We start from the raw sequence: 288,358 nt of genomic DNA, 5'->3' as shown, positions 1-288,358 counted from the left end.
ATGACCACAGGAAAAACCACAGCCTTGACTAGATGGACCCATGTTGGCAAAGTAATGTCTCTGCTTTTGAATATGCTATCTAGGTTGGTCATAACTTTCCTTCCAAGGAGTAAGCATCTTTTAATTTCATGGCTGCAGTCACCATCTGCAGTGATTTTGGAGCCCAAAAAATAAAGTCTGACATTGTTTCCACTGTTTCCCCATCGGTTTCCCATGAAGTGACGGGACCAGATGCCATGATCTTCATTTTCTGAATGCTGAGCTTTAAGCCAACTTTTTCACTCTCCTCTTTCACTTTCATCAAGAGGCTTTTGAGTTCCTCTTCACTTTCTGCCATAAGGTGGTGTCATCTGCATATCTGAGGTTATTGATATTTCTCCCGGCAATCTTGATTCCAGCTTGTGCTTCGTCCAGCCCAGCATTTCTCATGATGTACTCTGCATATAAGCGGGGTGACAATATACAGCCTTGACGTACTCCTTTTCCTATTTGGAAGCAGTCTGTTGTTCCATATCCAGTTCTAACTGTTGCCTCCTGAGCTGTATATAGGTTTCTCAAGAGGCAGATCAGGTAGTCTGGTGTTCCCATCTCTTTCAGAATTTTCCACAGTTATTGTGATCCACACAGTCTAAGGCTTTGGCATAGTCAATAAAGCAGAAATAGATGTTTTTCTGGAACTCTCTTGATTTTTCCATGATCCAGCAGATGTTGGCAATATGATCTCTGGTTCCTCTGCCTTTTCGAAAACCAGCTTGAACATCTGGAAGTTCACGGTTGACGCATTGCTGAAGCCTGGCTTGGAGAATTTTGAGTATTACTTTACTAGCATGTGAGATGAGTGCAATTGTGTGGTAATTGGGGCATTCTTTGGCATTGTCTTTCTTTGGGATTGGAATGAAAACTGACCTTTTCCAGTCCTGTGGCCACTGCTGAGTTTTCTATATTTGCTGGCATATTGAGTGCAGCACTTTCAAAGCATCATCTTTTGGATTTGAAATAGCTCAACTGGAATTCCATCACCTCCACTAGCTTTGTTTGTAGTGATGCTTTCTAAGGCCCACTTGACTTCACATTGCAGGATGTCTGGCTCTAGGTCAATGATCACACCATCATGATTATCTGAGTCATGAAGATCTTTTTTGTACAGTTCATCTGTGTATTCTTGCCACCTCTTCTTAATATCTTCTGTTTCTGTTAGAGACCCTGTTTCTATTCCTGGGCAGGAAAGTTGCCCTGGAAAAGGGTGCAGTTACCCCCTCCAATATTCTTGCCTAGAGCATTCCATGGACAGAAAAGCCTGATGGGCTACAGTCCATGGAGTCGCAAAAAATGGGTCATGACTGAATGAGTAACAGTTTCATTTTCAAGCCTTATTCAAACATTGGTCTTTGTTGTCATTGTTGTTGGGTGAATAGGCATGTATTTGAAGGCTTTAAAAGAATGCTGCTGCTGCTACTAAGTCGCTTCAGTCGTGTCCAACCATTTGCGACCCCATAGACTGCAGCCCACCAAGCTCCCCGTCCCTGGGATTCTCCAGGCAAGGACACTGGAGTGGGTTGCCATTTCCTTCACCAATGCGTGAAAGTGAAAAGTGAAAGTGAAGTCACTTAGTCACATCCGACTCTTTGTGACCCCATGGACTGCAGCCCACCAGGCTCCTCCGTCCGTGAGATTTTTCAGGCAAGAATACTGGAGTGGGGTACCACTAGCATGCTCTAATCTATGTTTTATCAGTCTTATTCTTTCCGCCACCAAGGGCTAAATTGAACAGTAAAAAAAAAAAAAAAAAAAAGACACATTAAGAGGTATATTTAATAGTATAGTTAAGAGATGATGGTAGCTTAGACCAGCATTATCAGAAGTGGTGACTGTGAGCTGTGGTCAGATTCACAATTCACTTTGAAGTCAGGGTGACAGGATTTGCTGATACATTGGATTTACTTATTGACAGAAAAGAGTGAAGAATACATTCAAGAGTTTTTGATCTGCTATATTAAAAGGATGGAATGGTCGTTAACTGAGATGGTACAAACTGTGGGAAGCTTGTTTCAATTGACAAAAAAAAAAAAAATCAGAAGGGGGAGAAAGAAATGGATACAAAAAAGGAGATTCTAGGCAAAGAGAAAAATAGAGTAAATATGGAATAAATGGTAGCATGGTAGGAAAGATAAAAATACAGCTTATTTTAAAATCTAAGTGAGATGTTATATCAGGAATGCATAATGCATGTGGAATGATAGTGTCTGATACTGATAGTACATTATGAAGAACCCAGAATATTTCCAAAGGACTTCCCACTTTTTGAAAGCCACTGAGAGCAATTGGCTTTTTGAGAATGAATGATCATGGTTTGAATTTCAGAGAGACAGTCTCTCAATATCCTGTCTGAAACAGGCCAAATGTTTTTGATGACTAAGATTCTAAATGTTAAAAGATTCAATAAATGCTATAAATAATTTTAAACACTGATGAGTATTGATAAATTGACTCTCTGTGATTATTCCAATAAAAATGTGTACATGGTACCCTTGAATATTGGACAAGATTTTTTTAAATCACAATTCATTGTCATCTTTTATACAAATTGTGTAAGTGCTCATACAATTGAGTGTCAGCATATAGCCATATATCTGAATTAGACACTTTCCAATTATTGTAAATTGTTTTGATATATATTTTAATCTCTTTTTCTGCTGGTATGATTAATCATTTTCTTTTTTTGTTTGTTTTTTAATATACATTTATTTATTTTAATTGGAGGTTAATTACAATATATGAATATATCGTACATATGGAATATATTTTCTGATTAATTTTTTCTTTCAATTTTTCAAATGTTCATAGTCAAATCTACTAATTTGTTGCTAAGGACATTTTTTTGTCTTTAGGGTTATGCTTATTGTTACTAAAATAGATGTGTGTTTAATAGTAATTAACCCAGAAAAAATTCAGTTAAAGAGAACAAAGAAATGCCTACAAAAATACCTCTATAGAGGTATACACGCAAACATAGAAAGAAGAAAAAAAGAAAGAAAAATGAAAAAAGAAGGGAAGGGTAAAAGAAAGGGTAAGAAAAGTCTTTATATTCAGTCTTCCCAGGTGACTCAGTGTTTAAAAATCTGCCTGCCAATGCAGGAGATGCAAGAGTGGTTGGGAAGGAAATGGCAACCCACTCCAGTATTCTTGCCTGGAAAATCCCATGGACAGAGGAGCCTTGTGGGCTGTCATAAAGAATTGGACATGACTGATGTGAATGAGCATGAAGCAAATATGCAACATAATATTTTTTAAGTTAAACCTTATAGGAATATGAGGAAGCATAGAAAAACATTGCAGGAAAATCCAATTCAGCTCTCTCAGCCACATAGCAAGTGAACAAAAAGTGTTGAGAAGATATACATAGCATAAAAATAAATTTAGACCCTTTCACATTCTAAATCCTGAGAAGCTACCATGCATTGGACACAACTTTGTACCATATTTTAAATCCTAAGCAAACCTAGGAGGTAATTGAGGCTTATAGCAATTATGTAAATTACTCAACATTCTTAATAAGTGCAATAATATGAACACCAATCTGAGTCTTCTCAGTCAATTGCGCACAATACTCTGTCTTGCCTTTGGATGGAGTAAAGCAAAGAAATGCATTTTACTCACATGGATAAAGATAAAACATATTAACTTATACTCTCTTAAAGAAAAAAATATAGAGAGTTTTGAGTTTGAGTCATTTTTTCAGTAAGTTACTCCTAGCATATTTTAACCCTAAAACAGTACATGAAAGAGTTCTACTTAGTTTTTTTTCTAAATTTATTTTCAAAAATACACAAGTTTCTTTTAGGATGAGGTATTTCTTAGCATATGTAATTTAAACACAAATATATTAGATATTAAGTTGCCATTTCTAACAGAATACTACATGTAAGGTATAAGGAAATTATACTCTAATATTTTCCTGATGAAAGGTTGAGGAGAAATAGTAAATTGAAAAAAAAACGAATCTTTGTTCAGTTCAATTCAGTTCAGTTGCTCAGTTCTGTCTGACTCTTTGCTACCCCAGCCGCAAATTGCAGCACTCCAGGCGTCCCTGTCCATTACCAAATCCCGGAGTTTACTCAGACTCACGTCCATCGAGTTGGTGATGCCATCCAGTCATCTCATCGTCTGTCTTCTCCTTCTCCTCCTGCCCCCAATCTCTCCCAGCATCAGATTCTTTTCCAATGAGTCAACTCTTTGCATGAGGTGGCCAAAGTACTGGAGTTTCAGCTTTAGCATCATTCCTTCCAAAGAAATCCCAGAACTGATCTCCTTCAGAATGGACTGGTTGGATCTCCTTGCAGTCCAAGGGACTCTCAAGAGTCTTCTCCAGTACCACAGTTCAAAAGCATCAATTCTTCCGCACTCAGCTTTCTTCACAGTCCAACTCTCACATCCATACATGACCACTGGAAAAACCATAGCCTTGACTAGACGGACCCATGTTGGCAAAGTAATGTCTCTGCTTTTGAATATGCTATCTAGGTTGGTCATAACTTTCCTTCCAAGGAGTAAGCATCTTTTAATTTTATGGCTGCAATCACCATTTGCAGTGATTTTGGAGCCCAAAAAATAAAGTCAGCCACTGTTTCCACTGTTTCACCATCTATTTGCCATGAAGTGATGGGACTGGATGCCATGATCTTAGTTTTCTGAATGTTGAGCTTTAAGCCAACTTTTCCACTCTCCTCTTTCACTTTCATCAAGAGGCTCTTTAGTTCTTCTTCACTTTCTGCCATAAGGGTGGTGTCATCTGCATATCTGAGGTTACTGGTATTTCTCCCAGCAATCTCGATTGCAGCTTGTTCTTCCTCCAGCCCAGCATTTCTCATGATGTACTCTGCATATAAGTTACATAAACAGGGTGACAATATACAGGCTTGATGTACTCCTTTTCTTATTTGGAACCAGTCTGTTGCTCCATGTCCAGTTCTAACTGTTGCTTCTTGACCTGCATCCAGATTTCTCAAGAGGCAGGTCAGGTGGTCTGGTATTCCCATCTCTTGAAGAATTTTCCACAGTTTGTTGTGATCCACACAGTCAAAGGCTTTGGCATAGTCAATAAAGCAGAAATAGATGTTTTTCTGAAACTCTCTTGCTTTTTTGATGATCCAGAGTATGTTGGCAATTTAATCTCTAGTTCCTTTGCCTTTTCTAAAACAAGCTTGAACATCTGGAAGTTCATGGTTCACGTATTGCTGAAGCTTGGCTTGGAGAATTTTAAGCATTACTTTACTAGTCTGTGAGATGAGTGCAATTGTGTGGTAGTTGGAGCATTCTTTGGCATTGCCTTTCTTTGGGATTGGAATGAAAACTGACCTTTTCCAGTCCTGTGGCCACTGCTGAGTTTTCCAGATTTGCTGGCATATTGAGTGCAGCACTTTCACAGCATCATCTATCAGGATTTGAAATAGCTGAACTGGAATTCCATCACCTTCACTAGCTTTGTTTGTAGTGATGCTTTCCAAGGCCCACTTGACTTCACATTGCAGGATGTCTGGCTCTAGGTCAGTGACCACACCATTGTGATTATCTGGGTAGTGAAGATCTTTTTTGTATAGTTCTTCTGTGTATTCTTGCCACCCCTCTTAATATCTTCTGCTTCTGTTAGGTCCATACCATTTCTGTCCTTTATCGAGCCCATCTTTGTATGAAATGTTCCCTTGGTATCTCTAATTTTCTTGAAGAGATTTCTAGTCTTTCCCATTCTGTTCTTTTGGTCTGTTTCTTTGCATTGATCGCTGAGGAAGGCTTTCTTATCTCTCCTTGCTATTCTTTGGAACTCTGCATTCAGACGCTTATGTCTTTCCTTTTCTCCTTTGCTTTTCACTTGTCTTCTTTTCATGGCTATTTGTAAGGCCTCCCAAGACAGCCATGTTGCTTTTTGCATTTCTTTTCCCAGGGGATGGTCTTGATCCCTGTCTCCTGTACAATGTCAAGAACCTCAGTCCATTATTCATCAGGCACTCTGTCTATCAGATCTAGTCCCTTAAATCTATTCCTCACTTCCACTGTATAATCATAAGGGATTTGATTTAGTTCATAGCTGAATGGCCTAGTGGTTTTGCTGAATCTTTGTAGAAGTTTACTAATTCTGTAATTTCCAAGTAAGAGAATGCTGATACAATATATGATTTTTTAACTTTTCCAACCTAATAGTGAAAAGGAGTTATTTTATTTAGTTTTATTAAAATTAAAATCCAGTCTATAAATTTTCCAGTGAGTACTGGTATGTCTGTATGCTGCATGCTTTTCTTATTATTTAAAATATGACTTTATGAAATTTTCAGTTTAACAATTAGTGATTACAATTTCTTTGGAACATTTCTCTTGAGAGCTTTCCAAGTAAGTAGAAGCATGAATCAAAGATTTAGTAGTTCTCCATGTGCTAATGTCCATAAATCTTCACAACATATTAATGAATCTTGAAAATCACCAAGTAGATCTCCCATCATATTTAATGTGTGGTAGAGTATAGACAAAAATCCAAGAGCTATATTTCTGGACTTTTGTTCATACATATTGCATGATTTGGATGGTCTGGAATCTGATTCATTTATTTTATTCTCTTACAGAGGCAATTGGGTGTCTGGTAAGTGAATTTTTCTATGGAAATATTTATTGTGAAACAGAAGCATGAAAAATATCCAAAAAATCATCCAGATTGGTATTTGCATGTGGGCAGGCTTAATCCCTTCAGTCCTGTCGACTTTTTGCAATCCTATGGACCACAGCATGCCAGCCTCCTCTGTCCATGGGATTCTCCAGGCAAGAATACTGGAGTGGGTTGCCATGCCCTCCTCCAGGGGATCTTTCAGACCCAGAGAACCGAACCTGCATCTTCTGCATCTCCTGCATTGGCAGGCAGGTTCTTTACCACCACCACCACCTGGGAAGCCCAGATTGGTATTTACAATCAATTAAATCATTTCCTACAATTTCAGGCTGATGCTTAACAAAGGAAGGAAACTCCATATTTTTATGGACATTATATTGGCAGTTGAGATGGAAAATATGTTAGCAGTGCATGGCTAAATTCATGTTTTCTTATTAAGACTGACAGACATTTCTAACTATAATTTGCATTGATTAGTTATTTAAAAGGAAAGTGTTGCTGGGTTTAATTATTACATGTATAATTGGAAGTTGCATGAAAGACACCATATATCAAACTTCGAGTTCAATTTGGCAATTTTTTCTCATTTCATCAGGTTTTCTTATTTAAATCTCCATTTTCTTTCAGGTATCTAATTAGCTATAATTGGAGTCATCACCATTCAAATACTCTCAGAAGACCTTGAATATGCACAGTAGAAAGAAAATAGTTTCAACTTGACAGTTCTAACATAGTGTAAATTAAAATACATGTTGCAGCCACCTTATCTGGGAGTGGGAAGTAGGGAATTCATTCATCCTGTAAAGATATTACTTATAGGAAATTATATAATTATAAGCATAATAAAATAATGTAAATATGGGAAAATAATTTTCAACCAGTCCATACTAAAGGAGATCAGCCCTGGGTGTTCTTTGGAAGGAGTGATGCTAAAGCTGAAAGTCCAGTACTTTGGCCACCTCATGTGAAGAGTTGACTCATTGAAAAAGACTCCGATGCTGGGAGGGATTGGGGGCAGGAGGAAAAGGGGACGACAGAGGATGAGATGGCTGGATGGCATCATCGACTAGATGGACGTGAGTCTCAGTGAACTCCGGGAATTGGTGATGGACAGGGAGGCCTGGCTGCTGTGATTCATGGGGTCGCAAAGAGTCGGACACAACTGAGCAACTGAACTGAACTGAATTTTTAATAAACACAGCTTCTAGATACATCTAGTCTGTTCAGAAAAGAGAACAGTATCCTGTCAACTTATAATTGCTGTTCAAACTGTGATTAGTTTTATATTCAAACTCATCTCTAATAATTTGTATGTAATTACTCCTGTTATTTATGGTCAAATTTTTACATACATATTGTATCAAATGTCTCATTATTTTAATTTTCACATCTAGGAGATGGTATAGGTGTCAGAACTGTGTAAAACTTTTTGAAATCTCTCCTGTTTCTCAAAAGTCCAAATTCCGAATATGGAGGTGAAAACTTCAATTCATACAGATCAACATCACAAAAGCAATGTTATGAGCTGTTTATATTTATCTTTTCTTCAGATTATTTTTTAAATTTAGCCGTGGAATTTCTGGATATTCTCTTGTGAAACTAGGGTGAATGTGTGAAATCCTTAGGCCAGTTTCCATTGCTCTGTGTTTACTTTGAAGCAGAAGTTCCTTAAGTGAGTTATGGGACCACATTAGAATCATGGTTTCTAGATGGAACAATCTTCTGAAACATAATCCAGTAATTTCCACCCTGAAGACAAAAGACAGGATAACAATGGGGGACATAGCCAGACTTTAATGGTTTTAGAAATCTGGATCACTTTCATCCAGACATAAATTTTCTTGTTTTCACTTGCCTCTCTGTTTTACCTCTCTATATACACTATTCACTCTATTGTCTTCTTAAGATCTCTGTTTTAATTTTTGCTCTCTAGTGTTTTCCCCTCCTAACATAAGAAATCTGATTGTATGCCATTTTTCTTGGTTATTGGTATAAATAGGGATCATATTCACCTCTAAACTTTTCATCAAGATTTTTAAAAATTATCAGACTGCAGAATAAAAGAAGTAAAATCCCCTTCAAGCTTAAATTTTCATTGGTTCAGTATGATAAATTGCTATGAAGCTACTGGGTCAGAGTTGAATTTAGAAAAAAAAATATATATATATATTTTTTTTTTTTTTTATTATAAAATGTGGCACGCTGGTAAAGAGTCTGCCTGCCAGTTCAGGAGATGTAAGAGACTTGAATTTTGATCCCTGGTTGGGAAGATCTCCTGGAGTAGGAAATGGCAACCCACTCCCATGTTCTCGCCTGGAAAATTCCATGACAGAGGAGCCTGGCGTGTTACAGTCCATAGGATTGCAAAGAGCTAGACACAACTGAGCACATACACACACACTTACATAAATATATAAATAGAAATACATTTAATTTCCAACTTAATTGTCCTCATTTAACAAAAAACAATTATATTCAAGTATTTAAGAGGATGTGTAAAATTGAGAAGTAGGCATAACCCAGCATTGAGAGAATTTTTTATGATTCCTCAGTTTCAAGCTATGATCTTTCTCTCGTTTCATGTAGCTTTGGCTGAATAACTTACCCTGAAGCTTCATCACTTTTATTGGCTAAAGAAGAAATACATCTAAGGAGGAAATACATACCATCCTTGTATATTTCACCTATTAAGAAAACATAACATTGTAGAGCCAAAATAACTATATTCAGCATCCTATAATAAACCATAATGGAAAAGAAAAAAAAAAAAGAAAATGCAACATAAATTTATATAGTCTATAATTTTATATGTTATTCAAATATTTTCAAATTATAAGTTAATCTTTTTTCCCCCAAAGAAAAAACTGTTTCTTCAGAGTCACAGTGACTGAATCTTCGAGGAGGAGCAGAGAATTAGAACTTGTACAAAATTATCTCTTTCCTACTCAGACATCAAAGAGATAATGTCTTTCCCAACTAAAGAATGAGAGAGAGGAAGAGAAACATAGAAAGAAAAAATGAAGAGAGAAAAGAAGGAGAAAGAGAGAACAGTGAATTGGGCTATAATATAGTCAAAGTTTTTTGAAAAAAAAAGTAACACATCTTGGTTTGAGAGAAACCTGCTAACAAAATAATAGGTTCTATTCAGAAATGATTTATCTATTGTACAAATACTTTATTTCTTATGAAAAAACTGTATTTTCTTTTTATTCATATAAAATATACTTGTTATTTTGAAGTTGTCATTATATGCTGATTATTTGACCCCATTTCAAAAAGGCAATTTAGAAAGATATTCTTTATACAATAGTCTAATTAATCCAATTGACATAGCCATGTTAAAATATTAAGGTGGAATACATAGAGCAGAAAAATGAAATATTAAACTAAGGGATTTACATAATCTTGGGCACAGATGCCAGATTTCAAAAGCCAACATCACCTTTCATAATTGAAAGCAGAATACCTTTGTGAAGAATCATCTATTAAAACCAAAGTACTATTTCAATAAAGCATTAAGATTGCTGCATAGAAAGCCCCTTGAGTAGCTCTCTGAAATAACAGTGGATTGCTATTCTAATCCACAGTGGAACATGTTAATAAGTGTGATAAATGACTCACAGGGAGCTTCAGATTTCAATGTCATTGGAATTAGAATCAAGCAAAGGCTGGCCCTGGGTGATGGATGTAGAGGATTTTCGTGGTAAACACTTGCAATGTCAGGACAATACCGGCTTATGGAACACTCAGAGGCAAAATTCATGTCCATTTGTCAACTTGTTGCCTAAGGATAAAAATGTAGACAGAAAACTAGTCTTGAACAAGTAATACACTCCCTCACATTTCATAATCCTTCAAAATGATACAAAACAGAGAAATTAAAGGACATAATTTATCAAGTTAAACCACTTTACACTTAGAGACATAACCTTGATAATAGAGTGGATTAGGAAGATACAGTACAATCAACTGAATTGATATTATTGCCATATTTTCCTTCTTACTTTTTTTTTCTTTAGTTGTGCAAGCTTTATGAAGGTGTAAATGTATGTGCTGTGCTGAGTTGCTTCAGTCATGCCCAACTCTTTGAGACCCTATGGACTGTAGCCTACCAGACTCATGTCCATGGGATTTTCCAGGCAAGAATACTTGAGTGGGTTGCTGTGTCCTCCTGTATGGGATCTTCCCAACCCAGGGACTGAACCTGTGTCTCTTACATCTCCTGCATTGGCAAGCAGGTTCTTTACCACAAGTGCCACCTGGGAAGTCCATATACATGTATATGTGATGCTATTTTTGGTTTTATTTTCTAAAGAGATACAGATCACATATATACAGACAAAATTTCTTTTGACTGTTTCAACTGAGACAGATGCAGAGTAAGGATATTATGAAATTTTTAAAAATTCATGACACTCTATAGAATAGTGGAGTATTGTACTTTAGTATTTAAATAAAAGAAAGACTTGCATTATGTATATTATATTTTCAATGATGTACTTGGATATTATTGAATGTTCCTTAGGAGACATGCTTCTGATTTATACTTCATTTTCTAAGTTAACATTTTCCTCACTATTTTTCCAACATGTAGTCTATATCACAGAAATACACAAAGTACCTAGATCTGTATGAAACTGAAAACAAACAAACAAACGTAGAGGGCTAAACCGAACAACAACAACAAAAAAAGGGTTGATAAAACTAAATAGAGAAAATGCCTTCTCAAATGTTGTTATTCATGAAATCACAAAACACCACCAATTTCAAAAATAGTATGATGAAAATATTATTTACCTTTATAAATAACATTCACAAAATTGATCAAAATAAAATAACTTTAAAATATTTTCTTTAATATATGGGCAGTTTTCAACATTGTTTTTGGTCATTGCCATTTCACCAAGGCAGTGCTTTCCAAACTGTCACATGCATAGAATCTTAGTCAAATAAAGATTGTGATGCAGTTTATCTGCTTGGTGGGAACCCAGGTGCTAATTTCCACACAAGATTTTTTGGTAAAACTGTTTTTCCTATAGTGCTGGTCTCATCTTGGTGAGCTAGTCACTAAAGGCACATCCTTGAATTCAATCAGAAGGTAATATTCAAGAGAGTTTTCAAGGAGAGAAAAGCTATTGCTCTATGGTGGCTACAATTACATGAATAAAGAATATACTAATGCTGAGTCCCTTTTGGTTTCAATTAATGTCCAAAAGTGACAGAAAGTGAGGGTCATGGTTATAGGTTTTGACTACACAATCAGATATTTGGATTTGAGTCCCATCTTCTCTCTTAACTAGCCTTTGGACTCATGCTTATGATTCCTCTTCTGTAAGCCTATAATACCACTAAAAGTTATTTAATTTAGTGTTTGTGATGGTTAAATGAGGCAAAACCTATAAAATATTTAACTCCTGGCATATGATAAACCCTTATTATTATTTGTATTAAGAGGTAATGCTACTGACTTTGTAAAAAGAAAACTTGTATTTTAATTTTTGTTATTCCACTTAAGGATTAAAAGACCCTTAATCCTTTAAAAGTATTTTAAGTCTTCTGATCTCAATTTCATCAGTTATAGAATGTGAATAATTATATGCATTTTAAGGTGACTGCCACCTGACATTAGTTGTAAAGAACCCAGCTGCGAATGCAGGAGATGTAAGCAACATGAGTTTGATCACTGAGTCAGGAACACTCCCTGGAGGAGGGCAAGGTAACTCTCTCCAGTACATTCTTGCCTTGGAAATACCATGGACAGAGTGGCCTGGCAGACTACAGTCCATAGGTTTGTGAAGAGTTGGACCTACCTGAAGAGACTTAGCACACACGTGCATTTTAAAGGGCTAATGAGATGAATCAGTTCAGTGGAGTAGGTCAGTTGTGTCCAACTCTTTGTGACCCCATGAGTTGCTGCATGCCAGGCCTCCCTGCCCATCACCAACTCCCGGAATTCATTCAAACTCACGTCCATTGAATCAGTGATGCCATCCAGCCATGTCATCCTCTGTCTTCCCCTTCTCCTCCTGCCCCCAATCTCTCCCAGCATCAGAGTCTTTTCCAATGAGTCGACTCTTCACATGAGGTGGCCAAAGTACTGGACTTTCAGCTTTAGCATCAGTCCTTCCAAAGAACACAGAGGACTGATCTCCTTCAGAAGGGACTGGTTGGAACTCCTTGCAGTCCAAGGGGCTCTCAGGAGTCTTATCCAATACCACAGTTCAAAAGCATCAATTCTTCAGCACTTAGCCTTCTTCACAGTCCAACTCTCACATCCATACATGACCACAGGAAAAACCATAGCCTTGACTAGATGGACCCATGTTGGCAAAGTAATGTCTCTGCTTTTGAATATGCTATCTAGGTTGGTCATAACTTCCCTTCCAAGGAGTAAGCATCTTTTAATTTCATGGCTGCAATCACCATATGCAGTGATTTTGGAGACCCAAAATATAAAGTCTGACACTGTTTCCACTGTTTCCCCATCTATTTCCCAGGAAGTGATGGGACCGGATGCCATGATCTTCGTTTTCTGAATGTTGAGCTTTCAGTCAACTTTTTCACTCTCCACTTTCACTTTCATCAAGAGGCTTTTGAGTTCCTCTTCACTTTCTGCCATAAGGGTGTTGCCATCTGCATATCTGAGGTTATTGATATTTCTCCCGGCAATCTTGATTCCAGCTTGTGCTTCTTCCAGTCCAGCGTTTCTCATGATGTACTCTGCATAGAAGTTAAATAAGCAGGGTGATAATATACAGCCTTGATGTATTCCTTTTCCTATTTGGAAACAGTTTGTTGTTCCATGTCCAGTTCTAGCTGTTGCCTTCTGACTTGCATATAGGTTTCTCAAGAGGCAGATCAGGTGGTCTGGTATTCCCATCTCTTTCAGAATTTTCCACAGTTTATTGTGATCCACACAGTCAAAGGCTTTAGCATATAGAACACTACATATGAAAATATTTTATAAACCCTAAAATTATGAAACTTTTAAGTATAATTTCTACTCCTTGAGTATTAAAGTTTTTGAAAGAATCGTTTAAATTCATTAAGTGTTGGTAGAAACACAGTAACACCATGTAATTTTATTGATACAATATATAAAGATGGGCTTGATAAAGGACAGAAATGGTATGGACCTAACAGAAGCAGAAGATATTAAGAAGAGATGGCAAGAATACACAGAAAAACTATACAAAAAAGATTTTCACCACCCAGATAATCACGATAGTCTGATCACTGACCTAGAGCCAGACATCCTGGAATGTGAAGTCAAGTGGGCCTTAAAAAACATCACTACGAACAAAGCTAGTGAAGGTGATAAAATTCCAGTTGAGCTATTCCAAATCCTGAAAGATGATGCTGTGAAAGTGCTTCACTCAATATGCCAGCAAATCTGGAAAACTCAGCAGTGGCTACAGGACTGGAAAAAGTCAGTTTTCATTCCAATCCCAAAGAAAGGCAATGCCAAAGAATGCTCCAACTACCACACAATTGCACTCATCTCACATGCTAGTAAAGTAATGCTCAAAATTCTCCAAGCCAGGCTTCAGCAATATGTGAACCATGAACTTCCTGATGTTCAAACTGGTTTTAGAAAAGGCAGAGGAACCAGAGACCAAATTGCCAACATCTGCTGGATCATGGAAAAGCAAGAGAGTTCCAGAAAAACATCTATTTCTGCTTTATTGACTATGCCAAAGCCTTTGACTGTGTGGATCACAACAAACTGCGGAAAATTCTGAAAGAGATGGGAATACCAGACCACCTGACCTGCCTCTTGAGAAATCTGTATGCAGGTCAGGAAGCAACAGTTAGAACTGGACATGGAACAACAGACTGGTTCCAAACAGGAAAAGGAGTAGGTCAAGGCTGTGTATTGTCACCCTGTTTATTTAATTTCTATGCAGAGTACATCATGAGAAACGCTGGACTGGAAGAAGCACAAGCTGGAATCGAGATTGTCGGGAGAAATATCAATAACCTCAGATATGCAGATGACACCACCCTTATGGCAGAAAGTGAAGAGGAACTCAAAAGCCTCTTGATGAAAGTGAAAGTGGAGAGTGAAAAAGTTGACTGAAAGCTCAACATTCAGAAAACGAAGATCATGGCATCCGGTCCCATCACTTCCTGGGAAATAGATGGGGAAACAGTGGAAACAGTGTCAGACTTTATATTTTGGGTCTCCAAAATCACTGCATATGGTGATTGCAGCCATGAAATTAAAAGATGCTTACTCCTTGGAAGGGAAGTTATGACCAACCTAGATAGCATATTCAAAAGCAGAGACATTACTTTGTCAACAAAGGTTCGTCTAGTCAAAGCTATGGTTTTTCCTGTGGTCATGTATGGATGTGAGAGTTGGACTGTGAAGAAGGCTGAGTGCCAAAGAATTGATGCTTTTGAACTGTGGTGCTGGAGAAGACTCTTGAGAGTCCCTTGGACTGCAAGGATATCCAACCAGTCCATTCTGAAGGAGATCAGCCCTGGGATTTCTTTGGAAGGAATGATGCTAAAGCTGAAATTCCAGTACTTTGGCCACTTAATGCGAAGAGTTGACTCATTGGAAAATACTCTGATGCTGGGAGGGATTGGGGCCAGGAGGAGAAGGGGATGACAGAGGATGAGATGGCTCGATGGCATCACTGACTCGATGGACGTGAGTCTGAGTGAATTCCGGGTGTTGGTGATGGACAGGGAGGCCTGGCGTGCCGCGATTCATGGGGTCACAAAGAGTCAGACACCACTGAGCTATTGATCTGATCTGATATATATATTTTGTCTCACCCTATTAGAGTTCCCTAATAAAATTGTGACAAAATATAGGCAAATGAGAAACTAGCAAATATTACACATATTTTATTGCTAATTAGAAATCGATATTGGAGAAGGCAATGGCACCCCACTCCAGTACTCTTGCCTGGAATATCCCATGGATGGAGGAGCCTGTAGGCTACAGTCCATGGGATCGCAAATAGTCGGACACGACAGAGTGACTTCACTTTCACTTTTCACTTTCATGCATTGGAGAAGAAAATGGCTACCCACTCCAGTGTTCTTGCCTGGAGAATCCTGGGGATTGAGGAGCCTGGTGGGCTGCTGTCTAGGGGGTCCCACAGGAGTCAGACATGACTGAAGCAACATAGCAGTAGCAGAAATAGATATAGAAGCAAAAACATGCCCAAGTAAATGTCTTTACTCATAAATAAAAATAAATCTATGCTAGTAATACTAGATGTCTCTTTATGTGATTACAAATATACCATGCATTTATTTGGGAAAAATAAAGGAAATTGTTTTTTTCATATTTGAGCCCTGACAAAGGAGACACTCAGTAAATAGCTATTGAAGAATGAGTTCAAAAGTACAAACTTCAGTTCAGATCAGTTGCTCTGTCATGAGCAACTTTGTGACCCCATGGATTGCAGCACGCCAGACTTCCCTGTCCATCACCAGCTCCTGGAGCCTACTCAAACTAATGTCCATCGTGTCGATGATGCCATCCAACCATCTCATCGTCTGTTGTCCCCTTCTCCTCCTGTTCGATCTTTCCCAGCATCAGGGTTTTCTTCCAGTGAGTCAATTCTTCACATCAGGTGGCTAAAGTATTGGAGTTTCAGCTTCATCATCAGTCCTCCCAATGGATAGTCATGACTGATTTCCTTTAGGATGGACTGGTTGGATCTCCTTGCTGTCCAAGGGACTCTCAAGATTCTTCTCCAACACCACAGTTCAAAAGCATCAATTCTTCGGTGCTCAGATTTCTTTATAGTCCAACTCTCACATCTATACATGACTACTGGAAAAATAATAGCTTTGACTAGATGGACCATTGTTGGTAAAGTAATGACTCTGCCTTTTAATATGCTGTCTAGGTTGGTCAGTACATCATGAGAAACTCTGGGCTAGAAGAAGCTCAAGCTGGAATCAAGATTGCCAGGAGAAATATCAATAACCTCAGATATGCAGATGACACCACCCTTATGGCAGAAAGTGAAGAGGAATTAAAAAGCCTCTTGATGAAAGTGAAAGATGAGAGTGAGAGAGTTGGCTTAAAGCTAAACATTCAGAAAACGAAGATCATGGCATCTGGTCCATCACTTCATGGGAAATAGATGGGGAAACAGTGGAAACAGTGTCAGACTTTATTTTTTGGGTCTCCAAAATCACTGCAGATGGTGATTGCAGCCATGAAATTAAAAGACACTTACTCCTTGGAAGAAAAGTTATGACCAACTTGGATAGCATATTGAAAGGCAGAAACATTACTTTGCCAACAAAGGTCTGTCCAGTCAAGGCTATGGTTTTTCCATTGGTCATGTATGGATGCAAGAGTTGGACTGTGAAGAAAGCCGAGCACCAAAGAATTGATGCTTTTGAACTCTGGTGTTGGAGAAGACTTTTTTTTTTTTTGGAGGAATTTGTTTTATCTTTGTGTTTTAAAAGAGCATGTTGACATACAATAAAATAAAACAAGTAATAGGGAAGGGATTGAATGATAAACAGGTAAAGGTGGTAAATTTATAATAAGAAGCACAGACTTGCTTTCAACTGTGGTGAGAGTCCCTTGGAATGCAAGGAGATCCAACCAGTCCATTCTGACGGAGATTAGTCCTGGGTATACTTTGGAAGGAATGATGCTGAAGCTGAAACTCCAGTACTTTGGCCATCTCATGGGAAGAGTTGACTCATTGGAAAAGACTCTGATGCTGGGAGGCATTGAGGGTAGGAGGACAAGGGGACGACAGAGGATGAGATGCCTGGATGGTATCACCAACTCGATGGACATGAGTTTGAGTGAACTCTGGGAGTTGATGATGGACAGGGAGGCCTGGCTTGCTGCAATTCATAGGGTCACAAAGAGTCCAACACGACAGAGCAACTTAACTGAACTGAATGCATACATATAAATTATGTTTCTTGCAATATTATTTACAATAGTGAAAAATACCAGTAATGTATTACCTAATATATTACCTAATTACCTAACTACCTAAATGTTCCTTCAAAAGAAGGTGAAGGGAAGATGCTCAGTCATGTCTGACTCTTTGCGACCCCATGGACTATAGCTTAAGACCTTCATAAGGAACTTATGGTATATTTGTCATATGGGATATTATGCAGGAGCTAAGAAAATGATATGCCATTTGTTGTGCTAGTTTGATGAGTTATAGAGTGAAGTGGATCTATAAGTCTAAAATTATCGTTTAAACTCTGTGTGTATTTGTGTGTTTGTGGAAGAAGATCTGAAATGATATAAATAAAATTTTTCATTGTAGAGACTTATAGTGGAAATGGTTGAAGCGCTGAAAGGACCAGTGGTGACAAAAATGTAAACATTATTAACATTCTTTTTATGAAGTGTTTTTATGACTTGAGTTTTCTTATGCATTACTTTTATTATAAAATATGGATAATTATGATACTAAATCTATATCAGTGATTTTTAAAGAATTATACTTGGACACATACTTGGCAGAAATTGAAAAATAATTCATATAATGACGAATTTATCCAACCTGAATGAAATGCACACAGTGGAAACTGTCCTCAGTACAAAAAAAAAAATTGTGAAAAATAAAATTTGCAAATATAAATGAAAAGGAAAAGTGTTGATTATGAAAATAAAATATTAAATAAAATAAAAATTTTATTTCAATTATTTTTAATAAATATATTTAAAAACTATAGCTCTTCCCCAATGGACAGTATCAAATCAGCTGATATCACTAATAAAAAAAATTTGATTCTCTGTCAATATGCAAAAGTTTACTTATTTAGAAAATAAAAGATTAAATCTTATCATTTAATATAAAGATTTTGCACTTCTATGAAGAAAAGCATGATAGTTTCTAATAGACCTGAGTACATCCATCACTTGAAATTTCCTCACAGCATTACTGACATTAATTGGAATTAGTTCTCTGGAAAAGCAAGAACTAAGTGTCTCGTGCCAGAAGATACAGAACATAGGAAGATTAAAGAGAGTGCCCATAAAATGTGAAGTAAGGAATTCTGCTTTTGCCATAGACTTAGTTTTGCAAAATGAATAGGCTAAAAAAAAAAAACATTATTTTATTTTGAAAGAAAATAATTGGGGAAAAAGAAGCAGCTTGACATACTAACTTTTTATAGTAATCTAAAAGATTGCATCTTTAGAGCAGAATAATTTAAGCCTGGGCTTCTTGCTTAGCCTTCATTAATTAAACCCTTCACCATCCTACATAAAGTATCTTAATTTATTAACTCAGTTTGTGTGGAAAAATTTTTCCAGTACATCCAATTGAGTGGAGTATGTTATTCCATTAATCACATATTTTAAAAATTTTACAATAAAAGTTTTACTGTTCATGTAAAACTAATTTACTTTGCTGCTGTTAAGCAAAGTTTTTTGGTGAAAACCCAGAATATAATTGTAATTACACACTCATTTCATACTTCATTTCTTCTTGTTGAGATTTATTTTCTGTGAAATTAACCACTTCCCTCAAAGAGGTGTGATGTTTGTTTGTCTTTCATCATTCACATTTAGAATCTCTCTTTCTTTCTCACTCTGTCTCCCTCTCTCTCTCCTTTCCTACCTTGTAAACTCTCCTTTATTCAATCATAAATTTTTTTCAGGTTCTTTTTTTTTTTTAATACAGATTTGTATCTCATGTAAGGAATATCAGATCTCTAGAATGAAGAATACAAAATTATCAGCTAAATGTAAATAAGGAAGAAATCAGATATTTATGGTAATCATTGAAATAATTATTAAATATAAATATATAATTTATAATATCAATTTTTGATAAACAAAATTTTGAGTTCTTTTCTCCCACATAGAATAGATTTTAAGAATCACAAGATTCATAAAATAATGTTTTGTGGCAACTGGCTCTAAGAATGTGCAACCTCCCCTTTAGATGGATACTTACCATCATAATCAGATCCATTTAATAACAGAAAAGGCAAGATAAAAATGAACTGAGTGTTTAGGACTTGCTATTTGGAATATCCCATGTAGAAAATATGTAAAAGTGCAAATGTCCTTAATAATATTAAAATATGACTTAAAAATTACTGCTATTATTATCAGCACTGCTAGATCATAAAAACAGCTAGAGAATTTCAGAAAAAATATCTACTTCTGCTTCATGGACTGCACTGAAGCCTTTGACTGTGTGGATCACAAAAAACTGGAAAATTCTTCAAGAGATGGGAATACCAGACCACCTTGCTTGCCTCCTGAGAAACCTGTATGCAGGTCAAGAAGCAGCAGTTAGAACCATACATGGAACAAGGGACTTGTTAAAAATTGGGAAAGCAGTATGTGAAGTATGTCTAGCAAAAGCTATGATTTTTCCACTAGTTATATAGGGATGTGAGATTAGACCATAAAGAGAGTTGAGAACTGAATAATTGATGCTTTTGAACTGTGGTGTTGGAGAAGACTCTTGAGAGTCCAGCAAGGAAATCAAACCATTCAATCCTGAAGGAAATCAGTCCTGAATGTTCATTGGGAGGACTGACGCTGAAGCTGAAACTCCAATACTTTGGCCACCTGATGGGAAGAACTGACTCACTGGAAAAGACCCTGATGCTGAGAAAGATTGAAAGCAAGAGATAAGGGGACAACAGAGGATGAGATGGTTGGATGGCATCACCAACTTGATGGACATGAGTTTGAGAAAGCTCCAGGAGTTGGTGATGGACAGGGTAGCCTGGCATGCTGCCATCCATGGGGTCACAAAGAGTCAGACATGACTGAGCGAATGAACTGAAGAGTATTAAAGTTTTTCTTTTTTTTTTTTTTTCTGATATTGGTATAGCTGATTCAGTTCTCTTATTAATTTTATTTACATGGGGTATTTTTTCCCACCCTTTTGCTTTCAATCTGTGGGTTTTTCTGAATCTAAATTTTATCTCTTACAGACAGCCTGTATTTAGATCTTGGTTTTTTTTTTTTTTCCATTTTTTTATCCTGACAGGATTGCATTGTATAGAATTTCACATTTAAAACACTTATTGATACAGTTAGAGTTACATTATGTATGTCTTTTGCTTTTTGTGTGTTTTTAAAGACTTCCTTAACTGGGCTTTCCTGGTGACTCAGTGGTAAAGAAACTACCTACCAGATGTAGGTTTGATCTCTGTGTCAGGAAGATTCTCTGGAGAAGGAAATGGCAACCCACCCACACAGTATTCTTGCCTGGGAAAGCTCATGGACAGAGCAACCAGGTGGACTACAGTCCATGCGGTCACAAAAGAATGGGACACAACTTGGTGACTAAACAGCAAGATAAGGCTTCCTTAACAACTGGCTTTTATACTAAATGAATATTATTTAATGTTAAATTTAATTCTTTTTTAAAATTATATTTTTATTAGTTATTTTCTCATGGTTTCTATTGGGATAATGACATGAAGCTTAACTGATTAGATTCACTTCATATTAAAGCTAACTTGATTCCAGTATAATATAGAAACTTTGTTCTTACCTAGGACCAGTCCCCCATGTATGTATATGTGTGTGTGTGTGTGTGTGTGTGTGTGTGTGTATATATATAATTGTCAATATATATATTTGCATGCAATATAAACCCAATAATTCAGTGTTATGATCATTGCTTTATAAAATTTAATAATTTTAAGATATTAAGAGACTAAAATTTTTGTAGAATCAAATATATTAATTGATCAGTTTATTTTTTTTTTATTTCTTGTGATTGAAGTATGTTCTCACATAATTTCCTATAGCCTGAAGAAGTCCCTGTATTTTCTTGTAAGGCAGGTGTACTAGTAACAATGTTTTTCATTCTTTGTCTAAGAGTATCTGAATTTTACTTTCATCTTTGAAGGCTATTTTGCTATATATATATTTCTGTGTTGACAAGCTGCTTTATTTGCTTGCTTTTCTTTCTGTCCTTTGAATGTGTCATTCCACTGTCTGAAGGTTTCCATGGTTTCAGATGAAGTCATTCATTAATTATATTGAGTTGTCCTGGTACACAGTGAGTCATAATTCCCTTTCCTTTTTACAAATTTTTCTCTTTCAACAGTTTGACTATGATTTCTTTGGATGTGGATTTATTTGCAATTGTCCTAATTTAAAGCTCTCTTCAAGTGTACATTAACATGTTTTTATCAAGTTCTTGATCATTATTTTTTTTATATTTTTCTGCTCTATTTCCTCTTCCTCCAGGTAGCCCATCACAGATTCCTGTTAGTTTAATTGAAGGTTCAGTATTTATCCAAGTTAGATAGCTTTCATAGAAATATATGGTCTGTTTCCTGGGCACTGAAATGGTTGTTTGTTTATCAATTTTGTCCTGCTTTATAAGCTGCTTTTAGGGACAGGATTTTACAATGTATGATCATAGCAATAGCTAACATGACCCACTAAAAATGTTTAAAAATATTTGTACAAAGAAATTCTTTGGTTGTATATACATATGTGTGCATTTCTATATGAGTTTAAATTGTCAAACTAGAAATGATTTCTTTTGAAGATTTACATAATGAGGAGAGACAATATCAAATGTTGATGTTTTCAACAGATTGTAGCTAAATGAAGATTATGAGTGAAGTGAATCAGAAAGAGAAAGATAAATACCGTATTCTAATATGTAATATGGAATCTAGAAAAATGGTACTGAAGAATTTATTTACAGGGCAACAATGCAGAAATGTGAACCATGAACTTCCTGATGTTCAAGCTGGTTTTAGAAAAGGCAGAGGAACCAGAGACCAAATTGCCAACATCTGCTGGATCATGGAAAAAGCAAGAGAGTTCCAGAAAAACATCTATTTCTGCTTTATTGACTATGCCAAAGCCTTTGACTGTGTGGATCACAATAAACTGTGGACAATTCTTCAAGAGATGGGAATACCAGACCACCTGACCTGCCTCTTGAGAAATCTGTATGCAGGTCAGGAATCAACAGTTAGAACTGGACATGGAACAACAGACTGGTTCCAAATAGGAAAAGGAGTAGGTCAAGGCTGTATATTGTCACCCTGTTTATTTAACTTCTATGCAGAGTACATCATGAGAAACGCTGGGCTGGAAGAAACACAAGCTGGAATCAAGATTGCCGGGAGAAATATCAATAACCTCAGATATGCAGATGACACCACCCTTACGACAGAAAGTGAAGAGGAACTAAAAAGCCTCTTGATGAAAGTGAAAATGGAGAGTGAAAAAGTTGGCTTAAAGCTCAACATTCAGAAAACTAAGATCATGGCATCCAGTCCCATCACTTCATGAGAAATAGATGGGGAAACAGTGGAAACAGTGTCAGACTTTATTTTTCTGGGCTCCAAAATCACTGCAGATGGTGACTGCAGCCATGAAATTAAAAGATGCTTACTCCTTGGAAGGAAAGTTATGACCAACCTAGATAGCATATTCAAAAGCAGAGACATTACTTTGCCAACAAAGGTCCATCTAGTCAAGGCTATGGTTTTTCCAGTGGTCACGTATGGATGTGAGAGTTGGACTGTGAAGAAAACTGAGGGCCAAAGAATTGATGCTTTTGAACTGTGATGTTGGAGAAGACTCCTGAGAGTCTCTTGGACTGCAAGGAGATCCAACCAGTCCATTCTGAAGGAGATCAGCCCTGGGATTTCTTTGGAAGGAATGATGCTAAAGCTGAATCTCCAGTACTTTGGCCATCTTATGTGAAGAGTTGACTCATTGGAAAAGACTCTGATGCTGGGAGGGATTGGGGGCAGGAGGAGAAGGGAATGACAGAGGATGAGATGGCTGAATGTCATCACTGACTCGATGGATGTGAGTTTTAGTGCACTCCGGGATTTGATGATGGACAGGGAGGCCTGGTGTGCTACGATTCATGGGGTTGCAAAGTTTTAGACACGACTGAGGACTGAACTGAACTGAACTGAACTGAAGTTTCCTTAATACTCTTTTCAGCAAACACTGCTAACTGATTTCTTTACTTTGGTTCAATTTAAGATCCTCATTGCAATTCTCCAGATTTAGCATAAAATTTGGAACCAATTCCATTCCTTGCATAGTTATGATAATATTCATGAGTAAAAGAAAACTAGCTACCATTACTGCCTGCTCCTTACTTTCTTAGTATTAATTTGTTTATAGACAAAATTGGCTTTGGGGACAATAAAAAAATAAGGACATCAGAAGAATATTAGGATTTATTTTATTGGTGACTAAAAGTGCCATAGTTGTGTGTAGGCATCTATTATTTGTTAAAATAATTTCTCATAGTTCTATGAAAATAGATGTACATATTACTTAATATTATATTAGATGATTATTAAAATATTTAACAATGCTAAAATAGAGGCAATATATTGATACATGCTATAAATTAAAAACTATCAATGGAGTTTATAAGGTCCAAGCAAATTCTAACAGTCTTTCCATCTTTCACGACAACATGTCCTCAGTTCTTCAGATGATGAAAGGCCATAATCTGAGAAATGTAACTCAGAGCTTTTACTTTGATTACCAAGATTTTTAACTGGCAGTACATGAGCAAAATCCCTCAATTTTTTTAACCTAGTTTTTCCATGAAAACATGACATATTGGTCAAAATTGAGAGTTCAACTTTAGAGAATATATTAATAATTTAAAATTGTATATATATATATTAACTTTCCATGCAATTTTCATCCAATGAAGAACTTAGAAGAGATATTTATGGAAAAAAATCTAAAACTGAATAATTCTGCAGAGTTGCTAGCTCATACTTTACACTTATTTTGCATTTAATATCATTGCAAATTAGAATAATCTCCCTACAGCCATAGATATAAAGTTGAAATTATTTGCATTATAAAATCACCTTTAAATATCTTAATAGATGGTTCAAGGCAAAATAAACCTATTAGCTCTATAAAGGGTGATAAATGAGACTGTGTGCATATTATAATCATGTAATTGAAAGGGTGTATTAAGTCTATGCTTGGAGAACTACTGAGTTGGAACCTTAAGATATGAGAGAAAAATGAGAAGGGATTCTGGGAATTCAATTTGCTTGGGGGAAAAACAAGGAAAATTTAGTTAAGATAGTTGTGCTTAACTGCAATTTAAAAATGATTCCTAGATTTTAAATCTTAATAACATGTATAATGCGTGCTTCAGTAATTCAACATACACACATTCTCCAATACATCACCAGGTATGTAAAAGGAGTTTAAAAAATGGAATTTTTTTAGCTGCAATTATTTAATAATAAAAAGCTAGTATTTGTATTGTGCTCAAATTTTGTTAACTCTGTATATTACATTGTCAAACCAAACTCTCCCTATTAAACTAAGTGGTTAGTATTTATTATCATGTTTACTTTAGAGGTCAGAGACTGGAGGCCTATTCAGGTCCTCAATAGGTGATAAATTATGCAAAAACATGATGAAATAAATACAATGCAGTCACTAAAAATCACATTATAAAGGTATATTTAATTCTTGGAAAATATTTCTAATTGGTAAATAAATAATTAAAATAAATTAACAATAGTTATTAGTGAGTTTTGACATTATGAATAATATTTGACACTTTGTGATCAATCATTCATTTGTGTTTGACTCTTTGTGACCACGTGGACTATAGCCTGCCAGGATCCTCTGTCTGTGAGATTTTCTAGGCAAAAACACTGGAGTGGGGTCAATTTCCCACTCCAGGGGATCCTCCCCACCCAGGGATCAGGAATTCATGTTTCCTGCGTTGGCAGGTGGATTCTTTTTCACTGAACCATGTGGGAAACCCCTTTGACTCTACTATTTTTTATTTTCTAAATTGTCTACAATTGACTTGTACACCTTTCCTAAGCAGGAAACAATTTCATTTATTATTTCACAAAAACAGCCTTGTGGATAATGTTTTAGACCAAAAAATAAGAACTTTTTGCCCACTATATTCCAGGTGCCATTTTAAATGCCTTGCTCTTCTCTTAACTTTCTGTGCCTCACAATAATTTGATGGAGTAGATACTATCATTTTTATTATTATCATTATTTTGCAGTTGACAAACTAAGGAACAGAGAAGTTAAATGACTTGTTTAAGATCACAGCTAAAAAGCAGCAATGGAACTTCAAACAATGAAAACACTTTTATACTACTCGACTAATCTATCCAGCACTAAAATATTATCAATCTTTATCTCCACTCTGGTTTTTTATACACTATTTCAATCAGACTTGAATACTTGTCTTTAAAATGCTACTTTCACACTTGCAAGTGGCAGAGTACAAAATGGAAGCAGTGTGATGCAGGATATGCGTCAAGCACAAAGAAAAGCTACATGAAAATTAGAATCATCATTACTTTTTCTTCTTTCCTGCTGAACGCTGGATTAACTTATCGTACCTCAGTGGCACTGCCAAGAAGAAGGGTCATAACATTGTGAGTCTCAGTTGACTGATATCTCAGCCCTTTTGCCCTTTTAACACAATCACCCTTTCCATTACTTAGGGATTTCATTTGATATTCTCCACTGTTAGAATCATTGTAACAACAGGAGGAGGCAGAATTAACAGTTATTGATAGATATCTGCTCATTTCTCAAGTTATTTTTCCTTAAAATTAAAGGACATTTCATATATGTGAAAAAAATGAATATCTTATTCTATATGTTTAAATGGATTTGGAATCTGCAGTTTATTTCATTTCTTAACAAGTCATTCAGTCCAACCTATGATATGATTAAAAGAGCAAAATTACCAATAAATCATAAGCCCTTGACTTTGTAAAGTTACTTAATGTTTTATTTTTGCTGATGCTTCTGAGAGCTAGTTAATGTGAAAGTTGGTTTTAGAGTTGTTAATTTATGAGATAGAAATCTACAGATTTTTAAAGAACAAATGCATTGTTATCACATATTTAATTCACTAAAATTAAATAGTATTAAATATTACCAATTTATTAAATGAGCATTAAAAACTGTTTTATGCTTGTGCAAAAAATTTAAAGGAAAATTTTAATAGAGACATATTTTAGTTAATGTTCAGAATAAATTCAAATATTAGTTCTGTGATTACTAGTTGTTAGTCACTCAGTTCTGTCCAACTCCTTGTGACCCCATGGACTGGGGACTCACCAGGCTCTTCTGTCCATGGGATTCTCCAAGCAAGAATACTGGAGTTGGTTACCATTTCCTTCTGCAGGAGATCTCTTGGAGAAGGTTTCTTCCTGATCCAGGGATAACACCTGTGTCTCCTGCATTTCAGGCAGACTCTTTACTGTGTAAGCTTCTAGGGAAACTTTGTGATTACTAGTTAAAATCAATCAATAAACACTGTCAACTTTGTCTTAAATGAGTATTTATATGAACTGTCTCTCATGCAATTAAATCTCAACTGTGAAAATAGAATACTTAAAATATCCACAAACCAAAAATTAAATTTTTGTAATTTAAGTTTAATAATTTCATTATAAATAGTAATTTCTTGAAGGTTAAAATTTGCTTGTCAGTCATCTCTATTATCAAGAAGATGAATGAAAATTTTAATTAAATAGCTAATTCCAAAAAATGACATGATATTTTATTTTAGCTCAACTACAATTTTCTTAAAAGTTTAAGATTAGTATCTTCAAACTATCAATCTCAATATTTGAAGTAAAATATATAGCAAAAGGTAATGTTTCAGACTTGCCCTAGAAAAAGTTAACTCTTTCTGAGAAGGTTTAAAATAGTCTTTTCACAAGATTTAGATGTATCCATTTCATAATGAAATGCCATAAATCACCTTGATGTTCATCATCATACAAAATAGAACATTCTTATACTTTTCCTTCTTCAGTGTTAATCATATTATATTTTATATTATTAGAATTAACCTAAAGAGAAATTTTATACTGATTCAGTATAATTAAAATAGATGCATATCAGCTTAGAAAAAATAAGAACTATTATTAGTATATTGGTATAATTATTAGATTATATCAATGCTCCATTTCACCATATTTTAATATTTAATGGTTGGGACAAAAATATTTGTAGGCAAGAAGAAGGGAAAGGATGAAATTAGCGTAAGATTAAAGCAAGGAAAGTGTGAAATTATGTAAATGAGACTTTTTTTATTTGAGGAACCCATAAAAAAGTTGTTTGATAGTCAAGTATAGAAAAATGTGAAAGTGAATCTGCTTTTAGATATAAAGTTAATGACCACATTGAAGCAATCAGAGCCTTACTCTATTCAAATATATATTGAAATCAGAAGCTAGAGGCAAGTCACACTTCCTTAAAGATGCACATTTAGAATCAGGCATCTTACCTTATAATATTTGATTATCTTTTACCACTAATTATGTCATTGGACTAAACATAATAGATAAACCTTCACTGAAATGAAAATCAATATTTCAGATAGTCCCTTACTTTCTCATTAGCTGGAACTATCCATATGGCTGCCTCACAGCATGACATCTGGATCCTCTTTGAGCCAGTTAGAGACAGAGAGGAAGTGAATAAGAGAGAGGGAGGGTCCAAGATGAAAATTGCACTGTTTTATAAACTAGTCAAATAAACAATGCCCTACTGCTTCTTTTATGCTCTATTTAATTATTAGTAGTGAGACACCAAATCCAGACCAAGCAAGCAGAAGGGTTACCAGTAGGTGGAAGTCACTGGGGGTCATTTTATAAGATGCCTGCCACACTAATCCTTATGTCTGCTTCTACCAAACCACTTGACAAAAATCCAAGATCATGGCTTAGCATAGTTTAAATTTTATACATAACATTTGAGAATACAAAAGAAAGCATCACAAGTGAATTACCTTATCTCTACATTTTACAAATCAGGAAGCTGAGAATCGGAGAAGAAACACAAGTTGAAGTAGAGCTAAAATGAGAATAACTTGCCAGTGGTTTTCTTCATTAAACTGTCCTATCAGTTGTCAACCTCTAAAAATTATTTTGAAATCATTTTAATTTACTCAATAATTGTCAAGATAGTTTAATGAGTTCCCATAAAACTTTTACCCAACATTCCCTAATACTAACCTTGTCTGTGAAAGTCACTCGGTCGTGTCCGACTCTTTGTGACCCCATGGACTATATAGACCATAGAATTCTCCAGGCCAGAATACAGGAGTGGATAGATGTTCCCATCACCAGAAGATTTTCCCAATCCAGGGATCAAACCCAGGTCTCCCACGTTGCAGGCGGATTTACCCACATTGCAGGCAGATTCATTACAGACTGTCAGCAATGCAGACAAATACTTAAAATTATAAACTTATCAGACTTTATTCACATTTTGTTAGCATTTAAATACTTTATTTAGGGACTTCCCTGGTGGTCCAGTGGTTGGGACTTTGCCTTCCAATGCAGGTAGTGTAGACTCAATCCCTGATCTGAAAGCTAAGATCTCACATACTTTGCAGTCACAAAACTAAACATAAAACAGAAGTGATATTGTAACAAATAGAATCAAGACTAAAAAATGGTCCATATATAACAAAAAAACTTTACTCAGATTTTATTATATTTCCCACTAATGTACTTTTACTATTAAAGCATGCAGTCTAGGACACCCTATTGTGTTTAGTAATCATATCGCCTTCATCTCCTCCCATCTGTGATGAAATCTCAGCATTCCCTTGCTTTTCATGACTTTGAAATTTTTGACGCCTTCTTGTATTTTGTTGAATATCCTTTGATATGCGTTGGTCTACACTTTCTTATGATTAGTCTTGGGTTAGCATTTGCAGGATATGATTCAGCAGTGGTGAAATGATATTATCATCACACATATCAGGTAATATATAATAACATTATGACTTATGACTTGATATCTTCCACCACACACACAGCACAGACACACACACACACACACACGGAGATGATTAGGGTAAAAACATTATTTATAAATACTCACAGAAAGTTGTGGCATTTTACTAACCAAATGAAGCTGTCAATATTTATAAGCATATTATGTATACACAATTAGAGTGTTTGAACTGAAAATAAATAGTAATAAAGCTGCTGTTGATTGTGCACACTTTGACTTTGACTGCCTGTGATCAGACATTAGACATAGCTTTGGAATAACTATATTTTAAATGGGTCCTCCACATATAGACTAAGAAGAATTTTTGTCAATAAATCCTCTGAAATTTAAATATATTTTGTTTAATTCAAGTGGGATCTATTAATAAAATTGTTCAATAAATTGAGTGGCATGAAACTTGTGTTTTGGAAATACCAAACAAATAAAACAATAAAAATTTATGTGGTATACAGATTTAATTTTGAACATCTACATGTGTGCTTTGGCATATCTCTACCTGTAGAAAGACTTTTTGATGGGATACTTCATATTTAATTTATATTCTACCCTGACATGGGATCAAATAAAGATATTTTATGATTTTGCACTTATGTTTGGCAAAAGGCATAACAAAAAACATTTAAGTAAGTCATTTTATGGGGTCACAATAGACAATTTTGTCTTATATTAGTTAAAAACAGTAGTGTTCTGAATGAAGAAGACAGTACATATGAAATTGTTGGGACTTATTCACCTGCCATTGCAAAAAAAAAAAAAATGAAATTGAAACTGCTCTTCATTTTTTAAATGTTTGGTTCAAACTGGTTTTAGAAAAGGCAGAGGAACCAGAGACCAAATTGCCAACATCCGCTGGATCATGGAAAAAGCAAGAGAGTTCCAGAAAAATATCTATTTCTGCTTTATTGACTATGCCAAAGCCTTTGACTGTGTGGATCACAATAAACTGTGGAAAATTCTGAAAGAAATGGGAATACCAGACCACCTGACCTCCCTCTTGAGAAATTTGTATGCAGGTCAGGAAGCAACAGTTAGAACTGGACATGGAACAACAGACTGGTTCCAAATAGGAAAAGGAGTACCTCAAGGCTGTATATTGTCACCCTGCTTATTTAACTTCTATGCAGAGTACATCATGAGAAACACTGGGCTGGAGGAAGCACAAGCTGGAATCAAGACTGCTGGGAGAAATGTCAATAACCTCAGATATGCAGACGATACCACCCTTATGGCAGAAAGTGAAGAGGAACTCAAAAGCCTCTTGATGAAGGTGAAAGAGGAGAGTGAAAAAGTTGGCTTAAAGCTCAACATTCAGAAAATGAAGATCATGGCATCTGGTCCCATCACTTCATAGGAAATAGATGGGGAAACAGTGGAAACAGTGTCAGACTTTATTTTTTGGGGGGCTTCAAAATCACTGCATATGGTGATTGCAGCCATGAAATTAAAAGATGCTTACTCCTTGGAAGGAAAGTTATGCCCAACCTAGATAGCATATTGAAAAGCAGAGACATTACTTTGCCAACAAAGGTCCGTCTAGTCAAGGCTATGGTTTTTCCTGTGGTCATGTATGGATGTGAGAGTTGGACTGTGAAGAAGGCTGAGTGCCGAAGAATTGATGCTTTTGAACTGTGGTGTTGGAGAAGTCTCTTGGGAGTCCCTTGGACTGCAAGGAGATCCAACCAGTCCATTCTGAAGGAGATCAGCCCTGGTATTTCTTTGGAAGGAATGATGCTAAAGCTGAAAGTCCAGTACTTTGGCCACCTCATGTGAAAAGTTGACTCATTGGAAAAGACTCTGATGCTGGGAGGGATTGGGGGCAGGAGGAGAAGGGGACGACAGAGGATGAGATGGCTGGATGGCATCACTGACTCGATGGACGTGAGTCTGAGTGAACTCCGGGAGTTGGTGATGGACAGGGAGGCCTGGCGTGCCGCGATTCATGGGGTCGCAAAGAGTCGGACACGACTGAGGGACTGAACTGAAGTGAACTGAAGAGAAAGAGAGTAAAATAGAAAGAGAAAGAATTATCTCAGTTAAAAGCGTTTTGGTATAAATAAAATCGGTAATTAGATATAACAGCATTTTCAATTTTATTAAGTAAAAAGCAATTTTGGAGAGATTATGGATGATTTTGTAAAAAGAAGGAGAAAAACTATATTTTAGAAAGTGTTTTTCAGAAAAAAAAATGACAGTTGCAAGGCATACTGGGGAACTGAAGTGTGTTAATATGTAACTATGAAAAAGTATATGCTTATTTCACTTTTAATATAAATGGACACCTTTTGCTTTAATTCATATACAACTGTAGCAATGTATACATAATTAACATGAATATATATTATTTAAAAATGATAGCTGACCACCAATAAAATAAGACCAAATAGTCAGTGAATAAATACCTTAATTAGAAAATTTCACTTGTACAATATCTTGGTTTGAACAGTAAAATATACACCTGCTGTATATATAATTATTAACTTTTATCATTTTATGTAGTTACAGGTCTTTATGATTCTCCTTTCAATGATTAACATTTTCCTTAGAACGTTTTATTATTAGATTCTTCTCATTATTACAACCTTACTCAAAGGTCACCTCTGCCTTTCATCAGTCATATTGTATCACATTGTCCTTTTTTTTTTTTTTTTTTTTTTTCATTACTAGTCTTCTTATCTGAAATCATCTGACCATGTTTTTGTGTATTATCTCCTTTCACTGCCATGGAACAATGGCAAAGGATTTTTCAGTACCATTCCATGATCTGTTGCTCTACCTGGAATAATTATTACCTGAGAGAGAAAATAAAAGTTGCTCATCTACTCCAGACCATCATTATCTATGTAAATGAATGGAGAATTTTCTTAAAATTTTATTACTGATTAATCTACTTACAAAGCAATAACTTAGTAATATTTTATTATCTATTTGCATTCCATTTATAGATACACCACTGGAAAGTGTAGATTTCAGAAATCTTACCTCTACTGCACCTTGATATTTTTACAATTTTGTGATGCTTTTTCCTCATTCTACTCCCTGTGCTCACATGCCATTAACCCAGTATTCCCAACATTTTCATCTTAAATTAATTTTACTCCTTTTTAAAGAATTTTGGTCTCTATTAATCTTACTCATCTTTAAATTTTAATCGCTCAGGGTTTTAATTGGAGAATAATTACTTTACAATATGGTGGTGGTTTTTGCCATACATTGACGTGAATCAGCCACGGGTGTACATGTGTCCCCCTATCCTGAACCACCATCCCACCTCCCTCCCCACCGCACCCCTCTGGGTTGTCCCAGAGTATATAAGGATAAAAAGCATCAAAAAAGTAAGAGAGTTCCAGAAAAACATCTATTTCTGCTTTATTGACTATGCCAAAAACTTGACTGTGTGGATCACAACAAACTAGAAAATTCTGAAAGAGATGGGAATACCATACCACCTGACCTGCCTCTTGAAAAATCTGTATGCAGGTCAGGAAGCAACAGTTAGAACTGGACATGGAGCAACAGACTGGTTCCAAATAGGAAAAGGAGAACGTCAAGGCTGTATATTATCACCCTGCTTATTTAACTTATATGCAGAGTCCATCATGCGAAATACCAGGCTGGATGAAGCAAAAGCTGGAATCAAGATTGCCGGGAGAAATATCAATAACCTCAGATATGCAGATGACACCACCCTTATGGCAGAAAGCGGAGAAAAACTAAAGAGCCTCTTGATGAAAGTGAAAGTGGAGAGTGAAAAAGTTGGCTTAAAGCTCAACATTCAGAAAAAGAAGATCATGGCATCCGGTCCCACCACTTCATGGGAAATAGATGGGGAAACAGTGGAAACAGTGCCAGACTTTATTTTCTTGGTCTCCAAAATCACTGCAGATGGTGACTGCAGCCATGAAATTAAAAGACGCTTACTCCTTGGAAGGAAAGTTATGACCAACCTAGATAGCATATTAAAAATCAGAGACTTTACTTTGTCAACAAAGATCCATCTTGTCAAGGCTATGATTTTTCCACTAGTCATGTATGGATGTGAGAGTTGGATTATAAAGAAAGCTGAGCACTGAAGAATTGATGCTTTTGAACTGTGGTGTTGGAGAAGACTCTTGAGAGTCCCTTGGACTACAAGGAGATCCAACCAATCCATCCTAAAGGAGATCAGTCCTGAATGTTCATTGGATAGACTGATTTTGGAGCTGGAACTCCAATACTTTGGCCACCTGATGCAAAGAGCTGACTCATTTGAAAAGACACTGATGCTGGGAAAGATTGAAGGTGGGAGGAGAAGGGGATGACAGAGGATGAGATGGTTGTATGGCATCACTGGCTCAATGGATATGAGTTGGGTGATGGACATGGAGGCCTGGCATTCTGCAGTCCATGGGGTTGCAAAGAGTAGGATACGACAGAGTGACTGAACTGAACTGAAGGACAAAACTCACTCAGGAGTATCTGGTGGGATATTTATACTCTATAAAACCTATAAAGTGAGAGTTACCACTGAGCCACCACTTGAAATAAACATATAAGTTATTAAATATTTAAAGAATCCCTCTGCAATGCAGGGAATGTGGGTTTGAATCCTAGGTCTAGAAGATCCTCTCAGAAGCAAATGGCAACCCACTCCAGTATTCTTGCCTAGGAAATCTCATGGACAGAGGATCCTGGTGGGCTACAGTCTAAGGGGTGCCAAAGAGTCAGACATGACTGAGCACACACATTTCAACCAACATTTTGAACCTGGCATAGAGGAGGAGCTGCTCTTAAAAATGATTTCCTTCATAAATGTAAATGTCTCTTACAAAAGGATAACTCTGTTTTCAGAGCTTCTTCTGTGTCTATAGTTTCCCAAAAATAATCAGCTGAAGATCATATGCCAAAAGGACATACTGGCATAATTTGCTACTTTACGTATATATATTTTTTTCCATATGTACTTTTATTTTTTTTCTTTCTTACACACACCTAGCTATCATCAGATTTTGGGCTTGGTTAGTTTTTCACCTATCTGTGCTTAATTGGACATTAGTTTGTTTGTTTATTTTTAAAGTTTAGGTTCAGGTTTTCTTGTTTTTTAAAAAACGATATTTAAAAATTTTTTATTTATTTGGCTGTGCTGGGTCTTCATTGCTGTATGGACTTTTCTTTAGTTGCAGCACATGGATTTCTCATTGTAGTGGCTTCTCTTGGCTCAGTAGTGTGCTTCATGGACTCCAGAGCACTGGCTCATGAGTTGTGGTTTGTGGGCTCTAGGGTGCTGGCTCAGGAGTTATGGCACATGGGTTTAGTTGCTCTGCCACGTGTGAGATCTTCCTGGATTAGGGATTGGATCCATGTCTCTTGCATTGGCAGGTGGATTCTTTACCATGAACTATGAGGGAAAACCCCTGCTACCTTTCTGATGAGAATAAGACTCATCTGACTACTGTGCCATTGCTGTCTTTGAAAATGGAAGGGGATAATAAGTTGTTGAACTTGGGCAGCCTTTAGAACCTGAAAAAAACAATAAAACAGATTCTTTCATAGAGCTTCTAGAAAGCAGAACAACATTGCAGACACCTCTATTTTAGTCTAATGAAACCATTTCATGCTTTTGATGTCTAGGAATGTAGGATAATACATTTGTATGTTTCAAATCACTGTGCATGCATGCTAAATGCATCAGACTTCAGTTTTGTCCGACTCTTTGTGACCCTATGGACTTTAGCCTGCCAGATTCCTCTGTCCATAAGATTTCCCAGGCAAAATACTAGAGTGGGTTGCCATGCCCTCCTCCAGGGGATCTTCCCAACCCAGGAATTGAACCTGGGTCTCTTATTTCTACCTGCATTGCCAAGCAGTTTCTTTGCCACTACTGCCACCTGGGAAGCCCTTAAACCACTGAATTTGGGCTGATTTGTTACAGCAATGATAGGAAGCTAACAAAGTACTAAAACAATAGTCAGTAAATATAATCCCACTGAGAAGCCTCACTTTTTTGCATTTTTTTACTTTTATGTTACCTTGAAAGTGCTTATCAAAGGTTAAAACTATTTTCCTCTTTTTGCTTTGCCAAACAACTTATCAACATTCAGTATACTTTAAATAACTGACCCAATAACTTTTAAGGATAAGCAGCTTTATATTGATGATGCTTTGTTCTGAATTACTGGTTAGAGTTGAATGGTCATAGATATTTTAAAACAGCTCGCTCTCTCACTGTCACACACACACAATTTTGCCAAATATTAAATGTTCTTGATGTTAATACATACATATATGTTGAGGAAAATATTGTAAATGTGATAAATTATTGCCAGTGAAATTGTTGATTTGTGATTCAGAAACTAGCAAATTGGAGATAACATAGCTCGTCAAGAAAAATAATATTGTCCATCAACTTTCCAATAGCAAAATAAAATGCTGACTAACATCCATGGAAATAGTTGAGAGCATTTTCCCTCCTCTCTTTGCCTCAGAAAATGATGATTCAACTCATCAGTAAAGTGAGAATTGTTCTTTCTCCTCACTAAGAGATAAGGAAGAGAAATGATGAGACAACACAGCCATGTTTATTTTGGCAGAAAAACACAGCTGCAAACTGTAACAAAAATTGCTATCACTTTTTTATTTTTTTTAAGTAACAGTACTTGCTACCTATTCCTTTTCCTCTAGAGCATAGATTTTTCTATCCATTTTTTTCCCCTCACTGCTAGCTGACAAAGGCTGTGGGCAGAACTAAATTCACATCTCACAATTCTCATCACCCCTCCCTGACAAAGATGCACACTCCGTATGTTTGATGTATTATTTCCTCCACAGAAAACAACCCTGCCTCAAGAAACAAAATATGATACAAAAGGCTCAGCTTTGCCTGGCAGACAAGAAACAAAACTTTATGAAAATGAGGCCAGTTAGGGAAAATAATAGCAGCTCTATACACATTGGGATAAAACTTTTTAAAAAAGATGTATAATATCTAGCTGAGGTAATTAGTAAAAACAAAAAGTAAAAACTTTTGTTTCTACTAATGACACTGGAGGTAATTGATAAAAACAAAAGCTCTTTAGATATATATGTGTATATATATATATATATACACACATATATATTTATTTTATATAAATATATAAATAAATATATATATATATATATTTTTGATGACTCAGTAGTAAAGAATCTGGCTACAATGCAGGAGACACAGGAGATGCTGGTTTGATCACTGGGTTTGGAAGATCTTCTGGAAGAGGAAATGGCAACCCACTCTAGTAATCTCACTTAGAAAATTCCACGGACAGAGAAGCCTTGAGGGCTACAGTCCAAAGGGTTGCAAAAAGAGTTCACATGGCTGAGCATACAGCATATATATGTATATATATATATATATATATATATATATATATATTTGTTTTGAAAACTCACTCCTTCCGACAAAGGGCAAGGAGAGATTAAAGAAAGAGGCTGGCTACTCCAGATTGGTAGGTGACAGAGTTAATATCAAGGCAACTTATAAGATGCACAGATCTCTTCTCCTGGCCTCCAGAATATTAAAAGTTCACATAGAGACCTTAACTGGATTCAATCACATATACTGTTCAGATAGTATCAACACTTTGCTCTCTCATGGCTTCTTGCTTAAAAATGGCTCCTACTGTGGGAACAGTGGGTAGAACATACATTCCAATGGCACAGAGTAAGGAGCCCCCAATTGCTCAGGTCCAACTCAGAGAGGTCATGTCCTCTGGATAATTTCCTCCAACACCCTATGCCTCCTAACTGGCTCTTGCAATCTTACACATCTCCCATCTTCTGCAGTGTGCCCTGAGTGCTTGGCAGTGGGGTTCATTAACTTGGAGGTGGCTTTTTTGGCATCTATCTAGCTTCATAGCAACAATATAGGCACCTGAAAGAGGAACACAGATCTAGATGATTCCCCAAATAAGTAACAGTCCTGAGGGCAAACTAGAGTATCTTGGCTCTCATTCCTGCTGTGAATATGGTCCCATCAGAACCTTTCAAGACAGTCGCATTGGTGGTTTGTTTCACCCCCAAATCCCTAAAAGAGTGTTTACTTTCTCTATAGTGCACTTTCTCTATAGATTTCAAGTGCATCATATCCTCAGGGAGACTGTCCTCATTGGGTCAAGCTTTCCTGCAGTCTAGAATAATCCAGTGTATAAGGGAGTGAGTACCTTGAAGCCACAGAATACCATGTAGATATTGTAGGAGGGCACAGTAAGTGGTGATGTTGCTCATTTTTTTTCTATTTCTTGCCCAATCAGATAAATGTCATTGCTCCCCTCCCACCGCATAGCCAGGACAACCATTCAGGGGTCCTAGTCCCTATCTTTTGCTGGAACATTGGAGATATTTCAGTATACTCAGTGGGTATATAGTCTTTCATGATTGTCTCCTGAATTGGGGGCTGCACCCCTGACTGGGATTGCTGCTGCTGTGCTTTTGCTTTCCTCTGTATCAGTGGTCAGATGGCAGGGGGATTTCTACCATTTAATTGTCAAGCACCACAGCATCTTCCCCTTCACTCTCTTCACTTTCCCAGGGATTCTACCCGTTAACGTCCTGATCAGAGTTTATCACAAGCACTTGAACCTTAATCCATTGCATTTTGTTCCCTCCTAGATTTTCAAATGATCTAAGTTCTAGGGTCTCCAATTTATTATCCTGCTCTCCCACCTTGTCTGTTAGTCCTGAAGTCAGCAGAGCAGTAGACATGTGCACATCCATCTCTATCCTCAGCTCTTTTTCCAACTTTCTAGCTGGAACTTCAATCTCTTATTGGGCCTAGGTGTGCAGCTGGTCTGACCGCAGTAGAGGCCATCCTTGCACAGCTATTCTTTTCTTTTTTTTGCCCAAGTGCTGTGTGTTGTGCTCAATTTCTCAGACAAGTGCATCAAAACAGCCAGCATGTTGAGGACATTCCCATGCTCATAAAGCAGCCCACAAGTATCTAATACACAGGCCTCCTCTCCCTACATAACAGTCAACATTCAACTTGGAATTTCCCTCATGGATGCCTCTTTCTTAAGGCCCATTTCTTGATATCCTGACTGCCTCAACATCTGTTGGCTTGTAAACTAGCCCCAATACACAGAGGGTAAGGAAATATTGAAGGAAGAGGCAAGCATCTAGATTGGTAGGTAGCAGAGTTCCCCTCCCTAGTGCCTCAGGCAGTAAGAACTCTGCCTGCAATTCAGGAGACCTGGGATCAATCTTCAGTTTGGTAGGATCCCCTAGAGAAGTGAATGACAACCCACTCCAGTATTCTTACCTGGAGAATCCCATGGATAAAGGAGCCTAGAAGGCTACAGTCCATGGGGTCGCAAAGAGTTGGACACAACTGAGCAATTAATACTTTCACTTTTCAAGGTAAATAGTAAGGAAACTTACAAGATGAGTGTGTCTTCCCACCATCCCAGCAGAATATTATCTGTTCAGTCATATGTAACCAACAAGAGGGCCTCAACAACATCAGTTCAAATCAGTTGCTCAGTCGTGTCCGACTCTTTGCAACCCCATGAACCACAGCACACTGGGCCTCCCTGTCCATCACCAACTCCCGAAGTCCACCCAAACCCATGTCCATTGAATCAGTGATGCCATCCAATCATCTCATCTTCTGTCATCCCCTTCTCCTCCTGACCTCAATCCTTCCCAACATCAAGGTCTTTTCAAACGAATCAGCTCTTCACATCAGGCAGCCAAAGTATTGGGGTTTCAACTTCAACATCAGTCCTATCAATGAACACACAGGACTGATCTGCTTTAGGATGGACTGGTTGGATCTCCTTGCAGTGCAAGGGACTCTCAAGAGTCTTGTCCAACACCACAGTTCAAAAGCATCAATTTTTTGGTGCTCAGCTTTGTTTATAGTCCAACTCTCACATCCATACATGACTACTGGAAAAACCATAGCCTTGACTAGATGGACCTTTGTGGACAAGGTAATGTCTCTGCTTTTTACTATGCTGTCTAGGTTGGTCATAACTTTCCTTCCAAGGAGTAAGCATCTTTTAATTTCATGGCTGCAATCACCATCTGCAGTGATTTTGGAGCCCAAAAAATAAAGTCAGCCACTGTTTCCACTGTTTCACCATCTATTTGCCATGAAGTGATGGGACCAGATGCCATGATGTTCATTTTCTGAATGTTGAGCTTTAAGCCAACTTTTTCACTCACCACTTTCACTTTCATAAAGAGGCTCTTTAGTTCTTCTTCACTTTCTGCCATAAGGATGGTGTCATCTGCATATCTGAGGTTATTGAAATTTCTCCCGGAAATCTAGATTCCAGCTTGTGTTTCCTCCAGCCAAGCATTTTTCATGATGTACTCTGCATAGAAGTTAAATAAGCAGGGTGACAATATACAGCCTTGATGTACTCCTTTTCCTATTTGGAACCAGTTTGTTGTTCCATGTCCAGTTCTAACTGTTGCTTCCTGACCTGCATACAAGTTTCTCAAGAGACAGGTCAAGTGGTCTGGTATTCCCATCTCTTTCAGAATTTTCCAAAATTTCTTGTGATCCACACAGTCAAAGGCTCTGGCATAGTCAATAAAGCAGAAATAGAACTCTCTTGGTTTTTCAATGATCTAGTAGATGTTGTCAATTTTTTTTAATTAATTTTATTTTATTTTTAAACTTTACATAACTGTATTAGTTTTGCCAAATATCAAAATGAATCCATCACAGGTATACATGTGTTCCCCATCCTGAACCCTCCTCCCTCCTCCCTCCCCATACCATCCCTCTGGGTCGTCCCAGTGCACCAGCCCCAAGCATCCAGTATCGTGCATCGAACCTGGACTGGCATCTCGTTTCATACATGATATTTTACATGTTTCAATGCCATTCTCCCAAATCTTCCCACCCTCTCCCTCTCCCACAGAGTCCATAAGACTGTTCTATACGTCAGTGTCTCTTTTGCTGTCTCGTATACAGGGTTATTGTTACCATCTTTCTAAATTCCATATATATGCGTTAGTATACTGTATTGGTGTTTTTCCTTCTGGCTTACTTCACTCTGTATAATAGGCTCCAGTTTCATCCACCTCATTAGAACTGATTCAAATGTATTCTTTTTAATGGCTGAGTAATACTCCATTGTGTATATGTACCACAGCTTTCTTATCCATTCATCTGCTGATGGACATCTAGATTGCTTCCATGTCCTGGCTATTATAAACAGTGCTGCGATGAACATTGGGGTACACGTGTCTCTTTCCCTTCTGGTTTCCTCAGTGTGTATGCCCAGCAGTGGGATTGCTGGATCATAAGGCAGTTCTATTTCCAGTTTTTAAGGAATCTCCACACTGTTCTCCATAGTGGCTGTACTAGTTTGCATTCCCACCAACAGTGTAAGAGGGTTCCCTTTTCTCCACACCCTCTCCAGCATTTATTATTTGTAGACTTTTGGATCGCAGCCATTCTGACTGGTGTGAAATGGTACCTCATAGTGGTGTTGATTTGCATTTCTCTGATAATGAGTGATGTTGAGCATCTTTTCATGTGTTTGTTAGCCATCTGTATGTCTTCTTTGGAGAAATGTCTATTTAGTTCTTTGGCCCATTTTTTGATTGGGTCATTAGCCAAAGCGATCTTGAGAAAGAAAAATGGAACTGGAGGAATCAACCTACCTGACTTCAGGCTCTACTACAAAGCCACAGTTATCAAGACAGTATGGTACTGGCACAAAGACAGAAATATAGATCAATGGAACAAAATAGAAAGCCCAGAGATAAATCCACGCACATATGGACACCTTATCTTTGACAAAGGAGGCAAGAATATACAATGGATTAAAGACAATCTCTTTAACAAGTGGTGCTGGGAAATCTGGTCAACCACCTACAAAAGAATGAAACTAGAACACTTTCTAACACCATATACAAAAATAAACTCAAAATGGATTAAAGATCTCAACGTAAGACCAGAAACTATAAAATTCCTAGAGGAGAACATAGGCAAGACACTCTCTGACATACCTCACAGCAGGATCCTCTATGACCCACCTCCCAGAATATTGGAAATAAAAGCAAAAATAAACAAATGGGACCTAATTAAACTTAAAAGCTTCTGCACATCAAAGGAAACTATTAGCAAGGTGAAAAGACAGCCTTCAGAATGGGAGAAAATAATAGCAAATGAAGCAACCGACAAACAACTAATCTCAAAAATATACAAGCAACTCCTACAGCTCAACTCCAGAAAAATAAATGACCCAATCAAAAAATGGGCCAAAGATCTAAATAGATGTTGTCAATTTGATCTCTGGTTCCTCTACCTTTTTTAAAACCAGCTTGAACATCTGGAATTTCACAGCTCACGTATTTCTGAAGCCTGGCTTGGAGAATTTTAAGCATTACTTTACTAGCTTATGAGATGAGTGCTCTCTTAAGGTTGTGTCCTTGGAAATGGCTCCTGCTGTGAAAGAGTAGGTAGAATGTGTATTCCAAGGTCAGGGGAGGGCATAAGGAGCATCTGATTACCTCAGTCCAGCTCGTGGGTCAATCAATAGTCATGTTCTCTTGATGACCTCCTCTAAAAAGAAAATGATTTAATAAAATACAAATTCTTAAGATTTTTCATGTCAAAAGTCCATTTGACAATCTGATAAAGTTTATGAATACTGTTTCTGCAAGTCACACAGTTTTATAAACACACACATACACACACATTTGGCAGATTATTTATACATCAGTTCTTGGAACATCAGTGTTTTATCTAGAGAATTTTTAGGTATCCAACAAGCCTAGACTAAGACCACTAGTTGAAATAAATGTGTTACTGTTTTTTTTTTTTTAATTGAATGTTATTCTAGATCTAAAATGGTTTGCTATTCTAGTAAGCTAAATTCTAAATAATACATTAATCTGAATTATATTATAACCTATGAGTGTTTCATATTAAAAAGAAAAAGAAAAAACAAAGTAATCACCTGAAGAGAATGTGAAGAGGCTCCAAACATTTTGTCAGTATCAAAATAGTGTCTTCTTTAATATGAGGGAGAGATCAAAAAGAATGAGATGCTGCCCACGATGCATGATACAGGATGCTCAGGGCTGGTGCACTGGGATGACCCAGAGGGGTGGGAAGGGGAGGGAGGCTGGAGGGGGGTTCAGGATGGGGAACACGTGTACCCCCGTGGCAGATTCATGTCAATGTATGACAAAACCAACACAGTATTGTATAGTAATTAGCCTCCAAAAAAATAAATAAATAAAGTGAAAAAAAAATCACAGGTTGGAAATTTTTGAGGTTCTGGATAAAAGGACAGAACCATTGATTGAGACGATTTTAATAATGCGAGGGTAAAGTATGACTCATCATTGGAAATATCAAGATCATATGCAGATTAAAATGGATGCAGCAAAAACGAACAGAATATGTTCTTGAGAGTGTTGATAAGGTTCAGATGAAGCACTACTTAAGGATTTGGGAAAATAGTTCATGGATTTGCCACATGCTATTTGGTACAGATTATAATTCCAGACAGATCTATACAATACCACTTAACTGAAAACATCTGAACTGTGGTTGGAGCAGTACAGCATGAAGCAGATTCTGGAATCAATTTGACATGCTTCAACTCTGCTGTGTAAGCACTTTCTTAACCTGAAAAGATAATTTCATCTTGCTAAGTCTTGGCTTTCTCATCTGTAAAATTGGTCATAATTGCACCTATGTCATAGCATTATTCAAAGATAAGTAGAACAATGCTTATATAGGATTTAACATAGTACCTTGCAACATAGAAGGTAGAAGAAATATATAGCTATTAATATAATCATTATATAAGAGGGATGAAACTAATCTACAGCAAAGGAGATTATCTTTTTAATCTATTTACAATTGTTAGGATAATTATATTTTTCTGGCAATTTAATCTTGGTACTATGTTCTTAATTTCATTCACTTATTCTACGGATGGGCTTCCCTGGTGGCTTAGCGGTTAAAGCGTCTGCCTGGAATGCCGGAGACCCAGGTTCAATCCCTGGGTCGGGAAGATCCCTTGGAGAAGGAAATGGCAACCCACTCCAGTACTCTTGCCTGGAGAGTACCATGGACAGAGGAGCCTGGTAGGCTACAGTCCATCGGGTCACAAAGAGTCGGACACGACTGAACGACTTCACTTTCATTCTACTGGTATTTATTCAGCACTTATAATGAACCTACAAGTTTCTAGGCACTGTAAACTAGTGAAGAAAATAAAGCCCCTGACTTCACTCTTCCTTTATATTTTAGAAGACAAATAGTAAACAAACAAGTACATAGAAGTGTAGGATGTCACATGGTTATGAGTGATTTTGAGAAGATTAAAACACCGAAAAGGGTGTTTGGAGAGTGAGTGAGTTTGGCAATGCCAATTAGTTTATAATGTTCAGAAAAAAAATTCATTGTTGCCTTGTATCAGAGGAATAATATGATCCAAAATATTTTAAAAGGATCATACTGGCTACTGTGCTGGAAATAGATCGTTTCAAAATTAGTTATGAGGCTATTGCAAGAAATACTAGGTAATCTGATGCCACCTTAGACCCAAGTGGTAGCAGTGAAGGTAATGAAAAATGATAAGTTATGTATATACCATAAAGGTAGAGCTGAAATTATTTGATTTATATTGGTCAGATACATGTGTGTGAAAGAGAAAGGGAAGTAGAGAGAATAATACATTCAGTCACTTGGAAAATGTAATTTGTAGCCAATTACTTATACTAATGATGACGTCTATAATCAAGTCAGTGTCCTAAGCTATAACAAAATATGACAGTATCAATTAAAAGTGAGCACAGTTATCATAGTCAAATCAGAAAATAAGTGCATGAGTGGGCTTCGCCTGTGGCTCAAACGGTAGAGAATTTCCCTGCAATGCAGGAAACTCAGGTTCGAATCCTTGGTCAGGAAGATTTCCTGGAGAAGGGAATGGCAACCCACTCTAATATTCTTGCCTGGAGAAGTCCATGGACAGAGAAGCCTGCTGGGCTATAGTCCATGGGATCACAAAGAGTGGGACACGACTGAGCAACTGTCACTTCACTTCACTTCACTTGTACTATTAGTGCAAAAAAGTTTGTGATTGTTTATGCAGACTTTTCCACCGTGTGACTGTGAGTTAGAGCCCATTCTTCTTGCATTTCCTGGGGTGACATTCTCTCTGATTTTAAGTTTCTTTAAATATATTTAGAATGTACAAATTTTATCTTTATGAAAACTAATGTTTAGATAACCAAGTTGAACTAAGAATTTATTTTTCCCTTATTATAATTTTTTTTATCTCACATTTCTTGGGAGGTGTGCTGAAACATACAATATTAACAAAAGCTTGTGACAAACTATTAACTTGTCTTTAAAAGAAGAAACCAGTGGAAGAAAGATGTTACCAAGAAGCAGTGAAGAATGCTCATTATAGACAAAGAAGGGACAGTCTGTCCCACTACAAATATATATTTAATGTTTGTGTGTGTGTTAGTCAGTCAGTCATGTCTAACTCTTTGTGACCTCATGGACTGTAGCCCATCAGACTCCTCTGTCCATCAGATTCTCCAGGCAGGAATACTGGAGTGGGTAGCCATTCCATTCTTCAGGGAATCTTCTCGATCCGGGGATCAAACCCAGATATCCTGCATTGCAGGCAGATTCTTTACTGTCCAAGCCACCAGGGAAGACCTCTATTATCTTTAGTGAAATATTTCCAAAATTCACCCAAGATTTATTGTTGTTGCTTAGTCACTCAGTTAAGTCTGATATTTTTGTGACTCCATGGACTCCTCTGTCCATGGGATTTTCCAGGCAAGAATACTGAAGTGGGTTGCCATTTCCTACTTCAGGGGATATTTTTAACTCAGGTATCGAACCCAAGTCTCCTGCAAGTCTCTTGCACTGAAGGCAGATTCCTTACCCCTGAGCCACATGGGAAGACATATCTAAGATTGCCGTCAACTATTTCAACCTGTTTTCATTTGCCAATTCCATCCTATTAACAGTATTAGGAAAAATCATCATGTTTACATCTGGAAGGAATAGGTAATGTATTCTGTGAATTTATTTGGATGGAAAAACTATTACTAAGCTCTTACACAAGACAGCACTTGCTTTATTATTTTCTAACAAATGAAAAAATACATTGTTTTCCTTTTGCCTCTGTGGTCTCTCTTAAATAACTTTGCTTCTTCCATTTGTATGGAGATTTCAATTTAGCTTTCAAATCTCACACTCAAAATTATGAAAAGGGATTGCTATCACTTGTTCTAAATATCTTTAGCTAGACAAACATATGAAGAAATCTGACATGGACCAAAAAAGAGCAAAGATAAAAAAAAAAAAAAAAACTCTTTTAGAATCCTTATTCCATTGTCTGCTCTGCTATTCTAATATAAAGTGTTTGGAAAATTTACTTGCCTGAGTATTCACAATGTGTTCTTTATTTAATTTTTCCCTTTCAGAAGGACTTCCAAAAGTTGGAGTAGAATGCTGATTTTTTTTTTTTTTAACCTACCACTGGAAAGATACTAAATGCCTGACTGCAGCAGGAAAATTCAGCATTTTGCTGGAAATGTGATATCTGTTATGGAAGTACTCAAAAATACTGATAGATTTGCTTCTGGGCTTTCAGGGATTTTGATCATGTTTCTAGTATGTGCTTCCTTCCTTGTACTTAGAACTTCTCCCATGGCTCTGAGAAGAACATTTGCAAACTCAGTGTCTTTCATGATAATTTTTCAGCCTTTCTACCCTAAAACATTTTTAGCAAAGTGTGCAATATCTCCTTTTTTCAATTATCAATGTAGACAGTACAAGCTTTTGTGTTCATACTGCCTTATTGATGCCTAGAATCTCTTTGTTTTATAAAAGTAGTATCTACAAAGCAATTATTGCGTTCAGTTCAGTTCAGTTCAGTCGCTCAGTCGTGTCTGACTCTTTGTGACCCCATGAATCGCAGCATGCCAGGCCTCCCTGTCCATCACCGACTCCCAGAATTCATTCAGTCTCATGTCCATGAAGTCAGTGATGCCATCCAGCCATCTCATCCTCTGTCATCCCCTTCTTCTGCCCCCAATCCCTCCCAGCATAAGAGTCTTTTCCAATGAGTCAACTCTTCGCATGAGGTGGCCAAAGTACTGGAGTTTGAGCTTCAACATCAGTCCTTCCAATGAACACCCAGGACTGATCTCCTTTAGGATGGACTGGTTGGATCTCCTTGCAGTCCTAGGGACTCTCAAGAGTCTTCTCCAACACCACAGTTCAAAAGCATCAATTCTTTGGCACTCACCTTTCTTCCCAGTCCAACTCTCACATCCATGCATGACCACTGGAAAAACCATAGCCTTGATTAGATGGACCTTTGTTGGCAAAGCAATGTCTCTGCTTTTTAATATGCTGTCTAGGTTGGTCATAACTTTCCTTCCAAGAAGTAATTGTCTTATATTTTGCCTATCAGAAAACTGAAATCCAAAAGGAAGTGTGTTAACTTCTATTTTCGGTGTTAACATTTTAAAAGAACTCTAAAGTGAAAAAATAGAAAGCATTTAAAACATAAATCAGCCTATTGAACAAAATCAATGAGTGATCCTCCTCTATGTATAGCAGCAGTACAAGTACAAAAATCATAAATAGAGCATTTAATAGATTAAATACAGATTTTTGTATTTTCTAATCATTTAAAATAACTCAGGTACAAATTGATTTCAGCACATTTTAATGTAAGAATGAGTATGAAATTAATTCATGAACATTTAAATCACTATAATCATGAAATTAAATAATTTTTTAATGCTTGACATCTCCTCTAGACATATCTTGATATCTTTAAGTTAAATCAAGCATATTAATAACATAATCATTCAGCACTGTGATTTTATTCTGTGAGGTGTATAAAAAACTTTTAATTCATATTCATATTTTAGCTTTGGGTTTAAGTTTAGAAGTTTAAGGAAAAGTGGGATTTTTTTGTCTAGTTTTTCCCCCTTGAGATAGTTCTTTGAAGAAATGTATTGGTTTATAATTGTACTTTGTAAACTTTAGTAACTGGTCTATTTACTTTTTGTCAAACTTAATAAACTATAGAGGTTAGGCTTCTTTGGTGGCAAGTAACAGAATAAATGGGCTTTCCTGGTGGCTCAGATGGTAAAGAATCCACCTGCAATGCAAGATACCTGGGTTCGACCCCTGGGTTGGGAAGATATTCTGGAGAAGGGAATTGCTACCTACTCCAGTATTGTCTCGAGAATCCTGTGGACAGAGGAGCTTGCTGAGCTAGTCCACAGAATCGCAAAGAGTCAGACACAACTGAGCAACTATAGATATTTAAAGAACAAAATAAACAAACTAAGAAAACTACCTATCTTAAGAGACAGTAAGATTTATTACAAAGGTTTTGGTCAAGGTCAAGGAAGAGATGTGACTTGTAGAAATGAAGTAACATCTCTCTCTCTCTCTCTCCCATTTATTTATTCTAATACCCCTCACAGAACACTGGTTGAATCACTATTCATTTACTTTAGATTACTCAGATGATAAAGTTTAGTTTGTTTACAGATTTAACTTTTGTGATGGCTAATTTTATGTGTTTAGGCCATGGCACCCAATTCTTTGGTCAAATGCTATTCCAAGTGATACTGTGAAGTTATGTTTTAGATATGATTAACATTTAAACAGGTAGATTTTGACTAGAACAGATAGATTTCTATAATATAGGTGGGCCTCATCCAATAAGTTGAAGGTCCCAAGAGCAAAGACAGAATCCTCAAAACAGACGAAATTCTCAAGTCTGCAAAATGGAAACCCTGCCTGACTTTCCAGCCTACTGGAGAATAGGTTTATTTATAAATCTACTATTTGTTTTCTTTTCTTAAGAACTTAAAACACATCTAGCCTAACTTGCTCCTGAGTACTAATGCAAGGCTATTTCTGACTACTTTGATTAAGCATTAAAATTTAAAGAAAAAAATATTGTGTCTAATTTTAATTGTTATACAATGAGATTATCCAAGCAATATTGTTCAAAATTCAATTTCTAAAAAGAAATTTCTTGAATGTAAACTCTAAATTCTCTACTTACTGGTTGTCTATTTTGGATAAATCTCAGTAATCTTATTATATAATAGTGATAATAACAATAATGCAAACTTTATGAAGTTGCTAAAACTTTTAAATGAAATAGTGCATATGAAGTGATTATTAGAGTAATAAAATGAACTGGGAAATTTTCAGTAAATATTTACTTCTATAATTCTAAGATGCTTTCTCTATAAGTCAATATTAGGATAAGAATAAATATAATAAGAAATTTATGTATTTTATCAAGGTTTATCTTATATGCAATAACCATTTTTTTCATTTAAAAATGTTAGAGTAATCTGCCTGTAATATACAAAATAAAAATTGCTTTAATTAATTTTACCATTTTAATTTTACACATTTTTACTTTTATTTAAATTAATGAACTAACTGCTCATAAGTGTCCATGCTAAAATCTTTATTTTTTATTGACTGTGTGATCTTATAATAAATAGAAAATTCTGTCTCAAAAAAGTCATCATACTATATTCTTTTACTATAAAAGCATCCTTGGTGTTTCAGATGTGTTTAATAAATGTTTTCTCTTTGTGTCATGCTGTCTTTCTTAACATGATGTTATTTAACTAGAAAAAAATGATTTTGCTTATTATATACTTAAGCATTCACAGAAAAGAAGATTTATAAGGTAGGTTTCTCTTGGCCTATACCTAGATTAAAAAATTGGAAAATAATTCTTTGGTCATTTATTTTTATTTTTATCATTAAGATTTGTTTTTCTAGGCACTAAGTTCTAAATTCTCTTGTTTCATCTCTTGACCAAGTGATGTATCTTTTAACATCAGTTGGGTTCACAATACCTAGATTTCATTTTCACAGTTAACATTCACCCCAAATTACCTGTGATATGTCAAATATTCACAACTAGGATTATGTTGAAAATGGGTTATAGGCAGACATTAATTCTAGAACTGTCATTAATCTACTCTAGAGCTCATTAACCTTTAAAAGTTTGTACATGATTTCATAATTATATTGCAATGGGATTTTTATTTCTCTTCTATTTCATCAGGTTGCCCCTTCCTATGTCCCACTATGAGAGTGAATTTTTTTTTAAAACTCCTTGACTCAGCAAAGCATTTGACAGCACAGAAAAGTAACATATGAAGCAAAGAATATTTATTTTCATCATCCATATCTTTAGCATTTCTTGAAGACATGGGAACAAAGAAATATGCATTTTTGTGCTTAGAAAATCATATAAAATAACCAGAAAAATAAAGGACAGTAGAATAATATACAACTTGCATAATTAGTTTTCCAGTTTATTGAAAACCTAGTTCTCTTATAAAGTCCATTCATGTTTTAAATCATCTATAAAGTTTTACTCACTTGTAGGATTTCCTTTGTGACTCAATGGTAGAGAATCTGCCTGCCAAGCAGGAGATGTAGCTCTGAGCCCCAGGATGGGAAGATCCCCTGGAGAAAGAAATCGCAGCCCATTCCAATTTTCTTGCCTGGGAAATCCCATGGACAGAGGAGCCTAGCGCTCTACAGTCTATGGGGTCACAAGAAGTTAGACATGACTTAGTGACTAAACAAAAACAACATCTATACATTAAACTTTTGAGTTTTTTTTTTCTTAAAACATTAGTTTCCAATATCAGGATGATCTTTTAATCCTCTAGAGCTCATTTGAATATGTTCTAATGGAAGATTTAATTCCCTAATCAGAATATCACAACAGTAGATTAGACATTCTGTAAGTCCACCGACAGTAGAATGGCAGAAATATTTCTGGCAGAGAAGGCAAGTCAATGTACAGAGTAAGTTCCATTTCAGTAAGAACAAAACACTGTTCCTTCCATGATGCAAACAGTTCAGTGTAATCAACCTAGTAGCTAACTGACCACCTTGGAGAAAATGTAATTTCAGGAACTCAGTGTTTTTCTCAGAAGCTGGCAGGCTGGGCACTCAGCAGCAGATACAGCCCAAGTGTCCTTGGTGCCACCATGGCTAATTTATTCATGAGTCCATTTGGGGATGACAGGGTGACTGTGAAAAGTGGTATCCATAAGATGGGCCACTCTGTCCACTTGATTATTAAAATCCTCCTCTCCTGAGGTCAGTCTTTGGTGAACATTCACACGGGATACAAATATAGTCACTTATTTCCCCATTCAGAGAAATATTAGGTTGGTGCAAAAGTAACTGTGGCTTTGCATTGTTGAATTTTGCCACTTGATATTGCAATACATTCTTAAATAAATGTGGTTATGTTATACATAATTTTAATGCATATGTCTTGCTTTGTTTTTATACTAGTGACGTAACTTGCTGTTCATTTTATTTTAGACTACCAGAATTATTTTAGACAAAAAAATAATTTCAAGTGACTTTTTTATTAAAGTTCAAAATGGGTCATAAAGAAGCAGAGGCAGTTCACAACATCAAAAATACATTTGGCCCAGGAAATGCTAATGAATGTATGGTGCAGTGGTGGATCAAGGAGTTTTACAAATGAAGTGAGAGGCTTGAAAATGAGGAGCTCAGTGGTTAGCCATTGAAGTTGACAATAACCAATTTAGAAGATCATGAGAAGTTGCCAAAAATAAAAAATAAAAAAAGAACTCAGCATTGACTATTTTACGGTTATTCTTCATTTGAAGCAAATTGTAAATGTGAAAAACCTTGATAAGAGGGTACCTCATCATGACCACAGATCAAAAAGTTGTTTTGAAGTATTGTCTTTTCTTACCCTATTCAACAACAATGAACCATTTCTTGATCAGACTGTGACATGAGACAAAAAGTGGAGTTTATACAACTGGAGATGACCAGCTCAGTGTTTAGACCAATAAGAAGCTCCAAAGCTCTTTGCAAAGACCCAAACTTGCACCAAAAAATAGGTCATGGTCACTCTTTTGTGGTTTGCTGTTGGTCTGATCCACTACAGCTTTTTGAATCCCAGAGAAACCATTACATCTGAGAAGTATGCTCAGCAAATCGATGAGATGCACTCAAAACTGCAGTGTCTGCAGCCAGCACTGGTCAACAGAAAGGGCCCAAATCTTCTCCATGACAACACCTGACCATGTGTCACACAACCAACGCTTCAAAAGTTGAACGAATTGGGCTATGAAGTTTTGCTTATCCACCATATTCACCTGACCTCTCACCAACAGACGACCACATCTTCAAGCATCTTAGCTCTGTTTTTCAGGGAAAGCACTTCCATAACCAGGAGGAGGCAGAAAATGCTTTCCAAGAGTTCACTGCATTCCAAACAAACTTATTTCTTGCTGATAAAAATGTGTTGATTGTAATGTTCTTATTTTGATTAATAAAGATGGTTTGAGCCTGGTTATAATGATTTAAAATTCACAGCCAAAACCACAATTACATTTGCACCAACCTAATATATTCAAATATCTCTTTCTTAAATTTCATTGTCACTAATTTTCATGCCTCTTCCACTTCACTGATCATCTAGCCAAATCATGGGCTATAGTCCAGAAATCACTATGTAATCACACACGTGGCCATTTTACATCCAAGCAAGTGATCACTTTTGTATGTTGTTGTGACATATGAAAGAAAGTCCTAACTCTTAGGTCATACCTTCTGTCTTCACAACAAATTCCCTTCCTCGCTCAGCTTAATTCCATGACTCTTAAAACCAACTGACATACTTATGATTTAAATTCCCAATCTGATAATTGTTCTGTCTTTATTAGAATCTAAATATTACACTGCAAAGAATTCCTTTTTTTTGTTTTGTTCACTATTATGCTATCAATATTTAAAGTTTGGTATGTAGTAAGACTTTTTAAAAAAAAAAGTATTTAATCAATGAACCTCAAAGCTTTAATATCTACCACTGTGTTCTAAAAGTCTCGGTGCTTTCAGTTTTACCTCTTCAAGAGCAAGATCTGATAGCTTTTCAAGACAACTTTTTGAGGTAGATGCTCATCTAATAAATTGATTGCAATCCCATTGAATCAAGTGCTTACTCTGATTCAATCAACTCATGCCCATAGTTAAAGCAGTAGTTTACATAGTACCTAGAATACTTCTATTTTCTGCACAGTTAAGTAACACTTCTCTAAAAGATTCTGTCACCTAGTAAAAAGATATTAAAAATATTAGTTAGCTCTTAACTATGCCTGTTCCATCCTATTCTGTGTTTAAAGAGTCCCATTTCATTAGAAAATAAAAAGATGGGTAGAGGAAGCATCATGGGAAGGAATGGTGACAAACACACTCAGACGCACATATTCTTTTTAAATCCAAAATAAGAATTCTTGAAATTCCCTTAAAAATATTGAAACTATAGTGATTAATTTTATAATAAACATCTCCAAAAAATAATTAATGTTATGTCATTAGATAGTTTATGGCAAAACAATGTTTGTCTTGATACTCTTTTGAAAAGAATGAGATTATCTCTCCTAGGTATCTTGTAGGAATTTTTGAAAATGAATTCCTAACATTCTTTAAAAACATTAGATTATATTTTATAAGTCACTTATGAATGTATAACACAAAATTTGGAACACAAACTTTTGATACTGCTTTCAAGTAAGAGTTAATGACTGCAGTTATAATTATAAATGAATAGCAAAATTAAAATATTTTTACTTACATATCTGTTCACTTAGGATGGATAGCATAAGTTTCAAATAAATTAACATTTAAAAATAGTAAAACATCAGTTATATTCCCTATTCAAAATATTTCAATATTACTTTAAAATATGTGATTGACAGTATGAATACAAGGTATTTATTGAATACCTACTATGTATTAGATAATGTTTGATACACTAAGGAAATATCAGGATGAAGACAGACAAAAATCTTTACCCGACATGACAGTATTATTTTTGGAGTGGGAGTGCTGAATGCATGTGTGCATGCTACGTTACTTTAATCATGTCTGACTCTTTGTGACCCTGTGGACTGTATCTGCCAGGTTCCTCTGTCCATGGGATACTCCAAGCAAGAAGACTGGAGTGGGTCTCTGTGTCCTCCTCCCAGTGATCTCCCCAACTCTAGGGATCAAACCAGCACCTGTTATGTCTACCTGCATTGGTAGGCTGGGTCTTTACCACTAGAGCCATCTGGGAAGCCCCAAGAGTGATGAACAGATGATATAAATAGATGAATAGATAAATGTCTTCAGAGAGCATTAGGGATATTGGAAAAATTAAGTAGGGAGATGTGGTTAAAAAAAAATGATATCTACTATGCTTTTTATATGTGTCCTGTGCATAGTCGCTCAGTCCTATCTGATTCTTTGCAACCCCATGGACTGTAGCCCACCAGGCTCCTCTGTTCATGGGGATTCTCAAAAGCAAGAGTAGTGGAGTGGGTTGCCATGCCCTCCTCCAGGGGATGTTCTCAACCCAGGCTTTCAACGCAGGTCTCCAGAACTGCAAGTGGATTTTTTACCACCCAAACCACTAGGGAAGCCCATTTTTTATATATAACATAGTCCATAAAAGTCTTTATGAGAAAATAATGTTAAACAGAATTTGGAAAGAAGTGGGAGGGCAAAGGATGAAGGATATCTGATGGAGGTGTCATCTGGGCAGAGCAAACATGGGTTCAACCAAGACTCAAGCAGGCACTATATGTTTTTAGGGAAAGAACAGAAAGAATGAGATCTCAATTTTTATATTAAGAATAAGAATACAGTTATTGACTGTGTTCTGAGTATGCTACCCTGAGGTAGCATAATTATGAATAAATTACTAAATTCTTTGTTATGGGGAGTTTGATACTTAAAGGTTTGTTAATATGGTGGCAGGTGAAAACAGTAATTGAATCTCTTTTTTGTCCAAAATTTCAGAAGACCATTCATTTAAAATATGTTTGAGTGAGCATGTAATAAAGTGTTGTTTTGAGGATCATAAGTAATATCAAATTAATAATACCCATTTATTGTTATTATAGGATCTAAAACATCATTATAAAGATGAAATGTATGCAGATGGTTGTATAGCCACACAGAAAACCATATTATAGATGCTGAATAGTAGCTATATATAACAACTGTATTGAATATAAAGAGAACAAACATATAAAGCAAAGATAGTCAAGGAACAGTGTATCAGGAAAAGTGACAATGTCCAATATTATTAGAAGAATGTAGGCTCTCTAAGAATTTTCTTGAAACCATAAATTTCAAAAGAGGAGGAAAGAAGATCTTTCACTTACTAAATCAATTTGTGTAGTTCTAGAAATCATCTTAAAAGTGAGAGAAAGTTTATGAATTGTTATAGAAATTTCCAAAAACTGTCTTTCAAAAACAGTTTTAGAAACTGATGAAACTACACGAAACTTTAAAAATCATATAAAGTTAATCCCTACTTCTGGTTATAAAGAGCAAACAGAAAAACAAGATTCATTGCAAAATATTTGCCTATATAAATTGGTCCTTTCTTTATCATGTAACCTTATAAACACATATCTGAAGGTGGAACATGTGAATTCACGGGTAGCCCTCTATGTCAAAATGTTCACATCTTTCAGCTCCTTGATGCTAAGGACCAAATGTTAGTTACCTTTTTAACCACAGTCTCACAGTAAAGTCTGCACAAATTGACATTTAAGATGCTTATTGAACAAATGAATACAGTGAAGCTTAAAACTAATTTTGATTTCATAGGAATCCTGACTTTCGCTCCTCTAATTGTGTGAAGTGATATTTTTTCTCGGAGGTTGGATGGTTTTTCAAATGAAAACTTGTATCCACCTCACACCTGTCAACACTTTTTAATATTGTGTGAAATAAAGTAGAATGACAAAGGCTGGAATGTGATATTTACACCTTGTATAAAAGAAAGGGAAGGCTGGGCATTTGAGAAGGTCTCTTTTTGAGGGACTTCTAATGATAATTTTAAAATATACCACTTGTCTGCTTTTACCATTTCAAGAAATGTAAGTATAATATTCTATATATACTTATAAATATTTAGGTTCAAAATTATTTTTAGCATAGCTAAATTTAGACTACAGTAAAATCAAATATTTGTAGAATAACTAGCAAATTCTGAGTTAGTCACTGTAGACAAAAATAAGACAAAATTTCAGTATTTAATAAACCAGTTTTTAAAAGTTACTTGGGGGGGCACCATATATATATATATCTATCTATCTAGAAAACTTAGGTTAGAATATAACAAAATGTTTGAACTAATAATAAAATTATAAAGAGATAGAGAATTTAAACATATATTGCATGTTTTATTTTTTTTTATTCTTAAATTTTCAAACATACTGTTTATTTTTATGCTTTTGGTTCTTTTACTTTTGTGTCTCATTGAGTGTTTTACATCAACAGTGAAACATTATCTTTAGGTGTTCTCTCCTTAAGACTAAAATTCTAACATTCTGTTACTCATTTTCATCTCCAATCCATTTCAACACACCTGTCTATGGTGTTCTTTAGTCCTCTCTCATTTTCACCTCTTTGCCCTTTGCCTCTAAATTCTATGAGTACTTCTCAAATCTGTCCTTCATGTTCTATAATTTAAAAAAAAAATCCATCTTTTTCCTTTTACAGTTTGATTCTCAGTGACACAGCTTGTCTGGCTCCTATTTCTGGTTATGACTATACAAGCAGACATACTAGATCTCACTTCTTTACAGTTTAGGTGAGACATCCCCCATTTCCTGCCCACCAAAGTGGTTTATAATGTCTCCTTCCATAAATTCATTCATTCTAGTAATTACTTGCTTCATGTTTGGTTTGTTTCCCGAAACTGACAGATCTACAAGTGTAGGGTCTTTGTCTATTGCATGTTTTAGATTGAAGTAAATGGAAAAAGATTTAAGAAAAAGAGATGAACTTTTGACTTGAAAGTACAATAGTTTTGAAGGGGAAAAACATGAATATATTCATATAGATAAGAAAAATCTTCCAGTAGTAAACTCTAGTATGGGAAAATATATCTATCAAGTCATATAATAAACCTATATTATATTTGAAAATATTTTCAAACTGTGTTATGTTGTCTTCCTCAAAATTCTCCCTCTTATGTTACATTGACTTGGACCAAAGTATTTACAACAGTATTAGTTTCTGGATATGTACTAGAGAGGAGCAGGCTAGAGAAGTCATTCATTCAGAAACTATTAATTTGCTTTTCCAGACACTAGAACATACCAAAGAACAAAAAATATCTCTCAGCCCTCTTAAAGTTTACATGCTGACAATGAATCAGAAAAGATTTTCTTTAAACATTAATATAGTAAATATTTTCAGCTTTTTGAGTCTTATACTGCTGCTTTAAATACTCAATCTGCCATTGTATCACAAAAGGAGCCCTAGCTAATAGATAATTAAATGTGTACAGCTGTGTGGATGCGTGCTAAGTCACTTTAGTCATGTCTGACTCTTTGCAACCTTCTGGACTGTAGCCTACCAGGTTCCTCTGTCCATAGGATTCTCCAGGCAAAAATACTGGAGTGGATTGCCATTTCCTCCTCCAGGAGATCTTCCCAACCCAGGGATCCAACCCACATCTCTTACCTCTCCTACATTGGCAGGCAGATTCTTTACCAGCAGCATCACTTGGAAAGCCCATGTGTGTGGCTATGTTCCAATGAAATTTTCTTTATAAAAACAGACCTTGGGCTGGACTTGACCTATTGGGATACAGTTTGCTGACATCATGGCTCAGACGGTAAAGCGTCTGCTTGCAATGCAGGAGACCTGGGTTCGATTCCTGGGTCGGGAAGATCCCCTGGAGAAGGAAATGGAAATCCACTCCAACACTCTTGCCTGGAAAATCCCATGGACGGAGGAGCCTGATAGGGTACAGTCCATGGAGTCGCAAAGAGTCAGATGCGACTGAGCGACTTCCCTTTCACTTTCACTTTGCTGACCTCAGTTCTAGCAATATATTTTATAATATTATAATATGCTGGAGAAGGAAATGGCAACCCACTCCAGTGTTCTTGCCTGGAGAATCCCAGGGACGGGGAAGCCTAGTGGGCTGCCATCTATGGGGTCGCACAGAGTCGGACATGACTGAAGCGACTTAGCAGCAGCAGCAGCAGGAGGTGACAAGTCATAGGAAAAAACAGAATGGACAGTTAGGAGAATGGAGGTATGAAAGTAGATGAAAATAGTAAATATAATGGTCAAGGTGGGCTTCATTAAGAAAGTACTGTATGTGCAAAGAATTGAGGGAAGTGACTGAAGAAACCATGCATTCACTGGCAGAATTGTTCCAGGTGGATGGAAACCTCAGTGCACCGGGGTATTGCCTGTCTTGTTTTGGGATGAGCAAGGAGGCCATAGTTACCATAGTGAAGTGACAGAAAGGTAAAACAGAAGATGCGATCAAAGAATTTTCTGTGTGCAAGACTACATCTTCATATGCCAGTGCACAGTTGCTTGTTTTTATGCTAAGATAAATTAATAATAAAAATAAAATTGTGCTTATTCATAATTTTATATCATAATTTTATTTTCCTCAATTGCTAAGGTAAATAAATTAGATAACGGTAGTATATAGTATGGTGGTGGTTTAGCTGTTCAGTCATGTCAAACTCTTGCAACCCCATGGACTGTATGCAGCCTGCCAGGCTCCTCTGACCACAGGATTCTCCAGGCAAGAATACTGGAGTGGGTTGCCATTTCCTTCTCCAGGTAAATAGTAACCTGTTCCAGTATTCTTGCCTGGAGAAGTGACCCTCCTTGTGAAGAAGTCCTGGCTACTCTAAAGGAGAATAATTGACACGTGGTCTCCCCATGTTCCCAGGTGATAGGAAACCAACTACCAGTATGTGAGCAAGGCCCTCTTGGGCAATCCAGCACTCAGTCTGCTGTAGCACAAGAGTGGAACATCAAGGTTACAAATTTTATTTCAAGTAATTACAAAAATACCTTCCTGTCTTTATGGTGGACCTTATAATTATTGTGTTGGGAATCTAAACTAGCACTTTTTTCCCTGTCATGTAAAACACTTGATTAGGATAGTCTCTTTCATGGAGTTTAATATCTGTGGAAAGTGAGTGAAGTCGCTCAGTCGTGTCTGACTCTTTCTAACCCCATGGACTGTAGCCTATCAGGCTCCTCCATTCATGGGGTTTTCCGGGCAAGAGTGCTGGAGTGGATTTCCATTTCCTTCTCCAGAGGATCTTCCCAACCCAGGAATCAAACTTGGGTCTCCCACATTGCAGGCAGACGCTTTGCTGTCTGAGCCACCAGGGAAGCCCTGTGGAATATTTGTGGAAAATGGGGACAAATTAAGATGATAAGTGTAGCACTTTTTATTTATGTTGTCAATTATTGTTTTAGCTAAAAATTTCATTTGGGTTTTTCCGTGTTCGTGTGTGTGTGTGTGTGTGTGTGTGTGTGTTTGGTCACTCAGTCATGTCCGACCCTTTGTGACCCTGTGGACAATATCCCACTTGGCTCCTCTATCTATGGGATTTTCCCAGCAAGAATGCTGGAGTGGATTGCCATTTCCTCTTCCCAGAGGATCTTCTCAGGGATCGAACCCACATCTCTTACTTCTCCTGAACTGCTGGTGAATTCTTTGGCACTGAGCCACCAGGGAAGCCTGGGTTTTTCCATTAGCTGGTTCAGAAAAAAACAAATGAACCTTTTGGCCAACCCATCCAAAATTTCATGTAAAGAAGTTCAAACGTTATGTTTCTTCAAAAGAAATAATTTTAAAACACACTATTCTAATTTTTTATTCAGAAAAGATACTGTGAATGCTATATATGGAAAATTTTTACTGTTTTCAGTAAATACCAATATCAGCATAAATGTGCTATGTTCTGATTATGAAGATTTTTATATATAATTTAATAGTAATTAATACCTTAGGACTGTTACTCTTTATCACTGAATATCAGTGCTATTTCCTATGTTTCCCAGAAGGAAAACACTGTCATAATAGAGGTAAATGCTTGTTTAGGGAATTTTTAATGTGAAATGCTGCAAACTATTTACAATTTGAAACCACAATCAAGTAACAAACAAAAGGATATATTTAAAAAAGACTTCATTCACCCAATTCAACTTGAGCATTTTACTGTTACCAGAACAGAAATTCCATAACAGCCAGGTCCAGGATCTCTGTTTGTATTACTCACTGATATATTTCAGGCAGCAACACTTAGGCCTGTTCTACAGAAAATGGTGTAGCAGGTGTTTTCGGTCACATCCCTTTGGACAGTTTCTGATTTTATCTCAACTGTATAAAGATATTGTTTCACTTTGGCTATAAGTATCAACCTCAAGCATATCAGTTTTTACACAGTGTGGCGCAGTACCCAAAGCCGAATCTCTAGACCATGCTGAAACTGCTGGCCCAGAAGTGCAGGACAACTCTCTAATGTTAGCAAGTGAAAACTGTTTGGATAATTCTCCAACCTTGCATCTTTCAACTGGATGCTTCTGGAAAGCATTCAGTGTGCTTTTCAACAAAACACACTATCAGTAAAGCATATGACACCACCTTCCCACACTTCACCAAGTCTTAGTGTTAGGTGCTTTATATTTGGGGGCAGGTATGGATGTGAGAGTTGGACTATAAAGAAAGCTGAGTGCCAAAGAATTGATGCTTTTGAACTGTGGTGTTGGAGAGGACTCTCGAGAGTCCCTGGCACTGCAAGGAGATCCAACCAGTCTATACTAAAGGAGATCAGTCCTGGGTATTCATTGGAAGGACTGATGCAGAAGCTGAAACTTCAAAACTTTGGCCACCTGATGTGAAGAGCTGACTTATTTGAAAAGACCCTGATGCTGGGAAAGATTGAGGGCAGGAGGAGAAGGGAACGACAGAGGATGAGATGGTTGGGTGGCATCACCGACTCAATGGACATGAGTTTGGGTAGACTCCAGGAGCTGGTGATGGACAAGGAGGCCTGGCCTGCTGTCATTCATGGGGTCACAAAGAGTTGGACATGACTGGGTGACTGAACTGAACTGAACTGAACCTGAACTTAGTAAACATTTTGTCTTATTTTGAAAATGCATTTAAATTACATAGGAAACTCTTCATTTCTGGAATGCATTCCCCTAGTCAAACTGGCCATCTTCAAATTCACATAAAGAGAGAATCTCATAAAACATATACTCTAATAACTGCAGTAAAAGTTTGGGATAAGTGCTTCTCTTTATACTTTTAAAGGAGAAACAAGTTTAAAAGAATAATGGCATGGGAATTTTCAGTTTTCCTTTTTCCAGTTATTTGGAAAATACTATATAGGTCAGCTATTCAGCAATTGAATATATGCCAACAATATAGCATCTATTGGTCAAATGAAAGTATAATTGCTACCTCTCTCTTTACATTTTAATGAGTGTGCTAATTATTTTTTAAGCGAATGTTAATTGAACGCTTTTCTTTTTTTTCTAGACACTGGGATTGATAGATATCACCTAATACTCAAGAATTTATGACAATGTGAGACTGGGACACATTTTTTTAATCAAAATATAATAAATGAATAAATAATTTATTTACAATATATAAATACATATTCACATTTTATGAATATTTATCCAAATAAAGCTGTCAGTTTTATAAGTATAAATGTATAGAATTATTTTATTAGTGGTTTATTTAGAAAAATAAGTGGATAAAAATTGCAACTTATTATGTAGTAGAGATATAATACATGTACACGTAATTAAAATTTAGCTCAATACGGAGAAAACTCACTGGGAAGGAAACAAACATATTTAGACATAGATCATGGGCTGAAAAAATCAAAAGAATTTTCATTGACACAAGGTGAGTAGTCAGTGAAACCCAAATGAAGAGACTTTATTGAGACTGAGCTTATACTTCAGTGTTATATTTCAAGATAATGTATCCTCAGTTGGGACTACAGATTAATTCTCCATAATGAGTATCAACAGATTAATCCTTCCAGAATCAGTGTACAGATCAAATTTATTTATTGCTAAAATTAAGTTTTTTACATTTGTACATTATCATACTGTTAAGAATATGAAATAATGTGTTTGTTTAAAAGTGCATCAATTGATTTGTCAAGGATTGGTATTCTCTTTGGATTAAAAAAAAGAGGAAACAATATGGTAAGCCTAAAACTGCTTTCAAATCTTACTAGGATCGGCATATATTTGAATTAGTAACCGTAACTATCATATTCTGCTGTGATCTCTTGTTTAGCTGGTTAGCCACATAAAATTATTTTTAGGTACTTACCTAGCATTCTCACATATAAATTTCTTCAGCACATCAACATAAAAATAATTTCATCAATCTCTGCAGTAAATTGTGTGTGTGTGAAAAATTATATTTACTATTTGTGGAATGTTGAGTACCTTACATTCTGCTATTTTCTGGGGATACAAACTTGAATGAGGTACAGTTGCTTGGCTCAATATTTTTTCAGTCTAGTAGGGTAGTGCAGACAAGGTAATAGGAAATTTTGGTGGTTGAAATGTTACGATCTGTCCAAATACTAAATACTGTGGGACTATATAAGAGAGACATTGACCCTCATTTCAGCGTATCTGCAGGACAATTGTTGAAACCTAGGTGATTTGTGGATATGGACAGGGTGAAAGAGAAGAAAATGATAGTTAAGGATAATTGAACATATTTTATGAAAGTTGGAGGCAGGATTATGGAATATTTGGTGAGTTAGTAATTTAAAACAGTTAAAGCCAAGAATTTGAAGTGGTGAGTGGTGAGACAGGAGGCTAAAAAATCAATGAAATCAATTATAGATAGATTTATGACTATTCAAAATGTTCTTATTCTGTCCTGAAAGCAAAGAGAAAACACCAAAAGATTTAAATATTCACTGAGTGTATTTTAGTAGCAAGTATTTAGCATTTAGTCTATACTTTCATCCAGGGGATAATTTTATCATTTCTGAGAAGTGATATTCTGGTCTTGCCTTGAATAATTCCAAGCATTGTGCATGTGTGCTCAGTTGTGTCTGACTCTTTGCAGCCCCATCGACTGTATGTAGCCCACCAGGCTCCTTGTCCATGGGCTTTTCCAGGCAAAATTACTGCAGTGGATTGTCATTTCCTTATCCAAGGGGTCTTCCCAACTTAGGGAAGAAACCCAGAGATCGAACCCATGTCTTCTGCATTGTCAAGCAGATTCTTTACCATTGTCCACCCGGGAAATCCTACAGGCAATCACAATAATACAATGCAGCCCAACTGACTTGTGCAAAATTATTATACACCGTAAGCAGCAATTAGAAAGGTTTATACTTGGAAATAGTTCATAGAGTAATTTCTTTGAAATACAAAGGAAATTTTACCGATTATTGCAATTGATATGTAAATATGATCTTTCTCAAATCTCTTTTTTTACTGTATTTTAAGTTTATAATGCCTGGAAATATTCAAAAAAGCACTAAAGAATTTTATTTTGACATCATAAGCTTTTACTAAAGTCATGTTCTATGTCTCGAGTGATAATTCTCTTTCCAGGTCTATGTCAGATGCCATGTTAAAGAAATAAAGCCATGAACAAATACCATGCACCATAATTAGAGTATACATAGTTTTATAGGGAACTTGCCAAAAGATAAATCTTTGCATAATCTAGACTTAGTAATGCATCACAGGTAAATACGTTAAACCAGAATGTTTATAATCTGTGAATTTAAAATTATCTTCTAGAGACAAGCAAAATCAGAAGAAAAAACACTTTATAAGTCATAGCGTTGAAATGACGTTTTTGTTTTTTTTCTTCAAAATCTAAAAGCAAAAAAGACATAAGACAAACATTTGTTTACTTCTAACGGATATATTAAAATTGCATTATAAGATTACTGGTGACAATATCTTAGGTTTAGAATGTTGCCCAAAGTGCCTACTACAATGCCTTATACAATTGCATTATTATAGATGCTCCATATGTACACACATAATTTGATAAGGAATAAGAAGAAGAAGAATCAATTTAAAAATTAAGGAAGAAGAGGAGAAACAATTTAAGATGTTTGGTGCATATAAATTGCTTTATGAATTAACAATGCATATGGAAAAGTATTTGCTCTTCCAGGAAAACTCATTGAAGTCTAAGAAAGTAAAGATAATTGTGGAAAAGTGTTGCTTTTCTGCATTTAAAGTCAGCGTAGCATAGTGACAAAATCCCTTTTCTCTTTCTTCTTTTTCCTCTTTAGGTATTGGATTAGCAACTTTAAAATATAGAATATTGTTTTCATGAACCTCTTACTCCTGTGCTGTTAGCACTGCTGAGCAAGTCTCCTTTGAAATCAACAGGAGGGTCAAGTACAAAGAGACATATGAACGTGTGCTAGGATATAAAAATGTGCTGCATATTCTTTCATTTGATTAAATACTAAAATGTGAGATATTCTAAGTAGAAATTTTGATACAACTATCACATGATTCAACAAATTTTTGATGTATAAATTAGGCAAATTAGAAAGCTTCATTAATTATCTATGCCTTTTAAGTTTTATGTGTGTGTGTACTTACTTTTAATTACTCTACATATATTTGCTGCTGCTGCTCCTAAGTCGCTTCAGTCGTGTCCGACTCTGTGCGACCCCATAGATGGCAGCCCACCAGGCTCCCCCATCCCTGGGATTCTCCAGGCAAGAACACTGGAGTGGGTTGCCATTTCCTTCTCCAATGCATGAAAGTGAAAAGTGAAAGTGAAGTCGCTCAGTCGTGTCCGACTCTTTTCGACCCCACGGACTGCAGCCTACCAGGCTCCTCCGTCCATGGGATTTTCCAGGCAAAAGTACTAGAGTGGGGTGCAAGCTAAGAGGCGTAATTAGCTTGAAAGCTCCCTTCTGGTCCGCAATGGGGCTGAAACTGGGACTTTGTCGAAATTACTTGACCTCTTGGGAGCATTTCCTTAATCAATTGCATGCATGTGAATATAAATATGTTCTATTTCAGAGAAACCAGACATTGGCATTTTTATATATCATCTATAAAGTTTGGGAGACTACTAATGATGAGGCAAGATATTTATTCAGCAATTCTTTGCAACACATTCATCCCTAAAAGTGTGAACTCCAGCCATAAAAAACAATTCAATTCACATTTCACAATAAAGTAAATATATCTAGATCCGGTTTACACTTCTATACCTATAAGCATCTTATCTACAAGGTGGAAAATTTTGTTATTTTTGTTTTCAATTCAATTTTTGTTTTCAATTCAATGATTATCACATGACCTTGAGATGGATAATCCCAAAAGACCTTGGTCTGGGACCCTCCTCCTGGTACTAGTAGCAGAAAGTCAGATTTTATGAATGAAAAGTTTTATAGAGTGGTTTCACTGACCACATTTTTTAAAAATTACTTATTGCCTAAATTTTTATTGTTCTTATTCTATTCAAGAGACAGCATTATAAAATGATTTTTTTTTAATCTCTAAAGAAAACTTTTATACCTTGTAAGTTTCTAGAATAGTTTAAGTGTGATTCTGGTTAACTTTGTCACCATCTCTCCAAATTGTAGGTTCAATCCCTGGGCCAGTAAGATCTTCTGTAGAAGGAAATGACAACCCACTCCAGTATTCTAACCTGGGAAATCCCATGGACAGAGGAGCCTGGCAAAGTGCAGTCCATGGGGTCACAAAGAGTCAGACACTACTTAATGATAGACTTTAACTTTTTCTAAATTATAGCTGCTTATAAACAAACAAGAGAAGGCAATGGCACCCCACTCCAGTACTCTTGCCTGGAAAACCCCATGGATGGAGGAGCCTGGTAGGCTGCAGTCCATGGGGTCGCAAGGAGTTGGACATGACTGAGCGACTTTCCTTTTACTTTTCACTTTCATGCATTGGAGAAGGAAATGGCAACCCACTCCAGTGTTCTTGCCTGGAAAATCCCAGGGATGGGGGAGCCTGGTGGGCTGCCGTCTATGGGGTCACACAGAGTCAGACACGACTGAAGTGACTTAGCAGTAGCATAAACAAATGAAACAAAAGTGGGGTCTACTGAAATAAATGGATAAATTGTATGAGTTTCTTTAAAGTTTATAAAAGCATAAGATAGTGTTTCATTCCATATTATCAATATACAACATTACTGAGAGTTTCTTTTTTACTGAAGTTGATTTACAATAATGTGTTAGTTTCAGGTGTACAATGAAGTGGACAGAGGAGCTTAGTGGGCCATAGTGCAAGGAGTTTGCAAAGGCTTGGACATGCTTGAGCATGCATGCATGCATGCATATCATGTACAGTAAAGTGCAGAGTAAAGTGAATTATACATTTTTTCAGATTATTTTCCAGTATAGATTATTAGAAGATGCTGAATATAGTTCTCTGTGCTATACAGTGAATCATTGTGGCTTATTGCTGTATATACAGTAGTTTGTATCTGTGAATCCCATACTTCTAATTTATATCTCCAGCCCCCAGCACTTTCCCATTTGGCAATTATAAGCTTGTTTTCTACATCTGTGAGTCTGTTTTGTATAGATTCATTTGCATTAATTTTTAGATTCTACATATATGTGATACAGTATGAATTTGTCTTTCTCTGACTGACATTATTTAGTATGGTATTCTATGGGTTCATCCATGCTCCTGCAATATGTAATTCTCTTAAATGAAATGGCACAATTTCATTCTTTTCTATGGTTGACTATTCCATTATGTATATGATTTCTTAAGCCAATCATCTGTTGATAGGCACTTGGGTAGTTTCCATGTCTTGGCTATAGTAAGCAGTGCTGCAATAAATATTGGGGTTCACATATCTTTAAAATTAGAGTTTTCTTCTTTTCTAGACATTCAGGTGGATCTAATGGTAAAGAACCTGCCTGTCAATGCAGGACACATAAGAGACACGGCTTTGATCCCTGGGTCAGAAGATCCCCTTAGGAGGGGATGGCAACCCACTCCAGTATTCTTGCCTAGAGAATCCCATGGGCAGAGGAACCTGCAGGGCTACAATTCATGGAGCCACAGAATCACGCAAGACTGGAGCAACTTAGCATGCCGCACATCCATCTCTTGCCACATAAATTTTGTGCTATTTAATATAGTTGTTCCAACATGTTTCATCTAGTACACTATATGTTTAAGTTGATACAAATAACCAAGTTACTTTTCTACATGAAATTTCTGTGCTACTTTTATGCATTAAGTTACAGTTTGACCAGTAATTTCTTGAGGATATAAAAGCTATGAGCACACAGAACCTTAAAAATGCAACTGGTTATTTCACTTATTGAATAATTGTATAGTGAAGTTTTGCTTTTATTTCATTTATTTTTATAATTGTTGTAATCTCATCACTAAAGATCAGAATTTGTATCTAAATATGGTGATTATTCACTGAAATTCATACAAAAACAGAAAAACAAAAATAATTCCCTTCCGTATCTTCCAAAGAAACTACCAAATTTCATATAGGACACTGTACTTTAACATTTATGTAATCTTCATTAAGAAATATTTTAAGTGAAAATAGAGACTCCATTTTCTTTTTTTCATTTATCTTATAATTCATCTCATAGGGAAAAAAAGGGGGAATGGAAGATAAAATATTTTAGCATATTTTAAAATGTTTTTTAGCTTAATATGTTGAATTTTAGAGTAAAAATAAGATACTAGTCTACAGATTTCACAAATAACAGATTTGTGGGAAAGAAAAATAGATTAAAATCTTTAAACCTTTGGCAGGTCACACAAATCCTAGTTAAAACTGATACAGTCAGAGAGAATGGATGTATATTATATGCAAACTTACATGACAAAAGGAAACTCAACCATAAAACCCATAGCAGGGATTGCCAGCACCCATCAATAATAGTTCTGAGAGCTAATCTTGGTGCTTAGCTGGAAAGTACTGCATCTCTAACTTTTTAGATGTAGCTATGTGACTCAATTTTTGTCAATTGTCAATAGAATGTATGAGTGAACTTAATGGGCATTATTTTCAGAACCACCTCCCACACACTTTCCTTCCATTCTTGGCTCTCTTTCTCTATTGGCTGACTAAATACAGAGGACACTAAATACACTTAGAGGGGTGGAGATACAAAATGGAAAAAAAAAAAAAAAACTTGCCCATATATAAAGCAGAGGCTGGCCCCCTGAATACTTCTTCTTTCTACTTACATTAGATGGTATATTAAATTAAAAGTACATCTTCATGGCAATAAGCCAGTGAAATACCAGAATATTTGTTACTGCAAATAACTCTGTTAAAAGTTACCACCAATCTCTGACAAAAATGCTCTTAGATTTTGGCCTGGTAGAATATACATGTGGATAATATAAATTCATGAAAATGAGCCTAAAGTCCCAAATTCTAACCTCTTATCACTCTAAATAGGCTCCTTTAATCCATCTTCCACAGATGGTCTACAGAGAGATTCAACAAGATGGGTATCAGCATAATCATGACCATACAAACTCTTTTCCACCATTCCCTTTTAAATAAGAAATAAAGGCAATGGAAGACAAATATGAAGAAAAGTATGCTCAAATGACTCTTTGCTCAGAGGTACTAAGCAGAGAATATCCCATGTAATCACACAGGCAAGTCAAAAGATAAATCTTTTTAAATTTGGATTTTTAAATTTGGGTTTCAACAGTACAGATGCCTTGAACAATTATGCCTTATCTTTATAAAGATGTTTGAGGTTTGAGATATTGTTCCCTATAAGGATGTATTTGGTCTCTATAAGGTTTTTTGAATAAGCTGAGCAGGAAGTGTTTGCTATCATAGAAGGCTGCCTTGGCTCATAAAACCTTTTTAGACATCTGGGTTTAGTAGGTTCAAATCATTGAATGATAGCTATAGTACAAGCTGGGTCTATAGCTGGCAACAACATTGCAGATTTGCCAAACTTGAAAGGAGAAGTATTAACATCTGAAGAAATCATTCCATAAAATATAAAATCCCTGAGGAACTAGAAGATGTTTACCTTAAGCTTTCAAAGAAAGAAAGGGCAGTGAATTCAAGAGAATTAACTCAGGTTTAACTCAACCTAAATTAACTCAAACTTTAAAACTAGGAGACCTTTCGAAAAAGAGTTTGGTATCAGATTCTGTACCCACTGGCAGAAATTAAGTTTTTAAAGATATCATCACTAAATTCTAATTTTAAAAATGAAATATAATGAGTTTTCAAAATAGAAACATTTATTTGATATCGCCTGATGTAAATGTGTCAGAAACTAAGTGTCTATTTTCACAAGGTTTATATTTTAAAATGCCATCTTTTTATGATCAGAGCTTATAAAACACATGTACCCTAAATTCAGAAAATCAAATTGAATTAGAAGAGCCAAGATACAAAGAACTAAATGTTGCAAGTAAAACTGGTGTTCAAGAAATAAATATATTTAACATTCTGTTTGTGAAATAATAATTTTGCTAATGTTATCTAACCAGATAAAATTAAAGCTAAAATTTGAATTCAAGAAATAATGTATGGTAGCATGGCACAACTGGATATTTTTCAGTATTTGGTATCCCATAAAATATATGATTCAACAAAAAGATGTAAAGATCTGAAAAGAAGATAAAAGAAGAAAGATATATGAGGGTAATTTTGAATAGGAAAAATGTCATAGTTCCAAGAGAATCACTCTTTATTCAATTCTAAAAACTGACCACGACCATGATCATTTATCATGTAAACTTTAATATCATTCACTGTCTTTATGCTACATAATTATATTTTCTACCAAGGGGAGAAATTCGTTAAATGTATTGTTGCAAAGATATTCAATAGTATTACTCTTTTAAAATGAGGCTTTTAGTGTTCCATAAGCACCAATGATAAAAAATATTACACATTTTCTATGCCACATTATTTTGGAAATGGCAATGGCAACCTGCTCCAGTATTTTTGCCTGGAAAATTCCATGGACAGAAGTGCCTGGTGAGCTAAGCCCATGGAGTTGCAAAGAGTTGGATAGAATTCAGTGACTGAGAACATGCCACATTATTTATCAAATGAAGAAATTATAATAAGCTATTTTTTAAATGTCTTGCTACTTTGTAATTTTATTTTTGCAAGATTTATAGTGAAAAAATTATTGGAAAAAAGTTGCATTCCATTATGGTAATATGACTTGGCAGTGATTGGTTTATCCAATCTGATTATAATAAAAGTGTGAAAAATCTATGCATTGGGCCCAAATGAAGAAAGTCTACTAATACACACACACATATATATATTGCTTGCTTATTACCTGTAAGCTAGCTACATTTTTCTTTTTAAAGGTCAATCAATGACAGCATGAACTTTTTCTTTTCCAATACTGAAAAGCAGCAATAAATTGCTTTTACTATCCATAGTGGAACTGTATACTCTTGGATAAGTTTTAATTCCAAAAATCACAGCAAGTGACCTTCTTTATAATATCACTATTGTTTGTCTAGTTTCAACGATAGTCTTGTGACAATATCCTCAAGTTTTCACAATTCTGGTATTTCTTGTCAAGTTGTCAGTCACAACATGAATTTACATTAAAGCAGATTTTTCTTCAAGAACTTTGAGTTAAAAGTTCAAATACAATCTAATATGACAGAACTCTATAAAATGCAAGATGTGTCACACAGATTTTTTTTTTAATTTAGATAGGTAAACACTTGAAGAAATTGAATAGAACAAATACATACTTAATCCATTTGAACTTTTCTAAATAGAGTTTGGAATATTCTATTTCCAACATGCAGACTCATTCTTCTTCTTCCTTGGTCACATCACATAGCCTGTCAAATAGCATGTATGCTGAATGCAATTTGTAAGACTGATACTGTCCAATCAGTATGAACTATCTGCAAACACTCTGCAAAGGAAATTGCCTACTACCTAGGTCAGAGTTGATAAAGAGTTTACGAAGATAATTTAGCTTATTTATGTATTGGCCAATGCATTGTCCTTAAAAGAAAAAGATGTGAGCGAGAATTCCAACTAATCTTGTCTAAGTTAATTTCCCCTAAGGTGAAATTGCTTTAGGATGATTTTGATCAGACCCTTTAAAAATGTAGCCCAATGATTGTTAGATATGACATTTATCAGAATTGCTTACAAAACTTTTGGTTATAAAATGGATACCTGAGCTTCCAAATTGAATTTAATGAATTTAAAACAATAAGGTTGTGGGGTGGGGAGTGACATAAGGGTTTAAAAAAAAAAATCTTCACAGTTTATTCTTTTTTTCATCTAAGGGCTAACATTGCTGATTTAAAAGACAATATAGTCAGTATTACACATAAGCCATTTATTCAACTCTGTAAACAATTTAGTGAAAGTAGCTCAGTCCTCTCTGACTCTTTGCGACCCCGTGGACTATACCCATGGAATTCTCCAGGCCAAAATACTGGAGTGGGTAGCCTTTCCTTTCTCCAGGGGATATTCCCAACCCAGGGATAGAATCCAGATCTCCCACATTGCAGGCAGATTCTTTACCAGCTGAACCATCAGGGAAGCCCAAGAATACTGGAGTGGGCAGCTTATCCTTTCTGCAGTGGATCTTCCTGAACCAGGAAGCCAACTGGAGTGTCCTGCATTGCAGGTGGATTTTTTATCAGCTGAGCTATCAGGGAAACAAGTTAAGTTTCTAATAATTCTTTCTTGACCCAGTAATATAATCATACTTTTCAACTTATTAAGAAATTAGACTCTTTGCTTATCTTCAAATTAAATCAGATCCTAGTTATGAGGAGTTTATAGCCAGAAAAGTAGAGGAAATATCATGGACTTTTGAAACAGATGGACTTGGCATTTAAATTTTGATTCCTGTATATTAATGTTAAGCTATATGAAATCTGAGTGTTATCCAACTTCTCTGAGACTCAGTTGCCTCAAAATAATGTTTATTCAGGGCTTCCCTTGTGGCTCAGTTGGTAAAGAATCCACCTGCAATGCGGGAGATATGGGTTTGATCCCTGGGTTGGGAAGATGGAGAATTCCATGGATTCACAGAATCTGGACATGACTGAGTGACTTTCACTAAACTAATGTTTACACAGTAGAGCTGCAATAGTAATTAAAGGAGATAATACATATAAATCAATTATCATAATAACTGCAACTAACAGTCATTTGAAGGATGGTAATTTCTGCTAATATATTATTCTTTCTCTGTCCTAGAAAGTAAAGCTAACCAAGCATTCTAGGCTTAATATAAAATATATAATCACATAAATTGTTTAATTTTTTCCCTTCCAAATATCCATTTAACTTGCTACCTCACTTTTTACTGGAATTTATTAAAATAATAGCCTTTTAGTAAGAACTTCCTTAGTCATCCTATCTGAAATTATACCTCATTCCCTCCCTCTCCTTTTCTCTAAACTATTTTACTCCATGTTTTTACCATTGCCTAACATTCTAAATGGGCTCCCCAATTGGCTCTAGTGGTAAAGAACCATTTGCCAGTGTAGGATACGTGCGGATCCTTAGGTCAGGAAGAAGCCTTGGGAGAGGTAATGGCAGCCCACTCCAGTATTCCTGCCCAGAGAATCACATGGTCAGAGAAGCCTGGCAGGCTACAGTGCATAGCAAAGATTTGGAAATGACTAAGTGACTAACAATTTCACTTTTCTTTCTTGAGGTCCTAGAAGTTATAGTTTACATTGATACACCAAGAATAACCTATAACATGTGGTTTCTCAACTTCATGTGCTCATGAATTATTGGGACATCTTTTTAAAAATGAAGATTCTTATCCAATGAATTTCATGTGGCAGTTAAGATTCTGCATGTCTGTGAAATCTCATCAATGCCACTATTACTGGCCCTCAGATCTCACTCCGAGTAGCATGATTACAAAATATTGCAGATTGTTTAGAAGAAAGATATGTGAAGGGTATCTTTTGAACAACCACTGATTTTTAAGTTAGAAAAATGATCCAGTAATCATTAAGTCTAATCTTTTTATTTTTTCTTTAGTTTTGATTTCCTTCAGTATTGATGTGTTTTACCTAATAAAGTAAGTCGTTTGAGGTGTTATTAGGTCAATAGAGTAAGTCCATAGCTAACCTTTAAAGAGCAAGGTTAGCTATGGATTTTGTATATCTACAAGTCTCCTAGTATTTCAAGTAGGAGGCTTTAAATTCAACAAGGCTGAGAAGACAAGGATATATAGGCAATGCTAAAAGTTAATATGCTTAAATTTCCAATGGAGTACTATAGCAAAAGGAAGTTGGAAATTATATCACAGTTGCAGGATAATGTAGAAGTAGAAATAAGAAAGTATATCTGTTCCTGGTAAAGTATTACCAAACAAGCACATATTAAATTGTCTATTTTTGTTTTAAAGAAATATGGTGTGGAGCCCAATTTCTCTGATTCCTTAGGGCAAACAGATAAGATTTTCTATGCCACATCCCTAATAAAATGAATCTATATGTATCTGAGCATTTGTGCTAAGACACTTCACTTGTGTCCGACTCTGTGACCCTATGGACTGTAGCCCATCTGGTTGCTCTGTCCATGGAATTATTTAGGCAAGGATGCTGGTGTGTGTTTGGAGAAGGCAATGGCAACCCACTCCAGCACTCTTGCCTGGAAAATCCCATGGATGGAGCCTGGTAGGCTGCAGTCCATGGGGTCGCGAAGAGTCGGACACGACTGAGCGATTTCACTTTCACTTTTCACTTTCATGTATTGGAGAAGGAAATGGCAACCCACTCCAGGGTTCTTGCCTGGAGAATCCCAGGGATGGGGGAACCTGGTGGGCTGCCATCTATGGGGTTGCACAGAGTCGGACATGACTGAAGTGACTTAGCAGCAGCAGCAACTGGTGTGTGTTGCCATGCTCTCCTCCAGGGCATTTTCCCTACCCAAGAATCAAACCTACCTCTCTTAACTCTCCTGCATTAGCAGTCAGGTTCTTTACCATTAGGGCCACCTGAGAAGCCCCCTATATGTATCTACTTCTTCTTATCTCGGTTTGTAACAGGATGCTTCCAGAAGGAACAGGATATTTCCTTTGCTCCTACCTTTGTATTCCCACCTGCCAGCAGATGACTAAGATTACACAGTCCAGAGTTATGTGGCAATGAATTTATTGTCTCAAATCACTGCAGATGGTGATTCCAGCCATGAAATTTAAAGATGCTTACTCCTTGGAAGAAAAGTTATGACCAACCTAGATAACATATTCAAAAGCAGAGACATTACTTTGCCAACAAAGGTCCATCTAGTCAAGGCTATGGTTTTTCCAGTGGTCATGTATGGATGTGAGAGTTGGACTGTGAAGAAAGCTCAGTGCTGAAGAACTGATGCTTTTGAACTGTGGTGTTGGAGAAGACTCTTGAGAGTCCCTTGGATTGCAAGGATATCCAACCAGTCCATTCTGAAGGAGATCAGCCCTGGATGTTCTTTGGAAGGTATGATGCTAAAGCTGAAACTCCAGTACTTCGGCCACCTCATGTGAAGAGTTGACTCATTGGAAAAGACTCTGATGCTGGGAGGGATTGGAGGCAGGAGGAGAAGGGGACGACAGAGGATGAGATGGCTGGATGGCATCACTGACTCGATGGACATGAGTCTGAGTGAACTCTGGAAGTTGGTGATGGACAGGGAGGCCTGGTGTGCTGTGATTCATGGGGTCGCAAAGAGTCGGACATGACTGAGCAACTGAACTGAGTGACCACTATGAAGTCTTCTTTGCTCTATCCTCCAAATAATGATGTTGTTGTTGTTGTTTTTCTGATGGTAACTCGTGTCCGACTGTTTGTGACCCCATGGACTGTAGCCTACTAATCTCCTCTGTCTTCCACAATCTCCCAGAGTTTGCTCAAATTCATGTCCATTGAGTCAGTGATGCTATCTAACCATCTCAACCTCTCTCACCCTCTTCTCCTTTTGCTTTCAATCTTTCTCAGCATGAGGATCTTTTCCAATGATGTATTTTTTCCTTTTATGCAGCCAATTTACAGTTCTTTTTTCCTTCTCAATCTTAACTTTCCAAGTGCTATTTCTATAAGTAGTAGTTAGGAGGGATGAATTATGATTCTCAAACTCAAGTATATAGCCTAACTTCTGATTCCATGCTTCCTTTTTTATTTTCTGGAAGAATCCTTCATCCCTTTCTGTTATCTTCGATGGCTGTGATTGTGCCACAGTTCTGTGATCGTACTGCCAAAACCTAGATGGGTAGAGGTCATGAAAGCACTAGTTTCTCTCTGGGGCTCTCTTTCTACACAGACTGCTTTTGTACATTTTATGTCCGTTCCGCATAGCACTTAAAAGTTCATTTATTTTTATTTTTATTAAAAATATTTTTTCGCCTGTTGTCCTCAGTTTTTATTCCAGCTTCCTTAAATACCTTGAATTTTATGTATACTTCTTAATGGAACTTGGTACAGCACCAGGTTGTAAGTTGATAAAACAAATTTGTAAAAGTTTAAATGTCTAGAAATAGTCCTGTTTAATTATTTATTAAATATATATTTTATGTAAATTTTATTAAAGAAATATAATGACATTTGGATGTTGAATAAAATATATCACAGATAAAAGTATCTCTACTTAATTTCAAATCCTTAATTATTTAACATTAAATATGAACAACCATCTTTTTAAAAGCAGTATAATCAATTTTGCATGTTAATATGACACAAAATTATATTTCTTTTGAATTAGAAGGTAAAAGAACAATAAAAAATGAGCAATTATATCTTTGGGATTTACAAAATAAAACTAATTAAATAGTTGGACTTAACTATGTACAATATATTAAAACAATTGATTCAAAATGTCTACATCACAGAAATTCATATAAATACAAATCTGGTTTCTGACAAGCAGCTTAACAATGGCAAAGGAAATCAAATTTCTAACAATTATAGTGTCTTATATTGTAGTATTAGATATTTGAGTACATCCATTGATTTTCTTTTAAGGCACTGACAGTCACAGAAGAGCAAAGAAATTGCAGGTGAAAACTAGCTCCTTAAAATTGTTCAAGGTCATCTCTGAAAATGGAGAAGCTGAGTAGTAAGTTCAGAGGGCTGAAGCAAATTTTTAGAATGGTCTGGCCACTATGTCTTTTGAATAGGATAGCAAGAATAGGATATTAAAAATTATCTTCTCTTCATATTTTATTTACATATTTAGTTTATTTATTATTCCTTTATCATTAGTTTAATTGTGCTAGAAACAATTTACCTAATGCCGTCAGGTTATTTGCTCTTGGATTTACCTGATGCAGAGTTTAAAATGTCTGTGAAATAGGGTGAGAGACGTGCTTTAAGACACATTCTTATTCTGAAGGATCTGAGTCTAGTGTGTATCATTTATTATTCCCCATCCTGATGTGGTTGTGGTGATACACTTGCAATATTTATAAGGCTCAAATCAGCAATGGAATAGATATGAGAGAATGGCTTTCTGACCCCTTCATTTATCTCTTTGATTCTTCCCAATTTCTTAGGAGCAAAAAAGATTTCTTCCTCCTCCCCACTTCTCTCTTCTTCTGGGTAAGTTAGTAGGAATTAAACATAGACTGACTATCAATGCTAATTTTGTTAACATGGAAATTAAATTTAAAATTAGCCTTCTGTTTTATTCTTGTATAAAATGTCCCAACAATAATCCTTTGTTCCCAGGGGCAGATGAGTTCCTTCAAGATCTAGGAAAATGTTTTCATGAGGACAAGGATTTTGTTTTGGTCACTGATTTAAATGCTTTCTTGGTCACCCAAGTAGAGTAGAGACGACTATTGCTCACATATATCCTTTTCTCCTCCTGGGCATATCAGTAGCCCCACATTCAAACCAGTTGGTGTAGGCAAAAGTGATATGTGTCCTTTCCAGGAGAAAAATACTATAGGTTTATAAGACCAGTGCTTTTTATCTTGCTGTGGCAATCTTGGAGAGAGGCTTTGCTGAGACTATGAAGTTACAAGATTAAAAATACATCATTACACACTAGAGCTGCTGCATCATTGCACACTCTACAGTTGCCTTAGAGATTTGCATAAGTAAGAACAAACTGTTGCAGTGTTAAAGTTGGAGTTTTGCTGTTGTTTTTCTTTTTTTTTTTTCCACAAGATAAGATAGCATATTCTGACTCTCATTCAGTTCAGTTCAGTCTTTCAGTTATGTCTGACTCTTTGTGATCCCATGGATGGCAGCATGCCAGGCCTCCCTGCCCATCATCAACTCCTGGGGTTTACTTAAACTCATGTCAATTGAGTCAGTGATGCCATCCAACTGTCTCATCCTCTGACGTCCCCTTCGCCTTCTGCCTTCAATCTTTACCAGCATCAGGGTCTTTTCAAATGAGTTAATTCTTCACATCAGATGGTCAAAGTATTGGAGTTTCAGCTTCATCATCAGGCCTTCCAAAGAATAGTTGGGACTGATTTTCTTTAAGATGGACTAGTTGGATTTCCTTGCAATTTAAGGGACTCTTGAGAGTCTTCTCCAATATTACAGTTCAAAAGAATCAATTCTCTGGAACTCAGCTTTATTTATAGTCCATCTCTCACATCCATAAATGACTACTGGGAAAACCATAGCTTTGACTAGAGGGACCTTTGTTGACAAAGTAATGTCTCTGCTTTTTAATATGCTGTCTAGTTTGGTCCTAACTTTTCTTCCAAGGAGTATGCATCTTTTAATTTCATGGCTGCAGTCACCATCTTCAGTGATTTTGGAGCCCCCCAAAATAAAGTCTGGCACTGTTTTCACTGTTTCCCCATCTATTTCCCATCAAGTGATGAGACCAGATGCCATGATCTTAGTTTTCTGAGTGCTGAGTTTTAAGCCAACTTTCTTCTCCTTCTCCTTTCTTTTTTTTTTTTTTTCTATTTAGTTTTTTTTTTTTAATTTTATTTTATTTTTAAACTTTACAAATTGTATTAGTTTTGCCAAATATCAAAATGAATCCATCACAGGTATACATGTGTTCCCCATCCTGAACCCTCCTCCCTCCTCCCTCCCCATACCATCCCTCTGGGTCGTCCCAGTGCACTAGCCCCAAGTATCCAGTATCGTGCATCGAACCTGGACTAGCAACTCATTTCATACATGACATTATACACGTTTCAGTGCCATTCTCCCAAATCTTCCCACCCTCTCCCTCTCCCACAGAGTCCATAAGACTGTTCTATACATCAGTGTCTCTTTTGCTGTCTCATACACAGGGTTATTGTTACCATATTTCTAAATTCGATATATATGCGTTAGTATACTGTACTGGTGTTTTTCTTTCTGGCTTACTTCACTCTGTATAATAGGCTCCAGTTTCATCCACCTCATTAGAATTGATTCAAATGTATTTTTTTAATGGCTGAGTAATACTCCATTGTGTGTATGCACCACAGCTTTCTTATCCATTCATCTGCTGATGGACATCTAGGTTGCTTCCATGTCCTGGCTATTATAAACAGTGCTGCGATGAACATTGGGGTACACGTGTCTCTTTCCCTTCTGGTTTCCTCAGTGTGTATGCCCAGCAGTGGGATTGCTGGATCATAAGGCAGTTCTATTTCCAGTTTTTTAAGGAATCTCCACACTGTTCTCCATAGTGGCTGTACTAGTTTGCATTCCCACCAACAGTGTAAGAGGGTTCCCTTTTCTCCACACCCTCTCCAGCATTTATTGCTTGTAGACTTTTGGATCGCAGCCATTCTGACTGGTGTGAAATGGTACCTCATAGTGGTTTTGATTTGCATTTCTCTGATAATGAGTGATGTTGAGCATCTTTTCATGTGTTTGTTAGCCATCTGTATGTCTTCTTTGGAGAAATGTCTATTTAGTTCTTTGGCCTATTTTTTGATTGGGTCATTTATTTTTCTGGAGTTGACAGTTATCAAGACAATATGGTACTGGCACAAAGACAGAAATATAGATCAATGGAACAAAATAGAAAGCCCAGAGATAAATCCACGCACATATGGACACCTTATCTTTGACAAAGGAGGCAAGAATATACAATGGATAAAAGACAATCTCTTTAACAAGTGGTGCTGGAAAAACTGGTCAACCACTTGTAAAAGAATGAAATTAGAACACTTTCTAACACCATACACAAAAATAAACTCAAAATGGATTAAAGATCTAAACATAAGACCAGAAACTATAAAACTCCTAGAGGAAAACATAGGCAAAACACTCTCTGACATACATCACAGCAGGATCCTCTATAACCTACCTCCTAGAATATCGGAAATAAAAGCAAAAATAAACAAATGGGACCTAATTAACCTTAAAAGCTTCTGCACACCAAAGGAAACTATCAGGAAGGTGAAAAGACAGCCTTCAGAATGGGAGAAAATAATAGCAAATGAAGCAATGGACAAACAACTAATCTCAAAAATATACAAGCAACTCCTACAGCTCAACTCCAGAAAAATAAATGACCCAATCAAAAAATGGGCCAAAGAACTAAATAGACATTTCTCCAAAGAAGACATACAGATGGCTAACAAACACATGAAAAGATGCTCAACATCACTCATTATCAGAGAAATGCAAATCAAAACCACTATGAGGTACCATTTCACACCAGTCAGAATGGCTGCGATCCAAAAGTCTACAAGCAATAAATGCTGGAGAGGGTGTGGAGAAAAGGGACCCTCTTACACTGTTGGTGGGAATGCAAACTAGTACAGCCACTATGGAGAACAGTGTGGAGATTCCTTAAAAAACTGGAAATAGAACTGCCTTATGATCCAGCAATCCCACTGCTGGGCATACACACTGAGGAAACCAGAAGGGAAAGAGACACGTGTACCCCAATGTTCATCGCAGCACTGTTTATAATAGCCAGGACATGGAAGCAACCTAGATGTCCATCAGCAGATGAATGGATAAGAAAGCTGTGGTACATATACACAATGGAGTATTACTCAGCCATTAAAAAGAATTCATTTGAATCGGTTCTAATGAGGTGGATGAAACTGGAGCCTATTATACAGAGTGAAGTAAGCCAGAAGGAAAAACACCAATACAGTATACTAACGCATATATATGGAATTTAGAAAGATGATAACAATAACCCTGTATATGAGACAGCAAAAGAGACACTGATGTATGGAACAGTCTTTTGGACTCTGTGGGTGAGGGAGAGGGTGGGAAGATTTGGGAGAATGGCACTGAAACATGTAAAATATCATGTATGAAACAAGATGCCAGTCCAGGTTCAACACATGATACTGGATGCTTGGGGCTAGTGCACTGGGACGACCCAGAGGGATGGTATGGGGAGGGAGGAGGGAGGAGGGTTCAGGATGGGGAACACATGTATACCTGTGATGGATTCATTTTGATATTTGGCAAAACTAATACAATTATGTAAAGTTTAAAAATAAAATAAAATTAAAAAAAAATGGGACCTAATTAAACTTAAAAGCTTCTGCACATCAAAGGAAACTATTAGCAAGGTGAAAAGGCAGCCTTCAGAATGGGAGAAAATAATAGCAAATGAAGCAACTGACAAACAACTAATCTCAAAAATATACAAGCAACTCCTCTTTTACTTTTGTCAAGAAGCTATTTAGTTCTTCTTTGCTTTCTGCCATAAGGGTGGTGTCATCTACATATCTGAGGTTATTAATATTTCTCCTGGCAATCTTGATTCCAGCTTGTGCTTCATCCAGCCCAGCATTTTGCATGATGTACTCTGCATATAAGTTAAATAAGCAGGGTGACAATATACAGCCTTGACATACACCTTTCCAGATTTGGAACCAGTCTGTTGTTCCAAACAAATGATTTTGTTTTTATTTCTAAGTGTTTCTTTAAATTCTATGAGCCTAATGTCTCTTGCACACAGATTTCCTCACTCTTGAATAATAAATAATCTTATGGTCACTGTATATCACAAAAGTGAGTGAAGTCACTCAGTTCTAACTGTTGCTTTCTGACCTGCATACAGATTTCTCAGGAGGCCAGTCAGGTGGTCTGGTATTGCCTTCTCTTGAAGAATTTTCCACAGTTTGTTGTGATCCACACAGTCAAAGGCTTTGGCACCATTAATAAAGCAGTAGTAGATGATTTTTCTGGAACTCTCTTTCTTTCTCAATGATCCAGCAGATGTTGGCAATTTGATCTCTGGTTCCTCTGCCTTTTCTAAATCCAGCTTGAACATCTTTGAGTTCATGGTTCACATACTGTTGACTCTCATTTCAAGGATCTAAAATAGTGCTTGACACAAGTAAGTATGTGCTAGTTTACTATATCTACATAACAAATTGCCGCAAATTTGATGACTTGGAGCAACGTTCACTTATTAGCTCACAGTCTATAGGTCAGTAGTTCAGACTGCCATTAGTAGGTTCTCTGCTCAGAATATTATCAGACTGAAATCAAGATGTTGACCAGGCAGAGTTTTCATCTGGAACCTCTGGGTAAAATTCAATTAAAAGCACATTCTTGTTGAAGTAATTCAGTTTCTTGTAACATGAAGGTGCCTGTTTCTTTGCTGCTAATCAGGATCACTCTTAGATCCCAGAAGTTATTGCATTCTTATCCATGTGCCCCCTCCCCTCATCAAATCAGGAATGATGTATCAGGTATTTCTTGTACTTTGTGTCTCTGAATTCCCTTTTCTCTAGTCTTTAGGTGCATATTTAAATGGCCCATGTAATTAGGTCATATCAACCTGGATAATCTCCTTTTAATTAGCTCAAGGTCGACAGATTAGTAAACTTCATTACAATCTCTTTTGCCATGTAATGTAATATAACCATAGTAGTTGCTGCTGCTGCTGTAATTCACTAAGCTGTGTCTGACTCTTTGTGACCCCATGGGCTGAAGCCCACCAGGCTCCTCTGTCCATGGGATTTTGTTGGCAAGAATACTAGAATGAGTTACCATTTCCTTCTCCAAAGGATCTTCCTGACACAGGGATTGAATCCTCTTCTTCTGCTTAACAGGCAGATTCTTTACTAGTGAGTCACCTGGGAAGCCCATGACCACAGTGGTTATAACCTCTTAAATTCAGTTTCCAACACACTCAAGGGAATAATGAGAATATATTAAACAGAGAGTCATAATGAGAATATATTAAAGAGAGAGTCTTTAGGGGTCATCTTAGAATATTTCCTACTGCAAAGTACATGGAGATTTTTTTCTTGGAGGAATAAATGAAATGAAAGAAGATGATAGAATAAGTGTATGGCCATGCACCAAAAAATCAAACAGGGAAAATATACCTGCAAATGCATATACACACACATGCACACACACATACATATGCACACACACACATATACCCATACATATAAAATGCCATTAGGATTACTAAAAAATCAATTCTGTTCTAAGAAATACTGCATCTAAAAAATAAATTTTTAATAAAAATGTTCTCTGAAAATCAGAGAATTTCTAAAATAATTTTTAGAAAATCATCTCTAAAAATTAGCTCTGAAAATCACTTACAGGACTGAATACAAGTTCCAAGGTGATCTCTCCTATTAATAATTCAGATCTTATGTAAAAGTCACTTCCAGGAGTCCTTCTGAAACCCCAAAGACTCAGATGTTATGAATTTATGCCATAGCATTCTGTACAACTAGACTTATAACTAACTCATCACACTTTGGACATGACTTCTTAATCATCTGCTCAGCACTGTATCCCTGATTGTTGCTAAGTCACTTCAGTCGTGTCCGACTCTCTGTGACCCCATAGACGGCAGCCCAACAGGCTCCCCCCGTCCCTGGGATTCTCCAGGCAAGAACATTGGAGTGGGTTGCCGTTGCCTTCTGCAATGCATGAACGTGAAAAGTGAAAGTGAAGTCATTCAGTCATGTCCGACTCCTAGCAACCCCATGGACCACAGTCCACTAGCCTCCTCCGTTCACGGGATTTTCCAGGCAAGAGTACTGGAGTGGGGTGCCATTGCCTTCTCCGTCCTGAATGTTAGCACATTGTATTTATTGGATACATCATGTCATGGTTTTCATAAAGCCTTGATTTTTTGCCCTTTTTCTTAACTTCCTCAATATTAGTTCTTAAGTTCTTATTATTAAGGTTTCATACTATACTGCAATTACTTTAAGAGTGCTATTTTTTTTCTCACATAGATTATATGTTCTTTGAAGACAGATATTATTTCTTTTTTTCTCCTTTCTAGTCTCCACAGAATCAACATCATCATTAGCAGATATATTCCCTAGGGATTTGTTGTTTGGTTGATCAATGAACAAGAGAGCATTTAACAAAGCAAATTTTATGTCTCAAAATAATTTACAAAATTAGATGTTATATAAGTTGTTAATTATGGAATAGAATGCAAAATTAGTAAGAGAAAGTAGAAAATCTGTATAAGCTAAAGTTTTTAGGGAAGATATTTTGTAAATTTTTATAGCATAAATATCTATAAATCAAACAGATGAACATTTTTTTAAAAGTCATCCACTTAAAAAAAACCTGGTGCCCAAAGCTGGAAAACTTAAAAGATTGAAATAATTAATGTAATATTGGATTCTAACTCAAAGCATGTCAAATATATATGTGCCTATGTTTATATAAGTAAATTATTGATAAAATAAATATATGAGGAGAGGGAAATGTTTTCTTTTCAGAGGATATCTAAATAATACTCATAGGTATCTTGCCTCTTCCAGTAAGTGATACTCAATTTTCTCCTTGATTGTGAGCTCGACTTCAGGACTTGTTTGCAGAGAATATACTATGCATCAAGCATTGTACCAAGCATTTTATGTAAGTACATAGCAACTTCATAACAAGGAAATCTAGAAGACACTGCCATAACCAAATAATCACCAGTAGTAAGTCCTATAGATGACATCAGAGTGTGTTGGAAGGGCACTTTAGCTCTGATTTCTGCCCCCAAACATAGAACACTAGCCTAATTATGAGAAATTAAATGACATTCTGCAAAGTAAATTGTCAATATTCTTCAAAATTCTCCAGGTCAGGTCAGGAAAAATGAAAAGACTCCTAAACTGTTGTAGACAGGAGGAGAACACGGAAACATGAAAATGGAATGTAATGTAGTATCCTAATCCAGATGGTGGAACAGTAAAAGGATATTATTGGGAATATCGCTAAAATCTGTTTTAAAATCTGAATAAAATCTGGTGTTTAATTAATACTAATGAAATAGTATTATTTTCCTAGTTTTGAAAAATGTAGAAGGTTATGTAAGATGTTATATAACAGAGGAAATTTGTCAGTGGGCATATAGAACTTTCTCTACTCTGCAAATCTTCATAAATCTAAAATTATTACAAAGCCAAGTCTAAAAGTTTACTAAAATTATATATCTATCTCTAGCCATATGTATGTATTATTTTATATATCAGTTCAGTTCAGTCACTCAGTCATGTCTGACTCTTTGCAACCCCTTGGACTGCAGCATGCCAGGCTTCCCTGTCCATCACCAACTCCTGGAGCTTGCTCAAATTCATGTCCATTGAGTCGGTGATGCCATCCAACCATCTCATCCTCTGTCATCCCTTTCTCCTCCTGCTTTCAATCTTGCCCAGCATCAGGGTCTTTTCTAATGAGTCAGTTCTTCGCATTAGGTGGCCAAAGTAATGGAGTTTCAGCTTCAGCATTAGTCCTTCCAGTGAATATTCAGGAATGATTTCCTTGAGGATTGACTGGTTTGATCCTTTAGGATTGACTTCTTTGTCCTGATAATATATATCGAATATCCATAAATATGTATTTTTTGTAAAATATATTTTAAACATGAATATATATATGTATCTATACATATCTAATCTAACTCAGGAATTGTTCATCTTAAACTCGAATTATGGAAGGTGTTTTGTTAGCATTCTTAATTCTGAAAAATCTATCTCAGGTACTAGAGAACTGTGACTTTAAATAGAGATGGAAGCAGACATTCCATAATTGATTTGTGATAATTACAGTTTTTTATAGCCTTTTGTTGAAAAAGACTCCCTTAAAAGAGCCTTGCAGCAAAAGTACATGACCACACAGTGTACACACTTGCACATACCTACAGAATTAACTCAATAAAACCTAGGAGACTTACTGAACTAGAATCCCTGTTTCTCATAGCAGCAAAGTGCTCATTAGCAAGGTCTTTCTTTAAGCCTCAGGTTTATTATCTTTAAATGGAGACAAGGATATTTCCCACATCACAGTATTATTCTAAGATATAAATGGGATCATACGTGTGGAATGCTTAGAATTTTATACATAGGAAGCACTTGTTCAAAGGTTAGATATTAATATAATTATTTTTGGCATCTAATCTGGGTGTACTATGTAATATTTTTTTTCCATTTTTTCATAGAATAAGACTGGTAATTAATATGCTCTGAGAAACAATTAAATACCACATATTATGCCAAATAAATTCTTATTTAATTCTCTTCACAAACAAATAAATTGGTATAGCTCCATTACATGCATGAAGAACAGTGACTTAGAGAATTTAAGTAACATATTCAGATTTGGAACAGCAGTAGAGAAAGGAGATGGATGCTTAATTTGGCCTGCTTAACTCTGAAATCCACATGTACTACAGCAACTTTATTTTACTGATAATATTTTATTATCTTTGGATTCAAGGTAATTAGGTTAAATGAAAACTAAATAACTAAAATTATGACTGGCATATAGAATACCCTCAGTAAAAGTTTGTTATATTTTTTATTTATAACAGTTAATATAGCCTAAATAGAATCAGATTATTTTCATATAAAATGATATTGCTATCTCATAAAATAGTTTTTCAGCTCCATATATTTGTTTTAGAAAGTTTTAGTATTTCTAATCGCCTTCAGTCTTATTTTGTTGTATTAAAAGATAGCTTTTGGAGCTTGCATTCTTGTCATTTACTGAATTCTTCTCCTTTAAAAAATCGAATTATATTATCCATAAAAAAATAAAGAATACGCAGTAGAAAGCATAAAGACATTTAAATTAAAGGTTGATAAAAACTTTATAGATTGTGAAAAGTAATTTTTCCTGAAAAATACTTTATCGTAAAGAAAATAGATAAATATGCCATATAATGGATAGTTTGTGTAGTATATATCACAACTAGGAAGATTATTCAGGAAAAAAATGGAGCTTATTTTAAGAATAGCACTGGTTTGTTTTGAGAATTCATACATGCTCTGGAAGTTTTGGCAGAAGTAACATATAAGACATTAGGAGAGAGAGATCTCTGGAGCCCTTTCCAGCTCCCCAGTTTTCAAGTGTGGTAGCTAATGAGTAACTAATCGGGTAGCTAATGTTCTCTTAAGCACTCTTTTCCAAGGGTTTCATCCAGAATGATTTTCACAATACGCAAACCCAAATCCTGTGGGATTTGCTTGCAATTTGTTCACAGGGTGTCTCTCCCATGTGTTCAAATGCAAGTCCTTCAACTACTACATAAAAGCTACTATTTTCTTCTTCTCTTCCGGAGAAACTGGATGCTGAAATTTGACTTGCTGATAAGTCCAGCTATGGGGCCATGAGAGAACTCTTCAGCATCAGGGCTTCCCTGGTGGCTTAGCAGTAAAGAATCTGCATGCCAATGCAGGAGACACTGAGATGTGGATTTGGTCCCTGGGTCAGGAAGATTCCTTGGAGAAGAAACTGGCAACCCACTCCAGTATTCTTGCCTGGGAAATCTCATGGACAGAGAAACCTGGTGGGCTACAGTCCATGGGGTTGCAAAGAGTCAAACATGATTTAGTGAGAAAACGTGAACAACTAAGTCCAGCAGTGGGGGCCTTGAGAGAATTCCTCAGCATCTCTAGGCTGTGGGGAAACACTTTCTATCAGTTTCGTATTATGCGTCCTCACATGAGAACCATCCTATTTTTTTATGTCTCTGACATCACAGAGCTTATTAAACTGTCACTTAGCTTTCAATTAATTTTTTTTCTTTAATAGAAAATTATTTAATTAGTATACATGTGTTCCCCATCCTGAACCCTCCTCCCTACTCCCTCCCCACACCATCCCTCTGGGTCGTCCCAGTGCACCAGCCCCAAGCATCCAGCATTGTGCATTGAACCTGGACTGGCCACCATCACCCTAATACCAAAACCTGACAAAGATCCCACAAAAAAACAAAACTACAGGTCAATTAATTTTTTAACTCCTCCCAAATTTTTGTTTCTCCACTTTTCATGACTCAAACATAGCATCATGACTGAAATTTATGAAATTTCATAAATGTATATGTCTCCTGTGCAAACAGGAAGAGAAATTTTTATGTCTCCTATGCAAGCACATAGATGGTCTTTTAAGATGAGAGGCGCTAATAACTGAAAAATACTTTTCTTAATTTTTCTTATATGCAAAAGCCAAGATGAAGCCAATTGTTCTATGCAAAACTAAATCAACAAATTTAAAATTTTAAAGTGCTTAAGAATAATTCCTAAGTGAAAATTAAAGAGGAGGAGGAAAGAAGAACCAAAGAACATGTAAATGTGGAAAACACAACTAGTTCAATTCTTTCTCTGTTTATTGTCAGGTTTTTAATAGAAACATCCCTTCTCAGTTTCTCAGATAAAAACTACAGAAAATAACTATTATTCAGCTGTGTTTTGGTGAATGGATTTTTTTTAGGAACACCTGCAAAGGTGCTGAGTTTTACATCTAGGCATATACAAAGGACTCAGGTACATAAAAGCTGCAGAGAGAGGAGAATTGATACATTTTATAAAAATGACAGATATAAGAAATATCCATCTTCTCCAATGAATAGGATTTTTATAATCAGGTCAGCTGTGTTTTCTTGATCTCTTCATTTTGCTTGTGTTCAATAACAGGAACTGGAGAAGAGAATGGCTACCCACTCCAGTATTCTTGCATGGAAAACTTTATGGACAGAGGCCACAGTCCATGGCATCGCAAAAAGTTGGACACGACTGAGTGACTAACAAATAACAGGAAACTCATCAGTCTCATCTTCAAATAGATTCATGTGTATACCTGTGTTCAAATAGAAGTCATGCATGTAGTTTAAGCTCTAGAGAGTGAACCTTGCTCAAAGAAATAAGTATTATGAACAACTATAGTTGTGAACAGTTTAGTTCACAGACAATATTTAAGGTATTTCTTACACAGAATAAATTCTAAAATACTTAAAAATATATCTATATGAAACATTTCTGTTCATACTATAGATTTTACAAATAAGCAATAATAAAGTAATGAAAGAATTAAAAAAACATACACACAAGATCTGTTTTCACATAAGTACACATACCCCAAATTTAAAAAGTTAATACTATTAGTTTAATTTTGTTTTTGCTAGATAGTTTTTAAAGTGTTGCGGGATTGTCTCTGTTTTATTTTTTCAGAATAGACAGTTATGTCATGGACTTATGAACAAAGATATGTGCAGTACTGTACATTCTCAGCACAATGTGGTTCAGAAAATGTTAGAGGAACGAGACTCCCACTCCCCCATTCCATGTAGAGTGGCTGCTCTCAAGGCACACCTGTTACCCTAGCTAAGAGGAATATATGGAGGGCTAAGGCACTAGGTGTAAGAGAATCTGGGCTGTGAGATGGTAATGAGTCCAGGATGTAGACAAGGAGAATCTACTTAACCTTCAGTGGAGAAATGGAGAGAAAGCAAGCATCCCATTAGGTTCCCCATATTTAAACACCTTCCTATAGAGAACAGTAATAGTTGGACATGTGCATGTATGGTAAGTCACTTTAGTCATCTGTGACTCTTTGCAACCCTCTTGACTGTAGCCTGTCAGGCTTCTCTGTCCATGAGATTCTTCAGGCAAGAATACTGGAGTGGGTTGCCATGCGCTCCTTCAGGGGAATAGTTGGACAACATTATACAAAAAATAGTGTCCACCAACAGAGGAAGGGCTAACAAGCTTTATCTGTAAAGTGGCAACACACATCTCATCTCTTTCCTCTCCACTGCAACAAAGTGAAGACACTGAACCTTAAAGAAAGAGATTCTCACCTCAATTCACTAAAGATCCTGGATTTTGAAGAGGAAACAGGAGGCATCTTAGGCAAATCAAAGTTAGACTGAACTCTTCTTGTCCTTTCATTCAATCAACTGTTGCTCTGGAAAATTTCTGTGATTATACAAGATTTAAGTTAGTTCAGTGCTCGAATTTCAATAGATAACATGTTACATATCTCTGTCCTTTTTCTTCTCATCTCATTGTGTTAGCTTTCTTTATTCTACATTGGAAAATACTTTTGGGGAACCCTCCTACACTGTTGGTGGGAATGTAAACTGGTATAGTCACTATGGAGAACAGTTTGGAGGTTCCTAAATAAACTAAAAATAGAGTTACCATATGATCCTACAATGCCACTCCTAGGCATATATCCAGAGAAAAACATAGTCCAAAAGGATACACACACTCCAGTCTTCATTACAACACTCTTTACAATAGCCAAGACACAGAAGCAACCTAAATGTCCATTGACAGAGGAATGGATAAGGAAGATGTGGTACATTTATACAATGGAATGTTCCTCAGCTATTAAAAGGAATAAAATAATGCCATCTGTAGCAAGATAGATGGATCTGCAGTGAAGGTCACTCATACTGAGTAAAGTAAGTCAGACAGAGAAAGAGAAATATTGTATTAATATGATATCACTTATAATTGGTACACACAAAAAATGATACAAATGATCTTATTTATAAAACAGAAACAGACTTACAGACTTAGAGAACAAATTTATGGTTTTCAGGGTGAAGAGTGTGGGGGGAATGGATAATTAGGGAGTTTGAGAGTGACATATACATGCTGCTATATTTAAAATGGATAACCAACATGGACTTACTGTATTAAGAAAGGAACCCCTGCTAAATACTCTTTAATAACCTAAATGGGGAAAGAATTTGAAAACAAATAGATACATGTGTATGTATAACTGAATCACTTTGCTGTACACCTGAAACTACTACAACATTGTTAATCAATTATATTCTAGCATAAAATTAAAAGTTAAAAAATAAAGCAAAATAGATTAAAACCAAAAAAAAGAAAAGACTTTTTTCTTTTCTCAGTTATTGTTCAGTACCTTTTGCTTCTACTTGACTCTCCAAGTTCTGCCAGGGCTCCCTCCATGCCAATCACCTAGTATTCCTGGACACACATTCTCAGTGAGACACTGCTTTATCCACAGAAACTAAAAGATTGATGCAGGATAGACAAATTACCCTTCTACTCTATTTTCCTATTTCTTTATTCATGACAAGTCCATCAATCAAGAAGCTTTGCCTGTGTTTCATATTGATTTTTTGAAGGATTAGAGTTGTTTAATGAACTTTTATAAAGAAATAGACACAACTGTAGGCAGTGTGACTTTTTTTATTCTTTTAAAGGCAATACTTCAGGAGATTAGAATAGAGGTTTAAGCAGTGAAATAACATGGTCAAATTTCACTTAGGAAATAGAAACAGTAATAGAGAAATGACTGTATTACCAAGTGTAAGAGTAAAGTTAATGAAAGATAACTTTGTTCATAAGGAAGATGCATATTTGCAAGTAATAAATATGTCAAATCAGTACATTTTAAGAATTTATTACTACAAATAAATTTATTAATATTAACAAATTCTTAAAATGTGATCTTTTTTAATATCTAAGATCACAAAATCTATTCCCAGAAACATTCACAATTTTACAATTTTAATGTTGTATCCATCTCATTTTCCTTTGGAATCAATGAGGATAACTTTGGCTGAAAGAAACATCAAATTGAAATAATTCAAATAAGATTAAAAACTCATTGTCATACTTAACATTAAATTCCAAGGTTGGTGATATGATCTCTCAAGAATATTACAATGGACATCAGTACTTTTTGTCTTTCTTTTCTGCCATCCTTGGCATTCCAGTTTGCATTTGGAATAGTCCTCTTTATGGTTACAAGGTAGATGCATCAAATTCCTTAATAGCATTCATATCTGAAAAGGTCCAGCTAAAGAACAATGATGATTTTTCTATGTGTGTCTTTTCTTTTTTTTTTTTTTTTAACCAGGGAAGAAACATTTTCTAGAACCATTCTTCTCCTCCTCCAGACAGGTAGGTAAGTAAGTTACTGTCACTCAGTTGTGTCTGACTTTCTGCAACCCTGTAACCTGCAGCCCGCCAGGCTCCTCTGTCCATGGCACTCTCCAGGCAAGAATACTGGAGTGGGTAACCATCCTCTTCTACAGGCCAGACAACTTTATCCCATGTTTAAGTGCTAGAATTGGCTCATATACCCATTTTTCAATTGACCTTTTAGAAGAGGAATTAAATTTTTATTAGGGAGTTAGGATGACTCATATAGAGCTGTGCAAAAATTTAAACAAAATTGAGACACTTCTAGCCAAAAACAAGAATAAATAGTGAGTAAATTGATACTCAATAGTTACTGTTAAGCCATGTGAAAACAATATTTTAAGAAATCCCCAGCAGAGAAATGCAAATCAAAACCACTATGAGGTACCATTTCATACCAGTCAGAATGGCTGCGATCCAAAAGTCTACAAGCAATAAATGCTGGAGAGGGTGTGGAGAAAAGGGAACTCTCTTACACTGCTGGTGGGAATGCAAACTAGTACAGCCACTCTGGAGAACAGTGTGGAGATTCCTTAAAAAACTGGAAATAGAACTGCCTTATGATCCAGCAATCCCACTGCTGGGCATGCACACTGAGGAAACCAGAAGGGAAAGAGACACGTGTACCCCAATGTTCATCGCAGCACTGTTTATAATAGCCAGGACATGGAAGCAACCTAGATGTCCATCAACAGATGAATGGATAAGAAAGCTGTGGTACATATACACAATGGAGTATTACTCAGCCATTAAAAAGAATACATTTGAATCAGTTCTAATGAGGTGGATGAAACTGGAGCCTATTATACAGAGTGAAGTAAGCCAGAAAGAAAAACACCAATATGGAATTTAGAAAGATGGTAATAATAACCCTGTAAACGAGACAGCAAAAGAGACACTGATGTATAGAACAGTCTTTTGGACTCTGTGGGAGAGGGAGAGGGTGGGGAGATTTGGGAGAATGGCATTGAAATACGTATAATATCATATATGGAACGAGTCGCCAGTCCAGGTTCAATGCACGATACTGGATGCTTGGGGCTGGTGCACTGGGACAACCCAGAGGGATGGTATGGGGAGGGAGGAGAGAGGAGGGTTCAGGATGGGGAACATATGTATATCTGTGGCGGATTCATTTTGATATTTGGCAAAACCAATACAATATTGTAAAGTTTAAAAATAAAATAAAATTTAAAAAAAATAAAGGATAAGCAAAGAATGAGAAATGAGATATAGAATTATAATAAGAAGAAAATGGAGTGGTGAATGGAAATCAGATAATACAAGATCTCTCAACTTCATGGTGAAGAGTGTGTTCAGAGTGGTCATGTGCTTTAAATCCTTCAAATAAAATAATAAATATGAGCAGAAGGAAACTCTACTAAAATACTGTTGCATAAATACAAATTTTACTTTTTTATATTATTGAAAGTAAAAATATTTCACCAAAGAAATACTCACTCTGTCTCCAGGAAGTCCATCCTCCCTACTCCTCTACACTTCAGTATTTGGTGTCACATACATGCCCAGTTATGTCAGACCTCAAGATTTATTTATACCATTAGTGAAAGCTCGAATACTCCCCTTCCTTTATTACATTTATTTAAACTCCAGTCCTTTTTTAGTGACAACTGTGAGTTCCAATTCTCTGTATACAAAGTCTAAAATGAGTTGCTGTTCCCAGTGAAACTTTCTTTGATTACCACAAACCACATTATCCTCTCTGGGGTGGCGTAGAAACTGAGAAATTAAAGAACAGTGACCTGATTTTTGAATTTCTCATCTGATGACTGTTCTTATTATCTTAGTCAGTTCAATAACTTGTCCTGGCCTCAGTTTCTTCATTGGCAAATTAGGGATTCAAAATTCTGCTTTTCTAGAAGAGATGTTTTATAGATTTAAATTGGGTACTGTATGTATTAATAAAATGCTTGGTACAATCACTGACACATAGTAAACTTTTGTTAAGTGTTATTAATAAACAAAATACTGTGCATTTAAGGACAACTTACTACTTTTCAGTTTTGTACTATTTATTCCTCCTTTCTTTCCAGTCCTCACTAGCAGTTTCACAAATGGAAGTTCATCTCTCTAGCTAAGATGAATGGATTGACACAGCTAAGAGAAGTGGTTCTCATGCTTCATTGTGCAGAATTATGGCCTAGAAACTTGGTTAGAATGGAGATTTTCCTGGCTTTCCCCTAGAGATTTTGACAACAGAATAATTATGTTTGTGGCCAAAATATGCATGTTTAACAAATAGTCTGGCTGCTTCCAAACAGGGAATCCATGGATGGCATGCAGAGAAGCACTATCTGGCAATGGGATAAGGAATATGCTTTGATAAAAACTTGCTGTGAGGTATAAAACAATGAACTCAAAGGTTTTCATGCATGTCATGTTATAAACCACAGAGTCTTGAAGTTAAAACATGTCAGGAAGATAATCTCTCCCTTTCGTATGTGAAATCAAATTGTATATGCTAAAATGATGTCCAAGTTTGAGTTACTATAATTCTAACGTCTTTGAAGAAAGTCATGGGGTTTTTTTGTGTCACAAAATAGTAGATAGTTAATAATAATGTCTTTATCTATTGATTTATCATCACATCACAAATAAAGCAGACAAACTTCACTTTAAGAAAACCTCATATTGAAGTGTCAACATATTCTAAAACAAAGAATAACAGAGAATTAAACAAAGATATCGTGTAAATATCCCAGTATAAAATGATCCTTTAGTGTAGTTTTTGGTAGTTTGCCTGGTTTCTTTTGTAAATGCAGAGTAATAGCCTTTCTAATACTTCTCTAAAATATTATGAACCATTTTTATAGGTTTTCGTAACCAATCATAGAAGCAAAGACAATACAAATTTAACATAGTGAGTAGGTCATACATTCCCTCCTGAGACACATTATTCCCTGCATTACATTTGTTTAACTCTCCAGGGCTACATTTTTCCAATAATATGCATGGATAGTTCCATTATCATCCAAGGTAGTTGAACATTAATGAATCACTCAGCATAAGAAGAATAATGTCCCATATCTTTCTGAATTTTCTAGGAATTCATCTAATAGTAGCTGGGTAAGCATAAAATAATCTTCCCTGAATGATTATTTCTTTCTTTTTTTTTTTTTATGCTCTGGCTCACATATATGCATCAGTGTGCAAAGTACTACTAAATATTTTGGATTTTTAAGAGAATGTCTTCATCTGAGAAATATGTTTGTTTGTTTGTTTTACTGCCATGCTGTGGAGTACGTGGATCTTATTTCCTTGTCCGGATATCAAACCCATGTCCCCTGCAGTTGAAGCACACAATCTGAGCTACTGGATCACCTGGTACATAGATTCTTGTTCTAGTATTTTCTTTGAATGTAAACAGTTAACAGTGATATGTTTTATTTTCTCCTCTGTGCTTTGTGCACAGTCAGATAAAAGAGATATAGGTAAAAATCTCTGGAAATCATGACAAATGTAAGAATGGAGTTTGTTTTTTATTAATCAGAGAGAACTCTTGATTTACAGCACTGAGTTTAGAGAACGACTACCATTAGAATGTGCCTTTACTTTTGACATACTGTGATCATGAGTTTCTTCATAAAGTACACATCAATGTATTTTTCAAAGCAGAATTAGATGTAACATTTGAATGGATAAAGAACACAGTTTCCCATTTTCTTGATGTCTCACAGTGATTGAGATTTCTTACTACAGAATATTAGGAAAGTTTCTCCAGCAAAAAATGTACTTACACATCCCTTGACTTACTTCAAGGATGATCTTCAAAGATTTCTGCTTAGTGATATTATTGTTGTTCAGTCACTCAGTCATGCCCAACTCTTTGTGATCATATGTACTGTAGCATGCCAGGCTTCCCTGTCCTTTATTGACACCTGGAGCAAGCTAAAGCTCACAGTTATTGAGTCAGTGATGTCATCAAACCATCTCATCCTCTGTTGTCCTCTTCTCCTGCCTTCAGTCTTTTGCAGCATAAGAGTCTTTTCTAATGTGTTGGCTCTTCCCATCAGGTGGCCAAAGTATTAAAGCTTCAGCTTCAGCATCAGTCCTTCCAATGAATATTAAGGATTGATTTCCTTTAGGATTGACCAGTTTGATCCGCTTGCAGTCCAAGGGACTCTCAAGAGTCTTCTCCATCACCATAGTTTAAAAACATAAATTTTTCAGGCTCAACCTTCTGTATGGTCCAACTCTCACATCCATACATGACTACTAGAAAAACCATAGCTTTGACTGTATGGACCTTTGTTGGCAAATTAATGTCTCTGCTTTTTAATATGCTGTCTAGGATTTTCATAGTATAATTCCTTCCCTTTCAGTGTGAATTAAATGAGATATCACCTCCCAAAGCATTCCAACTTCAGTTTCCACATAAGTCCTTTTAATGAATATTCAGGGTTGATTTCCTTTAGGATTCATTGGTATGATCTTCTTGCTGTCTAAGGGACTCTCAAGAGTCCTCTCCAGCATCACAGTGGAAAAGTATCAATCCTTTGGTGCTCAACCTTCTTTATGGTTCAACTCTCCCATCCATATGTGGCTACTGGAAAAATCATACTTTTGACAATATGGACCTCTGTCAGCAAAGTGTTGAGTCTGTTCTTTAATATGCTGTCTAGGTTTGTCATAGCTTAATTTCCAAGAAACAAACATTGAATTTCATGGCAGCAATCACTGCATCACTGCAGTGATTTTGAAGCCCAAGAAAATAAAATCTGCCACTGTTTGCACTTTTTCCCCATCTATTTGCTATGAAGAGATGGGACGGTATGCCAGGATCTTAGTTTTTTTAAAGTTGCATTTTAAGCCAGGTTTTCCAGTCTCCTCTTTCACCCTCATCAAGAGGCTGTTTAGTTCCTCTTCACTTTCTGCCATAAGGGTGGTGTATTCCACATTTATGAGGTTGTTGATATCTCTCCCAGCAAATTTGATTCCAGCTTGTGATTCATCCAGCCTCGCATTTCACATGATGTACTCTGCATGTAATTTAAAGGTGTTTTATTAAAGTTAGTTCAGCCAGATGCAGTATTATTTCTCTGAACTTCATCCCATGAAAAAGTAAAACATGCTTGTATTCCTGTGCTTTAGTTTCTATATTTTTCTGTTCATAAGTTACCACCTCATTTCTCTACGGTTTTATGATCATCCAAACCTGCATTTTTTTTTCCTGTATTGCCAATCAGAAAAAAATAATGTAACACCTTTACTTCTATCCATATCATTCCAAGTATCCCTTCTAAGCTTCCAAAAACCTTTCTAGAGAAATCACCCACATGCATACAAACACACACATATGCACAGTTCAATGAAAGTGTTTTATTTTAGCAAATACAACATACACACAGAAATTTATAGGTGGAAAGAGTCAAAGCATGTGTTAAATAAAGCTGGAAACCTCAGGAAGGAGTGCTCACACATGGCGTACACCAAGGAAGACTTGATTTTTCCATCACACTTATATGATAGAACATTGTCTCAAAATTGTTGTGTTTTTTTTAAGAGTTTATTTGACCAAAAGTCATTTTCAATTGGGCAGCACCAAACTAGAAGTTGTTAGTGCTTCTAGTAGCCACCAAGTGCTCTACCAGTAGCAGCCAAGTATAATCCATTATGGAGAGGGTAGAGAAACAAAGAAAAGAAATTGATGGACTATTATTTGAAGCCTAGTTGGCTACTTGTGACTGATTGCCCTTATTGTTTTGATTTTGTAACCTGGAGGAAATCACAGGCATGGATTTTGGTTTGTTTATGCAGGCCATAGGCAGCATGAGAGCAGCCTCATTCTAATGATCCCTTTGTTGCTAATTTTAATGTGATCTGCTGATACAGGAACTATTACAGACATCAGACATTACACAAATGTGTAAAGATCTATCTTTACACCACCATTCAGTTCAATTCAGTTCAGTTCAGTCGCAGAGTCATGTCTGACTCTTTGCCATCCCATGATTCGCAGCACGCCGGGCCTCACTGTCCATCACCAACTCCTGGAGTTCACCCAAACTCATTTGCATTGAGTCAGTGATGCCATCTAGCCATCTCATCCTCTGTCGTCCCCTTCTCCTGTCCCCAGCCCCTCCCAGCATCAGGGTCTTTTCCAATGAGTCAACTCTTCGCATCAGGTGGCCAAAGTATTGGAGCTTCAGCCTCAACATCAGGCCTTCCAATGAATATTCAGTATTGATTTCCTTTAGAATGGACTGGATGGATCTCCCTGCAGTGCAAGGAACTCTCAAGAGACTCCTCCACCACAGTTCAAAAGCCTCAATTCTTCGGCACTCAGCTTTCTTTATAGTAAAACTCTCACATCCATACATGACCACTGGAAAAACAATAGCCTCGACTAGATGGACCTTTGTTGGCAAAGTAATATCTTTGTTTTTTAATAGTCTATCTAGGTTGGTCATAACTTTTCTTCCAAGGAGTAAGTGTATTTTAATTTCCTGGCTGCAGTCACCATCTGCAGTGATTTTGGAGACCCAAAATATAAAGTCTGACACTGTTTCCACTGTTTCCCCATCTATTTCCCATGAAGTGATGGGACCAGATGCCATGATCTTCGTTTTCTCAATGTTGAGGTATAAGCCAACTTTTTCACTCTCTACTTTCACTTTCATCAAAAGGCTTTTGAGTTCCTCTTCACTTTCTGCCATAAGGGTGTTGTCACCTGCATATCTGAGGTTACTGATATTTCTCCCGGAAATCTTGATTCCAGCTTGTGCTTCTTCCAGCCCAGCACTTCTCATGATGTACTCTGCATAGATGTTAAATAAGCAGGGTGACAATATTCAGCCTTATAAAGACATAATTCGTAGGTTATAGTACTTCCCCAAAGGTGCACATACACAACTCTATCATGGTTCTAGGAGTTCAGGCTCAGAGATGTAATGGTCATATAATTGCACAATATAAATGACATCATTGGTGCCTATTGAAAACATTTCCATGAATTCCTATTGTATTTAAGTTTTAATCTAAATCATTTAGCATTTTCCTTGCCTCCAAGCGTGATATCAGTTCAGCAATCCCATCTGTGGCAGTTGACTTATCATTGTGTTCTGACTACGCTGTTTGTTTCTCAGTTTCTTGAAAAAAAATTTCTTTCCTTACCATTTCTCATCTGATATTTTCTGAATATTTAGTCTTCTCAAAACTCTGACTCTTTGCTTATCATATAAAATCCCTGTTCGCTGTTCAGATATAAGCATAAATACCAGTTTTTAGAGAAGCAGGGAGCTCATTACTGTCCTTAGGTACACAATTGCTTAGTATATTACAGCTGCCTTTCACAGTATTATTAGAAAACTACTAGCAACTGTTTCCTGAATTTTATTTTGTACCTCATTTACTTACAGTTTCCTCTTAGCCTTATATTTCTATTAGTAGATAACACTTCTATATACTATATACACTTCTATATACTATGTTCTTTTTTTTTTATTTTAACTATGTTCTATATACACTTCTATATACTACATACTATATACACTTCTATATACTATTTTGAATAAATTGAAAAATACAGTTAAAATTTTCTTTTATATCAGTTTCTTGATAGTCATAGTAAAAGACACATGACTTTTGAATTTCCAGTGCCATATATTTTTGAACAATAAAATGACTTAAAATTTCAAACTTGACTTTTTAATAAAATGCATTTAATTGTTGTTCAGTCACTCAGTTGTGTCTGACTCTGTGTCTCCATAGAGTACAGCATACCAGGGTTCCTTGCCCTTCATTATCTCCTGGAGTTTGCTCAAACGTATATCCATTGAGTTGATGATGCCCTCCAAACATCTCATCCACTGTCATCCCCTTCTCCTCATACCCTCAATCTTTCCCAGTATCAGTGTCTTTTCCATTGAGTCAGTTCCTTATATCAGGTGGCCAAAGTTTTGGAGCTTCATCTTCAGTCCTACCAATGAATATTCAGGATTGATTTCCTTTAGGATGGACTGGTTTGATCTCCTTGCTGTCCAAGGGACTCTCAAGAGTCTTCTCCAACACCACAATTTGAAAGCATCAATTTTTCAGTGTTCATCCTTTTTAATGGTCCAACTTTCACATCTGTACATGACTACTGGAAAAAATATAGCTTTGACTATACAGAGTTGGATGGTGAAGAAGGCTGAGCGCTGAAGAATTGATGCTTTTGAACTGTGGTGTTGGATAAGACTCTTGAGAGTCCCTTGGACTGCAAGGATATCCAACCAGTCCATTCTGAAGGAGATCAGCCCTAGGTGTTCTTTGGAAGGAATGATGCTAAAGCTGAAACTTCAGTACTTTGGCCACCTCATATGAAGAGGTGACTCATTGGAAAAGACTCTGATGCTGGGAGGGATTGCGGGCAGGAGGAGAAGGGGACGACAGAGGATGAGATGGCTGGATGGCATCACTGACTTGATGGACGTGAGTCTGAGTGAACTCCGGGAGTTGGTGATGGACAGGGAGGCCTGGCGTGCTGCGATTCATGGGGTTGCAAAGAGTCGGACACGACTGAGCGACTGAATTGAACTGAACTGAGTGACTGAACTGAACTGATACAGATCTTTGCTGGCAAAGTGTTGTCTCTGCTTTTTAATACACAGTCTAGGTTTGTAATAGATTTTCTTCTAAGGAGCAAGAGTCTTTTAATTTCATGGCTGCATTCACCATCCACAGTGATTTTGTAGCAAAAGAAAATAAAGTCTGTCACTGTTTCTGTTTTTTTCCCCCATCTATTTGCCATGAAGTGATGGGTTCAGATGCCATGATCTTAGTTTTTTGAAAGCTGTATTTTAAACCAGCTTTTTTTACTTTCCTCTTTTGCTTTCATCAAGAGGTTCTTTAGTTCCTCTTTACTTTCTGTCATTAAAAAACTCTCTTAAACAACAGTCTTAGTAGAACTTGAAAAATGAAAAATGATGTAAGGTAAGTTTCCTGCTCCAAATATATATATTCTGCGGTGGGTTGGAGATCACAGAATTGAGGAATCATATGTTTGGTTCACTGACAATTGACCATATACATTGGCCCTGCATGTGTGTGTGCTGTCACTTCAGTCATGTTCGAGGCTTTGCAACCTCATGGACTGTAGCCCCCACCAGGCTCCTCTGTCCATGGAATTTTCCAGACAAGAATACTGGAATGGGTTGCCATGCCCTCCTTCAGGGAATCTTCCCAACCCAGGGATCAAACCCACATCTCTTATGTCTCCTGAATTGGCAGGTGGGTTCTTTACCACTTGTTCCACATGGGAAGCCCATACATTGGCCCTATCTAGGGCCCAAAACTGTAGATTGAAAGATGACGAGTGCAGTAGTAATTAAAAAACGGTACAAGAGCCCAAGAGCCCAGTGTGAGACTCAGACCTATCACTCCTGGGGAGAATCTCTGCAATTGTGATTACAGTTCTGTTTATTGGTATCATACCCCGGGAATATGGATACTGACCATAGTTTCCCCACCTCTTCTTCCCCATATCATTATGTTTCCATCTTTATAACCTTTATAGGGGCAAATTTTTTTGGCCAGTGCTCAAGTCATTCTCATTGATAGTTGCTCTGTAAATAATTCTAATAGCAGTGTGTTCATGGGAGGAGGTGAGGTCAGCCAAGTCTTTATATGACTTACTAAAGAACACTGAACCTGTCCATATTACTTAGAAAAATCAGAGTGATATAAGTTTTAATATCTTAAAGGAAAATTTGATAGATCCCCTTTACTTGGATACCCTAATTATAACTCTTTCTTCTTTTGTATATGGAAAGAAAGGAAATGCCCTTAGGGTGTTCACCTAAAAACATGAGGATCACCATCAAGCAGAGTATTGTAGCTAACAAATAGACCCTTTGGCAAGAGGATATTCCCTTGCCTCAGAGCTAGTCCTACTGCTGTAATTTTAATGCTGCTGGAGAAATGATCATAGGGTGACCTTTAACCATTTTGTAACCCATGCAGGAAAAGCCCTCCTAAATTCTCATCACACTCAGTGCATTTTGCCCAGTTGCCTTACCTCCTATGAGATTCTCTTACTAACTGTTCCTCATTTAACTGTTTGTCACCCTAATAAGTTTATTCCTGCTGCCTTTCTTCCTTCCCCTACAAAGGAGACTACTCATGACTGCTCAACACTGACAGATCACCCTTTGACTATATACAACAACTACTGGAAAAACCTTTAGACAATGCCGATTTCTCAGGGTTCACTGATGGTTCTCATTTTAAAGATGGAAGTGGCAAATGTTATGCTGACTATGCAGTATCAACTCTTAAAATAACTGAAGAGGAACATTGCATTTGGCTACTTTGGTCCAACATGACAAGCTATATGCCCTCTCACTGTCCTGTATTCTGTTGTTCAGTCACCAAGTTGTGTCCGACTCTGTGACCCCATGGATTGCAGCACACTAGGCCTCCCTATGCCCCATCATCTCCCGGAGTTTGCCCAAGTTCATGTCCATTGAATTAGTGATGCCTATATTCTAGCCAAGGGAAAAATAGCCAATATTTACACTGAAATTATATAGGCCTTTGGAGTATCACAAAACTTAAAAATGTTATGAAAACAAGGTGGATTTTTTACGTTCAACAGGGATAAAATTTTCAGTTCAGTTCAGTTCAGTCACTCAGTCGTGTCCGACCCTTTGCAACACGATGAATTGCAGCACGCCAGGCCTCCCTGTCCATCACCAACTCCCGGAGTTCACTCAGACTCACGTCCATCAAGTCAGTGATGCCATCCAGCCATCTCATCCTCTGTCGTCCCCTTCTCCTCCTGCCCCCAATCCCTCCCAGCATCAGAATCTTTTCCAATGAGTCAACTCTTCACATGAGGTGGCCGAAGTACTGGAGTTTCAGCTTTAGCATCATTCCTTCCAAAGAACACCCAGGGCTGATCTCCTTCAGAATGGACTGGCTGGATCTCCTTGCAGTCCAAGGGACTCTCAAGAGTCTTCTCCAACACTGCGGTTCAAAAGCATCAATTCTTCGGCACTCAGCCTTCTTCACAGTCCAACTCTCACATCCATGCATGACCACTGGAAAAACCATAGCCTTGACTAGACGGACCTTTGTTGGCAAAGTAATGTCTCTGCTTTTCAATATGCTATCTAGGTTGATCATAACTTTTCTTCAGAGGAGTAAGCGTCTTTTAATTTCATGGCTTCAGTCACCATCTGCAATGATTTTAAATGGCTCCAAAATTCATTAGATGCCATACTCCTACCCTTTGGCTATTAAGAAGCCTAGTGATGCTAATGTTGATTATAGAGGTGAATAGATGTTCAGTTTCTTCCTCTTGAATTATGCTGTAAATTAGAAAACATTATCTAAGAGGAACTATGAGTCTAGTGAATAAATATCCCTGTCTCCTTCAGTTCATTTATCCACTATCTTTCTGTGATAGTGGATAAAGCAAAAGAACAAATTTGACACACACATGAAATCCTGATTAGATGGGAAAATGCCATTCAGATTTTGCAAATTTCCTTCAAACTTCTATGATAAGCAAAAATAGAAATACTTTGAAAAACTAAAATGGTTGTTAGAGAAGAAGGATATTTACCAGTTCTTATTTTCATTATACATGTACATCTCCCAGAGAATAAATGTGAAAGATGCATCAAAGATTTTTATTTTACCATTTGAAATACAAAATTATTCTCAAATCAAAGTTGAAATAGAAGAAATACATGTAGTTTCAGCTAAACTATCCTTTTTTACCTATCCTCTTATATCAAGATAGCTGTAAAAATGATCTTTTTTGGAGTTTTATTTATTTAGCTCTTCTAAATTTTAATTTTTCCAACTCTTCCAATCTAAAAATACTCACTGTCTAATTTTAGTCTTAATTCTTAGAATATATATAAATATTAGCTAATTGTATATTTATAAACATATATTTTCACTTAATAATTTTTTTCTTCTCTGTCCTAATTAATTTTATCTTGAAATAACCATGGTAGACAGCAAAACTAACCACAGAATCTTCTCTTTTCTTAAATATATGGAGCTTTTCTCCACTCATTTAATCTGGATAGGACTTGTGACTTACTTTGGCCAAAGTATGGTAGAAGGGACAATATATGAATTTAGAATCTAAGCCTCAGGAGACTTTGTACAGTTGCCTTCTCTTTCTCAAAACTCTAGTAAGAAGCACTAGACAGCCCTGTTTGAGGGTGATAATCATCGTTGAGAAAGGCTGCCCCATTGCCTCTCCATAAAACTATAGAAGATCTCCGAAAAAAATCTAGTCCATCTGATCACAGCTAATGTCCAGCTGATCATACCTGCATATGAAACCCCAGTAATATTCCATATGAAGAATCACTTAGCTGAGCTCATCCTTGCAGGTTCATGAGATTTACAATTTGGTTATGACAAGCAGGATTTCTCACTTGTCTGATATACACACATTTCATCCCTGGGATTTTAAATTTGATGGATTTTCCTTCCATAATTAAGTTTTGCTGTTTGACAGCTAACCTTCAGAAATTATCTGGATAAGCCCTTTAAAAGTTTTCTATAGCTATTCTCAAAAGAGAATGCTTAATAAGATCAAAGCAAGAGAGGATTTTAATTCAGGGGAGTTGCTTAATGGCTAAGTCAGAAGGGACTGCAAAGCAAAGAACTGAGAACGACTTCTAGAAATTGGAAGCAGTAACTAATCAATAGCTCGTAAGAAAATGGGGGCCTTGGTTCTGCACCTACAAGGAACTGATTTCTGCCAACAACCTGAGACATCTTGAGAGTGTATTTTTCCTGAGTCAAGCCCCAGGTGAGGACACAGTCAGTCCATAATTTCCTTCAGCCTTGTGAGACCTTGATTAGAGATATAGCACACTGGACTCCTGACATGAAAATTGTAACAAAATACCATTGTGTTAAGTTGCTAAATTCCTGATAATTTGCTGTATAGCCATAGAATCCTGATTCATGAATTGCTTTAAATTTCTAAATTATATTCCTCACTGCAAAACAAAATCTAACTGATATACACAGTAAAAATTATAAGCTTGGAATAGTTGGAGGCTAAGCTTTGTATTAGCTAGGTGAGACCTACCTCTCTGAAGTAGGACTATCAGATCAGATCAGATCAGATCAGTCACTCAGTCGTGTCTGACTCTTTGCGACCCCATGAATCACAGCACACCAGGCCTCCCTGTCCATCACCAACTCCCGGAGTTCACTCAGACTCAATGTCCATCGAGTCAGTGATGCCATCCAGCCATCTCATCCTCTGTCATCTCCTTCTCCTCTTGCCCCCAATCCATCCCAGCATCAGAGTCCTTTCCAATGAGTCAACTCTTCGCATGAGGTGGCCAAAGTACTGGAGTTTCAGCTTTAGCATCATTCCTTCCAAAGAAATCCCAGGGCTGATCTCCTTCAGAATGGACTGGCTGGATTTCCTTGCAGTCCAAGGGACTCTCAAGAGTCTTCTCCAACACCACAGTTCAAAAGCATCATTCTTCGGCACTCAGCCTTCTTCACAGTCCAACTCTCACATCCATACATGACCACAGGAAAAACCATAGCCTTGACTAGATGGACCTTTGTTGGCAAAGTAATGTCTCTGCTTTTGAATATGTTATCTAGGTTGGTCATAACTTTCCTTCCAAGGAGTAAGTGTCTTTTAATTTCATGGCTGCAGTCACCATCTGTAGTGATTTTGGAGCCCAGAAAAATTAAGTCTGACACTGTTTCCCTATCTATTTCCCATGGAGTGATGGGACTGGATGCCATGATCTTTGTTTTCTGAATGTTGAGCTTTAAGCCAACTTTTTCACTCTCCACTTTCACCTTCATCAAGAGGCTTTTGAGTTCCTCTTCACTTTCTGCCATAAGGGTGGTGTCATCTGCATATCTGAGGTTATTGATATTTCTCCCAGCAATTTTGATTCCGGCTTGTGTTTCTTCCAATCCAGCATTTCTCATGATGTACTCTGCATATAAGTTAAATAAACAGGGTGACAATATACAGCCTTGACGAACTCCTTTTCCTATTTGGAACCAGTCTGTTGTTCCATGTCCAGTTCTAACTGTTGCTTCCTGACCTGCATACAAATTTCTCAAGAGGCAGATCAAATAATGAATTCTTAAATGTTCATGAAGAGGTAGTAATTCTTCTGTCCTACCTCTCTTTTAATGAAACAAATGTTCTCTTCTTGGATATGTTTTTCTCAATCATTACAAAGACAAAAATAGTTATTAATAACATAGTTAATATTAACTGAAAGGCAAATAACCTGTTTTTTTTTAATGTTTTTCATTTTATCCTCAATATTTCCTCTGAAGTTAATCATGGTAACTGTCATTCTAGTGTCATCTGTAAGTCACTTCAAAAGATTCCAATTGGCCATTCACATATCTGGCTTCTACCTCCATTAAGATTCTTGTTTCTCCTTTGCCTTTCAAGTATCAGCTTAGGACAGTAAGTTAACAATAAAGTTAATCAATAAAAATGTTGCTAAAGTAATTTTGAAATTTTTTTTCAGAAAAGAAAAAAAATGAAATAGTAGTTCTTGGCTTTCTGCCAAGAAACAGCAACTAATATATGTAATATAATGTAATAGAAAGGAAATGAAAATCAGTGATTTTAGCTTATCCATGTCTTTTGTCTTGGAATACTCTAGATGACTGAGCATAAATCAATCTAATCTAGTGAGACTAAATTACAAACAAATGTTTAAAAGGTTTATTAAGGCTATTCTGTGAGAGATCTTCATAATAAATACTTTCTCCTTAGTATGTCCATCTTTGCCCATTAACCTCCATAGAAACAAATGTTGGGAGCACTAAGAATAAAAACAGTGAGAAGTTCTTAAAAACATTATATGCCATACAATTTAGAAGTGAGTCCCAGAGTAATATAGCACAGGTAAATTGGGGTTGTAGGAAATCCTGAGAAAATATCGAATGTTACTTATTATTTTAGAGGCAAAAGATGATTTACATATATCTCTCTCTATATATATTATATATGTGTACATATATATCCTGTGTTACATGAGTCTGAAAAATTTCCTCTTCTAATGTCTGTTATTATACCCTAGAAATATGCCTATTTTATTACTGCTTATTTACTCTTGCCTGAAAACACGCCTTTAACCCCAGCTTACAGCCTGATACAAGATTTCAAATTTATGAACTTAAAATTCATAAATATAGGAGAATTTCTTTTGTTAGCTTAATTATAACTGTGAATATTCTGTTAAATGCTCAGAATGATAAAATGAGAGTTAGAATAAGCCAAATGAATACTTCTTTTTGGTAGACAGTCTATTATTACAAACAAGTTTTAACTGTATTTCTAACTTACAGTGCAGACAACCATCTATGGCCCAGTAGGCAAAAACTAAAACAGCTTATGTTTTTTACTTGTTCAGGTTATGCCTAAATAATCTGTGTCATTATATTTCCAGATGCATATAATTTTCTGGCTCTTTTTTTTTTGTTTTTCCAAAACTGACCACAAAAAATGTTGTAACACATACAAGAGAAATACTCATTCAAATCTAAGAAAAAAGTGAACTCAAATTTAACTCAGAATTTTTTCCAGTGATATGTTGAAATAATTAAAGAAAATGAATCATTAGAAGACAAGACAGCATATATCGTAGTCTTCAAAATTTGTGTGGGAGGGAAGCAAACCAAGGAAAATTAAAAAATGCTTCACTATTTATGAAATTATTTTCTTAAAATATCATATTAAATAAAGAACATAGTTTCTGTCATATTAAGAAGACTGACCACAATTCACCTTTTCTACAACACATGAAAATATTCCAAATAAAACCTCAGTAATTTAGAAAAGTGCTTTAAAAAATTGAAGATAGAATTATCATTCTGAAAATGGCTAGAGTGGGCTCTGGGAAGAAGATATCAAAGAGTTCTGTATAGAAATGAGACAGAAATATTTCACATTATTGGTAAGCATACTGTTTACATTTTAATAATAAAGATGATGATGGCAGTGTTTAGCATTGCCAGCCACCATTTCAAAATCCACACATATGGATTATCTTTAAGCAAACAAACAAAACTGAGAGTACCTGGCCACATCGATCGGTAGCATTCTCAGATAACACAAGTAAACCTGTATTGAAAAGCTGCTTTGCCTTTAAAGAGGGCATGCTCATATTCATCAGAGCCCTCAAATTTCCTTTTGAATTATTTAGGTAATTTTTATTTTGGCTTGTCCCAGATCCATTTGAGTATGTCATTCTTAAGGGAAAATACTTGGACTAGGAGTAAAGGTATGTGATTTCTAGTCTAGTCTTTCTATCTTTCCACCATCTGATCCTACTTTAATTTCTTTTAAAAAATTAACTATTTATTTAATTCATTCATTCATTTATTTTTATTTTTGGCTGTTCTGGGTCTTCATTGCTTTCTCTAGTTGTAGTGAGCTGAGGCAACTCTCTGGTTGTAGTGCACAGACTTCTCATTGCAGAGCACAGGCTCTAGGGCATGTGGGCTTCAGCAGCTATGGTGCACAGGCTTAGCTGCCTCATAGTATGTGGGATCTTCCAGGATCAGGGATCAAACTGGTGTTCCCTGCATTTCAAGGTATATTCATAACCACTGGGTCACCAGGGAAGCTCTAATCATGCCTTTATTTCTTCAGGAAAAATGAATCAAGCTTCTCTTGTGTGTTAGCCATTGCACTTGGTGGTATGTATACAGCAGTGGACAATATATAGCATTTGTCCTCAATCAGACTACAGTTTAGTCGGGAATAAAGACTGATACAAAACACTAATAACACAAAGTGATGGTTACCATGTAACTGTCCTGTGTTAAAGTTTCAAACAAGGGACAAAAGTCAATATTTTGGCTTAAATTTTGTTGTATCCAAAACTAAGAAATAGATGCATAGGAGAGGAACAAGACAGCCAGATGAAGATTTCAATACAAAAATAACAGTATGTAAAGGTATAATGATAAGATAATAGAAGGAATTTTCAGAATGTGTGTATTTGGTGAAAGATGAGCACAGAACAAAAAGAGGAATAAGTCATTATAATGAATTGAGATCTTATCCAGAGGGTATATAGAAATAAACCAAGGACCTTAAGTAGTGGAACATCATGTCAGCTCATTAATAACTGTGTTCGTAAATTTCCTAATGAACAAGTCTTCACTTGCTTCATATATAATCTGTTTTCTATTGAACAGTAGCTTTATACTATTCTCCACAGAATAGTATGAATGCCAACATTTTAGAAAATTCTTTGGTTTAAAAAAAAATTATTTCAATTGTCTGATTTGTCTCTTAATCACTTGGTAAGGTCCTTCCTGTTAAAACCTGAATAGTGCTGCTCTTTGGAAGATCATCTATCACCTAATATGTGCTTAAATGGTTGTTGAACTACTACAATATACTGTGGTGTTTCCATTCTAGGATCTAGATTGGGAGGCTGCTCTACTCGTAATGATTTATTTCTCCCAATGTCTGCCTTAGCTACTTCTGCTGGTACTTAGAGGTATTTTTTAATTTGTTTATTGTAAAGTTGTCAAAGTTCAGTTCAGTTCAGTTCAGTCACTCAGTCATGTCCAACTCTTTGCAATCCCATGGACTACAGCATGCCAGGCTTCACTGTCCATCACCAACTCCCAGAGTTTACTCAAACTCATGTCCACTGAGTCGGTGATGTAATCCAACAATCTCATCCTCTGTTGTCCCCTTCTCCTCCTGCCTTCAATCTTTTCTAGCATCAGGGTCTTTTCAAATGAGTCAGCTCTTCGCATCAGGTAGCCAAAGTATTGAGTTTCATCTTCAGTGTCAATCCTTCCATGAATATTGGGGACTGATTTCCTTTAGGATGGACAGGTTGGATCTATTTGCAGTTCAAGGGATTCTCAAGAGTCTTCTCCAACACCACAGTTCAAAAGTTTATTAATTAAAGTAAAGTTTAATAATTAAAATAAATAAATTTTAAAAAAAAAAAAAGCATCAATTCTTCGGTGCTCAGCTTTCCTTATAGTCCAACTCTCACGTCCATACATGGCTACTGGGAAAAACATGAAGTGAAGAAGTGAAGTCACTCAATCGTGTCCGACTCTGTGACCCCATGGACTGTAGCCTATCAGGCTCCTGCATCCATGGGATTTTACAAGAAAGAATATTGGACTGGGTTGTCATTTCCTTGTCCAGGAGGTCTTCACGACCCAGTCTCCTGCATTGTAGGCAGACATTTTATTGTCTGAGCCACTTTTAAGACTCATAAAAACCATAGCCTTGACTAGAGGGACCTTTGCTGGCAAAGTAATGTCTCTGCTTCTTAATATGCTGTCTAGATTGGACATAACTGTTCTTCGCAAGGAGTAAGAGTCTTTAAATTTCACGGCTGCAGTCACCATCTGCATTGATTTTGGAGCCCCCCAAAATAAAGGCTCTCACTATTTCCACTGTTTCCCCATCTATTTGCCATGAAGTGATGAGACCAAATGCCATGATCTTCATTTTCTGAATGTTGAGCTTTAAGCCAACTTTTTCACTCTCCTCTTTCACTTTCATCAAAAGGCTTTTTAGTTCTTTGCTTTCTGCCATAAGGGTGGTGTCATCTGCATATCTGAGGTTATTGATATTTCTCCTGGCAATCTAGATTCCAGCTTGTGCTTCCTCCAGCCCAGCATTTCACATGATGTACTCTGCATATAAGTTAAGTAAGCAGGGTGACAATATACAGCCTTGATGTACTCCTTTCCTGATTTGGAACCAGTCTGTTGTTCCATGTCTGGTTGCTTCTTGACCTGCATACAGATTTCTCAAAAAGCAGGCATCCTGTTTACTCCTTTATCCTACAATAAATTATTATTTTAACACCATAAATTATTTTGTCCATTTTTGAGCTTCTTACAAATATAATCAGATAGTAATTTATCTTGTTAAACATTAGGTTTAAGTGACTTGTCCACATTGTTTATGTTCTACGTTGTGCATGTCTTGTCACCGTGGCCTTAATTATTTTTTCCACAAAGAAAATCCCTTAATATTGTATTTATAGCCATTTATATTTTTATTTTTAGATTATTTACTCATCACTAGAATATAAATGTTTTGAGAACAAAAGATTTTTTAATTTTTCCAGCTATATGGCCTTCTTAAAGATCATTTCCATACCCACTGAGATCCATGTCCATGTAAATGAATGAACATATAAATGGTGTAGTTCCAAAATTTTTACATTCCTTTCTTTACCAAAATACCACTCTCATAGGGAGAATCTTAAAGTGTTGGAGAACAGGACAATGAATGTTCATGATTGTCATGCTCAAAAAGTTAGAAGGCTAGATTTAGAAAGCAGAGAACCAGAAATCAGAAAGCACAGCAGTAAACAGTAGTGACTAATGGAATATAAGTATGCATAGGTAGAAAAGGCAACATACAGAGTGATAACAGCACAGAGACAACAGAAGACACTGAATTGGTCCCTATTAGAGTAAAACTTTGTTGACAACTGATACAATTCCTTAAAAATTGTATTTTATAAGTTGAAAAGTGTTCATTGCTCAGTCATGTTTCTCTCTCCATGGAATTCTCCAGGCAAGAATATTGGAGTGGGTTGCTATTTCCTTCTCCAAGGGATCTTCCTGACCCAGGGATTGAACCTGGGTCTCCTGAATTGCAGGCATGTTCATTACTGTGTGAGCCACCAGAGAAGCCCTTTTGTAAGTTGTTGTAAGAACAAATACCTAGAGGAAGAGGGGAAAGGCTTAAAAGGATGCAGAGATCCAGGAGATGGTAGAGTGACCAAAATGTAAAGGCCAAGAAAAAAATGCTGTCAGCGTCATGCAACTTTGTCATATTGTTATTGTTTGGTCGCTCAGTCTTGCCTGACTCTTTGTGACCCCATGGATTGTAGCCTGCCAGCCTCCTCTGTCCATGGGATTTCCCAGGCAAGGATTTTGGAATGGGTTGCCATTTCTTTCTCCAGGGTATCTTCTCAACTCAGGGATGGACTGTCTGTCTTCTACATTGGCAGGTGGATTATTTACCACTGAGCCACAGGGGTTTCCCTGAACTGAATCATGGTACCATTATAACATTCAGTTCAGTTCAGTTCAGTTACTCAGTCGTGTCTGACTCTTTGTGACCCCATGAATTGCAGCACGCCAGGTCTCCCTGTCCATCACCAACTCACAGAGTTTACCCAAACTCATGTCCATCGAGTCGGTGATGCCATCCAGCCATCTCATCCTCTGTCATCTCCTTCTCCTCCTGCCCCCAATCCATCCCAGCATCAGGGTCTTTTCCAATGAGTCAACTCTTCGCATGAGCTGGCCAAAGTACTGGAGTTTTAGCTTCAGCATCAGTCCTTCCAATGAACGCCCAGGACTGATCTCCTTTAGAATGAACTGGTTGGATCTCCTTGCAGTCCAAGGGACTCTCAAGAGTCTTCTCCAACACCACAGTTCAAAAGCATCAATTCTTCAGCACTCAGCTTTCTTCACAGTCCAACTCTCACATCCATACATGACCACTGGAAAAACCATAGCCTTGACTAGATGGACCTTTGTTGACAAATTTTTTAATATGCTATCTAGGTTGGTCATAACTTTCCTTCCAAGGAGTACATGTCTTTTAATTTCCTGGCTGCAATCACCATCTGCAGTGATTTTGAAGCCCCCCCAAAAATAAAGTCTGACACTGTTTCCACTGTTTCCCCATCTATTTCCCATGAAGTGATTATAACATTAGAGCTATAAATTCTCTCTTATGGGGTGGGGTGAAAGGTATTTATAATGTTTAATACATGGCACAGAAAGTGAAAGTGAAGTCACCAGTCATGTCTGACTCTTTGCAACCCCATGGACTGTAGCCCACCAGGCTCCTCCATCCATGGAATTTTCCAGACAAGAGTACTGGAGTGGGTTGCCATTTCCTTCTCCAGAAAGGGCTCAGACCCTGCTTTCAAACTAGAAAATGTAGGTTTGGCTCTTTTATCTAATTGGTTTGGTGGTCAAGGCCAAATAATATTTCCTCCTTGAGCTTCAATTTTACCTTGGAATTTTTTTTTAACAATAAATTCTCTGAGAGCCTTTTCAACTTTAACTGTCTAAAATTCATGTATGAATAGTCAAAGTCAATGCATATCTTCTCTTCTAGTAATTCTTAGGTGCAACATATTCTATGATATCAAACTTAATACCTTCCATATAAGCCTGAAATACTAGAGTTTCCACAGGGGAATCAATAGGCAATGATAGATAGAGCAGGATGTCACTGGCATAACAGTGATGAGTCAGGCTATTCTGTTGGAAAATTGAAGTCCATGATAGATAGACAGTGAGGAATTTCTTTGGTGAGCAGGCAATATCTCATGAAAAACAGATATCCCAGTCAGATACACTAATATTCTGAATTCTAAAACCTTAAAACCTTATATTTTTCTGGCCACTTATCCCCAAGCTAATTAATATGTATAAAAATATAATGTATGAAAATGGGTTAAAATATGATCCTAAAAAAGACTGCAATTATTTGGCCAATCTATTTAAAATTTGTCAGTTTAAATTATTCATTTAAAAGGTCAATATCAGAAAAAAAAATAGAAACTTGGCTTTGTTAAACTCTTAGTAATTAATAGTCTTTTACTCTGTTTGTTAAATAGACCCATGTCCACTGTGAAATATATAGAGAGAGAAATGCAATTAAATAAATTAGACTAAAAATCCACTAAGAAGAGTCATAAACTTCATCGGTAAAATTTTCTCAATCTTTCCTTTGTGGCAGAAGAATATCAATTATATACACACACACGTGTAATCCTCTTGCCTTGAATGTGAGAAGGACTTGTAATTTCTTTTCAATCTACTAAAGATGGAAAAGGTGATGGGATGTCACTCCCTTTATGTTCTATCATATTGTACGGGTATCAGGATTTTACTTCCATGGTCAAATTATGACAACTGCAACAATGTTAAGAAAAATAAATTCTCTTCTTGGCCTTGAGGGAATAAACTGCCATATTGTGAGAAGGCCATGTGGTAAGGAGCTGTGGGTACCCTCTAGAGATTGAGAGTGGCCTTCAAATAACAGCCAGCAAGAAAACAGGATTTGCATTTCCCCAGGGCCAAAGAAACAGATGTTGCCAATAGCATGACCGAGCTTGGAAGTAGATTCTTCCCCAACCAAGCATCCCAATAATCTTGCTCACCTGGTTAACATCCTGATTGCTGCCTTGTAAGATACAGAGCAGAGTACTCAGCAGTCACGCCCAGTATTCTCTCCCACAGAAACTGTGAAATAGTGTGTAGTTTTTAGCCCTGTTTGTTGTCATTATTTATGCACCAATAGAAAATTAACACATCCATGTCAATAAATGTTATTTTAAATATATCCCATTGTCAGGGTGTAAGGTAAAAGGGTTGTATAGAAACAGGATATACATAATGGTGACAACTTGTTTACATCTGCATCTGAGACTATTTCATTAATCCACCCAATTTTATTGTCTGCTGCTGGTCCAAAATCACTGTGTATCAAACAGGTGATGAGGTGTGTCCAAGTAGAAGGTATTTGTTCATTGTTTCAAAGATCTTACAGTGTGGTGAGAGGATAAACTTCCAATTATGGAAGAAAAGATAATATACCAAAGAGGAAATATGGATAAATGATAAAGTATAATTGAGGATGGGTTGTCATCTACATGCAAATATGTTATTAGTTTGCCACCATTGGTTGTAAAATGTCACAGAACCTATTTAACAGGATATTTATTGAAAGTGATTATCTTAAACTCATGAACTAGGATAAAAATGTCTGTTGCATGCAACCAAAATTCAGTTTAAGTTTTTGCCTTTTTTTTTCATTTTAAAGGTGAGATTCCAAGTTAAATATGACAGGAATTCCTAATAGTGTAGATTAGATATGAGGCTGATCAGTCTAAATATTCCATCTGCAACCTGTTCATATATAATGAAAACAAATCACTCCCCACTTAGGTTCAGTACACTTCAGTCGCTCACTGAAGTCTGACTCTTTGTGACCCCATGGACTGCAGCACACCATGCTTCCCTGTTCATTACCAATGCCCAGAGCTGCTCAAACTCACGTCCATCTAGTTGGTGATGCCATGTAACCATCTCAATCCTCTGTCATCCCCTTCTCCTCCTGCCTTCAGTCTTTCTCAGCATCAGGATCTTTTCCAATGAGTCAGTTCTTCACATCATGTGGCCAAAGTATTAGAGTTTCAGCTTCAGCATCAGGCCTTCCAAAGAATATTCAAGGCTGATTTCTTTTAGGATTGACTGGTTGGATCTCCTTGCAGTCCAAGAGACTCTCAAGAGTCTAGCTTGGTCAAAACTTTCCTTCCAAGGAGTAACCATAGTTCAAAAGCATCAATTCTTCAGCATTCAGCTTCCTTTATACTCCAGCTCTCACATCCATATATGACTACTGGAAAAACCATAGATTTGACTAGATGAACTTTTGTTAGCAAAGTACTATCCCTCTTTTTAATATGCTGCCTAGGTTGGTCATACTTTTCTTCCAAGGAGCAAGCATCTTTTAATTTCATGGCTGCAGTAACCATCTGCAGTAATTTTGGAACCCAAGAAAGTAAAGTCTGTCACAGTTTCCATTGCTTCCCCATCTATTTGCCCTGAAGTGATGGGACTGGATGCCATGATCTTAGTTTTCTGAATGTTGAGTTTTAAGCCAAATTTTTCACTTTCATCTTTCACTTTCAAGAGGCTCTTAGTTCTTATTCTCTTTTTGCCATAAGGGTGGTATCATCTGTGTATATGAGGTTATTGATATTTCTCCCAGAAATCTTGATCACAGCTTGTGCTTCATCCAGCCCAGCATTTCACATGATGTACTCTGCATATAAGTTAAATAAGCAGGGTGGCAATATACAGCCTTGACATATTCCTTTCCTGATTTGGAACCAATCTGTTGTTCCATGTATGGTTGTAACTGTTGCTTCTTGACCTGCATACAGATTTCTCAAGAGGCAGATCAGGTGGTCTGGTATTCCCATTTCTTGTAGAATTTTCCACAGTTTGTTGTGATCTACAGAGTCAAAGGCTTTGATGTAATCAATAAAGCAGAAGTAGATGTTTTTCTGGAACTCCCTTGCTTTTTTGATGATCCAACAGATGTTGGCAATTTGATCTCTGGTTCCTCTGCCTTTCCTAAATCTAGCTTGAACATCTGGAAATTCACAGTTGACATACTGTTGAAGCCTCCCTTAATGAATTTTGAGCATTACTTTGCTAGTATGTGAGATGAGTGCAGTTGTGCTTAAATTCTTTGGTATTGCCCTTTTTTGGGATTGGAATGAAAACTGACGTTTTCTAGTCCTGTGGCCACTGCTGAGTTTTCCAAATTTGCTGGCATATTGAGTGCACCACTTTCAAATCATCTTTTATGATTTGAAATAGCTCCACTGGAATTCCATCACCTCCAACAGCTTTGTTAGTAGTGATGCTTCTTCAGGCCCACTTGACTTCACATTCCAGGACGTCTGGCTCTAGGTGAGTGGTTAGATATCTAGTGGCTCTAGATAACCATTGTGGTTATCTGGGTCATGAAGATCTTTTTTGTACAGTTTTTCTGTGTATTCTTGACACCTCTCCTTAATATCTTCTGCTTCTGTTAGGTCCATACCATTTCTGTCCTGTATTGTGCCCATCTTTGCATGAAATGTTCCCTTGGCATGTCTAATTTTCTTGTAGAGATCTCTAGTCTTCCTCATTCTATTGTTTTCCTCTATTTCTTTACATTGATCACTGAGGAAGCCTTCCTAATCTTCTTGCTATTCTTTGCAGCTTTGTATTGAAATGGATATATCTTTCCTTTTAATTTTTGCCGTTTGCTCCTCTTCTTTTCTCAGCTATTTGTAAGGGCTCCTCAGAAAACCATTTTGCCTTTTTGCATTTCTTTTTGTTGGGGATTTTCTTGATCACTGCCTCCTGTACAATGTCACAAACCTCTGTCCATAGTTTTTCAGGCACTCTGTCTATCAGATCTAATTCCTTGAATCCATTTGTCACTTCTGAAAGGTTGTTGTTGAATCACGCGAATACACCGGGATTCTTGGCCCCCGGAGGAGAAGAATTCAATCTGGGGCCAGAGACGAGGCTTGATCACTCAGAGCTTTTGTGTAATAAAGTTTATTAAAATATAAAGGAGATAGAGAAAGCTTCTGACATAGGCATCAGAAGCAGGCAGAAAGAGTACCCGCTTGCTAGTGTTAACAATGAAGTTATATAATCCAGAGAATGTCTGGAGGTTGTAAAGACCTCATCAGACCAACTCCCATAATTTACATTTTAAGATAACACTGTCTTCAGGCAGGATACATCCTTGTAAAGACCAGGTCTACTCCCATAATTTACATTTTAAGATAACAGAAGGTTTAATCCAAAGACTGTCCTTAGGCAGGATACATTATTGTTATATAATCCTAAGGAATGTAGAGAAAGGAAAAAAAAGTTTGTCCTTTCTTCCTCCTTGAGAATTCCAGACCCCTCTCTCCTTGGGACCCCTAGACTCCCTATCAACCTGCCTAGGAAATGACTCTCTCAACTTCCACTATATAATTGTAAGGGATTTGATTTAGGTCATACCTGAATGGTCTAGTGCTTTTCCCTGTTTTCTTCAATTCAAGTCTGAATTTGGCAATGACAAGTTCATGATCTGAGCCACAGTCAGCTCCCGGTCTTGTTTTTGCTGACTGTATAGAGCTTTTCCATCTTTGGCTGCAAATAATATAATCAATCTGCTTTTGGTGTTGACCATCTGGTGATGTCCATGTGTAGAGTCTTCTCTTTTGTTGTTGGAAGAGGGTGTTTGCTATGACCAGTGCATTCTCTTGGCAGAACTCTATTAGCCTTTTCCCTGCTTCATTTTGTACTCCAAATTTGCCTGTTACTCCAGGTTTCTTTTGACTTCCTACTTCTAGTCCCTTATGATGAAAAAAGAACACTCAGAGGGATCAAACAAAACCTTGTGTGTACCAGGACCAAGAGACTCCACAGAGACTGAGTTAGATCTTGTTTGAGTCTCCTGTAGAGGTAAGGGTCAGCATTGGCCAGTTGCAAGGGGCAGGGGCTCTGGGTGCAGCTACCTGGGTTACACAACCTGTGGCATAAGCTCTCTTGGAGGAGATTGCCATTAACCCCACCACAGACCCACCAAGCAGACAACCCACAAACTGCAGAATAATTATATCAAAGAAATTCTCACACTATTAAGAAAGTTCTAGGACCCACAACAATAAACTGTGGAAAATTCTGAAAGAGATGGGAATACCAGACCACCTGACCTACCTCTTGAGAAATCTGTATGCAGCTCAGTAAGCCACAGTTAGAACTGGACATGGAACAACAGACTGGTTCCAAATAGGAAAAGGAATGTCAAGGCTATATATTGTCCCCCTGCTTATTTAACTTATATGCAGAGTACATCATGAGAAATGCTGAACTGGAAGAAACACAAGTTGGAATCAAGATTGCCGGGAGAAATAGCAGTAACCTCAGATATGCAGATGACACCACCCTTATGGCAGAAATTGAAGAGGAACTCAAAAGCCTCTTGATGAAAGTGAAAGTGGAGAGTGAAAAAGTTGGCTTAAAGCTCAACATTCAGAAAACGAAGATCATGGTATCCAGTCCCATTACTTCATGGGAAATAGATGGGGAAACAGTGGAAACAGTGTCAGACTTTATTTTTGGGGGCTCCAAAATCACAACAGATGATGACTGCAGCCATGAAATGAAAAGATGCTTACTCCTTGGAAGGAAAGTTATGACCAACCTAGATAGCATATTAAAAGCAGATACATTACTTTGCCAACTAAGTTCTGTCTAGTCAAGGCTTTGGTTTTTCCAGTGGTCATGTATGGATGTGAGAGTTGGACTGTGAAGAAGGCTGAGTGCTGAAGAATTTATGCTTTTGAACTGCAGTGTTGGAGAAGACTCTTGAGAGTCCTTTGGACTGCAAGGAGATCCAGCCAGTCCATTCTGAAGGAGATTAGCCCTGGGATTTCTTTGGAAGGAATGATGCTAAAGCTGAAACTCCAGTACTTCGGCCAGCTCATGCAAAGAGTTGACTCATTGGAAAAGACTCTGATGCTGGGAGGGATTGGGGGCAGGAGGAGAAGGAGATGACAGAGGATGAGATGGCTGGATGGCATCACTGACTCGATGGATGTGAGTCTGAGTGAACTCCAGGAGCTGGTGATGGACAGGGAGGCCTGGTGTGCTGTGATTCATGGGGTCTCAAAGAGTCGGACATGACTGAGTGACTGAACTGAACTGAACTGAACTGATGACCCACAACAGATTTCCCAACCTGGGGATCTGGCAAAGGGGCTGAGAACCCCCAGAGAATTTGACTTTGAAGGCAATGGGATTTGATTACAGAACTTACACAGGACTGGGGAAACAGACTCTTGGAGGGCACAGACAAAATCTTGTGCACATAAGGACCCAGGAGAAAGGAGCAATGACCCCACAGGAGACTGACCCAGGCTTGCCTGTGAGTGTCCAGGAGTCCCTGGAGGAGGCATGGGTCAGCAGTGGTCTGTTGCAGGGTGGGAGGCACTGAGTGTGGCAGTGCGAGGTGGGAACACAGTCCTGCCAAGCAACAGAAAATTAGATTAAAGATTTACTGAGAATGGCCCCGCCCATCAGAACAAGACCCAGTTTCCCCTACAGTCAGTCTCCCCCATCAGGAAGCTTCCATAGGCTTCATAGTCTTCTGTCAGAGGGCAGACAGAATGAAAACTACTCAAGTTAATTCACTTATTTTAAAAATACTTTTTTCTCATACTGTATAAGAATAAGGGAAATCATGCATGCAGTCATCTGACCTGTGCAAACAATCCCTTACCAAGAGATAAAGAGACCACACAGCTTGTGCTGGGGTTATCAACTTTGTGCCTTGTTTTATAGTCAGTGGGTGTAGCTTTGTTCTGCTTACTCATATGCCTCAGTGGCTCTCTGACTTTTAGTATTTCAGACTTCATGGGGAAGGAAGAGGTGTCCCTCTTTTCCAGCACTAAGGAGTGCATATAGACCAATTGCTCTGCATCAGTTTGAAGGGGTACTGGGACAACTGATGTATATTTGGGTGTTGCTAGTCACGAGGGACCAATGAACCCTATCAGAGTTGATCTTGCTCTTTCACTTCCCTGTGAGTAAAGGCATTGTTCCATCCAATGCTTGACTGTGTTGTGTTTTCTTTGGACATTGTGATGCCAAGATGTAATGGGTAGGCATAGTTGGACTTCTAATCCTGGAGGGTGCTACTGTGATGATGTTTGCTATACTTCATGTAGTTGAAGTCCTTTCCTGGCATTGGTAATCAGTCCACGTGTTCTGCTTGGTTAAAAAAAAAATCAGGAAAATTGTGACAAATCTATTTGAGATACAGTTTGATCCACCAATCTGTGAAAAGCAATAGCACATCCATGGGAAGAAGAGTTACATGAAAATAATATTATTGAATGAAAGACGTACTTATGAGATAGTCCGGATTGGAATCCAAGCTCTTTCATTGTCTTGCTGTAACCACTGTGTAATTTAAAATATGTTCAGTCATAAAATAAGATTATTTTTAATAAGCTCAATACTTAGTAAGAGCTCCACAATTACAAACTCTTTTGTTTTTCCCAAAGTAAATAATCTGAATGCATATAATAAAATATATCATATACAATAAAAATTATAAACAATTACATTGTTTTTCCAAAAGTAATATAAATATATAGTATTACATATGTACACATAGGCTTCTCTGGTAGCTCAGTCAGTAAACAATCTGCCAGCAATGCAGAAGACCTGGGTTTGATCTTGAGTCAGGAAGATCCCCTGGTGAAGGGAATGGAAACACTCTAATATTCTTGCCTGGAGAATTCCATGGACAGAGGTACCTGATGGCCTATAGTCCATGAAGCTGCAAAGAGTTGGACACGACTCAGTGACTAACACAGACACACATGTACACACAAAGATTTTTCAAGAATAGCGTTTTCTTGATTTTATACTCTTTTTAAAGCTTCTTCTAACCTTTCTAATTTATAAACATTTATGAGGAGAAAAACAAGTTAGATAAAAAGTGTTATTCTAATAGCTGGGTATATTCTATTAGAATATGTTAGTAGCTTTAAACAATCTCTGAGGTTATTCTAATTCACACTAAATAAGTGGCATCTTCCAATGTGTGAGTTGGTCTAAAATCATAAGTTTCAGTAATTTTTTTTGTCAGAAAAGTGTAAATTGAACATTCACATCCTCTCTCTTTTAAAATCATTTCCAAAAGGTGAATTTGTATAACATAAACACTACATCTCTGATGATATCATTTCCATTTTACAAATATGCAGAAAGGAACATGGCATCTTTTTTTAATTCAGGCACCCTGCCTCAGCTCTTGGAACCTGTTGAGTGTAGCCATGCACCAATTCTAAAATCATTGCCTTTGGTAGGAAAGTAAGCCTTTGCCTTCATATCTGTGCAAATACCAGAAACTGAATCTTCAAGCCATTGACTTCTGAATTGAAAAGCAATGTGGATCACAGACTTGGAATGGTCTGCCTGGATTTAAGCTCCAATTGCAGCATAGGAACCAAATATTTCCTTTGCTGTGTTGAAAATTGTGAGCTATGCTCTATGACAAATATCATTTTGATTAAACACCCACTCACATTTGTCAAGGTTCTGTCAAGTGAAAATTTCAGATTCTAAGGGGCCTCTTATCCTCCAATTATTTTGTTCAGAACATTTGGTGTTTTGATTTCTGGGAAAGTTTGCTTTCCTGCAGTATGAATGAGTCTTGCCAAGTACTGAGATGATTAGTACCAACAATAATAATTGAGCCATCATGAAAGGGGAACATTTGAATATGGATAGATTCTCAGTCCTTGCTTTATTAAAAAAACAACAACAACAACAACAACTCTTCTATGGAAACCAAGAAACGATCACAGCTGTTAAACTGAAAATTCTGTTTTGTTATTAGAAATTTCAAGAAAATAAAATTCTGACATAATAATCTAGGGCTTTTTAAAAATGTAAGGAAAATCATATCATGATTCTGGGCTTGGCCACTTAAAGTGAGCAATTAATTTCATAAGATAGAGCTTCCATTAAGTATTTCTTGAATTAGTGTTAACATAGACATAGATGCATATAAAAGGGAAAAATGTTCAACTCCACAAGGTGAACAGTATAGTGTTAGTTTCTAATTGATTTATTGGTATTTGGCAATCATTTTCAAGTTATGCTATGATGATTAGAAACTGAAAGAATTCTTTTGTTTATGTTATAGTCATCTGCAATTTCTTGAGTTCATTTCCAGGATTTCTTTTTCCATTTTTAATTCTACCAAGTATTTAAATAGAATAATGTTTTCTTGCTATGTTTTCAGGAAAGAATACATCCACAAAGACCAAAAATATATTCATTTATATTCATTCATTAACTCAATAAACATTATCATGACTATATACAAAGACTGTGTTAGGTAAAATAAGTATATTGTGACTCTATCCTCTATGGAAGTCTATACTCTGATGGGGGCATATAAATAATAACAAATGTATGCAGTGGAAGTATAAGAGACCATGAGAGTCTATGATACAAAATCTTAGTATGATCTTGGGGTTCAGCAAAAGATTATTTAAGGAAATAGGGCTAATTTTTTTTTTTTTTTTTTTTTTTGTGAGTACGGTAATAGAAAATTGTCTGCATGGCAGGATATAAAGTTCTTTCAAAGAGCCTGAATCAAGTAGAGATATGGTCAAGTCAAGGAATTATTGATTTATTGACTTGACATCCAGAAAATCACATGAGAAGTTCATATTAAAATATATAGAAAAATATTTTCTGTCAAATTTCCATCTTTCAATGATACTGCCATCTATGGTTCCAGCAGTTATTTTTATTCTAAGCAACCAAGAGTCCCTCTTGGTATCTGCTTCCTTGGGATGTAGTTGCTATGGCTGGTTACAAGAACCCTAGGTAAGCACAGTCTCTCTTCTTTTTCAGTAAACATAGACTCTTATCATGAATTCTTGTCCACTAGGACAACTCTTAAATGATCAGTTCTGTTCTAGTCCTTCTAAATAGCAGTTTTGAAGAGAATTCAAATTTTCTTCTTGTCCAACCATAGTAGTAAATTATTTAGAAATTTTTCAAGACACTATATGGTGTGATCACTGACCTAGAGCCAGACATCCAGGAATGTGAAGTCAAGTGGACCTTAGAAAGCATCACTACGAACAAAGCTAGTGGAGGTGATGGAATTCCAGTTGAGCTATTCCAAATCCTGAAAGATGATGCTGTGAAAGTGCTGCACTCAATATGCCAGCAAATTTGGAAAACTCAGCAGTGGCCACAGGACTGGAAAAGGTCAGTTTTCATTCCAATCCCAAAGAAAGGCAATGCCAAAAAATGCTCAAACTACTGCACAATTGCACTCATCTCACAGGCCACTAAAGTAATGCTCAAAATTCTCCAAGCCAGGCTTGAGCAGTATGTGAACCGTGAACTTCCTGATGTTCAAGCTGGTTTTAGAAAAGGCAGAGGAACCAGAGATCAAATTGCCAACATCCGCTGGATCATAGAAAAAGCAAGAGAGTTCCAGAAAAACATCTACTTCTGCTTTATTGACCATGCCAAAGCCTTTGACTATGTGGATCACAATCAACTGTGGAAAATTCTGAAAGAGATGAGAATACCAGACCACCTGATCTGCCTCTTGAGAAACCTATATGCAGGTCAGGAAGCAACAGTTAGAACTGGACATGGAACAACAGACTGGTTCCAAATAGGAAAAGGAGTTCGTCGAGGCTGTATATTGTCATTCTGTTTATTAAACTTACATGCAGAGTACATCATGAGAAACGCTGGACTGGAAGAAACACAAGTTGGCATCAAGATTGCCTGGAGAAATCTCAATAACCTCAGATATGCAGATGACACCTTCCTTATGGCAGAAAGTGAAGAGGAACTCAAAAGCCTCTTGATGAAAATGAAAGTGGAGAGTGAAAAAGTTGGCTTAAAGCTCAACATTCAGAAAACGAAGATCATGGCATCTGGTCCCACCACTTCGTGGGAAATAGATGGGGAAACAGTGGAAACAGTGTCAGACTTTATTTCTCTGGGCTCCAAAATCACTACAGATGGTGACTGCAGCCATGAAATTAAAAGACGCTTACTCCTTGGAAGGAAAGTTTTGACCAACCTAGATAGCATATTCAAAAGCAGAGACATTACTTTGACAACAAAGGTTCGTCTAGACAAGTCTATGGTTTTTCCCGTGGTCATGTATGGATGTGAGAGTTGGACTGTGAAGAAGGCTGAGCGCCAAAGAATTGATGCTTTTTACTGTGGTGTTGGAGAAGACTCTTGAGACTCCCTTGGACTGCAAGGAGATTCAACCAGTTCATTCTGAAGGAGGTCAGCCCTGGGATTTCTTTGGAGGGAATGATCCTGAAGCTGAAGCTCCAGTAGTTTGGCCACCTCATGCGAAAAGTTGACTCATTGGAAAAGACTCTGATGCTGGGAGGGATTGGGGGCAGGAGGAGAAGGGGATGACAGAGGATGAGATGGCTGGATGGCATCACATGGACGTGAGTCTGAGCGAACTCCAGCGGTTGGTGAGGGACAGGGAGGCCTGGCGTGCTGTGATTCATGGGGTCGCAAAGAGTAGGACACGACTGAGAGACTGATCTGATCTGATCTGATATCGCTATATTGGGGCAGGCTTTACACATTCACAATCTGTGGGCTAAAAACAATTTGCAAAAATGTTCAATATGGACTATATGGTGTTGGGATACACAAAATTAAAAATAATTACTTTCTAAATATGTAAAAGCATATTGATTTGGCAAAAGACCACAATAGTCAGCATAATATTGAACAAGAAGTACCAAGTTTGAAGATTGATACCGCATGACCTCAAGACTTACCATAAAGCTATAGTAATCAAAGTGGTATGGTACTTTCAAGAAGATAGACACATAGATCAAAAGAAGTGAATAAATAGATGAGAAATAGATGCACATACATAGCCAGATGATCTTTGAAAAGGGATAAATGGCAGTTAAATGAGTTAAATGCAACAAAGATAGTCTTTTCAATGAATGTTGCTAGAACAACTGCACATCCACCTTAAAAAAGAATCTAAGCACAGATCTTACACTTTTCATAATAACTAACTCAAAATAGATCATAGATCTAATATTATAAAGTTCAAAACTGTAAATATCCTAGAAGATAACATAGGAGAAAATCTAAACATCTTTGGGTATGGCTATGACTATTTAAATATAACACCAAAGGCATGAACCATGACAGAAAAAAAAGTGTTAAGCTGGATTTCATTAAAATTAAAAACCTGCTCCGTGAAATACAATGTCAGGAGATTAGAAACTAAGCCACAGGTTGGGAGAAAATATTTGCAAAAGAACATCTGATTAGCAACTATTATCCAAAATATACAAAACTGAAAGTGAAAGTCACTCACTTGTCCAACTCTTTGACAACCCATGGACTATAACCTGCCAGGTTCCCCTGTCCATGAAATTCTCCAGACAAGAATCCTGGAGTAGATAGGCAATCCCTTGTTGAGAGAATCTTCACTACCCAAGGATCAAACTCAGGTCTCCTGCATTGCAGGCAGATTCTTTACCATCTGAGTCAAAGGGCACTTCAAACTAAACAATAAGAAAATAGATGGCCCAATTAAAAACGGGTAAAAGACATGAACAGACATTTCATCAAAGAAGACAGAGCAGATAGCATATGAAGTGGTGCTCAGCATCATATGGCATTAGGGAGCTTCAAATTAAAACACTAGGGTGATATAATTACACGTTCATTAGAAAGAATGAGATTGAAAACACGCAACTACGGTGAGCATTTAAAATACAAGAACTCTCATTTATTCATTGTTTGTAAAAAAAAGCAAAATGATAGAGCCCCATTAGAAGACAGTTAGGCTGCAACTGCTGCTGCTGCTGCTAAGTTGCTGTCGTGTCCGAGTCTGTGTGATCCCAAAGATGGCAGCCAACCAGGCTCCTCTGTCTTTGGCATTCTCCAGGCAAGAATACTGGAGTGGATTAAATTTCTTTCTCCAATGCATGCATGCATGCTAAGTTGCTTCAGTCGTGTCCAACTCTGTAAGACAGAGTCTTCTGTGGGACAGAAGCCCAACAGGCTCCTCCATCCACAGGATTCTCCAGGCAAGAATACTGGAGTGGCTTTCCATTTCCTTCTCCTTACAAATGTAAATATTCTTTACAAAAAACAAATGTGCTTCTTGATATTTACACTAAGGAGTTGAAAACTTTGTCTACGCTAAAACCTACACACATGTTTGCTGTAGTTTTATTTATAATTTCCAAAATTAAGAAGCAACCCACATGCCCTGAAGTAAATGAATGTTCAAACAAACTGTGGTACATGCAGATAAGGAAATATTCATTCAGTTCAGTCGCTCAATCATGTCTGACTCTTTGCGATGCCGTGAACTGTAGCACGCCAGGCCTCCCTGTCCATCACCATCTCCTGGAGTTCACTCAAACTCATGTCCATTGAGTCAGTGATGCCATCCAGCCATCTCATCCTCTGCCATCTCCTTCTCCTTCTGCCCCCAATCCCTCTCAGCATCAGAGTATTTTCCAATGAATCAACTCTTCACATGAGGTGGCCAAAGTACTGGAGTTTCAGCTTTAACATCATTCCTTCCAAAGAACACTTAGGGCTGATCTCCTTCAGAATGGAATGGTTGGATCTCCTTGCAGTCCAAGGGACTCTCAAGAGTCTTCTCCAACACCACAGATCAAAAGCATCAATTCTTCAGCGCTCAGCTTTCTTCACAGTCCAACTCTCACATCCATATGTGACCACAGGTAAAACCATAGACTTGACTAGATGGACCTTTGTTGGCAAAGTAATGTCTCTGCTTTTGAATATGCTATCTAGGTTGGTCATAACTTTCCTTCCAAGGAGTAAGCGTCTTTTAATTTCATGGTTGCAATCACCATCTGCAGTGATTTTGGAGCCCAAAAAAATAAAGTCTGACACTGTTCCACTGTTTCCCCATCTATTTCCCATGAAATGATGGGACCAGATGCCATGATCTTCATTTTCTGAATGTTGAGCTTTAAGCCAACTTTTTCACTCTCCATTTTCACTTTCATCAAGAGGCTTTTTAGTTCCTCTTCACTTTCTGCCATAAGGATGGTGTCATCTGCATATCTGAGGTTATTGATATTTCTCCCGGCAATCTTGATTTCAAATTGTGCTTCTTCCAGCCCAGTGTTTCTCATGAAGTACTCTGCATATAAGTTAAATAAGAAGGGTGACAATATACAGCCTTGACATACTCCTTTTGCTATTTTGACCAGTCTGTTGTTCCATGTCCAGTTCTAACTGTTGCTTCCTGACCTGCATATTGGTTTCTCAAGAGGCAGGTCAGGTGGTCTGGTATTCCCATCTCTTTCAGAATTTTCCACAGTTTATTGTGATCCACACAGTCAAAGGCTTTCGCATAGTCAATACAGCAGAAGTAGATGTTTTTCTGGAACTCTCTTGTTTTTTCTATGATCCAGCGGATGTTGGCAATTTGATCTCTGGTTCCTCTGCCTTTTCTAAAACCAGCTTGAACATTTGGAAGTTCATGGTTCACATACTGCTGAAGCCTGGCTTGGAGAATTTTGAGCATTACTTTAGTGGCCTGTGAGATGAGTGCAATTGTGCAGTAGTTTGAGCATTCTTTGGCATTGCCTTTCTTTGGGATTGGAATGAAAACTGATATTTTCCAGTCCTGTGGCCACTGCTGAGTTTTCCAAATTTGCTGGCATATTGAGTGCAGCACTTTCACAGCATCATCTTTCAGGATGTGAAATAGCTCAACAGGAATTCCATCACCTCCACTAGCTTTGTTCGTAGTGATGCTTTCTAAGGTCCACTTGACTTCACATTCCTGGATGTCTGGCTCTAGGTCAGTGATCACACCATCGTGATTATCTGTGTCGTGAAGATCTTTTTTGTATAGTTCTTCTGTGTATTCTTGCCACCTCTTCTTAATATCTTCTGCTTCTGTTAGGTTCGTACCATTTCTGTCCTTTATAGAGCCTATCTTTGCATGAGATGTTCCCTTGGTATCCCTAATTTTCTTGAAGAGATCTCTAGTCTTTCCCATTCTGTTGTTTTTCTCTGTTTCTTTGCATTGATCGCTGAGGAAGTCTTTCTTATCTCTTCTTGCTATTCTTTGGAACTCTGCATTCAAATGCTTATATCTTTCCTTTCCTCCTTTGCTTTTCACCTCTCTTCTTTTCATAGCTGTTTGTAAGGCCTCCCCAGACAGCCATTTTGCTTTCTTGCATTTCTTTTCCATGGGGATGGTCTTGATTCCTCTCTCCTGTACAAGGTAAAGAACCTCCATCCATAGTTCATTAGGCACTCTGTCTATCAGGTCTAGTCCCCTGAAATCTATTTATCACTTCTACTATAATCATAAGGGATCTGATTTAGGTCATACCTGAATGGTCTATGGTTTTCTCTATTTTCTTCAATTTAAGTCTGAATTTGGCAATAAGGAGTTCATGATCTGAGCCACAGTCAGCTCCTGGTCTTGTTTTTGCTAACTGTATAGAGCTTCTCCATCTTTGTCTGCAAATAATATAATCAGTCTGATTTCAGTGTTGACCATCTGGTGATGTCCATGTGTAGAGTCTTCTCTTGTGTTGTTGGAAGAGGGTGTTTGCTATGACCGGTGCGTTCTCTTGGCAAAACTCTATTAGCCTTTGCCCTGCTTCATTCTGTATTCCCAGGCCAAATTTGCCTGTTACCCAGGTGTTTCTTGACTTCCTAATTTTGCATTCCAATCCCCTATAATGAAAAGGACCTCTTTTTTGGGTGTTAGTTCTAAATATTATTCAGTACCAAAAATAAATGAGCTGTCAAATCCTAAGAAGATATGGAGGAAATTCTGATGTATATTACTAAGTGAAAGAAGCAAGGTAAAAGACTTACATACTGCTTCATTCTCACTATACAACTGGCATTCTTGAAAAGGCAAAAGCTGTAGTTACTGGGATTAAGTAAACAGAAGGGATGATTATGCAAAACACTGAGGATTTTTAGGGCATTTTAATTTATTCTGTATATTCATGTAATGCCATCATACATTTGTTCAAACCCATAGAAAATCAAGACTAAGAGTGGAAGCTAATGTAAGCTATGGACTCAGGTTAATACTGAATGATTTACCAATTGACTTTCTTTTTTTTTTTTTTTTTTTTTTTTTTTTTTTAATATTTTATTTTATTTTTTAACTTTACAATATTGTATTGGTTTTGCCATATATCAACATACATCCACCACAGGTATACACGTGTTCCCCATCCTGAGCCCTCCTCCCTCCTCCCTCCCAATACCATTTTCTTGATGATTATGTTGTTGTTGTTGTTGTTCAGTTGTTTAGTCCATGGGGTTGACTCTGCAACCCCATGGACTGCAGCACACCAGGCTTCCCTGTCCTTCTCCCAGAGTTTGCTCAAACTCACATCCACTGAGTCAGTGATGTCATCCAACCATCTTGTCCTCTGTTGTCCCCTTCTCCTGCCTTCAATCCTTTTTTAAAAAAATTTTATTTTATTTTTAAACTTTACAAATTGTATTAGTTTTGCCAAATATCAAAATGAATCCGCCACAGGTATACATGTGTTCCCCATCCTGAACCCTCCTCCCTCCTCCCTCCCCATACCATCCCTCTGTTGCAGCTGTTTAGCTGCTAAGTCATGCCCGACTCTTTTGGATCCCTTGGACTGTAGCCTGCCAGGCTCCTCTATCCATGGGATGCCCCAGGAAAAGATTACTGGAATGAGCTGCCATTTCCTTCTCCAAGGGATCTTCCTGACCCAAAGGTCAAACCCACATCCCCTGCACTGCAGGCAGATTTTTCACCCCTGAGCCACCAGGGAAGTCCTTTCCATCTTATTAAGTGATCCTAATTCTATTCTATTTGTGCCTATAGTTCATGTTTACATTATGACATATTTATTTATGACCTGCAATGTCTCTCCTCTTCATGTAAGTGCTTGAGCACTGATTTTATATTGATTTTAATCAAATATTTAATTTATTTCCAGATTTTCCCCACCCAATCACATGCTTCATAAGTGAAGGTTTCTAAGGCATATGCACCCAGCATAGTGTTTGATATGCTAGAGTCTTCCAAGATAGAAGCATAAGTTAAGCTTTAAAGTAACATTGGACTATACTATCTTCTTTATTTTTTATTTTGTCACTTTCCATATAATAAAATACAAATATGTCTACTAATGAATATTTAATTATATTTTCACAGGTAGGAGTGCTACCTATCTTATATACATGAAGAAACCTAGAAATACAATAGATGCATTACTGAGGATTAAAGTGTTAGTTGTTCAGTTGTGTCCAACTCTTTGTAACCCCATGGGTTGTAGCCCATCAGGCTTCTCTGTCCATGGGATTCTCCAAGCAAGAATAATGGAGTGGGTTGTCATGCCTTTCTCCAGGGGATATTCCTGACCCAGGATTGAACTTCTGTCTCTTGCATTGCAAAGGGATCCCTTACTGTCTGAGCCACCAGGGAATCTCCACTGAGGGTTAACAGATTGGTAACTGACAAATTGGTAACTGAAGGAATGATGCTAAAGCTGAAACTCCAGTACTTTGGCCACCTCATGCGAAGAGCTGACTCATTGGAAAAGACTCTGATGCTGGGAGGGATTGAGGGCAGGAGGAGAAGGGGACAACAGAGGATGAGATGGCTGGATGGCATCACTGACTCGATGGACGTGAGTCTGAGTGAACTCCAGGAGATGGTGATGGACAGGGAGGCCTGTCGTGCTGCAATTCATGGGGTCACAAAGAGTCGGACACGACTGAGCAACTGATCTGATCTGATCTGAACCATGATCAAAGATCTGGTATCAGACTTGAAACTCTGAGATCAGAATTTTGTAATGGAAGGTGAAGTAAGGATCACTGCCTCACAAGAGAACAACCTGTTCTTTTCAGTTTTCTCTAATGGATTGAATAATGAACCATACGGTGTTTCATATTATGAAGGTTGTTATGAAATATTTCCTTTTTTCTATGAGAGAGGAAAAAGAGAAAATCCTTAAAAATATGAATATAATTAGATGAAGCACACTGCTACATTTTTGCATTTGTTTATAATTCTATGCATGTCAATTAAACATTAACCTAACACATAAAATAGCTTTGTCTTAATAAGCAAACGGCTATAATTATAATAACACAATTTGCATACAAACATGAATTACAGAATAGAAATGACAAATTTAATCTTCTCATTAGTGACTCTGATAATTGCTGATGTCAAATGTTATTAGTATCTTTTAAACTAGCTTTTAAAAAAGAAATTTTCCAAAATTATTATTATTGCTACTTCACTACTACTATCCTGATTTCTATTTTACACCATTAAACATGTTAAGGTATGTTTCAAGATTGATGTGAAGAGTTTTATAAGTATTATCTTATTTACCTTCAAACTGGAATGATGATGTAGCATTTTGAAAATCATTGTGTATAGTCTCAAATAGGAATAAAGCTAAAATTTGGTATGGGTTTCATTCCATGATTTCTATAGTGACTTTACAGATATCTTCAGATATTTTAAACTCTAATATTCTTCTATTGAGGTCACTAAAATTAAACCTGTTTTGCAATGTATTCTAGGCATGGGATCATAACCGTAATACAAGAGAAAAAGCTAACTCATAGTTAATTTTTTAAACTGTGGATTGCATAGTCTTAACAATCATTTTTATTGTGTCACGGTTTTTTGAAATGTTAAAGGTAGTTTTCTGCCTATTTTCAAGGATTAAACCCTCAAGATTTATCCTTTAGATCAAAAGTTTCCAAGGACAATTTTGTTGCATATGCAAAATTGTTTTCTTATGGGAAATAAAAAGAAAGTGACAAAAATAAGATCTCTTTGAAAATTTCATCTGAATGTGAAACTTGTCGTTGAGTTCTTACTTCCTTTACAAGTCTCAAAGTTTATAGGAACCTATATATTATGAAACAATCCTTTTGGGATATAAGTAAATCCTCTAACTCAGCACAACCCCACTGATAATTCTGGACTGTTAGATATGTGCAATTCTTTTGTTCTTTCTTCTCAGCAGTTATCCCCACTGATACCGTCAGCGTTTCATCTCAGCGTGAAATAACATCTGAAATAACATCAGATAATACTGCACTCTGAAAAGTAGATAAAATGAGGACTCTCAAATGAGAATGAATTAGAAAATTCCCAACAGTAGCAGTCAGAAGTTAAAAACATGAAACTGACAAATGTACTGCAGAGGGGGTTTACAAAGGGTTTTCCACTCCAACTTCTTATTCATCACATATTATTAGTACTGGAAAGTGTCAGTCAGACAGCAAAAGATAAAGCTGGCCATAACGGGTTTATTATTTGAAGGAAAATCAACTGTGTAGTAGATATGCATCTGATGATAGTTTTTAAATATAAAAACAAATAAACAAGGCATTTTCTCAAATTGTCTGAAAAGTTTCTGCCTCATTAGTTGGGTGGAGATGAAAGGAGGTCTTCTTTTATTTCCCTATGATACTGAGAATTTTCTGAGAGTTTTTTGTTTTTTCAAATACCTGGGGAAGAAGTTGTGAGAATATTTTGTAACATATACAACCTTCCTGTTTAATATTTATTCATATAATATACTAAAATATTTTCCTGAAGGATATATAATTAATTATGGGATTATCTTTTTTACCAACTTTATTGAGATATAATTGACATATAACAATGTATACATTAATGTGTACATGTTATAGGATTCTTTTAAAAACTTTAACAAAATTCCTCTTAAACTGTGATTCATGTATTTTAACCCTTGGTATAATAGTTGAAAACCAAAGAAAATTTGCCCTGTGTATTTAATTTACAACTTTCCAGGCAAAGAATCCACCTGCCAATGCAGGAGACTCAAGAGACAAGACTTCGATCACTGGGTCAAGAAGATCCCATGAAGCACGAAATGGTAGACTGCTCCAGTACTCATGCCTAGAAAATTCCTTGGGCAGAGAATCATGGCAGGCTACAGTCCATGTGGTCACAAAGAGTCAACCACAGCTGAGCAACTGAGCACATTTGCTTCATAGTTGATTTTTTTCCCCTGAAAGCACCATTATTGATTCATGTCTATTTCAACAGCTTGAGAAGATGCAAACATATACATATCAGCAGGATCCAACCATTTAGTACCAAATATTTTATCCACAAAACATAAACAAGCATAATTCACCTTCATTTTTTAATGAGTTGAAATTTTTTGGTTTCATCACTATAAGTGTGATTGAATAGCCCAACACATCTCAGTTCAGACAGTGGCTTTTCTGGAGTTCCTTCTCTTGATCAGACACTGTAAGAGTAGCACACACACAGAAGATTTATGCCATAAGTTCAGTTCAGTCACTCAGTCATGTCTGGCTCTTTGCAACCCCATGGACTGTAGCGTACCAGGTGCCCCTGTCCATCACCAACTCCCAGAGCTTGCTCAAACTCATGTTCATCAAGTCAGTGATACCATCCAACCATCTCATCATCTGTCATCCCCTTCTGCCTTCAATCTTTCTCAGCATCAGGGTCTTTTCTAATGAGTGTGTTCTTCATATCAGGTGGCCAAAATATTGGAATTTCAGCTTCAGCATCAGTCCTTCCAATGAATATTCAGGACTGATTTTCCTTAGGATTGACTGGTTTGAACTCCTTGCAGTCCAAGAGACTCTGAAGAGTCTTTTCCAACACCACAATTCAAAAGCATCAGTTTTTTAGCACTCAGCTTTCTTTATAGTCTAACTCTTACATCCATACATGACTACTGGAAAAACCATAGCTTTGATTAGGTGGATTTTTGTTGACAAAGTAGTGTCTCTGCTTTTTAGTATGTTTTCTATGTTGGTCATAGCTTTTCTTCCAAAGAGCAAGCATCTTTTAATTTCATGGCTGCAGTCACCATCTGCAGTGATTTTGGAGCCCCCAAAAATAAAGTCAGCCACTGTTTCCATTGCTTCCCCATCTATTTGCCATGAAGTGATGGGACCAGATCCTGTGATCTTTGTTTTTTGAATATTGAATTTTAAGCCAACTTTTTCACTCTCTTTAACTTTCATCAAGAGAGTCTTTAGTTACCCTTTACTTTCTGCCGTACAAGTGGTGTCAACTGCATATTGATATTGAGGTTATTGATATTTCTCCTGGCAATCTTGATGCTAGCTTGTTTGAAGCCATCTTGTGCTTTATGCCATTTGCCACATTTAAAAAAAATGAATTTTACATAATTAAGCCAGTATTACAATTAAATGTAAAATGTAACATGATTATACAGAGTGAAGTAAGCCAGAAAGAAAAACACGAATACAGTATACTAACGCATATATATGGAATTTAGAAAGATGCTAACAATAACCCTGTGTACGAGACAGCAAAAGAGACACTGATGTATAGAACAGTCTTATGGACTCTGTGGGAGAGGGAGAGGGTGGGAAGATTTGAAAGAATGGCATTGAAACATGTATAATATCATGCATGAAACGAGTTGCCAGTCCAGGTTCGAAGCACGATACTGGATGCTTGGGGCTGGTGCACTGGGACGACCCAGAAGGATGGTATGGGAGGGAGGAGGGAGGAGGGTTCAGGATGGGGAACACATGTATACCTGTGGCGGATTCATTTAGATATTTGGCAAAACTAATACAATTTGTAAAGTTTAAAAACAAAATAAAATTTAAAATAGTCTCAAAAAAATAAATAAAATAAAATGCTCATAGTATTCTGGGAGCCCAGAGTATTAGTCAATATTCTAGTGTAAAACAGACAAGAGAGAGAATTCTATGGAATGTGAAGAATAAGACAATACATAAATTATATATCAAATTAGTTAACAAAATGTAAGTTCGGTGAACTCCCTTGGTGCACACTGGATAGGAATCTGCTTGTCAGTGCAGGGGATATGGGTTCAATCCTTGGTCTCGAAGGATTCTGCATGCCTCATAGCTGCTAAGCCGTGTGCCTCAACTACTGAGCCTGTGCTCTGTAGCTCACATGCTGCAATTACTGAAGCCCACATGCCTCGAGCCTGTGCTTCAAAACCAGAGATACCACTTCAGTGAGAAACCTGTGCACCCACAATGAAGAGTAGTCCCTGATCTCTGCAACTAGAGAAAGCCCATGTGTAGAAATCAGGTAGATACCTTAAATAAAGTTATATGAAAATTATATAATATACATATAATAAGCTAAAATATATTGCCATATTTTAATATTATGTATCATCTGTAATGTTTCTCTAAACAGTTAAGCCGAATAATCTGTGTGTCCTAAATCATTGTATCACCATTATTTATTTAACAACTACCTCAAGCATCATACTGCATTATATATTCCAATTGTTTATTTAGGCTTCATGGCATATGTATGAAACAGATGCTTTCTTCACTCTTTAGAAGACAAAATTGAAGATGCTCAGTGAGATTAAAATCAAATGTCCTCTGAAAAGCAGAGCCAGAACCTTCTCTAGATTTGTCTAACTTCAAAACTCAGAACACTAACACTTTTTGCCTTTTACTTTCACTATGTAGATACATAGGACTGAAGATTTCCTAGTTCTTAACAATTGTAAATGTACTTGATAGATCTTTACACCTGCTAAATCTACCTGGAGCACATATAAATGGACTTGTTTCCCCAGCAATACTTCTATTGCTTCAGGACTCTCATAGCACTACTTAAGTTAATATATTGTTTTAATTCCAAGGATTTATATCTAAGAGCATTCAGTTTAGTAGTTCATGGAATGTCTCCATATTCTGATAAATTCAAGTAAAACTATTCTTTATACTTATTACACCTGTAAACTATGAAAGATAAGCTTCTGTTGATTTTAAATTTAGTATTTAATGTGGGCTAACTGAATTTGAAGGAAGGGTGGAGAAAGTAAACAAAATGGTATATTGTCACCCTATCATTTCCAGGAGATTATGCTTTCTACTTACTCCCTGGTGGTGTGCTGCAGTCCATACAGTCACAAAGAATCGGGCATGACTTAGCAACTGAATAATTCTCAAGGATCTTATAAAACATTATTTTTTTAATGGGAACACTATAGATTACACAGGTTAAATTACCTTAGGTCATAAGTGGTACCCAACTAAGTCTCAAAATGACCTGAAAACTTAGCTGATTTAATTGATAAATAATTTAGAAGCACAATAGAAAATAGAATACTATATACTTTTTGGAATTCTTACTGTATTTGTGCATACATGACAGACCAGCTTGATAAAAGTTTGTTCAAAACTCACAGATATTTAATAATAAATATTCCCTTTGAGGGTTCAATGCAAATACCACCCTCTGCCAGCAGGTTCCTCTGCTAAAGCTCAAAGGCTCAAATCTAGATTTTACTGTTTTTAAGATTTCTACCTCTTCATCCAAACACAATATTTCTAAGACTTGTAGACAGGCCTATAAAAGTGAACAAGAAAAGGGGATTATTATTTTATAGCAGTTATAAATAGAGCTTGGAGGAATGGTGAATACCTGCCTCAAGAAATCTTATAGATTTTGCCCAGTTTTTAAAAGATTGATTCTCTCTTTCTCTCTACCTCTTTTCTCCTTTTTCTCAGGTACACACACTGACTTTGCTGACAGTATTTTCTGTGGTGACTGAAAGTACTTCTGGAAAGATCTAAAACAAAAAGAAGACTATAATTGCTTTTAAAATGAGACTTTAGAAATAATTATAAACTAATTTCCAAGTAAGACAACAGGACACTATCACTCCTTTCCTTAAAATGGATCTTAAAGATGCTTTTACATGTTTTTGTAGATGATAGTAATGTCACCCTTTCCTCCTTCCAGCTCCAGCTCTGCTGTCTGTGTTCTACAAGATATCTTTTCCAGATATGGCCCACATCTTCTCAGGAACCTTCCAGAGAACATTTTAAATAGCTTACCCTTTTAAACTAAAATAGTTAGTTTTCATTGTCTTGTATATCAAACAAAAACAACAAATCATTAATATACCCAAGAAAAAGGCAGATTATTGAATGTTTGCTCCATTGTCTACATGGATTGGACTCATAAGCTTTCTTATCTAATGGAAGGTAAAGTGTGATCCTTGGTGGATTTCTTCCTGAGTCACTTCAGGAATCTTCTTTTGTATTGCATTTGGGTAAACCATGCTGTCTGAGTAATGATTCTCTTCTTGCTTTTATTCTTTATCTCTGAATTTTATTCATCTCAACCTTTACTAATGCTTATATCCTCCAAATGTTTACTAAATCATCACCTGTTCTACATATTCTGGTTATAACTGAACATTGTCCCCAATCTTTGGGAACTCAGTGTCAACCCATAGTAGATGTGGTTTCCAAGAAGTATACTTAACTTATGAACATGTTCTCCAGGGACTAGTATTTTCTTTTATTTCTGCCCATGAAGTAGTGTAATCATTTTCCAATGTCAATGATAACAGAAAGGCTAAATGAAATGTAAAGGTTAAAATTTTTTTTAAAGTTATTTGACAGTAATTATAGATTCTTAATTCTAGAATCTAGAATTATAGAAGCAAAAGGCAAAAGAGAAAAGGAAAACTATACCCATTTGAATGCAGAGTTCCAAAGAATGCTTTCTTCCATGATCAATGCAAAGAAACAGAGGAAAAAAAATAGAATGGGAAAGACTAGAGATCTCTTCAAGAAAATTAGAGAAACCAATGGAACATTTCATTCAAAGATGGGTTCAATAAAGGACAGAAATGGTATGGACCTAACAGAAGCAGAAGATATTAAGGAGAGGTGGAAGAATACACAGAATAACTATACAAAAAAGATCTTCATGACCCAGATAACTACAAATGTAATCACTCAACTAAAGGTAATCCCTCAACTAGAGCCAAACATCCTGGAATGCGAAGTCAAGTGGACCTTAGGAAGCATCACTACGAAGCTGGTGGAAGTGATGGAATTCCAGTTATTTCAAATCCTAAAAGATGATGCAGTGAAATTGCTGCCCTCAATATGAGAGCAAGTTTGGAATATGCAGCCATGGCCACAGGACTGGAAAAGATCAGTTTTCAGTCCAATCCTGAAGAAAGGTAGTGGCAAAGAATGTTCAAACTACCATACAACTGTAGCCAAATCACACGCTAGCAACATAATGCTCAAAAATCTCTAAGCGAGGTTTCGACAGTATGTGAACCATGAAATTCCAGATGTTCAAGCCAGATTTAGAAAAGGCAGAGGAATCAGAGATCAAATTGACAACATCTGTTGGATCATCGAAAAAGCAAGAGAACACCAGAAAAAGCATCTATTTCTGTTTTATTGAATACACCAATGCCTTTGACTGTGTAGATCACAATAAACTGTGGAAAATTCTGAAAGAGATCGGAATATCAGACCACCTGAACTGCCTCTTAAGATATCTGTATGCAGGCCAAGAAGCAATAGTTAGAACCAGACATGGAACAACAGACTGGTTCCAAATCTGGTAAAGAGTACATCAAGGCTGTATTTTGTCACGCTGCTTATTTACCTTATATGCAGAGTACATCATGAGAAATGCTGGACTGGATGAAGCACAAGCTGGGATCAAGATTGCCAGGAGAAATATCAATAACCTCAGATATGCAAATGACACCACCCTTATGGCAGAAAGTGAAGAACTAAGGAGCCTCTTGATGAAAGTTAAAGAGGAGAGTGAAAAAGTTGGCATAAAGCTCAACATTCAGAAAACTAAGATCATGGCATCTGATCCCATCACTTCATGGCAAATAGATGTGGAAATAATGGAAACAGTGAGAGACTCTATGTTTGGGGTTCCAAAATCACTGAAGATGGTTACTGTAGCCATGAAACTAAAACAAACTTGCTCCTTGGAAGAAAAGCTATGACCAACCTGCTGCTGCTGCTGCTAAGTCGCTTCAGTCGTGTCCTACTCTGTGCGACCCTATAGACGGCAGCCCACCAGGCTCCCCCATCCCTGGGATTCTCCAGGCAAGAGTACTGGAGTAGGTTGCCATTTCCTTCTCCAATGCATGAAAGTGAAAAGTGAAAGTGAAGTTGCTCAGTCATGTCCCACTTTTAGCGACCCCATGGACTGCAGCCCACCAGGCTCCTCCATCCATGGGATTTTCCAGGCAAGAGTACTGGAGTGGGGTGCCATTGCCTTCTCTGATGACCAACTTAGAGAGCATATTAAAAAGCAGAGGGTGGGGAGATTTGGGAGAATGGCATTGAAACATGTATAATATCATGTATGAAACCAGTCGCCAGTACAGGTTTGATGCATGATACTGGATGCTTGGGGCTGGTACACTGGGACGACCCAGAGGGAGGGTATGGGGAGGGAGGAGGGAGGAGGGTTCAGGATGGGGAACACAGGTATACTTGTGGCGGATTCATTTCGATATTTGACAAAACTAATACAATATCGTAAAGTTTAAAAATAAAATAAAATTTAAAAAAAATAAATAAAATAAAAAGCAGAGACATTTCTTTGCCAATAAAGGTCTGTATAGTCAAAGCTATGGTTTTTCCAGTAATCATGTAGGGACATGAGAGTTGGACTATAAAGAAAGCTGAGTGCTGAAGAATTGATGCTTTTGAACTATGGTGCTGGAGAAGACTCTTGAGAGTCCCTTGGACTGCAAGGAGATCAAACCCGTCAATTCTAAAGGAAAGCAGTCCTGAAAATTCATCAGAAGGACTTATGTTGAAGCTGAAACTCCAATAATTTGGCCATCTGATGTGAAGAACTGAGCCATTTGAAAAGACCCAGATGCTGGGAAAGATTGATGGCAGGAGGAGTAGGGGATGACAGAGGATGAGATATTTGGGTGGCATCACTGACTCAATGGACATGAGTTTGAGCAAGCTCCAGAAATTGGTGATGGACAGTGAAGCCTAGTGTACTGCAGTCCGTGGGGTCGCAAAGAATCAGACATGACTAAGTGACTAAACTGAACAGAACTGATAGAATCTTAAAAAGCTGTATATATTTTTAATATTATTAATTATAAATTATCCCAAGATAATCATTCAAAATAGAATAAAACCATAGTATCTGAAGATATCCATTCCAATTTTATCTTCTGTTTAGAAGCAGCTAGCCCTTGAACAATATTAACATGGTTAAAAAAATTGTATTACAGTAATAATATCTATTAAGATAATGTAACAATGTAAAAACATTTGATCTGTGACTACTTCCAAATAAACCATAAATTAATGCATATAGGCAAAAGCACATTAATATGAACAGTGAAATCTAGAACAGAATATTAGTAAAAGTGAATAGTTGGTATGACAAGGTGCAATTGTGATTAAGGTTTTTAATTTCAATTCTGTTGGTATAATGTCATTTATGAATATTAAATGGAATGATTAACAAATTCAACTGGGTAAATTACTTTAGAGAAATATTCCTTAAGCAAATTTTAACATATAGTGTGTACAAGCTAAACACTGACTACAAAGATAATCATCTAAAATAAAATCATAGCAAACATACAAGTAACTAATTCTGAACCACTGCATGAAATATCTTTATAATAAAAACCTCAGAATCTGTGGTGATTTATCCATAGTACATACCCTTGAGCAGTTCTTGTTTTTCTTTAATCATGTTATTTGTTTATTTGTAACAACTTAATTCAAAATTGTTTATTTCTGTTGGGTTTTTGTCTTTTCAAATTTTGAGGTAACATAACAAGTGTAAGTAGATTTGGTTGCTAAATAAGTATAGTACAGTCTTTTGTACTTCTATAAAAATCACACGTCCACTTATGCTGAAAGAAAATGGACATACAATTTTATATATAGGATTTGCTCAGTGTCTTGATTGTTTTATGAATCCTTATGAAGCTACACAGATTCCAACTTAGTCCATGAAAACGGCTATACCAAAATAACATAGACTGAGTAATTTAAACAGCAAACTTTTATTTCTCACTGTGTGGAGGCTGGAAAGTCCAAGATCAATCACCAACAGATTTGGTGTCTGATACCTGCTTGCTTACTGGTTTGGAAACAACTATTTTTTTAAGATATCCTCACATGGTGGAAGTAGCAAGGGAGCTTTCTGGGGTCTCTTCTACAAGAACACTAATCCCATTTTGAGTATTCTACCCTTATGACTTAATCACCTCCCTAAGGCCCCATCCCTAATACCGTCATCTTGGGGTTGAATTTCAGCTCATGACTTTCTGGAAAACACAAACACCCTGACCTTAAATCAAGTTTACTTACTCTGGGTGTAAAAACTGAAGTACCTTTCATCATACTGTTCCCTGAATATCTGTTTTGGGCCCAAAATTATTCCAGATTCTGGTTATTCAATGGTTAATATGACAAACAAAATGATGGCTTTATGAAACTTATACTACATTAATGGGACAAATAATAGAGAAATGCTCCAAGTAAATAAACATGACTTCAAAGAGTGGTAACTACTATGAAAAATAAAACTATACAATATGTGGAATGATTTTCTTTTCATCTTTGAATTAATAGGCTAAAATCACATCAAGTAATGAATTTACACTAAAGTGTTATTGCAGTCAAAAGTACATGGTAGAAGTTTAGAACATCTTTTTTCACTTTTAGAAAATTACTTATGTTTGCCTCAGCTTACAGCAAATTAACAATGAGATACATAAAAAAAGACAAATGTATTTAATGATTGCAAACTTAAAAATATCTGTGGAATGGATACACAGAAAATCCTTAAAGTTGTTTTATATGTCATTAACTTGCAAACATCTTAAGATATTACAACTGAACATTGAAGATCATTAATATGCATATTGCAATTTGGAGTGGACATAATTTGAACCATCCATCATACAATTTGATTACTGTTTTAATATTTCTCCTTTTTCATTAGGCCTATTGGTGTATACTAGTCATATCTAACACTATCTCTGAATTTATTAAGTACGACATCATTCATTTGACATCAAAAATATATTGTGGTATAGCTGCCCCACTTTAATAAATACCAAAAGTATCCTATCTTCACAGGTTTCATAGAAAGCACTGCCTCATTTTTGTGTAAGTCAAATGAAAACAGAGTTATGAGGTACAGTAGTTGAACTTTTACCATGATTAAAATAAGTTGTACACTTCAGTGTGGTGTACACTTCAGGTGTACACTCATGTGGGAACCCAGTAGAAGGACCAGTCTAGCTTGTGATTTCTGAGTATGCATTTTGGGTGCAAACATTCTGAATCTGAATAACAAGGAGAGATAAGAAAGCCTTCCTCAGTGGTCAGTGCAAGGAAAGAGAGGAAAACAATAGAATAGGAAAGACTAGAGATCTCTTCAAGAAAATTAAACGTACCTGTGCATGAAAAGGGAACATTTCATGCACAGATGGGCACATTAAAGGACAGAAATTGTATGAACCTAACAGAAGCAGAACATATTAAGAAGAGGTGGCAAGAATACACAGAAGAACTGTACAAAAAAGATCTTCAGGACCAAGATAATCACGATGATGTGATCACTCACCTAGAGCCAGACATCCTGGAATGTGACGTCAACTGGGCCTTAGGAAGCATCACTATGAACAAAGCTATTGGAGGTGATGGAATTCCAGTGGAGCTATTTCAAATCCTAAAAGATGATGCTGTGAAAGTGTTGCATTCAATATGCGAACAAATATGGAAAACCCAGTAGTGGCAACGGGACAGGAAAAGGCCAGTTTTCATTCCAATCCCAAAGAAAGGTAATGCCAAGGAATACTCAAACTATTACACAATTGCACTCATCTCACACGCTAATAATGTAATAATACTCAAAATTCTCCAAGCCAGGCTTCAACAATACATGAACCATGAACTTCCAGATGTTCAAGCTGGTTTTAGAAACTAGAGAAATCAGAGATCAAATTGTCAACATCTGCTAGATCATTGGGAAAGCAAGAAAGTACCAGAAAAACATCTATTTCTGCTTTGTTGAATATTCAAAGCCTTTGACTGTGTGGATCACAAAAAAAATGTGGAAAATCCTTCAAGAGATGGGAATACCAGACCACCTGACCTGCCTCTTGAGAAATCTATATGCAGGTCAGGAAGCAACAGTTAGAACTGCACATGGAACAACAGACTGGTTCCAAATAGGAAAAGGAGTGCGTCAAGGCTGTATATTGTCACCATTCTTATTTAACTTATAGGCAGAGTACATCATGAGAAACACTGGGCTGGATGAAGCACAAGCTGGAATCAAGATTGCTGAGAGAAATATCAATAACCTCAGATATGCAGATGACACCACCCTTATGGCAAAAGAGAAGAAGAACTAAAGAGTTGATGAAAGTGAAAGAGGAGAGTGAAAAAGTTGGCTTGAAGCTCAACATTCAGAAAACGAAGATCATGGCATCTGGTCCCATCACTTCATGGGAAATAGATGGAGAAAGAGTGGAAACAGTGGCAGACTTTATTTTTTGGGCTCCAAAATCACTACAGATGGTGACTGCAGCCATGAAATTGAAAGACGGCTAATTCTTGGAAGAAAAGCTATGGCCAACCTAGACAGCATATTAAAAATCAGAGACATTACTTTGCCAACAAAGGTCCATCTAGTCAAGGCTAGATGGTTTTTCCAGTGGTCATGTATGGATATGAGATTTGGATTTTAAAGAAAGCTGAGCACCGAAGAACCGATGCTTTTGAACTGTGGTGCTGAAGAAGACTCTTGAGAGTCCCTTGGTCTGCAAGGAGATCCAACAAGTCCATCCTAAAGGAAATCAGTCTTGACTATTCATTGCAAGGACTGATGTTGAAGCTAAAAGTATAATGCTTTGGCCACCTGATATGAAGAGTTGACTTATTTGAAAAGACCCTGATGCTGGGAAAGATTGAAGGAGGGAGAAGACGGGGACAACAGAGGATGTGATAGTTGGATGGCATCACCAACTCCATGGACATGAGTTTGAGTAGGCTCTGGGAGATGATGATGGACAGGGAGGCCTTGTATGCTGTAGTCCATGGGGTTGCACAGAGTCGGACACAACTGAACAACTGAACTGAACTGATTTTGAATCTGAACCCTGATATTGCTATTTAATTCTTGAAAAATCTTGAGCAAATTCTTTGTTCCTCAGTATTCTCACTTATAATTTGGATAAAATGTTAATATCTGCCTCACAAATATTGAACCTAAAACAGTTAGGAAGTTATATGAAGAATAGAAAATGGTTTATGTCTTAGTGATTGTGATGGTTAATTTTGAGTGTTAAGTTGACTAGGTTGTAAGCATGGTCTAAGGAGATGTGTGTACGTATGGAGTTGACTAAAGGACTCAGTTAATTTTCCTTGTTTTTTTTCCAAGTTAATTTTCCAAGGCTAAGGGATAACCAGACAACTGGTAAAATGTTATATGTGGGTGTGTCTGTGAGGATGGTTCTGTAAGAGATTGGCATTTGAATCAGTAGACCTAGTAAAAAAAGGTCCACCCTCACCAACATGAATGAGCATCATCCAATCTTTGAGGGTTCAAATAGAACAAAATGGCAGAGGAATGGCAAATCTCTATCTTCTTGAGTTGGAAGTCCACCTTTTCCTACCCTTAGACATTGCAACTTCTGTCTTCAGAATCTGAGACTTAAATTAATCACTCACCCTCATTTGGTCTTGAACTGGGACACCACTTGTTCCTCTGGTCCTTCAGCCTTTAGAGGACGTGACTGAATTACACCACCACTTTCCTAGAGCTTGCAGATTACGTACAGCAGACAATGCAAATTTCTAGCGTTTTTAACCACATGAGCCAATTCCTGCAATGTCTCCTCCTATTTATATCTACTATATGTCTACCTATTTATATCTACTATAACTACATACATATAACACATTGTTTCTCTTTTTCTGGAGAACCCTGACTAATATGGGGATTATTATTCTTTAATTCAGTCTGAGTATCTGACCAAACTTCCATGGGTAATTATACATAATACTGTGTCATGCTGATGATGCAGAGTTCTGTGTATACCACAGAATAATGGAATGAGAAATAAACCTAGAGAAATAAACTAGGGTCAGATTAAAGCTGTTTAGAATATTTAAAAATTAAATAGTCAAAAATTGAATATGTGATATATTTAAGTTGCTACATAGAAACAACAACTACAGCTGCTGCTGCTGCTAAGTCACTTCAGTCGTGTCTGACTCTGTGCGACCCTATAGACTGCAGCCCACCAGGCTCCCTCATCCCTGGGATTCTCCAGGCAGGAACACTGGAGTGGGTTACCATTTCCTTCTCCAAAGCATGAAAGTGAAAAGTGAAAGTGAAGTTGCTCAGTCATGTCTGACTCTTAGCTACCCCATGGACTGCAGCCTACCAGGCTCCTCCGTCCATGGGATTTTCCAGGCAAGACTACTGGAGTGGGTTGCCATTGCCTTCTCTCAAATATAGCTACTACTTAGCTATAGAAAAAAGGATAAATTAAAAATTCTTAGGGACTTCCTTTGTGGCTCAGACAGTAAATAATCAGCTGAAGTGAGGGAGACCTGGATTCAATCCTTGGGTTGGGAAAATCCACTGGAGGAGGGCATGGCAACCCACTCCAGTATTCTTGCCTGGAGACTCCCCACGGACAGAGAAGTCTGGCAAGCTATATTGCATGGGATCACAAAGAATCTGACATGACTGAGCGACAAAGTATGTAAAGTATAACAATTTTTATAAGGAAAAACTTAGAAAAAAATAATTTGGCCATGGTATGAAGGTTTAAAGACTGAGAGCTAGAATCTAAAGTCACAGCTATTAAAATCATCTAGGCAAATGATAAGAATATGAGCAGGGCAAAGGACTGAAGTGATAGAAGTGGTGATAACAGAGACATTTCAAAAGAGTGTGGCTAGAGTACAGTATTTTATACTTTATTACATTTTCAGCCCTGAGCATAATGCATGTTCACATCATTTTAGTTGTCATGCTGAATTGTGAGCATTGACTATCAGAGATGAGAGAGAAAAAAAAAACCTTATAGATAGATCTGCAGTCTCTTCCTGGGCATCTAGGGGGCCAATGGTGTCATTGATATAGATTCTGAACACAGGCAGAAGAAAAGCCTTTTCGAGAGAAATAAGAAACAAAGCTTTTGAGTTTTAGGTAAGTTTAAAACCAAATAATTTGGTATATCACATGTGATGTATGTACTGTAAGTAGCTCTGTTTAAATAGCTAATTTAATTTACTTCAATGAGCTAAATCAACTTAATTTAGCAATGTGTTGGTGATATAAGTCCTCTAATCTTTGCTCTTTTATGAGAAAAAATGGACATATTTATTAACTAATTTTAATTTGGTGAGTACCTGTTTTAATGGAATATATTACAAAGTTCTATAAAAACCCACCCTGTTTCAGGCGCTAGTGATATAGAACCCACCTGCCAATGAAGAAGACATAAGAGAGGCGGATTTGATCCCTGGGTCTGGAAGATCCCCTGGAGGAAGGCATGGCAACCCACTCCAGTATTCTTTCCTGGAGAATCCTATGGACAGAGGAGCCTGGTGGGCTACACTCCGTAGGGTTGCAAAGAGTCTGACACAACTGAAGCGACTTAGCACACACTCACACTTTCGATGGGAGAAAAAAGTTGGAGAGCCGAGAACATCAGGAAGGACTTTTTTGTTTAAAACCATGCTTTTAAGAATGGCTTGAAGAGTACAAGGTCAGAAGTGGTGGAGGGGAAGAGGACCAGATGGATTTCAAGAAAGCTAAGTTTTAAACATAGTGTACACTAGGGTTATAATGAGAAGAGTAAAATTTTGTAGTGTCTGCATTTATTTTTGTGGTGTATTTTTCATTTCTATTTTCTTCTTAAATAAAAGGAAGAATTTCACTTTGATCCACTAAAAAGCTAGTTAATGATTATAATTCAGTTGCTAGTGCAGGGCAATAGCTATTTATACAAATTATTACCCTAAACACCTGCTCCAGTTTTTCATGTATTATGCTAACAGTGTTTTTTGTCTTAATTAAAAATGTTAATTAGTGGTGATATAAACAACAGAAGAAGAGCTGGTAACATATGCACAAGAATTTTACAATATGTGCATAACTTTTTTCAAACTGATGAACTAAGCATGAAAGCAATCTAAAACACTTATGAACAGTTGCAAATATTCAAGTGAATCTGAGAATATTCTCTGAGCATCAGGCTAGGTTAACATATGATTGTTCTCTGCTTTCACATATTTTGTTTCTAACCTAATTATTGTACATTTATGAAATTGAACACTACTGTCCCCATTTAAATGTTTATATTTAGATTCCTAAGTTGATTTCTCAGCATGTTTTTTTTTTTTTTGCATGTTCATTTTTACCAATCTTATCAATTCATCTGCAAACCATTTCCTAGGATATTTAGAAATCTCACTTTAAAATTCTCCCACACAAACATTGGCAGATGCCTACTTTATTGATTAATTTAAAAATAGGAGATAGGGAAATGGGGGACTGATGGTTTCTAATGGCATAAATAATCTTTTGTTCTGTTCCTTGTCCTTTGAGAAAAGAAGTCACAGGTGGCAAGCATGATTTTCTATGCAATTCAACTACAGTTAGAATAATGCTAAATGAAGAAAATAAATTAAATTTCTGATATTCTTTTTCAAGTATCTTAACACAACTTTCCTCCAATAAGGCCACCCTATCAAAATATTTGTGATTGCTTTATAATCATCCCAAACCAAATAAACAAGCAAAACTTAAAACTGAACAGTTAAAAAAGAGTGGGGAATTAAGTTACAAATTTTGTCTTTCTTATCTACATAGTGACCAACATATATATATTTGATATGTCTTTCAACTGTACAAATTAAAATATTTTCTTTGTTTCTTTTAGAGAATTTGTATCCTATAGCATTTATTAAAGGATGAATAACTGAAATAATGAATATGGCAATTCCATATTTTTATTTCAGCAATCTCCCCTTTCACAACAATTTGAGGAACTACAAAATTAATGTATTTTGTAAATGTATTTTTTTTACATATTTCCAAATTATATTTGTTTTTCAGTTACTTAGTTGTGTCTGATGGAGAAGGCAATGGCACCCCACTCCAGTACTCTTGCCTGGAAAATCCCACAGACAGAGGAGCCTGGTAGGCTGCAGTCCATGGGGTCGCTGAGAGTCGGACACGACTGAGCGATTTCACTTTAACTTTTCATTTTCATGCATTGGAGAAGGAAATGGCAACCCACTCCAGTGTTTTTGCCTGGAGAATCCCAGGACAGGGGGAGCCTGGTGGGTTGCCGTCTATGCAGTCACACAGAGTCAGACAGGACTGAAGCAACTTAGCAGCAGCAGCAGCAGCAGCAGCAGTCATGTCTGACTCTTTGTGACCCCATAGGCTGCAGCATGACAGGTTCCTCTGTCCTCCACTATCTCCTGGATTGCACTTAAATTCAAATTCGTATCAATTGAGTCAGTGATGCTATCTAACCATCTCATCCTCTACCATCCCCCTCTCCTTTTGTCTTCAATCTTTCCCAGCATCAGGGTCTTTTCCAATGAGTTAGCTCTTCACATCAGGAGGCCAAATTATTGGAGCTTGAGCATCAGTCCTCCCAATGAATATTCAGGATCGATTTCCTTTAAGATTGACTGGTTTGATCTCTATGTAGTCCAAGGGACTTTCAAGAGTCTTCTCCAGCACCACACTTCAAAAGCATCAATTCTTCTGCACCTAGCCTTCTTTATGGTCCATCTCACACAATTGTACATGACTAATGGAAAAACTATAGTTTTAACTTTATGGATCTTTATCAGCAAAATTATGTTTCTGCTTTTTTATACACTATCTAGGTTTGTCACAGATTTCCTTCCAAGGAGTAAGCATCTTTTAATTTTTTGGCTGCAGTCTGGGTCCACAGTGATTTTGAAGCTATGATCTATCCATCTTGGGTGGCCCCACACAGCATGGCTCATAGCCTCACTGAATCACACAAGCTGCTTCACCATGATAAGGCTGTGATCCTTGAAGGGGAAACTCCAAATACAATAAGTTAAATAAGTAAATTAATGTATGGGCTCTTTTTAAAACAGAAATATCCCATCTTATTGGAGACCGTGAACAGTGATAGAAAGCACAATGGAGTTTATGAGTTCAAGCCTCCGATCTCTTGTGGGTCTTCCTGTGGCTGGGTTTCCTTTTCCATTGGTTTCCACTCAAATATTACATTTGTACTGAGTCTTTCTTCATAACCCAGTTCCAAGTACTTCCCTCTTTGCTATGTATCCATACATAAGCCTCCATGTACTTACTATCACATCCCTCTGTGCCATTTTTCTCTGTAGCCCTTCCCAATTTATGAAATGGTTGTGTTTATTTGTTGGCTGGTTTATTAAAATGAAAGATCTATGAGAGCACAGACCTTCTCTATTCCCTTTATTCTAGATTTTCAGTTCATAGAACTGTGCTGGCTCCTAATTGAATGCTTTTTTTGAACAGGAGAACTGCCAATTACGTATTGATGAAGTAACAGAAGCTGATCTGATGGTGAAGTTGGATGGATTCATCTTGACCATATTTACCCACCCAGATTTAGATTTATGAAAAATTAAAAACAGAGCTCTAGAATCCTAAAGTCCTTTATTCTTAACTGTAAACTGTTTTTTTTTTCCAATTATAGATTAAGATATAAAATTCATATCATTGATTACAACAAAGTTGAGAGTAATATAGATTATTGGAATCATGAGTCCACAAAGCTTGAGCAGGTATATGAGGGAATGAGAACAACAGGGTAGCATGAAATGAAAAAGGGATGCAACTGGCTTTATGCTTAAGGCTCTAAAGTAGAAATAACTCATTTCTTATAACATTATATGTATATGTATATATGTAAATATAAATATAATTGGAAAATATATATGTAATCTAAATTTCTGCATATAATTTCTACATAAAATTTTGTTGTATCTATGATGTTACCATTTGTCTTATTCTTAATTTTTACATATAGTACTTTATAATATATTTTATATTTTGTATTATACATAAATCAAATTTAAATATGTATACATATATATATATAATGTTCTTTCATACACAGAGAGAGGGAAATAAAAACATTTTAAATATAAGGATGCTATTTAGAAAACAGATATACCTAGATTATGGGAAAATATATACTGGCTTTCGTGAATGTTAACATGGTAACTCCGATAAATTACATGAACTAGAAAACTTGAAAATAAGTGAAGATGTCTTAGTTTTCCAATTTCTTCTGCCCTTTGACTCAAAAAGTCATATGTATCATGAAAATTTGGGAGATGATGTCTGTTTTCTTAATAATTCATTCAATGTTTTTCAATAACTCACAGTAATTATTCCTTCTCTTAACTCATCTGATTAAGAATCCAGACAAGGGTCCCTTAGTTTTCTACATTTTGTGAGAAATAGTAAGAAAAATATACCTACTTTGTGGGAATTTGTGTATTCTTAGTTGTGTAGGACTTTCTAGGACATGTGACCAACTTGTAAAGGAAGTAGGCAATAGAACAGATTTTGAAAGCACAGCATACTTGGTATTGTACTTTCTGTTTATTACACTTTGGAGGGTACCAGAGGACAAGCAAATAGAGATACAAGAATGATAAAATGATAGTATGCAATTTGAACAGAAACAATGTACACTGTAGTTTATTCTAGCTATAGGTATAATAATGTGATTGGAAATATAAATGAGTAGGCAACTTAAATCCAAAGGAGGGAGTTGGCCAGGAAGATATAAATACATGACATTTACAAATGACATAGAACAAAATTTCCTACAAGAAAGGCATTTTGTGGATCACAATAAACTGTGGAAAATTCTTCAAGAGATGGGAATACCAGACCACCTGATCTGCCTCTTGAGAAATTTGTATGCAGGTCAGGAAGCAACAGTTAGGACTGGACATGGAACAACAGACTGGTTCCAAATAGGAAAAGGAGTTCGTCAGGCTGTATATTGTCACCCTGCTTATTTAACTTACATGCAGAGTACATCATGAGAAACACTGGACTGGAAGAAACACAAGCTGGAATCAAGATTGCCACGAGAAATATCAATAACCTCAGATATGCAGATGACACCACCCTTATGACAGAAAGTGAAGAGGAACTCAAAAGCCTCTTGATGAAAGTGAAAGCGGAGAGTGAAAAAGTTGGCTTAAAGCTCAACATTCAGAAAATGAACATCATGGCAGCTGGTCCCATCACTTCATGGGAAATATATGGGGAAACAGTGGAAACAGTGTCAGACTTTATTTTTCTGGGCTCCAAAATCACTACAGATGGTAACTGCAGCCATGAAATTAAAAGATGCTACTCCTTGGAAGGAAAGTTATGACCAACCTAGATAGCATATTGAAAAGCAGAGACATTACTTTGCCAACAAAGGTCCGTCTAGTCAAGCCTATGGCTTTTCCAGTGGTCATGTATGGATGTGAGAGTTGGACTGTGAAGAAGGCTGAGCCCCGAAGAATTGATGCTTTTAAACTGTGATGTTGGAGAAGACTCTTGAGAGTCCCTTGGACTGCAAGGAGATCCAACCAGTCCATTCTGAAGGAGATCAGCCCTGGGATTTCTTTGGAGGGAATGATGCTAAAGCTGAAACTCCAGTACTTTGGCCACCTCATGGGAAGAGTTGACTCATTGGAAAAGACTCTGATGCTGGGAGAGATTGGGGGCAAGAGGAGAAGGGGACGACAGAGGATGAGATGGCTGGATGGCATCACTGACTCGATGGACTTGAGTGTGAGTGAACTCCGGGTGTTGGTAATGGACAGGGAGGCCTGGCATGCTGCAATTCATGGGGTAGCAAAGAGTTGGACACGACTGAGTGACTGATCTGATCTGATCTGATCTGATGATGTAAGTTTCTGATTTAATAATTAAATATTATTATATTATTTCTCTCAACCCACTCCAGTACTCTTGCCTGGAAAATCCCATGGACGGAGGAGCCTGGAAGGCTGCCGTCCATAGGGTCTCTAAGAGTCAGGCACAACTGATTGACTTCACTTTCATTTTTCACTTTCATGCATTGGAGAAGGAAATGGCAACCCACTCCAGTATTCTTGCCTGGAGAATCCCAGGGACAGAGGAGCCAGGTGGGCTGCCCGTCTATGGGGTCACACAGAGTTGGACATGACTGACATGACTTAGCAGCAGCAGCAGCATGCATTTTTTCTGTTTTTCAAAAAGCATTATATATCTATGATTTCTCCATTATGCTTATGCATCTAAGTCACAACTTCTAACTTCTTTATAACATTCCATGGTGTCATCTGCCATATTTTATCCATCCAGTATCCAAAAGATGAGCAGTCAATTTGCTTCCAATTCTTATCCCTGGCAAAGAAAACTGCTTCAGTGAATAACCTTGCACATGTCTCTGTATGGAGCTTTGTAGACTGACTGCCAATGCCCACAGTCTTACCAGCAGTGAGAGTCACATCCCCACTAGTGCTTGACATTTTCCAGCTTTTTTATTATGGCCAGTCCAATAGGCAAAGCCATATTTTTCTGCTTTAATTTTCTTTCCTCTGCTTACTTATAATTATGAACATTTTCATATATTCATTAGCTCTGGCAGGTTTTTCTTCTGTATTTTTTTTTTTTTACTTCTTTGCATTTTTAAAGTATTTTTATTTAGTCTTTTCTTTGTTGATTTGCAGAAGTTCTCTGTCTATTCTGGATGAGAATTTGTTGTCATTTATAGATAGCTAGAGCATATTTTCATATTTTCTTATATATCTTTTCACTTTCACCATTCTTCTATCCTATGAACAGAAAAATAAAAATCTGATGTAATCTATTAATCATCTTTGGCTTCAATTTTGTGTTTTGAAGTTTCTTTTAAAACAATCTGTTTCCAATCTAGGACAGAAAAGTAGTTTACATGTTTATTAATTATATAGTAAGTCTTTAATCCAACTAGAATACACTTGCATGTAGAAAATAGAATCCAGTATCATTCAGAATTTTAGAAAATAATGCAGTGTTACTTTTCTTGGTATGCTAATCATTTTTCTAATACCATATGCTAAACTTTATAAAATTTCCCTAGTATACAGCATTGGTGCCCCTTTAGGATATTATAAATTTGCACTGTGCATCTGTCTACTGTTTGCTCTTTGTTTTTCCAATAGTTTTTTTTTTTTTTACTGGTTAAAACAGTTTATTATTGCTGTTGTCATTAATATTATCACTGTTCTGATTTGAAAGTATTTGTCACATCTCCAGAAAAGTCACCGTCTTTATTTCCTTTTACAAAATTGACTTAGTTACCCACTGTTCTGTATTTCTATGTATATAACTGTAAGTTTATAAAGGATCTTACAAATACAAATGTAATTGATTTTGGGATTGCTTTGTGTAGATAAATCATCTTTTTATACTATTAAGTTATCTTCTCTAAAAATATGAATAATCTCCTCATTCTTTTAGATCAGTGGCGGTCTTGTCCTTTTGGAGACATTTGGCAATTTCTGGAGATATTTAGTATTTTTGTTGTTACATCTGGAGAGATACTACTGAAACCTAGGCAAGGATGCATATCCTACAATGCACAGGGCTATTCTACCTGAAAAAGAATTATGCTACAAAGTGCCATTAATGCTAATATTGGGAAACCTTAATTTAAATCATTGTCTTTCCTTTATTAGATATTTAAAGGTTTTTCATGAAATGTCTATTAATTCTTAGTAACATAGTTCCTAAATATTTTACATTTTTACTTGCTCTTTGTATATCTTACTCTCATTTGTATTTTCCAGCATGTAATTGCTGCTGTAGAGAAACAGTACTGAGTTGAGCATGCTAAGTTTTTATTTCATTTCTGAAGTCTTGTTAAACTTTTAGTTAACTCTAATAGCTCATTGATTCTATTGGCTTTTCTAGGTAAATTAGTCTATCATTTTCAAATAAATTAAATTTCTCTTTTGCTTCTTTATGGATAAGATTGGTTAGGATCTTTATTACAATGTAGTAGGAAAGTAACATTAGACATTCTTTTCTTTATTCCTGATGTTAAAAGAAATACATATAAAGTATACTTATTAAGTATAATGTAATATTTGTTACCAGGTTTTGGTAAATAAAGTCAACTTCTATATACTTAAGAAGTATCTATTCTTTTACTAAGCATTTGTATCACAAATAAGTGAAGAACTTATTTGTGTTATTTTTCTGAAAGAATTTATTAGTGCACTTTCTTTGCTTCTAATAGTCTAATAGTCCATATTAGATTTTTTGCAATAGTCCAAAATAGATTTTCTTCCCTAATCTGTTAAGATTATCAAACACAGTAATCCATTTTTTTTCCTGCTATTGAAACATTTTCACATCTGTGGAATAAAGCTCTTTAACCATAAAGTATAACTATACTATTAGAATCAATTACTTAGTAATTTCCTTTGAATTTTAATATCTGTATTTCTCAGTGAAATGGGCCTGTACTTGTTTTTGTTTGTTTAGCCTTGATCTAGTTTTGGAAACATAATTGTAGGGCCTTTTAAATTAATTGATAAATGAAAATTTTTTAATATTATTGGTACAATTTAATTAAAATTAATTGTACCTTGAAAATTTTATAACTCAAAATTATCTGTTTGAAATGACTGAATGAAATTTTGAGATATCTAATTTAATTTCTTTCACATTTACTTATTCATCTTCTATTATGCACTAATCAATATTATACTAACCATGATCCCCAGATTTTGATAACAGTTTTATTATAATTCAGTTTTAAATAGTTCTAGATTTCATTTGTAACCCTAGTGTGCTTTTATATGTTATTTTGTTACCAACCACTGAGACCTAGCTGAAACACATAAAGTCAGGTTATGGACTATTAGAAGCAAAGAGAGTGCCTTGGCTTGAAAGCAAGGGGAAAGAGGCAACTCGAAATAGCGCTCCTCAGTATTGGGAGTCAAGCAGTTTTCATAATAGAGCCGCTTTGCCAGATGAATTCTTAAAGAACTCAAGCGAGTGCATGTTAAGGCTTTAAAATATGCTAAATTGACTGACAAAGAACAGGGAAAGAAGGAAATTCCAGGTCAATTCCTAGATAGACTACAGGGCTTGGTGGCTCAGCTGGTAAAGAATCTGCCTTCAGTGCAGGAGATCTGGGTTCTATCCCTGGGTTGGAAAAATCCCTTGGAGAAGGGAAAGGCTACCCCCCAGTATTCTGGCCTGGAAAATTCCATGGGCAGCATAGTCCATGGGGGTCCCAAAGGGTTGGACACAACTGAACAACTTTAACACACAAAGGGAATGATTTTCATTAAGCTGGAAAGAGTAAATGTTCATTGAAGAATTCTAAGACTAAATATTGATTAGTGACTACAAAGGGGAAGAGAGGAAGGAGATAACATTGAGATGTTAGTAGATGCCATCTATTGTATTTTATGATACACTTGTAAGCACTAACTGCAGAAGACACCATTAAAGAGATATGTGTTAATAAAGGTACAAATGCTTTATATTTTGAAAACTTTGATTTGACTCCTGTTTTGTAGTAGGCATGAGATATGGTGCTTAGATCACCCTTTAGGAAACAATTCTAGCTTCAAGGATTAGTCAACAAACAGCCTCCACCTATCAGCTCCTTCTGGATCTCCAGAGGGCCACTTCATTTGAAATGGTAGCCTTTTTTGGGTAGTCCATAGCCCAGGGGCAGGAAGACCTAGATGTTTCAGCCAACAAAGGAGAAATTCTACATGCAGTATTCCTCTAGAACTCCTATGTCAAGTGCTTGTTCCTGCATCACAGTTGAACTTCTTCCTTGATGCAATCTTGCATCCTCCTACAGCTTTTCAGATGTACCAATTCCTTATAAACACCTTACATCCCTAACTCTGCCTGGGAAACCACCTAGAGGAAACAAACCTGCTCTGTGTTGGACAATGAATTATAGAGGACAACAGCATCTGTTAGGAGATCATTATAATAGGCTGCTGCTGCTGCTACTGCTAAGTCACTTCAGTCGTGTCCGACTCTGTGTGACCCCATAGACGACAGCCCACCAGGCTCCCCCGTCTCTGGGATTCTCCAGGCAAGAACACTGGAGTGGGTTGCCATTTCCTTCTCCAATGCATGAAAATGAAAAGTTAAAGTGAAATCGCTCAGTCGTGTCCGACTCTTAGTGACCCCATGGACTGCAGCCTACCAGGCTCCTCCGTCCATGGGATTTTCCAGGCAAGAGTACTGGAGTGTGGGTGCCATTGCCTTCTCCGTATAATAGGCTAGATGGAGGCAAATACGTGGAAGGGATCTACTTTATTGAAATTTTCAGTTCTCAATTCTAAAAGTTGATATTTGCCAGAAGAAGAAAATCAAGTCATTAACCCATGTTTTAATCATATGACAATTTTTTTCTTTTTTTCTTTTTTAATGTAGAATAGACCTTTATTTTCTGGTGATGATATTTTATTTTATTTTATTTATTTTTATTTTTTTATTTTAATTTTATTTTTTTAACTTTACAATATTGTATTGGTTTTGCCATATATCAAAATGAATCCGCCACAGGTATACATGTGTTCCCCATCCCGAACCCTCCTCCCTCCTCCATCCCCATACCATCCCTCTGGGTCATCCCAGTGCACCAGCCCCAAGCATCCAGTATCATTCATCGAACCTGGACTGGCGACTCATTTCATATATGATATTATACATGTTTCAACGTCATTCTCCCAAATCATCCCACCCTCTCCCTCTCCCTTGGACTTTGGACAATTTTTTTCTTGAGTTTTGGCTCAGAATTGGTGGCTCACATTTGCAAGATTCAAGTGTTCTGTTTTAGATAGAATTTTACTTATGTGATGCTTATGTCTTACGCTAGTTTGATCTCTTTAAAAACAAAAGTTGAATATCTTCAATGTTTGGTTTATGGCCAAAGTAGAGCTGGTTTCCTTTCATCCTCTGTTGTATGAAATACATCATATTGACCATCTTGTTTATATTAATTTTTTATTACTCTACCAGGGAAAGGAAAGTTTTGTAAGTCATTGGCATGTTATTATTTTCCTTTACAAATAAGTAATATCTTTGTATAGTGACAAATTACTGTAAACAATTATACTTTTGTATCTGTTTCAGTTCAGTTGCTCATTCATGCCCTGACTCTTTGGGATCCAATGGATGCAGCATGCCAGGCTTCTCTGTACATCACCAACTCCTGGAGCTTGTTCAAATTCATGTCCATTGAGTCGGTGATGCGATCCAACCATCTCATCCTCTGGCATCCCCTTCTCCTCCTGCCTTCAATCTTTCCCAGCATCAGGGTCTTTTCCAGTGATTCAGTTCTTTGCATCATGTGGCCAAAGTATTGGAGTTTCAACTTCAGCATCAATCCTTCCAATGAATATTCAGGACTGATTTCCTTTAGGATGGAATGGTTGGATCTCCTTGCAGACCAAGGGACTCTCAAGAGCCTTCTCCAACACCACAGTTCAAAAGCATCAATTCTTAAGCATTCAGCTTTCTTTATAGTTCAACTCTCACATCCATACATGACTACTGGAAAAAACATAGCTTTGACTAGATAGACCATTGTTGGCAAAATAATGCCTCTGCTTTTTAATATACTATCTAGGTTGGTCATAGATTTTCTTCCAAGGAATAAGCATTTTTAAATTTCATGACTACAGTCACTATCTGCAGTGATTTTGGAGCCCAAAAAAATAAAGTCTGACACTGTTTCCATTGTTTCCCCATCTAATTTCCATGAAGTGATGGGAAGGGATGCCATGACCTTCATTTTTAGAATGTTGAGATTTTAAGTCAACTTTTTCACTCTCTTTTTTCTCTTTCATCAAGGAGCCCTTTAGTTCTTCTTTGCTTTCTACCACAAAGGTAGTGTCGTCTGCATATCTGAGGTTATTGATGTTTCTCATGGCAATTTTGATTCCAGCTTGTGTTTCAGCCAGCCTGGGATTTTGCATGATGTACTCAGCTTATAAATTAAGTAAGGAGGGTGAGAATATACAGCCTTGACATACTAATTTCTATTTGGAAATAGTCTGTTCCATGTCTGGTTTAACTGTTGCTTCTTGAACTGCATACAGATTTCTCAAGAGGCAGATCAGGTGGTCAGGTATTACTATCTCTTGAAGAATTTTCCACAGTTCGTTGTGATCCACAGAGTCAAAGGCTTTGGTGTATTCAGTGAAGTAGAAGTAGATGTTTTTCTGGCATTCTCTTGCTTTTCTGATGATCCAGTGGATGTTAGCAATCTGATTTCTGGTTCCTCTGCCTTTTTTAAATCTGGCTTAAACATCTGTAAGTTCATGGTTCACATACTGTTGAAGCCTGGCTTGGAGAATTTTGAGCTTTACTTTACTAGCGTGTGAGATGAGTGCAATTGTGTGATAGTTTGAGCATTCTTTGGCATTGCCTTTCTTTGGGTGATTGTCTGAGCATTCTTTGGCATTGCCTTTCTTTGGGATTGGAATGAAAACTGACCTTTTCCAGTCCTGTGGCCACAGCTGAATTTTCCAATATTGCTAGCATATTGAGTGTAGCACTTTCACAGCATCATCTTTTAGGATTTGAAATAGCTCCCCTGGAATTCCATCACCTCCACTAGTTTGGTTTGTAGTGATGCCTCCGAAGGCCCACTGAACTTTGCATTCTAGGTTGTCTGGCTCTAGTTGAGTGATCACCCCGTCGTGGTTATCTGGGTCATGAAGGTTTTCTTTGTATAATTCTTTTTTTTTTTTTTTAATTTTAATTTTATTTTATTTTTAAACTTTACATAATTGTACTAGTTTTGCCAAATATCAAAATGAATCCATCACAGGTATACATGTGCTCCCCATCCTGAACCCTCCTCCTTCCTCCCTCCCCATACCATCCCTCTGGGTCGTCCCAGTGCACTAGCCCCAAGCATCCAGTATCGTGCATTGAACCTGGACTGGCATCTCGTTTCATACATGATATTTTACATGTTTCAATGCCATTCTCCCAAATCTTCCCACCCTATCCCTCTCCCACAGAGTCCATAAGACTGTTCCATACATCAGTGTCACTTTTGCTGTCTCGTACACAGGGTTATTGTTATCATCTTTCTAAATTCCATATATATGCGTTAGTATACTGTATTGGTGTTTTTCCTTCTGGCTTACTTCACTCTGTATAATAGGCTCCAGTTTCATCCACCTCATTAGAACTGATTCAAATGTATTCTTTTTAATGGCTGAGTAATACTCCATTGTGTATATGTACCACAGCTTTCTTACCCATTCATCTGCTGATGGACATCTAGGTTGTTTCCATGTCCTGGCTATTATAAACAGTGCTGCGATGAACATTGGGGTACACGTGTCTCTTTCCCTTCTGGTTTCCTCAGTGTGTATGCCAGCAGTGGGATTGCTGGATCATAAGGCAATTCTATTTCCAGTTTTTTAAGGAATCTCCACACTGTTCTCCATAGTGGCTGTACTAGTTTGCATTCCCACCAACAGTGTAAGAGGGTTCCCTTTTCTCCACACCCTCTTCAGCATTTATTATTTGTAGACTTTTGGATAGCAGCCATTCTGACTGGTGTGAAATGGTACCTCATAGTGGTCTTGATTTGCATTTCTCTGATAATGAGTGATGTTGAGCATCTTTTCATGTGTTTGTTAGCCATCTGTATGTCTTCTTTGGAGAAATGTCTATTTAGTTCTTTGGCCCATTTTTTGATTGGGTCATTTATTTTTCTGGAGTTGAGCTGGAGGAGTTGCTTGTATATTTTTGAGATTAGTTGTTTGTCAGTTGCTTCATTTGCTATTATTCTGAAGGCTGTCTTTGTATAATTCTTCTGTGTATTCTTGCCACCTTTTCTTAATATCTTCTGCTTCTGTTAGGTCCATATCATTTCTGTCCTTTATTGTGCCCATCTTTGCATGAATGTGCTTTTGGTATCTCTAATTTTAATACTTTTGCATAATTGATATATGTATTATTAATTATGCTACAAAAACAAGTAAGCAAAAGTGATCATATTTGTATTTACCAGAGGCAGAGGTTAAGGGGGTGGGGAATTGAATGAAGAAAGTCAAAAAGTACAAATTTCAGATTATAAGATAAATTAGGATTGTAATGTACATGATAAATATTATTAACAGTGCTAGTGTTGCTTAAGAAAGTTAAGAGAGTGGATTTTGGAAGTTCTTACCAAAAAGAAAAAGTATTTTTTTCTTTTATTTTTTATCCATATGATATGATGAATTTTCACTAAAATTATTGTGGTAATCACAACACGATGTATATAAGTCAAATTATTATGCTGGACACCTTAGATTTATGCAGTACTGTATGTCAATATCTCAACAAAACTGGGAGGAAAAATAATAAGCAGTATATTACTCAAATTACTTCCTTTCTTAATTTCACATTATTATATCATTTTATATACTTTGTCTCAGTATATTAAATCAATTAAAATAATATTTATGTTTCTAGCAATATATGTCCTCTTGGAATCCTGATGTCAACATCATACTTCTCTGGAATAGGTTCAAGTTTATGGCTACCTTGCTTGAAAATACTTTATGAAAAACAAAATCAATGCACTCGTAAGAGTCTTGTCAAGAGTCAGTTAAGTGGCCAGAAAAAAACTGCTTCTGAATACCAAAAGCTGAGTAAAAGTAAACCATGATCTCATGCCAGAGTAAGGCAGTAATAGCTTAATGATGCAATCTCCTAAGACATTCTTGATTATTTTACCATAATAGAGCATCATGTCCATAGCTTTCAAAAGTGACTTCCCAGAATTGCTATCAAGCTCACAAAATTTAGCTGATGTTAGTAATATGCAACAATCTTCAAGTTCTATAAATATAAGAATGTGTAGGGATTATGTCATAGAATGAGCCCAATAAACTTAACTCAAAATAAGTAGATATCCATTGGGCCTAACCACTGAAACTAAAATAGTAGTGATCACCAGTTGAAACTAAAATAGTAGTGATCCTATAACTTTGAACAATCATGGATAATGTATATCCTTGAAGAAAACTTTTCAAAATGAACACAGAATTACTAACTTCAAGAATATACATTTAATTATGGAATATGAAATATATTTATAAACAATCATGGCATCAGATAGATGAATATAGATAATCTAAGAGGGATTCCAATAGCTGTAGGAAAACAAAGTCAACTGATGGTCCTTGGGATTATTCTTTGCTCCTTAAGATACAGCAACTTGTTAAACACGTGATATAGAGACAGCTCTACCAGAGACATCTGTTCTGTAGTGTAAAGAAAGATAGTAAAAGAAAGTGAAATTGCTCAGTCGTGTCCGACTCTTTGAGACCCCATGGACTGTAGCCTACCAGGCTCCTCCGTCTATGGGATTTTTCCAGGCAAGAATACTGGAGTAGGTTGCCGTTTCCTTCTCCAGGTGACGTCCTGACCCAGGGATCAAACCCTGGTCTCCCGCATTGTAGGCAGAAGCTTTACTGTCTGAGCCACCAGGGAAGTCTGTAGTGTAAAGGAATTGCTAAAAAGTGACTGCTTAGCCAGAAGCTATATTTGCAAACCATGTGGGACAGTGTTATGAGTTTTTTTATAAAACCTCTATACTCTTAGCTGCTATTGACCAAATGTTAACACTGAAGATTTCCTTAGAAATCACAGTTTTGAGATGGCAGAAACATAGCCCCATTGAGTTCTTGAACCTCACTGAGTTCAGCACACTGCACCACAGGAACTTCAAAATTTAAAGATTATAATTAAGAATAAGGTTAAAATAAATTGTCAAGTGATTCTACCTGTTTATGAGTGTATATGTATACATAGAGAGATGAATGTATATGTATACATAGAGCGATGTATATCATAGCATAAATATGATTGAATATATATATATGTTGAATACACACACACACACACAAAAGATCTGATTGCTTCTTCAGTATTTCCCAAACTAACATTTTTGTGTGTGAAGAATTCCTAAGCTTAAACTTCTTCAGAGATGTTTAATATACCTTGGAATGAGAACAAGCGATCCTTCCCACTTGCTTTTATCTTCCTCTTGTTCTCATCTACTACACTTTCATCCCCTTACCACACATCTTGTTAATGCAGAGAACTACATATGCTTCACAACAAAAGTCTTTTCATGCAACTCTGTATCCTCAACAGCTGGCATACCATGGTCCCTAGTAATTTAATGAATGTTTTGATTAAATGAATAAATTTGTGAATAAATAAATCATAAGATCAGTGAGTTTCTAGTTGTTCCCATTTATCTCTATATGTTTCTTGACATTTTCTGCTCACTGGGATTGCAGATATTTTCCAAAAAGTTTGCTTGCACTGTTCGTATTGGCAGAAGGGAGGCATGCCTTAAGTATAAACTTTTAAGGACACCTGATGAATTCACTCTTCATCTTGACTATTTCATGGCATCCTTTCTAAGAATCGTATCTTTCTTTCTTAGTATTCTTAAAAGCAAGAACATCTTTCTCTTAATGGTGTAGTCAGTTGAATAACTCAGCTTGTATTAATAGCATGAAAAACAGAAGAGGTTCTACAGTTCTCTGGTTTTTGAACTTGCTGAAAGAGGAAACACAACTATTGTGTCTATTTAGTTTCATTTGTGGCTGGTCAGTCGGAAACACTATTGCTGCCTCTCAACTAGTAACATTTCCTAATAGCACTCAGTCTATAATAACATCCTTACAATATGCTTCTATACCTTTTAATCAAGATAAGTTGTTTTATAGGGCATTTGTATAAAATGTTTATAATATAATTATGCAGGTGGATTACACAAATAATAAAATCTCAGTAGACCACTTCAGACTCAGGGGTCAGCAAAACGTTTCTGTAAAGGACAAAATACAAAGTATTTTAGACTTCATAGGTCATATTGTCCCTGTCACAATGACTCAACAATGTCATTACAGTTCAAAAATAGCCAAAGAAAATGAACAGGTTTGGTTATATATCAATGAAACTTTATTTCTAAAGATAGGCAATACATTAGATTTGGCTCATAGCCATGAATTGCCAATCCCTGCCCCAGACCATTTTATTAAACTAGGAAATGATTATTGTTAGATACAGTTTATAAGTCGTAAAACATATCTGAGCCTAAGGTCCAAATAGATTAGGTTTAATTAGTAGAAGTAGATTTTGTTGTACCAGCAATTTAAGGAAAACATGTATAACTAACAAGATGTTCTGACACATAGAAAGCAAATAAAACCTGTAGTGTTTTGACTCTGTCAAAACCATAGGAATGAGGTGATCAAATATCACATATGACATCCTATAAGAAGAAGCATGGAGTCTAGTTGAGAATACTGTTTTCCAGCCTCAATTCTCTTTGTCCTGATTACAAAGACTTTTATATATGTTAATGCTACTATAGTGAGGAAAGCTTCAGGCAAATTAATTAAACATTAATTAAAGGGAGAAAAATACATGGTATGACAAACTCTACCTCGGGGAAGCTTTGTGGGTTTGTTTGAAGAGGCCATTGGAGTGGAAAAAGTATATCATAAAAGATGATAAATTGAGTATAAAAGATAGTAAACTTAATATGTGAGTTTATGAGCATCTTAGACAGATCTGCCAGAGCCTCTATTGAAATGGTCTTCATATAGCCAGTTTAAGCCACGTATCAGTGCATTCACTTTGCTCAGCTGTTCAACACAGTACTAGTACTATATGAGGGGAATCTCCAGGAAAGGCCCATTCTCTTGTTTGGTGGCTTTGGTGAATTAGCTTGGAACATGCAAGAGTAGAAGTTTGTCACCTTGTTGTTTGTCCTATTGCTGCTATCAGGAAAGGTCAAAGCATCCTAATGAGTAGAGTGAGTGAATGAGTGAGTGAGTGATAGTCGCTCAGTCGTGTCTGACTCTTTGGGACCCCAAGGACTATAGTCTGCCATGCTCCTCTGTCCATGGAATTCTCCAGGCAAGAATACTGGAGTGGGTTGCCATTTCCTTCTCCAGGAATGAATAGAAGGCAGATTGAATAGAAAATCAACAATAAATAATTAGCTTCCCATTTAGAGTTCAAAATCTCTGCCTCTCATCTAGTTCCTCTGCATTAATAAAATGAGAAGTCACTGGGATAAAAATCTAGAAATTGAATTGCTAAAGGAGCTAGGTTTTTTATTAAAGGCCAAATATATGTGATTCAGGGAAAGTCTTCTTAATATAAGTCTTTTCAAGCGCCCATGCTACTTCTTCTTTCAAGAGACAGTAAAAAGTTCTTGCCCACTAAGTTTCATTTTTATGTAGTGATGATTGAATAAAGATTCATTTCAGGTCAGACAGAGTTCCTCCTTGATAACCTGTCATGAATCTTGGAGGCATGGATAACATTATTTCCCACTGAAATAATATGATCATGTCTCCTTTCAAAACTTCATGTTGTACCAAAATCTCATTCAGGAAGTGGCATGCTACAGTATAAAGAGTACTGCATTGAGAATCATAAAAATGTCTTTTTCTCCCCTTACTGTGGAATCTTGTGAAAATTCAATCACTCTTCAAAATCCAAGTCTCTCATTGACTGATTAAGTCAGCCAACATTTTATAGTGCCCCTATGTCCTGGGTAATGTGCCTTAGTCACTGCCTTCAAGAAACTCAACATCCAGTAAAAGGCATAAGTAGAAGTGACAATCTTAATTCAAATTATTATATATCCGTGAGTCTAGCAACATATTATTTTTTAAAGATTTTTTTTTTGCAGTGAAAACAGCACCCGCATTTATTTTACAGATTTTAAAAGTGCTATCATAAAAAGAAAATTCTGATGAGTTCATGTTACAAAGAAACATTATTTTGAAATCATGATGTAGCTAACCACATAAAAACAGAGGAAACTAAGGTGTTGCCTTTAACCACAGGAATGGTAAAAATATGGCAAAATTCAAAATTGAATGAACTGAAAAAAGAACAAAATCCACCAAGAAAAGTAGGTTGAAAGGGATAAACTCATGTTTATAAAAATAAGAGGTTATGTTTTTATGGCACAAATATGCATGTAGAAGAAAATTATCAAAACTTTGCTAAGCTATTGTGCATTATTATTATTATTATGAAACATGTTTTCTAGCTGAAAATCATCCTTAAAAAATAGCATGCATAAACATCTGAAAAGCTTGGCTTTACCTCTGTTTATAAAGCCAGGCTTTTCAGATATTTATGCAGAGAAATTATTTTACCAACAAAGGTCCATCTAGTCAAAGCTATGGTTTCTCCAGTAGTCATGTATGGATGTGAGAGTTGGACTGTGAAGAAAGCTGAGCGCTGAAGAATTGATGCTTTTGAACTGTGGTGTTGGAGAAGACTCTTGAGAGTCCTTTGGACTGCAAGGAGATCCAACCAGTCCATCCTAAAGGAAATTAGTCCTGAATATTCATTTAAAGGACTGATGCTGAAGCTGAAACTCCAATACTTTGTCCACCTGATGTGAAGAACCGACTCATTGGAAAAGACCTTGATGCTGGGAAAGATTGAAGGCGGGAGGAGAAGGGGACAACAGAGGATAAGATGGTTGGATGGCATGACTGACACAATGGACATGAGTTTGAGTAGGGTCCAGGAATTGGTGATGGACAGGGAAGCCCGGTATGCTGCAGTCCATGGGGTTGCAGAGAATTGGACACGACTGAGTGACTGAACATCTGTTTACATTTTAATCCACCATTATAGTCTGGAAGATTTAGTGTTCCGTCAATTTTTTAGAGAAGGAAAAATGATATGAAATCTAAATGATTTTGTTAAAGAATCAAATACATAATTGCTAGGTATCCCCAAAAAGAATTACATAATGTTCTTGGTTCAAACACTAAATGCATATCTCACATCCTCAAATAGTACACACCCTGAAGAACTAAAAACACACGAGATCTAAAAATTACTGGTTCCTCTTGCTGTAGGTTTCTTTTCTTTTAAGTAAGAGTTTCTATCCTGTCTTGAGACATCAAAAAGTCGTATATATATATATTACAGTCAGAGATATATTATAGAGGTATATATTATAGGAAGTATAATTGTAGTTAGAAACTTTGAGTTACTTCAGGGAAATTGTGTTGAAATGGGATTCTCTAGGTATTTCATTGCTTATGGGCTAACAGCATATATTGTATAGACTTGCATAGATATCATAAATACTAAAGTACTAATGTAATCTGCCTTGTGATGTTCTGTTATCAGGTCTAATAAGGAAGTGTGGAGATTCAGTGTGAAACACATGATTTTTCAATTTACAAAATTAGTGTAAAATACAATTATAAAATGTCATATTTTCCCTTCAAGTTCTCTATATATTTGTATCTGACTTTTTAAAAAGTTATATTGTGATAGAAAACCTGTGTGCATGAAGAGATATGGGTGGTCGAATGGAAAAGAATCTGTTGATCACTTTTAAACAGAAATAGAGACATTTTAGGAATAAATTCAATATTGGGCTATAATAATTGAGTGTGCATGCATGCATGCTAAGTTGCTTCTGTAGTGTCCAACTCTTTGCAACTCCATGGACTGTAGCCCATGAGGCTCTTTTGTTCATGGGATTCTCCAGGCAAGAATACTGGAGTGGGTTGCCATGCCCTTTTCCAAGAGATCTTCCTGACCCGGGGATGGAATTCCAGTCTCCTGCCAGTCATGTGTTGCAGGTGGATTCTTTACTGCTGAGCCACCAGGGAAGCCCTTATTAAGAGTAAGAGTTTGTTTAAATCTCCCTGGGCTTAAAATTAAAGAACATTTTGCACCTCAATTTATTCAGTTTCCAATGCCTAAGAATTCTGTTAGAATGTTTAATTAATACATAATATCTCTTAATCTTTAAATCATGGGATTAATTAATATTTATACCCATTTACAGACAAGTAAAATGAAGTTTTAAAGAGCTAAACAGCTCAATACTAGGCTTCACAGCCAATAAATTACAGAGTTGGAATTTTAACTTCAGGTAATCCTGACAATAAAGGTGATGCTCCCCAAAATATGACTATTCTGTCTCAGAAATTGGGGCAAATAAAGGAGGCTAAATATCTGGTGAAAACAATTTATGTCTTCCTGTTGCTTGTATGGGGTGGTGGTAACATGTATCTCCTACAATAGAACTTCCTCTGAGACAGATGCAGAGAAATAACTGAGTCCCAGATTTTCTGTACAAAATTTAAGATCATCCTCTGAAAGAAGAAAATCTAAACTCAGATACAGGTGTGAGAACCTCCCAACCTGTTTGATAAAGACACTTTCCTAATCAAGTGTTGAGGGAATGGTTAAAACACCAGCCAGTTGGAACAGTGACTGAACAGGTGCAGCAGCAAATAGCCTGAAAATGAGCAGGACTCATTTCAGAAGTTTTTGATTATCCTGAGTGCAGGTCATTTCCAAAGTTGATTTTTTTTTCTCAAATTCCTTGTGTTGCTATAGTTTTCCATAGAGATAAACCTTGCAAATGGCAAATATGAAAGGTCAATTTAGTTGAATGGAAGTCATTTTACTTGCTTACCAATTATTTCAGATCAAATCCAGGAAAGATAAAAGAGTCTAATACATTTGGTCCCAATCCATCTTCATGATCTTTTTGGAATGATTTGTCCCCATGGTGTAATATGGCCAGTGTCTAAAAGTAAATATTTATTATATAAATATAATATATTTATATTTAAATATAATTATAAATTATATTTAATTTATATATTAAATATATATATAATTTATTATATATTTAATATATAAAATATATTAAATTTATAGTCTATTTCAGTCTATTATCAATATGAATCAGGAAATTTGAGTCCTTGTTCAAGGCACTGCAATATTTGCTCTTGTAAAAGTAATAATGTTTTTACTGATGACAGCTGTATTCTCTGACTCTGGCAGTCTTAGAGTAGGATATTATTCATCCTATTTCCTGTCCATGATTTTAACAATGATAAGGATTCACCCAAACTGATCAAATACTGCAACGAAAAAAGGAGAAAATTCTGACAAGGAGTTTTACCTCTCAAGCACACTTCAGACACACTGTACATTGAAGATTTACCTGGTCTGATTGATAATGTAGTATCACCTCACGCCTTAAATATTGCACCTCAGACAATCTACATTGTCTAAATTGCCATGTATACTAAGAGGAAGATTAAATAAATTGCCCACTCTTTGCAGTCCTATCTCAATTCTCAGTGTTAAAACACTCTGTGAGATGCTGGCAGTGTGTGTGTGCACACAAAAGAAAACGAATGCTGAACTAATGGAACAACAACAACAAAAACATGGAGCGGTGGATTTAAATTTTTATCCATTTTACATTTTGTTAACTTGAGCTTCCAAAGATCAATGAACTTCCTACCCTCCCCAAAAGGACAAACAAATTACTGAACATAAATTTATTTTAACCAAACAAAGGAAATACCTATAAATCTGTAGAAGTGTTTTAAAGTGTCTTTTTTTGAGGACTAAAAATATTGGGCTTCCCTTGTAGCTCAGACAGCGAAGAATCTGCTTGCAATGCAGGAGACCTGGGTTAGATCCCTGGGTCCGGAAGATCCCCTGGAAAAGGGAATTGTAAGCCACTCCAGTATTATTGCCTAGAGAGTTCCATGGACAGACCATGGGGTCACAAAGAGTCAGACATGACTGAGCAACTAACACACAAAAATATTACACCATTTGAATTACGTTATTCCCTTGAAGGATCATTATTTTTTGCTCTGTTTCACATGACCATACTTTAACATTTTTTTAAATAATTTAACTGATTCCATAAACCCTACATGAGGAAACCTGAGCATATTAGCATGATATATAACTGTGCCCATCTCAATCCGGTTGAATGGATTAGTGGAAAGAGATTGAATCTTGAAGTCACACAGACTAAAGTTTAAATTTAGTGATGATATTTAATGAAAATTGACCTTGAAAAAATGACTTAAAATCCTTGGATCTCAGGTGTATTATTTATAACACAGACTGAAAATCCTCTGTGTAGGATTCTTGTAGAGAATACACCTCATGCAAATTTGATGTTCCTTAGAATTGTTCACTTTTCCTTACTACTGCTTCCCTCATTTTCTAGTTTTTTTCAGCTTCAACTCCTAGTCTCCAATGATTTTGCTCTACACTCTAAGAAATAATTACGTTTTCATGGACATGATAAATGTTTCTATATCTCTCTGAAGTTACTCTACTTTCTTCTTTGGATGAAATAGCCTTCAGTATCTAGTAACCTCTACTTTTTCCAATGTCAAGATGAAATGCCAGTCCTTCAGTGAAATCTTTCTTGAACCTGCAAATATAAGTAATCTTTTCCTTTTAATTGTTCCCATAGCATTTATATTTCTACTTTTAAAATTTTATTTTATTGAAGCATAGTTGATTTATAATGTTATATTAATTTCTGCTGTGTAGAAAAATGATTCAGTTTATATGTATGTATATATACATACACACACATATGTATATATGTGTGTGTGTGTATATATATATATGTATATACATTCTTTTTCATATTCTTTTCAATGTCTGTGTGTTGCTTATGACAGCATATTGAATATAGCTCCTTGTGCTACACAGTAGGACCTTGCTGATTATCAATTCTATATATAATAGCTTGCATCTGTTAATCCCAATCTCTCAACCCAACCCTCTCCCACTCTTCCTCCTCCTTAGCAACCAAAAGTCTGTTCTTACCATAGTATTTTTAAATACCTCTACTACACCACTAATGGTACTACAAAAACAGTACTTTATTTTCAGTCCATAATGTCCAGTTATAAAGTAAATTTTAAACTATAGGAATAGGATTTTTATTGTATATTTACTTATACAAACAAAAATCCATTGTACTAAGAAGAAACTGCTTTTTAATGTTTGTTCACTCAGTAAAAAAGTTATTGAGAATAAGCAGACTGTTTAAAACTATTGATTGTCCATAATTTGTGTAGTTCTTCAATGTTAAAGTATTTTGCAAAATAATTTTTATAATTAGACATAGTTTAAAATACACAAAAATATTAAACAATTATGTTTGCTTCTGAATTTTCTGATTTAATTGTGAAAATCTAATTCTTAGTTTTAATAAATAATTACTCTCTCTTTCTGTAACTATTATGAATACATAATTAATCATTAAAAAATTCAAATTTTATCTTCTGAATTTTTCATAGGTTATTAATACCACTCTGTTTTTGTTTCTAACATTATAATACTTAGCATCCTCTGTACTGAAAGAAGACTCAGGTGTAATAGAATACCATCCTTGTTTGTAATAATTGAGAATGAAGAGTTAATAAGAATCTTTCCATTGTTCTGTATATTCTCTGGGTAATTTTTAATCTCGGAAACAGATAAGATGTTTTGTGTCAACTATGTGACTCTGCAATATTCAAATTAGATCAGATCAGTCGCTCAGTCGTGTCCGACTCTTTGCGACCCCATGAATCGGAGCGCGCCAGGCCTCCCTGTCCATCACCAACTCCCGGAGTTCACTCAGACTCACGTCCATCGAGTCAGTGATGCCATTCAGCCATCTCATCCTCTGTCGTCCCCTTCTCCTCTTGCCCCCAATCCCTCCCAGCATCAGAGTCTTTTCCAATGAGTCAACTCTTCACATGAAGTGGCCAAAGTACTGGAGTTTCAGCTTTAGTCAAAGTCAAAGGCTTTGGCATAGTCAATAAAGCAGAAATAGATGCTTTTCTGGAACTCTCTTGCTTTTTCTATGATCCAGCGGATGTTGGCAATTTGGTCTCTGGTTCCTCTGCCTTTTCTAAAACCAGCTTGAACATCAGGAAGTTCACGGTTCACATATTGCTGAAGCCTGGCTTCAAGAATTTTAAGCATTACTTTACTAACGTGTGAGATGAGTGCAATTTTGCGGTAGTTTGAGCATTCTTTGGCATTGCCTTTCTTTGGGATTGGAATGAAAACTGACTTTTTCCAGTCCTGTGGCTACTGCTGAGTTTTCCAAATTTGCTGGCATATTGAGTGCAGCACTTTCACAGCATCATCTTTCAGGATTTGGAATAGCTCAACTGGAATTCCATCACCTCCACTAGCTTTATTCTTAGTGATGCTTTCTAAGGCCCACTTAACTTCACATTCCAGGATGTCTGACTCTAGGTCAGTGATCACACTATTGTGATTATCCATGTCATGAAGATCTTTTTTGTACAGTTCTTCTGTGTATTCTTGCCATCTCTTCTTAATATCTTCTGCTTCTGTTAGGTCCATACCATTTCTATCCTTTATCGAGCCCATCTTTGCATGAAATGTTCCTTTGGTATATCTGATTTTCTTGAAGAGATCTCTAGTCTTTCCCATTCTGTTGTTTTCCTCTATTTCTTTGCATTGATCGCTGAAGAAGGCTTTCTTATCTCTTCTTGCTATTCTTTGGAACTCTGCAATATTGCTTTAGTTAAAACAACATCTTTGTTGGGAAAACTATAAGCTCCTGGCAGAGGCTCCTTGTTTTGAATCTCTCTGAGAGTAGAGTCCTTTATAAGTGGGCACAAACCTTTTAAATAGTTACATAAAATTAGAAGCTGTATCTATGGAATTGTTTCAAGACATATCACCCTTCATGGCACCTGAGGCTTTTAAGCATAGTGGCTTCCATGCCCACCACTGGATTTTAACATTTTCATCTGGGTCAGAGCTTCTAAACAGGTGGCTCCCAGATAGCCCTATGCTCTCCTGTGGGATACTGCAAGGACTGCCATTCAGACAGCATTTGATATTGCCTTGTTGACAAGATGTAGCTCCTATGATTCATACTTCTGAGTATACTGGTCCCAAGCATAGTCCTCTGATTTTTAAAGTCATTGTCGTGGCTCTAATGACTAACATACCACATAATAACATATCACATAATTATCAACTGGAATCAATGTACTTTTATCAAATGATTTAGCAAATTCTGAAACAAAAGTAGAGGTTTTATTTATATGATTCATTCCATATTCAAAATTTTCTTTTAGATTCCATAGTTTCTCTTGATTATAAGTGTTACTTTCATTTTTGAAGAAATTTAGCATCTTGACACTTTAAAAAATGTATCCTTAATTTAATGTCTATTACTTCAGTATCCAGTCAAGTTTCAGCATTCAAATTTCCAAAATATTTTCCAAATTTTGATTTTCAAATGACTATAAAAGGAAAACACAGTGATAGAAACAGCTATTATATTTTAATTATTGTGTTTTCTTTTATTCATGAGTATAAAAATCACAGATCTTTTCATGGAGGAAAAAGAAAGTCCAACAAGTATCATAACAGAAAAAAGCCAAGGGTAATTCATTTCAAATGAAATTTCAGTGGTGAACAGAAGCAAGGAAACAGACATATAAAAGCCATGCTTACTAAGAAATGATGGTAATCAACTTGACATGGACTATGAGTTGTATAATAATGTAAAGGGAAGTAAAGACAAGGACTTACATACTTACTTTGCAATAAATTAGCATTCAATATCAGACTAAAAAGTTTGCATATTATCTTTTGTAAATGTTTTCATCACTAAATCATATTTTGAAAGATTGAAGTAAGAAGCTTATAAGATTAGAAATAATTTATTAATAATATTTACAGGATATTGAAGGCAGATTTGACTATGTGGATCACAATAAACTGTGGACAATTCTGAAAGAGATGGGAATACCAGACCACCTGATCTGCCTCTTGAGAAATTTGTATGCAGGTCAGGAAGCAACAGTTAGAACTGGACATGGAACAACAGGTTCTAAATAGGAAAAGGGGTATGTTAAGACTGTGTATTGTCACCCTGTTTATTTAACTTATATGCAGAGTATATCATGAGAAACGCTGGACTGGAAGAAACACAAGCTGGAATCAAGATTGCCAGGAGAAATATCAATAACCTCAGATATGCAGATGACACCACCCTTATGGCAAAAAGTGAAGAGGAACTCAAAAGCCTCTTGATGAAAGTGAAAGTGGAGAGTGAAAACGTTGGCGTAAAGCTCAGCATTCAGAAATCAAAGATCGTGGCATCCGGTCCCATCACTTCATGGGAAATAGATGGGGAAATAGTGGAAACAGTGGCAGAATTTATTTTTCTGGGCCCCAAAATCACTGCAGATGGTGACTGCAGCCATGAAATTAAAAGACGCTTACTCCTTGAAAGGCAAGTTATGACCAACCTAGATAGCATATTCAAAAGCAGAGACATTACTTTGCCAACAAAGGTTCGTCTAGTCAAGGCTATGGTTTTTCCTGCGGTCATGTATGGATGTGAGAGTTGGACTGTGAAGAAAGCTGAGCGCCAAAGAATTGATGCTTTTTAACTGTGGTGTTGGAGAAGACTCTTGAGAATCCCTTGAACTGCAAGGAGATCCAACCATTCCATTCTGAAGGAGATCAGCCCTGGGATTTCTTTGGAAGGAATGATGCTAAAGCTGAAACTCCAGTACTTTGGCCACCTCATGTGAAGAGTTGACTCATTGGAAAAGACTCTGATGCTGGGAGGGATTGGGGGCAGGAGGAGAAGGGGACGACAGAGGATGAGATGGCTGGATGGCATCACTGACTCGATGGACGTGAGTCTCAATGAACTCCGGAAGTTGGTGATGGACAGGGAGGCCTGGCGTGCTGCGATTCATGGGGTCGGACATGACTGAGAGACTGAACTGAATTGAACTGAAGACAGATTTGTAGCTGGAATAATTTTAATAGTATAAATAGTAATACAAATTTGAAGAGTTGCAAATAGAAGGCATTTTCTTTCTCTCTCTCAAAAACTGAAGTACTAAATGGATATTCTGCTCTGAACTTTATGAGAAATCTTGCTGTTTTCATTTTGCTTTTTGGGTTCTATTAAAACTCTTAGGAAATTGATATGTGGGCCTCGTATATTTAGATAAAAATATGAACTAGTGACAAATATGTTCCTTTGGACAAACTTAATCATGATTCCTCATTGTTGATTCTGCTGAAACAATTTTAATTGATTGGCTATTTCATTGAAATTATTACTTCCTAAAACAATTGTCCTGATCAGAAAACTTTGCACAGTGTCAGGCAGAAAGGAAATGTGGTTAAGTTTTAATTATCTATGTGTTGAACTTGCACAAACACATTTTTTTTTTCTCATTAGAGACTTGACTAGGAATTCTCAAGTTTTGATGAGTTTTTGCAATATCTTTTTCTTATTTCTTGCATCTGTCATCTTCTTTATTCTCCAAACTTTATCAAACAAAACAGAGTATTTTTAAAATCAATATTCAAATGTCAATTAATGCATAAATTATAGGTATACAATCATGTTAAATTATTTTTGTTTTGAAGTTCGTTAAATCTGATTTTTAATATGACTGAGTTAATATAAATATATTTTTAAATTGTGTACTTAGAATATTTTAAATGGGTAGGTTTCATTTATAAATTTTTCTATAGTCCTCCATTGGACTATATGGGGGCTTCCCAACTGGCACCAATGGTAGACAATCTGCCTGCCAACACAGAAGATGCAAGAGATGCAAGTTCAGTCTTTGGGTTGCAAGATCCCTGGAGAAGGAAATGGTAACCCACTCCAGTATTCTTGCCTGGGAAATTCCATGGACAGAGGAGCCTGGTGGGCTACAGTCCATGGGGGTCACAAAAGTTGGACATGAATGAACTACTGAGCATGCACATACACATTGGACTATATAGTTTTCTCATATATGTTACAAATATAATCTAGACATCAATACATCGCCACTCTCAAAGAATAACATTTGGTATGTTAATAACTTTTGCAAAGAGTATCATCTTGATGAATTAAATATATAAGACACTGAATATTTAGCAGGATAAAAAATAAAATGCGTAATCTGCTAATTTTAAAATTATTTTTTCAAGATAATCATCATCATTTGTCAGAATACTAAAAGTAGAGATGGAACTCAGTACTAAATAATAATCACATATTCAGTATCTTCATTTGGGTGGTGGTATTGTAAACACAATGAATTTCCACCATAGAAAAAATGAAAAGTATTTAAATGTCAAATTAAAACCGTGACTTTAGTTGGAATTTGGTGAAAATCTTAATCAAATTTAAGAAACTTTATGATTTCTACTTGTTTAACTGAGGTTGTCTTAGTCAAACGTAATTCTGTGAGATATAGAATTCTAAATAAAACTTCAAAACATAATTACCTCTGTATCTTTCCTTAAAATAACATTAATTAGTTTTTAATATGGTATTTATTTTTTAATTTAAATTTATTTAAATGGGGGCTAATTACTTTATAATATTGTATTGGTTTTGCCATACATCAATCAAAGTCAAATGAAGATTTAAAATTGCAAAATGTAATTTCTGTTCAAAATGGAAATATCATTAAGTTCATTCTACCTAAAAGTAGAATAATTTATTGTTTCAGTTTTAGCTTATTTTTTATTAACTGGTCCTACAAGTTTCCTACTGGATTTTATTTATTACTGAAACTTGCTTATCTACTCCCATTACAGCATTCATGAACTCATAAAATTCTAGGGGCTACCCAATATAGACAAATTTCCAAAGTGAATGAATGCATCTGAAAGGTACATAATGGAGGTGTCATGGAGAAGTCCACAAGAAGTTCATTCCTAGTCATTCTTTAGCTTTCCTTTTAATCTTGCTTTCCAACAGAGAGGGGAGTCAATCTTTTATTCCTCATGCTTTTCCTCACAACTTCCACTGGCCCTTTTGTTCTGGCATGTTCACCTCTCCAGAAATGTTGATAAACACTGGTCTCTCATGTGCCTGATACAGTATGACTTAGACCTCAGATTTCCTATTTTATAGCAGAATAGAACTGTTTGCATTCCGAATAATATAGCATTATATTGTATCAGTTCAGATCAGTCGCTAAGTCGTGTCAGACTAGTTGCGACCCCATGAATCACAGCACGCCAGGCCTCCCTGTCCATCACCAACTCCCAGAGTTCACTCAGACTCATGTCCATCGAGTCAGTGATGCCATCCAGCCATCTCATCCTCTGTCATCCCCTTCTCCTCCTGCCCCCAATCCCTCCCAGCATCAGAGTCTTTTCCAGTGAGTCAACTCTTCGCACGAGGTGGCCAAAGTACTGGAGTTTCAGCTTTAGCATCATTCCTTCCAAAGAAATCCCAGGGCTGATCTCCTTCAGAATGGACTGGTTGGATCTCCTTGCAGCCCAAGGGACTCTTAAGAGTCTTCTCCAACACCACAGTTCAAAAGCATCAATTCTTTGGTGCTCAGCCTTCTTCACAGTCCAACTCTCACATCCATACATGACCAAAGGAAAAACCATAGCCTTGACTAGATGAACCTTTGTTGGCAAAGTAGTGTCTCTGCTTTTGAATATGCTATCTAGGTTGGTCATAACTTTCCTTCCAAGGAGTAAGCGTCCTTTAATTTCATGGCTGCAGTCACCATCTGCAGTGATTTTGGAGCCCAAAAACATAAATTCTGCCACTGTTTCCACTGTTTCCCCATCTATTTCCCATGAAGTGATGGGACCAGATGTCATGATCTTCGTTTTCTGAATGTCGAGCTTTAAGCCAACTTTTTCACTCTCCATTTTCACTTTCATCAAGAGGCTTTTTAGTTCCTCTTCACTTTCTGCCATAAGGGCAGTGTCATCTGCATATCTGAGATTACTGATATTTCTCCCGGCAATCTTGATCCCAGCTTGTGCTTCTTCCAGTCCAGCATTTCTCATGATGTACTCTGCATATAAGTTAAATAAGCAGGGTGACAATATACAGCCTTGACGTACTCCTTTTCCTATTTGGAACCAGTCTGTTGTTCCATGTCCAGTTCTAACTGTTGCTTCTGGACCTGCATACAGATTTCTCAAGAGGCAGGTCAGGTAGTCTGGTATTCCCATCTCTTTCAGAATTGTCCACAGTTTATTGTGATCCACACAGTCAAAGGCTTTGGCATAGTCAATAAAGCAGAAATAGATTTTTTTTTGGAACTCTCCTGCTTTTTCGATGATCCAGCGGATGTTGGCAATTTGATCTCTGCTTCCTCTGCCTTTTCTAAAACCAGCTTGAACAATAGGAAGTTCACGGTTCACATATTGCTGAAGCCTGGCTTGGAGAATTTTGAGCATTACTTTACTACTGTGTGAAATGAGTGCAATTGTGCGGTAGTTTGAGCATTCTTTGGCATTGCCTTTAGCTGAGGCTAAATTTTGTTACTTGTCTCTGACCCAGAGACTGGGAAAATAATTGCCTTCATTTGGAAAGCAAAATGACTAGGTTCATTTCATGTGGTGGAAAAGGTGCAGGAGGCAGAATTCTAGATTGTAATACACCTAGATTTCAGTCTCCAAACCCATAAAACAGGTTTTTAGAAAATCATATTTATTGAAACTTTATGTATCATCCTAAATTATTTCTGTAATCAAGGATGATATAATTAATTTTAACATAATAATATATGTTTATGGTAAGCTAAGTAAGGATGCTCTGCTAGTGGTGGTATAATTTCCCTCTTTAGTTCTGTATTTATGGTTGAGGATGATGCTTGTTTCCCATGGAAAAGAACACCTAAATCATATCCTGCTGGAAGAACAGTTAAACATCCCTAAGAAGAAGTGAGCAAAATCTAAGGCCATGTATAATAATTATGCATTAGTTATGTACTTAAAAATAAAATGTCATATTGAACTTTGTTAATTTAAACTCCAAAACTTTACTATCACTAAAAGTTCTACTTCTTTTCAACATATAGAAACACTAAAATTAATTAGCTATTTCAAATGACAACAAATATAAAATTGTGTCTACATCTAATTATTTACTTTTCTTACTATAAATTTGCTGTCATTTGTTGCTTTCTACTTTATACATATCTCACGACACTTTTGAAAACCTTTCATTATAAAAAAAATTCAAACATATACAAAAATAGAGAGTATTTTTTTAATTTTATTGAAATAGAATTAATTTACAATCTTGTGAGTGGAGAGCATTATAAATGAACTTCCATATGCACATCACCCATCAGTTGCCAATTCAAGGTTAATTTTGTTCCATTTCTATCTTTACTTAAAGCAAATTCTCAGACATTGTATCTTTTTATCCACAAATGTTGTAAAACACTTTTTTACAACCAATAAACTTATTAAAAACATAATAATAGTATCATTATTAAACTTTCAGTAGACTAAGAATTTTTTCATATTATCAAATATGATAGCGGTCAACTTTTTTCATTACCCTAAAAGTGCTTTTTGAAAAAACAGCAATTTGCTGGAATCAGGAAGGATATACAGATTGGATAAATCAATACAGCACGTTGAATTTTGTTAATATATCAAGAAAATCTCTAAATATATAAATAACTCCTCATCCCCTTTTGGTTTTCCTTGCAATCTATTTACTAAGGAAACTGGGTCATTTTTCCTGAGGAGTTAGTATATTCTGAATTTCACAAATTGTTTCCCCATAATATCATTTAACATGTTCTCTTGGCTACCATATTTCTGTGGAATGGTCAAGGTCTAAAAACTTGGTCTATTCAGTTGGATTTTTTCTTTCTTGGTGTGTGTGTTGGGTAGGGGTGATATTGTGTCCTTCCATCATAAGGATACATGGTACAGTTGTCTGTCTCTGTATTGGTCACCACTACGCCCACTGCCGACATGCACTATTTCTCTAGGAGTTTGAAAATGTCACATTCTAATTTCATGAAATTTTCCCTTACTATATAAGTTGAAATATACTGAAGAGTGAGTTTTTTATCATAAAGTATTCAGTTATGGTGACATACAGGTTGTGGAGGAAATGCAGTGAAATGCCTGATTTTCCCATTTTCCCTTACTTATCATCTTAGAATAATGATTTACTGTTTTCATCTCTTTAAGGTGAAAGGTTATTTTAACTTGGAATTGTCATTGTGAAATCATGGATTTTTATATGCTTTATAGGTTTTAGTCACGATTCTTATTGATGCTTTGTGGAATGTATTATTTGTTTGTAATTATTCATTCATTCCCTTTCATTGGTATCTTTGTTATTCCTGCCTGGGCTTCCCTCATGGCTCAGCTGGTAAAGAATCCGCCTGCAATGTGGGAAACCTGGGTTTGATCCCTGGGTTGGAAAGACCCCTTGGTGAAGGAAATAGCTACCAACTCCAGTATTCTGGCCTGGAGAATTCCAAAGACTGTATATCCATGGGGTCGCAAGGAGTGGGACACGACTGAACGACTTTCACTTTCACTTTCTCTGTCTCACTGACTTTATGTTTTGCCTCCTAGCTTACTCTGGCCAGTGGAATGTGAATAGATTTGAGTTTTGCCATGTTCTACCATATCTTTTAGAAGCAATGGAAGCTTCTGCCATCTGTTATTTTCTTTTCTCAGTCTTAAAGGACTAGAACAAACATGGATTCATTTCTAATTTTCTGGACTTATAAGTCAGTGCCATTCCCAATGGATTTCTTGGACTTTGTTATCAAAAATAACACAACAGTTGCCTTTTGTCTATGAATACATACTATATCTATCTCTATATAGTATGAACATTTAACAATTGAAGTATCAAAATTTATCTACAAAAAATGCTTATTTTATATTTATATATGTGTGTGTATATATATATATACATTCAGCAATAAAATATGACATCATCTTTCCTCCTAAATAATCTTCAACAATGCTATAACCACACTTTTTAGCTTAATCAATTTAATAAGTGAAAGATAGTCTCTTCTTATCATTTTAACTTGTATATTTCTAACTACAGGCAAGTTTGTAATAAGTCATATTTAAAGCATGTAGGATGTGTGTATTTGTTTTTAAGCAATCATCTTCTGTACTAGAATATTTCTATTTCACAATAAAATTTACTTTGGTGTGCTTTGCAAAAAAACTTTTCCATGTTCATAAAGAAAAATAAATAAATGACATAATTTTAATAAAGAGGAAAGTATCAAGGGACTCATACTACTAGATATTAACATGTTTCATGAAACTACAGTAATGAAAATTTTCAGCATCTAGAGAGAAATAGAAACAATAAAATAATATAAGATCAGATACAGGAAAAAAGTATAGTTCAAAATTTCACACATTGACAATGCCTTCTAAAATAGTGGGGGAAAAATGGAACTTTTAAATTAATATTGAAAGTGATGCACCTAAAAATACAAAGAAAAAAATTAAATAGATAAAACATGGTGAATATAGAATTAAATGTAGGTAAGTATAAATAACCTGGAGGAGGACATGGCAACCCACTCCAGTGTTCTTGCCTAGAGAAGCCCCATGGACAGAAGAGCCTGGAAAACTATAGTCCATGGAGTCGCAAAGAGTTAGACACAACTGACCAACTAAACAAATATAGGTAAACTAATAAATTTATTAAATATTCAGTTTAAGTTTGGGGACTATCTAAGTTTAAAATTAAGAAATCCTAAAAGGAAAAATGGTTCAATCTACTGATTTTTCCCCACCAGTGTATAATTATAATTTATTACTTTCTATTATAATAAACTAATATAGCATCATTGACTTTTCACTATCTTTCATCTTTCATAAACTCCCTCATCCTTCTTCCCTCCACAGGAAAAGATTTTTCAGTTACTTTCACTTTCAGTCTCTATGTCCCTTCTCTTCCCTCAACTATTTATCTATTCTCATTGATGTTTTAATAACACCACTGTCCTGAAAGTGTTCTTTACAAAATTTCCAATGATATCTATCTGACAAGCGCAAAGGACACTTCTCTGTTCTAAAACTTTGCTTTAGTTTCACTGACACCATACTCACCAGAATTATTCCCTAAGTTTATAGTCAGTCCTTTTCAGTTTCATTTCTTTGCTCTCCCTCTTCTACCTGAGCTCCAAATATTGAAATATCTTAGGAATCAGTATTGGTCCTCTTCTCTAACCAACTATCATGGAGGTAGTCTATTCTTTTTCCGTACTTTTACACATCATCTATATGCTAAAGACTCCCTAATTCGTAACTCTACACTTGGCCTCTTCCTTGAGTTCAATAATTTTATATCCAACTTCTCATTTGACATATTAATCTACATGTCTAGAAGGGATTTCAAAACTTATACCTAAATTAGAAGCCCTGATTTATGCTTCCAAGTCTGCTGTAATCTAACTCATTTCAGGGACAAAAATAATCAGTATTCCAAATAGCTCAAGACACAAACTGATTTCCGGCTTTGATTCTTTACTTTCCCTCATTTTATATATGAAATACATTTGCAAAACTATTATTTCTACATGGAAAATACATTTTATATTTTTTTCCTGTTTTTCTCTATCCCCACTGTTAACGTCATTCCATATCTAAACAATTGTTGCTAAAATTCCTCAATCTTTATGCTTTCATGGAGAATTGTCCTTTCATTAATGGAGACAATTTTATAAAAGATGCCAGTAGCTCTATAGGATGGTATGGCCCCATGCTTCAGGATAATACAAATATCATGGTGCCGTTTACAGCCATAGCTATCTCTGGAATTAGAAAGACTCTAATCTATACTTGGAAACACCTCTTTACCTATTGTCTTCCCTGTCCTGTCTGGTTTCACAAGTTTTTTTTACAGTTTTCTCCAAAATGTACTCCGCTAAGAAGTCACTTGTGTAATAATCATCTATAATCCCTGGCTCTGTTTCTAAGCAAACTGGCTTGGACCTCATCCTTAACAGTGTAATTAGATAAAGTTCAAAGTGACAAAGCAGCATGAAATTGGAAATGGTTTTTGACTCTTTGCTTTTTATCATTTTTTTAAATTAATTAATTAATTGTTGGCTGTGCTTGGTCCTTGTTGCCACATGGGCTTTTCTCTAGCTGCTATGAGCTGGGGCTACTCACTAGTTGCAGTGTGTGGGTTTCTCGTTTCCATGGGTTCTCGTTGTGGAGCACCGACTCTAGGGACCGCGGGCTTCAATAGTTGTAGTTCCTGGGCTCTAGAGCACAGGCTCAATTGTTGTGGCTGGGCTCTTCCTAGATCAGGGATCGAACCTGTGTCTCCTTCATTGGCAGGTGAATTCTTTACCACTGAGCCTCCAAGGAAGCCCTTGTTTTGTTTTTAATAAAGGCTCCAGATATATGACTGTTCTTCATTTAGCCAAATGAAAATTATTACCTAAAAGAAATAATATTTTAAAAGTTATAGAGGCAACAAAAATATTACATTTGGGGAAAATTAATGTTTAGTGGATCAGGAAATACCATGGTAAGAAATAGCAGGAAGAGGTGGCACTAGAGTGGAAATTAAGGGAAAGCTAGGTAAGCTGTATGGAGCAGAGACTTAGCAATTGCTTAAATTGTTATTGACATGATTAAAATTTTAAATTAGAATGCTATTTCCATTGTTCCTTTCTGTTCTGGTAGAAATTCTTCAGAAATATTGACATCCTGAATCAGAAACAACCTTGCCTTGTCCCGAAGCTGCCTTTGACAATATCATTAAAACTCTTGCTTTCAACATTTCTATTTCTTGTTTAATCTGGATTTATTTACTTTATGCTCTACCTTACCCCATAATTATCATACTGTCTTTGAGGAAGAGAACTTGCTATCTAAGTTTTTATTTTGTATGTTTAAATAGTATTCCCAGTGTCTGAGATCTCATACACTGCATACTAAACAATCAGTAGAAACATATGGGTTTTGTAACTATTTTGAGCACTTGAAATTATAACACATTATTAATAGAATGCAATTAAGTATTTCTTATCCAGCAATCTATTTAAAAATAAAACAATATTGGAACAAGAATTAAAGATATAAATTAATTAGAGTTTTCTGACAGAATTATAACTATCACCAAAAGAGTCATTTTTTTTCTACCCCTTAAAATATATGCTTATGTATTTTTTTACATTGATTTTGCACTAGAGACTTCAAGTTTCAGAGTATATTCTGTTCTCCAGAATGGAAGTTAAAAGTCCCTAAGAGGCTTGTCTTGATAGCTGAGAACTTTATAGAGGTTTGAATTTTGTTTAATCCTGAAGAAGCCAGGGGTTATTTTCATCTATCAACTGTATGATCTTTCTGAGCAGTAGGGCCTTTTTGTCTTATTTTTATTAAAAAAAACAAAGATGATATTTAAATTTTCTGTGAATTTCCTGGTGACTCTAAATACTCTTAATTACTTCTATTTTTATTAGTAATTACTTGAAATACATAAGTTGTCTGTGTTTAGACTACTTTGGATATAGTCTAACAGTCATCCCAAGACAAGACATAACAGTAGAAAAAGTGGCTTTTAAAAATCAAATAGAAAGTACATAGAGAAGTTTTGCATACCATCTGCCTTGCAGAAAAAGTATAAGAAAATGATGGACAAATTAGAATTTAAATTAGGTAAAATTCCAAAGAAAAATGTTCTTATTTATGATAACTTTTGCCTTTTCTTTCCCAAGCTTATTAACTTTCACTCAGCTCACTGTCTGTGCACATATCTCAAGTCTGATCTGTTCAAATGTGAGCAATGAAAAATATGTATCATCTTAATATGTTTACTTATTCCAGATTTATTATAAAAGCAAATGCACACAACATTCAGACAGGAAATGTATATTCCAGAGCATGTTGGAAGAACTGGGGAGTTTTCTTTAGATTAGCACATTGACAGTGAAAGAATAATAGGAACACAGAAATGTAGAAGCCTGTCATCTTTTTAATGGAATAAAAAGAGGTTTACAAACATCAGTAATTGCCCTCAAAATTTGCTATTCTTTTTAACAGTATCTGTTGATTACACTAAACCTAAATCATCATGAAAAGATATATTCATATGGATTTTAATATATTTTATGGAATTTCTTTTGCAAATTATTTATGTCATCCTGTGGAATAAGAACAATTTATTTACAAGTTAAAAAAACAAGAATACTTCATCTTTTTTTTAGAAAGTTATAATCTATGTATTATTAACATATAATTTTTATGGCCCCATAATTTATTTTTCAATGAAATAAAACTACAAAAAAATTAAAAGCACTCAAGAGATGGAAAATATATGTGGTAATATATAAAATTATATCAGAAGTTATACTTTTAAAGTAGCATTTTTTTCTGACATTGTAAACTTGTTTGAATTATATAGTTTCAAAGTTTCCCCAAAGATTATAGGTGGTAATTAATTCAATTTAGCTTGCTAGAGTTACACACAAAGCACCACAAACTGAATGGCTTAAACAACAAAATGTATGGTCTCACGGTTCTGAAGGCTAGGTGTCTAAGACCAAGTTATTGACAAGACTAGTTCCTTCTGAAGACTTGAGGGAAGGGTCTGTCCCAGGCTCCTCTCCTTGGTGTCTAGATCACTGTTAGGCTTTGTCTCCACTTCATGTTAGGCTTTGTCTAAGTGTACCTGTTCCCTATTTCCTCTTTTTATAAACACAGTAGACATATTGCCTCCACTTGGTTTCTTTGTCTCCACTTGGTTTCTAGATCACTGTTAGGCTTTGTCTCCAATTCACCTTAGGCTTTGTCTAAGTGTATCTGTCCCCAGTTTCCTTTTTATAAACACAGTAGACATATTGGTTTGGGACCACCTCCTCCTTTTGTCACTTCAGTCATGTCTGACTCTTTAAGACTCTATGGACTGTAGCCTGCCAGGCTCCTCTGTCCACGGGATTCTCCAGGCAAGAATATTGGAGTGGGTTTCCATGTCCTCCTCCAGGGGATCTTCCCGGCCCAAGGATCAAATCCACATCTCTTGACTCCTTTGCATTGGAAAGCAGATTCCTTACCACTGAGCCACTGGGGAAGCCCAACTAATGACTTAATTTTAACTTGGTTACCTATATAAAGACCTTATCTATAAATAAGGTAAATTCTGAGGTACTGAGAGTTAGGACATCAACATATAAACTGGGGAGATCAGATCAGATCAGTCGCTCAGTCGTGTCTGACTCTTTGCGACCCCATGAATCACAGCATGCCAGGCCTCCCTGTCCATCACCAACTCCGGGAGTTCACTGAGACTCACGTCCATCGAGTCAGTGATGCCATCCAGCCATCTCATCCTCTGTCGTCCCCTTCTTCTCTTGCCCCCAATCCCTCCCAGCATCAGAGTCTTTTCCAATGAGTCAACTCTTCACATGAGGTGGTCAAAGTACTGGAGTTTCAGCTTTAGCATCATTCCTTCCAAAGAAATCCCAGGGCTGATCTCCTTCTGAATGGACTGGTTGGATCTCCTTGCAGTCCCAGGGACTCTCAAGAGTCTTCTCCAACACCACAGTTCAAAAGTATCAATTCTTTGGCGCTCAGCCTTCTTCACAGTCCAACTCTCACATCCATACATGACCACTAGAAAAACCATAGCCTTGACTAGATGAACCTTTGTTGGCAAAGTAATGTCTCTGCTTTTGAACATGCTACTAGGTTGGTCATAACTTGCCTTTCAAGGAGTAAGCGTCTTTTAATTTCATGGCTGCAGTCACCATCTGCAGTGATTCTGGAGCCCAGAAAAATAAATTCTGCCACTGTTTCCACTATTTCCCCATCTATTTCCCATGAAGTGGTGGGACCGGATGCCATGATCTTCATTTTCTGAATGTCGAGCTTTAAGCCAACTTTTTCACTCTCCGCTTTCACTTTCATCAAGAGGCTTTTGAGTTCCTCTTCACTTTCTGCCATAAGGGTGGTGTCATCTGCATATCTGAGGTTATTGCTATTTCTCCCGGCAATCTTGATCCTAGTTTGTGCTTCTTCCAGCCCAGCATTTCTCATGATGTACTCTGCATATAAGTTAAATAAACAGGGTGACAATATACAGCCTTCACTTACTCCTTTTCCTGTTTGGAACCAGTCTGTTGTTCCATGTCCAGTTCTAACTGTTGATTCCTGACCTGCATACAAATTTCTCGGGAAGCAGATCAGGTGGTCTGGTATTCCCATCTCTTTCAGAATTGTCCACAGTTTATTGTGATCCACACAGTCAAAGGCTCTGGCATAGTCAATACAACAGAAATAGATGTTTTTCTGGAACTCTCTTGCTTTTTCCATGATCCAGTGGATGTTGGCAATTTGGTCTCTGGTTCCTCTGCCTTTTCTAAAACCAGCTTGCACATCAGGAAGTTCATGGTTCACATATTGCTGAAGCCTGGCTTGGAGGATTTTGAGCATTACTTTACTAGCGTGTGAGATGAGTGCAATTGTGTGGTAGTTTGAGCATTCTTTGGCATTGCCTTTCTTTGGGATTGGAATGAAAACTGACCTTTTCCAGTCCTGTGGCCACTGCTGAGTTTTCCAAATTTGCTGGCATATTGAGTGCAACACTTTCACAGCATCATCTTTCAGGATTTGGAATGGCTCCACTGGAAATCCATCACCTCCACTAGCTTTGTTCATAGTGATGCTTTCTAAGGCCCACTTGACTTCACATTCCAGGATGTCTGGCTCTAGGTCAGAGCACCTGATTAAATTCATAGCATTTAATCTTTTCTGTAACTAAAGGAATGTGTGGTATAAGTCATTCTTTATTTTAAAGAAATTTTATTTTTAGCAGCTGAAATAAATAATACTCTTTGGTCTTATATGGCAGAGTGGTCAAAATGTACCTAAGAGAAAGGAGAGAAACCAGACAAAACTGAGAAATCTAAGAGATAAAACACTGCTGCATAAACTTACAATTTGTTCTTTAAAAATCCCATTTTTAGTGGCCAAAGAAATTTTACTTTCTGTGCATAAATTAATTCAAATAAGAAAAACAATAATTAAAACAATTCAGTATTGGAATACCCATTTTGAGTTGGTTTAGTAAGTAATTTTTTAATGGTCAAGCATAATTTTTTAAAAAATGCACTTTTACCATATATATGTCACAATAAAGGCATGTTATTAATATTTAATCTTGACTACTGATTTGTATTTGGATAAATCATTGCATGTAGCATATTTTATCACAATAATTCTGACGGTAGAATCAGAGTTAATTTTTAAATCTGTTTATAATTAAATGTTTTTTATAATAAAGTCCAAGTAACACTAACAGTTTTGGTGTTTTACTATAAATATCACACATTCAAAGTCATAGGTTTTTATAGCAATAGATTATGCTTTCCTTAGTCTTATCATGCATGTTTAATTGCACATTGCAAACATGCTTTTTGTACTGTCAGTGAAATTCTCTTCATATCTTACAAATCAAATGTTTAGTCAAAGAAAAATAATGCTTGACAAGGAATGTCACATAGATATGCTGTTAAATGAGACGTTATGTAATTCAACCTTGATGAAGGGCTTTATGCAAAATTCATAACCTCCATTTGAGTCAAGCACTTGTATATTCATTCATCAGATAAGTACCACCTTAAGCAGTCTATTTTTTATAGCTATGATCTCTGACTTACTTCTCATCTTTTTAAATAGTGATGATAGAAAATGCCTCCCAAATACTTAGAGCATTTTATCCTTGGTGACATTGTATCACCAATTCACTATTGAACAGTAGCTAAGTAGACTGTAAGAGAGAGGGATATAAGAAACTAAAAGTAGTGAAATCTAGGATCAGATTTGCATGTAGGTTAGTCAAATTCAACTACAGCAGCACCACCTATTGGTGATATTTATCAGTGTAAATTCTAAATAATTCTGCGTGTGTTAAAATGTATTTTCAATTAATATACATATATTTTCTTATACTTATTGCATGGATTATTGGCTAAACAATAATTGTCAAGTGTGTTACTTTTTATGAAGAGGTATACCTAAATATTTCTCTCTCGGTATGACCTTCAGTTTTGTATTCTGAAAGAAGTATTCAATGTGCATTCTTACACATTAAATATTGTTGGATGAACATTTCATTGTGGATTCCAGCATGAATTTTTTCCTTAATATAATATCATTTTTCCACTGCTTTATTTTTTAGGAACAATTAAAATTATTGTTGGTCTAAAATCATTGTAAACTCATTCTGTTGTATTAAGAAACATTCTTTCAGAAGCAACTGAATTTTTCCTGTTAACATAGGAAATAATATAATATCATTTTAAAATAAATACAAGGCTTGAGACTTTATTTTTTCCAGGAAAACTAATACTATTTAATATTAAAGAAGGAAGTTCATTTAGAACCTTCTGCTAGACATTTTTGAAGTTTTATTTTTTTAGGAACTAATCTTTTTTATTTTTTCTTAATTTTTTTTTTCCTTTTTTTTTTTCAGGTCTAAAATCATTGTAAACTCACAGGATAAGTCTGTTGTATTAAGAAACATTCTGACTATAAACAGCAGAAGCTGAACTGAGTGTAATTGTTCCTGTTAACATAGGAAATAATACAAATGGCCCTTACTTGTGAGAACATAGTTAAAATAAATACAAGGCTTGAGACTCTTTTTTGGATGTCCATATATGATAAACTATAGTACAAAATACTATTTAATATTAAAGAAGGAAGTTTCAATTGTATAAGACACCTAGAGTCTGCTAGACATTTTTGAAGCACAGGAAATATGGGAGTTGCAGGGAATAAAGTGGGACAAAATCTTTGATAACATTTGTGAGAAAACTCAAAAATGACCATTAATGATTTTAGGCTATATAATGGAGCCCCTAACACTTTTTCACACAATCTAAGCTGAGCAAATTAGGTTTAATTTAGTAATCACAAGTTGATTTCATAAACCCTCATTATAGTAATGTGCAAGTTTAAAATAAAGTACCTTTTTGTATGGTTGAAAGTCATATAAAATATAAACATTTTCTTCCATAATTAGAAAATAAAGGTCCAATATGTAAAAATGGACTTCCCAGGTTTCTCAGTGGTTAGAATTTGCCTGCCAAAGCAGGAGATGCAAGAGACACAGGTTTAATCTCTGGGTCAGGAATATCCCCTGGAGAAGGAAATGACATCCTGCTCCAGTATTCTTCCTGGAAAATCCTGTGGACAGAAGAGCCTGGTGGGCTACAGTCCCTGGGGTTGCAGAGTGGGACATAACTGAGCTACTAAACAACAAAACAACAATATGTAACAAAGCTCTTAGTATTCAATACTTAGAATTTTAGCTGAAGCATAATCAGAAAACAAGTACAGATAATTGTTTTTAGGATCATTTTTCTTTTGGTAAGAATACAGAATTAGTAAAATGGCTATGAAGTTTGTCTAAAATAAGAGGCATAAGTTTGCATAGAAAAGATTTAAAAATTGTTGAGTGAAATGACTAATATGAAAGTCTTTAGTCCAAGAGCGAGAAAAACCCAAAAATTATTTTTTTTTCATTTGCTGCAAATGCAGGGTGCTACACTTGACATGGCTTGCATGATATCTGAATGTTTTATTCACATATATTTGTTTATACACAAAATCTCTGTTTGCTAAGGAACAAAAGCCTGCAACATTGATTATTTTTCAACAAAAGAGAAAAACAAAATGATACTGTTATGAAATGAATTTGTGTTCCCCTAAAATTCACATGTTGAAATCTTAACCCTCAATGTGACTATATCTGGAGACGGAGCTTTTAAACTTTAATGTATCCTTTTATTTTCATGTTTGGTTATCATGAAGTCTGTTAAACTGAGTCCTTGTCTCTAATTACACATCCTGTAAAATTCAGATATATTCCAAACATGTAATTCATTAGATATTCTTCCACAAAATGGACAAGACCAAGGATTTTTGAGACAAATCAGTTTGGAGGTATGAAAAGGTATTAACACACACACATACAGAAATTTAGCCTCATAATTAAAAGAATTAGTTGGATGATTTGGGAGAATGGCGTTGAAACATGTATAATATCATATATGAAATGAGTTGCCAGTCCAGGTTTGATGCACGATACTGGATGCTTGGGGCTGGTGCACTGGGATGACCCAGAGGGATGGTATTGGGAGGGAGGAGGGAGGAGGGTTCAGGATGGGGAACACATGTATGCCTGTGGAGGATTCATGTTGATACATGGCAAAACCAATACAATATTGTAAAGTTAAAAAATAAAAATAAACAAAAAACAAACAAACAAAAAACTAGTTGGGATTAAAGATTAGGAATGTTTTTCTGTTATCTTGTTTTTTTTTTTTTTAAAGTATAGTTGACATAATTCTTGTTAGTTTCAGATGTACAGCAAAGTGATTCAGTTATATACCTATACACATACACATATATAATTTTCAGGTTGTTTTCCATTATAGGTGGTTAAAAGACATAGATATAGCTCCCATGCTACGTAGTAGGTCCTTGTTCATCTATTTTTAATTAATTTTATTGGAGTATATTTGATTCATAATGTTGTGTTAGTTTCTGCTATACAGGAAAATGAACAAGTAAAGACTGAGCTTTTGGTTAATAGTAAAAGTTAAAAGTCTGCTACTTCTCACTGGGTGATCATGGGGCACATTTTCAAGTTTGAGTCTCATTTTTTATCAGAAAAAAAATGGCTTTTCTTGATACATTTCTCTTCTTTTTTTAATTTTGGGGAAGAAAAATGATATGGCAAGGAATATTTTTGAGTCTTTCATTCAAGAATGAGAATAAATGGCTCCAGGCTGCCTCTTACTTCATTCTCTAGCACTTTCAGAATTGGATATTTCTAAAAAAGAATCAGACATACTATTTTTTGAACCAAACATTTCCTCATAACGTAAAAATTTCTATCATGATATTTTGATCCTGATTATACAATTTATTTGACTCATAGTATGTAAGTCTCATAGATATTACATTATGCTAACTATAAGTTTAGTATATTGTGCCTATATTTGTATCAAACAGAACACAGATATTGACAGCCTTAACCCTAGATTGTGGCCATTCATTTATTCCTGAAAAATATTTGTGCTTTTAATTTTACGTCTTTAATTCTTGAGTAGTCATTAATCTGAGAACGAAAATGTCTCTCTCTTCAGAGAAATTAATGTGAGAGGGTACTTTATTTCTGTAACCTGTGCATTTTAGCTCCAATTGCATTAAATGTATTTTCGTTCTCAAATAAGGATCCTCTGGTTTTCAGTGTTTCTTGGTATTAATGTCACATTGATGTTTTTTGAGACTAAGTCAAATTTTTCCAAGCATTTAATATTTGGGTAACTTTGAATCTATCATCCTCTTTTAGTGAGTAAATATGTTTCAACCATTCTTTGCTCTCAAAATTCTAATTCAAGTCATTTTCATGAGTACATTTCACCAAGCACCCCATATAATAAGCATGAACTGCCAATTCCCTGTAATTTTCAGACAATTTCCATATGTTATACCATTATTGGAGAAGGCAATGGCACCCCACTCCAGTACTCTTGCCTGGAAAATCCCATGGGCGGAGGAGCCTGGTGGGCTGCAGTCCATGGGGCCGCTAAGAGTCGGACACGACTGAGCGACTTCACTTTCATTTTTCATTTTTATGCATTGGAGAAGGAAATGGCAACCCACTCCAGTGTTCTTGCCTGGAGAATCCCAGGGACGGTGAAGCCTGGTGGGCTGCCATCTATGGAGTCTCACAGAGTTGGACAAGACTGAAGTGGCTTAGCAATACCGTTATTATGTTCTTGTAGGCTAATTGGTAATTATACCCAAATTAGGGTACTTGGAAAAGTTGCTCTTAAGAAAAATTATCTTTAATTTTTCTTGATAACCTTTTTTCCATTAGATATTTTATAATTCATTTACATCATATGCAAGACCAGTTAGTCTCTTTAATAATGTATTCAGGACACAATAACTAAAATTCTTAGTGATATTGATATTACATGGATCTAAAAAACATGACCAGTCTGGAAAAGATTCTCATTTCCTCCCCTTCCCCAGATAAAAGTTGTAAAAATAATTCAAAATATGTATTACCAAGAAAGTACATCAGCAAATAAAATCCTTGTCTACTCTTGGGTTTATATTCTGTGTAAGAAATGGATGTAGTTGTATAAATGCCCTCCAGTGAAAGACCACTGGGAATAAACTGGTAGTTGAACACTTTGGGTTTATTACGCATTACATATATGGGAGCGAAGACTTAGAATTAGGGTTTCTTTGCTCCTAAGTGATGTCAATCAGAAAGTGTTCCCCTCCCCTACTCAGCTCTGCCAGGAATTGAAGGTCTCATGGAAAGGGCAGTATAAGGAGATTCTCACCAGCCGTGTGACTGTAGAGAGCCTCGGTTTCCTCATTTAAACATGAATCTTCTTCCCAGGTGATGCTAGTGGTAAAGAACCTGCCTGCCAATGCAGGAGATGTAAGAGATGCAGGTTCAATCCCTGGATCTGGAAGATCCCCTGGAGGAGGACACAGCAACCCACTCCAGTATTCTTGCCTGAAAAATCCCATGGACAAAGGAGACTGGCAGACTACTGTCCATAAGGTCCCAGAGAGTCCTAAACACAAAAACACAACTGAGGTGACTTAGCACATACTCCCAAGGTGAATCTAAATGTGGACTACCCACAGTTTGTAAATACCCACTTTACATAGTGAAAGACCCATAGTTTATGTGTTCAATAAAAGATACTAATCACTGTTAGAGGCAGCACCTGCTTCTCAATGAAGGCCACATCCCACCTCTACCATCCTTAAGCCCCATATGAGAGTATCTTCCTAGATCCCCAAATCTCACACCAGAAAGACAAATAAAAGCTTGAAGACTGTGACAGAAGAGTGAAACATTTGAGGGCTGGGATCAACTTCATTCTATTTGCACATTTGGTTTGGCTGTGGCTTATGGGTCTCAGGAAAAGAGGCTTGCTGCCTTGGGAGGTACTGAACTCTGCATTGAACTAAATGATGGTCACAGTGTGACTTGCATGGGAAAGTTTGGGATATCTCAGTAAGTGGATGTTACAAAAGACTTACTAGATTTTGCTTTGTGTTAGGTTATTTGGGAGAAAATATTAGGATAGATCTCTGTTCTGGCTTTGATGGTGTTGCGAAGCAGGGATCATACTTCAGTTTGGTATCATAACAAATATTACCTAGAAGATAGAAAAGTTAAAGTTGTAATTGGAAAAGAAGCTGCAGTCACTCAAATTGGGATAAAGGGATGTTTGGTCTTCTTGTCTGTGTTCATGAGCAATAGTGGAGAAGTTTTATTTTTATCTTGATCCACCAGGGTTAGAGAATGGCCTAGCTTGATGTTGATGTTGTGTGAAATTGTGTACGTTCAACAGGTAGACGCCAAGATCTAACCATGAGTACCAGGCCAGCTCACAGCAGCACTATGGTCTAGCAAGCAGTACCAAGCCAGCACCAGGTGTCAGGGAGTTTTCTCTTTCTCAGTAACTACAATGGCAATAAGTTTTCAGCCTTTTGTACAATAAGCTCAAACATGTTTGTCAGAACCTAGAGACAAAATAAAGAGAAAGTTCTCATTTGGTAAACCACTGTTCCCAAAAATTTTAGAGCAGTCATACTGACTTTTTTCTGTCTCTCTGTAATGCTCAGCCATTTCCCAAACTTAGGACATTTTTATTATCTCTACCATAATTCTCAAATTCTATGCTTGTATTTATTACTCATGTTTTGCTTAAATATCTCAACAATATTTATTTCATATACAATCAAAAATACACTATTGATGTATGTATGTGAATGTGTCAATCACTCAGTAATGTCCGACGCCTACGACTCCATGGACTGTAGCTCACCAGGCTCCTCTGTCCACAGGGATTCTCCAGGCAAGAATACTGGAGTGGGTTGCCTTCTCCACACTGTTGATACTATGTATAACATACATAATTAATGAGAACATACTGTATAGTACAGGAACTCTATCCAATGTTCTGTGGTGACCTAAATGGAAAGGAAATCTAAAGAGGAGATATATATATATATAAGTATGGGCTTCCCTGGTGTCTCAGGCAGTAAAGAATCTGCCTGCAGTGCAGAAGATCCAGGTTCAATCCCTGGGTCAGGAAGATCCCCTGGAGAAAGGAATGACAATCTATTCCAGTATTCTTGCCTGGAGAATTCCATGGACAGAGGAGCCTGCTGAGCTACAGTCCATGGGGTCACAAAGAGTTAGACTTGACTGAGTGACTTTCACTTTTCATGTACATGGATAGCTGATTCACTTTGCTGTATAGCAGAAACTAACACAACATTGTAAAGGAACTATACCTCAATAAAAAGTAATTTAAAAAGGAAAAAAAAATAGCCCCAACTTTCATTTCCTATCCATTACACTTTCTTTTCATTATCTTAATAATCTCAGAAAATGTCTCATTTATTTAGTTTTTACTTATTTTGGGAAGGTCACATTTTCCCCAAAGGATAAGTTTCATGCATTCAGAATTCATGTAAATTGTGTTTACTATGCTTTCCTCTTGCACATTACAGGTTCTCATTAGACATTTGATGAATAAATCAATACAAAAAGCAGATTTAATTGTTAAGTATATACTTTTCTGAAGAAGAAACTTTTCTGAGTTAAAAGGAAAGTTTTCTGTGTAGCAAATGAATATATAAATTCCACCATCCTAACTTGAGTTTTTAGAGTCAAATATTTTCTAGGAAATAGAGTGCAAGGAGAGAGAATCATTGAAGCTGAACCATGTGAGCATAATTTTGAACACTAACCTATATTCTCTTATTTCTCTTCCAGGGTTATGTATCAGAAGCAATTAAAGTTAATTAATTTATATTTAAAGGAAAGAGTTAATCTCATGGCACTCTCACAATTACAGGCTACAGATTTCCACCTAGGGGTATTCACAAGCAAACTTGAGAAAGTAATTCAGTTGATTATGTATAATACATCCAACAAATGACATTCTAGGACAATCTGACCTGCCTAATCCTGCTGCAGGCAGCTCAGACTTAATGTAAGGAGAGATAACAAGACTAAAGGGCATTTTCTTTCCTATTTGCCATAAGAGCCTACCACGAGCTTTCATCCCAGTGTCAAAATCAAGCAGGCTCTTACAGTCCTTAGAAGTCTGTAGGCACAACTAATATTTCTGTGATTATTTAGCTGGAGAGTTGACTACGATCATGGTATTGTAGTCATGTGATGGACATATTTTACTTAGACTCTCACATTAGGACTTAATCTCATCCATAGTTTGCAGCTCCCTTGAAGACCGTGTTGCAACAGAGTTCTGTTAAATGACATTTTTCTATGACATTTGTGCATGGTCAGTTCATGTTTGTAACTATCTTCCCAAGATTGTTTATATAACAAGCATTCTTAGAGGGTACAAATACAGTCTCCCTCTGAGGAGTAGGACAGATTTGATTTCTGACTAAAATGATAAAGATAACGTCTTCCTCTGGGGTAATGGTTGGACAGTTTTGCTGGTAATTCTTTTTAAAGAGTCAGGATTCTCTGTTTAGCATTCAGTGGCTGATACACACTCATTGTACCTGTGCCTGCCTCCACATCATCCCTGTGGGACCTGGTGAAAGGGTGCAAGGAAAACCACTGCAAACAGGAAGTTCATGCACTTTATTGTGCCATGAGTAATAAAGCCCTTTGTCTCATATTTAGTACATCCATGCCTTCTGTTACTACCTAAGAAACTGTAGGAAGATCATACAGGGTAGATAAAAACAAATATGAAACAATTAGTCAGAGAAATATATTTCAGCTGTGCCTTAGGCTTCCTTCTTATCTGTCTGGATTTTTTCATTATAAATATTTGTTAATATTTAATAAATATTATAAATGTATAATATATAATAAATATTTGTATAAAATATTATTATTCATTATATAAAAGTGAACATGTGCTTGTGCACAGTCGTGTCCGACTCTTTGCAATGCCATGGACTGTAGCTCACCAGACTCCTGGGTCTATGGAGTTTTCCAAGTAAGAATATTGGAGTGGGTTGCCATTTCCTGCTCCAGGTGATCTTCCTCACCCAGGGATCAAACCTGTGTCTCTTGCATCTCCTGAATTGGTAGGAGGATTAGTTACCACTGTGCCATAAAATGCTGGTCATATATATTGCCTCAGTATAGGTAAGATCATTTGGTGACTGTTTATATTTCTAGACAATTTTAGCTATAACTGCATTGGTTTTTTTCCTCATTCAGGTAAATAAGGAGATATAGATGATTAAGTGAGATAAGATATTATTGACAATCTTGAATTATTTCTAGTCATATAATGAAAAAGTAATTGAATTAACATTCAATACTTTGATGACTTCTGGGTACAGATTATTTGTTGCTAATCTTGCAACTAGGTACGACACATGCTACAAAAGTTCAATTGAAAAAATATGGACCAGGCAATATCTAATGTTTCTCCCAATACTGTAATTACTCTGTGCACTAGTTTCTAGTAGAAATGTACAGTCTTATTATGTCCAAAGTGCAGAAGCAAATGCATCTTTTCTACTTAGTTATCTACTTAATTTGGGACATATCTTGCTTATTTTTGTAGCTAATGTCAAACACATTATTTAAGTCATCACATTTGTCTTTGTTAAAATATACATGGAAGAGTCCTATACCTAGCCATAAAAATGAGCCTCCTTATTATTCCATATATTTTCACAAATATTCATTTCTTATAGATGCTGTAAGTGGGACCTCCACTTGTCACTTAAACAATTATTCATGGAATCCTGAGCTCCTCCTCTAAGACTGGGGATTAAATATAACTTTAATATTGGACAAAAGAGTGTTGATGCACAGTGGGCAGTGCACAAAAAAAGTCACTGAAGATGGTTTAATTGCTGCTGTATGGCCATGTACCACAATTCTTATTTTAATGTAGGAGTCACTATGTGGTTATATTTTTGAAATAATGGAATTTTGAAAGAAAAAAAAATACTGAAAGCTGAGGTTTGAAAAAACCCATAACTCAGTTTTAAATATTGTCTCTATATGATTAATCATTGAGAAGTGGTTATAAGTTAAAAAAAAAAAAAAAGTTAGCCATGGCCATCTGCTTACAGAATGAATGTCAAACTATGAAGACTACAAATTTTGTTTCTTTTAAAAGAACTTGTAACTCTATGCTATGCTGTTAACATAAAGTTCCTAACAATGAATTATGTCTGCTAAAATATCAAATATATTTATATATTCAACATCATCATAATAGGAAATTTAGCTCTCAGTTTGATATGTCTGACACCAAAATGGAATTTGTGATGACCTAGAACATATATAAGAAAATATCAATAGCCTCTTTGCAAATAAACACAGGTCATCATATTTTAAGCCATTAAAATTTATAATGCATCAAATATACCTTAATATGATTACTTATAGCTGAAATAAACAACAATTTGCAACCACATTTGTGTGTGTGTATAAAGATGAAGTACAGAAAGAAAAATTCTATTAAAATTCTGTAAATGTGAAATACAATAACTTTTCATCAATATAGAAATTTGCATTTAATTATTATTTAAGAAGAGTGCTTAGAAGCAACAGCTTCCTGTGTTGGCTTTGTCACTAACTGTAAGATATGGAGAACTAGAAATTACATTTGGTTCTACATAATACAAGTCTGGAAAGAAAAAACATAAGCTTCATTTCATTTTCTGCAAATCTCTTTTAAGTGATTAGTTGTTACTTACTTCATGGATAACTTCTGGAGATTTTTGATAATAATAGTATCTTTAAAATATCTCAGTTCAGTCGCTCAGTTGTGACTGACTCTTTGCGACCCAATGGACTGCAGCATGGCAGGCTTCCCTATCCATCACCAACTCCCAGAGCTTTCTCATACTCATGTCCATTGAGTCAGTGATACCATCCAACCATCTCATCCTCTGTTGTCCCCTTCTCCTGTCTTCAATCTTAACCAGCTTCAGCGTCTTTTCAAATGAGTCAGTTCTTTACATCAGGTGGCCAAAGTATTGGAGTTTCAGCTTCAGTATCAGTCCTTCCAATGAATATTCAGGACTGATTTCTTCTAGCATGGACTGGTTTGATCTCCTTGCAGTCCAAGGGACTCTCAAGAGTCTTCTCCAACACCACAGTTCAAAAGCATCAATTCTTCGGTGCTCAGCTTTCTTTATAGTCCAACTCTCACATCCGTACATGAGTACTGAAAAAAAACCATAGCTTTGACTAGTCATCAAAGTAATGTCTCTGCTTTTTAATATGCTGTCTAGGTTGGTCAAAGCTTTTCTTCCAAGGAGCAAGTGTCTTTTAATTTCATGGCTGCAGTCACCATCTGCAGTGATTTTGGTGCCGGGAGCCAGCACGGGAGTCCCCATCCATGACAAGGTCATGTGGGAGAGTTCTGGTGGGCAAGGCGAGCCAGAACTTGGGGGGTGCCCCTCTGGGCCTGCCTGAGTGTCTACCTCAAAACCAGAGTCTGTCTGTTTTACTGCTTCATGACTTTCACCAACTCCTCTGACAGTCACGGGGGCTATCCCTGACCACCTTTTCTCTGAAGGAAATCAACAGAGCTCTAGCTAATTAGCCTCCTGGACGTAATAGGAGTGTTTCAATCCAATCCCTTCAGATGGCTCTCTAATTTCCCTGACAGGTTTACCCAGACTCCTACAGCTACGCATATGATTGTTTACAGTCTCCCAACCGCGGGAGGCACGGGAAGCTTAAGATATTCAAATAGTATAGAGCCTCTCGGAGAGTTAGAAATTGTTAGAACTAGTAGAAGATTTCACTGTTGAGCCAATGCTTGCTGCCAAGTTTCCACATCCCCTGTATTGTATCCTTGGAAGTGTATTAATTAATATAGTTGGTACATAGAAAAAATAAGTAGTGGCCTTGGTGCTAACAACTATAGACCCTTAAGGTAATAAATTCTTTCCTTGCTGTAAACCCATTGCGCCTCTGCCCTATAGGAATGCAACTTTATCTAACACCTTCGGAGAATGGTGCCAAACTTTAAAATAATTGCTCTTAGAGAAATAAGTCTTATGGTTGACAAACCTTTATCAGAGTCATAAAATGTTAACAGGCCTTCTGGCCAGAAGATGATGTAAATCACCTAAACCATTTGTATACAATAAGTTTGCAGAAAAGAAAGCCTGGTCTCAATAAGGATCAAAGACAGCTGACTTTGCATGATTTCACACCCCCTATTATCCTCTATGCACAACTTAAGGTATATAAGCTCCCTTTAAAAATAAAGCTATGGGCTTTGCTCAAAGCTTGGTCTCCCCGTGTTGTTCTTTCTTTTTCCTTTTCCTTTTCAGGCTGATTTCCCTGAAGCGCAGGGGCCCTCTGCGTTCACTTTCCTGCCTGGGCTTCTAAGACCCACTCGAGAAAGTGCGTAAGTTGGGGCACCTTATGCGATTCAAGAGGGCGCCTGCGGCCTACGTGAACAGGGCAAGTCCCGTGCTGGGGCTTTATTGGCTTTCTGTGTAAACCAAGAAATATAAGCCTCTTTTCTCTCCTCTATTTTCTTAACTGAAAAATTCTTTCCCTGTCTCTTTCTTCTTTTATCTATTATTTATCTTTTAATCGCTGACACCGTCCTCCTGAGGGAATCCCTGGATCCAACCGCGGCTGGACCCCAGAATTTCGGATCCCAAGAAGAGAAACTCTGTCATTGTTTTCATTGTTTCCCCATCTATTTGCTCTGAAGTGATGGGACCAGATGCCATGATCTTGCTCTTCTGAATGTTGAGCTTTAAGCCAACTTTTTCACTCTCCTCTTTTACCTTCATCAAGAGGCTCTTTAGTTCTTCACTTTCTGCCATAATAGTAGTGTCATCTGCATATCTGAGGTTATTGATATTTCTCCTGGCAATCTTGATTCCAGCTTGTGCTTCACCCAGCCCTGCATTTCTCTCCATATAAGTTAAATAAGCAGTGTGACAATATACAGCCTTGATGTACTCCTTTCCCAATTTGGAACCAGTCCTTTTTTCCTTGTGCGCTCCTGCTGCTGCTATGTCACTTCAGTTGTGTCCGACTCTGTGCGACCCCATAGATGGCAGCCCACCAGGCTCCCCCATCCCTGGGATTCTTCGGGCAAGAACACTGGAGTGGGTTGCCATTTCCTTCTCCAATGCATGAAAAGTGAAAGTGAAAGTGAAGTCGCTCAGTCATGTCCGACTCTTAGCGACCCCATGGACTGCAGCCTACCAGGCTCCTCCATCCATGGGATGTTCCAGGCAAGAGTACTGGAGTGGGGTGCCATTGCCTTCTCTGATGTGCGCTCCTAAACAGGGTCAAAGTTTGAAGTAAGAAGGGGTTCAGTAAGTTACGTACCAGGTATGAAACAGTTCCCTCATACTTGTATTTTTCTCCTCTTCTCTAAGAAGCCAATGCTCAGCTGATACCACTAACTCTACTCTCAGTTTCCAAGTGGTCTCACTTTTATGGAAGCCACCTATCCAGTCTATATATTTTTATATTCATTAACCTAAATTTATCATTGTTGCTATCATCCTTTTTTGTTTTCTTTTCTTTTAAGCTTCCTTTTAAATCAATTTCCATATGGATAAAGAAAAGTGTGCATGTGTGTTCAGTTGTTTGGGACTCTTTTTGACCCCATGGACTGTAGCCCACCAGGCTCCTCTGTCATGGAATTTTCTAAGCAAGAATACTGGAGTAGGTTGCTATTCCTTTCTCCAGGGGAATCTTCCTATTAGTGTCATTAGCAATTCCTCCTAAGATTCCATTGAAGAAGAGGATACTAGTAACCTTAGATGAGAAGTAAGCAAGTAAATGAATGATCCAAATCATCAAGGGCTTCCCTGGTGGCACAGGCGGTAAAGAATCTGCCTGTAATGTGGAAACTCCACCAGGGTATCTTCCCTACCTCTTCTGCCAAGGGATCTTCCCAACCCAGGGATCTAACCCACATCTTCTGCATTGGAAACTGGATTTTTTTTTTTTTTCACCACTGCGCCACCAAGGAATCAAAGAAAAGTTAAAAGAAACTAATTCCCAGAAGGTTTGTAATCCTTTAGTTCAATTATAGGGATATTAAAGCCAATCATAAATGAAGAAAAAAGGAACTGATATTAAAAAAAAAAAAATTGAACAATAGTGAAGTACCACTTCATCACAATATGGCAAAGTAATCATTCATGTCTAAATTCTGTCTTTGATGGGTCATTCATGGGCCCTCCATGAAGGATACAGACTTTAATTAGTATTGTTCTAGGTCCATGAAATAGATCCAACCACTGAAACATGTGAACAGAGGAGTGTCTTCCTAAATGAGCTGAAAGCGAAAGTCACTCTGTCATGTGGGACTCTTTGCGACCCCATGGACTGTACAGTCCATGGAATTCTCTATGCCAGAATACTGGAGTGGGTAGCCTATTCCTTCTCCAGAAGATCTTCCTGACCCAGGAATTGAATCAGGGTTTCCTGCATTACAAGTATATTCATTACGAACTGAGCCATCAGGGAAGTCCGAAATTCACTGGCAGCCTTTCAAAGAGTTTAAAGCCATGTTGGACACTCACCTTAATGTGCAAAGGCCTATGATGGATACTATTACTAAGTACAACTCTGTGTGTGTGTGTGTGTATGTGTGTGTGTGTGTGTGACTCAGTTGTGTCTTACTCTGCAACCCTGTGACCTGTAGCTTTCCAGGCTCCTCTGTCCATGGAATTTTTCAGATAAGGATACTGGAGTGGGCTGCTACCCGCTTCTCCAGGGGATCTTTCCAACGCATGGATTGAACCTGAGTCTCTCACAGTACAGACAGATTCTTTATCATCTGAGCCACCGGGAAAGCCCACAATACTTTGGATCACTCATTTACTTGCTTGCTTCTCATTCCAGGTTGCTAGTACCCTTTTCTTGAATGGGATCTTAGGAGGAATTGCTAATGGCAGTCGTAGGCCACAGGTTATAGAGTGTTCTCCAATAGCATTTAATAGCGATGTGGACCTCTTATCAGGCACTAGACCTTTGTACAAATATGAAGAATCACTGGTCAGAGATATTTTGCTTTTATTTTGTTGATTATGCTGTGTTCACCTTGAATGGATACTGAATTTGAATGGAAAAAATAATTCTCATTAAGGAAAATCTTATATTTCAATTTAAACAATATTTTCCCCCAAAACAATAATTATGTGTTCTCTTTTCATATCTCAACTGTATTAATATGAGAGCCCTATTTTGAATACTTCAATGAAATGGATTTTAATATCTTACCAACCAAGTTTTTCTGTGACTCCCAAGGTGATAAATGTAAATCATAAAATACTTTTTTTTATGCCTTATCGTGTTCCAAGAAAAATATATTATCACAAAGGTATAAGCAATTGACAATGTGAAAAATATTTTACAAAATTAAAAAATGATGAAACACTAGAAGCCCAAACATAGGGAAAAAAATGTTCATTGGAGGTTATCTACAAATTGTATGTTATGGACCATTATGCTCCTATATGGAAGATAGGCCAAATTTTCTAATAGTCTTAAGGAAGGAGAAAACCCAGTAAATGATAGAATTGACAGGATTCATGAGGTAAAACAAAAGTTCATGAAAAGTCTAATTGTTCATGAGTGTGAGAAAAGGCATAAATGATTCCCAAGAATTCTTATAGGTAGGTATTTCATAAGTTAATCATATAAAACTTATATGATTCATTTATAATTTAGTATTAAAAATTCTTAACAGATAAGGGAGATCCTAGCTCAGCTTTTCCTGCCAAAACTTAAGTAGTATTAATTTAAATATGATGGTTCTAAAACTGATGATTTCAGATTAGTTAGGCTATAGATGAATTGAGTTATATTCAAAGCTATGGTTTTTCCAGTAGTCATGTATGGATGTGAGTGTTGGACCATAAAAAATTCTGAGGACCAAAGAATTGATGCCTTTGGACTATGGTGCTGGAGAAGACTCTTGAGAGTCTATTGGACTGCAAAGAGATCACATCAGTCAGTTCTAAAGGAAATCAACCCTGAATATTCATTGGAAGGACTGATGTTCAAGTTGAAACTCCAGTACTTTGGCCACCTGATGTGAAGAGTTGATTCATTGGAAAATACCCTGATTCTGGGAAATATTGAGGACAGGAGAAGGGGACAAAAGAGGATGAGATGGTTGGATGGCATCACTGACTCAATAGATACGAATTTGAGCCAACTCAAAGAGATATTAAAGGACAGGCAAGCATGATGTGCTGCAGTCCATGGGGTCACAAAGAGTCAGACACGATTGAATGACTGAACTGAACTGAGAAGTATTGAGTTAATATCTATAGGTAGAAACAAGGAATGCAACTGTCTGTGTTTTTATCATTTTTCACCAAGGATAAATTTTTTTTTAATTTATTAACTTTTAGTTGAGGACTTCCCTGGTGGCTCAGACTATAAAGAATCTGCCTGAAATGGAGGAGACTCAGGTTTGATCCCTGGGTTGGGAAGATCCCCTGGAGAGGGGAATGGTAACCCACTCCAGTATTCTTGCCTGGAAAATTCCATGGACAGAGGAACCTGGTGGGTTACATTCCATACAGTCACAGAGAGTCTGACATGACTGAATGACTAATACACACACACACTCTTAACTGAAGGAACATTGCTTTACAAAATTATGATGGTTTCTGCCATATGTCAACATAAATCAGTCATAGGTATACATATCTCCCCTCCCTTTTGAACTTCCCTCCCACCTCCCACCCAATGCCACCTCTCTGGGTTGTCACAGAGCACCAGTTTGAGCTCTCGGAGTCACACAGCAAACTCCCACTGGCTATCCCACTGTATCTATTAAAATAGTGTTCTATCACCATCTTCTCATTGTTTTACTTAGGATGACAAATTCCAGTTTTTCTAGGACTTTCCTGTTTTATTCTTGCAAACCCTCTACATTTGGACAAGTAAGGATGTTGCCACATTGGCAGTGACCCTTAACAAACTGTGCTCTTTGCCTGGAATATTTTTTCTAAACTTTTTTTTTTTCTTTTATCATGCACCATAAAACCACTGCTGTGCAGATATTTACTAAAATCCAAGAACTATTTATTTATACTCCCACACCTGTATTTCATAGATATAGCTTATAAATCCCTTGAACACTTGTTTCTTTTTTTTCTCTTTTTTTAAATTTTATTTTATTTAACTTTACAATATTGTATTGGTTTTGCCATATATCAAAATTAATCTGCCACAGGTATACATGTGTTCCCCATCCTGAACCCTCCTCCCTCCTCCCTCCCCATACCATCCCTCTGGGTCGTCCCAGTGCACCAGCCCCAAGCATCCAGTATCATGCATCGAACCTGGACTGGCGACTCATTTCATATATGATATTATACATACTTCAATGCCATTCTCCCAAATCATCCCACCCTCTCCCTCCCCCACAGAGTCCAAAAGACTGTTCTATACATCAGTGTCTCTTTTGCTGTCTTGTATACAGGGTTACTGTTACCATCTTTCTAAATTCCATATATATGTGTTAGTATACTGTATTGGTGTTTTCTTTCTGGCTTACTTCACTCAGTTTCATCCACCTCATTAAAACTGATTCAAATGTATTCTTTTTAATGGCTGAGTAATACTCCATTGTGTATCTTTCTTGTGTTTCTATATCTAACTTTCCATCTGGCTGAGTTCAAGTACTATGACTTACCTTGAGAACTCCAAAAAGTGTTTCACAGAGAAAAATTATTTCACAAATGAATTTTATAAGCAATGTAATTCATCAATTCATTCTAGAATGTATTCATATTTTAAATGTATTAAAAACTGTTTTGAAGCAATTTGGGGAGAGCAGGCTGATCTAGTCATATAATCTATGTGAAAAGCTCTAGACTTGCAAGCATGTATGCAGATGTATGATGAACTAAGAATCCATAAATAGTACTGTATGGGATGAAAACCACTGTGTTTGATAACACATACTGCATAGATGGGATAGTGAGGAATTACATCAAGAAATAGTTAGACACTGACTTTTCCTAGGTGGCCCTAGTGGTAAACCTCCTGTCAATGCAGGAGACATAAGAGACATGGATTAGATCCCTGGGTTTGGAAGATCTCCTGGAGAAAAGCATGGCAATCCACTCTAGTATTCTTGCCTGAAAAATCCCATAGACAGAGGAGTCTGGCAGAATACAATTCATAGGGTCACAAAGAATAGGATATGACTGAAGTGACTTAGCACACATGACTTGTAGAAAAGAAGTTACAGTTACCTGTAGGGAGAAAAACAAACAAACAAAAAAAGATCTATCTGAACAAATCACCCATGCATTCTTTTCTCCCAAACAGGACCAGAGACTACACCTGAAAATGTGTAGATTCCCTATAAAGCACATAAAAATATTAGGGAGCAATGAATCACTCTCATGGCCTGGCTGTACTGTACTTAGTCACTCAGTCGTGTCCAACTCTTTGCGACCCTATGGACTGCAGTCCATTAGTCTCCTCTGTCCATGGGATTCTCCAGGCAAGCATACTTCACCTTATAATTCACGTAATGTAAAAATATATAAATTAGCAACCAAATTAATAATTGGAGTGTAGGGGACTGTATTGAGTCAGATGGGAACCATTCTCTATTTTTTAGTTATAAATTTGTCATAATTTACATTAGAAAAATATTTCCTGTAGCTCTGACTTGTTTTTGCATTTATCAAATTGATTCAGTAAGCTTTGAGTATCACATATCTGCCAGACAAATTACTGAGTACTGTAAAAACAAAGATAATAAGAAAATATCCTATTTAAATGAACAGAGGTATAATAAAAATACACACTTATGAAGTGCATCCATAGTACTCAAGGATGATACACATGATGACATAGTTCTGTATGCATAAATAGTTTTTGAGATATTTATCACTGTTGTACTTTTCATATTGTTGAAGAAACTAGAACGTTGAAATTTAAACAACAATAAAATGTTTAGATAGCTATTAATTGGTAGAGCCAAAATTTAACCCAGATATTTATGTTTCAAAGTCTGCCTACACACTTAATTACAAAAATGGTATGTATAATAATGACTCTGAGCCTCTCAGCTGTGGGACTGAATCAGCTCCTAAGTCTGTACTCAGTCGCTTAATTGTGTCCAACTCTTTGCTGCCCCATGGACTGTAGCCCACCAGGCTTCTCTGTCCATATAATTTTCTAGGCAAGAATACTGGAGTAGGGTGCCATTTCCTATTCTAAGAGCTCTTCCCCATTCAGGGATCAAACTGGTGTCTCTGTGTCTCTTGCATTGGCAGACAGATTCTTTACAACTAGTGCCACCCGAGAAGCCCCATATATAATAATCAGATCAGATCAGATCAGTCACTCAGTTGTGTCTGACTCTTTGCGACCCCAGGAATCGCATCATGCCAGGCCTCCCTGTCCATCACCAACTCCCGGAGTTCACTTAAACTCACATCCATCGAGTCGGTGATGCCATCCAGCCATCTCATCCTCTGTTGTCCCCTTCTCCTCCTGCCCCCAATCCCTCCCAGCATCAGAGTCTTTTCCAGTGAGTCAACTCTTCGCATGAGGTGGCCAAAGTACTGGAGTTTCAGCTTTAGCATCATTCCTTCCAAAGAAATCCCAGGGCTGATCTCCTTCAGAAGGGACTGGTTGGATCTCCTTGCAGTCCAAGGGACTCTCAAGAGTCTTCTCCAACACCACAATTCAAAAGCATCAATTCTTCAGTGCTCAGCCTTCTTCACAGTCCAACTCTCACATCCATACATGACTACTGGAAAAACCATAGCCTTAACTAGACGAAACTTTGTTGGCAAAGTAATGTCTCTGCTTTTGAATATGCTATGTAGGTTGGTCATAACTTTCCTTCCAAGGAGTAAGTGTCTTTTAATTTCACGGCTGCAGTCACCGTCTGTAGTGATTTTGGAGCCCAGAAAAATAAATTCTGCCACTGTTTCCACTGTTTCCCCATCTATTTCCCATGAAGTGATGGGACCAGATGCCATGATCTTCATTTTCTGAATGTTGAGCTTTAAGCCAACTTTTTCACTCTCCACTTTCACTTTCATCAAGAGGCTTTTGAGTTCCTCTTCACTTTCTGCCATAAGGGTGGTGTCATCTGCATATCTGACGTTACTGATATTTCTCCTGGCAATCTTGATTCCAGCTTGTGTTTCTTCCAGTCCAGCGTTTCTCATGATGTACTCTGCATATAAGTTAAATAAACAGGGTGACAATATACAGCCTTGACGTACAGGTATGTATAATAAAATATTATTATTTTCAAGTGAGAAGCATATAAAATAGAAACAACTGTGGAATACATTGAGGCATCAGTCAGGTAATCCAAATGAGTAAAATGAACTGGCTATGAATCAACAAATTATTATAGTACTAGACCTCACTGTAGAGGATTCAAGTGATTGTGGTTTCAGTTCAGTTCAGTTCAGTTCAGTCACTCAGTCATGTCCGACTCTTTGCGACCCCATGAATTGCAGCACGCCAGGCCTTCCTGTCCAACACCAATTCCCAGAGTTCACCAAACTCATGTCCATCGAGTCAGTAATGCCATCCAGCCATCTCATCCTCTGTTGCCCCCCTTTCCTCCTGCCCCCAAACCCTCCCAGCATTAGAGTCTTTCCAATGAGTCATCTCTTCACATCAGGTGGCCAAAGGTTTAGACAATGACAATTAAAGGAATACAGGCCTAATCTTATCAGAACTTCTAATTTTTCAAGACAAGTCAGAAATTCAGATTTTTATATCAGCTCCCTTTATGTTTAACTGTAGGAAATTAATTAAAATTAATGTGTCTCAAACAATATTAGAGAATGCATCTGTGATCCAGAGATAGTTCACAAATAACCAGATTGTTTCCTTTGAGATAAAAGGCACAGGCCTATGTGTATGTATGTACTTGCAGGAGGCATAGAGGTCAGAGTTTGGTCACATCTACTGAACTTAAGAAGTTATGGAATATCTGGAGTGATACTTTCAGGGAGGAGTGAAAAAAAATGTTAGAAAGGCCACCAGAGGTAATTTTATGCAGATATTTTCTTTCCTGGAGAATATCTAATACTGTCTAAGATGGAATATAAGAGGAGGAATAAGAAAGGATTGGACGTAATTTTTTAAGTTCTTTAGTAATCCCTAAATATATTTAAAAAAGTGTATTTTCATAGTCTTCTGAATATTTCCCTAAGGCTGCTGTTTTGTTTTGATTTCAGATTTATAACTCCTGGCAACCTTTATCAAAGCAAAACTATATGATATTTTTATTATTCTTAGAGTTAGTCACAACATGTGCCACCATCATTTAAATTACTTGGGATAAATAGAATTTTGGAAATGTCATTTCTAAAAAAGAGACTCTAACAAAATTTCCAATAATCTAATTCATAATTTTTGAGTATTTGCAATAGTAAAATATTTCACTCAACTTTAAAAAGCTTAAGTTGTAAGTTAAATGAAGCTGTAGTTTGACTCATATTTCTTCAGAAGTACCCTGATATTACAGCCTTTCTGTTTCAACATTTAATTCCAGTGCTACTGCTTGAAGTCTTGTTGAAATCACCTTCAATTGTTTGTCCTCTTCCTCCCCTTCAGATGAATATAGAAACGGTTATGAGCTTTCTCTTGAGATTTTTCATGAAAAGGATCTAGAGATAAAAAGGCTCTTGTTGTCCCATATATCTTCTTCTTTAGCAAAGTTTTATAATTGTTAAAGTAAAACTTTCAATGTATTTATGTGATAGGCCAGTAAAATTAATAATTTTTCCCTTCCCCTTGGTGGTTATACATTTTCCAGTGACATATGGAAGGTGATTTAAATTGTCTTTAAAGATATTTAACTTTAATATATCAGGCTTTACTTTAATGAAAAGGTATCTTATAAGTTGAAAGAAAATTCTAGGGAGAACAAAAATAATTGAGGCACTAGATAATTTTTAAACATAATTTCAAAAATGAGGACGGTTATTCAGACATTAGTGGATAATTAATTTGGAATGTAGCACTTAAATGGAATAATTTCCTTTCCACAAAACACCTAAGTGCTATTCAGAAGATGTACGGTTAGCAGAACAGGTAGCAGAAATAAACTGAAGACAAATCAGAAAAGAAGATATTTTCTGAAATAAATGAGCTTGCTCTTGACTTATGTTAATAGACCTATGTCTATTGCCAATATATCCTAAATAAACTGCATTTTCCACATTAGTTTTTCTTCAGACCAAGTGATATAGAATTAAAATATTGATAAGGCATATTTCAAGTGTAGTTAAAGAAAATAATCCAGAAAAGTATGGATGATTTCCCTTGGTATAGCAACCCTTATTTGCAATCTATGTGATCCAGCACAATTTCTCATGTGTATGTTTGAGGCTGCAGTACAATACTCAGGGTAGCCTGTAAGTAGCTACAACAAGTGGCATAAGGTTGGGAGTTAATTCCATATGTGTTGAAGTCAAATAACCCTGGTCTAAATTTGATAGCTATGTGATCTGGGACAAGTTGTTGGTCTCCCTTCTTCATATCCTTATATCTAAAATACTGATAATAATTTTATCTTCTCTTTAGATTTTGCAGAATGGGATAGCACAATGCTTACACAATAATATTTATTTACTATGCACTGGAGAAGGAAATGGCAACCCACTCCAGTGTTCTTGCCTGGAGAATCCCAGGGACGGGACATCCTGGTGGGCTGCCGTCTATGGGGTCGCACAGAGTTGGACACTACTGAAGTGACTCAGCAGCAGCAGCAGTGGTTACTTCAGTTAGTTTTAATAGAAATATTGACTTCCCTGATGACTCAGCAGCAGAGAATCCTCCTATCAACGCGGGAGAGGTGAGTTAGATCCTTGAGTTGGGAAGATCCTGGGAAGGAAATGGCAATCCACTGCAGTATTCTTGCCTGGAAAAATCTCATGGACAAAGAAGCCTGGTGGGCACAGTTTATGGGGTAACAAAGAGTTGGACATAATTTAGCAATTAGACAACAATAAGTATTATGTATGCACATGTTTTATAATAGTTAATATATAATATAATCAGTTCACACCTATTAGAATGTTATCATCAAGAAGACAAGAAGCAGTAAATGCTGACAAGGATGTGGTAAAAAGGTAATCCTTATACCCTATTGCTGAGAATGTAAGATAGTCCAGCCTTCATAAAAAACAACATGGAGGTGCCTCAAAAATTGAAAATTGAGCTACCATATGATCCAGAAATTCTGTTCCTGGGTACATAGCTGAAGGACATGAAAACAGGATTTTTATAAAATATATATACACCATGTTTATCACAGCATTATTCATAATACCCAAAATATGTGAATAACCCATATCTGAAGACCTATCAATCGATAAGAAATGTAAATATGCATAATAAAATATTCAGCTATGAGAAAGGAGGATATCCTCTCATTTACAATGACATTAATGTATATTAAGCACATTGTGTGAAGTGAGACAGAAAAAAGCAAATACTATATGATATTACTTATAAGTGAAATCTAAAAACATCAAACCTCTAAGAAAGCAGTGTAAAGTGGTGGCTACGAGAGGATGAGAAATGAAGGGAGAAGATTGATGAGGTTTATGGGTACAAACTTGTAACAAGTAAGAAAAAAACCATAAAGATCTACTGTACAGTATAATGAATATAGACAATAAGATTATAATGATATAATATGATAGATATTACTTCAATGACAATCATTACAGTACACAAATGTATCAAAGTAACATGTTGTACACTTTAAAAAATGTTAACATTTCAAATTTGTCAAATTAAAAAATGAGTAATGTTATGATTATGTCATCAGTATTCCTCTCAGAGTAATCCCCCACATTCTCACAGGATCATATTTCTAAACTTTTGGAATCCATATTTTTTGTACAATTTGATCAGTTATGACAAAATTCTGTATGATAAAAATATTTTAGTAGGAGAGATAAAGGGGGAGAGATGCTACAAACTCCAAGGAATATTGAAAGATTAAGAATGACACTCTAAACTATGAAGCAGGACCATGAGCTATTTTATTTTAAAATACTGTAATACAATTTTAGCAATAACTTATAATTTTAACTTTATGTTGAAGTACAATAAAAATAGAAAAAAGAGCAAAGACCCTACATCAACAGCTTAGTAAATTTTTACCAATTAGATCAAGGAACAAAATATTGCTGCATCCTAGAAGTCACTATTTTTTCTCCCAGATTACCTTTAACAGAAGTTATAATAATAGCACAATGTCTAACATAATGGCTTAGATTAACTTGCCTTTTTTAAATATTAGATAAATAAAATCACACAGTTTGTGTTTTGTGTGTTGGTTGATCTGGTTGCTTTTCACTCAACATTACACTTGTTCATGATATATGATCTTGCCTGGAGAATCCCAGGGACATGGGAGCCTGGTGGGCTGCCATCTACAGGGTCACACAGAGTCAGACACAATTGAAATGACTTAGCAGAGACTTAGCAGATGAAGCTTTGAGTTGTTCATTTCAATTGTTATAGTATTTCATTATGTGAATATATTACAAGTTATTTTTTCATTTAACTTTTTATGGGGCTTTTGGATTATTAAAAAGATGTGATATTACACATAGTACCTCAATGTACATCTTTGTTCATGGTTTTGAATGAACACATGTGTATATTACTATTGGACAAATACCTAGAAGTATTGTCTAGGACAAATACCCTAGAAGAATCTCTGGGATGATAGTGTCTAAATTTCTGTACAGAGATTTTTTTCTCTTTCTTCATTAGACCTCTTCTGATATACCATCAAAGTAGGATATAGTTCTGAAAGCATAGATTAGGGAGTTAGCAAAACTATTCAATTTATGTACTCATTTATTCATTCAAATGTTTATTTAAATAGTTAACAAATAATGAATATTTTCTAGGTCTGATTCATATCTCTTAATACCAGGAATATGAAGCTAAATGCATGTAGAACTAGACTTTGATGGTCCCATTGTCCTGTTAAACAAAGAGAAAAATTCAGATATTATTGTAGCTCAGGGAGATAAGTATAATATTAAAAGTATAAGTAACATGAAATGAAGGTAAAGAATATTCACTTTTGGTTTAAGGGAGTCAAAGAAGGCATAGTATAGAAATCAACTTTCAGTTGACAAGGTTGTCTTTGGAGTGAGACAAACAAAGAAAGGGGATCAAGGGCATTTAGCTGAGAGGAATAGTACATAAAAATTGCATCTATATAGAGGCCCTGTTGAAATAGTGATAAAATTTAAAATGATCATTTTGTACATTCTAAGAGAATAGTGCTAGATAGAGCAAAAAAGGCAAATTATAAAGGATTTAGATATTGTCCCATGAGCAAAGGAAAGACAAGATTTTTTTTTCTTAGTAATTGAGGGACGTGATTAGATTTAATTTTCAGAGACAATAATTCAAACAAGCAAGTTCGTGGGAAATGACTTTTCTGAATATGTATTATTACCTATAGATGCATTCAGGCATTCAAAATATCACATTATTATGAAATCATATTCCGTTATATGTATTTCTTATAGAACAATTATCAAAAGAATATCTTAAATTGATCTCAGAATCATCTTTTATAGAATCTTCAAACTATTCAAAACATCAGCCAAGAAATAATGTATCTGAAATTCCTCCTCGCTGCTGCTGCTGCTGCTGCTGCTAAGTCGCTTCAGTCGTGTCTGACTCTGTGAGACCCCATAGACGGCAGCCCACCAGGCTCCCCCATCCCTGGGATTCTCCAGGCAAGAACACTGGAGTGGGTTGCCATTTCCTTCTCCAATGCATGAAAGTGAAAAGTGAAAGTGCAGTCGCTCAGTCGTGTCCGACTCTTCGCGACCCCATGGACTGCAGCCTACCAGGCTCCTCCGTCCATGGGATTTTCCAGGCAAGAGTAGTGGAGTGGGGTGCCATTGCCTTCTCCACTGAGGTCTTATTTTAACTAATGAAAGTACTTTAGTAAAACTTTGTCATTCAAAAATCTTAAGAATAAATTCATCATCAGTACATTGAGGTTATCATACTGATTCAAACCATAGCATCGGGCCTGATGAATACCTGAATGCAATAACCAATAAAATAACATTTGGAAAATCAGAAAGTTCTATAAAAATGGAAGGTTTGAATCTATTACTGTAATGGATAATTAAATAGGTATTTACACATAACAATTGTCTACTGAAATAGTGACATAAGCCAGAATATTTAGAATCAAAAACTTTCTGAATAAAAAAAAAAAGAAAGTAAAAATGTTCAACTGTGTTACAAAATATGGATTCTTCTAAGTTCTTGTAATTAAGTGTGTGTGTATGTGCTCAGTTGCTTCAGTCCTGTCCTATTCTTTAGGAAGCTATGGACTATAGCCCACCAGGCCTCTCTGTCCACAGGATTCTCCAAGCAAGAATAAAGGAGAGGGTTGTCATGCCATCCTCCATATCTTCCTAACCCAGGGATCAAAGTCTCATCTCCTGTGTTGCTGGTGAAATCTGTACTGCTGAGCCAATGGGGAAGCCTGTAATTAAGTATAACTAAGTTCTTTTAGTATCACATGACATAAAAAAACTCCAATTAATTTAAACTAAATGATAAATTGGTTTCTACTATCATAATATATAGAGGCTTCCCTGGTAGCTCAGCTGGCAAAGAATCTGCCTGCAATGCAGGAGACCCCAGTTTGATTCCTGGGTGGGGAAGATGCACTGGAGAAGAGATAGGCTACCCATTCCAGTATTCTTGGGCTTCCCTCATAGCTCAGACAGTAAAGAAAGTGCCTGTAATGCAGGAAACCTGGGTTTGATCCCTGGGTTTGGAAGATCCCCTGGAGGAGGGAATGCCTACCCACTCCAGTATTCTGGCCTGGAGAATTTCACGGACAGAGGAGTCTGGCAGGCTACAGTACATGGGGTCACAAAGAGTTAGACATGATGGCAACTTTCACTTTCACCAGAATATATAGTATCAGAAAACTAAATGTAGTTAAATCACTGTAAAAACTCCAGTGATTCATTAATGTTGTCTCTCTCTTCTGCTTTCTTCTTTGTATATTTTGTCTTCTGCAGCTCAGGACCTATATGAGCATCTACATTGTCCTCAATGAAAATAATTTTAGGAGGAAATCTCTTTTTTCTTTAGAGATCCAGGAAGGTTTTAACTGGCCTTGCTTTGTCTGAGAACTTCACTAAACCAATCACTGTGATGGGAACAATACCTTGTCATAACTGGACAAATCTGAAGCATGTGCTTTCTCCTAATCCAGGGGATGATAGGGGCCTGACCAGAGCCACACTGATTGGATATGGTGGATGGATGATAGACCAGAGTGATGTCAAAAATGTATACACACACACACACACACGCACACACACACACACACACTACACACACTACAGTAGGATAAGCACATAATAAAGTATAAAATAGAACAGCATAATTTGAGTTTATATTATCCCCAGAATTATACAGATCTCAAGATTTACAATTAGAAAACCCTTGCTTTAAATTCCACTCTGTCATGGTATGAAGCAGGTTTCTTTTTCTCTCCCCATCTATCAAGAGTTTAAGAAATTGGCTCATGATGGTTGTAGAGCCTGGCAAGTTCAAAACTCTGCAGAGCAGGCTGGCAGGATGGAAGTTGGGAGAAGAGCAGCAGTTCAAGACTGGAGGGAGTCTGCTGGCAGGCTTCCTTCTTCCTCAGGGGATGACAATCTTTCTCTAAAGACCTTCAACTGATTGAATGAGGCTTACCCACATTATGGAGAATAATCTGCTTTACTAAAGTCTACCGATTTACATACTAATCCCATCCAAAATAGAACTTCACAGAAACTTCTAGAATAGTGTTTTACCAAATAGTCAGGTACTGTGGTTTAGTCAAGTTCACATAAAATTAATCAATTTAGTCACTATATAGAATATAGGGAAAATTTATTTCACTTAGCTTCAGTTTCATTTCTTTTGTAATGTGCTTGATATAACTTACTTGTAGGACTATTAGAAAATTAAACAGAGGTATAAGTCCTATTAGCACAGTGCAACCAATAAATTTTTGCTATTGCTGCATTTGAATTTAATTAACATACTTTTTACTAGCTAATCTAATGCCATACATTTTTGTGTGCACTAGGTAATCTATGGTTTCTATGGTTTTTATTTCAATACAGAAAAAAAAAAAAAAAAAAAACTATTGATGACAAAGACACAAAGTGATAGTATTTGTTTATCAACTTAAAGGGCCATTAATTGTGAGAAAACCATTTATAATACATTCCCAGTTGCAATCCATGGTGATGTATTGTAAACAGACACCAACATAGTTTACTGGCTTTAGTATCCATGACTGTGTACAGGCTAGTAAAAATCAATGAAGAAGAAAGGGAAAAAAGACCTGATTAATAACAACTATGACATGTATTGATTATAATGACAAACGCTGTAAAGAACTTTTCAAAGGAGATAATTTTAAAAATAAGTAAAATTGCATAATAATAATGTAATATTTACTTAGCTGACACATTTTCTAGCACATCTACTCTATCACAGTATTTTCTTAGGCCATTATAGTATATGTATTCAGTTAGCAGATATTTATTGAACAGCTACTTTATATTAAACCTACAAGCTTCCCCAAAACAAAAATTAAGCCACAAAGCATCTTGTCCTTAATACTCCCAGAATTCTATGATATACACTTGGTGATTTATCAGACTTTTTTTTTTTTCTAATGTAATAAGACTTGTGAAGTAACACATAAACAAATCCCCAGTGCTTTTCTTTACATGATAAGACAGGCAAACTTTCTATAAGTTATAGCAACTTAGAGGCTATCTTTTCCTCTTAACACAGCCTAGAGGCAAGGTTATGAAAGCAGAGAACAACTAAAGGCATTTCTGTCCTTAGGCAGTTTTTAACTATTGGGGTTAAAGACCAAACTTTCCAGAAGCCCCAAGGAAAGAATGCTTGCAAAACAGACCTTCAGAAAAAATTCAGTACTTATTTTGACACTCTAAATGTTAGAAAATGTCTTCTCCTTCATGGAATGGAGAGCTGCTAGTTTTATGAAGTTTGGTGATCTATTAATAATTTTCAGTATTTGGAAACATAAATTATCTGCAGATAAATAGAAAAAGACCACAGATGAAAATTTGTGTAGTAAGTCTTATACTTGTTCTTTTATTCAGCATAGTTTCTGAACATTTATTCTGTATGAAGCCAGTACCTCTGCTTTAAGGATTCTTCTTCTCTTTGTTTATGAGTTAGGGATCCTCCCTCCTCCAGGGTTGTAGGGATAGCTGAATGTAAGACTCATGACCCTGGACAGGTGAGATAGACAGCAGTTTATTTGTTACATGTAATAATGAAATGGGAATCTGAGATCTTTGTCCACAAAGCTGAAGAATGGAATCCACACACACACTCACACAGGCAGTTTTGTTTTAGAGACTAGAAGTACAAAATTCTCAGCATAGACACTGAGAGTGGGAACAGTGTCCTGAAACAGTGGGAATCACAATTTATAACTTTGTCAACTACTGCACAATTGCAATCATCTCATACGTTAGTAAAGTAATGCTCAAAATTCTCCAAGCCAGGCTTGAGCAATATGTGAACCGTGAACTTCCAGACATTTAAGCTCATTTTAGAAAAGGCAGAGCAGCCAGAGATCAAATTGCCAACATTTGCTGGATAATGGAAAAAGCAAGAGAGTTCCAGAAAAACATCTATTTCTGCTCCATTGACTATGCCAAAACCTTTGACTGTGTGGATCACAATAAACTGTGGAAAATTCTGAAAGAGATGGGAATACCAGACCACCTGACCTGCCTTTTGAGAAATCTGTATGCAGGTCAGGAAGCAACAGTTAGAACTGGACATGGAACAACAGACTGGTTCCAAATAAGAAAAGGAGTACGTCAAGGCTGTATATTGTCACCCTGCTTATTTGACTTATATGCAGAGTACATCGTGAGAAATGCTGGACTGGAAGAAGCACAAGCTGGAATCAAGAATGCCAGGAGAAATATCAATAACCTCAGATATGCAGATGACACCACCCTTATGGCAGAAAGTTAAGAGGAACTAAAAAGCCTCTTGATGAAAGTGAAAGAGGAGAGTGAAAAAGTTGGCTTAAAGCTCAACATTCAGAAAACGAAGGTCACAGCATCTGGTCCAATCACTTCATGGGAAATAGATGGGGAAATAGTGGAAACAGTGTCAGACTTTATTTTTTTTGGCCTCCAAAATCACTACAGATGGTGATTGCAGCCATGAAATTAAAAGATGCTTACTCCTTGGAAGGAAAGTTATGACCAACCTAGATAGCATATTGAAAAGCAGAGACATTACTTTGCCAACAAAGGTCTGTCTAGTCAAGGCTATGGTTTTTCCAGTAGTCATGTATGGATGTGAGAGTTGGACTGTGAAGAAAGCTGAGTGCCGAAGAATTGATGCTTGTGAACTGTGGTGTTGGAGAAGACTCTTGAGAGTCCCTTGGACTGCAAGGAGATCCAACCAGTCCATTCTAAAGGAGATCAGTCCTGGGTGTTCTTTGGAAGGAATGATGCTAAAGCTGAAACTCCAGTACTTTGGCCACCTCATGTGGAGAGTTGACTCATTGGAAAAGACTCTGATGCTGGGAGGGATTGGGGGCAGGAGGAGAAGGGGACGACAGAGGGTGAGATGGCTGGATGGCATCACCGACTCAATGGATGTGAGTTTGAGTGAACTCCGGGAGTTGGTGATGGACAGGGAGTCCTGGTGTGCTACAATTCATGGGGTCGCAAAGAGTCGGACATGACTGAGCAACTGAATTGAACTGAAGGTAATGTGTTGGAATGTATCTATATGTTTCCCTGGGTTATCTGTATAGCTTCCCACATCTTGTTTGATCCATCTTAGTTCTAAGAGGGAGAAGGGCTTATGGACAGGCTTGGTCCAAATTCTCTTCCAGTTTCTACTAAGGGACATATTCAAGTTGGCTTTTGTGGAGGGGTGCTCGCAGATATGGGGGCAAGTTTGAATACAAGTAAGTGAGAGGGTAACAGGCAGAAAGGCCAGGGGTCTCCAAACGGAGGAAATAGGCTGCAAGTGTCAGATATTTTTATCTCTCTTAAACGGCTGCTGCTGCTAAGTCACTTCAGTCGTTTCTGATTCTGTGCCACCCCATAAACTGCAGCCCACCAGACTCCGCCATCCCTTTGATTCTCCAGGTAAGAACACTGTAGTGGGTTGCCATTTCCTTCTCCAATGCATGCAAGTGAAAAGTGAAAGTGAAGTTGCTCAGTTGTGTCCAACCCTCAGCGACACCATGGACTGCAGTCTTCCAGGCTCCTCCGTCCATGGGACTTTCCAGGTAAGAGTTCTGGAGTGGGGTGCCATTGCCTTCTCTACTCTTAAACAGCAGGAGGAAACAAACTAGGGATATTTGGATAATTTTTTTTTTCCCTTCTCTATACAAATTTAAAAGGAGGTTTCTCTTAAAATACTGTGTTGCCTTAATGACACATGGTTTCACCAGAAGTTAACTATTCTCAATCCTTGAATTAACCAATGCATTTTTCATATGGAAATGTTTGTCTTAAGCTATTTTAATGTACTATGCATTTACCTCAGACTCTATCTTCAAGTCAGTTCCACCTAATGGTTCAGAACCTACTTGACAAACCATTATGTTATACTCAGACATTGTTTCCCTAATCTATGTAAATGAACCTATTTGTATAGTAATCTGCCTTTCTACAAGATTCAAGTCAATTGTTTTATGGCCCGAGATGAATCATCTGGTGCCAAGATTATCCTAAAATACATTTTATGGATGAGGGGCCTGGTAACATTCTGAGTTTTAAGATATTCCTTTCTTTCATTAACAGACTGCTAGTGACTATATAACATCCAGCTGAAGACTAGCAGGGGGGTACTCTTTCTGCCTGCTTCTGATGCCTATGTCAGAAGCTTTCTCTATTTCTTTTACACTTTAATAAATCTTTATTACACAAAAGGTCTGAGCGATCAAGCCTCATCTCTGGCCCCAGACTGAATTCTTCTGTTCCAGAGGCCAAGAACCCCAGCATCTTTTCATGGGTCAGCAACAACCTTTCAGAAGGAGCACCAGGAGAGCCATGGGAGGTGAGCCTTCATGGGCGGCTTCCTTCTCTTGGTTGTCTGTGCCTAACACCATTTGGCTAGTAGGCTCACTTTTAGGGCATACAACAATCCTGTACTTAAGACAGAGTTCTTTCATATTTCTTAGTCGGAAGAAAATCTGGACATAGGGGATCTCTGTCCATTTCTCTTGTCTTTTGCAGAATAAGTCTAGCTGCAGGATGGTATTGTAGTTTAAACTCCCATCCTCAGGTGAGTGTTCCTTGTCCTCCAGAGGATATGGTGACCATGCAGTGGCAAACAATAATTTTAAGTCACTTCTCCTTAGGGTTAAAGAATCAAATAACTTCCAGTTATGAAGGATGCATCTCAAGGACATCTGTTGGAAAGTGGATTGGTTATTTCCCATCTGAAAGACAGTGATGACAGGGAGGAAAAGAAAAATACTAATAGGCCTCCTTCTATTTCCATGGGTGGACTTCCTTAGGGGAAAGTTTTTTGAAGCTTATCCTATCCAGTACTGTTGCAACCTGAGAGCCAGGAGTCCTCAGGTCAGGATGTAGATCCCCAAGCATGAGAGCCTCCTGGAGAGTGAATCCCCAGGCAGGTTGAGGCAGGTCAGCCTCCTGAAAATTGTGTACCCGGGCAGTTGAGGCATGTTGACGTCCTGGGACCCCTGGATTGGAGGATCCCTGAGCAGGCTGAGGCATAATAACCTTTTGAGGACCAGATTTCTAGGCAGATTGATCTACTGGGACCTCAAGACTGGAGTTGGGAATCCCCAAGGTCTCCAGCATGATCAGTGCTGGGGGCAGGGAGGCAGAGGGATTAAGGGGTTGCAAACTTAACTCAATACTGGTTTGTGCACAGCAGATGGGAAGAGCTAACATGATGTAAAACAATCCAAGCCTGTGCTCTGAGACTGGGAACCTGGGGAAATAGCCATAAGCCTTATCCTCTTATTTCTCTGAGGGAATGTAAGTTACTGATTTCCTCCCTTAGTCCTCCATAAAACAGCTTAGGGTATTTCCAATGGTAAACATCTCATTGTCATAAATCTGCTTTAGGAAATAACAGAAGTAATGACAAAGGAGAGGGTTATCTGGTCCTGTGTAGAGTCTTCTCTTGTGCTATTGGAAGAGGGTGTTTGCTATGACCAGTGCATTCTCTTGGCAGAACTCTATTAGCCTTTGCCCTGCTTCATTCTGTACTCCAAGGCCAAATTTTCCTGTTGCTCCAGGTGTTTCTTGACTTCCTACTTCTGCATTCCAGTCCCTTATAATGAAAAGGACATCTTTTTTGAGTGTTAGTTCTAAAAGGTCTTGTAGGTCTTCGTAGAACCGTTCAACTTCAGCTTCTTCAGCATTACTGGTTGGGGCATAGACTTGGATTATTGTGATATTGAATGGTTTGTCTTGGACCGAACAGAGACCATTCTGTCATTTTTGAGACTGCATCCAAGTACTGCATTTCGGACTCTTTTGTTCACCATGATGGCTACTCTATTTCTTCTAAGGAATTCTTGCCCACAGTAGTAGATATAATGGTCATCTGAGTTAAATTCACCCATTCCAGTCCATTTTAGCTTACTGATTCTTAAAATGTTGACGTTCCTCTTGCCATCTCCTGTTTGACGACTTGATTTGTCTTGATTCATGGACCTAACATTCCAGGTTCCAATCCTCTATACAGCATAGAACCTTGCTTCCATCACAGTCACATCCACAACTGGGTATTATTTTTGCTTTGGCTCCCTCTCTTCATTCCTTCTGGAGTAATTTCTCCAGTGATATCCAGTAGCATGTTGGGCACTTATCGACATTGGGAGTTCATCTTTCAGTGTGCTGTCTTTTTGCCTTTTCATACTATTTGTGGGGGTCTCAAGGCAAGAATACTGAAGGGGGTTGCCATTCCCTTCTCCAGTGGGCCACATTTTTTCAGAAGTCTCTGCCATGATCCATGCGTCTTGGGACATCACCAGATGGTCAACACTGAAAGCAGATTGATTATGTTATTTGCAGCCAAAGATGGAGAAGTTCTATACAGTCAGCAAAAACAAGACTGGGAGCTGTCTGTGGCTCAAATCATGAACTCCTTATTGCCAAATTCAGACTTAAGTTGAAGAAAGTAGAGAAAACCACTAGACCATTCAGGTATGAACTAAATCAAATCCCTAACGATTACAGTGGAAGTGAGAAATAGATTTAAGGGATTAGATCTGATAGACAGAGTACCTGATGAACTATGGCAGAGGTTCTTGTCATTGTACAGAAGACAGGGAACAAGACCATCCCCAAGAAAATGAAATGCAGAAAAGCAAAATGGCTGTGTGAGGAGGCCTTACAAATAGCTGTGAAAAGAAGAGAAGTGAAAATGAAAGGAGAAAAGGAAAGATATACCCATTTGAATGCAGAGTTCCAGAAGAATAGCAAGGAGAGACAAGAAAGACTTCTTCAGTGATCAGCGCAAAGAAATAGAGGAAAACAATAGAATGGAAAAGGCTAGAGATCTCTTCAAGATGATTAGAGATACCAAGGGAATATTTCATGCAAAGATGGGCACAATAAAGGACAAAAATGGTATGGACCTAAAAGAAGCAGAAGATATTAAGAAGAGATGGCAAGAATACACAGAAGAAGTGTAGAAAAAAGATCTTCATGACTTATATAATCACGATGGTGTGATCACTCACCTAGGGCCAGACATCCTGGAATGGGAAGTCAAGTGTGCCTTAGGAAGCATCATTGTGAACAAAGCTAGTGGAGGTGATGGAATTCCAGCTGAGCTATTTCAAATTCTAAAGTATGACGCTGTGAAAGTGCTGCACTCAATATGCCAACAAATTTGGAAAACTCAAGTGGCCACAGGACTGGAATTCCTTCCAATTCCTTCCAGGCCACAGGAATTCATTCCAATTCCAAAGAAAGACAATGTCAAAGAATGCTCAAACTATGGCACAATTACACTCATCTCACATGCTGGTAAAGAAAGGCTCAAAATTCTCCAAGCCAGGCTTCAACAATATATGAACCGTGAACTTCCAGATGTTCAAGCTGATTTTTAAAAAGGCAGAAGAACCAGAGATCAAATTGCCAATATCAGCTGAATCATCAAAAAAGCAAGGCAGTTCCAGAAAAACATCTACTTTTGCTTGATTGACTATGCCAGAGCCTTTGACAGTGTAGATCACAATAAACTGTGGAAAATTCTGAAAGAGATCAAATACCAGACCACCTGACCTACCTCTTGAGAAACCTGTATGCAGGTCAGGGAGCAACAGTTAGAACTGGACTTGGAACAACAGACCAGTTCCAAATAGGAAAAGGAATATGTCAAGGCTGTATATTGTCACCCTACTTATTTAATTTATGTGCAGGGTATATCATGAGAAATGCTGGGCTGGATGAAGCTCAAGCTGGAATCAAGATTTCTGGGAGAAATATCAATAACCTCAGATATGCAGATGTAACCACACTTATTGCATAAAGTGAAGAGGAACTAAAGAGCCTCTTGATGAAAGTGAAAAAGGAGAATGAAAAAAGTTGGCTTAAAGCTCAACATTCAGAAAACAAATATGATGGCATCTAGTCCTATGACTTCATGGTAAAAGATGGAGAAACAGTGGAAACAGTGACAGACTTTATTTTGGGGGTCTCTAAAATTACTGCAGATGGTGACTGCAGCCATGAAGCAAAAACCACTTATTCCTTGGAAGAAAAGTTATGAACAACCTTGGCAACATATTAAAAAGCAGAGGCATTACTTTGCCAATAAAGGTCCATCTAGTCAAGGTGATGGTTTTTCCAGTAGTCATGTATGAATGTAAGAGTTGGACTATAAAGAAAACTGGGCACCGAACAACTGATGCTTGTGATATGTGGTGTTGGAGAAGACTCTTGAGAATCCCTTGGACTGCAAGGAGATCCAACCAGTCCATCCTAAAGGAAATCAGTTCTGAATATTCTTTGGAAGGACTGATGTTGAAGCTGAAACTCCAATACTTTGGCCACCTGATGCAAAGAGCTGACTCATTTGGAAAGACCCTGATACTGGGAAAGATTGAAGGTTAGAGGAGAAGGAAACGAAGGAGGATGAGATGGTTGGGTGAGATCACCGACTAACTAAACATGAATTTGAGTAAACTCTGGGAGTTGGTGATGGGCAGGGAGGCCTATTGTGCTGCATGCAGTCCATGGGGTCACAAAGTCGGAAACAACTAACCTGAACTGAACTGATCTGGTCCTGTTAGGGGTGTTAGGAATAGAGTAATAATAAGTGGGGTGGACCGATGTTGCCTAGAAGGGGCAGGGTCCTGCTTGTAGTAGTTAGTAAGTGGCTTAAGAACAAATTGTTAAGAGGAAACAGAACAGATTTTCCTTAATAGTACAGTGGAGATTTATTCCAGGGGCCTGCAGGGCTAACACCCACATTGGCAAACATTATCCTTGGAAGCCCAATTGCCCTTGAAGGGATGGACCAACAGATGGACTTCTAGCAGGCATTGTGTGCCTGTCACCTGCCTTAGCATGTTCACTGAGAGATGGTTTTGTTGCACTTGTTGTAGGAAACATGGAAGATGAAGGCCTGAATGTCTAGAAGGATTGGATATTATATAGTATTTCCCTCCCAAGGGCCAGCTGTTTTCTGGTTGTCCTTCCAGAAGATTGTAGAGGTAACATTGTGGACAGGAAGGAGCTTAGAAAAAGAGCATGAAATAGTAGGGGCAGTGGGCGGGGGGCACAACTTTTGAAAGAATCAATTGCCCAAGTCTACAACATAAACCAATTAAAATCAAATGGGTCCCAGATGACAAGTCAAATTCAACTAAACTTTGATCCTCAATCTGCAAGCTAAATGATATACCCAGAGGTGCCAGGACTGTTCCAAGGCACTGTCAAAAGATCAAGGAGTGGATGATTCCCTAATTGTTGGAATGATCCTCCCGCTCATTAGCATATGAAATCACCTAGCTAGCAAAATCTAACCACACCACCTTCCATGACTGCTGTGTAAAACTTGGCCCTTAGAAATATAATAAGTGACTCCACTTAGGGTTTTTACTTTGGATGATAATCTCAATTTTAAGATCCAGGGTCTTTATCTTCTAAGGGCCTCTGTGATGGCCCACACTCTTGGAGTGAGTTTTTCTCTGAACCCAAACAAATCTACCTCTTACTTATCCTTGTGTCTCTCACTGAATTTTTGCAATGAGCCATCAAGAACTTGAGCTTCATTAGGTCCTGAAGTCAAGCACTGAGGGTTTTGGCTGGGCTCAAGTCCCATGAGAGAGGAACTGAAAAATGGAAGGAAAAAGCAGTAGGAAAAACGTGCTGAGGAATCACCTTCATAACCTACCAGAAAATCTGCTAAATACATGAACTGTGCTCACAGTTTTCATTGGCCTGATCCTTGATGCAAAGATGATTAAGGACAGAAGAACCCCCATCTGCTTGGACAACAGCTACTAAGTAGCCCCTGCCAGAGCCCCTCAATTACACCTACTGCTGCTCACCTGTTCATGGGGGGTTCAAGGAAACAAGAAACAGGAGATTGTAAAGGAATTGAGATTTTGTTAGCCATACGTTCTTCTAGCGATAGGAGTGAGGACCTCCTACCTTAACTTGAGATCTGGAATCTGAAACCGAGCTGCATGAGCTTTCTGCTGAGTTTGTTTTTGCTGTCCCAGTTTCCACCATGCTGGGCTTCTTGTTGCTCCTTGTCGCTTCCCCTGCACTGGGTTTTCCTTGTGTTCAGCTTCCATGGCTGGAGCTTTTGCAGAGTTTGTCTTCTGCTGTGCTTGGCTTCTGCCTCACCAGGGCTGAGCTCACCAGGTTATTTCAGGCAGGTTAAATCCGAGTCATGGCACCATATATGTCTACAGAATGTGTGATTTACTCGGTTCTTTCTGGCCACAGGAAAAATTTGAAGCAACGGATGGACCAGTGTTATAGCTCAGTTTTGTTTGGCAAACAAAGGAAAATATATCCTCAAGGCATGAGGGTGGGCCGACCCAAAAGATGCAAAGAGAAGGGAAACCCCCAGCTCAATTTTGGCTCCTCTTTTTATATGTTTTTTCTCTTCCTCCTGAGCCTGCCCTATGTAAATTGGGCTAGCCGGCAGGGCTGTTTGCTTTACCTGAGGTTCTCACTCTGGTCTTCTGACTTTCCTTTGTTCTATTTTTGCAGACTTTCCCCTTCTTGTCTTTTAGTCACCGCCAAAGGCAGTTGACTGGACTCCTTTTTCCGATTCCAACTACCTAATGGGCCTGCCCTCGTTTTAAAGAGCTTCCCAGGTGGTGCAGTGGTAAAGAATCCTCCTACAAGCTGGAGATCTGGGTTCAGTCCCTGGATCTTCTTGCCTGGAGAATCCCATGGACAGAGGAGCCTGGTAGCTTCCAATCCATGGGGTTGCAGAGTCTAATACAATTTAGTGACTGAACATGCATGCATCTTTTAAAAATCTACCTAGTTCTTGTGCCTATTATTCTTCTGTGTCCTTTTACAAACTACTTAGCAATGACCCCTGAAGAATTCAGAATTCTTTATTTCCAAGGAATTAGCAACAATGTTGAACTTTCTAAGAGACTGGCAGGAGATCACACAGAATAACGAAATTTTGAATCCTTAGAAGCGGAAGAAAAAACCCTGCATTAACTTAAAAGTTAATGGTGAGGGTGGCTTTTGGTGTTTAATAATTATTTTAATTGGTTTGTGTTAGGAGCTGTTTTTAATGCTCTCAGAGGTAAATGAAGGTCTTAGAGGCTCTCAGATTCTTAGGAGAGTCAAAGGTAAGAAAAAGAAAAATAGAGGAAACAAAAGAACAAAGAAAAGGCAAAAATAAAAAGAATAATCATGTGAAAACTAAAGAACCACAGTGTAAGAAAGCACAGAATAAATAAAGTTTCAATACCTTTTCCCTGCTTTACAACTGAGAAATTAAATGAAAATCTTTCAAATGCAAATGTTACTTTGTTCCCACCACTTTACATCCCAAATCAAGTCCTGAGGAAATATAAGGTGTTCCTTTTTTCTAAGAGTACATTTAAAAGACACTATAAACTCTCCTAAAATATTTTATGGAATTCAAGGTGTACATCCTTCATATTAAACATACATGAAATCCAGGATATTTTTACAATTACAATCATCCAGGCCAAAGTTGTTGATGCTACTGTCATTGACCAAGCAGATGCTTGCAAATCCAAATTTGCAAGGTAGATTTTATCAGTTTGGAAGAACATCTCGAAGAAAATGGTGGAATACTCATTTAAGACATGAGTATTCTACTTTGTAGATGCTTTGATGGCACAGAGAATCATGCTACATGGAAAAACTTACATTGATGACTCTGAAACAATGTAATTCAGTAATATCAAACTCTGAATAAGAAGATATTTTTGGAATGCTTTAACCACTTTATTTCACTTATGTGTGTGTTTGTGTGCTCAGTCCTTCAATAGTGTACGACTCTTTATGAACCCTTGGACTGTAGCTTGCCAGGCTCCTCTGCCCATGGAATTTTCCAGGTAGGGATATTGGAGTGGGTATTTCTGCTTCAGTGATTCTTCCCAACGCAGAGATTGAACTCAAGTCTCTTGTGTTTCCTGAACTGGCAGGTAGATTCTTTACCACTGAGCCATTGTATTTGTTTTATATGTACTCAAGTTTGGTATATGATAAATGCAAACATAAAAATGAGTCTAAAAATAGAAAATAAAAATTCTAAATAATAAGAAAACATTGTGTTCTATTTTGATTGGCCCTATTTTTTTCTTAACACCACTTAAAATAATGCTTGGTCACAAAATTAACCTTATATTTGACGAGAGCTGGTTTTTTGAACCTTCATTTTGTAACTACCTTCCTTCTTTTCAGATCAAGCATAAGATATTGTCATGCTATATGTATGACAAGAGAACAATAAAATATCTACCATTTTTGAAACATACATTTTTATATGAGGCATAAACATGAGTAAGTATTTTCAAAACATGCTGTGTTTAGTTACTCAGTTGTATCCAACTCTGTGACCCCATGGACTGTAGCCTGCCAGGCTCCTCTGTCCATGGGATTCTCCAGGCAAGAATACTGGAGTGGATTGCCATGTCCTACTCAGAGGATCTTCCCAACCCAGGGATCGAACCCAGGTCTCCCAAATTGTGGGCACTTTCTTTATCGTCTGAACCACCAAGGAAGAAGAATACTTGTCCTTACTATATATATATAGCAATTATCCTATCTGTAAATAACCAGAAAACTCCCATTTTGTTATCAGTACTTGGGGTGGGGGTGGGGGAACTCATTATTTTAAATATTTGCAAACAGATAGAGATGCCTTAAGGGAAGGCAATGGCACCCAACTCCAGTACTCTCGCTTGGAAAATCCCATGGATGGAGGAGCCTGGTAGGCTGCAGTCCATGGGGTCACTAGGAGTCGGACACGACTGAGCGACCTCACTTTCACTTTTCACTTTCATGCATTGGAGAAGGAAATGGCAACCCATTCCACTGTTCTTGCCTGGAGAACCCCAGGGACGGCGGAGCCTGGTGGGTTGCTGTCTATGGGGTCGCAGGAGTCGGACACGACTGAAGTGAATTGGCAGCAGAGATGCCTTGCATATTTGTTACTTTTTCTTTTTCTTTCTGGTTTTCACTTAAATGCTATGCTAAGTTACTTCAGTCGTGTCCGACTCTGTGCGACCCCATAGACGCCAGCCCACCAGGCTCCCCCGTCCCTGGGATTCTCCAGGCAAGAACACTGGAGTGGGCTGCCATTTCCTTCTCCAATGCATGAAAGTGAAATGTGAAAGTGAAGTCGCTCAGTCGCATCTGACTCTTAGCGACCCCATGGATTGCAGCCTAACAGGCTCCTCCGTCCATTGGATTTTCCAAGCAAGAGTACTGGAGTGGGGTGTCATTGCCTTCTCCTTGGCCAATTATTAAATATTGTCTTTAAAATGTGCTTTTTGTTATGTTTGTTTGTTTTAGGATGATTTAAGAAATGTGGTTGAAAAGTAGAGATCATAATCACAAGTGTTGGGGAAGAAAGGCACTTTCTCTAGCCTTCTGGATTCTTTGGCTGATGTAAATAATTAAATTAATATAAGACAGATGAACAGAAAAAAACTAACTAAATTTTGTACATACAGGATACCTAAAATATAAGACCCAAAGGCAAGTCAGGCACTTGAGGCTTAAATGCTGTCTTGAGCTAAGTACTAGCATATGGCCTAAAGCTTCAAAGGAGAGGAGGGTAATTCAAGGGATGGTAGGAAAAACAGATATTAAGAAATTAGATGCTTGCCCTGTGGCACAGATAGGTCATACAGATAAAAGTTATCTTTGGTAATCTCTCTCTCTCTTTCTGAGTCAGGCCACCATCAGTTCAGTTCAGTCACTCAGTGGTGTCAGATTCTTTGTGACCCCATGGACTGCAGCACGATAGGCCTCCCTGCCCATCAACAACCCCTGGAGTTTGCTCAAACTTATGTCCATTTAGTCAGTGATGCCATCCAACCATCTTGTCCTCTGTCGTCCCCTTCTCCTCCTGCCTTCAGTCTTTCCCAGCATCAAGATCTTTCCAAATGAGTCAGCTCTTCACATCAGGTGGCCAAAGTATTGGAGTTTCAGCTTCAAATCAGTCCTTCTGATGAACATTCAGGACTGATTTCCTTTAGGATGGACTGGTTGGATCTCCTTGCAGTCCAAGGGACTCTCAAGAGTCTTCTTCAACACCACAGTTCAAAAGCATCAATTCCTCGGCACTCAGCTTTCTTCATAGTCCAACTCTCACATCCATACTTGAGCACTGGAAAAACCATCACCTTGACTAGACGGACCTTTGTTGACAAAGTAATGTCTCTGCTTTTTAACATGCTGTCTAAGTTGTTCATAATTTTCCTTCCAAGGAGTAAACGTCTTTTAATTTCATGGCTGCAGTCACCATCTGCAGTGATTTTAGAGCCCCCAAAATAAAGTCTGTCACTGTTTCCACTGTTTTTCCATCTATTTGCCATGAAGTAATGAGACTAGATGCCATGATATTTGTTTTCTGAATGTTGAGCTTTAAGCCAACTTTTTTACTTTCAGGCCAACTTATCTACATTATTTTAGGTAACTGAGGGCTAGGTGAAAAACTCTTCCTGCAGTCTTCTCATCCTTGATGAACTGTCTTCAGCCCAAGATAATCTCCAAATCAAAGTGGAATGTTTTAGGGAAGCTCATTCTGAATCCCTTCACAGGATATGTCTTCAACACTTCTAACATATTTTCCAAGTCTGTAGAGGTCAAACTGGAAGTAATTCTTCATCCTTTCAAATGTATGTTTTATTTTCCTAGCTGACATCTGTTTCCTTCTTCCAGTCCCACTCAACTCCACTCCTACTCCTCCAGTCCCTGGCATGCTTTCATAGCTTTCCTGATTACCACAGATAAAAGGTTTATCTTTTTGCCTGATACAAATTTCAGTCCAGAAGTATAAAATCTTCACAGTCTCATCTGTATACTTATCCCTTGTGTACCTTGAGCCAATTTCACCCCAAGAAACCTACAGTTGGAAGAAAGCAAAGTTGTCACCTCCCTTACTCTATTTCCCAGTTCATCTCCTCTTTTCCCCCCTTAACAGCAGTTTGATGCAGTGTTTCTACAGAAGGGAAAGAAAAAGGAGATAAATGTTTTTAATGAACTTCTACAGTTGTAATCTGGGAGTGCCTGATACCAAATATTTATTGAAGGTTTTATTCAAGGGGAGCTTGTGCTATTTCACTCATGCGTGCATCCATGCCCACAAACACACACACATACATACATACATATTCACTCTTGGGGATCTCTTGCCTGCAGTTCTTTGGCATTCGGAGTACCATCCAGCTGGCACCAAACAACCCATCAGCTCTGTACTGATTGTTCCACCTCAAGTCACTTTTTGAAGAATTCATGAAGCATCATGAAAATGTTATGGATAGACCTACTTTTTTTTCTTCCCAAAGTCAGTTCAGTTCAGTTCAGTTCAGTCACTCAGTCGTGTCTGACTCTTTGGGACCCCATGAATCGCAGCACACCAGGCCTCCCTGTCCATCACCAACTCCGGGAGTTCACTCAGACTCACATCCATCGAGTCAGTGATGCCATCCAGCCATCTCATCCTCTGTCATCCCCTTCTCCTCCTGCCCCCAATCCCTCCCAGCATCAGAGTCTTTTCCAATGAGTCAACTCTTCACATGAGGTGGCCAAAGTACTGGAGTTTCAGCTTTAGCATAATTCCTTCCAAAGAAATCCTAGGGCTGATCTCCTTTAGAATGGACTGGTTGGATCTCCTTGCAGTCCAAGGGACTCTCAAGAGTCTTCTCCAACACCACAGTTCAAAAGCATCAATTCTTCAGCGCTCAGCCTTCTTCACAGTCCAACTCTCACATCCATACATGACCACAGGAAAAAACATAGCCTTGACTAGACAGACCTTTGTTGGCAAAGTAATTTCTCTGCTTTTGAATACGCTATCTAGGTTGGACATAACTTTCCTTCCAAGGAGTAAGCGTCTTTTAATTTCATGGCTGCAGTCACCATCTGCATCTTCCCAAAATAACCCACAGTAAATTCTGTCTCAGACAATGTTGTTTAACCTGGTAGAATCTGTAAGTGCAGCCTTTTACTAATGCAGTTAATGTTTCTCTTTGTTCTTTTGTCCCAGGCTGAGCTAATCAATCTACCCAATTGAGAATTTTACTTGGCATATTCCAAATATCACTTCTTGCTTCCTCAAACTCTACAAAGGGGTCATGATGGACTTCCATATCTCTAATGAAATTTTTGCTATCAGTTTATTCAACACTCCAGTGAATTTTTCAAATTAAGTAGCCTGCTGCTGCTGCTGCTGCTAAGTCACTTCAGTTGTGTCCAAGTCTGTGCGACCCCATGGACGGCAGCCCACCAGGCTCCCCTGTCCCTTGGATTCTCCAGGCAAGAACACTGGAGTGGGTTGCCATTTCCTTCTCCAATGCATGAAAGTGAAAAGTGAAAGTGAAATCTCTCGGTCGTGTCTGACTGGTAGCGACCCCATGGAGTGCAGCCTACCAGGCTCCTCCGTCCATGGGATTTTCCAGGCAAGAGTACTGGAGTGGGGTGCCATCGCCTTCTCCTTTAAGTAGCCTGCTGCTGCTGCTGCTGCTAAGTCACGTCAGTTGTGTCGGACTCTGTGCGACCCCATAGACGGCAGCCCACTAGACTCCCCCCGATCCTTGGGATTCTCCAGGCAAGAACACTGGAGTGGGTTGCCATTTCCTTCTCCAATGCAGGAAAGTGAAAAGTGAAAGCGAAGTCGCTCAGTTATGTCCGACTCTTCGAGACCCTGTGGACTGCAGCCCACCAGGTTCCTCCCCCCGTGGGATTTTCCAGGCAAGAGTACTGGAGTGGGTCACCAGTGCCTTCTCCAGTTGTAGCCTAAGTTATTGTAAAAAATATTCTTAGCGAAACCATTCACTATCTGTATTCTGTTCTTTGTAACATCCATTCAAGTACCTAGTTTTAGAACGTGTGATCATTTATCATCTAACCAATTATTCTGATCTTTGTAGGTTTCTCCAGAATTAATGAAACACCCCAGAATACTCTGATTTACATGTCTATCTTCATTTACCTATCTCTATCCATCCATTTATAATCTATCAATCAATTTTCATATCTCTATGGAGATTTATAGATGTGCATGTATGTTTGGTTATAAATAAGCAATTAGAAATAGAAAGATGAAAAAAGAGGAGAAAGAGGAAAGGCACAGTAGGGGATTAATGAGAAGAAAAGAAGAAAAATGTAGAGAAAGTGTTGGGGGCCAGCGTGAGGCACTCCGCCCGTGGCAAAGGTCATGAGGAAGGAGGCTCGACATATGCAAAGGTGGGATCGAGCCTCAGGAGTCCCCCTGAAAATCCTCAAACATCTACCCCCATAACCAGAGCCTGCCTACTTTACTACTTTGTGCTCTCACCTACACCTCTGACTTTACGGGGGGCTGTCCCCCACCACCTCTTTCAGAGAAGGAGTTAACCTAGAGCTCCAGTTAATAAAAACTCCTGGGTATGACAAGAGTGCTTTAACCTACAAACTCCTCTGAAGGTTCTCTGGTCTGCCTGACAGGCTTGTCTGGCCACATGTGATTGCTCACAGCTTCCCAACCATGAGAGGCACAAGATGCTTTAAACCGTCTAAAAACAGGTTCCTTAGAAAAGTTAGAAAACCATTAGTATAAGTATAGTGGGCTGATTAGAAATTGTATTGGTGAAGGGTTTTTCATTTGTTGAGCCAATGTTTGTTGCTAAGTCTCCACATCCCCTGCCCTTACACACGTTAATGAATATATAGAAGAAATAAGTATTAACCTTTGATATTAATCACGTTAGACCTTAGCCTAAGTAAATTCTTTCCTTAATTAAAACCCACTACACCCTCACCCTATAGGAATGTAACTTTATCTGGTACCTTCGGAAGGTGGAGTCTTTTTTAAGAATAATCACCCCTGGAGAAATAAGTGTCCTGGTTGACTGACCACTGTCACAAGGAGAGGGTCATAAATTGTCAGCAGGCCCCCTGGCCAGAAGATGATGTAACACCCCTAAGACCTCTGTATACATTTGTATGAAGCACCTGACTTTGATAAAAATCAGGACTGCTGACCCTGCATAACATCTCAGTGTATAAAAGTAGACCATGGAAAATAAAGAATTGGGATCAGTTTCTCAAAATACTGGTCTCCCCATGTCGCTCTCTCTCTCAAACTCTGGCTGAGTCTCCATCTGGAGCGTGGAACCCACCAAGCTTATTAATTTTGCCTGGGCTTCTAAGATCCGACCAGGGAGGCCTCAGTGTCTCCTCTCCTTTGGGAGAATGGAAGGACTCCTGAGGCCTACATAAGTGGTGCAAACTTCTTGCCTTGAAGTTTTATTGGTCTCCCACGTAAACCAAGCTACTTAGACTCTTTGCTCCACTGAATTTTCGTACTGAGCTGTCCTCATTCTATTAATCTTTACATCCCTAATTAATATCTAATTGAAGCTATTGTATCCTGATCCTCGCCAATGCTGTTCCCGCTTCGAACTCCCTGGATCAGCTGGGGCTGGACCTCGGCAAGAAAGTGCTGTTGTTTAGCTGCTAAGTTGGGTCAGACTCTTTTGCTACCCAATGGACTGTAGCTCATCAGGCTCCTTTGTCCACGGGATTTCCCAGGCAAGAATACTGAAGTGGGTTGCCATTTCCTTCTCCCGGGAATCTTCCCTATCCTGGGATCAAACTTGAGACTCCTACTTGCACACAGATTCTTTACTGATGAGCCACCAAAGAATGTCATAGAAGGGTGATTTTTCAGCTTCCCTCTAGTGAATGCTTTTTACACCCTCTTGACTCTGAGTTTTATTCTTTTCTCAAGAAACATGGAAAATATTTGTTCCATTGCCAATAGGTTAAAAACTAAATTCTGCTTCACAAGCATAAAGTTATTAAACAGTAATCACAGGAAATCTAAATTCTGCTTCAGAGTTGTAACATGATTAAACAGTAATCCAGGGAATCTGAAAAAGTGGCAAAATAAGCTCCCTGAATTTCTGGAGCCCTCACTGGGCTTCAAGATACTTCAGTTTCTTTTGCTCCACTATGAGATCTAGAGTCTCTCTTCAACTAGGAATTAGGAATTTCATGATCAAACTAAAGGAAAAGACAGTGTGCTGGCTGACAAAGCTAACCAGCCAATGCGAAACTGCAGGATCCAGGAGAAAACGCCAACCACCTTGTGGTAAAAGGCCTGGTAAAATGAGACAAAATTAGCAGCAGAACAGATTACTGCTGAAGGACTGAAACACCTTCACAACTGATCACTGAGAGATAATCAGAGGTCATTGTAAAGCAAATCGTTGAAAATGCATAACCGTTGAGGAAAAAATGTTGAAAACTCCCACCAATAGATTATTATGAACTATGAATTTTACAAAGCATTCATTATTAAGTATGCTGTGCTGTGTTGAGCTTAATTGTTCAGTTGTCCAGCTCTTTGCAACTCCATGGACTGTAGCCTACCAGGCGCCTCTGTCCATGGGATTTCCCAGACAAGCATACTTTTCTTCCCCAGGGGATCTCCCTAACCCAGGGATCGAACCCAAGTCTCCTGCATTGCAGGCAGATTCTTTACCCTCTGATCCACCAGGGAAGCCCAGTATTAAGTATGTTAAAGATAAATAAGATTTAGTCCTTCACTCTAGGAGTTATAGTAAAAGTGTTTTAAAAAAACCCTTGTTTTGCAGTAGTAGCTGTTTTAAGTTTGGACTGTGAAGAAAACTGGGTGCCGAAGAATTGATGCTTTTGAACTGTGGTGTTGCAGAAGACTCTTGAGAGTCCCTTGGAGTGCAAGGAGGTCCAACCAGTCCATTCTAAAGGACATCAGTCCTGGGTGTTCTTTGGAAGGAATGATGCTAAAGCTGAAACTCCAGTACTTTGGCTACCTCATGTGAAGAGTTGACTCATTGGAAAAGACTCTGATACTGGGAGGGATTGGGGCAGGAGGAGAAGGGGACGACAGAGGGTGAGATGGCTAGATGGCATCACCGATTCAATGGATGTGAGTTTGAGTAAACTCAGGGAGTTGGTGATGGACAGAGAGGCCTGTCGTGCTGCGATTCATGGGGTTGCAAAGAGCCGGACACGACTGAGCGACTGAACTGAACTGAACTCCTAACACTGGCTAACCTGATTAATTTTGGAATCCTTATTTGGAACCGCTTCAGACTCATGAGACTTATCCTTGTGAGAAATTTGTCAAGACATTGCATCATATTTCTAAGAGTTTATTTCTCCAAATCAAATGAAGAATATTACCTATTCTATAAACAATTTAGATCTTTCAATTTGCTTTATATGTATTTTTTTCAATGTCAGAATCTTATCTATTTTGCCATTATACTAAATTCAAAATAATGAAGTGCATATACACAAGAAAATAAATTGAACTAGATTATAAGAGGATCAATCTACACACATTTACTTTTCCCTTTAAATTAAACATTCTAATGTTTCTTAGCAGTTACCAAAATTGATATGAGTCATCCTAATGGTTTTGCATTTAAAGCATGTTCACCAATATTCAACTGACATAGGTGATTAGCTTACCTGAGGAATACGAATAATAATATGCTATGGAACTTGAGAAGGTGAAGAAAAAGTGTATTTCTTATAAATAAATTACTTAGTTATGTATTATTTATGTTACACAAATTTAAACAATGTATAATACATGAGGAGAAATTTACTATATTTGGAGCAAAAATAACTGAACAGTCTCTTAGGACCTTTATTAATATTTCAATATCAGTATTATTCTCCTGTATAATTGATTTTTGGGAGAGAATTTTGCATATGTTTTCTGAAATCTAGGACAGAAGCTCAAAATCCTTAGAGTATGCATGAGTTTGATATCACTTGCTTTGGGACAATTTTCTGAGTCTCAGACCAAGATAAGTGAAGTTGCTCAGTCATGTATGACTCTTTTTGACCTCATGGACTGTAGCCTGCCAGGCTTATCTGTCCCTGGAATTTTCCCAGCAAGAATACTGGAGTGGATTGCCATTTCCTTCTCCAAGGGATCTTCCTGACCCAAGGATTGAACACTGGTCTCCTGCACTGCAGGCAGAATCTTTACCATCTGAGCCACTAGGGGAGCCCTTAGCTATTGTTAAACTGGGAGACACTTTCAACAACTTTCAAAATGACCTTTTCTAAGAGTCTTTACACAGGTTCATATCCTTTACTTCATATACAGACATATGAAAAGAGAAAAGGATCAAAGCCTGCTGCTTTCCCTTATATTCCAGGTCTCATGGCTTTTCCATTTCTTGTTTGAGGGGAGGAAGAAAGAGGGGTTAATTCCAATTTCTATTACAGGAGACTCTTGGATAATTACTTTTAAAATGAAAGAAATCCCAAATAATAATGCTTTGATTAATGATCTGGAGCACTGAATTTATAAGCAATCCCAAGAAACATTTTTCTGCTTAAACCAGTATTTTGATCTCTGTTTTGAAAAAGCAGGAAATGAGTGACAAAGATTTGCAAAGCTAAGATGAAATGCTTTGTGGGCAAAAATGCGTTTAGTAAATACTTGTGAAAAGAATGTTGAATTACAATAATTTATTGGATTTCTACGAATGAGAGGCATAGGTATTTAACAGATAAAAGAAAACAACTAGGATACCAATTCAGTACTATAAAACAGTAAGTGGATCAAGAATTGTAACCCAACTCTATTCTACTTCCCTGATCATTCCTTACTTCATTGGCATAATTGTAAGGGCATTAGAGATAAGGTAAACTGCTCTTCTAGTGTATCCTAAAATTTTCAATCTTAAAATTGTAAGTGATAAATCTAATTCTCTAATTATAGAAATAATTATGTTACCGAGTTCAAGCTCATACTGTGCTCCACCAAAAAATCAAGTGCCGATAGACCAATTAATCAAGAGATGAGCTGTTGAGGCAATAGTGACTTTATTCAGAAAGTCAGCAGCTTGGGAAGATGGTGGACTAGTGTCCAAAAGAACCATGTTGCCTGACCTTGGATGCTAGTATTTATAGAACAAAGAAGGGGAGGTGAAAAGGTCAAGTAAAAAAGGGGACATATTGCAAATATTTCCTGTTTCTGGCCAGGTTCTGGAAGGCATGTGTCAATTTCTCCTCTCCTGTGGCCATTCACAATGCATTCATAGGTGGGCCTCATCAGGATGTTTCTTATGAGCTAAACAAAGATATTTTGGCTTAAGGCTCAGGCACGGGAGCTAGAGTTCGTGAAGATGGGCAGTCACGTATAATTTAAGCCATAGACAACATCTCTTTAGTGATTCAGTTCAGTTCAGTTCAGTTCAGTCGCTCAGTCATGTCTGACTCAGTCTGTGCGACCCCATGGACCACAGCACTCCAGGCCTCCCTGTCCATCACCAACTCCCAGAGTTTACTCAAACTCATTTCCATTAAGTCAGTGATGCTATCCAACTATCTCATCCTCTGTTGTCACCTTCTCTTACTGCCCTCATCTTTCCCAGCATCAGGGTCTTTTCAAACGAGTCAGATCTTCACATCAGGTGGCCAAAGTATTGCAGTTTCAGCTTCAGCACCAGTCCTTGCAATGAATATTCAGGACTGATTTCCTAAATATGAGGTTTAACCTCCTGTCCATCACCAACTCCCAGAGTTTACCCAAACTCATGTCCATTAAGTCGGTGATGCCATCCAACATCTCATCCTCTGTTGTCACATTCTCTTACTGCCATTATCTTTCCCAGCATCAGGGTATTTTCAAATGAGTCAGATCTTCACATCAGGTGGCCAAAGTATTGGAGTTTCACTTCAATATCAGTCCTACCAATGAACACCCAGGACTAATCTTCTTTAGAATGGACTGGTTGGATCTCCTTGCAGTCCAAGGGACTCTCAAGAGTCTTCTCCAACACCACAGTTCACAAGCATCAATTCTTAGGCACCCAGCTTTCTGTATAGTCCAACTTTCACATCCATACATGACTACTGGAAAAAAAAAATAGCTTTGACTAGATGGCTTTGTTGGCAAAGTAATGTCTCTGCTTTTGAATATGTTGTCTAGGTTGGTCATAACTTTCCTTCCAAGGAGTAAGCATCTTTTAATTTCATGGCTGCAATCACGATCTGCAGTGATTTTTGGAGCCTCCCCCCCAAAATAAACTTAGCCACTGTTTCCATTTTTTCCCCATCTATTTGGCATGAAGTGATGGGACCAGATGCCATGATCTTAGTTTTCTGAATGTTGAGCTTTAAGCCAACTTTTTCACTCTCCACTTTCACTTTCATCAAGAGGCTTTTGAGTTCCTCTTCACTTTCTGCCATAAGGGTGGTGTCATCTGTATATCTGAGGTGATTGATATTTCTCCCGGAAATCTTGATTCCAGCTTGTGCTTCATCCAGTCCAGCGTTTCTCATGATGTACTCTGCATATAAGTTAAATAAGCAGGGTGACAATATACAGCCTTGACGTACTCCTTTTCCTTTTTGGAACCAGTCTGTTGTTCCATGTCCAGTTCTAACTGTTGCTTCCTGACCTGCATACAGATTTCCCAAGAGGCAGGTCAGGTGGTCTGGTATTCCCATCTCTTCAGAATTTTCTACAGTTTATTGTGATCCACACAGTCAAAGGCTTCGGCATAGTCAATAAAGCAGAAATAGATGTTTTTTATGAAACTTTCTTGCTTTTTCGACCACCCAGCAGATGTTGGCAATTTGATCTCTGGTTCCTCTGCCTTTTCTAAAACCAGCTTGAACATCTGGAAGTTCACGGTTCACATTTTGCTGAAGATTGGATTGGAGAATTTTGAGCATTTCTTTTCTAGCATGTGAGATGAGTGCAATTGTGCTGTAGTTTGAGTGTTCTTTTGCATTGCCTTTCTTTGGGATTGGAATGAAAACTGACCTTTTCCAGTCCTGTGGCCACTGCTGAGTTTTCCAAATTTGCTGGCATATTGAGTGCAGCACTTTCACAGCTTCATATTTTAAGATTTGAAATAGCTCAACTGGAATTCCATCACCTCCACTAGCTTTGCTCATAATGATGCTTTCTAAGGCCCACTTGACTTCACATTCCAGGATGTCTGGCCCTAGGTAGTGGTCACACCATCGTGATTATATGAGTCATGAAGATCTTTTTTCTACACTTCCTCTGTGTATTCTTGCCACCTCTTCTTAGTATCTTCTTTTAGGTCCATACTATTTCTGTCCTTTATTGTGCCCATCTTTGCATGCAATGTTCCCTTAGTATCTCTAATTTTCTTGAAGAGATCTCATCTTTCCCATTTTATTGTTTTCTTCTATTTCTTTGCACTGATCACTGAAGAAGGCTTTCTTATCTTTGCTTGCTATTCTTTGAAACTCTGCATTCAAAAAGGTATATCTTTCTTTCTCTTCTTTGCTTTTTGCTTCTCTTCTTTTCACAGCTATGTGTAAGGCCTCCTCACACAGCCATTTTGCTTTTTTGCCTTTCTTTTTTGAGGGAGTGGTCTTGACCCCTGTCTCCTGTACAAGGTCATGAACCTCCTTCCATAGTTCATTAGGCATTGTGTCTATCCTAGTCACCTATATCTATTTCTCACTTCCACTGTATTATCACAAGTGATTTAAGTCATACCTGAATGGTCTAGTGGTTTTCCTTATTTTCTTCAATTAACTCTGAATTTGGCAATAAGGAGTTCATGATCCGAGCCACAGTCAGCACCTGTTTTGGTTTTGTTGACTGTATAGAGCTTCTCCATCTTTGGCTGCAAAGAATATAATCAATTTGATTTCAGTCTTGGCCATCTGGTGATGTCCGTATGTAGAGTCCTGTCTTGTGTTGTTGGAAGAGGGTGTTTGCTATGACCAGTGCATTCTCTTGGCAAAACTCTACTTAGCCTTTGCCCTGCTTCATTCCGTATTCCAAAGCCAAATTTGCCTGTTACTCCAGGGGTTTTTGGACTTCCTACTTTTGCATTTCAGTCCCCTATAATGAAAAGACATCTTTTTTGGGGGGTTAGGTCTAAAAGATCTTGGAGGTCTTCATAGAACCGTTCTACTTCAGCTTCTTCAGCATTACTGGTTGGGACATAGATTTGGATATAGTGATATTGAATGGTTTGCCTTGGAAATGAACAGAGATCATTCTGTTGTTTTTGAGACTGCATCCAAGTACTGCATTTTGTACTCTTTTGTTGACTATGATGGCTACTCCATTTCTTCTAAGGGATTCCTGCCCTCAGTAGTAGATATAATGATCATCTGAGTTAAATTCCCCCATTCCAGTCCATCTTAGTTCGCTGATTCCTAAAATGTCAACGTTTGCTCTTGCCATCTCCTGTTTGACCACTTCCAATTTGCCTTGATTCATGGACCTAACATTCCAGGTTCCTATGCAATATTGTTCTTTACAGCATCGGACCTTGCTTCTATCACCTGTCACATCCACACCTGGGTGTTGTTTTTGCTTTGCCTCCATCCCTTCATTCTTCCTGAACTTATTTTTCCACTGACCACCAGTAGCATATTGGTTACCTACCCACCTGGGGAGTTCATCTTTCAGTGTCCTATTTTTTTGCCTTTTCATAATGTTCATGGGGTTCTCAAGGCAGGACTACTGAAGTGGTTTGCCATTCCCTTCTCCAGTGGACCACATTTTTTCAGAATTCTCCACCATTACCTGACTGTCTTGGGTGTCCCTATACCACATGGCTTAATTTTTTGCATTAGACAAAGCTGTGGTCCTTGTGATCAGATTGGCTAGTTTTCTGTGATGTAGTTTCAGTATGTGTACCCTCTGATGCCCTCTGTCAGTGCCTACTGTCTTAGTGGGGTTTCTCTTACTTTGGATGTGGGATGTCTCTTCACTGCTGCTCCTTACCTTGGACGTGGGATATCTCCTCACAGTTCCCGCTCCTAACCTGGGACATGGGGTTTCTCCTTTCTGCTGCTGCTCCTGACCTTGGACGTGGGGTATCTCCTCACAGTTGCTGCTCCTGACCTTGGACGTGGGGTATCTCCTCACAGCCCCCACTCCTGACCTTGGACATGGGGTTTCTCCTCGCTGCTGCCACTCCTGACCTTGGATGTGGGGTATATCCTCTTGGTCACTCATCTCTTGAGTGCTACGCAGCCACCACTGGCTGCTCCAGCAGCAGGCAGACGCCACGTGCCACTCCAGCACCAGGTCTAGTGATTAACTTGTTGGAAAACTTCCCTGGTGGATCAGATGATAAAGAATCTGCCAGAAGACCTGAATTCCATTCCTGAGTTGGGACAATCCCCTGGAGAAAGGAATAGCTACCTTCTTCAGTATCTTTCCTGGACAATTCCATGGACAGTGGAGCCTGGCAGGCCCCATTCCATGGGGCTGTGAATAGTCAGACATGACTGAGCAACTAACACTTGTAGAAAAAGGAATAAGGATTAAAGTATAAGAAACTGATCCAATGTGGAGTCAGATTTGTTCTTCCCTATTACAATTTCATTTCTCTGAGGAAATATTTTGGCATTTATAAATCACATCACTGAGTATGCAGGTTATATATATATATATATATATATATATATATATATATACTTATAAGTTTATGTCTGAATACATTGCTTCAACTGGGATATATAAGTAGAAATAAACTCACAAAACAGTACAGAATAAATACCTAAACATGCTTAAGAGTGCAAAGAATTTTGTCATAATTTTTTTCATGAGTTTTGAAGAATAACTGTCTGTAGATTCAGAAGTACCCAAATTGTAGCTTTTCCTTTTTCATTTTCTTCCACCATTATTTATCTTGGTATAATTCATTTATTAATTCATATATTCAACAGATATTTATTGAGCACCTACTCTCAGCTAAGCTTTCAAGTGAGTGTTGGGAAAGTCAAGAATTAACCCTACAGAAATTTCATTTCTGCTAGAGATACAAATAAATCTTGTTAGATGTGAGAATAGAGCTAGAATAGGTTCAAGTTCAGAAGTACAGAAATTAATTGGGTACATGGGCAAAGAACCCTGAGCTTACATATGTGAACAATAATTTGGATCAAGAAATGAATAGTTATCCTAAACCTATCTTGGATACAGAATATGAAACTTTGTAATGAGAATATGTCTATGGTGACAAAAGCAATAATGGCATGTCAGTTTATAAATGACTGAGAACATAAATGAATTTCAAAAACCAGGAATTTCTAATAAAATATTGCTTTTCATTAAACTTTTTTTTAATTTAACATGGCCAATAGTTTTCTTAACTCTATTATGAATCCTAGATGAAATCTGAAAGAAGAATAAAGTTATAACTTATTTTAAAAATCACAAACACCATTTCTTTCAATCTTTTATATTATCTCCTGAGATCTCATTCAAGCACTAAGAGGAACTGACCCTACTCAGCTGCTAAGAATTGACAAGCTCACAGCTCAAGATGGTATGTCTTTAGAAAAATGATACTTTATTACCTTTATATTCTTAGTACAAATGTCTCAATAATGTTCTCCAAGTTTCCATCCTTCTCTTTGAAACTCCTCAGTTCTCCACATAATTTTGAAGAATGGTTGTGTTAGATAGGCAGGCCAAAAGTCAAAATGTAAGAAAAAAAATGTTCCACACTTCAGTATGTCATTCTTACCAGCTTATGATCCTGGTGTTTAAGTGTTTTTGCTCTAGATTGTTAGCTAGAATTTAAACAATAGATAAAGGGGAAAATGTTGAATAAATAGTATTACAGATATTGCATAGTATAAAATACTTTTGTGTTAGCAATAATTTCCAATACCAGATGTAGTAACATATTTATGGGATTTCTATGATCTGTCCAAGTGGGTTTCTGTTGGACAGGGATTAGGATGGGGGCTGGGAACTAGAAAGTTCCCCAGATCCGTTAGAAAATATTGGGCAAACACAATCTATTTTAAAAACATAGTTAAGTGAGACACCTTTACATCAAGGCCCCATTCCAGATTTTTTCAATGTTGAGTCTATAGCTTAACATTGATTACAGACTCACCTTTTTGTTGGAATTGCACTTCATTTATCCACAAGCAAAGTTTTATTGATCTAAGAAAATATATAGGAAATAAAATTATAACAAGAAAACTCCAACCATTTATATTTGCTTTTCTAAATATAAATTTATTTATTTTAATTGGAGGCTAATTACTTTACAATATTGTATTGTTTTTGCCATACATTGACATGAATACACCATGGGTGTACATGTGTTCCCCATCCTGAACCCCCCTCCCACCTCCCTTACCATGTGTGTTACCTTCTTGCCCTTCTATTCCATCAGGTAATTTGCTTAGAAAATCAATTTTTTAAAAACAAAATTTCTGGATTGAGAGAGGTGCTCCTCTTATGATTATGCGTTATATTTAGGTTATAAGTTCAGAAATCTTGGACACTTTGAAAGCAAAAAAAAAAAAAAAAAGTACAATTCCATAGATTCTGTGCTTATTGGTAAAGGTTTGAATTCATCCTCGTGGGCCTGAAAGTTCTCTTATACAGAAAAATGCATTAGGGATCCCTTTGGCCTTTTTAATGTGAAATAAGCTATTTTTATGACACAGATCAATGAGATGTTAAATATATTTTATATAAGTGTGACAAGTTGTTTTCATTGTGAGCGTATTTGCATCTCTACAGAAAACTATATTATCTGAAACAAGGCCTAAGAAATGGAATATGAAGAAGTCTTGTATGATCACCGTCTTGAGATATGAAGCATGAACATGGGTCATCCTGTTAATGAAGGCAATTTCCACAGACTTTGTCATTATTTTCCTGTGTATGAGTGCATGAGAATTAAAATAAAACACCATATTTTGTCTACACTGAATGAAAATATACAATGACTGAAACGAAGCTAGTACTGGTCAACATCATCTGCCATATATATTTAATTTCTAAATATTACCAAATGTGTCCATCTGTAATGTTTCAACAATATGAGGCAATTATGACTAGGCATCTTTCATTTTTGAGTGATTATTAGAGTAAAAAGCAAATGAAAAATAAATTCCCATTCTGCTTTAATAGCTTTGTGGAAAATGGCCAGAGGGAATCTACTAAGATTTGTTATATGGGAACAAAGTACATAGGCAGAAGTCAATGAGTATGCAATAAAAAGTTAATCCCAGAACAGAGAGGAGGAATAGGTATTGGGTTGCTCATCAACTTCATGAGCATACTGCAGCCAAAATCAAAACCTCAGACTTTCTGTAGGCAAGAGCCTTCCCAGGTTCACAATGATACCAAGCCACAATCCAAGGGTGTCACTAATATTATGTCCGTTGTTAGCTCTGGAACTGGAAGATATTATGACTTGTGACCAGCAGTAAGTATAAAGAAGGGTAATTAATGTCTATCTATAGTTTCTGTTTATATCACATGACAAATTGGTCTAAAACTGACTTCTAAGTAATAGAAGCAAAACTATCTAAAGGGGATGTCATTTTGTAATGAGCTGAAGAGTGAGAATATTGCCATTGCTATTTCTTCTTATTCTCCTTGAATTTCATAAATAGTTATGTATGTGTCTAAAAAGAAGGTCAGCACTGGCAGTGAAAGTGTCTATCACCTTTAGATGAAATTAGTGTTTTGATCAGATCAGTCTTGTTGGAGATGAACATATGTAGCTCATGGACAGATATTTAGGTGAGAGGTGGATGAAAACTATAAAAGACAATCAGGAACATTTAGGGCTTAATATTTAGTACCTATTTTAAATCATTGTTATATAATACAAAATTAATTCAAGTATGTTATGAGGCACAAACCATAAGAGTTTTGCATATCAAATTCTTATGTCAATTTTTACAAATGAATATATTACATGCTTTTGAATCTTTATTAGGTCAATATTAAAGTATTACAAGCATTTTTTTCCTGATAAAATACTAATTATGCAGTGTGAATAATGGCTTACATAATTATTTATATGAATTCTACCCAAATCATCCTCAGATTTCACTGGAATTGTGCATACATTAAAACATACATTTTAAAAAGTGGGAGGAAGTCCCATGTATTGGGTGGTAGGACCAAAACACTGAAGTTTCCAATCATCATTTGTCCCCATATTCTCCCTCTTCAGATTAACCAAAATTTTTGTTAATGGCTCCTTGTGAATAGGTATTCTACTTCAGTTTTCAAGTTTCCTCATTGGAAAGTTTGAAGGACACTGGGTTTCATAATACCAAAAGGAAAGAAAATTGAATATACCCATCACTGCCATCTGAGATTAGGTTTAATATCCACTATCTGGCTCCCTCCCAATCTAGCTCCTATTCTTCAGAGTGGAGTCAGCTGGCCCAATCAATTTATTTGAGAAGTGCTTTATTATGTTATTTAAAAATAAATCAATAAATATAGTTAGGAGAATTTGACTTGTTTTTTAAAGATTTCTTAGATTACTTAAATATTCTGATACAGATCATAAATATATAAAAGGGAAAAAAATTGTCAGTGTTATCTCCCCAAATTATTTCCTTGTTAGACTCTGTTTTCCCATTTTTAACAATTTTTCTAAAAATATCCTTAAGGTTAGTGATCTGTGAAACAAACTTCTGAATGCCATGCCATAGGTAAATATCGAGTCTATAGTAAGTTATCTCTCTTTCTTTCTCTCCTTCCTCTCTATTTATCTGATATCACGTCCAGTAATTTGATAATTTGAATCCAGATAATGATCAAGATCATAATATTATGGACATCAGCTCCCTGTGAACTGCAAAGTGTTCACACAATGACTTTTACCCCATCTCCAGAAAGGATGTTACAAGATGACATCATTTAGTCATATTGCTTTGGAAGAGCCCCAGCATTTAAAAACTTTGTAGGGACTGTATGTCATCCAACTTCCCAGTAAGGATTCCCCATGTTTCAAATTTATGATTTATTAGGGAAATTAATGTGGACATAATTCAATGGATTCCTGGAAATTCTGCAGAGAAGTTTAAGCATATCCCCAGGTCAGTAGGTGCCCAATATGCTACTGGAGATCAGTGGAGAAATAACTCCAGAAAGAATGAATGGACGGAACCAAAGCAAACACAACACCTAGTTGTGGATGAGACTGGTGTTAGAAGCAAGGTCTGATGCTATAAAGAGCAATATTGTATAAGAACCTGGAATGTTAGGTCCATGAATCAAGGCAAATTGGAAATGGTCAAACGGGAGATGGCAAGAGTGAATGTCAACATTCTAGGAATCAGCGAACTAAGATGGACTGGAAAGGGGAAATTTAATTCAGATGACTATTATATCTACTACTGTGGGCAGGAATCCCTTAAAAGAAATGGAGTAGCCATCATAGTCAACAAAGAGTCCGAAATGCAGTACTTGGATGAGATCTCAAAAAAGACAGAATCAGCTCTGTTCATTTCCAAGGTAAACCCATTCAAAATCACAGTAATCCAAGTATATGCCTCAACCAGTAACATGGAAGAAGCTGAAGTTGAATGGTTCTAAAGAAGACCTACAAACTTTTTAGAACTAACACCCCGCAAAAATTTCCTTTTCATTTTAGGGGACTGGAATGCAAAAATAGGAAGTCAAGAAACACCTGGAGTAACAGGCAAATTTGGCCTTGGAGTACAGAATGAAGCAGGGCAAAGGCTAATGGAGTTCTGCCAAGAGAACACACTGGTGATAGCAAACACCCTCTTCCAACAACACAAGAGAAGACTCTACACATAGACATCTCTAGATGGCCCAGACTGAAATCAGATTGATCATACTCTTTGCAGCCAAAGATGAAGAAGCTCTATACAGTCAACAAAAATAAGACTGGGAGATGACTGTGGCTCAGATCATGAACTCCTTATTGCCAAATTCAGACTTAAATTGAAGAAAATGGGGAAAACCACTAGACCATTAAGGTATGAACTAAATCAAATCCCTTACGATTTTACAGTGGAAGTGAGAAATACATATAAGGGACTAGATCTGATAGACAGACTGCCTGATGAACTACGGAGGTAGGTTCATACCTTGTACAGGAGACAGGGATCAAAACCATCCCTAGGAAAAAGAAAGGCAAAAAAGCAAAATGGCTGTATGAGGAGGCCTTACAAATAGCTGTGAAAAGAAGAGAAACTAAAAGCAAAGGAGAAAAGGAAAGAATTACCCATTTGAATGCAGAGTTCCAAAGAATAGCAAGGAGAGATAAGAAAGCCTTCCTCAGTGATAAATGCAAAAAAATAGAGGAAAAAAATAGAATGGGAAAGACTAGAGATCTCTTTAAGAAAATTAGAAATACCAAGGGAACATTTCATGCAAAATGGGCAAAATAAAGGACAAAAATGGTATGGACCTAACAGAAGCAGAAGATATTAAGAAGTGGTGGCAAGAATACACAGAAAAAGTATACAGAAAAGATCTTCACACCCCAGGTAATCATGATGGTGTGATCACTCACCTAGAGCCAGACATCCTGGAATGTGAAGTCAAGTGGGTCTTAGGAAGCATCACTATGAACAAAGCTAATGGAGGTGATGGAATTCCAGTTGAGGTATTTCAAATCCTAAAAGATGATGCTGTTAAAGTGTTGTACTCAATATGCCAGGAAATTTGAAAAACTCAGCAGTGGCCACAGGACTGAAAAATGTCAGTTTTTCCAAAGAAAGGCAATGCCAAAGAGTGCTCAAACTACCACACAATTGCACTCATCTCACACACTAGCAAAGCAATGCTCAAAATTCTCCAAGCGAGGCTACAACAGTATATAAACTGTGAACTTCCAGATGTTCCAGCAGGTTTTAGAAAAGGCAGAGGAACCAGAGGTCAAATTGCCAACATCCACTGGATCATCAAAAAAGCAAGAGAGTTTGAGAAAAACATCTCTTTCTGCTTTATTGACTATGCCAACGCCTTTGACCATGTGGATCACAATAAACTGTGGAAAATTCTGAAAAAGATGGGAATACCACACCACTTGACCTGCCTCTTGAGAAATCTGTATGGAGGTCAGGAAGCAACAGTTAGAACTGGACATGGAACAGCCGATTGGTTCCAAATAGGAAAAGGAGTACATCAAGGCTGTATATTGCCACCCTGGTTATTTAACTTATATGCAGAGTACATCATGAGAAATGGTGGGCTGGAGGAAGCACAAGCTGGAATCAAGATTGCTGGGAGAAATATCAATAACCTCAGATATGCAGATGATACCACCTTTATGGCAGAAAGTGAAGAGGAACTAAAAAACCTCTTGATGAAAGTGAAAGAGGAGAGTGAAAAAGTTGGCTTAAAGCTTAACATTCAGAAAACTTAGATCATGGCATCTGGTCCCATCACTTCATGGCAGATAGGTGAGGAAACAGTGGAAACATGGCTGACTTTATTTTTGGGGGCTCTAGAATCACTGCAGATGGTGATTGCAGCCATGAAATTAAAAGACACTTACTCTTTGGAAGAAAAGTTATTACCAACCTAGACAGTGTATTAAAAAGCACAGATGTTACCAACTTTGCCAACAAAGGTCCTTCTGGTTAAGGCTATTTTTCAGTAGTCATGTATGGATGTAAGAGTTGGACTATAAAGAAAGTGAGTGCTGAAGAATTGATGCTTTTGAAATGTGTTGTTGGAGAAGACTCTTGAGAGTCCCTTGGACTGCAAGGAGATCCAACCAGTCCATCCTAAAGGAGATCAGTCCTGGGTGTTTTTTGGAAGGACTGTTATTGAAGCTGAAACTCCAGTACTTTGGCCACCTGATGCCAAGTACTGACTCATTTGAAAGACCCTGATGCTGGGAAAGATTGAGGGCAGGAGGAGAAGGGGATGACAGAGGATGAGACTGTTGGATGGTATCACTGACTCAATGGACAATAGTTTGGGTAAACTCTGGGAGCTGGTGACGGACAGTGAGGCCGACATGCTGCAGTTGATGGGGTCTCATAGAGTCGGACATGACTGAGCAACTGAACTGACTGACAATGCATAAATACATCAAGAAGAAAGAAATGAGAATACTGGTATGCATTCTTCAACTCTCAAATACCATAAGATACTTTCCCTTTCCAAAAATAAATATCATTTTTCAAATCTTTTTACTGGATTTAACTCAAAGATGTGTTTAGACTAAGAAGATATTATAGAATTACTAAGCCGAATAGATTTTTTCCCCCTAATCAGTAGTTTAAAAAAATACACAAATAATAGAGTAGCGTGAGACAAGAGCATTTCATCTCTAGGTAGAAACTGTGAAGATAAGACTGTGCTCTGAGAGCTGCAAGAGAAAGGCAGAAAAGTAGGAGAGTGACCATCAGAGATTTTCAATTGAACCCAATAGCACAATAGTTTCACTTCACTAGCGTACAGTGCAGGCTACAAAAAATGGTCAAAAAAAATTTACCTTCCATATATACATGTCCTTTTGCAAAGTAATTTTAAAGCTGTTCCAATCAAGAGATAAAGATTATTTCTTCACTTTTTATATCTGGATGTTTCCACGTATCTTGTCTTGCCTCATGGATAATAGCAAATGTGATACAGCAAAGGTTTGAAAAGAGTTCGGAGCTCATTTTGTCTATGCTTAAACTGCCATGTAGGGAAGGAAATGGCAACCCACTCCAGTATTCTTGCCTAGAAAGGGACAGCAGAGCCCAGCAGCCTATAGTCAATGGGGTCATAAAGAGTTGGACACAAATAACCAACTAAGGGGGCTTTCCAGGTGGTACTAGTGGCAAAGATCCTGCCTGCCAATGAAGGTAGACCTAAGAGATGCAGGTTTGATCCCTGGGTTGGGAAGATCCCCTGGAGTAGGAAATGGCAACCCACTCCAGTGTTCTTGCCTGAGGAATTTCATGGACAGAAGATTCTGGCACGTGGCAGTCTATAGGGTGGCACAGAATCAGACACGACTGAAGTGACTTAGCACACATGCGAGTGACTAAAAGCAAAACGGTCATGTAACCAAAGCAGACTTGGCTCATTGGAGGTTGAGACACCACCGGTAGTTTAGATGAACGATCCCACCTGCAGATCCACTATTCCTGGCTTGTCAGTCATGTGACTGAAGTGCTATGAGATCTAACAACCAGCCAACCTGACAGCTGACCACGTGTATGTGAGAGAGACCAACATGACCAGCAGAACTGGCTTAGATCATGAGAATATCAAGACAATCCTTGAAAGCATGAGCTAAATAACACTGTTACTATTTTAAATCATTATATTGGAGGGGGGTAGTTCGTTATATATCCAAAGCTAACTGCAATGCTTGTTTAGTTAATACAGCAATGACAGTGGCTGTGTTTACTAAATCCTGTTTTATTTTTGTTTTTCATAATTCACAGGGAGAATAAATTGCTCACCTGCTCTTGTTGTTAGTTTGGTGCTAGATGAGAGATTCTGGCAAATATCTTCCACTGCTGCTCAATTTGGAGAAGGCGATAGCACCACACTCCAGTACTCTTGCCTGGAAAATCCCATGGATGGAGGAGCCTGGTAGGCTGCAATCCATGGAGTCGCTAAGAGTCAGACACGACTGAGTGACTTCCCTTTCACTTTTCACTTTCACGCATTGGAAAAGGAAATGGCAACCCACTCCAGTGTTCTTGCCTGGAGAATCCCAGGGACGGGGAGCCTGGCGGGCTGCCGTCTATGGGGTCGCACAGAGTCGGACACGACTGTAGTGACTTAGCAGCAGCAGCAGCTGCTCAATTAAATTAAAAGTTACATTTTTATAGTTAGATTTCAAATTAAAAACCTCTGTTTGGAAGGAGGGTAAAGTTAGATACCTTTTAGGCTATTGGCTACAAAATGTAAAATACACTTAAGAATAGATTTTAATATGATAATTGATCCTTCCAAGGCAGTACCTGCTAAAATGACATGTAATTACTACCTAGAGACTTAGCTCCAAGCTTTACTGCAAGACCCAGAAATTTTTGTTGAATATATTAGGAGAATAATTTACTCAACTAATAATAATCCTTAATGGTTAAGAAATAAATCAGGACACATGATATATTTTCTTTACTTCTCCTAAATTCAAAGATGAGTATGTTTACTTCAGCACTAAGTTGCAAAGAGTCAGACACGACTGAGTATGTGTGCTCACACACACACAGACACATACAGCATAGTAGATCAACCAAATTACTAAAAGTAATCTCAAGGATTGATGCTTTTGAACTGTGGTGTTGGAGAAGACTCTTGAGAGTCCCTTGGACTGCAAGGAGATCCAACCAGTCCATCCTAAAGGAGATCAGTCCTGAATATTCATTGGAAGGACTGATGCTAAGGCTGAACCTCCAATACTTTGGCCACCTGATGTGAAGAACTGACTCATTTGAAAAGATCCTCATGCTGGGAAAGATTGAAGGCGGGAGGAGAAATGGATGACAGAGGATGAGATGGCTGCATGGCATCACCAACTCAATGGACATAAGTTTGAGTAGGCTTCTAGAGTTGGTGATGGACAGGGAGGCCTGGCGTGCTGTGGTCCATGGGGTCGCAAGGAGTTGGACATGACTGAGCCACTGAACTGAGCTGAACTGAAGTGAATCATAAGGAATCTGGCTGGAATAACAGCAGAGGATGCTGTTCTATTCCAGACTAATATTCTTCTTGGAGGGTGAATCTAAAGGGGCCAAAGAAGAGTTTTGATTTTCCCTATTTTCCACTGAAGTCTAACTTAGAATGACCCCTTAAGAAATTTAAACTTGTTCCCTAATAATCATTAGAAACATTCATTTAATTCCTTTATAGAATCCAAAGGAAGGGGGAAAGACTTGGATATGCGGAAAACAAGAATTTAGAAAAATAATGGGACTATAAAAATTGGAAAGTTGAACACTCGTGGGGAAATAAAAATTGATTTTGAGAAAGATAGAGTTTCTATTCCTTTAATTCAAATAAAAAATGTGCAGGCTAGATATTGGCAGTGGTAGGAGTTTATGGGAATGAGCGGGTTTTAATTGCTAGGAAATACAGCCTTCCTAATTCCAGGGTTTCTTGCACACTAGGTAAAGTATTGCATTTGGGACTTGGTCAAGTACAAACAGCCTGCTCTTGTCTCCTCTTTTATCAAAAAGTATTAGTTTCTCATCATTTCTTAAAAGATTAAATTCTAACTTCTTTTCCAGTTTTTAGATTGCTTTAGATTTGTATTTCATTTTCTAAATAGCTGTCCAGAGATGAATGTTCCCTGAGTTTTTAATAAGTATCTGGAACAACCATTGAAACATTCACTTTAAAACAATAATAGAGATGTTTAAAAAACCATAATTGGATGCTCTTCTTTCAGAATATGTTTTTTTAAAAAAAGTTTTATTCAGGGCCTCAGGGGGTAGCTTGAGTACAACTTGGGATATACACGTTACAGTTTACAATTTTTTTAATTAAAGAAATTCCCGTTTTATTATTTTTATAGATTGATGTTTAGTGAAGTCTATTAGGAATAAATCCAAATAAAATGTATTCCATATGAAAATTCTATATTTAGTATAAGATTTACACTAATGGTAATAAAGCTTAATTTTCTGGGCCTCTCACTTGTACAAGCCATTTTCGAGACTCTGAACTTCACTTTGTAGTTTTAATTCTTTATTCATTTGTTAAAGGAGGATACTAAGAATTGCATCACCCTGCAGAGGCTTGATCTGCTGGGGTAAATAATCACTAATTATCAGTGAGTTATCAGTGTTCTTATCCATTCCACAGCTAATATTCCTAACACCTCTGTATAGATCCCTTTGTCACTACTAACTTTAGAAATATATATATACATATATATATATATATATATATATATACATACTTTGAGGTCCAAAGTCTGGACACCATTACCCTTTTTTTATTTCTATATGACGCCCCCTTGTCTCCTCAGTCTACAATTCTTGTTCCCCATTCCTTAGATCCTACATTTTTTTGGTAGAATGTTATCCTTGCAGATGGTACCCATACTACAGAAAGAATAATTCATTGAAAATCATGGCTGTAAAACTTCTCAAAAATCAAGTTTAAATTCAGCTATCATTGAAAAACCTCTTACCATGCGATCCATACTCTGCTACCTGTTTTCATTGCCCACAGAGTTAATCTGCACAACTGCAGGAGCAACAATAATTGGGAGGGTGCTCAGTTATGGCCAACACTTTGTGACCCCTTGGATTGTAGCCCACCAGGCTCTTCTGTCCATGGAATTTTCCAGGCAAGAAATACTGGAGTGGGTTGCCATTTCCTATTCCAGGATATCTTCCCAACTCAGGGATTGAACCAGCATCTCCTGTCTCTTGCATTGGCAGGCAGATTATTTAACACTGTGCCACCTGGGAAGCCCCAAATTTGTGTGGGGGGGTATTGATAATGTCACAGTAAGTAACTCTCAGCCTTACCATGGGCTTGTATTCAGAGTCTAATTTGTCACCCTGTTTATCTGACCTAAGGCACTGTTAGGGAGAAGGCAATGGCACCCTACTCCAGTACTCTTGCCTGGAAAATCCCACGGAAGGAGGAGCCTGGTGGGCTGCAGTCCATGGGGTCGCTAGGAGTCAGCTAGGACTGAGCGACTTCACTTTCACTTTTCACTTTCATGCATTGGAGAAGGAAATGGCAATCCACTCCAGTGTTCTTGCCTGGAGAATCCCAAAGACGGGGGAGCCTGGTGGGCTGCCGTCTACGGGGTCGCACAGAGTCAGACACGACTGAGCGACTGAACTGAACTGAACTGAAGACACTATTAAGTCTTTTCAGGAATTTTGCCCTAGTCCACTAGCATCCCTGCTTCTGCCCTTGACCTTCCACAGTCTCTTTCCCACCCAACACTGGGAAGTGATACAGATATAAATTGAATTAGTTTGTGTCCCTCTTATGTTAACAATCATTCAAAGGTTAGTTGTCTGATCCAAGTGAGACCCCTCAAGTCCCTAAAATGGCCTACAGACCCCTGCCTCTGTATGACATTACCCTCATGCCCTGTTCCCTTCCACCAAGAGTTTCCTTGGTGGTTCAGCGGTAAAGAATTTGCCCAGAATCTGCCTGCCAGTGTAAGAAATGGGTGTTCCCTGGAGAAGGAAATGGCTACCCTTTCCAGTATTCCTGCCTAAAGAATACCATGCAAAGAGGAGCCCAGTGGCCTGTAGTCCTTGGGGGTCACAAAAAAGTCAGATACTACTTAGCACTTAACAACCGCCCAACCACATGCACTTCTTCTAAACATCAGAAATATGCACCTGCTCCAGAGCTTTGTAGGAGAAGGCAATGGCACCCTACTCCAGTACTCTTGCCTGGAAAATCCCATGGATGGAGGAGCCTGGTAGGCTGCAGTCCATGGGGTCGCTAAGAGTCAGACGCTACTGAGCGACTTCACTTTCACTTTTCACTTTCATGCCTTGGAGAAGGAAATGGCAACCCACTCCAGTGTTCTTGCCTGGAGAATCCCAGGGACAGGGGAGCTTGGTGGGCTGCCATCTATGGGGTCGCACAGAGTCGGACACGACTGAAGCGACTTAGCAGCAGCCAAAGCTTTGTACTTCCCATCCCCCCCTTACCGGAATTCTCTTTCCCTGGTTTTCTGTATGCTTTCTGTTTAGTCTTCGCCAAAATGTCATCATCTTGCTGAGGATTTTCCTGGTTCACACATAGGTTTAACAATGTACATCACTTCCTCTCTCTCTCTTTCTCTCTCACACACTCACATATTCCCTAACACCTTTTCCCTATAAACTTTTTCCACAGCACTTATCAGTATCTGACTCAGTTTTAGTTAATATTTTTGTTTAAAGTACTAGAATAAAAGCTCCCGTCTATCCTTCACCATTTTATCTCTATCACATAGAACATAACCTGACTCACAGTAGGGACAAAATCAATCTTTTACGATTAGATGAATGTTACAGCTAAGTATTTCTGTACAGAGTGGAATAGTTTTTCATGTTTAATCATTTGAAAATTAATTTTTTTTCTGATGAGTTTTATTAATAAGTTACTGTACATTAATTTTTAAAAGAGAGCCAGCACTAGAGATAAAAATAAGGGGGAGAGAGAGAAAGAAGAAGAAAAAAAAAAAAAAAGAGGAGGAGGAGGAGAAAGACTGAGGAAGAGAGAAAGATTTTCACTAGGAGGCAAGAAAAGATATGTGAGGATTAAGAACATGGATTCCAAATGTATGAGTTCAAATCCTGCCTCTGATCATATTGCTTGACTTGGAACAAGTCATTCACCTTTTTATATTTCAGTTTCCATAAACTTAAAATGCGGATGATCTGGGTACTTCTGTTTTAGTTATGTATTTATTTGTTTCATAATTCAAGGCATTAATACACTGACATATGGTAACTACAAAACAAATGTTTAACTATTATCTTCAGAATAACATCTTGAAGAATATATAATGAAGAAGGACCCAATCTCTCAAAGGTCAGAATCCTAAATAAGTGTGTGTATTAGCAATAAATCAAATACAACTCCCTCGAGTATTGTTGAATACAGATCTCCAGAATGATAGTTCTTTACTAACACTTGCAGTAAGATGATCCTTGTGTGTGTTATCATTAGCACACGCTCAATTCTATAATGAGGACAAGTACTAATTTGCTTTATCCCTACAAAAAAACCTAAGGGGTAACTGCTATCATTTTCCCTCTTTTTACAAATGAAGTAATTGGAACATAAAAGGTACTTAACTTGTCTGAGTCAGGATTGAAACTCATGTATTATATGTAACTTTTTAAAATCTACTACATTCTCAATTATATTATATTTGATTCTTTGGACAATTACAGAGCAGTGATTTAAAATTGATTGCATCTGTTTATATGTGATACACCTACTCTTTTACAAACATTGCATATTCATTCTGCCCTTATCTGATGATAGCAGAGTTTTAAGTGGAATTTTCAAAAACCATCTTTAGAAACTTCTGCAAAAAGATATAAAGACATCTTAAGAAATTCTATTTGGATAATTTCCATTTCTTATCATTTTCCTACTTTTCTTTTGGTATAATTTTCAATATTAATGGGCACAATGTCAATGCATTGAACATACTCTTCTGACTACTTTATACTGTAAACACATGCACATTTATTTTGTTATTGCATTATTGTTTTCTAAGATTAAGGATATAATTCTGTCATCTTTCATTACATGGTCCAGAAAAGTTTGACCTCTGTGTATATTTTTCAAATACAGATCTGCTACCATTATTCATACCAGAAAAACATCAACTTGACACTTTTTTTGATTATTCTCACCTCACTCTTTCTTGTGGCTCCCCACTGGTTAGGCTTACAAACTGTAGAGTAGTATAGATACCTGGGAAAAATCATTTCTATCTACATAACTTCACCAAAGATGTGTGTATGATCCTAATAACCTCAAACTCTATGTAAGTTCTAAAGAAACTATTTAAAATGCCTCGTCTTTCTGTATATTCACTTGCAGGGCAAAAGTAGACATATATTTCCTTATTTTGAGGGCATTATAGAACCCCCGTGTTCTTCATTCAAAATGCAATTGGGTAAATGGATCTATTAAAGAAAACTAAATTGACAGTCCCTGAATTTAAAATATTAGGGGATTTTGGTTTTAGTGATTTATTTATCCAGTCATTTTATCTATATTATTATGAACCCCACGCTACACATAGATGCTTCCAGATTATTAGAGGTTAAAGTGAATCTTAAAAGATAGAAAAGTATGATTACTGTGAAATACATAGAAAAGTCAACTATTCATTTCGGAGAGAATGAAAATAAAGCTTTCTGCAGCTAGAAGATGAATAGGAATTTACCAGATAAAGGCATTTTGGGATGGGAGTGAGACGTTATAACCAAGCAGAATATGAAAGAACCTGCATAAGAGAAAGAACAAAGTAGAGGCAGCTGAGAAAGAGAATGTCAAGGTCAAAAACCAGTTTATTAAATCCTACAGTGTAAAAATAATTCATCTACTCTATCAGTTCCTGAAATAATTCTGGCTAAAGTGGGAAAGATATTGAGAGGCCAGTGTTAACCAGGGCGGATGTGGTCTAGTATACATTTTGTTGCCCTAAATCCAGTTCCTAATGTTTCTAACGTAAAGTAATTAGCATTCACATGCCACCAAGTTTCCTACCACAAACACGTGTCCAGTTTTCACATTTCATCCATTGATTCTCTACCTGCTTTTTTTTTATTTTTTAACTTTACAATATTGTATTGGTTTTGCCATATATCAACATGAATCCGCCACAGGTATACACGTGTTCCCCATCCTGAACACTCCTCCCTCCTTCCTCCTTCCTCCCCGTACCATCGCTCTGGGTCGTTCCAGTGCACCAGCTCCAAGCATCCAGTATCGTGCATCAAACCTGGACTGGCGACTCATTTCATATATGATATTATACATGTTTCAATGCCATTCTCCCAAATCATCCCACCCTCTCCCTCTCCTACAGAATCCAAAAGACTGTTCTACACATCAGTGTCTCTTTTGCTGTCTCGTATACAGGGTTATTCTTACCATCTTTCTAAATTCCATATATATGTGTTAGTATACTGTATTGGTGTTTCTCTTTCTGGCTTACTTCACTCTCTATAATAGGTTCCAGTTTCATCCACCTCTTTGCATTCAGTTATCAACTCATCTTATGAGTAAACAAAGCAAATACCCAGTGAATTCATGCTATGAGCCACAGAAGAGATAAAAATCCTGGCTATGGTGGAATATTTTAGTTATAAAGACTAACATAAGCAGGTATACAAATTATATGTATATAAGTATATGATATCATTATAAACATGTACATATAAATATATAAATTTTACTGTCCCATTTCCCATTGATAGAGGACTGTCTTGAATCCCTGGAGCCAGAATAAGACATTTTCTGTTCCCAGGATAATTTTTTTTAGAATATTGAGCTTCTGGAGTAAACAGACACCACAAAGGGACATTCTAAAAACACAATTTCCAATTGGTAGAAACGTTTCCTAGTTTGTTCTTCCTTGCTTATTGACATGGATTTGGTTTAGCTTCTGGTGATTCCAATACTAATCACACCCCTCTGGGAACCAACTGACTTTAAAATATGTCATTTTAACCACTTCTACTACAATTTCCTGCTACCTATCTAGTCAGTTCTTGTGTTCCTTGAAGTTCAAGCATGCTTAATATCCACACTTGGTCAGGTTACTTCCACATGATTTCCCTCTGGCCAATAAAATCCAAGAGCTTTTTCCCTGGTATTAAGGATGGTATTGCTCAGGAAAGTTCAGTTATTATGCTGCAAAGCCAAATTAACTTCTAAATTTCTATTTTTTTAGTTCAATCTTTCATCATTAAGTAAATTAACTGTAGGGTTGTTTTAATATAATTTTATTTATCCATTTATTATTTTTGACTGTGCTGGGCCTTCACTGCACAGGCTTTTCTCCATTTATGATGCTCACACTTCTCATTGTGATGACTTTTCTTGTTGTGGAGCACAGGCTCTAGGGCTCATGGGCTTCAGTACTTGCAGCATGTGGGCTCAGGAGTTGTGGCTTCTGGGCTCTAGTGAAGTCAACTGGAGTGAAAGTCACTCAGTTGTGTCTGATTCTTTGCAACCCCATGGACTACAGAGTCCATGCAATTCTCCAGGCCAGAGCATTGGAGTGGGTAGCCTTTCCCTTCTCCAGGGGATCTTCCATGTCCAGGGTTTGAACCCAGGTCTCCTGCATTGCAGGCATATTTTTTACCAACTGAACTCTGGGCTCTAAAGCACAGGCTCAATGGTTGTAGCACATGGGCTTGGTTGTTCCACAGTATGTGGGATCTTCCTGAATCAGGAATTGAACCCATGCCTCCTGCATTGACAGGTAGTTTCCTTACCACTGAACCAACAGGGAAGACCCTAACTTCCAAATTCCTGTGGCATAATAGTCATAGAAAGATTTACTTCTCACTACTTTACCAATCTAATTCAGGTTGCTGAGGACATTGTTAGTCAGTCAGGGTCTCAGGATAACAGAGGATCCACCATCTTTTAATGCTAATACCTTAACACACAACAATATCCCTGACAGTGGAAGAGAAAGCAAGAAAAAGTCATGTCTGTTCTTCATTGCCTGGAACTAAGTGTATGTATTCTGTTTTTAAAAACTTAAAAGGTCTAAATTTAGGCAACCCAATTTAATTTGAGACCCAGTATGACCAATGTTATATATAGCTGCCCATTTCTTACATTTATATAGTCTTCAGAAAGTGTGTCTCTATGTTTTCTTCCACTTTTTTTCTTTAATAAAATCATTTTCAACCAATAATTTTTATGCCTATTTTGAAGAAAAGACTTCGCATACACACATATACCTCAAAACCAGGACTATTTTCTGTTGAAATAAATTTACTTCTTTTTCCATTATACTATATCTACTGTACTTTGAGTCTGATCATTAAACATATGTAGAGCCATAGATTTTATGAAGCTTGATGAGACCTTTCAAATAATCTAGTCACCCTCATTTTACAGATGAAAATACCAAAGGCGAGAAAGGTTAAGTGACTTACCTATTGTACTCACGTGCTGACTTCCACTCATCTAACTTCAAAATCCGTGCTCGTCCTACTACTCCACAATAACAGTAGGTTAAGTGCTATGAGGTATAAGACACTCAGTATATATATATATATATATATAGTCAAAAGAGGTTTTATAACTGATGTATTATCTAACATCCTCACTAGCTTGGTTGGAGACCTTCATTCACACTTTATGGGATTTCCATTATTACTTTAGTGTCAAGGTTACGGACCAAATTAACGTGAAAACATGCTGTTCTTCTCTTCTATCCTTATACACCTCAGAAGCCTCTGCCCTAAAGTTAGCAGCTTGCATGCCCATTTCTGTTTCAAATTGGCTCCTCAGCAAGAAGTGGTTCATCAATGGTGATATTTCCAGGATTTGAGCTTGCTAAGAAATTGGCAGCCCAGTCTTTTTATAAGGCAGCTTTCCTAAAGAGCTTATACCATGGAAGGCAGGAATAAGTGTTTACACAAGGCACATTTTGAAAAATATCTACTTGTTCACTCTTACATTCCTGTACCAAAGTCTTCTCAAGTTCAGGCTCATTGCAAACTCTTGGCTCCTGGTGTATACAGAGTTATATTAAGAAAGTTAAAATCCTCTACCTGAAAATTCAAATGCTCTGAATTCTAGTATTCTTCAAGTGTAACTTTGTTTCAATTAAGGGTGCTGAGGATGACATATCCAGAATGAAGACTCATTTTCTCACTTTCTCTTTTTTCACTTTTCCGTGATTGACTCCTTCTTACTTAGATCTATTAAAGTCTTACCTTTGGGCAAAAATTGATGCATAATTTGCAATTTTTCTCATGAAATTGTTCAGTTATAACAAGCTAATACTTACAGTGTATTGAAAAAATAATAAGAAATTTCTACATAAGTTTTTAAGGATATCAGTGGTACACATAAGAGGCACAGAAAACAACACTTTTTTTTCAGAGAAAGCAGAGAAACAATTATACAAGTAAGAAATTTGAAAGCAATTAGTGATATCTGTTGAAAATTTAATGTACCAAATATTTGCTATGGGTAAAATTTGATATTTAGTCTTCAGTGAGGATTTTAGTAGCTTTATAATCTACCTTAGTTCTACTGGATGTTACTTCATAGAAGTAATATATTATTATCCTTACGAGGATAATAATGCAAATCCATTATTTGCATTATATAAAAGTCACTTTTCTAGAATTAATGTTACTTACTATTGGGAGGTCTTCTCCACATCTTTAGAAACCATACCTTAGTTATATTTAGGAAAGTTCAGTAAACTTAAGTAGAGTACAAGACAGTGTTCCCTAAAGGATGACTATGTATACAATTAGCAATGGCTCAGACAGTAACGAATCTGCCTGCAGTTCAGGAGATCCAAGTTCAATCCTTGGGTTGGGAAGATCCCCTGGAGAAGAGAATGGCTACCCACTAAAGTATTCTTGCCTAAAGAATTCCAAGGACAGAGGAGCTGGGCAGACTACAATCCATGGGGTTGCAAACAATCATACTTGACTGAGGGACTAACACTTTCACTAAACTTTTTGAGATTTTTGTAGGTGTTACACATGAATATTTTAAATTATTAATTATCATTCTGAATTGATTTTATGTGTATTTGAAAAAATAGTAATATACAGTGTTCAGGTTGTGACAGGTGATTACCAGGTTTTTAAAAAAACTGTTTAGTAAAAGAAATATAAAGATTGTGGATGGAGTTCTAAAAATGGAATGATGAAACACACAGGGTTAAGCAGGAGAGAGAAAGTCATTCCTACCCTGAGGCTGAAGAGGCAAGTGGAAGGAAAGACAGACAGATCAGTGGCAGTAGAAGGGAGCTGTGGCCTTGGGTGTAGAGAACTGGCCATTGACTTCTTGAGAACCAGTAAAGCAAACCAGGACAAAAAGTATTCAGACCTTGCCTTTTTCCCACTTCTGCTCTCCCAAAGCTGAAGTCATACAAAAACTGGAGAAAGAGGGGGTTTGACGGATGTGGTCCATGGCTGTATAGAGAAATGTATAAAAGAGTAGAGAGCTAATTAATATTATCTCAGTTTGCCTCTTGAGCAAATATTCTTAGTTGGCTCTCTACACATATAAAGGAATCTTTATTAGTATAGTCAGAAAGAAATTTTATTATATAAAATTATAGTCAGAACTATTATAGTAGTTATAGTTAGAAAGTAAACTTTTTTCTAAACATTTCATTGAAAACTCTGAATGTGAAATCACACACACACAAAAAATGTGTGTGTTAGATGGAGAAACAGTGGAAACAGTGTCAGACTTTATTTTTGGGGCTCCTAAATCACTGCAGATGGTGACTGCAGCCATGAAATTAAAAGACACTTACTCCTTGGAAGGAAAGTTATGACCAACCTAGATAGCATATTCAAAAGTAGAGACATTGCTTTGCCAACAAAGGTCCGTCTAGTCAAGGCTATGTTTTTTCCTGTGGTCATGTATGGATGTGAGAGTTGGACTGTGAAGAAGGCTGAGCACCGAAGAATTGATGCTTTTGAACTGTGGTGTTGGAGAAGACTCTTGAGAGTCCCTGGGACTGCAAGGAGATCCCACCAGACCATGCTGAAGGAGATCAGCCCTGGGATTTCTTTGGAAGGAATGATGTTGAAGCTGAAACTCTAGTACTTTGGCCACCTCATGCGAAGAGTTGACTCACTGGAAAAGACTCTGATGCTGGGAGGTATTGGGGGCAGGAGGAGAAGGGGACGACAGAGGATGAGATGGCTGGATGGCATCACTGACTCAATGGACGTGAGTCTGAGTGAACTCGGGAGTTGGTGATGGGAAGCCTGGCGTGCTGCAATTCATGGGGTCGCAAAGAGTCGGACATGACTGAGCGACTGAACTGAACTGAACTGATGAGTTATTTTATATGTGATGGTGGGAATATTTTTATAATTCCTTTTTAAATTGTCAAATAACACATGGAAAATCTTAAACAGGGTGTAGATCTTTGACTTTATTACATCTTTGCTTCCTTATAACCCTTTTTCCCCCTGAAATTTACTAATTTATATATAGGACACTTTGCACAACAACTATAGAAAATATATAATTTTCCAGCACCCATGGGAAAGTTATAAAGATGCAGTACATGTTTTGGATAACTATAGAGCCTGATTTGCTCAAACTGTTTTCTGGAGGGTTGGCTGGTTAGTATCTCTTTCACAATCAAAAGTGTAACCAATCAGAAATTAAGTAATATTATCACCTTATAGTTACTGAAACATGTAGTAGGTTTAATTTCTTTTTCTTTTTTTCAAGTATCTAGGCCACACTCTCTAACCATGATTCAGGGAATGCAGAAATTGATAAACAAAAGATAATTTAAAATTTTCTTGTAAATAATCCATACTCTAATAAAATGTTTAAAATAATAAAAAATAAAATCCAAAATTCTGAAAATTAGTGAACACTTCTAAATTACAGATAGTTTGAAGAAAAAAAAATAACAGTGCAAGTTAGCAAGTATTTTGGAATAAATGATAAAAATATCATATGTCAAAACATCTATTGATTGTTTTTAGTGACTAAGCATGATCAACTCTTTCATTACCCTAGGGACTGTAGCCTGCTAGGCTTCTCTGTCCATAGGATTCTCCAGGCAAGAATACTGGAATGCATTGCCATTTCTGTCTCCAGGGAATCTTCTCAACCTGGGGATCTAACCTGCATCTCCTGTAGTGGCAGGTGGATTCTTTACCACAGGGCCACCAGGGAGACTTAGAAATAAGGCAGAATTTAAGAGGAATACATAGTCATAAAGCTTATACAGGTAACTATAAAAGTAAAATTATAGATTAAACATTCATTCAAGAAATTAGAAAAAACTATTATAGAAAATGTTATAAAAGCAAGAAAAATTAAGAAGAGAGTGCAAAGAAATAACAGAGGATAAAAGAGTTGGCACAGAATTTAGTACAGGAATAAAAAGGAAAAATACCTCAGATATTTCAAACATTAAAAGTGTGTTAAAATAGAAAATTTTAGAAATTATAAAGCATTTTGAATATTTAAATTAATATACAAAAACAATTGAAATTTTAAGATTTAAAATATATCAAATTTATCATTAAATCAGTGGACTCATGTATTTGCATGAAATAATTTATAGCTGATAAGATTTCACCAGTAAGGTTTTCCAAACTTGCAACAACAATTTATTTCCAATGTTATAAAAACAATTTAAAATTAAAACATTAAGAGGCCTTTTCAAACTAATTTTAGGCTACCTTGATATCAAAAGTTGATGCAAAGGCCTCAAATAGTGTATCAATAAATGGTTGTAGCAATACATAAAAGGATATTATATCATAATTAAATTTATCTGATGAGGGAAAAGTTAATTTAACATTAGAAAATTAAAGTTTAACCATATTAAAGACTAGTGTTAAAAAAAAATGAAATAGCCTTTTGAATTGATGCCATAAAAATATTTAAAAATTAAGTAAGCATTCATGCTTGTTCTTTTTAAAAAGTGAAAACCTGAGAGACTTTTTCAAAAAGTGATAGAAAGTATCCTCAAAAGTTATAACAAATAATATTTAATGGTAAAATGTTCAAACCTTTCTTTTTTATATCCAGTTTAAAGCCCAAATATCTGCTGTTACCATTTTTATTTGACATTTTACTTCAAAATATAGCCAGCACATTAAATGTAAGTAATTAAAATAAATGTTATAGAAGTTTGAAAGGAAGAAATAGTCCTTTAATATTCACAGATGATATTAATTCATACATACAAATTCCCAAAGCAAAGAATAGATAATATTAGAATTAATGACTGAACTCAAAAGTATTGCTGGGCATAAAAGAGTAAAGAATCTCCCAAAAGAATATTATTTTCCAGCATCAAGTGGTCAGAAAATAAATGGCTAAAAAATAAAATTTTTATAATGACACCATTACCATTGTTGCAAAATGATTGAGTATCCAGGAAAAAACTTAAGGCCTTTATGAGAAAATTATAAAAATATTTATGCAGTATACAGGAAGCTTGGGGCTGGTGCACTGGGATGATCCAGAGGGATGGTATGGAGAGGGAGGTGGGAGGGGGGTTCAGGATTGGGAACACATGTACACCCATGGCAGATTCATGTTGATGTATGGCAAAACCAATACAATATTGTAGAGTAATTAGCCTGTAATTAAAATAAATAAATTTAAATAAAGAAAAATTCTAAAAATAAAAAGAAATTTATGAATTAAAATATTCATTAAACGTGTTATTTGAAAAATTGTCATAATTCAATATGTAACCTGATTGTACTATGCATTAAAATAAATATACCAGTATTTTGTGTGCCTTGGAATGCTGATTTTAAGTTTTATTTCAAATATAAAAGAGCAAGAATAGCCCAAGATATGCCTAAAGAAGATCAAGTGAAAAGACCTGTCCTATCAAGATACACTGAGTAACTAAGTTTGTGAGACAGAGCTATAAAGATTTTCAGAGATAATAAAATATACAAAGATATTTTCATAACCTCATTCTGAAAAAAAGACTTCTTAAGCAGGGCAAAAAACATCAACCATACATCAAAGAATTATGATGTATGTAACAAAATCTGATTATGTTACAAGTAAGTACTTTTGGTAAAAATCATTATAAAGGAAGTTAAAAGACCTAATAATACATATGGTGGGAGAAGACAAATATTGAAATATAAAATGACTCTCACGATAAGACAAAGAATCCTTTTTAAAAAGAGGGGCAGAAAACTTGACCAATCACTTCACACAAAGGGGACATATAAAAGGCCAATGAAGGTATAAAAATATGTCCATTCTCATTTATGATCTGATAAATACATACTGAGCCTTCCAAGATAGCCCTAGTGGTAAAGAACTCACCTGCAAATGCAATAGATAAAAGGGACCTGTGTTCAAACCCTGGGTTGGAAGATCCTCTGGAGGATGAAACAGCAACCCAGTCCAGTATTCTTGCCTGGAGATTCCCATGGACTGAGGAGCCTGGCGAACTATATGGTCCATAGAGTCACAAAGAATCGGACACAACTGAAGCGACTTAAACACAAATACATGTTGCAACCACAGTGTAAAACCTCCACAAACAATTTTAAGAAGTTTGAAAATACCAAGTGTTGATGTGAATGCAAAGGTACCATAAATTACAGGTCCCAGTTCTTTGCTCCTCCCTATATACATGTCTTTGCCATAACCAAACAGTATTTCCCACCAAAGGTGAACTATCTTTCCCCACTTCTGATTTTTGATTAGCCTGATGCCTTGCTTTGGTCAGCGAGATGTTAGTAAAAGTTATGTTAGCAGAAGTTTGAAAGTGTGTGTGCTATTGCCTTGCTCTCTCGTGCATCTGCCATCACTATTGGAAATGGAAATGAAGAACACACGAAACAGATTTAGACCCACAAAACTACAGTGGGAAGCAGAGATAACGCACTGAATATAATGAGAATAAATGATTGCTGGGCTCAGTCACTGTGTTTGAGGTGGCTTGTTTAGAGCATCCTTGCGGCAATAACGAACCAATGTAGGTGCAAGGGGATCTTGCACAAAATTATTGTGGCATTATGAAGTGGTATAAATATTTTAGAAAAATAATTTTTCTAAATTACCCTCTTACACTGTTGGTGGGAATGCAAATTAGTACAGCCACTATGGAGAACAGTGTGGAGATTCCTTAAAAAACTGGAAATAGAACTGCCTTATGATCCAGCAATCCCACTGCTGGGCATACACACTGAGGAAACCAGAAGGAAAAGAGACACGTGTACCCCAATGTTCATCGCAGCACTGTTTATAATAGCCAGGACATGGAAGCAACCTAGATGTCCATCAGCAGATGAATGGATAAGAAAGCTGTGGTACATATACACAATGGAGTATTACTCAGCCATTAAAAAGAATACATTTGAATCAGTTCTAATGAGGTGGATGAAACTGGAGACTATTATACAGAGTGAAGTAAGCCAGAAGGAAAAACATAAATACAGTATACTAACGCATGTATGTGGAATTTAGAAAGATGGTAACGATAACCCTGTGTGCGAGACAGCAAAAGAGACACTGATGTATAGAACAGTCTTATGGACTCTGTGGGAGAGGGTGGGAAGATTTGGGAGAATGTCATTGAAACATGTGAAATGTCATGTATGAAACAGATGCCAGTCCAGGTTCAGTGCGATGCTGGATGCTTGGGGCTGGTGCGCTGGGAAGGCCCAGGGGATGGTATGGGGAGGTTGGGAGGAGGAGGGTTCAGGATGGGGAGCATGTGATTTTTAAAAAATTAAAAAAAAAAAAAAAAAAAAAAAAAAAAAATAAGTTTTTACTATTTATCAAATATAAATACATAAGTATTCCTCTAAAACCCAGAAATTTCACCCCTTTGGTGAATACTCTGGAGAAAGTCAGAATACATTGAAAAAAATGTTCAAAACATTATCTGTAGTAATTAAAACTGGAAAAATTCTAGATAAAACAAATAAATATATACCTTGAAATACATTATAAAATGAAATACAATATCATTCAGGAAAAAAACCTCTTTGTTATGCATATAACTATGTATCCTATAAACATAATATTAAATAAAAGAATGTTACTCTACAGAACATTTTGATTCAATTTTATAAAATAAAAAACACATAAAACTATCATTCTCAGGAATGCATATATAATGCATGTATATAAATAATATTCATCATTTTATTGGCTCTTCTGCATCTTGGATGCCTTCTCTTCAAGGAATGGAACTTCCACATTAAGAATTTCTAAGTACCCGACTCTCAGTTGAGAATGTACTTCTCAACTATCTATCACTATCCTGACTTCGAGGTCATGAGTATCTAATCTAGGCTCAACCAGCATGACACTCTGCCTGGAACTTCCAGTTTCAAGTTGCATGGGTGTGTGCTAACTCAGTCACGTCTGTCTCTTTGCGACCCTAAGGATGGTAGCCTGCCAGGCTCCTTTGTCTTTGGGATTCTCCAGGCAAGAATATTGGAATGTCTTGCCATTTTCTCCTCCAGGCGATCATCCTGCCCCAGGGATTGAACTGATGTTTCCTGCCTCTCCTGCATTGGCAGGCAGATTCTTTTTACAACTGAGCCACCTGGGAAATCCAAAGTAAAAACAGGGCAGTGAAAAATGTATGCTGTTACAAAACCAGTATTTCCAGTGACAGTAGTTTCCATGACAGCGTCTTTCTTTGGCAAGGTTTTGGCTGGCATTCTAGTAATCTAAAGTCCTTTGAACTTTGTAATTTTGTTTGTTTTGCTTTGTTTGTCACCATAAGTCATCAGTCTCCTAGAACTTTTCTGTGTAAAACACTACACTTCCAATAAAGTCTTCTTTTACAATGAGCCTGGGGTGATTGCTAGGGACTGCCACTAAGAAACCCGTGAGATATTATCTTACAAGACTTTAGGATGGGAAAAGACTGCTTGGGATCTTTCTTTCAAGTTTGGGTCAACAAGGTACTTAGAAAAGAATATGTCCAGCTAAATATATGCCACCTCACTACCAGGTATCTGAAGCCCTGGATAAACCTAGGTCAGTGATTCAATTTTTCTTTATTAGACACTATTCTCTATATTAGTTTGAAACTGTAATCCGAAGTGAGCAAAAAGGCCTTTGTTTTTCTGTTCAGAATGTGCCATGAGGTTTGCTCTGAGCCATCTTCCACATCACAAGGAATTGCCTCATTAACTTCGATGACATTATAAGAGCAACTGTATTACCTCATGATGCTGGAAAATATACTCAATAATCATTCTACTGCTTTACTTTAGCATCTGTGATTTCTGAAAGGAAATGTGTCCCTTTGAAACTGCTATATCCTTCTATTTCTCATGTTTAGTAATACAAAACCCTTTGAAAGGCCTGGAAGGGTTTATAAACCATGATAATTTGTAACAAACACAAACATAAAAGAAACATGTGTTGTAGAACAGAGTAAATTCACATGAGACACTGGTTTCACATCTATTTTGACTATAGCAGCAAAACAAGAGTATCAGAGAATCAACAAAGGGAAAACAAACGGCAGGGGAAAAAATACAAGCTGACAAACAAGTCTGAACATGGAATAAATGCAGCAACACAGAAAAAAGCAAACTGAAGTAAGACAAATGAGGTCTAAAATAAACAAAGGTAGCCCATCATGAAAACAATTGATAAAAACAAAAACTAAATAATCTAGCCAAGCTGAATAATACAAACGAAAAAAAGAAAGAAAATTTAAATTTCAGATTTAATTTTCTCAAGCAAGAAAGGACACACTAGAAGAAGAGGGGAAAAGAGACACTAGGAAAAGAAAAGGGATATTATATTGTGTGCAAGTTCTACCCCATAAATCTTAAAATACCTGAGAGACTTGAAATATTCTCACTCTTTAATAAACACATATAGAAACATATTTTGCTGTTCTCAAACTGTACTTTCTCACTATTACTGCCTTTGGGAATAAGGGGCTCAAAGCAGAAAGAATTTCAGGTTTAGTTTTCAGGGTTAAGTTTCCATAAGTACTTACAGACAGAAAACAGGTCAAAGAAGAAGGGCATGGCATGGTAGCACATTCTGAAAATAAATGACCCCCATAATGAATAAATATTTTCAATAATAAATTTGGTCATATATTTAATTGGTGAACACTTTCCTTTAAAGTAGTGGAGGCTACTCTAACCATAGGTAATTTCTAAGAGGTCTAATAAACAACAATAAACATGAGTATTTATATTCAATGCTTGAGAATTTTCAAAGCAATCTCACAGATGCTAATAGTAACCTCATTATTACAGGTTCTCACATTGTTTCCACATAGCTGATAGAAACAGATAAGTGGTATTTCACATAAATACTGTGACATTTTTGGCAAACTTTCTCAAGTGAAATTTATGAGAAATTAAGTCACAGAGGAACCAGAGATCAAATTGCTAACATAGGCTGGATTATTGAAAAAGCAAGAGAGTTACAGAAAAACATTTGCTTCTGCTTTACCGACTATGCCAAAGCCTTTGACTGTGTGGATCACAATAAACTGTGGAAAATTCTGAAAGAGATGGGAATACCACATCACCTGACCTGCCTCTTGAGAAACTTGTATGCAAGTCAGGAAGCAACAGTTGGAACTGGACATGGAACAACAGACTGGTTCCAAATAAGAAAAGGAGTACGTCAAGGCTGCATATTGTCACCCTGGTTATTTAACTTATATGCAGAATATATCATGTAAAATGCCAGGCTGGATGAAGCACAAGCTGGAATCAAGATTGCCGGGAGAAATAGCAATAACCTCAGATATGCAGATGACCCCACCCTTATGGCAGAAAGTGAAGAAGAACTAAAGAGCCTCTTGATGAAAGTGAAAGACGAGAGTGAAAAAGTTGGCTTAAAGCTCAACATTCAGAAAACTAAAATCATGGCGTCCAGTCCAGTCACTTCATGGCAAACAGATGGGGAAACAATGGAAAAAGTGGTTGACTTTATTTTTCTGGGCTCCAAAATCAGTGCAGATGGTGACTGCAGCCATGAAATTAAAAGACGCTTACTCCTTGGAAGGAAATTATGACCAACATAGATAGCATATTCAAAAGCAGAGACATTACTTTGCCAACAAAGGTCCATCTAATCAAGGCTATGGTTTTTCCAGTAGTCATGTGTGGATGTGAGAGATGGACTATAAAGAAAGCTGAGTGCCTAAGAATTGATGCTTTTGAATTGTGTTGTTGGAGAAGACTCTTGAGAGTCCCTTGGACTGCAAGGAGATCCAACCAGTCCATCCTAAAGGAGATCAGTCCTGGGTGTTCATTGGAAGGACTGGTGTTGAAGCGGAAACGCCAATGCTTTGGCCACCTGATGTAAAGAGCTGACTCATTTGAAAAGACCCTGATGCTGGGAAAGATTGAGGGCAGGAGGAGAAGGGGATGACAGAGGATTAAATTGTTGGATGGCATTACCAACTCAATGCACATGAGTTTGGGTAAACTCCGGGAGTTAGTGATGGACAGGGAGGCCTGGGGTGCTGCAGTTCATGGGGTCGCAAAGAGTCAGACACGAGTGAGTGACTGAACTGAACTGAAAATTATTTATAAGAACTTTATCTTTTTTAAGATTTTTTTTTATGTGGACCATTTTTGATGTCCTTTATAAAATTTGTTATAATATTGCTTCTATTAAGTTTTTTTTTTTTTTTTTTGGCCTCAAGGCATATGGGATCTTAGCTTCCTGAACAGGGATGGAACTTGTACCCCCTGAATTGGAAGGTTAAGTCTTAACCACTGGACCACTAAGGAAGTCCCTTGAACTTCGTTCAATAATACTATTCTAGATGTAAAGGATAGAAGAAAACTAGTTACATACAAGAGCTGACTTAAGACATGTTTCTCAAAGATTCTCATCATCATGTAAGAACTTGTTAGAAATGCAAAATATAAGTTTCCGTCTCAGACCTAATGAATCAGATATTCTGAGGGGTAGAACTAGGCAATATGTGTCTTCATGAGAACTACAGAAAACTCATATGCTGAAATTCATGTATTGGTTTATGTTTAATCTTTTATTAATGTTTACAATATTTATTAAAGATTTATAATATTATATTAGTTTCAGATGTACAACATAGCAATTCAACATTCTACAGATTATACAGCATTTAAAGTTATTGCAAAACAATGGCTGTGTTTCCCTGTTCTGTATCTTTTGAGCTCATTCCTCTGTCTTGCTCCTCACCCTTTCCCACTCCTTACTGGTAACCACTAGTTTGTTCTTTACATCTGTGAGTCTGCTATATGCTTTTGTTTGTTTTATTTTTAGATAACATATAAAAGTGATACTATTCAGAATTTATTATTTGCCTGTCTATGTCTAGAAAGTCCATGTTCATTTTACTGCATTTACCCCTGAGATTATGTCATTTAACTAGGTGTCAGAAAGAGATGATATGAAGACTACTAAAACCAATGACACTGGGGTACATATACCTTTTCAGATTAGTGTTTTCATTTTCTTTGGATATATATGCAGGAAGTGGGTTGTTAGATATATGATAGCTTTATTTTTAGCCTTTTTGAGGGAACACTATATTGTTTTCTGGGCTTCCCTGATAGCTCAAACTGTAAAGAATCTGCATGCAATGCAGGAGATGCAGGTTTGATCCCTGCATCAGGAAGATTGCCTGGAGAAGGGAATGGCTACCCACTCCAGTATTCTTTCCTGGAGAATCCCATGGACACAGGAGACTGGTGGGCTACAATCCATAGATGTCCCAAAGAGTCAGCCACGGCTGAGCGACTAAGCACATACTGTTTTCCATTGTGGTTACACCAACTTATATTCCCACCATCAGTGTACAAGAGTTCTCTTCTCTCCATATCCTGGTCAACTTTTGTTATTTGTGAATTTTCGATGAAACCCATTCTGACAGGTGTGAGGTGATATATCATTCAGGGATGGACAATACAATTTATGTCAGAGAGTGTTCTACCATGTTCTTTTCCAGGAATTTTATGGTTTTAGGTCTTATATTTAGACCTTTAATCTACATTGAGTTTATTTTTGTATATAGTGTAAATAATTTTCTAATCTCTCATTCATTACATTTACATGTAGCTGTCCAGTTTTCCCAACATCACTTATTGGAGAGACTGTTTCTCCATTGTAAATTCTTGTTCCTTTGTCATAGATTAATTGACTCCGAGTGTATGGGTCTATTTCCAGGTTCTTATTCTATTCTATTGATATATCTATTTTTGTGCCAATACCATACTGTTTTGATTACTAAAGCTTTGTAGTATAGTCTGAGGTCAGAGAGAATGATATGTCCAGTTTTGTTTTGTTTTTCCTCCAAGATTGTTTTTGCAATTTTGTGGTTTCTTATAAATTTTAGGATTATTAGTTCCAGTTCTATAAAACAGTATATGGGTATTTTGATAGGGATTGCATTAAATCCTTAGATTGCTTTGGGTAGTGTGTACATTTTAGCACTAATACTTCTAATCCAAGAATATGGTATATCTTTTAATTTATTTGAATAATTTTCAAATTCCTTCATTAATATTGTATCATTTTCAGAATATAAATTGTTCACAAACATGGTTAAGTTTATACCTAGGTATTTTCTTCTTTGTGATGTGATTTTTAAATGGATTTTTTGCCTCTGCATTCTCTCTCTAATCATTAGTAGTGTACATAAAGGCAACATGTTTCTACCTATTAAACATGTAAAGAAGAGCTAATAACTATCCTAAAACTGTTCCAAAAAATTGAAGAGGAGGGAACATTCCCAAAGTCACTCTAAGAGATCACCATCGCCCTGATAACAAAACAAGACAAAAACACTACAAAAAGGAAAATTACAGGCCAATATCTCTGATGAATATTCATACAAAAAAAAAAAAACTTCAACAAAATGATAGCAAAACAAGTTCAATAATACATAAACAAGATAATATACCATGAACAAGGTGTATTTATCCCAGGGATGCAAGGACAGTTCAATATTCTCAAATAAATCAATTTGATATACCACATTAACAAATGGAAATATAAAGATCACATGATCAACCAAACACACACAGGAATAGATCATCCTTTTGAAAAATTCAACATTTATTCATGATAAAACCTGTCATCAAAATTGGTATATATAACATAACTATTACAATAAAGGCCACTTACGACAAACCCACAGCTAATGTCATACTGAATGATGAAAAGCTAAAAGTCTTTTTCTTCTAAAATCAAGAACAGGCCAAGAATACCTACTCATCACTTCTACTTAACATATTGATTGTATTGATCAGTGAGCTGGAAGACAGGACAAAAGAATTTTCCCTAACTGAAATCCAAAGAAAAATAATAATAATAAGAGAAGAGGGAATTACTTGGTAGTCCAGGGGTTAGGACTTGGTGCTGTCACTGCCACGGGCCTGGGTTCAATCCCTGGTCAGGGAACAAAGATCCTATAAACTGCACAACACTGCCAGAAAAGTAAATAATAATAAAATAAAGACAGAACAAAAGAAAAGAATAGAATATTCAAGAACTATGGGACCATTTCAAAAGGTCTAACATTTGTCTAATTAAAATAGAAGGAGAATAAACTTCACATTGTCTTTTAAGAGTTTTGTAGAGTGCATACTCAACACTTCTGCATTTTCTCTGTTGCCAAAATTTGATCCTATAACCTGCAAAGGAGATTGAGAAATACAGCCTTTTAGCTGGGCACATTGATCAGTGCTCTATTACACAGGAAATTTTAGATAATAAATGTTGCCTTTGGAAAAGTCTATTCCATTTAGCTAGAAGTAATGAAGTGGGAGTCAAACAGTTAGTTTCTAGAAACAACTTTTGCCACTCTCAGGTTGAAGAATTTTATACTGTTATGTTTATCTTCTACTATTACAAATAGCTGTGAAAAGAAGAGGAGCGAAAAGCAAAGGAGAAAAGGAAAGATATAAACATCTGAATGCAGAGTTCCAAAGAATAGCAAGAAAAGATAAGAAAGCCTTCTTCAGCAATCAATGCAAAGAAATAGAGGAAAACAACAGAATGGGAAAGACTAGAGATCTCTTCAAGAAAATCAGAGATACCAAAGGAACATTTCATGCAAAGATGGGCTCGATAAAGGACAGAAATGGTATGGACCTAACAGAAGCAGAAGACATTAAGAAGAGATGGCAAGAATACACAGAAGAACTGTACAAAAAAGATCTTCACGACCCAGATAATCACAATGGGTGATCACTGACCTAGAGCCAGACATCCTGGAATGTGAAGTCAAGTGGGCCTTAGAAAGCGTCACTACGAACAAAGCTAGTGGAGGTGATGGAATTCCAGCTGAGCTATTCCAAATCCTGAAAGATGATGCTGTCAAAGTGCTGCACTCAACATGCCAGCAAATGTGGAAAACTCAGGAGTGGCCACAGGACTGGAAAGGGTCAGTTTTCATTCCAATCCCAAAGAAAGGCAATGCCAAAGAATGCTCAAACTACCGCACAATTGCACTCATCTCACACGCTAGTAAACTAATACTCAAAATTCTCAAAGCCAGGCTTCAGCAATATGTGAACCATGAACTTCCTGATGTTCAAGCCTGTTTTAGAAAAGAAAGAGGAACCAGAGGTCAAATTGCCAACATCCGCTGGATCATCGAAAAAGCAGGAGAGTTCCAGAAAAACATCTATTTCTGCTTTATTGACTATGCCAAAGCCTTTGACTGTATGGATCACAGTAAACTGTGGGAAATCCTGAAAGAGATGGGAATACCAGACCACCTGACCTGCCTCTTGAGAAATCTGTATGCAGGTCAGAAAGCAACAGTTGGAACTGGACATGGAACAAGAGACTGGTTCCAAACAGGAAAAGGAGTACGTCAAGGCTGTATATTGTCACCCTGTTTATTTAACTTATATGCAGAGTACATCATGAGAAACGCTGGACTGGAAGAAACACAAGCTGGAATCAAGATTGCTAGGAGAAATATCAATAACCTCAGATATGCAGACGACACCACCCTTATGGCAGAAAGTGAAGAGGAACTCAAAAGCCTCTTGATGAAAGTGAAAGTGGAGAGTGAAAAAGTTGGCTTAAAGCTCAACATTCAGAAAATGAAGATCATGGCATCCGGTCCCACAACTATTTTCTATGGGAAATAGATGGGGAAACAGTGGAAACAGTGTCAGACTTTATTTTTCTGGGCTCCAAAATCACTGCAGATGGTGACTGCAGCCATGAAATTAAAAGACGCTTACTCCTTGGAAGGAAAGTTATGACCAACCTAGATAGCATATTCAAAAGCAGAGACATTACTTTGCCAACAAAGGTTCGTCTAGTCAAGGCTATGGTTTTTCCTGTGGTCATGTATGGATGTGAGAGTTGGACTATGAAGAAAGCTGAGCTCTGAAGAATTGATGCTTTTGAACTGTGGTATTGGAGAAGACTCTTGAGAGTCCCTGGGACTGCAAGGAGATCCAACCAGTCCATTCTGAAGGAAATCAGCCCTGGGATTTCTTTGGAAGGAAAGATGCTAAAGCTGAAACTCCAGTACTTTGGCCACCTCATGCAAAGAGTTGACTTATTGGAAAAGACTCTGATGCTGGGAGGGATTGGGGGCAGGAGGCGAAGGGGACGACAGAGGATGAGATGGCTGGATGGCATCACTGACTCGATGGACGTGAGTCTGAGTGAACTCCAGGAGTTGGTGATGGACAGGGAGGCCTGGCGTGCTGCGATTCATGGGGTTGCGAAGAGTCAGACATGACTGAGCGACTGATTTAATCTGATCTGATTATGAGAGATGCCTAGTCATTCCTTCTATATAAATGAGGTTGGTCTGGTAAGTGCATGCGTGCTAAGCTGCATCCATCATGTCTAACTCTGTGCAACCCCGTGGACTCTAGCCGACCAGCTCCTCTGTCCATGGTACAGTCATGTGCAAATCTGTATGAACTGCATAAAGATGAGTATATCTCTCTCAGTTGTGTCTGATTTTTCGCAACCCCATGGACTGTAGTTTGCCAGGCTCCTCTGTCCATGGAATCCTCTAGGCAAGAATACTGGAGTAGGTATCTGTACTCTTCTGCATGGGATCTTCCCAACCCAGAGATCAAACCTAGGTGTCTCGTATTGCAGACAGACTCTTTACTGTCTGAGCCACCAGGGAAGACCATATCTCACCTTAGAAATACTGATTTCTATTCCTCATATCAACATGGTTGATACTGAGTGGAAGTCATACTACAGTGCTGAAAAAATTCAGAGGATTAAGTTGTATTGGGGGACCAATCCCAGGCATCCAATATGTAAACATCGAGAGTAGGATTTGTTGTCAAGTCTGTTGAACCATGGGGCTTCCCAGGTGGCTCAGTCGTAAGAACCCACCTGCCAATGCAAGGAGACATGAGAAATGCTGTTTCAATCCCGTGGTCAGGAAGATCCCCTGGAGAAGGGCACGACAACCCACTCCAGTATTCTTGCTGGGGAATCCCATGGATAGAGGAATCTGGTAGGCTACAGTCCATGGGGTCACAGAGTTGGGCATGACTAAAGCAACTTAGGATGTGTGCATGCACTGTTGAAAAACATGGGAGGAAAACTTTTTTTTTTTTTTTTTTGAGACCACTTAATTTAATTTTATTTATTTATTTTTCATTAGACTTAACTCTATTCATTATTTTTATTATTTTAATATAAATTTATTTATTTTAATTGGAGGCTAATTACAATATTGTATTGGTTTTACCATACATCATCATGAATCCACCACAGGCGTACATGTGTTCCCCACTTTAATTTGGGTGGAATACCAAGTGGATTAATGGGAGAAAAATATTTAAAAGGGAATAAAGAAAAAAAAAAGAGAATGTTTCAAAGCTAGAATTCATAAAAATGCAGGCAACCTTTCAGTTCAGTTCAGTACAGTTGAGTCCCTCAGTTATGTCCAACTCTTTGCAACCCCATGAATCGCAGCATGCCAGGCCTCCCTGTCCATCACCAACTCCCAGAGATCACTCAAACTCACGTCCATCGAGTCAGTGATGCCATCCAGCCATCTCATCCTCTGTCGTCCCCTTCTCCTCCTGCCCCCAATCCCTCCCAGCATCAGAGTCTTTTCCAATGAGTCAACTCTTTGCATGAGGTGGCCAAAGTACTGGAGTTTCAGCTTTAGCATCATTCCTTCCAAAAAACACCCAGGACTGATCTCCTTTAGAATGGACTGGTTGGATTTCCTTGCAGTCCCAGGGACTCTCAAGAGTCTTCTCCAGCACCACGCTTCAAAAGCATCAATTCTTCAGCTCTCAGCTTTCTTCACAGTCCAACTCTCACCTCCATACATGACTACTGGAAAAACCATAGCCTTGACTAGACAGACCTTTGTTGGCAAAGTAATGTCTCTGCTTTTGAATATGCTATCTAGGTTGGTCATAACTTTCCTTCCAAGGAGTAAGTGTCTTTTAATTTCATGGCTGCAATCACCATCTGCAGTGATTTTGGAGCCCCCCAAAATAAAGTCTGACACTGTTTCCACTGTTTTCCCATTTCCCATGAAGTGATGGGACCAGATGCTATGATCTGGTCAAATTATTTAAGTTTGCATTTTATGGGAAATGTGAAGCTATCCAACTTTAGAGTAGGTTGAAAAAGCTGAGAAGTTTTCACAGTAAATAAATCACAAAAACTGGCTTTAAAAAGAAGAAAACTGAAGATAGAAAATTCTGTTGGGGGAATGGCACATTTATAGTAGAAGTAGTAGATAAAGTAATACATAAATGTGAATCATGTTTAAGGCAACATCTGTCTACTTCCCTAATTTAGCTATAGACAATGTTTGAAAACAGCCAGGGCACCCAAAATCTATACCTCACTGGAAGTTACCTTGAATTCCACATTTGACTGTATACTGAAAAATATATTCTAGAATTTTAGATGCACTGCAAAATTTACCTTATTCTTACTAAATTATTTTTTGGAGGGAAGAAGTTATTCATTTTATTCCTTTCTTTGCCTGAGATTGGAAAATATCAATTAATCAATCTGAAGTTCAGATCCTCTTTGAACAGTTATTTTGAGAGTATGCAGTATACTGGGAAAAAGAGAGCTCACTGTCTGCTCACTTACTCACCAGAAGTTTAACATGTTGAGAAGCATCTTGTAGTATTTGGAATTTATCCGTCATTAAACATAAATGAGAAAGAGACTGTGATACACAAATGTGCCAGTGCCAAATGGATGCATGTATTAAAGACACTGTAACCATCTGGACTCAATATGGGACCCAGAATGTTCCCATTTATCAAATTATAATTCCCATACAATATTTTATATCTGTAATTCAATGTTGATGAAAACAGAATTATTTTCAATTTGTCCAAGTGGTTTTCAGGAGTAGTGTAGAAACTTAGGGCTTTGCTGGTTTCTCAGATGGTGAAGAACACACTTTTCAGCACGGGAAAAGATTTGTGACCCATAAAGAACTTTACAAAAATGCCTTTGACTCTGTGGAATGAAGAAACATAGGGACAAATGTTAGTCACCATCAGAGAAGCATGCAAAACATTTAAGAATTTACATATTTGATGATTATTTTTACCTTCAGCCATCTGAATTCATTCTCCCAACCTTTAAAATGCTTCCCCTTATTAATTATTTGAATATGAAGTAGATTGCAAAGTTGAATTCAATTTTTCCATATCCATACAAATTTATCACTTTCTCAGTGGCAATCATGTGTTTCATATCACATGTGTTTTATTATCACTGCAATCCCATTAAAAAAATATTATTTATCCATTTTTAACAAAAATGAAAACTATGTCAAAGAAGTTAAATATCATCCTTAAGATAACACATCTTTTTTTAATAGAACAGTTGGAATTTATTTCTAATTTAGGATTTTCCAAATTTTATATCCATTTTACTGCATTTACCCTCCAGATTATGTCATTTAATTTGGTGTCAGTTAGAAGTGAGGCAAAGCTTACTAAAAACAATGAGCTTTTACCAAGAAAAGGCTCTTCTTTCAAGCAATGAAATGAAAGGGTAGGATCAGAGATCTTGTTGAGGAAGTAGTCATCACTCTCCTTTGTTTTTTCCTTTTTGCCAGCACTTTAACTTTTGTAACAGAGAACAAACCTGACTCCTTTATCTCCAAACCTTGTGCTCCTTTACCTGTGCCTAGTCATGCTGACTCTACAATGTTTCCCATCATGCTGATTCTCCAATGGTTTCCCATCACAGGTAGAAAAATACTCAGATTTTCTCTTGAGCTAACAGGTTCTGACATGAGCTGTTCTCTGATTGCTCCCTTACTCACTTCTTACTTCTTTCCTTATTGAGTTCTTGCCAAAAATTTAACATACCAAAAAAGCATACTTTGGGGTCATGGTGCTTACTTATATCCATCCTCTTCTAGCTAGCTCCATGACTGATTCTTCTTTCATATACATGTCAGATCAAATTTGTTATCATGAGAAAAGACTTTTCTGGGGGCTCAAATTAAAGAGAAATTCTCCATACATGAATAACTTCTAACCCCATGTCCAAGGAGCAGTGGCTGTATGGGCGCAAGAGGGCCTAGAGAAGCTATCCCACGTTGAAGGTCAGGAAAGGTGGCGGTGAGGAGATACCCCTCGTCCAAGGTAAGGAGCAGTGGCTGCGCTTTGCTGGAGCAGCCATGAAGAGATACTCCACGCCCAAGGTAAGAGAAACCCAAGTACGATGGTAGATGTTGCAAGAGGGCATCAAAGGGCAGACACACTGAAACCATACTCACAGAAAACTAGTCAATCTAATCACACTAGGACCACAGCCTTTTCTAACTCAGTGAAACTAAGCCATGCCCATGGGGTACCCAAGATGGGCAGGTCATGGTAGAGAGATCTGACAGAATGTGGTCCACTGGAGAAGGGAATGACAAACCACTTCAGTATTCCTGTCTTGAGAACCCCATGAACAGTATGAAAAGGCAAAATGATAGGATACTGAAAGAGGAACTCCCCAGGTCAGTAGGTGCCCAGTATGCTACTGGAGATCAGTGGAGAAATAACTCCAGAAAGAATGAAGGGATGGAGCCAAAGCAAAAAGAATACCCAGCTGTGGATGTGACTGGTGATAGAAGCAAGGTCCGATGCTCTAAAGAGCAATATTGCATAGGAACCTGGAATGTCAGGTCCATGAATCAAGGCAAATTGGAAGTGGTCAAGGAAGAGATGGCAAGAGTGAATGTCAACATTCTAGGAATCAGCGAACTGAAATGGACTAGAATAGGTGAATTTAACTCAGATGACCATTATACATACTACTGAGGGCAGGATGCCTCAGAAGAAACGGAGTAGCCATCATAGTCAACAAAAGAGTCTGTAATGCAGTACTTGGATGCAATCTCAAAAACGACAGAATGATCTCTGTTTGTTTCCAAGGCAAACCATTCAATATCACAGTAATCCAAGTCTATGCCCCAACCAGTAATGCTGAAAAAGCTGAAATTGAATGGTTCTATGAAGACCTACAAGACCTTTTAGAACTAACACCCAAAAAAGATGTCCTTTTCATTATAGGGGACTAGAATGCAAAAGTAGGAAGTCAAGAAACACCTGGAGTAACAGGCAAATTTGGCCTTGGAATACGGAACGAAGCAGGGCAAAGACTAATAGAGTTTTGCCAAGAAAATGCACTGGTCATAGCAAACACCCTCTTCCAACAACACAAGAGAAGACTCTACACATGGACATCACCAGATGGTCAACAATGAAATCAGATTGATTCTATTCTTTGCAATCAAAGATGGAGAAGCTCTATACAGTCAACAAAACCAAGACCAGGAGCTGACTGTGGCTCAGATCATGAACTCCTTATGCCAAATTCAGACTGAAATTGAAGAAAGTAGGGAAAACCACTAGACCATTCAGGTATGACCTAAATCAAGTCCCTTATGATTATACAGTGGAAGTGAGAAATAGATTTAAGGGCCTAGATTTGATAGATAGAGTGCCTGATGAACTATGGAATGAGGTTCATGACATTGTACAGGAGACAGGAATCAAGACCATCCCCATGGAAAAGAAATGCAAAAAAGCAAAATGGCTGTCTGGGGAGGCCTTACAAATAGCTGTGAAAAGAAGAGAAGCAAAAAGCAAAGGAGAAAAGGAAAGATATAAGCATCTGAATGCAGAGTTCCAAAGAATAGCAAGGAGAGATAAGAAAGCCTTCCTCAGCAATCAATGCAAAGAAATAGAGGAAAACAACAGAATGGGAAAGACTAGAGATCTCCTTGAGAAAATTAGAGATACCAAAGGAACATTTCATGCAAAGATGGGCTCGATAAAGGACAGAAATGGTATGGACCTAACAGAAGCAGAAGATATTAAGAAGAGGTGCCAAGAATACACAGAAGAACTGTACAAAAAAGATCTTCACAACCCAGATAATCATGATGGGTGATCACTGACCTAGAGCCAGACATCCTGGAATGTGAAGTCAAGTGGGCCTTAGAAAGCATCACTACGAACAAAGCTAGTGGAAGTGATGGAATTCCAGTTGAGCTGTTTCAAATCCTGAAAGATGATGCTATGAAAGTGCTGCACTCAATATGCCAGCAAATGTGCAAAACTCAGCAGTGGCCACAGGACTGGAAAAAGTCAGTTTTCATTCCAATCCCAAAGAAAGGCAATGCCAAAGAATGCTCAAACTACCACACAATTGGACTCATCTCACATGCTAGTGAAGTAATGCTCAAAATTCTCGAAGCCAGGCTTCAGCAATATGTGAACCGTGAACTTCCTGATGTTCAAGCCTGTTTTAGAAAAGAAAGAGGAACCAGAGATCAAATTGCCAACATCTGCTGGATCATGGAAAAGTCAAGAGAGTTCCAAAAAACATCTATTTCTGCTTTATTGACTATGCCAAGCCTTTGACTGTGTGGATCACCATAAACTGTGGAAAATTCTTCAAGAGATGGGAATACAAGACCACCTGACCTGCCTCTTGAGAAATCTGTATGCAGGTCAGGAAGCAACAGTTAGAACTGGACATGGTACAACAGACTGGTTTCAAATAGGAAAAAGAGTACATCAAGGTTGTATATTGTCATCCTGTTTATTTAACTTATATGCAGAGTACATCATGAGAAACGCTGGGCTGGAAGAAGCACAAGCTGGAATCAAGATTGCCAGGAGAAATATCAATAACCTCAGATATGCAGATGATACCACCCTTATGGCAGAAAGTGAAGAGGAACTCAAAAGCCTCCTGATGAAAGTGAAAGCGGAGAGTGAAAAAGTTGGCTTAGAACTCAACATTCAGAAAACAAAGATCATGGCAGCTGGTCCCATCACTTCATGGCAAATAGATGGGGAAACAATGTCAGACTTTATTTCTGGGGGCTCCAAAATCACTTCAGATGGTGACTGCAGCCATGAAATTAAAAGACGCTTACTCCTTGGAAGGAAAGTTATGACCAACCTAGATAGCATATTCAAAAGCAGAGACATTACTTTACCAACAAAGGTTCGTCTAGTCAAGGCTATGGTTTTTCCTGTGGTCATGTATGGATGTGAGAGTTGGGCTGTGAAGAAGGCTGAGAGCCGAAGAATTGATGCTTTTGAATTGTGTTGTTGGAGAAGACTCTTGAGAGTCCTTTGGACTGCAAGGAGATCCAACCAGTCCATTCTAAAGGAGATCAGCCCTGGGATTTCATTGGAGGGAATGATGCTGAAGCTGAAACTCCAGTACTTTGGCCACCTCATGCAAAGAGGTGACTCACTGGAAAAGACTCTGATGCTGGGAGGGATTGGGAGCAGGAGGCGAAGGGGACGACAGAGGATGAGATGGCTGGATCGCATCACTGACTCGATGGACGTGAGTCTGAGTGAACTCCGGGAGTTGGTGATGGACAGGGAGGCCTGGCGTGCTGTGATTCATGGGGTTGCAAAGAGTTGGACATGACTGAGCGACTGAACTGAACTGAATCAATAAACTATTAGTACCTTGGGAGCAAGTATATTATTTATACTGACTATGGTACCTGACATGTAAGAGATGCATAATAAAGTTTTCAACCAATACACAATTAATAGTGAATATAAAAGCTCTATGGGCTGCCTAGGTGGTGCAGTGGTAAAGAATCTGCCTGTTAATGCAAGAAGAGGCAATAGTCATCTAATTCCTGGGATGGAAAGATTCCCTGGAGGAGGAAATGGCAGTCCAATCTAGGATTCTTGCCTGGAGAGTCCCAGGAGAGAGGAGTCTGGCAGGCTACAGTCCACAGCATCTCAGAGACTTGGACACAACTGAGTAACTGAGCACAAACATACATACAAGTTCTATATAGCAAAAAAAAAGGAAAGGAAAATGAAAAAAATCCATTATGAGTCACCAGTCCAGGTTCAATGCACGATACTGGATTCTTGAGGCTGGTGCACTGGGACGACCCAGAGGGATGGTATGGAGAGGGAGGAAGGAGGAGGGTTCAGGATGAGGAACACATGTATACCTGTGGCGGATTCATTTTGATATATGGCAAAACCAATACAATATTGTAAAGTTAAAAAATAAAATAAAATTTAAAAATTTTTTAAAAATAAATAAATAAAACAAAAACATTCAATTTAGTTCAGTATCTCAGTTGTGCTCAACTCTTTGAAACCCCATGGACTACAGCATGTCAGGCTTCCCTGTCCATCACCAACTCCTGGAGATGGCTCAAACTCATGTCCATCGAGTTGGTGATGCCATCCAACCATCTCATCCTCTGTCATCCCCTTCTCCTCCTGCCTTCAATCTTTCTCAGCATCAGGGTCTTTTCCAAAGAGTCAGTTCTTCATATCAGGTAGCCAAATTATTGGAGTTTCAGCTTCAGCATCAGTCTTCCAAGGAATATTCAGGACTGATTTCTTTTAGGATTGACTGGTTGTAACTCCTTGCAGTCCAAGGTATTCTCAAGAGTCTTCTCCAGCACCACAGTTCAAAAGCATCAATTCTTTGGCACTCAGCTTTCTTTATAGTCCAACTCTCACATCCATACATGACTACTGGAAAAACCATAGCTTTGACCAGATGAAACTTTGTTGGCAACGTAATGTCTCTGCTTTTTAATATGCTGTCTAGGTTAGTCATAACTTTTCTTCTGAGGAGTAAGCATCTTTAAATTTCATGGCTGCAATCAGCATCTGCAGTATTTTGGAGCCCAAAGAAATAAAGTCTCTCTCTGTTTCCACTGTTTCCCCATCTATTTACCATGAAGTGATGAGACCAGATGCCATGATCTTAGTTTTTTTGACTTGTGGTAAAGGTGTAAAAACAACAACCAAAAAGATACTATCATTCACAGAAACTAAAAGAGGAATTTAGAATTCAGATATTTTCTGGATTCTTTCCCACATGATTCCTTCTTGAAAGGAAGGTATTACAATATTTTCGTTCATAGTCTAGGACAAATATTTAATCATGATTGTGATTTGATGTGCTTATCTTATGGTAAAATGTCATGAAGGGGATAGAACCTTTTCTGATGTCTCTATTTCCACTGCACCAATTCTTCAGAAAAAGTCATCTGACCTATGCTCTTTGCAGCAGATTTGCTAATTTCTACTCCTTTTTTTCCCTCCATTGCACCAAAGCGGTAAAGGGCTAGTTGTACCCTGTTTGTTTTGGGCCTTGCAGTTTCCCATGACAGGTCTTTGTTAAATTCCAAAGTTTATTTTGGAGGTTGGGAGTGGTAAAATAGATAAACAACCTTATGTTTATTCAATGTGGGGTGCATATGTGGCCCAGTGTTCAATGCAGTCCAATCTAGCTCACCAGGAAGACTGTGCATTGATATTCCAAATACATATGTAGAAAGGATAAAATATTATTGTCTTAATGCTGTCATTTTCTCTTATTTTTTCATTTCTTTTCTTACTGGGGGAGCTATGGTTGAAAATAGCATTCCAGTATTTCAAAGTTTTCCTCAAACAGTATATAATAGAATTATGAACTCTCCTATCAAACCCAAGCTCTCTGTGTGTGTTTGTTCCCTGTGTGTGCTTGTCTGTTTGTATACTCAAGAGAGAGAGAAAAAAAAAAAAAAGATCTTGTGACATAAAATTTTTGGTACATTAACTGATTGAAAAGTTGAAAATTACTTTGAGAGTTACATGTATTAGATATACAACTAAGAAATGAATATTGAGAAAGAAAGAAGCACAAAAAAAGGAAAAAAAAAAGACTGGTAATACCAAGGGTATCTTTATCAGACTAATTTGTACCATTCATAATGGCACCTAGCCATACTCTGCTGCTGCTAAGTCGCTTCAGTCATGTCAGACTCTGTGCGACCCCAGAGACAGCAGCCCACCAGGCTTCCCCGTCCCCGGGATTCTCAAGGCAAGAACATTGGAGTGGGTTGCCATTTCCTTCTCCAATGCATGAAAGTGAAAAGTGAAAGTGAAGTCGCTTAGTCGTTCCTGACTCTTAGCGACCCCATGGACTGCAGCCTACCAGGCTCCTCTGTCCATGGATTTTCCAGCAAGAGTACTGGAGTGGGGTGCCATTGCCTTCTCCGTGCCATACTCTACTCTCGAAGAATTCAGTTTATCCTTTAAGTCCTGACTCAGTTACTCTAAAACTGTGTCTAATTTCTCCAAAAGTATGTGCATCATACAAAATAATTCCAATACTCCCTATATTGCATCTGACTTTGATCCTTCCTTTTAAAGTTAATTTAAATTTTTCTTATGTAACCAAATTAACTGGCAATTTTGGGGCCATTTAGTCTACAGATAGATTATAAACATCAATATCTATATAGATATGTTAATAGATACAATTTACCCTCAAACAACATGGAGGATTAGGAACATGAAGAGAGTCAAAAAACCCACCTATAACTTTAGAGTTGGCCTTCATATTCCCAGTTCAGCATCCATAGATTCCACTAACTGCTAATCATGTTAGTTAGCTGCTACGGTATGTACTTAGTGAAAAAAAATACATGTGTAAGTGCACCCACAGTTCAAAACCATATTGTTCAAGAGTCCACTGTATAATCAATTATTTTCACGTTACCAAGTCATTCCTCATAATTGCTATCTTAAAATTTTAATCAGTCACTTAAATTTATCACACTCACTGTTTGTGAGGTTATTGAGAGTTAATGGAACAATTTGGTTTTGTCACATTTATGCCCATTAAAACTGCTTTCAACACAGGTGACACTCAATAAATGTTCTTTGAATAAGTAAACAAATTATATTTCTGCTTCTTTGCCCATACTCTTAGCAGAAGCCTTATCATCATTCCTTTCCAAGGAGTTCACATTCCACACACACACACACACACACACACATATATATATAAATCCCAGTAATAGCTATCTGAAAGCTTCCATATACCATTAATTCCCTCAAGATCTTCCCATACCAACTCACTGACAAGTATGATATTATCTGTCCATAAATGCATAATACCCTTGAAAGAAAACATTTGCAAATTTCCTGTAGTTTCAAGTATTGTAGTCTCAAACAGTGTTACAGAATTAGAGAAGATTTATGTATCTTTTTTAATCCACATGTCATTTGACATCCATTTATGATGGATCATAGCAAAGAGTCTACTTGGTCTAGAGTTATGTAAAATTGAATCACTTATTTGATAAGGAAATTTCAGGAACACATGAAATACCTAGATACTGCTCTCAGCTATGAATAAAATAGTCAACATAAACTGAAAAGAAAAAGTGAAGTAGTGTTTAAAGGATAAAAAATAATACTGTGAATATTTCATTAATAAAATTGTCTGTATGTCAAGTACTTCTCTGACAGTAGTTGAAATGAAAAAATTGTCCATGAGAAAGAGATCACTGAAAGTATCAGTGACTGTGGCAGAGGATAATGATGAGGAAATGTGGATATACATGCAGAAAAATATAATAAAGTGAAAAGAAAGTAAGAACTCAATTAGCTCTTGGTAGGAATTAAATGGCTTCTCTCATGGGTCAGACAGCAGAGAATCCATCTGCAATGCAGGAGACCCAGGTTCAATCCTAGGATCAGAAAGATCCCCTGAAGAAGAGAATGCCAACGCACTCCAGGATTCTCGCCTGGAGAATCCCATGGACAGAGGAGTCTGGTGGGCTACAGTCAACAGGGTTGCAAAGAGTCAGACAAGACTGAGCAACTAACACTTTCACTTTCAGGAATTAAATATGGGGCTTCCCAGATGGCGCTAGTGTTAAAGAACCCGCCTGTCAATGCAGGAAACATGAGACATGGGTTCAATCCCTGGTTCAGGAAGATACCCTGGAGGAGGGCATGGCAACCCACTCCAATTTTCTTGCCTGGAGAATCCCATGGACAGAAGAACCTGGCGGGGTATAGTCCAGGGTCGCAAAGAGTTAATAAGACTGAAGTTACTTAGCACACAGCAGTAATTAAATCCATGAAAGAAATGACTAGAGAGCTAACCTCTTAGCTCATTTTAAATATGCAATACAGTATTATTAACTATCATCACTATACTGTCTGTCAGATGTCCAGAACTCATTCATCTTGCATAACTAAAACTTTGTACCCTTTGACAACTATTTCTCATTTCCCTCTCCTTGCATCCAAACCTGGCAACCACTATTCTACTTCTAGGAATTTGACTATTTACATCCTCCGTATAAGTGAGATCATGCAGTGTTTGTCTTTCTGTATATGGCTTACGTTAAATCTTCTACACACACACACACACACACACGTGATATATGACACAGGAATAAAAGAACAATTCTGACTCTGTGAACAGATGGCTATTGTGACACAAAAACGAAAAATAAACTCATTTTGAAGGAGATGGGAAACATCCTAAAGCTAACATTATTCAAGAAGTTCTTAGAAACTACTGAAAACACAACATTATTGGGCTTCATTGAGAAAGTATCTGTTCATATGTGCTGTATGTAACATTGCTATATGAAACAATTGCAGTTCAGTGATTAAGTAGCTTCTCATTTTTATTTTATGGGGAAGACTTTGGATGTAATTCTAGATCTGATTCCCAAACTTTGCAAATAAGTTCATTATTTTGATTTTTCTTCAAAGAATACAATTACATCATTCCATAATCGTAAAATTACTTATTGTTTTAAAACCATTTTTCTATGTAACATGGCAGATAGTGGAAATCACATAGAATTTAATATCAGAGACCTAGATTTAAAGCTGAGTTTTGATGTTTGATAGCTGTGGATCTTAGAATATTAACCTCTCAAAGCTTTTGTTTCTTCATGTGTAAGTGGATTTAACAAGGTGTAGTCACAAAATTATTTGAATAATGAGGAGTGATAGGTTTAAGAAGCATTTTTAAACTAAATGTTACAAGATATATTTCCTACTATATTTACATAAGAAAATGAAAGACTTGGTAAAATTTCCATAAAATGCCTGATTAAAAAAAAAATCAAACAGAATAAACAGTTATTCTGCTTAACAGAATGATATGGCCATTTCAAAAGAATCACTTTTCTAAATCATGCTGCTAAAGCAGAGTTGTACTTCTTCGGGTGAGTTTCCATAAGAGCTACTTTCTGCAAGATGCTTTATACATATTTGCGTCCCTTTCCTAACTACCTATTAAAGACATAGAGAGGCTGGCATCCTTAAAACACTTCTTATTTCTCTCTCTCCTTCCTTATGACTCTTTACATTGGATGAGATGCTAATCAAAATGTAGGACATGGTGGGTATTTTTCTTTTGCCGTGGAAAAAAAAATAAAAAACACAGTGTCAGTCATTGACAGTCTTTAAAGAGTGTCTTCTGTTGACTGACAACTTTTAAGCCAATTCTATTTTGCCTGAGAATGCCTGAGATATCAGACTTCATAGTTAAGGATGCTATTTAGGAACTCTAGGAGTTTGTGATGTTCTTACTGCTCAACAAGTGTAAGTAAGAGCTCCCACAAGGCTGCTGTAAAAAGAAAATCCCTTTTTCTTTCCACTTAATCTCCCATTTCCTCTCCTGAGCCTTTGCTTCATGACCACTTTAATTCTTTGAAGATTGTTTTTCTGCCTGCACACCCCCCCCCCCCCGCCCCATCCATGTGAATCACAGCAAGCCAAATTCTGCTCTTGCAAGTACATGAAAGTCAAGGGGAGCTGCCAGCCTGTATCTAAAGGATGGATTTAGCACTGTCGGTGGTGGCTGTTCTCTAACAAGTGTAAACAAAACCATCAGCAAAGTTAAGCTAGGCAAGTGTTCAGGAGTTATGTTTTAGCAGAGTAACCAAACAAAGATTTTTATATGGCATTACAGACATGATTGTATTTTTTTTCTTTTTATTTTTTGCACTTCCAATTCTACTGTGATTTTTATAAACTATAGATTGCTTAAAACATTGAAGACTTCTTGAAAAATATCATTATCTTATAACAATATTCTTACTGTGAAGTGAAGTGAAATGAAGTCTCTCAGTAGTGTCTGACTCTTTGTGACCCCATGGACTGTAGCCTACCAGGCTCCTCCGTCCATGGAATTGTCCAGGCAAGAGTACTGTAATGGATTGCCATTTTCTTCTCCACAGGATCTTCCCGACCCAGGGATCAAACCCAGATCTCCCACTTTGCAGGCAGATGCTTTACCGTTTGAGCCACCAGGGAAGCCCATTCTTACCGTAGAACTTCATATTTGAAAGTACTTTCAAAAAGCCTTTTTCTGGACTTGAATCAAGATGGCAGAGAAGGAGGATATGAAGATCACCACTCTCCATGAACATATTAAAAATACATCTACATGTGGAACAATTCTCACTGAAACCTAACTGGAGGCTGTCAGAAAGGCTGTAAGAAAGCTACTTGCAGAATCAGGTAGGAAATGAAGAGAAGCAATCGAGGGTTCCTGGGAGGAAACTCAGAGGAAAAGGGAGATTACATGGGCAAAGACTATCCCTGGGGAATAAGTGGTTCAAGCCACATATTGGGTGCCGTAGGCTGGGGTTCCACAAAGGAAAAATGAGCCCCCTAGCCTGGTTGGAAGCCTGATGAGACTAATAGGAGGGCTGTAGGAAGCCTGGACTCTGCTCCTGAGGAGTCCATAGATAACTGATTGTGCCTAAATTGAGGAGGAGAGGAAGACTTGAGACCATGCAGCTGGCTTACTGCTTTTCCACAAAGCTCCCTGGCACATGCCCAAGCATGAGCCTAGTGAATGCTGTAGTGCCACTTGCTTTACATTGCAGTTCAACACTGGATCGACCCCGCTAGTACAGGCAAATACACAGTAAAGGCTGAGAATAAACCACTTAAATAAGTATAAAGATTAAAAGACAAAAATTATAAAATCAACTGTCACCACAATAAAGGGATAAATATGAAGACTTAAAATATGATAGCAAAAACACAATGTGAGGGTTAAGGGGAAAAAAATGTAGATCTTTTGGAATGTGATTGAACTTAAAGGATTACCTGTTTAAAATAAATAGATATAGGTCAACATATAGGAACCCCATGGCAGCCACAAATCAAATTTTGGGACACAAAATTTAGAGAGAAAATAAGACAAGCCAACAAGCATACCACTAAAGCATATCATCAAACTGAAGGGAAGAAATTGAAAGAAGAATAAAATAGGGAAGGCCTACAAAAACAA

The sequence above is a fragment of the Bos mutus genome, chromosome 6, assembly GCF_027580195.1.
Source record: "Bos mutus isolate GX-2022 chromosome 6, NWIPB_WYAK_1.1, whole genome shotgun sequence".
In the NCBI taxonomy this organism is placed as follows: Eukaryota; Metazoa; Chordata; class Mammalia; order Artiodactyla; family Bovidae; genus Bos; species Bos mutus.
The sequence above is the reverse complement of the archived record's forward strand: the minus strand, read 5'-3'. Positions refer to the sequence as shown.